The sequence below is a fragment of the Chroicocephalus ridibundus genome, chromosome 5 (assembly GCF_963924245.1).
Source record: "Chroicocephalus ridibundus chromosome 5, bChrRid1.1, whole genome shotgun sequence".
Classification (NCBI taxonomy): Eukaryota; Metazoa; Chordata; class Aves; order Charadriiformes; family Laridae; genus Chroicocephalus; species Chroicocephalus ridibundus.
In genome coordinates this window covers 28,711,800-29,000,157 of record NC_086288.1, presented here as the reverse complement: position 1 = coordinate 29,000,157, position 288,358 = coordinate 28,711,800, and the positions used below count along the sequence as shown (strand labels likewise).

Genomic DNA, 288,358 nt, shown 5'->3' with positions numbered 1-288,358 from the left:
CAGTTAATGACTGGTTGGTTAATTAATAGCTGAAAGCAAAGCTGAGGGTGTTCGCTGCTCTAACAAACCAGCAGACGTTAACTGTGGGGTTATTGCTGGCATACCCTGTAATCAATGACTTCTCGCAGCCGCAGGGTAGCCCATGTATCATTTAAAGAAGGGACCAACTGGGTTGCAATAGGTGGCGGCATTAGGAAAAATAGTCACCGACTTGTGTGTTGAGCCAGGTGCCCCTAAGCAGGCGGCGGGGAACAGTGCTGGTGCAAACATGGCTCGGCTGTAGGGTCTGGGGCCAGAAGCCCCCATTGATTTTGGGGAGATGCTCGTGCAACCTTCTCTAAGAGCGGTGCAGCTTTGGCGGCAGCCTGATGCCACCGGGGAGGGACGGTGTGTGGGACCGCATGTCAGGCGCTACAGGTGACATTTGCACAGCCTGTACTTTCCTCGCAGTGAGGAGAGTGCTCACACATGGGACAGACTGCACAGGCGCCATGAAATCCTGCGTGGGACGGCTGCGGCAGAGACGGGGCTGTCCCTGCGCTCCCCCAGCTGCCTCTGCTGGAGCAGTTTCGGCTCAGAGTCCCACAGACCCCTCAGACTCATGTGGGGGTCAGCAGGACCCCAGCTACTGAAATGAGGAGCTGCTCCCTTGCCAGCAACACAACAGAAAAGCCTCGGGTTTTTGCCTGTGTCTGGATCTGATTTATTCAGGGTATTTAGGGGTGTCTGTGTTCTGCTGGAGAGCTGCATTAAGATGTTTTTAATGCAACAGTCTGCTCTGCTGCTCTCTCCAAGGGACTGATTCTCAGATAATCTCTTTTCACAACATTCTCAATTAATATTTATATAAGCCTGTTTTGTCTCTTATCTTCCACAAAATAAGGTTTGGGGTGATGCTGCCATGGAGAAAGAAGGATAGCCTAAAGCAGGCAGTAATTGATGTTCACAAAGAGAGTACGTGTAATGGGCCAGCTGGCTTACTATGAACTAAAATACTGCAGTATCTTCAATATAGAGGATGGTAACGGAGAAGAAATGTTGACGTTTTCGTGGTAAGCAACGCAAGACCATCACATCAACCAATTTCTGGCACATAGTCAAAGCAATGTTAAAATGGAAACTCGAGCGATAAGAATATTTTTGCATTTATTTTTTTTTCCTGAGTAGAAATGTGCGGCTGTAGGAAACCGCATGGCATGAGTTCCCTATGCTGACACGGAGCCAGGGGTTCCCAACAGGCACCATCTGACTTGTCTTCAAGAAAAAGAAAAAAAACCCAGCAAGGAGCATCTTTGCATGACTGCGCCAGCTATTCTCACCCTGACATTAAGTGGTAAATCAAGATAATTTCTGCTCGTTATCCTCTCCATGGCCAAAAAGAACAATTGCTCACTGTCTCATTCACAGCCACCACCTCTATACTAGACGTCTGGTGCTGTGTTATTCTCTCAGCCTTCTCTTTCCCGAGGGGAAAAACCCCAATTCCGCCGGCATCCCCTCGCAGTTTGTGCTTCCTGCCACCCTATGTTCTGACTGCTTTCCCTGGATTTTCTTCACATTCTCTTCATCTGCAGGAAAAGGTGGCACCCACAACTGGATGCAGATCCTCAAGTCTTTTACAAACATGCTGCTGCCTGATTATTTTTTCCCCCAATATAAAGTCTCTGCTACTCTCCTTCCCAGGCACAGCACTTTGGACTGTTCCTGGTGGAATTTCTTTTGAATATTTGGGCGTTGTTTCTCCAAGTTGTGAAGATCGTTTCAAATTCAGATCCTGGCCTCGCAGGACTTGCAACATCTCCTAATTGCATCATCCACAGGTTGTGTTTGTTTACTTGTTGTTCAGTTGTTAATAAAAATAGTTAATAGGACAGGGTATAAGACAAGCTGCTGAATGACCTACTTGAAATATCCTCCCTGACAGTGATCCAGCGCTAGCTGTTGCTGCAGAGTTATTTTTCAACAGGCTACGCACCTACCCCATTGTAATTATATCTATACCATATTCCTTAGCCTGTCATATATGTCAAAAAGTGTTACTAAAAATCAAGCACTATTGCATTTGCTGCTATCTCTTTATTCACTAGACATGCTACTGTGACAAAGAAGGAAATTAGATTGATTTGACATCAATTGTTCTTGACAAGCCTGTGTTTTCCTTTTTTTTTTTCCTTTTTTTTTTTTTTTCAATCACTGTATCAGCTGGCTATTTGCAAATTGACTGTTTAATGATTTGTTCCTGAATCTTTTAAGGACCTAAGTTAGACTGACAGGTCTGTAATTCCCTGGGTCCTCCTTTTCCCCGTCCTTAAAATATAATACACTGTGTTTGCCCCTCTCTTGTCTTCAAGGACCTCCTCTCTCCTCTGTGAGTTCTTAAAGATAATCACTAATGGCTCAGCAACTGCTTCAGACAGCACCTTAAGTACTCCGGGTTGAATTCCATCAGGTCCTGCTGACTGGAGTATATCCATCTTATCTAAATATTCTTTAATCTATTCCCCTCCCCTTCCAGTCTGTACTTTTGCCTCCTTGTAAAAATTAAGTTTAAACAACTGGTTGTGTCCCCTGGTGACAGATACAGTTCATAATTCAAAGCAATTAAAAATTATTCACTATGTCCTTTTACCAAGGTTTATATTTCTGTTCTCCACATTACAATGCTAAAAAAAAACCACCTCAGCAACCCCTATTCACTGGCTGCTAAACTGAGACACCACTCTTAAAGAAAGACTCAGGCTGAGGGTGGAGCAGAAAGAGGAAATGTGGCTAAAACGTTGTGTTTTTTTCATTCAGAATTTCAACATCCACTGACAGACCTGTGCTGATTGCAACAACAGAGGTTTCCATTTCTCCCCAGGCTATTCCTAAAATATAACTAGCACCTTCATATCTGAGACTGCACCTGTGGCAGTGTCCATGCAGCCAGCACTCCTTGTAATGAACAGCTTGGTACTTTGAATTTGGGAAAGTGTTAGCGCTGTTCTAGACATGTGCTAAATTACAACATACTAAGTCCATGTGTTGTTTGTTTTGGTTTGGTTTGGATTTTGTTTTAATAAAACATCAAGATCTGCCAAAAGTCATGGTGGGTTTTCCATGTCAGTACCATGTGGACATCCACTTCGTTTGCTCTGTCAGCCACCTGATGCTATAGTACCCCGTAGGAAGGTAACTTGGGTTTCTACCTGTGATAGCTGAATAGAACAATCCTTACTGCTGTCTTTAATACAGTCTTTTTTTGCCCACCTTTCTCCTCAGTCGTTCACAATCATTACAGAGCTGAGCGACAGTGAGTGCTTGCATACCAAGGCTTTCTCTAAAGTAGGGTGTTTGTTCATACAGCAAACACTCTCAGGTTTTCATCATCAGTTCAAGGGCTTTCTGCCAGAATAAAAGATATTTCATAACAGCAATTAATTTTTAGAGGTCTGTAGGTTTAAACCCAACCCCATTCCTAACAAGTCAAAATGATTGCAAGAAATCAGCTTTTAAACGAAGATCATTTGGCTCAAGTAAGTTTGACAACAAGCTAGCAGGGAACAGGAGAAAGCTGGAGAGCCAGTGAAGACACTCTGCTGTCCTCCCTATCTCCTCCACATGCCCAAGTCTTACAATGCACACTGTCTGTTGGACCCTGCTAAGCCTGGATGACCAGGCAGCATTGTTTGTGTCTTGAAACCCTGCTCACATCTCTCCTGTTTACCCACAGGGACCCCAATATTTGTGGCTCATCTGCAAGCATCCCCTTTACCTGATGCTGTAGACAAAGAGTACGTTAGGGTATGAGTTAGGATATGGTATGGGGTTGCTCACTTCCTTGCCTTCTCTGTGTCTAGAGGGGTATTTGAGACTTGACCTCAAGCCCTCCTACTTCTCAGTTTCACGTGTGTTATCTTAAGGCTTTAAACTCAAAGTCCAGTTACGCCAAAGTCTGAATTTCAGTGTATCACTACCAGCAATTGCCACATGTTTCTGAAACAAGGCAGCCCAAAAAACCTAAGATAAAGCTCGCAGTGGCTCAGAATAAGCCTTCTCATTTGAAGGGACCTGTCTCTGGAAATGCACATTCAGGGGACATTATAAAACAAAAATTTAATCCTTCTTCTAAAAAGCTTTTCCTCTACAGAAAGAATGACATTTGAAATAAGAGCTGTATTGGGAATTTTCTAACCACCTTTTTCATCAAAAAGTATGATGAGTCAAAACTGACTCTTTTTTGCAGTAACATACTGGTTTTGGTAAAATTCTCACTGGCAGCATTGCTGAGGTCTAGAACAGAAATTACATGAAATTCAAGAAGTGGAGAGACACACCACAGAGCTGGCAATTGCCAGTTGGAAGGACACTCACCCACGACACCAAATACTCCCATTTGCACTTACAATTATCCACATCCTATATGAATACAATGATCATGAGACCTACCTTCTGACAGACAGAAGATTTTCAAAACCCCCACAACAGACTAACTCACTGCCACTTAAATCAAAAGAGATCAGAAATTCTCATATCTGGGATATTGTCCTATGGAAAACTCAACGTTTGAGCACTATTTGAAAGAATTAACGATCAGATATAACTTTCCCGTAATGCCTCTGACTTACGTTCTCATTTCCTTCTTGGTCTGGAAGCAGCACTGTTGGGTTCCTCGGCTGGGACAGTTGGCTGACATCTGTTCTCTGCTGCTCGCATGGAACAATTATTATGTTCATCTGTGTTTTCTGAATTTGGGAAAATTATATAAAAGGAATGATTTTGGTCTCACGAATCTTCTATACCTCATCTGATATACAAACATAAATGCTACTTAAATGCCCCCTTTCTCTGAGCTTTACTGCCCATCCTCATTTTTTAAACTTTGTCCTTTTTTAACCCTTGTCTTCTTTAATCCTTGTCTTTCCACTTCTTTTTTTTTTTTCAGACATTTTACTTTGAAGGACCCTTATCAGTCTGAAAATGTTCATATTTTTTTAAAGGCAAGAATTTGTCCAACCTACATTTAGGTTATCATCTCTAGATTTTGCATTTTTATCATCTATTTGAGGATGACTGCATTTTCATGCCTAATTTAAAACTCCTACTTGCAATTTTGTCTTCTGTTATAAAACCCCCTTCACAACTACTCAAGTAAGAAGATAAACAGTATGCTCCCCCATTGCCATTTTCCTCAAAGTTCAGTACCTCAGCAGGCCAACTTTAGCAGTAAGCTTCAACTTCTAAATTTTCCAGTTCTTGACACCCCAGAGGAGCCAAGACTATAAATCAGTTTAAGAACCAGTTGATAACGACCTATCAAACTGACAGGTTGGCCTTAACCAAACATTGAGTCAGTTTAGAAGCATTCATTATTTTTTCTCTTGTCTAGAATACCAGTAAACCTTTGAATTGAGGTTTTTATTATAAGTATCAGTAACAAAGTCAAGTAAACCGCCTCAGCAAGAGGGTAAAATTTGACTATTCTCATTGTCTTGGGTAAACAGTGCTGCTTTAGTGATTTTTAATGCTACACTTCGACTCCTTAGGAATGGTAAATTTTCCAGTAGAATAAATTCCCTACAACTGCATGAAGGATTCAGAGCTTCCCACTGAGCTGCTCAATAACTGTTTAAAAAAAAAAAAAAAAAAAAAAAAAAAAAAGAGGGGGATTCATTGTTATCTTTATCAGGAGGGAGAAAGTATAGCTCTCGGATCAAGCAGCTGCCTGTGGCATCCAATTATTTGTTTTCATTGCACAAAAGAAAAGAAAAAAAAAGAGTAAAAGAAAATTAGCTACATTGATTCACACATTGATTGCTGCCTGGGGTTTCATTTTTGGGTTGCCCGTGGGACTGCAGCATCAGCAGGAGTGGTTACTTAGTCACGAACGTGCTATGCAGCAAGTAACCCGATCGGTCCGTGTGAGGAGCACTGCTTGTTTCTGGTCTCTCGGTTGCACAAGGAGGAAACCCGGCTCCCCCTAATCACAGGCTCCCACAGCGGAGGACCCATAACTCACTCCTATGGCACATGAGCTACTACAGCTTTTATTATATGGTTCCCCAAAATTAAAAGAGCCTGTAGATCTTGGCTGTGGGATGGCCTGGAAGGGGACGCGTGTCCCTGAAGAGAAGGCAGCCCGGTTTTCCAGACTCTTGCAATAGGTCTGATGGTTTGACAGTTTTCAAAGAGGCAAAAGCCAAAATATGCTATTAGGAAATGAATATTATCCAAAATACAATTCTAGCAGATCACCTTAACACTGCTTTTTAAGCTTCTTTGAAACCAGGACATTTTGAACTGTATCTTGAAAGAAAAAAATCAATCTATAATGGGCTCCTGATTACAAAACCCTTATTATAATATGAGCACATATGAAAGCTGCAACCATGCTCAGCTTCCCTTTGTGCCAGAAGCCCTATAATAGAGGGATAGTGCCCTTTCTCAAGTAGTAGTTATACAAAAACATAATAAAAAAGTACAGTCTAGTAAGTTACCAGGAGGAAAGGAACAATTCTGGGTCAAGCCAGAAGAAAACATTAAAGCAGGCCAGAAATCCGCAGTTAGCTTGTATGCTGGTCACTGTTTTCAGCCAGAAGATAACACAAAACAATCTCTCCTTATTTAAAAGTTATCTCCCTGAAAGTGAGTTTGTAAAACATACCGTAACTTGCCTTACAAGACAGGCATACATTCTCTGTACTCCAAACAATAAATTCCTGTTGTTTGTGAGCAACTAGAGGAGTCTGTAGCTACAAACTGCGCTTAGTATATATCCAATGAATTGATATTTATGAAGCTGAATAGCTAAAAATGTTATGGGCGTTACTTCAGGCTTCCTTCCACCAATAGTAACAAATTATTTCAAAGATACCTTATCCTTCAATATGCTGAGGTATAACAACTAAGGGCTCAGTAGAATTAGAAAGTGTTATGGTTCTGAATGTATTTTTTTTTCTATTGAAAAAAATTTTAGACCCATTGGGGGAAAAAATTATACTATAAGAACATCAAATTTCTAATGGTAAAATAGCATTCCCTGAAAAAAATAGAGCTGTAATTAGCCACTGATACTACATTACGACAATCACTATTTTTCTGTACCTCAAACTAATCATCAATTATTAGTCACACCTGAGCAAAAATCTGAATTCCTACACAGAAAGGAATTTCAGTATGTTTGATTAAAATGACTTTAAAATACAAATTCTAAAGCAAAGTTGACATTTTTTCAACATGTTAATTTTGACTGAAACAAAATGTTTCAGTTGTGTATGTTGAGGCAAATCAAAATATGTTACTTTGGCTCTCTTCAAAGTGAAACAGTATTTCTGCATGGCCTAACAGTGCCTCCATGAGTTGTGGTTTCCATGTTCCCTGCATCCTATCCCACAGTTGACCTTCCCATGCAAAATGTATTTCCTTTGTTGCAGTTTAGGCCTCAGATAAAGAAATTTATGGTAGGTTAGTTCTCACCAAGAGGCTGCCCAGTCCCCCCAAAATTGAGGGCACTCGTGGGACTGCAGGACACAGCTAAGCCAGTGTGCTAAGTGCACCGTCTTCTTCCAAGATGGACAGATACAGCCCAGTATCTGCAGTAGGGAGAAACTGGGCACACAACATGCATCGCCCAGAGAGCATTTTGGGGGTGCTAAAGGTCAGTGCCGAACTCACTGAAAATACAGTATTTTGTTGCTGTGCTACAAACACGAAGATTTCAGTCTGTACTAACCCCACAGCCGATGAAAGATTTCCTTTGCATTTTCCTTTGTAAAAGTCTGATTGTGGAAGAACTACATTTCAACATGAAATTCCTAACTGTGCTGGTTTTGGCTGGGCTAGAGTTAATTTTCTTCATCGTAGCTATTATGGGGCTATGTTTTGGATTTGTGCTGGAAACAATGTTGATAACACAGGGGTGTGTTAGCTGTTGCTGAGCAGGGCTTGCACACTGTCAATGCCTCTTCTGCTCCTCACACCGCCCCACCAACGAGGATGCTGAGGGTGCACAAGAAGCTGGGAGGGGACACAGCCAGGACAGCTGACCCCAACTGACCAAAGGGATATTCCATACCATGTGACATCATCCTCAGCATATAAAGCTGGGGGAAGAAGAAGGAAGAAGAAGAACCTTCGCAGTTACGGTGTTTTGTCTTCCCAAGTAATTGTTAGGCGTGATGGAGCCCTGCTTTCCTGGAGATGGCTGAATACCTGCCTGCTGATGGGAAGTAGTGAATGAATTCCTTGTTTTGCTTTGCTTCTGCATGCAGCTTTTGCTTTACCTATTTATCTTATCTCAATCCACAAGTTTTCTCACTTTTACCCTTCCGATTCTCTCCGCCATCCCACCGTCAGGAGCAAGCAGCTGTGTGGTGCTTAGTTGCTGGCTGGGGTTAAACCACAACGCTAACAAACAGTGTTTACAAGCAAATGATGGGTCTTCGTGAGTCCAACAGCTGCTACTCAGCTGTTAAACTATCCAGTAACAGATTAGCAATTTTTCATAATTGGAACCATAATATCAAGTACAAGGGGGCCAAACTGATGGCAGACAGCAGAACAAGGTGGTACCAAATCACAGTCCCTTACACAGCTCCTCTTTGCAAAAATAAAGATTTTTTTTTTGCCTTCTGGCAATATTCACACCTTAAGACCCTCCTTGGCTCTCCCGGACATCCCCAGTGACATCCCTCTCCCCCAGCGCTGCATCACTCTTACAGAAGACCTTGCAGTCAGCGTGCTGATGCTAAATAAGACCTTCATCTTTTCTAACCGACAAAAGGAAGCCTCCACCCTGGAGTCTGAAGCAGTATTTTTCCACTTGATGAGCTGCACGCAGCACATTGCCTACAGCAGCTCATTTGAACATTCCGTCCCCTGGGTTGGAGATGCTCACAGGGTAGCTCCTTGTGCCACCCCACCCCTTCCTCCTCCTCCTCCTCCCCACTTGGCTGAGTAGAACCAAGCAACAGCCACGGTGAAATGGGGTGCTGCAGTGTCAGCATAGCACCTCGGCACTGCATTATCCCCCAAATTGAAGGGAAAATAAACAAGAGTAGCAGAGCACATCTTAATCTTAGCCACCGGTAGTGACAGCTTTACTCAATTTTAGTCAGCTACCGAGTACTTGGAATGAATTAAGCAGCAGAAGGAAGGACTACACCCAGATCCAATAAAGTAGTAGGCACTGGGGCACTTCAGGGAGTCACTGCACATCTCCCTCTTCACATTACCACCGTGGGTTCCCCACCGCTGCCATCAGGCAGCTCTCGTCCACCAGGAAAACAGCTTCTCCAGCCACACCTATCACCAGGTTTCAGAAACAACTGTCAGTCCAGCTTGTCTCCACTGGACAGTTATGCATGCATGCCTGCCTGTCTTTATCTGCTTTGAAGAGCCTAATAAGAAGGCTTGAAATCGTTAATAACTCCCAGCAAGTCCCTCTCACACCTTCAACTGAAAGTGGAGCTTGCACTTGGTCTGTGCTCCTGATCCCTCCCGTGCTACATCAGCTATGACGGACACAGTGGGATGTACGGTTTCTTTGGAAGGCCAAAGGCGATTTCTTCTTTATATGTCCCAGAGGAAAGAAGCAGCTTCAGGAACATTTAACTCTGTGCCTGCACTTCTCAAAAAATTAGTAGCTGCTTTCAAAGGACTTTGGTCTCAGAGGTCACCTTAGTTGCAGCCTTCACATATGGAGGGATTGGATATTGTTGGTTGCAATAAGGAGGGGCTTTTTATTAATATTTAGGACCTCCCTCCGGTCAGAGATCAACTTTCAGACCCAAATTCTGCGTTTTGCACATCGTGTAAGCCATGAGGGTACTTACAGATGCAAACTTCCAAGCATGTCATTAGGGCATGAATTGGGACAGCTCTCGTCAAATCTCTGACCTTGACTGCATTTTACCACTGCTGTTAAACTGTCACACATGAGCTGTAATCTGCAATCATGTCACCTAACTGTACATACAAGGCAAACAGCCAATGGCTCCTTCGTAAATCCCAACGCTCAAGCAGTAAGAAGGATACGGACAGAGACTCTTCTGATTAAATCGAGCACAAACCTTCTCTTTACGACACTAATAAATAACTATTTCCCTGGGCACAGGACTGAAAGCACATGATGGAAAAAGTTCATGGCAGGCTAGAAGACGACATCTAAAGAAAAGCAAGTTTTGGCGCAAGGCAGCTGTTCCTTGTGGCTGCAGTATCTTCTCATTCGCAGGGCAATCATGGACTGTGTTAACTGGTTAGAAAATAGTTTTATCTAGATTACGGTCAAATTTATCCTGAAAGGGGTGGAAAACACTTCTGAAAAATCTGAAGAACATGCAAACAGCCTTTGATTATGCATCATTACAAAACTACCCTGATCCGAGCCTCTTTTTTTTTTTTCCTCCAACCGTTATTTGCCTCCTCCTACCTGAAACACCCCCAACCCCTCGGCAACTCCCTCTTGAAGCTCTTTGCAACATCTCAAGAAATTCAAATGCCTGCTCTTAGAGGAAAATAGTTTCTAATTAAACATACCGTGTGGGTGTGAATGAAGCTGGGCCCACTCCTTGCCTCACTGATGTCAACAGAAAAATGTTTTTCTTTTTTACCACGAGCGTCAGCAGAGGCAGAGGCGATGGAGCTTTGAAGGAGCAGAGGTTCGCCAATACTGACAACTAACATGGCTTTTCTTTAGGTTTGGTGAAAGAGCCTGAAGTTTCCTAAATTTCAGACTTAGGGTCCAAGCTTGACTGGGAGGGTGTGGGCTGCAGGGCCAGGAGAGCCTCGCCAGAGGTAAGAGCGTGCCTGCTGGGCAACAGCTAGCCAAGAAGCCGGGTTGTTTGTCTAAATGTTAGCTACTTACAGGTCCACTCTGGATGTGAGCATCAGGGAAGAGAATCTTAAAAACCTTCCTCTGCTCCACATCAGGGCACGATTTGGTGTGGTTTGACTCAAATTTAAGTATTCAGGGAATGCTACATGGCATTTTTGTAGCAAAATAGGTTATTTTGCAGACTGAAAATCTACCTAAACCATTTTCAAATATATTCCTTTGTTGGTCTGAGGACTGAGTTCAAAAGATAATCCTATATTTCCTCATTTTTCTTTCTATTACAATCCTTCCACAGGAAGTTTCAAAAAATAAAAGAGAGCATTGTCAGTGCAGACAAACAGACAGACACAAATCTTGCCAACATCACAACTTAATACAGAAAGGTGAAGATAGAGCACACTTTCCTTTCATCTAGGTGGCAATCTCCTCAGGCCAGAGTCACTCTAGATGGTGTTCAAGCTCCTGATGATTTGATCTCCATCATTTCCCCCCTCATCTTCTTTCACACTGCTAACACAGCTCTCCGTGCCGCTCGAGCAGCACAACAGCATTTCAACCAGCATGGCTGTAGGTTCCACTTGGTAGTAACTCCTCAGAAAACACCCATTTGGAAAACTGGAGGAGAAAAAATAACGAGCTGAAAGTTTTGCCTGACACGGCTAGGAACCACATAGTTTGTATGTTTGAGATAACTTCGCTTTACAACACCAGGGTGGATCCCGGTGGTGTTAGAAGAGAGGTTCTGGCTCTCCTCCAGATAAGCCTCCTGCACTGCATGCAAGAAAAGGTGAGTGTGCTGACGGGTACACCTCGTATTCCATTTAAATTCTCAGTTATGAACGCTCTAGTTGTCTTTGCAATAGTAGCTGGTAAAGTTAGGGCCTGTAGGAAATAGGAAGAAATGAGAAATTTATTATATTTCAATAACAGAAAATTACATTTTCCTTGTAGAGCTACACAGACTCTCAGAAAAAAATAATCAGTAGCTGATCTCTGGAGGTCCATGTGGTCCTTTATGCTCATCAAAGTTCATATTCCTGCACCTAACGATATATTTCCTTCAGACCTTAGCTTGTCTGGAGATGGGAAAAAGTGATCTGTTTTTTCATTTTGATGAGGCTAGCACTTCTCAAAGTTCACCTATGAATAATGTCGGCGGGGAGATGCGCATCTAGCTGATTCAGAAGACACATTTGTGTCAAAATCCATCTCTCCTGATTTTCACTGAAGTGCTTCAATACGCTATGGTACTTCACAAGATTGAAACAAATGCATTTCATAGCCATGATCTCCCCAACTCCCACCTTCCCTACAACTATATTTCCATCCTCTTGTTGCAGAAATACCTGAGCCTGCTTTTGTTTTTCTTAACACGAGACCCAGGGCAATTTGAAGACTTGTGTCTTGGACTTGTTCCCCTACAAGCCGTAGCGCATCAGCACGGCAGCATCTCCCCTGCACAAGAGTAGCTCCAGGGCCCTTCAGGTGCTGAGTTTCCCAGCAGAAGAGAATGGTGCCAAGACAGTAATTTCTTGCAATAATCATGCTTCCCCCCCCCAAAAGTTAACATGTTGTGTTGGTTGTTCTGATTTAAGGCTCAGCTGGAGTTTTGGAAAAAAATATGCGTTTTCCCTCATCTATAAAGGACATCATGGCTAAATTTTTGAATTATCACAGGATATAGTTATGCACTTTAAAAAAAATCCTGGAAATGAGATACTAATCACCTTCAGGAATACCGCTGAAATTGTGGCTCCAGCTGTTTTAACTTCCTACTCATCCCCTTGGAGGAGTGATTAAAGCCGAAGTCTGAGCAATTTAGATGCAAGGCTTAAAGGTATTCCCTCCCCCAGCTGCCATCCTAGCAAACATTATTTTTCTTGCAGAAAAGGCAGCAGACCAAGCTGTGTGATCATGCCTTAGCCGCCCTGGTGCACAATCCTAATGCCATCCAGTGGTTTTATACTACGTTGGCGGTGCCTGAAACGTAGGTACATTTTCTTCCCCCACCCCTGTGAGAGGGGCAGGCAGCCAGGAGGTGCTGAAGAGAAATCTGCCATAGATTCCGGTAAAACCTTTGTTGGAAAGCACTAGCCCTGAACTGCATGTTCTCGTTAAACTGAACAGGGAGACCCTTCTCATTTCTAGCCCCTCTGCGACACAAGGGGACCTCCAGAAGAAGAGAGCATTGGAGACAAAGCATCCTTTAACCTTCAGGCTCTCAGAAGCCACCAGTGGCATTTCATACTGACTGCCTGAACTCCACGGTATAGAATGTTCATGACATTAATACTTCTCATTAGAGTAAGTTGAAGGGTACAAGTGGAATAAAATACATTTTTTACTAGAAGAATTTTTTTTTTTTCACGTGTAAGGGTGAGCCTTACATACAGCACAGAAATGCTATAATGATATATAAGAAAGGAACAAAGCTACTGATAGCAAAGGACAAAGGTTTTTTTGTGTTAAATGAACAATATTATTCTTCAGACTTATTTAAAACTGAACCAGTTCCATCTGGCTTAAAGAGTTCTTCAATACTACGTTTCTGTATCATGCCAGGAAAGATTTGCTGTGCCCCTGGGATAGGAGCTGGACTCCTACGAATGTCATGTAGGAAAGCAGAATAATGAGTATAAGGGGACAAACAAGAGAGAAAAAAAGAACAGAGGCATTCTCCAACTCCAACTTGCTCTCTTTTTTTTAACTGAATTTGAATTTTACTTACATAAAAGTGTGGAACAGATCTTGTTTTGTCTTGGATTTCTGTGACCTTGCCACAGCAGAATGGCTGGGCTTTGCCTATTTGCTGCATTCAGTCAGCACTGGACATAACGAGTACTAGAAATCCCACGCACAGAACTTGGCCTTCTGGAGGTTGCAATACCAGGTTAATCTTGGCAGTTCAAGCATGTCAAATAATCACTACAGTTACAAATTCTTAATCAGTTTAAACTTAAAGTGGGGGGGTGAGTACTGGTTTGCCACCCTAACACCAGTGTTGGAGGGTTACACGCGTCCTGCATGGAAAACAGGTCCCCACTCTGCTCCCCGTATGTCTGAGCTGCTCCCAGCCCGACATGCAATCTGTCATGCTGATCTGGGAGCAGAAATTTGCCCCAAGCACAGAAAATGTTACTTTATCTCTTCAGTAGAAGATAAATTATTACTTTTTTTTTTTCTTCCTGAAAATAGTTCCATTTCCGAGAAAAAAAAAATTACGTGGAGGGCTTGGGCTAGGGTATTTCCAAGCCTGAGAGACACAGGTTCCCCCTGCAATAGCTTCCAGGCCCCTTGGGAGGTTTTGAAAACCACAGGCTTGCTGTCAGGGCTAGCCCAAAAACAACCACACAAAGCGTTGCTGAAAAACATGAGGTTTCTTTGGTCCTGCAGTGAATTGGAAGTGGAAGAAGGGCCTGGGGAGAGGAAAGAAATGACAAAATGGGGGCAGCTTGTCAGTTGCGAGACCTCTACCTGAGGATGCTTGAGGGACCCTTACATAAGCCTGATTTCCTGAAGTCGAAGAAAGGCATGAAGACAGAGAGGATGTAAGGAACTGACAGAGGAACAGGGGCTGATCCCTGTCCCTGTTTCGGTATCCCACGAAAACACAAGGAGATCTTACACTGGGACTCAGTATCATGCCTCATTGTTTCTCATTCTAGCAAAAGTTTTATCATGTCAGAAAAATGATTCATGGTATATGACACTCAAAATTTTGATCTGATAAAATAGACCAAATAGTACAGTGTCGACGTGATCTAAAGTAGCATAAAACAGAGACGACCCACTCCTGAATCGCTTAATTTTTCTTTACGCAGAAAAAAGGGGCTGTCCTTTTTTCACTACCCTGGTTTGTCTCAGCGGATGCAGCACGCGTGCACACAGGTATGTCCTTGTCACTGTACCCCTTGTGCCAGATGTCAGCTTTGTGAGTTGACCTTCACCACCCAGCATAGCTGCTCGGTGCAAAACTGCTGCATCACCTACAGCCCCCCGTTTAAACCTTCTGCGACTGAAGCTATTCGTGGGTTTTCCACTGAAACACTGGGGAGGAATGAAAGTCAACTCTGGCAGAGAGACTCTGCCTTTCAGCATTAGTCCTTTCCCAGTTTGTAGCTTCCCGCTCTCTCTTTTTCCCCTCTCTGTGGGGGAAAAATAGCCCAAACAACTTACAGAGAAGTTTAGCCGCTGAGTAAAATTTCACAGCTTGCTATGGGTTTCACAGAATGACTCAAAGAGGCTATTAATTTGCTTTTCAGATTTTGTAGGTTTAAAAAAGAAATGTCTAGCAAGTCCTACAATCCTTCTACAGAGCCCTGCTGGTTATATTTCTCTTGGAGGCAAGTCTTTCCGTTCCTCTCTTCGGCTAGAAACCCACCACCTCCTCCATCTTAATTTAGATTTTACTTCTGACAGAGCAACACGAGATGCACCAAGGCTTCCTCAAGGGGCTGCACGCTGTTCTCCGCGAACAGCAGCACAGAGTGAAATCTCGAGAGCACGGGACGAGCTCTACACAGCATCGGAGGGAGATGCGCTCCCTCCCTCATACAGACCCCTTAGGTCTCTCAATTTTTTTTGCTTGAGATCAGGACCAGCACAGGCTTATTTTAGCTCAGGCTGTCCTGTCAAAACTAGACTAAGCAAACACAGAAGGCTCATCCAGTTTTGAAACGAACTTAATTTTACTTTAGAGAGAGAAAAGGGGGGGGGAAGGGGGGGGGGGAACAGCCTGTGAGTCTTTGAAAAACGCTGATTAAATATAACTTCCTCCATAATGATTTGTTGCCATCTCTTGACAAAGATGATCTGGTACTTGCAACTTCCGCTGAATTTCATTGCTATTGTAGCTGAACTTGGGGGAAGTGACAGGGGAAGGATATTAATATATCTTGGGGCTGAGGGGGAGCTGTTTTTCAAATGAGACAGAAGCAATGAGTGTTTTGAACACCTCATACTTCAGTGAAATCCAATTTTCTGTCACAGGTTTCGCTCTGAAGCAAGAATGCGCTTGGAAGTCAGAGCCCAGGATGCTAAGTGGCATCTCTGAGCTGCATAGGAGGTGAATACTTTCTGCGCCTTTGTTGCTTGCAAATGTACCCTATGGTCTGTAGCAGGAGCAAGCATCAGCCATTGGTGCAAGGCTTTGTGCTCAGAGGGCTTTGCATAGAATCCAAATTGCAGCTTAGAGTTCCCTTCGAAGGCTGAAGAAAATGGCTGTGAATTCACAGAATCATAGATTCGTGGAAAAGTTTGGGTTGGAAGAGGCCTTTAAAGGTCACCTAAGTCCAGCCCCCTGCAATAAGCAGGGACATCTTCGACTGGATCAGGTTACTCAGAGCCCCGTCCAACCTGACCTGGAATGTTTCTGGGGATGGGGCATCTACCACCTCTCCGGGCAGCCTGTGCCGGTGTTTCATCACCCTCATCATAAAAAATTTCTTCCTTGTATCTAGTCTAAATCTACCCTCTTTTAGTTTAAAACCATTACCCTCGTCCTATTGCAACAGGCTCTCATAAAAACTTTGTCCCCATCTTTCCTGTAGGCCCCCTTTAAGTACTGAAAGGCTGCTATAAGGTTTCCCTGGAGCCTTCTCTTCTCCAGGCTGAACAACCACAACCCTGTCTCCATAGGAGAGGTGCTCCAGCCGTCTGATCGTTTGTGTGGCCCTCCTCTGGACCCACTCCAACAGATCTATGCCTTTCCTGTGCTGAGGGCTCCAGAGCTGGACACAGTACCCCAGGTGGGGTATTACCAGTGTGGAGTGAAGGGGCAGAATCACCTCCCTTGATCTACTGGCCATGCTTCTTCTGATACAGTTCAGGATACAGTTGGCTTTCTGGGCTGCGAGCACACATTGTTGGCTCATGTCCAGCTTTTCATCCACCAGTAGCCCCAAGTCCTTCTCCTGCTGTGAATCCCGTCATCCCCCAGCCTGTGTTGATACCAGGCGTTGCCTCAACCCAGATGCAGGACCCTGCATTTGGCTTTGTTGAACCTCATGAGGTTCACACAGGCCCACTTCTTGAGCTTGTCCAGGTGCCTCTGGATGGCATCCCGTCCCTCAGGCCTGTCAACCACACCACTAAGCTTGGTGTCATCCACAAACTTGCTGGGGATGCACTCGATCCCACTGTCTATGTCACTGATGAAGATGTTAAACAGTACTAGTCCCAATACAAACCCCTGAGGGACACAACTTCTCCCTCATGCTTGAGCGGATCAGGAATAATGCACGCCTTCAAATGTTTTGAGAGGTTAGGGCATCTCTGGTGACACAACAGCTCATGAAGGCAGGCTCGGCCTTCAGCTGGGATAAGCTCTGGCCAGCAAATTTCTGCATTTAACCCTTAGAGTCCCCCGTGCCACGTCTGCTTGTAAGCTTCAGTTGACCCTGAGGGAGACAGGCACGGGTGAGAGACAAGGGGGGGAACAGAGGGAGCCCACATTGATGGGTTACAAACTTGAATTGTTTGGGATGGGAAAGCAGCCCGCAATCTTTTGACCAAAATTGTCCTGGCAAGAAGCATGGTAATAATAACTGCCCTTTTAAAAGGATAAAGGCAAATCCCAGCGCCGAGGCTGGTAGGATCTCTGAATTCTTTGCGGCTTAATCACAGCAAAGCAGTCAACCATGAGGGTAGCTCTTAAAGGATGTGTGACAAACGTGCTGGGCTTGCAATACAGCAAACCTACAGCTATTTATTGTTTCCTGGCTTTTCGGGGGGTGCAAGACCATGGTGGTGGCAAGAAGTCACGTTGAAAGCATTAGTGGAAAGACTCTCATTGCCCTCCCATTGAGGGCAGATCCTTAGGGCAGAGGTCTCTCTCTTGGACTGAAATATTTCATTAACTGCAACTGAATTAGGTATAGCTAAGCCCTCAGATTGTGTCCAGAAGAAATAATATGCATTTTACCTCCTGCCCCATTCACCAGTATAAACAAATTAGAGATACACTTTAAGCATGTCATAAACCACTCCTCGCTTAAATTTATGCGGTCTTAATAGCACTGCATTTAGAATAAACTCCCAAGTGAGATAAACACAGTCAGAAAATAAGGCTTTTGCTCTCCTGGAAACAAAATATATTCTTTTGTCACTACTAAATAATGAGAACATTAGTACAAAACATCAGGAAACATTTAATAGGGCGTAAGTGGAGGATTTAGTAAGAAGAATATGTAACAGCAATTTTTTTTCTGTCCAATGGAGAAGAACTTGGGAAAAGCCATGCCATACAAGACACCAGTGTGTGGCCCTGGTTGTCACTTCTGCCTCCCCACCCCAGGAGCAAGACCCATGTACGAGCACAAAAGCTGTTCCTTAAAATATGGTCAGTGACCTGAATGCAGGAGCTGCTGGAGCTTGAAGCTTTGTTTTATTAATCATTTTTCATGCATTTAGTTGAGGATTAGCATAGGCTGCCAGCTTTATCAGCATTAATTTAGAGTACCTTGAGGTATTGAGGACAGAGCCGTCTGCTGCTCATATAATGTCAGTGTGTCGCCCCCACCCCCTGCTCCCCCAGCCCCGTCTGCTGAGGATTAAGAAACCATTAGGCCAAAATGAACGCTTCAGATATGCAGCGCTTGTTACAGCTTTGCGGTTGCAGCAGAGGGGAAAGGAAAACACGCAGAAAACGGCACTTGCAGGTCACTTTGCAGCCAGAGGATGGCTGGGGCTGCGGCAGCAGCAAGCCCTGTGCACCTATGCTGCTGTAGTCCCGTCCCCCCGAGCAAAACTGATACCTCCAGAAGAAAACACAGCCTCCTAGCAGCACAGAGGCCCACAAAGCTCATTAGTAGAAGCATCACGTCTTTAAACAACAAGGCTAAAAAATAACTGAGAAAGATGAGAGATGCATCCTTCAGGCTGCAGCACGCAGCCTCGGCGGGTACCTGTGCAGCTCGCTCCCACGCAGCTCACATACCTTCTGGCTGGCTAACCACCTCTTGACAAAGCAAGTCCAGCAAACTTGAAGGGACATGCCCTCCCCTCTATCCCACTGGTACCTTCAATAGATTTTTTTGCCACGGCAAAGGTTGCAATCTGCATAGGGCCTGGAAACTATCTTGGGAGCAGAAAGTACTGTGGGACGGTTTGCCTACAGCCTGAAATAGTCAGCTGCAGCTGTAACAACACAGCAATTAACACCTCCCTAGTTGAGCAATTAATGGTTCTCTACTTCAGAAGGATATCTGGGCATAGAACTGCTAGAAGAGCTGAACATCTTCATTCATCATCTAAATCCAAGGAGGCCTGAATCGGCAACCACCACCCACATCTGCAAACACTTCCTCCTGGCTGAATCCAGGCAGTGGGGCAGAATTCAACAAAAAGTCCACAGGAAACCTCTAGCAGCATTTGAGAAGCTCGTAACTCTGCGTAGTGTAACTACCTAGTCTCAATCTAAAGCACCTGCCTCCCCTTGGGCTTGTTCCATGTGCCAAGAATACCATCAGGTGTCTTCAAGCAGAAGGGCTTGGAACTGTAATCAGATCAGAGGGACAATCTGGGCTCTGGGAGTGACTGAGCACCCTCAGAGGCCTCTTTCCACCAGAGCATACAGCAGACCTGGAAGAGTAATTGTACTCTTGTGTTTGTCTGCAGTACGCTCAGCGTTTCCTCTGGGATGCAATTATGAGATGAGAACAAATTAAATTCAGAGGTAGGTGCACCACCTGCACGGTAATGTTGTCACCCTACCATAAAATAAAAGACAAAAATCTCTAGAAAGTCATGATGAGGAGAACATTAAAAAGTAGCTATGGTTTGCCAAAACCAGGTTTCTTTACACCCAAGCCCTACTTGACCCAAGAGTCTTTTACCAACACTGAAGCAGAGTATAAAGAGCTACCTTGGGCCTGGCTCATTTATCAGCTGAAAACCACAGTCACACACACACCAGAGTTTTATCTGGTGCATCCACATAGCTTGGGATCTCCTACAAGCAGCTGTGCTCCTCACTGACCCCTGCCAGAGATTATGGCCCTCCCAGAGCAGCAGCCGCTCACCGTACCTCAGTTACAACCAGCTGATCACTGCCAAGCAGCTGTTGCTACTTTGGCTCCTTTGGATGGAAGGGGGTTCAAGAAGACCTACCTGATCCCCTGCTCTGGCAGGTGGTAGGTGGCAGTCTTGAGGTGTGAAGGACAGCAGCTTCAGCCAGCACCGCAGCAGCTGGAAAAAAAAATGTGAGATAAAGCTATGAACCAAAAGATGTTTTCCCATGCTGGTGTACCTTCTTGGCTGGCCACGTCATGCCCACTGGGCCAGCACATCTGGGCTTCCCACTGCTTATGGGCTTCTTACAAGAGGCTGCCGTGCATTTGTACCCCTTGTAGATTTTGGCGTGTGTCAGTCAAAGAAATGGCTTCTGGAGTCATGATAGTGACTTTGTACTGATCTTAGCAGTAAGGGAAGGCATTAACTGATGTACTGTTTAAGTCTAAGACAAAAGCTCCCTCAGCATAATTACTCATGATCTATGGAAAGAGTATGTTATGCTGTGTTGGTCAGACTGGTCCCTAGCAGGCAGGGGCTGCTACCGACAGGAATGAACGAGCAGGTAGTTAACATGTTTATCAGTGTTTCGTACAGGCAGATGGGATTGTGTACATCTGCCTTTGTCTGTGCTTGAACAACAGATGATGTGTTGCAGAAAGACACTGGAGTTCTCCAGGAGCAGTTGTTGCAGAGATATACAGAGCTTTAAACCGCAAGAGCTACCTCCAAATGCTCAGACCACATAAGGAAACTGGCTGTGGTCTTGAAAAACAGCTGGTGAATAAATCAGGCACTTTATAGGGCTGGGACCCAAGTTAATGCAGCTTCTGAACTGCAGCTGGCTTCACTCTGTCTGGCTCAGGACATGGGCAACGGCCTGTGTGCCTGCACCTAGCCATGTCGTCGTGCCCTGGGAGAGGCACTGTTGACTTTGAGCAGTGACAGTGCCTGGTGCTCAGCAGCAAATAAAGCTTTCTCAGGGATAAGCTTCCCATTAACTGTTTCTTTGAAGTCCTGTCTGGGGAGGCTGCCATGATATCCAGCAAGAGAATAAGACAATTGCTCTCATGCCACCTTGCGTCACTCACCAGAGGGACTAGAGCACAGCAGTACAGAGAAGATAATCACACTTTTGTGAGTATGTGCCTGGTTTCAGTTTGTTTAAGTGTCTAGTTCTTGGCCGTTGTATTCAATCTTATTTTTATTAGGGTCTTAAAACTTGTACAGCATGGAGAAGTTTGTACCTCAATGGGAGCTTTCCTAATGCAGTAAAATACAACCATAAGTGCCAGAAGCACAGGTTGCTCTCTGGCATTTTTGTATAGTGCTCTTCTCTTGCCTCATTAGTTTTGTAAGCATCTGAGGTTGCTAGAAATCCATGTAATTTATACTAAATCAGTAAAGCAAGCAAGCTGAAACACAAACTTACCGAGGCCCCTCTAACTTCCACGTTGTGTGTTGCTGCAGACAGAAAACGGGTTGCTTGAGGGAGAGAGAGCTGGGGAGGCCGCTGATGCTGTGCTGTTTCACTGACAAACATCTCACTGGACACATACCAAAGGGAGTAGCGGGCAGGGATATGACTACAAAACAGGGGCTACAGTGGTGATGCAGGGATGCCGTGGGCAGGAGCACCACCACCTGCAGCCGGAGACGTACAACGACCCGTGGCTCCGGACGTTGAATAGTGGTGTGCAATACCCTGTCTCTGGTACACTTTCTTCTTGCCATACTTTTTTTTTTCCCCCACTTGTTCAAACGGTTCTAAGTTGAGGAAAGAAAAAGGCCAGCCTGTTTTGCTTTGCAGGCTATATTCCTATGGGATGCTGCTCCTTAAAGAGCACAGCTGCATTGCTGTGAGGCAAACAAGCCCGCCCACCAGGGTTTGAGTTTGTTCTCTATGGGTGGCCAGATTATATTCTCCAAAAAACACCCCAAACCACCCCTAACCTCACAGATAAATTACCAACAGGCATGTAGCACTTCCACACTCTCCACTTGCTCATTCTGCTTAAACACCAGAATTTTGTTTTCCTCTCTCTTTGCTATATGCATATTTAAGCAGCTGCATATCTTTCCCATTTTAGAAAACATCGCTTGGGGAAAAAAAGAGGGTGCAAAGAGACTTTGCTTTTTACTGCAGGACAAATATATTATCAGGTGTGATCCACCTGAAATCTTTGCAGATTTGCTTTCGTATTTCCTTTGACCGAATGGGTCACTAAAATGAGTATGAATTGATGAAGTCCATCCAGCCCACTATCCATTATTTCCCTGGGAAGGACAGTAATGAGTGCTAAGGAAGAACAGACAGAAAATAAGAGCGAGCACACCTGTAAGTAACCCTACCTGTTCAGCTTGGCCACAGGGGGGCTGCCATTCATGTTACTGTGTTTGCTTCTGATGGGCAGTCAATGCAACATCACTTCTGAGCAGGAAAAGTAGATTTCAGAAAAAAGACTGTTATTGAACACAGACTTTTTTTTTCACCCTCCTTTTACAAACAGCCGAGCTAACAGGGTATTTATCTTCCTTACCCAGGGGGTGCAGATGGGCTCCTCTGCACCAACAGGTCAGAAATTCTGGGTGGCCTTGAGAGGATCTGCTGAGAACTGATGGGCATGGTGAGTCAGTTGGCTTGGCATTACTCTCCGAGAATCCCTAATTTCCCCATTTCTAAAAGCAGGAAATAACAATGCCATAATTATCTTGAAAGGGCATCAAAAAGCTTAATTAAATAATGTTTGTTGAGCGGCGGAGGGTCCTTGGGTGGTGTGAGTGCTTTTGTGGCATTACTCCGTTCCAGTGCTGGTCTTTACCAAAATTACAGGAGAAAAGGGCAGAATTTAAAAGTGACTATTTCCACAAACCTTGGGCTTCTGACTCTGCAGGCTACGGCACAAAGGCAACCCCGAATCCTGCTTGTTCGAGCCTGCTCTAAGGTGGTTAATATTTGCTAGGTGTTGAAATGCTCAGACACATTTCACCCTGAGGTGTTTAGAGCTGTGATCTGCAGGGCCAAATGAGAGGGATGTACTAGGAAACACATTAGAGTTCTTCCTGTGAGCTTGTGATTCTTTCCCTTAACATTTTTGCACAGTTTCAAGCCAATGATTAACTTTCCATTAGCAAAATAAGGGCTATAAACAACTGGGAGAACTCACTGGGCGTGCTCTTGATATAACGGTTTGGGCTGAGCTGGCTTCTGTGCTGCTCCAGCACTGGTGCATAGTGGGAGCATGGAGGCTATAAAGCGTGCTATTACTGCAGTTAAAAGCCAGGTGAAACTTTAGCTCAAGGGAGCACAAAGACTGGGGTTTTTTTCCTCTGCAGTAACTGATCAACCAGACTAGGCAAGGCTGGAGTCAGCTGCCTGTGTGGTGAGCTGGCTGCTCAAGGGGCACAAGCCAGCAGCCTGGTGGTGGTCTGCTTCCATGAGGTGCAACACCTCAGACGACGTCCCACAGCATCTCTCAAGCTGAGCAAAAGCAAGGAACATCAGGTGGAAGAGGACGGAGTTTTGCAAAACCACCCTCCCAACCCAATAAAGAAAACCCCCAAAATAAAACAAAACAAAACCAACCAGGAAGATAAGAGCTGCTGAGGGTCCTGAGATGGTGGTTGCTGCGGCTGACCACCATAGGTGGGAGCGGGGGAAGTCCCCGGGGCCAGGAGGGCATCAAGCCGATGCTGTGGCACGGTGAGCAGGGGGACGGTGCAAGTTGGCGTCGCGCAGAGAACAACTCCATGGCTTGCACCCTCCGTTGATACTGACCATGGTAGTCTTGGCAGCCTCCAGGGTGGTGAGCAATGTGGAGGGATGACACTGGTGGCATGTCACCCATGTGCCATGGTCTGGTGACCATGAAGGCTGGATCTCAGCCTTCAGCGGTTGCTAAAAATATGGGGAGCATTGGTACGTATGGTAAAGCTCCATGTTTTTCCACTTGGGTTCAGCCACCCTGGTGTTGAGCTTTTGTGTTAGGGCCCTGTATACAATGGGTGGCACTTAAATAAAATTGCTCACAGGAGCAAATGCTAGTAGGTGAGGGTAGGGTGGGCAGAATCAGGTTCTTAACAATCTCGATAGAAACTGTAAGCAGCCTAAAGAGAAGCCTAATTCAGATGCCTCGGTATGCAGCCTTTTTTATTACACCCACAAACCACCCACAACCTCCAAATTGCTATTCTTTAGAAACACCCTGCAGCATTTTCTGGTTTTCAACATACAGCAGTGCTGTAGGCTTAGCTGCTGGATTTGTGCATGCACATGCAAAAATAACTAATGGAGAGCTTGATCAGACAGCAGGATCTTTTCTCAAATGACACACTTTAGTATTAAAGGGAATGTATTCTGTTATCCTGCTAGCACGGAATAATGAAACCGTAGCTTTTCCTTCCCAGTTTTTTTCCCTTCCCTCTCTTTGAGTCTTGCAAAGCAGAAACGATCCCTGGCTTGTAGGCTGCAGCAGCCCACAGAGCTTTGAGAACAGTGTCAGAAACCCACAAACCCGCGCCGTTAATTGGGGACTGGATCGCTGGTGACACTTTGGAGAGCCAGGCTGTCATTTCAAAGCAGCGAGGTACTCCGCAGGTGCCAAAGCCTGACATTTCGTAGCAGAGGGAGGAGGGTCCCGTACTGCTGAGAAATGTTAGTTAGGCAGCTTTTTCACGCGGAGCGCTGTCTGGGAGATCAAATCCCCTCTTCCTGCAGGTCTGTGCCTGTAGTCTCTGTCCCTCCGCGCCTCCGAGGAGACATGCAGCCGTCACAAGGAGCGACAAACGCACCACTTCCATGTTTTCATTGTAAAATGTTCACGCTGTTATTCAAATGCCCGGCTTGGCACTGCTGCCCGTATTGTCCAGTCACTGTAACCCTGAAAGGAGAGGACTAAAGGAAAACAAGATGAAGCTGATATTTAGGCAGCCCCGTGAATTTCTGTTTTGTTTCTTGGGCAACCGGGCTTTTGTTTTAATTGCAATCTCAATTTAAGGCACAGGAGGGAAGAAGATTGAGGGGGGAAAAAAAAACCAAACTAATTTTCTTCCATTTCTCACTACTGGGTGTGGTTTAAGAACAAAATCTTCCCAGAGAGCCCCCGTAACCATAAATAAATCTAAAAGCAGAAAGAAACACATAGTCCTGCTCCTACTAACAGCTCCTGGCTTTTAAACACGCTTCTAAAATATTTCAGTGTTCTTCTCGTCTTCCTATTCATTTCAGACCTCCATATTACCCTTTGTAACCACAATCCACACACAGACCTCCAGAAGCTGCAAAGCATTAAAGCCTCCAGAAATATCAGAGGTAAGGAAGTATTGCTGGTCCTTTCTCCAAGTGGAGGAACCTTCCTCCAGCCTTGTCCCCGCTCTCCCACTGCTGCATTCTTCAGCAGTCAGCATTTGCAGGAGATTTCCTGCATCGTTCTCTCCTGTATTCCCCCTGGCCGGAATTGTCATTGCAAGTCATCAACACGGGACTCAAATGCATCTGTAAGGCCACGTGCCAGAAGAAGGCCTCCTCGATGTGATGCACACCCATCTCCAATACATGAACCATCACATTTAGCCTTGTCTGACACTGCTTTCTGCTGGGTGTTGTACCCCAAGAAGTGCCCATCGCTATATCCTAAAAAGCAACCACTGCTTTTCTGCAATGCTCCGGTGGTGCTGTAAAGCACAGGGCAGCCAGCTGCCCCACAGCTTCTCTGCTGTCTTTGCTTTGCGTATATTAGATTATTCTGTGGTCAAAAGTGGGGTTCAGTGACTGGGAATCTGCTTGTACTCTTACGTTGGAAACAACTTTAGAGTTATAACTCCACATTTATCAGCCTTTCCAGCAAAGGAATCTGATAGCATGAAATGCAACTTCTACTCTATAATATGAACTCACCAAAACAAGAGCACAAGAAGCTCCTCAGCTTAAGCTACCTCTGAAATAAAGCTCCCTCCAAGGCTGCCCACCAGACTGCCGCCTCCTTGCTTCCTGGTTCTTCTCTGACAAGAGCCCCCTTGGCAGCCCTGCAGCAGGAGAAAATCCCAGCCATCCTCTCACAGAGAGTTTTCCCAGTGCAACTCACTCCCACATATATGATTCTGTTTTTTGTGTTGCTAGTGATTCCATAAGCTACCTCAGAGGCCAGCAACAAGAAGCTGATGTCTCTGCAAAGTGAGAATTGTTTGAAGTGCGCAGAAAGGTACTGTGCTCTCCTAGCAACCAAAGTTGTAAAATAATGTAATCATAGACAAATAATGCAATAAAAGATTATGTGATGCTTGTATCAGGTTGGTATGGCAACTGAAATAAGCTGAAATGCGTGTATCCAGTAGTTCAAACAAATAACCTAATTGTATGCAATGTTACATTTCTAATTAATCCCATTCAGTTTACCATCATCTCCATTCATTCACGTTTACTATAGGGCTGTTGTTAGGTCTTATTTTCATGGCCCTTACCCTGCTCCTGCCCGACCTCATTTCTATTTGTTTTCAATTTTCTTTTCTCTGACCCTGGTGATGCAAACTTGTTATTTCATCCCTGCATGTTTGATAGAGTCAACAGAGATTTGCATTTCAATGCATCATCCGTAACCTGCCCTTATTTCATTTTCCTTTTGTGCTGGTTTGAGGTAAAACAGAACCATCTTTCTGTTCACTAATTTTATTTCTTAGCTAGGCCTCTTCTAACCCTCCGAAATTAACAGCATGTTGTGCCTAAAGCGGTTCATTCAAAGCAACAGCTTTGTTGCTTGGGGAATTGTCCTAAGGTGTCAGGATTTACTTAACTCCTCCTCTCACTCATATCTTGATGAATAACTAGAACAGCGCTCCCAAGAGATGAAAGTACCTGACCAAAGCCTGAGTGGGGACAACCCATCAGCTCAGCCAGGCTGGCAGCAGCCAGGAGAAAGCCACCCCGGGGAGGGCACACCATGATCAGAAGCTCCAGCCTCATTCGCACTGTCCGAATCCGGCACCCTCTCATGGATTTAGGCTTATGCCTACCAAAACAGTGGCCAGTTTCTCAGGAAAATCAATTGCCTTGCTCCCAAACTCCCAATTCTTATCACAGACACACTTTCAAAAAAACATTTTCCACGTCTTTTGATTCCTCCCCTTTGAGACTGAATAAAACTCTGATTTCCATAGAGTGCCATCCTGAAATCAACCCATCTCCTATAATAGTCCCAGTGGGCTTATGTGGAGAACTAATTGTTTTCTGGATCAGGCTTTTATTCTCTGGTTCATTCCTGAGCTGTTATTTTTGAAGCGATTCAAAAAGATACAATATTTAAACTCCTACCTCCATTAAAATTTAAGGGTTTGTGCATTTTCAAAATTCCCTCTTCCCCAGCCTCTCTATCTCTGCCTCTCTCTCCTTGAGATACCCGTGTATGAAAACACACATATGCATCTCCCATAGCTGAACATAGCTGCAGGTAATGCACTTCTCCTCCTAGAGAAGCTAGAGCCAATACTGAGATGGGCGTCCAGCACACAGCGTGCCCTCACAGCCTCTCTGAGGCTTGCACCCGACCGCTTCATCCCAAAGTGGTGTTTGGGGGAAGCGCAAGCTGGCTCCGAGGAGGCTTGTTCAATCCCGTCCGCTTTTCACGGTGACAGGTTGCCAGCCTGCCCTGCCTTAGGCTATTCCTCTCATTTGCTAAGGTTATTCAGCTGTGCACTTACTGCTCCGGCTAACGCAGAGAGAGCTTTCAGCTGTGGTGTTTTCGAGGCACGTTTGGTGTGTTCTCCTCTTCGTCACCCCAAAAGCTGAGTCCAATGGATATGTTTTCTTGAGGCTTGACAGTTGCAGACCAGGCCCAAGACCCAGAAAAGCTCATCGAGGGTCAGGCTTTTCCACCCTTCTTTTCTCTGCTGTGTGTGAAATCCTGTTTTGTGCCTTGTGCTCGCACAAACAGCCTGAGTGTCCCAGCACACACCCCACCATGCGCTCTCCCGGTTGCCCTGGCGTGATGGGTATGCGCAGGTTTGCCTTTGTACAGGGATGGTCACTCCAGAGTTCAGGTCCCAGCAGCTGGTTGACGTGGCACCTTGCACCTGCACGTGGGGATGGTGCTGGGGGCTCGGTCTAGCACTGCACCAGAGCTGTGGGTTGGAGGGTAGAAACCACCCTACAAAACCCACCAACAAGCTGGAGCCTCCGGCAGGTTGCCCCTGCTGAAGATGCTGAAGCAGCAGCTCGGCAGGAGGTGGCTGCGCAGCCGAGAACCAAACAGCCTTTTCCTCCCCTCCGGGCCCAATGCAGAGGAAGGTGTTTAACGGTCGTTTCTCTTCGGTTTTTCATTATCTGCCTCTGTGCTGAGAGCAAAACTCGCGTCCCAGGTGCGTCCCCCCATGCACTTAGGGTTGTTTTACCTGCTAACCACTCACCTGAAGCAGCACTACTGTGCCAGTGAAAGGTTTCCCACTTTCAATACCTCAAAGGGAAAAAAACAAACCAAAACAGCAGTCAAGAGGAGGAAAGGAAGGGAATGGGGATGACGAATAACCTCAGCTGCCTCTGCAGAAGCGTATCTGGAGCAGGAACAGAGAGGCACCAGCTGCCTGGCCACCTCTGTGCCCACCCAGAAGAAGAGCCTGGCTTCGCAGCCCAGACACAACCCCCTCTCTGCGGGACGCTTCCAGCAGCACCCATTTTCCCCATCTGGTACGGGGAATATTTGGGTCAAATCGTGTGCACTTCACAGGACAAGTTCAGGCTCTTCCCCATGTGGTTGTAGGATCAGCCCAAAGCAAAGGTAACCGAGCCCAGAAAGTGCTGTGTGGAAACCAGCCTCAGTGACGGGCTAAGCCTAAAAGCATCGGATCCATTTCCCATGTAAGCCTTACACACTGCTCGGTTTTAGCCCTTCAAGGATGTTTATTTCTAGGCTGCAGAAAATTCCCCAAAGGGCATATGCAAAATGACAGGGAAACAAACCTTATGAAAATATCTTTTATCCAGCTTTTATTTCTTCTTTTTTTTTTGCACGATGATGAAAATAAGACTGATAACACGCTTTCTTTGAAAGTATGAGTAGCTCTTTGGATACACTAAAAATGCTTCTGTGAAAGAGTTAGTACCAGAAGGGGTTTTAAAATAGTACACTCTATCATCAAATTACAGTAGCAGCATGTGTAATATTCCTAACATTTACCCATAACCTTCCAGCTTCCAGCACAACTTGGGAACAAGAAAAATTGGTTTAATTTGTCTCTGATACTGTACTAAGACCCAGGGAAATGCCTGAGTGAGTGACGTTGTGTACATGTTTCACACCAATTGCATCATCCTTCTGCACTCCCAGCGTCTACCAATTAACCCCGGGCTGCGATACCTTCCCTTCGTCTGAGAATTATCTGAAGAGCCGTCTCACTAGATTCAATGGGAGCAGCCAGTACATGATGGTAACATTTAAAGACATAGAATACATTACAAGGTAGGCATCACATGGTACAGGGACATGTTTTGAAACCAAAGCCCAGGAGCTCTAATTCCCTGAGGACGTGCCGAAGGACAGCTACAGTACGTACTGCGGATGGTGTTTGCTTGTTTTACATCTTGTTTGAGTGCCTCTAAACAGGACGTACAAGAGGTGGAGGATTGTGCCGTTTTATTTTGCCGCCTCTTGTTCCCTCAAAACCAATTGCTTCTGTGGATTACAGAAAACATGTAATTTCTTTGTAAAATTAAAAGTAGTCATTGGAAGGCCAACATTTCCTCTCACCCTTCTGTCGCTGCCACTCCTGTTTCTGTATTTACAGAGCCACCTTTAAGTGATTTCCCTTCCATCCCACTGAAGTCCCTAGAAATTAAATATATTCCTGTACACTGTGCTCAGTGCATCCAGAAACTTTGCTTTCTCATTGCCATAAAGTGCAGAGATCCTTGGTAGTCAACCATTGCATTTTACAATAGGGGATGGGGAAAGTGACAGTACAAAGTATTGAGGAGCTCCTCAGAGACCTGCCTCACCTTGATGGGACCATCACATGAACGCGCTGGAGGGGCTCAGCTGTGAGTGAAGAAGCGAGATTTGAGATCATGAGAGGTCATGGAAGAAGCCAACAGCCGTATGGGCTAGGTGAGCAGAGAGATGAATGGGCATCTGGGGTTCCAGCATGACAGGGTCTGGAGTCAGTTATGTGGAATAGAAGGCAAGGCCTGTGAATTTCACCTGGAAGTTAAGTATGCTGGAGCCTCCTTGAGATTAGGCCACTTGGTGTCTCCTACCAGACATCCAGAAATGCAGATGTTTAATTTAGGAGATGCTTTGGAAATGCAACATGGAGGATGGCAGAGAAGTTCTCATGTCGAAGAAGGTTGTGGGCATTTGGGAAGGGAAGAGACTTTCAGAGTAAGCGATACAGTGCTGGGGAGTTGCAGGTTTAGAGAGAAAGGTCGATGAGACCAGTTGAGCCGGGAGACCACGGACTTGTGAGATGTGAAAACGGCATTGGCAGATGAAACACCCAGAGCAAACAAAGCTCCCCAGAGCATGGACAATGCAGTTCTCAGGAAGTATTTTTCCATGGATCTCTTACCCCAGCCTCTCTCTCTCATCCTTCTACTAGAGAAGGACTTGAAGGATTTTACAATAAGAGAAAGTAAATTAAAAAGTAATACTTAATGACATATAAAGACAAAGACCTTGCATGCGTAATTATGCTCTTTTGAGAGAACCAATCTTTGGATTTGCTAGAAAGACCCATTAGTATGCATAAAGCAGTTTTCTAAGAGGAAAGAGAAATCAAATTCCAAGTGTTAGGAGCAAGAACTCATGTGTTTTTTTAATTTTTACTTTTGCCACTTTCAGACATAATTTCAAGTTCATATTTATTAGGTATTTAACCAACAGGGAATACCTGCATGTGAATTCAATCTTTTGATAGGTGTGTTTTGCAGCCAAGAAAATATCAAAATCAGCCTATACTTTGATTTGCTCATGTGTAAACGCTGAAGTGGAATAAAGGGAAAAGATCAGTTATCTTTGCCTCCTTAGAGCTCTCAAACTTTGTTTGAAAGTCCAAAAATCTCTGAGCACTTGATAACAATCCTAGTGGTGATATGTAAAGGGTTGGAGAAGCTTCGTACAAAACCATCTTGTGCTAGTTGCTTGCCCCTTTGAGGCTCTTTGCATGGCTTCAACAGAGCAACTTCTGCCAGCAGTACAAGAGTAGATCATTTATAAAGCTCATATAAAAGATACATTCCGAAAGCATTTTCTGTTCTGGTTGATAAAAGTTAATTGTATGCAAAATGGCATACAGCAACTCATCATATATCTTCTTGCAAGGTAGTTATCACCATTCAGGTAGGAAGACCATTTATTTGGGTATTTCTAAGCTAGTCTTACAAGCATTTTAATCACTTTAAGAAATGAGCAAGGTACTATTTGTCCAATTATTATAAAAATTAATAAAAGATGCAAACCTAGTCATCTGCATGAAGAAAATGTGAAGCTAGGAAAGGCTGTTTCTAGTCCAAATCCCTGCGCCGACTCCCTCTGCAGCAGCGAGGAAATTATTTTCTCTGTTCTCAGCCCCGGTTTCCCCCCTCGAGCGCTAATGCTAATTATACCTGCTTCGCCGAGGTTTTGTAACAAACAGCCTGCGTGTGAAAACTACTTTGATGCAAGTAAGCGCCAAGTTTTAGTAATAAACATATGGTGAATGACATTTTGTCTGCATTTATGCGCTGGAAGAGTTTATTTAAATCGGATTTGGAAACCGATAGCAAGTCAGAGAAACACTGCGCTGTTTCTCAATCAATAAATAAATACTTGCTTGTGCCCCTTGCTCTAAATACCCGAAAGCCTGGCTCTGCTCCAGGCGTTAGGCAGACGGCATCCTCGGATTTTTTTGCTCTTAGCTTCAGTTTTTCAAACGCATCATCTTCCCCGCCTACGCAGAGGTTTAAGAGGAGAAAGGGGGCAGGCAGGAAAGTGGTGGAACCACCCAGGGCCGCGTTCCAGCACTCACGAGCCAGGGGACCATCCTCCCACGGGGAGCATTTTATAGGCAGAGTACCTAGAGAGGAAGATGGACTGAAGCCGGATCCAGCCAACCCTAAAACTAGAGAGAGGTTGAGATATGCTTTTTTAACTTCTTCCAGTAGCCAGGCTACTCTGGCCAGAAACACCCTGAAATAAAATCATACCTGGTATCTGTTATCCAGAACTTCAAACTTCTGTACGGATTGCATTAGTGCACTTAAAGATTCTTTATCTTAAAAGGCAGTCACTGACTTAGACAATTCACAGTCTTAAATTATTTGCAATTGCCTATTCGTCAAAGCAGGAGGAGGAGGAGGAAAGGAGATTGAGTCCTGACTCAGACATAACTCTGCATTGACCCTGTGCAAAATGATAAGCGCACGGAGGTTTTCAGCAGTGCAAAGAGCTCAGCCCCCAAATGCTTTGTTTTAATTGCAAATCTCCAAAAAGGCAAACCAGCTTGCTTGCTTTCTTTGCTCTGAAAACTGATTTTTCATTTTCAAATTACTTGAGCCAGGCTGACTTTGTGGCTGAGACCTCAGCCCTGCAAGGGCCCAGTGGCCTCCCATGAGGCTGGGAGCCCCCTGCCCTGTACACACACCCTTCCACAACCACAAATCCTTGCAAACCCTTTCCCGGCAGCTTCACGGGCACACTATAAACATTCAGCAGAAATTGCTCTCATTCTTTTGTTAATATTTAATGTAAAATTTTAATCCTGAAGGAGAAAGACCTCTTGATTCAGAGGCAAATCCGAAATGATTTTTGTATTAAGGCTCTCAATTACTTCATCCCAAATAAATGTTTCCATATGGACAGTTGTATGACAAGTGGGATAGAGCTGTTTCTGCTTCCTTCAGCTGCAGCTGCTAACAATTTTCATAACACAGAATGGATTCCTTCACTTCAGCCCCAAATTAACTTTCCAAGATATGTGCATCTTCTTTTTTCCCCCCCAATCTTAAATTACCAACACCACAATCCCACTGGAAAACTGTGAAACCAAGCTTATAAAAATGTTTAATTTTCCTAATAGTTTTAATTACCATGTATTTTTGAGAACCTGTGATTTCTCATGTCCCTGTGGGATAGCTGGTCTAATCTGAGTGGTGACAATGTACGTGGGTATGGAATTAAATTTAAACCTTTCACGGTTACTAACAGCTATCGTTAAGATCTTCTAGCAAAGGGCCCTGTGCGATCTCCTCCAGCAGGAGACCGGCTCCTCTGCTTCTTCTACCCCTTATTTTCTTCTCTGGCACCACACAGGAGAATGACAGCTAAGTTTAAGGCTTAGAGTAGCAAGTTGAGTAACCCGTTGTCTCTTCCGTTGGGGATGTCAGTCTTCTAGAAGAGCTGAGGCAGATCCCAGCGCTAGACCGACTTCCCTCCTGGCACAGCTAAGACAGACCCAATACTACTTGTCACTGAACTCATTTTATTTTCTTATTCCCTCCACAAGCCCTTGCAATTCAGTGGGATGCTTTGTTTCCCAGCAGTGACAGCCGACTGGGTCTGTCCTCAGGATCCTCCAATGGCTGGCTTCCTCAATACATACAGTCTTGATTTTCCTTCCTTTCTCTAGCAGAATGGTAAAAAGTGGCAGCAATACTCCAAATCCCTCCAGTCACACAAAATAACACTGGGATTTATCTGTGTGGAGAAGAACACTGAAATTTCTGTTTCCATTTCAGGTTCCTGACTGGTATGTTGGGCGAACATGACCATCTTCAGCATCTACGCTTGAAAAACACTTTAAGACCCCAAAGGATTTTCTCATACAAGAATTTTGTGATCAGATCTGATCTGATAGCTACCAACTGTACTTACCTTTATGATATTATCTGAGGGGACAGATGCCTTGAGATTTGGTAGTCTCGTGGCTTTGCCAAACTCAGTGTTGCTCGTTAGAAGTCCACAGGATCTTCCAGGTCTTCACCAACATACTTACAGATCCTGTGGTCCTCAACACACTGTGTTATCTGCCACCCCTTGAAGTACAATAAAGTAGAAAGACATCAACATTTCCAGCATTTCTTGGGGGTTTGCTTTTACATATCCCTTATTTTAGGACTTTTGGCGTCCAAAAGCCGTGTTGCTTAGTAAGGTCTTGCTGTTTCCCAGGGATTGCCTCTTCCATCGGAGAGTCCCAGGCCTGTTCTCCTAAGCTTTCCCCATTAAGCACCCTCCACAGGATAGCTCTGATGCTTTGTTTGTTCTGGGGTTTCCTTTTGTACAGATGGCTTTTCCCATCTCAAGATTTAAAAGCCATTCCAGTGCCTGAACCTCAACAGTTGTAGCCAGGATCTGGAAATCACAGTCACCGACACATCACCCTGGGACCTCTTTATCTGGCCATGGGACTGCTCTTGATTATAAGACTAGAGATCAGAGAGCCACTCAGTGAGCCCGACCGAGCCACACCATGGGTCTTTTTGATGTTTTTCTACTGTGCCTCCTTCTTCAACCCTGTTATCTGTGGTTTGAGACATGCAGACATGAGAGATGCATTCATGGAGTTACTCAGGACAGGGTATGTCCTGAAGGATACTTCTCCTACCAGACAGAGAAGGGGAAATCAAACCACCAGCGTCCTCCATCTTTGATGCTGATGCAAAGTGGCTTCATAATAGCATATTGTACGTAAAACCTTTTAACGACAGTGTCCAGACAACAGCCATGCTCATGAGAAATCACCCCCAGGGTATAACTATTCACCCACGGTAATGCCCAGTCCTCCCACACCCAGGCCAGGAATGACTACTGCATATTCCTCAGTGGCTTTGATCAGCACTTGCCCGTTGTGTGCCCAGCCATCCCGCTGTGCCTGGCAGACAGGCGTCAGTCAACTACCCAGTCGCTACAAAGGCCTTTCTCTGGGTTTCACGAGACTCACACAAAAGGAGGTGGTTTAGGCAAGTTTGTCACTACCCAGTGTTTCAAAATTTGAAACCCCCAGTGGCTGCGGATGGGAACCTGAGGGTACCAGAGGTCTGGGCAGTAGAAGTAGAGGGATATCCATTAAGAAAAGTAAAGTAATGTTCACAGAGCGGCCTCACTCCTTATCCACTGCAGCCTAAAAAGACTTGCAAGAATGAGTATACCAGACAGTTTTCCTTCAGTAAACACAACGATCGCACTGCCATGCCTCCTTTTTTGGCCTAGTCTTAACACTCACAACGCACCCAAGCCTACAGGGGCAACTGGGATCATCCCCATAGCGCAGACCAGGCAGTCCCTCCCACGGCGTGCACCAGCATCCCGGCTCTTGGGCACACAGCTGAATAACATTTCTATGCAGAGAAGACTAACAAGGAAAAATAAAAGCCAAACAAAACCAAGAAAGGCAGCAAAATAACAGAACAAATTACTATGTAACATTAACATATCCATAAATTACTGGTATAATGTTTTTTAAATTATCACTTTATAGCTGATGTATTTCTGCGTTAGAGACAGTATTTTATAATCTATAGGAATTGTACTGCTTTACAGGTGTTGCCTTTTCTAATTCCCCATCAGAAAACCAAAATGCTGATCCAAATGACACAGCTGGGTAACATAAGTATTGTATTTGCAGATTTCCAAGAAAACTGTCAGGATGACTTGAAAAAAATGTTTGGTTTATTATTTATAAGAAATACTATCTTTCCAATGCCAGCTAATTCACTTAAGATGCTATACCAATGTGCTAGGTTCAGCTGAGCAAGGGATTTCCAGTTTTGCACAATTATGGCTTTGGCAGCTAATACTGCTTGCAGCAGGATTTTTTTTTCTTGGGTTTTTTTTTTTTTTTTACGCTTATTAGCTAAATCCCTGAGCTTCTTCATATGCCCCAGAATATAAACCTGCAGGTTTCAAGGCAAATTTGTTTTGTTTTAAATATTAATTCTCTCTTAGATGTAAACCCGGGAATATTTAACTTCTTGGAAATGCGCAGGTCACGCTGCTGGGGGTGTGTGTGTGTGGTCTGTCCTGCACGGCAAGACCTGTGGGACCAGATGATCAGAGTCAGGAGGATGAGGAAGAGACAGAGGATGGGGGGAGGATGAAGGCAGCGGGAGAAGAAACGTTGTGTTTGCACTGCAGCTGACCACATGAAACCCCTTCAAACCAGATCCTGTAGAGGCACAGCTGAGGCGAGGGCTGCTGGGCAATGGGGAAATAGGGGGCCTGGAAAGTGAGAAGTGACATTTGCTGGTGTTGAACACTGCAGAAGAGCGAACTACAAGCACATTTTTAATGCCTAATGGAAGACAAGTAACAAGTAAGAACATGAGTGATCATGAATGTTCATATTTTTAACCTCCAAGATTTTCTGCTGTGGAAAGGATAACTGCATGTGTCAAAGATTGGAGGGATTTGGGTTCTTTGCTCCTTCATCTCCAGCTGAAAAATCCAAGAACCAACTTTCATTTCTCTGCACTAACAGCTTTTTGCTCTGAAAAGACAAAGGCTGACGAAGAAGCAATGATCTAATAATTTCCAATGGTCTTTCTTCTAAAGATTTAAAAAAAAAAAAAAAAAACGAACAAGGAAATACCTTCATTCTCAAACACAGGCTGATTTTTCTTTTTCCTCCCTTCATCTTTTACTCATTGCACGGCACTCAGAAACTTCACTTTCGGCTTCACCTGGGGCTGTCAGGGCAGCGGCAGCTCCCGCTGGCACCATGCCGCTGGCTGCAGGGAGGAGAGGCCAACACGGAGAGAAACTGGAGGTGGAAACTCTGCTGTTACGAACCAAACGGATGAACTGTAGGCAGGCAAAACTTTGAGACAGTTGATAGGAAGCATCAGCCTCGTCCACCCATGTGCCAGGAGGTCCCTGGTGATGACCAAAATGAGAGCAGGCATCAACTGCGATCAAAATTTTGGGGATTAAGTTCATTCCTGTGCAGACCAATTTATACAGCCATGAGGAGACAGCCAGCTCCCAGGCTGCCTCCAAAGCCGGCGTGGAGGCAGAAATGGAAACGGGCATCAGCAGCACATCCCTAACGTGTGCCAGCTCCCGAAGCCCCCATAGCTTTTGCACAACTCCCTGTTAAAGAAATGGAGTACTTCCACGAGAGCTACCAGGCACAGGGGGTCAGGTGGCGGAATAATAAATTCCTTAGCCCCAGAAACTTTGTGAAGGGTCTGGATGTGCTCCTCAGCAGATGGGAAGGGAGCAGACACCATCCCGCAGAAAGCACGTCAGGAGCACGTGGTCTGCCCCCATTCCACCAGCTGCCTTGCGCACACGTGCCACGAGCAGCCACCAGGGCTCCATCTCAGCAGAGGCTGGATGAAATTAATTAATCCTCAGGTATTTCTCTGGTTAACTACGTTAGGCCATCGCCAGCCGAAGTGAGTGTGGCATGACGGGAGCCAAAAAAATCCCGCATAAATTTTATCAGAAATTAACTTCATCTGGGAAAGGCCACAGCAGTGCGGCTACAGGTGTCCTAACGAAGCTCTGCTTTCTTATTAATAATTCATGGCTTTCACTGGCACCAGGTCTAACTGCTCAACAGCTACGTGAAATCAGCTCCCTCCTGGGTGTCCCAGTTGGGGACGGCAGGGGGGGGCCGGGATAGGCAGACACAAGGCTGGTCTAGGTAGCTGGTACAGCTCCTGAGGAAAGACAGGGGACCATGTTAAGGACATATGCCTTCCTGCCTGCCTTGGAGCTGTCACTGGACATCTTTTCATAATTTGTTCCCCAAGAGGCTGCCCCGCTGCTGCAGGTTTTGCCAGGCCGCCCGCCTCTGCCCAAAGAGCCACACCGCAAAGCTTGGCTTTCATTCGAAACCATCTCCTGCCCTTTAGACTGTCAAAAAACCAAACCAACCAAACCCCCCCCCCCCCCCAAAATCTCCACAAAACCTGAAGTAAAGCAAAAAAAACCCACGCCGGGAAGAGAAAATGAGCTGGCAGCCGGCCACTGGGTGACTGCTTTGAATGATGGCAGGCCAGTGGGCACAAGGAGGTGGTACAGAGAGCTTGGCCAGACAAATTTGCAAGCCTGAGCATTGGGCAGGGGAAACACCCATGGCCCCATTTTGTGCACAGTTTGCATGATTGTCTGCTGGGCTGAGGCAGGCTGCTGAGGGACCTTCAGCCAGAAAAGCTCTCATGGACAACTTGCCACAGGGAGCACAAACTGACCGCAATGGTGGCTCGGATAAGAGGCCAGAAAGCTTTATGAATTCATTGACCGGCAGCAGGAACCACGCAGGCAGCGCCAGCCCCTGCTTGCATCCACTGCTAGCTCCCTCCTGCCAGCCAAGGCGCTGGGAGCACATGGAGGGAGGGAAAAGGAGGGAAAAGGACCATCCCGGCAATGCATGTGTCTGCCACTGCTTCCCCACTCCTCGCACTCCAATTTATCGAGGCCTGCGTCCCCCGCCCAGAGGCAACCCAGGTGCCTTTGCATGTATTTTTAATGAAGGACACGACTGCTCAGTCCATCAGCACGTGGGCACAAACACAGCCTGGAAGTCTAAAAGATGATCTTTTAAGAAGGCCATCACGAAAGCAAACGTCTCTGCCGGTGGACGCACCACACCGCACTGCCCCAGGCATCCTGGCAGCAGCCGCCCGTCCTGCCCTGCGGCCAGCGCCAGCCCCGAGACCTCCTTTTGCACCCACGGGGCTGGAGCGGACGTGACACCTTGGCCATGCAGACATCCCTTGAAAATGTGGCAGCAAGACCCCCAAAACTGTCAGATTTTGGCTCAGTAGTGCAAATGGCAGAGCGCAAGTGCCGCTGCCAGCCATACCCAAGCTTCAACAGATTGCTACTAATAACTTGCAATCTCCCTGGAAACACACTGATGGGCTTTTTTGCAAAGAGTGGGACCCAGGTTTACAGTGATGATGGGACTTTTCATTTATTTATTTATTTATTTCTCTTCACCTCCCTCCCCCGTTCTGTGTCCAAACAGCTCTGGGCTGTAATTAGCAGCGCGCTGCTTTCCCACCGCTTACAAAAGCGCTGAGAAAACCAGAACACAGCGGGCAGGGAAACACAAGCAGGCTTAAATACCAACATAAATCGTTTCGAGGGTGGAGGACCGGGAACAATTTTACTTTTCACATTTCACTCGGTACTTAAAAAGCATAACCACCTCCGAGCTCAAAAAGGCACCTCCTCACCTCCATTGTGAAATGGAAACCAGGGGGATGTGTGGCTCCCAGGGGGTGTTGCAGTCTCGGTGCCATTCTCCAGCCTCCCTCCCTCCCACCACATTCCTCTCTGCCCCCTGAGATGCCACTGGCTACGGCTCAGCCCCAGCCCCACATGCCCCACACTTGGCCGCGCACCTCAGATGGACCCAGAGCCCAGACCCTGCGCAGTAGTTAGTGGTCCTGCACAGGGCCATCTGCGAGGGAGGACGTCCCCAGTGGCCTTATACCATCTGAATAATTCCTGTTGCTGGCCTCCTTCTCTATAGACATGGTTTTCCATCTGCAAAATTGGCGTGCCTGGCCCCCCTTTCCTCTCCCCACTTTTCCAGCAAATGGCTGCCCGTTGCAGCGCTGCCCCACAGGCTCCTTCCTCCCTCTCTGCCTTCACTTCTAGGATGGTTGTGCATTAGCTCCAGAGGCTTCTGGAAGTTTGGTGGCATCCTATTTCTCGCTCCTTAGCTCTGTGAGGCAGCTCAAGTGGAAGCTGTGACCTCTGCCATATTCCCTTCTCCTCCTCCTCACGTGAGGCTGAGGGGGACCCTCACCTCGCACCCTCTCCCTCTGCGCTCCAGCTCATTCTCATCCCACGTGCGTCTCCCATTGCTTGCGAAGACGCGTGTGTGGCTCCTGCCTCGCTAGCTCCGAAACCTGAGGGGAGCTTTTTGTGGGTGAGGGATGGACCTTGATATCCCACCCCATGCTGCGGGGAGCCTCGCGCTGAAATCATCCGGGGGGAGCCCAGAAGCTGGGGTCATCAAACAGTCCAGAATAAAGTTTTTCTGTCTTTATGATTTACAGCATTAGGATGAAAAGGTGCCAGTTATTTTCCTGATTCTCATTGAGCCCGAAGTCTCTTTGGGAGTGCTGGAGCAGGCAGACGGGGCAAAGCGGGTGCGTGGTCCTCACGCGGCTCTCCCCGGCACGGCCAGGAGCAGAGCAGGGAAAGCCCAGGCTGCCACAGGGAGCTGGGGGCAGCCCGGCCTCACGTCGTGCTGCTCCAACAGCCTCCAGCTCAGCGTGGAGGCCGTGCAGATGGGCAGGCGGCACAGAAAAGCGCTCACCTCCTGCGAGCGAATGCCGCCCCCGTGCTCGGGAGGGATGAGCATCACGGGGACCGCGGGGAACCTCCTGCCTCTCCTCAGCAAGACTCTACCTCACATGGACCGATGGACGCATGCAGGACAAGTGCTGCAGCTTCAAACATATCCCTGCGTTTCACGCCTCAGCTCTCCCCAAAAGGTGCAGGCAAAGGTCTGGCAAACACCAGTTTCCTTACCCTGTAATACTCGCGCCCGTGCCTGACTCCCACCAGATTCGTACGCCAAACCCGGGAGGGCGTCTGGGGCTTTCGCGTGTAATTACAAGACTGATAATTGTATCAGGTGTGATCTTGCCCTACCTCCGCTCAGCCCCGCGCAGATAAGCGCTGGAACAGCTACGTCGCTTTAAGGGAGAAGGGACCCGGCCACGGCAAGCAGTGAAAACGCTGCAGATCCCTCCCTGGCTTGTAAGATAAACACAGCCCGGCTTCTTATCAGCTGCGGCGTGCAGGGTCCCAGCACCAGCCTGCGCGTCCTGGGGAGCACCCGGGGCACTGCAGAAGATAAAAATCATCAACCAGTAATTAACACCGCTACCGATTCAGCAGGTTCACCCACCAGCACAAACGCTTTCTCTTCTGGTGAGCCCCAACAGCGGGTTTCTAGTGCCGGCCGGGACCCGCGAGCACCTCAGCAGTTAACGCCCATGCAATTTTGGGCACCACAGGCCGTATTTAGAAAGCCTCGCTGTCACCATGGCAACAGGTTTCACTTACACATAGCGATGCACAGGCGTGCGTGCTCCCAACCTGCGCACAGAGGAAGGCAGCCACACCGCCAGCTCCTCGCGGGGGGCTGCATCCCTGCCCGCCACGCAGCAGGGCTGGGGGCTGTGAGCGTCAATATCTTGGCCTTTCCAAATATTTTTGCCGGATGTTTAAACGAATTGCCTGGCATGGAAATGGAGGAGAAGAAAGGAGTTCCCATTCTCTCTTTCTTCCCAGGAGGTGCAATTCAATCTGTAGAGACTCCCTTGAAGGATGTACCTGGCAAGCCTCCATCCTTGGATCCGAGCTCTCCGAAACTGCAGCTTTCCAGGAGAGAAAGGGGAGAGTGGGCTGTAGGAGGCGGGAAGCAGCCACAAACCGGGCTGTGCATCGCTCAGGATGGCAGCAGCTTTCAAAGAGGACAAGGTCCTCACCGATGGCCTGGGAGGCTGGGATACCAGCAGAAGACTTTGATAAGGGTGGAAGAGGCTGAGGGGAGACCTTATCGCTCTCTACAACTACCTCAAAGGAGGTTGTAGAGAGGTGGGGGTCGGTCTCTTCTCCCAAGTGACAGGCAAAAGGACGAGAGGAAATGGCCTGGGGTTGCAGCAGGGGAGGTTTAGACCAGATATTAGGAAAATTTTTTACACTGAAAGGGTTATTAAGCATTGGAACAGGCTGCCCAGGGAAGTGGTTGAGGCACCATCCCTGGAGGTATTTAAAAGACGGGTGGACATAATGCCTAGAGATACGGTTTAGTGATGGTTTTTGTCAGGGTTAGGTTGATGGTTGGACTAGATGATCTGAAGGGTCCCTTCCAACCTACGCAATTCTATGATTCTATGAAAAGAGCAGGGCTGAATTTAAAGCATGACTTATACCTCTTAAATAAATTATTCCCTGCATTGTCCATTGCTCCTGACTGCTGGTGCCATGCTGCGTAACATCAAGTAGTTTCACAGGACAGAAGGAAAGGTCACACGTGTTTCATGCTGGGTTTTTTCCCCCCTTGTTTTCTTTGCATTGAGGAGGACTCATGTATCCTGCCAGGCAACCCGCAGGACAGGAGGGAAGGCGAGAGAGCTCCCTGGGGAAGCGGTGCTGCCGGCTCTAGCAAAGGGTCACGTCCAACAGCAACGTGCATCTTCCCACCGAGCTTTTCATCTGGAATTTTCAAGCCGTTGCATCCCACGGTCCCCAACAGCCATTATGGGTACAGCCGCTATGATCCACTGACGGAGCAGCAGCCTGCCTGTAACTGCGCACGCCCACCCCGCAACAGCCACCCCGCAGGGTTTAGTACCCCCGCCAGTTACAAAACCCCAGGGTTTTATTCTAACAACATACAAATGCTCACACGAGCATAACTTAATTTAATTTTCAGTGCTCAGCAGAATATATTTTCCGTTGCACCTCAGCTGTGGTGCAGAGTTAAATGATGTGTTTAGTCTTTTGACAATTTTGCTAAAGCTTCGTTCCCAGCTGATCTCTTTCAAATGATCCATATTTCGGGGATTTTTATCCTTAATTAATCTTGGCGATAACAAGAAAAAAAAAATATAAAATAGAGTTTTGGAAAAAAAATAAATGTATTTTCTGCTATTAAAATCATACTTTCTCCCATTCTACTCTCCTTTCTCTCCACTCCCCCAGCCTCGGCCTTTCGCTGCCCTTGCAAACAGGCAATACTCGAGACCTCTGCAGTACACGAGATACCGCAGCAGACTGGAAATATTTCTGAGCCAGGAAATACTGACAGTTATTCCATTAGATACAAAGGTTTTCCTCCACAGGCTTCACTAAAAAAGCATTATACAGTTAATAATATTACCTAAAACTCCCTCCAGCTCTAAGCGGCTCACATATTGTTCTGTCGTGCTGCTGCGGGCTGTATCACTCTCTTCTCTTAATATTGCCGGGCTCCTGCAGGTCCAGGTTTCCTGCAAATCCATGCAGCGTGCTCTGAGCAGGCGAGCCCCCAGCCCACTTACTGGCTTCGACTCCTCCGTAGCACATCCCCACCTACACCCCGTCATCTATAGCTACCGCGTCAGCTGCGGGATGCGGGGTACGGACAGGCCAGGTCGCCAGGCCAGGAACAGCAAGAAAAAGAACAAAAACATTGCGGAGACACGCACTTTTCAGCTCGAAAGTGCTGCTTGCTGGGCTGTGCTTGAGAAATTTTGGCTTAGTGAGCTGCAGCTCACCGGGTCCCCATGGACCCGGTGCTGTGGGGTTTGCGCCCACTGGTGCCGGCAGCGGGGATGGGCTGTGGGTGCCATCGGTGCTGGTGCCTGCGCACCCGGGGTTAAAGGTTTTCGCTCCTGGTTTTAAGCCATCACTGCGTCCCCTCTGTGCTTTTCCAGGGAGGGGATGGAAAGTCCCTCTTTTTTTTTAGCAAAGGACAGTGAAAAAACCCAGAGGAAAGGTCGGATTAGACAGACTGAGGGAGGGGGGGGGAAAAGGCAGACATGACAGCATCCCACTTCTGTATCTTCTCTCCTGATGCCTATGGGGTAATGAGGCAGGTCCAATCTAAAATGTCGAAAAAAAGATCATATTCTTCCCCCAAAACTAACCCATGTTAGTTAACATGCATAACATATCTATATCTATATCTATCTCCTTGCAGGCAGAGCCTGTGCTGACGCTACATTCACACTCCTGATTAAGCTGTGAGGAGTTGGGAGTAATTTCGACACACTAGATGCAAAGGTTAAGTTGGGTTAACCGTGTTTAAAAACAACAATAACAGCACGACCCACGGGAGAGGAAAAAGGTAAAGTATTTCCATAGATAGTTTTACCTAAATCTTCATACTCTAGGACTGGCACAGGAGCAAAGACACCAAAGACCAGCCCAGCAAGAAATCCCACACGGTGCAGAGTAACCGCGCGCTCTGTAACGACTGTGTCGGTATCTTTAAGTTAATGGCTATCTATATCTTAATAGTCAGAATAATTTCCATTCGATCTCATAGCATGTCTTCTCATTCATTATGGAATACCACCACAGAGGTACTCTTCCACAAGGATGAGCCCCCTCTTAAGTTTCAGACAAGCCATGTGATGGCTTAGACGCTTTAACAGAAAACACATCGTTTAGGAGCTGCCAGCCCAGCCACTGCGGGAACCGTGGATGGGTGAATCAGGACCACAATCACAGACATCTTTCCCCCCTTTCCCCTTGGGGAAGCTGAAAAAACACATCCCCTCGGGTCTGCCTGCTTTTACAGCCCTTTGGGAGGGCCGGGCAGCTCTCGCACAGTGTATCTGGCAGGGAGTTTTGCAGACTTGTGCCCCAGCCCTTCCTGGGCATGGGAAACAAGCCCGCTCCATGGGCACAGCCGGGGCATTTTCCACCCACTTTGGGGGAGAAAGGGAGCATTTAGCATTCTAGGCCAGCAGTCCTACCAGCATTGCTTCAGACCCTGACCTCAGGTCCCTGCCCTGGTCCCTCCTTGCCCGTCTCCTTTAACTCTCAGCCCCCACAGAAGCCATTTGCTCCAACTCCAGGGCCCAACGGCACCTCCTGGCGTGGGCTTTGACAGCTCAGGGCTGCTTCCCTGACAGCTGAGCCCTCCCGAGCCCCCCCCCAGCAGCAGCGGGGCTTTCTGGGGACGGGAATCCCTGCACCCTCCCCAAAGCCCGCGTGAGTCACTGAGCTGTTAGAGATGGGAGGTTATTTCTGGATTTAACTTTCTGGACCGAGGGAAACACTGCCGTGTCAGCACCCAGCTGTGCTTTTAAGAGGTGCGTTGTTTGGCAAGTCTTGCAAATCTATTTCCATACGAAAGCACGCGCATGAATCATTACTCATAAGAAAAAGCTGTGGAGGTGAAAGGGCCAAGAGAAAACTCTTTGCTGGGAGATGGCGAAGGCAAAACTGACCATTATTTTTTTCTCCACTGCAACTAAAATAGCCACACGGAGGCAGAAAAGACCAGGAGAAGCCCCCCTTCTCCCCCCACCCAGAGCTGATCCCTCGGCTGTTTTTCCCCAGCGGCTCCTCAGGAAGGATCAGTGCTGTCACTTATTGATGCCAACTTACTTCTGAGGCAGCGTCAGCACTTCTTACTATGTACGTAAAAGTTTTTGTCACCAATATTATTTCCTCACCTCCCAAAAGGAAAAAAAAAAAAAAAAAAAAAGGCTTGTTCTCCTGCCAAGTCCTCCTCTCCCCGCAAATATCAGTGGTTTCCTAACATCACCTATTCCCAAGGAAGGCTCCTAACCTAATAGGAACAAAAAGCTCAAGCCAGTAACCTGTTGGTGATGCTTCTGCAGTCAGGGCCAATCTCTGTGGAATTCATCAAGTTTTATTCCATTTTTTTGCGAGTAGCAGCTGCCTGGACACATGGGCGTCTACGTCCAGGCGTGGTGGAGGCAATGGCAGCAGCACGGGGAACTGAGGCGAGGAGACCCCCGAGGCCCCAGGAAGGTGTGATCCTGGTGCAGCCAGGCTGCAGTCGGGGCTCTGCCGGTCCGTGCCTTCCCCCCGCAGGGAGGTGGGTGCTGCAGCCAGGGCTGGCACTGGCGTAGGCCTGCCCCGGCACAGGCAGGCAGCCGGCAACACCCCGGGGGGATCTGGGAAAAGGAACCAGCGGCAAAACGGTGGCTGTGATAAAGGAAAAGGTACAAGAGAGGAAGAAAGCGGACAGGAAAGGAAATGTGTAGAAGGGAGTTCCCCCCAGCAGCATTCCCAGCTAGTAATGCCGATCCCCCCGGTAATCCCAGTCTCCCACTGAAAGCTGGTGAGGGTGCACAGAGAGACAGATGCAAAAGGGAAGGGGGGGAACAACTTCAGATGCCACAAGCATTTCTTGCTTAGCTACATTTCTATCTGCTACCTCTGGGGAACCTTTTCACCACCCAAAACCACCTCTCCCCCACCGACAGTTGTGATCTTCCCTTCGGCTGGCTCCTTTCCACCTCAACTTTCATGTGCAGACTCCTGACATCCGTAACTTATTTCTATTTGCCACCCAGCACTGTAGCAAACAGCCCCGCTCACACACATTTTGGTCAGTGGTTCTTTCAAGATTTACTTTAAACCTTTGCATATCACTAAGCTCAGCCCAACGGCCCTGCGGTTGCTCCTTATCGATATATACCTCTGTACTTACTTATTCTCCAAGTATATTTTCAAAATTATACCACCCATTCAGAGAGAGCTGTTAAAGGGCATTGCTATTTGACGAGTAAGCAAATGTGGTATTTTCTATTGCGACTGTAGGAAAGAAACTATTGCCTTTTTCCTGGAATAAGTGCATTAAACTCTGAATTTGCTTCTGTCTTGATTCCTGTAGTTCTTGTTTCCATGCCCTAAATTCCATTCTTGGCTTTCCTTCCATGGTCCTCTAGCCAATACATCTACTTTAAATGTCTTCCTTACCCTCATTGTATCATTTCCCACTTATTTATGCCTTGCTCTTCCTATTCAAGCGTCTGGAAAAGTTTTCTGCTGCTTTTCAACCATGACGAGCAAAGACAGCTTAGCTGGACTCGTGCTGATTTTCACTGTATTCCTAGACTTTACTGGCCATCCCCAACTTACTTGGCTGACAGGTCATTTTTCCATTCCTTGTTAGCTTTTTATTTTTCTCTGTTTATTTGAGGTGTCCATTACCTGATTAGTTTGCAAGCCCTGCCTTGCAAGTTTAGTTGAGATTTAAGGTCCTCATAAGTCCTGACCTTTTACCCTGTAGAGAGCCCAGGCTTTGGCTAGTCATCCCAGCTGGCTTCATGGCAACTCCCTTCTATCAAGTCCAAAGCCCTTAGTCGGAGGCATCCTTGCATTTAAGCTGAACTGATTCACCTCTTCAGCATGCAATCCAGCATTCGATCCTGCAATCTGTGCTTCTTCCTCTGGCAGGGCTGTGAGCCTCAGCCCGCTCCTTATCACGGGTCTGCCCTCCAAAGCTTTATCTCCCATGCCATTCCCTACTCTCCTTTTACGCATGACTGCCTTCAGGTCACAGCCTGAACTCCACCATCAATCTTTAAGTGCACATCTAGTCTAAGGTCAATCTTATCAGTCGAAATAGTTTCCGTCATTGCCTACCCAAAACCAAGGTGCATCATACAGCTTCTGTATCTTCTCACCTCACTCTTGCAGCGTAGAGTGCTCATGTCCCCTCCAGCACTTCCACCACCCTCTCTTCTCCTATCTATCTAGCTTGAGAAAGGAATTAAATAATAAATACCCCAAGCTCTCCTGACAGCCCCACTCCTCCTTCCTTTCTTTTCTCTGGCGCCCTGGTCCATGGTTGCAGGGCTTCCTCTGTCTTTTGCCTAAACATCAGCTCTGCAGCCTTGTTTAAGCTCAGCTGCAGTATCACGTCAGCCTCATATTCCCTTCAGAGTGCACTTTCTTCTCATTTCAGAAAAATGCAGTACAAGTGAAAAGCTTATTAAATAGGTACTGAAAACAATAAACCACCAAGTGAATGACAAACAAATTACCTTCTCCTCAGGCAACCTCCTCGGAAGGTTACTTCTCCCTCCCCAGGGAGGCACAAGATCTCTCATTTATGTGATGGCCTGATAACACGTGCAGATCTGCACTACAATAATGACTGTATACAAATCACATGCTTCAAGGCTTCAGCCACTTGCCTGCTGAATCCAGGAAGGGACTATTCCACTCAGTACAAGATTGGGCAGATTTTTTTGATGACTTTGCGTTCTTCTGAAGCACCGAGGATCAGCAGTATGAGGGACACAGTACAGAGACAGTGAAGAGGGTCCTCCCTCTTGCAATTGGTACCTACCTGCATAATTTCCTGATCAAATTTTTTACCAAATTTGACAATAAATATTATTCCAGTCTTCCACTGTCCTCTCAGACTGGTGAGGCGTTCATTTTCTCTTACCTTCTTGGATCTGTATCTTAGTACAACTCAGCTCTGCGACTGCAACGCACCGCTGCTTCTTCCGTTTTCTGAGTTACAGCTCCCATCTCTTTGACTTACAAGGCCAGAAATGTCTTCACTGGTCTTGAATTATTGGCATCAATATATGTTGTAGAAATTTAATGGTATGTAGAAGCAACCAGGGCAGGTAATTTAACTTCCCCCTGCCTCCAGTCAGCACTGGTGAGACACACCTGGAGTACCATGTCCAGGTCTAGGCCCGCCAGCACGAGACAGACATGGACTTACTGGAGTGAATTCAGCAAAAGACTGAAGGTGATTAAGGGACTGGAACATCTGACCTATGAGGAGAGGTGGAGAGAGCTGGGACTGCTCACCCTGGAGGTGTATAAACACTTGATGGCGGAGCGAAAAAGATGGAGCCAGTCTCTTCTCAGTGGGGCCCAGCAACAGCACAGGAGGCAGCGGGCGCAAACTGAAATACAGGAAACTTTTAAGTAGAAGAAAAATCTTTTTTACTGTAAGAGCTGTCAAGCACTGGCACAGGTTGCCCAGAGAGGTTGTGGAGTCTCCATCCTTGCAGATACTCAAAACGTGACTAGACACGGCCCCAAGCAACCTGGTCCAGCTGACCCTGCGTGAGCAGTTGGGTTGGAGGAGCCAATCTCAGCGGTGCCTGCCAGCCGCAGTGAGCTGCAGTTCTGTAACCTAACAGGCTCCTCTGGACTAAAATGCTGTGAAATCAGTCCAAGTCACAGTGGTCAACTGCTCATTTAAAGCAAAAGAGATTATTCAACACCTAGGTGTCGAGAGAAATGGGCTTGCTCGACTGCACCATGGTTGTCTGCATCAACTGCCTCGGGGATGTAATAGCTAAAGCATGAAACAACCACCTCTTGCTCCAGTCTTACTGCTGTAAGAATTGCCTAACTGGGCACCCAGACCCAAACCTCCAGCGAACGGCCACGCAAGGCTCTGCCCAAAAGGGAGAGGGGGCCTTGGTGAACCCCCGAGCAACTACTCATGGCCACTAGCGGACTGACTCCACAAAGGAGCAGACACTGTCATGTCTGCCACCATGCCTGCAGACTTCCCGCTGGCCACAAAATCAGTCCTTTAGCACATTCCTTGCCAAGTTACTTTACCTAAAACAAGCTTTTGACAGGGATGACAGAGCCAAGGCAGCCCTTCCCTTTGCAATTGTGTGCCGTGGCAGAATACCGCCCAGAGCACACAGCTATCTGTCAGCTCAATGAAACATGTGTCACATAGAAAACAGAAACTGCCCTCAAGTTATTTAAAAAATAATGAAAAAAAATATATATATATCAAAGTCTCATAGAACACACATTTTATAATGCTTACCAGGCTTGATACTGCAAAGTCAGCTCAGCAAGACAAAAACAAAACCAAAAATCTCTAGCTCCATCACAGCTCCTCCTTTTTGTGACCCCCACGGAGGTGGCTGCAAGTCCTCTGTATTTTCACATACATATGAATATATGCATGTGAACTTCGACATATTTTTTTCCTAAATCATTGAAGAACCTTTTGTTCATCCTTTTGCATGCCAAAAATGGACATTTTTTGCAGAATCAAACATCCTCCCAAAAGCAACTAAGAAAGTGATCCACAACTATTTTCCAAATGGTCGCTTTGGTGCTTGTGGTTTTTTAACATTTGAAATAGCTGATTCTCACATCCCTCTCCTTTGCGAAAGAAGTGGGAAGATTCATGGATCTGACTAATCTGAGCAACAGTACCTTGAAAAAAAAAAAAAAGGGAAACTGATTTCTAAGGACTAAAATTGTAAATTCAGCTTGAACCTAGAAAGTGTCCCCAGATTTTCATTTTTTACACTCTGAACTCCACTGTTTCTCTAAAAACCAAAGCCAAAGTGAGAGAGGACAGAGATCAGGTCTGTGCTACCAAGCAGCAGCTTTTGATGTCTGTTTTCAGCCCTGCCTTCTGACCTCAATTTCACTGGCCAGGTTCTCAGGAGAAAGCCAAATTACACCAACTCCTCTAGAGGCTCCAGACGATCCTCCTCTGGCAATAAAAAACGGGTGTCAAGGAAAAGGCTGAAAGAATTTATATCTGTGCCTGACAGTTGGCAATTCTGGCAGAAGCTTGTTAAACCTACTGCAATTTTGGGGAGAAACCCTGGACAAAATCCGAATGTTGTCTTCTTCAGAAAGTATACGCTAAGAGCTAATACATTTCATGTTACACTTCGATAGCTGTTGAAAAGGAAAATTATGATAGTGCAGAAAACATAATACATGTATCCAATACACTGTCGCACACAGTGGGAATAAAGTGGTTAAAAAAACCACAGTAAATCCCGATGTAGGCACCAATGGTATTTTTGGAATTAAAGTAGCATATTTGGTAAGGAAGAAGAAACCTGTGCTGGGAGACATACACCGGTGCATGGCACGTCACTGAGTGAGGCCACGAAATCCCAAACTCGGCCTTCAGCGGCACCAGGGTTTTTCTTCAAATTCATCTACAGCTCCTTCTGCAGCAGGAAAAGGGAAGGACAGCTGGAAGAGATGGCTTGCCCTGGAAAGAGATAACCTTTGGAAATTTTTTTTTTTTTGGTCCTTTTAGGAACATTTGAGTATAGTCCAAGCTACCCCTTAGAACCAGTCCAGAACCTGCCCCATGGTAGGACGGCGGGGCGGGCTCCAGAAAAGAGTGAGGCCATCTTACCCGGATGCACAAGTCACTGCTATTTCGCATGTTCAAGACGTTTTTATTCTTCTAAGATGTAACAAGTTCAAAAATCTCCTTACTGACCAGACTTTGTACCTTTCCTAACGCATTACTCAGCCTGGGCTACCTCGCTTACCCACAAGCTCTTCGGCAATTACAGCAGGCATTTGCAAATCCACCACCGATTTGTAGCACGGATCTTTTGGGTTAAGTCTACCAATTGAGAGGTCTGTGCCACACTGTCACTGCTGAGAAGAAAAACCCCTTTCTTGCCGTTAAATCGGTTTGGGCAACTGCCAGAGCCCAACTTAAATGAAACCAGACAGCACACGTTGTGCTGCCCAGCCGTATTGTTCTATGCGGCACAAAGTGCCTGCTGAGCGCTAGCTCACATGTCCCCACAGAAAAAAAAAACCCAAAACTTACCTGAGGTAACCTACAGCTGTTCGGCTAGCACGTACGCAGGACCGAACTGGCAAGGAAAGTGGTCACGCAAACTTACTTAGACTCTCCACCTTCTCTCCCCTGTGCTATATCTCTGTACAATCTGAAATAAAAATTTAGATCCAAAATTGATCCAGCTTCCTAGTCCCTGCTACGATGAATTATCTTTTTTTTTTTTTTTTGCCACCTGTCATATTTTGCCAAAATTAACAAGAGCTGAAATGGGAAAAACGCATAAGAAAGCAGGCACCAAGCCAACATTTCATGATGCTACCTGAAAGGAGGACTAAAGCAATATCCGCAATGTTGCACCATTCGGCATCGTCCAGATCTTCGCGGGATTACGGACTGTGGAAAGATGCTGAGCACAATTAGGGAGAAAATGAGAACAAGGCAGAGCTCTGACAGTTCACCTCTGACTAAAGGAGAGAGCACTGGAAATGTGAAATTGTTGGTTTTTTGGTTTTGCCTTTCTTTTTTTTCTTAAAGGAACACTGTAAGTGATACTAATTGACCTTTTCAAACGCTCCAGATGAGGTCAGGAAAGGACACAGAGGGCACGTCGTCTTCTGCACTCTGCTTGTGGGATACATCCTACTCATTTTAGTGAAAACCCAACTTGCTAGCCAGAACTTAGGGCAACTCTGCAGACGTTTGGTAGCCTCAAACAGTTGGGTAATGTATGAATTTTTTTCTTACTAAAGAACTGACCTTGAATCGTGAAACAAGTCATTCTTCTCATGCACCGACGGTCTTCTCCTGACCAAAGCGAGATAGAGCAAGAAGCACACATGCGCGTGTGCCTGCGTGCGCTTCTGCGACTGAGCCGGCAAGAAAGGGAAGAGTGCTTAAGTTCATGCACATTTTTATTGAGTAGTAATATAAAATGCTTCTTTCATTGTTACAAGTGCATGCTTTGATTGCCAACATTTCGAAGTCAAATTACAAAGGCAAGGCTGTAGGCTGTAGTGAATTACTTGGGCACTTATACAATTGTTAAAAAATATCAATGGACTGTTTTGTTTTGTTTCTTTTTCTTTTTTCGAATGAACCAGTTGAAACCCGTAACTGATATACAAAGGGAAAAAAGTGAAAAAATTACACATTTTGTGGCACATGACAGAACAGAACAAAATGACTAAACCATTATGACATTAACAGTTACCATGCATTTAGAATTTCACATGTAACTACAAACTTATTTAAATTTCACAAGGTTTGCTAAACATGCTACCCATCTATATGTGCACTGACAAGCTTATGTTAAAAACTTTAAGAATACTCTCCCCTTAGATTTTTCAAAGCTTTTTTTTGATTACAAAATTTCAAAGGCATTAAGCATTTTTTTTTAGAGAATATAAAGTACGCCAGTATACATACATTTCCAGTATAAGTCAGACCACTAAGCGCATTACAGTCCCATACAGGCCTATACAGCCATTTTTTCTTAAAAAACATGCATAGGCAGATTTTTACAGAATATAGATGCTTTTCACTGCACTTAATATGGTGTCTTGTTCACTATACTTAAAAATGCACCACTCATAAATATTTAAATTCAGCAAGCCACAACCAAGACTTGATTTACCAAAAAAACCCAGAAAACCCCCCAAACCAAACCCCCCTAAATATAAACAGCAAAAAAAGATAAATGTTATCATTATTCCAGTTTTTTTTTTTTTAAACAAAGAAAAGGATAATTGCTGCCAAATTAGTAAGATAAGTGTTATATTTAAAGAAGGGCATTGAAGCACACTAAAGAAACCTGAGGTAAGCATAATCTGTACAAATTAAACTGTCGCTCTCGCTCGCTCTCTCACTCTCTCTCTCTCTTTCTATTTTTTTTTTTTTTGGCATTTTAAACAAATTCCCAACATTCTTTTTTTTTTTCTTTTTTTCTCTATATTTTTAAAGACTGCCTAATTTTATTTCATAGCCATTGTCTGACAAGAGTAGCAAAACATTATCAATAAATAGTCCTTATTTAGTTTGTACATTTTGTTAAAAATGTTTTGATGTCGTCCATGTTTAGTGCTGCAACTGTAAACGTACAATAGTTAGTAAGAAATTAAACAAAGTTTTCATGTCCAGTAACATAATAAAAGGCCTTTCAGTAACATATCTAGACGTTCCCAATGCAGTAGGAAAACATGTTCATTCCCCTAACTTTGCAATATATACCAGCACGAGCTTTCATTTTTCTACAAGCATTTTAAAGGCATATCCAAAGGAGGTGTCTCTCCCCCACCCCCCCTCCCACCAAATTAAAGTTGACGATCTCTTCGCAGATGATTTTTGTAAACTGAATCCAACACCTGGCCCCCAGAGCAAGTAAGCTATTATCAGAGGCAAGAACATCCCACTGCTGATGCGCAGCAACCCCATCGCGCCCTGCAGCTCAACCCCCCTCCCAGACAGTGGTCACTGAATATTGCTGCTATTACTGCCGTTGCTGTCCGTGCCATTAGTCTCTGTGGAGATTGCCTTGTTGATGGAGTTAAGGTTGGCATCGGATGGCACGTCTCTGCGCGGAGGCATTCGCTCATTAATTCGATCTAAGCCTTTGGCCTCTTCGAAGCTAGTGATCTTATGCTGGGGTGAAAATCCTTTGATAGCTAAATAAAGGATTATTAAAAAGTAAAATTAGCAAGGTAAAACTCTTGGCAGCTTTTCCCCCAACTTAGCAATGAGTGCGTAAGTCCTTCTTTGTGAAGGTGGCAATGAGAAGATCTGACAACACGACCGACTCCTTACCGTACTCAGAAAGAGCTGGGGGTTAACCACCACCGTCTCTTGCAACACAACTATTTTTTTTCCAACAAGATCAACTTCCAATATTTTGTTGTCCGCTGGGGTTCAGCTTAAAATGCTGAGAAGCTGACATGAGACTACAGTTTGCAATCAGGAACCATGCTTAGGGCACAGGCGTGAGCCGGGGAGTTAGCATTTGTTGTCATCACTTACAGCCTTAAAGACATCGTGCCTCGCCGTAACATCCTTAATCAGGCAAAATTCCCATTTGACTTTCAAAGAGCAGGGGGAAAAAAAGCACTGGCCAGTTACAGGTGGAGATGACGTGGTGAGGCCCGTTTGCGGGATATACATGAAAGCTATGGGAGACCCAGGGAGACCCTACAACAGGTTGCCTTATGTTCTCAACACAGGTGAGCTGCTTGTTGATTGCCCAGGACAGTTACTCTCCCAGACACGTCCCTGGACTTCTAGAAAGCAACTTGCATCAAACAGCGGTAACGCCGTACAAAACGAACCAGGGAGATCATCATTTTGGCACATTTGTACAATTTACCTTTGGAAACGCACTGACAAAGGACCAAAGTTCCAACTGAACCTGAGGACTTTTGATCTGCCCTTCAGCAGCAACACTGATGAGGCCACACCGACCTCAGAAGGCAGCCACAGGCTGGGGAACATATTTGCAGAGTGTGATTTATTTTTTTTTTTCCTCTCTTTAATTGAAGAGTTGAAGATCTTTAGATTTAAAGCAAAAGAGAAAAAAGCACCATAGGCAAACAGCAGGTCACAGCTCCATAGATAATTTGTCATAGCCTTCTGTGTGTTTTTTCTCTTATCTGCACCAAATCAATGCACTGCACTTCCAGAACCGGCACTTTTGCTATGCCTCTATCTTAACATGCCATAGAGCAGAGATGGTGTGTTAGTACCAGGAAACTGCAAACTCCCTGGAGAAAAAATGGTAGGGGAGTTTCAAAGATCAAATTCAATATTCCTTCCCTCCCTTTATCTTCTCTTTACCCCAAAGTCCTCCTGCTCTCCTTCCAAAATATGCAGTCCCGATTCTGGACAAGCTGATAACTTCTGTTTAAAAAAAACCAAAACCAAACCAAACAACAAACAAACCCCAAACCCCAGAACATCCCTGGTACCAATCTACCACTCCTTGCATTTTGAGGGGAGCGAGAAAAGCATTTTCATGCTGATATTTTTGCCAACCATTCCTGTGAAAATGGATAGATCCAGTTTGCCTCAGGATTTAGCTCCTTAGCCAGTTTCACAAACGGTATATTGGAACTTTGTGAAGTGCATGGGTTTTAACATGTATTATACTTCAACTCAGAAAAACAACAACAACATAATGGTGATTAGTCAAGTGAGCAGGGATGGAGCAGTGAAAACAGAACAGGCCCTACAGTGAGGTTTTTTTCAAGGTTGGTTTTAGTTTTGTTTTGTTTTTAACTTTATCTTCTACCACAAAAATGAAGATGTCTAACAAGCACCCAGGCCAATCCCTTAAAGCAATAGTTTAATGGATGGCCGTGTTTTGAAGCTGAAACACTTGCTGTGTCCTGGAGCTTGCCAGTAGGACAGCCCAGTTGGTGTCACCGGGCCCCTGAGTCAAACTGCAGAGGGACAATTGGTAAAGGGCGAAACATTTTCTCCATCGTTAGCTTCGTCTATGTTACGGTATCTAACTAGCAAGGATGGCAAATCGAGAACTAACTTGAAGGGTGCGCGTTGCTGGAAAGGGGGCACATTCAATCGATCGTATTTCGAGCAGACACGTTATCGTCTGTAATACTGAGGAAGGTGCTCTGCTGTAGTTGCTGGTCAGACAATGAGTATTAGCAGTTTACATTGAGAGTATACTAAAACACAACACATAGTCACAGAAAATCACAGAAAACAGCCAAACTGTCAACGAGAATGCACACTGCAGATTAGAGATTGCCGATAGGAATAGATAATTCCAACATAAATAGCAGCTTACTCACTGCTATTTAGAAAGCAGTTGTATTTTCTCTTACTTGTTTGTTCTGTAATTTTATTCACTGCTTTACAAAAATCAAAAACAAATTCAACTGGCCAAAAGGGCACATCTTACCAACGGACAGCAATCATCAGATTTTTTTTTTTTTTTTAATTAACTAAAAAAAAAAAAATACCCACAGAAAATTTGAGAGGGGCAAGAACAAAATACAACTGAAGAATTTTGTTTTAAAGGGGAATTCTGAAAATTCTTCTTCCAAAACTTTTTAATGCTGAATGAATATTGCGCATCTACATTGCAACACGTGATTACTTAGGTTTTGACTGTCGCGTTAAAAATTGCTTAAGGGTGAAATTAGAGGTCTGTCAATAAAGCACCACAGTTTTCAATACTAAAACATTCAGAAATCTTCCCAGGCAGCCAGTTACTTTATATTTGTAGCTAAAATGGTGCTGGTGTTAATGGTTGCTCTAATGTAGATATCCAGTGTGTAAACTGCCACTACCAGAGGAAGCAGACATCTTGCAGACAAATGTCTCATGTTGTTTTAAAGAGAAACAGAAACATGCTGTACTGTAACAAAAGACCAATAAAAATTTTTTACTAGTGACCTAAAAAGAAAGGAAACAAACTGAAGCAAAAAAAGAAAAAGGGAGAAAAAAAAAAAAAAGCCCAACAAAAAGAGAAAAAATTTGTGAAAGCTGTGTGTTTTCGTTGACCAGAGATTGCTGAGGATGATTTGAGGCAGAAACGAGACCCAGCCTCCAGCGCACAGCTTTTGAGCTATGTGTCACAGAGCATTTACGAGCTGCTGCCGCCGAGTTATGTCCCGTGAAATCCAAGTCCCCTGATCTCCTTTTGTGGCATTACTCAGTGCTTAGTTCAACAAAACAGCAATTCCAACGTGATTGTAACTTTCAGAAAAAAAAAAAACAAACCAAAAAAAAACCCAAAACCTCACAACAACAGTAACGGGAAAAAAAAAAAAAACAACGAAAAAACATTTTCCCCTTTAAAGCAATTACATTTTGGTTAATACCGAGCCACAATTGTTAGCCCAACACCCACACAATCTGTACAAGCTACAGCAAAATGAATACACCCAGCAGAGCCCTTATCTGTTGTGGCACCAACAGAAAGGGGACTGGCCAATTTACCTTCATCAGCCTCAATAGCCTCAACAGTAGCTGAAGAGAAGAAAGGGGTAGCAAAACGAATGAGAAAAATGAGCAGAGGATTTTAACTCTAAGAACAAGTCAGTGAATAGCAAAGGAGCTACAACACTAATGTTACTGTAAGTGCTGGATTTTGGCAAAACAGACACACAGAGAAATGCTTACACAAAAACAGTAATTTGCAGATTGAATTAAGCTATAGTTTGTTTTGAAGCAGAAGTTTCACAAACTAGAAGGTTTTAAAGACACATTTGAGTAGTTTTCTTTTGACTTAAAAGAACTACAAAATGAAAACCTCTTCCATATTGCACATCTGACCTGAAAAGGTCATTGTATAGTTCTCCCAGCTTTGAATAAGAGCAGTTGGATTTGCCCTGTCAAAAGAGAATGAAAAATGGCATAAAGCCATCACACAAAACTCGTACCACTTACGATGCCAGCTTGGAAAGTATTAGCTGCCAGTACAAAGCAAGAGAGCCACATACACAACTTCTCAAGATGATTTTTTTTTTCCTCTCTCCTGACTAAAAGAAACCTCCCCACAGCACGGGACAGAGTTTGCTCAGACAGCTTTGCCTTTGTTCGCAACCTCGCCCAGTCTGCTCCTCCTGTACGCGTCCTTTTTGTCAACCCCATCTCTGAAAACAGCATTCTTCTAATATTTTCTTTAAATCAATGGACAGTCGTACAAGATTGAAAGCTGTTGGACCTTCAAAATTGCGAAGTCTGGTCAGAGAGAGAAAAGCGAGGAATCGGGAGGTTGCTGCAGTGTTACGAATACCATGTTACCACTGTTTTGAAACCATCCATTGTTCTTAAAGACATAATTTCATTTGAATGCTACCCATCAGCTTTGGCATGAATTTGTTTCTACAGTCAGAGATTTAGAAGCTGATGCAAATCAGCAAATGCAGTCCAATTTAGGAATGGTACAGCTCAAATATTTAAAAAGAAATTTTGATTTTCACGACCAACTCTGATTTAGAGAATAGCCCAAGAAGCCAAGTTTTTAGGAATTCCTCTCTTCTTTTTTGCCTTATTTTCGACTATGTAAAAGCTTTTTTTGTCCTCCATAAAACCCAAACAATATTTTTTTTTTTTTGCAGTTAGGATGTTAAATATGGATTGAGATCAATGCTAAAATATGTATACTATTATCTTGCTGCATGGGGAAACGAGAAGAGCTAACCCACATGCACCAAGGTAAGTCTATGCCTCTCAAGCTACAGAGCAAGAGAGATGGCAAAAATCAAGGAACAAAACCAACGCAAACTTAAAAGAAAAGGAAACACGATAACTGGGATGAGAAATTAAAATGAATAACCAGATCCAAACCAGCACTGACACATTAGAAAAAAAACGACGGCTAAAACGTATACTTCCACAACAGAACATACTAGTCATATTTTCTGTTAATACATATGGTAACATGAATGTGTGCTTAACAGAAACTATGTAAGCTTCAGATTATTTGGTGAATGGCGTACTACGTGTTAACTAATGCAGAAGCTTGTGTATAGTAATGTTTTACTAAGCCAGAATACTGCAGTATGAGGAGATTTTCCTTTTAGCCATTGTAACAAGAACTTTAGGCAATTTTCTTAAATTCATTTAAATTCCTAATATTTCGCCAGGGCAACAATAGCAGTTTCCTTGGACCAAATTTTCTGACGAATGTAAAGCAACTCTATGGAGGAAAGCCTAGGTAAAGACCACAACCCCATTAAGAAAGGCATCCTGTGGAATCATATTGCAGCATTTTCAAAGCAGAACGTTACTATGTCCGTAACACACAAGTCATCAAAAAGAAAAAAGGGAAGGGAAAAAAGGGGGAAAAAAAGGTTTACCACCGTATACCTGAATCTTCTAGGTAAAAGAGACAGTAAAGGGAAAAATACAGAGAAAGAATGCTCCAGGAAGGAAACAGGAAAAGAAGAGGCTGAGACTGTGGTAAGGTTATAAAGCATTTCTATTTCTTACATCTACTGCCAACAGAACCTCAATAAGAAAGAGACATTCTTGTGTGCCTGCAATATACTCTACAGCAATACACCCAGAAAAACAGGAGAGCTTACAGTAATAAATTAAATACTTTGCAGCTCCTTATTCCAAAAGGAATATTTCATCAAAGGCAGCCCTACTATAGACTTACAGATTTCCTGTAACAAGAAGCACTTGGTATAAAACTGAACTGACAATCTGTATTGTGTTTGTGTACAAGGCAAACGCGGTGTTTCTAAGAGCCTCCCTTCACTTGGGCTTAAATCAGAGTGCAATTGTTCTCATGCTGTCACCTAGAATTACTAGGAGAGAAAATCTAATTCTAGAGCTGTTTTCCATTGGTGATTCTCTAAGAGGATGAACCAATCAGACAAAATAAGAGTTTGAGTGTCACTATCTAAGCTGAATCTTCAGTATTCCTCTTATCAAAGGCTGCTCTTAAAAAAACCCAAAAAGATGCCGTAAACTGTGGAAAGGGCACACTTCACATGCAATGCTGATCTATCATTCTTAACAGTTGATTTTCAGGGACTCTACCCCCACCTTTCCTTTGAAAATCAGTGGTACGTAATGAGCCTTGAGACGTGGCCTTACACAAACTGCTCACAAATGCTCCGGTACAACAAACTGCCTGGTTTATTCTGTCCTGTATTTTTTTCTGAGAAGATTGCGGTTACTTTTCTCGGGTTCTGCAGTTGAAAACCAATCGCTTTTTTTACACGTAATGACACACACAGGCAAACGTGCTTACCGCTTTGCAGTGTTTGTTTTCCTCCAGAGAGCACGCCACTGGGCAGCATTCCTGTCGGAGTCAAACCTTTCAGCGTCAGCACACTTTCACTCTCTTCTCTGCAGAAGGAAAATAAAAACAACCAAAAACCAAACCCAAAAGTAAATAATTGTCTTTTTTTTTTTTTTTTAAACATGGAACATGTTTTAGACACCTCAAGCTACCCCTGCCCTACAATAATTTATCTCCAATCTCCTTACCAGGACAGGCTGGATCCAGTGATAACCCCAGCACCAGTGCAGTCCCCCTCACTGCTCTGTAAGTGGCTCACCTTTGCACCACACCACAGTTAGCTGTAGTTAATGCTATAACCTGCACCTGTGAAACCACACAGGACATATGTTTGAATATATATATACATAAAAACCACAAACTTGACAGGAGGAAGACCAAAGGAGCAGTTATTGCCAACAGTACACTTAAGTGTCTTACACTGTACAGTCCAAAATCATCTTAAATTGTTGTTTTGTTTTTGCCTACACTAGCAGTCAGGTGCATTATTTATTAATGATCATCAGCCACTTAAAAAAAGGCAGCTAAAAGCTCATTAAAATTAATAAGTGCTTCCACCGTTAATAGCACTGTCCTTAATAGTTTTGTATGCTAAAAATGAAACTGGATTCAAGAAAAATGTTTTAGGAAACCTAAGTATGTTTTGTCTGTCTGCAAATACACATAGTTTTTGCTATATGGCAAGAGGAATACAACAGCTCTATCCAGACAAGCCATTAAATACAGTTTTCTATGAGCACTGTAAAGCTGTCTGTGATGACATACTTGCTCAGGAGCAAAATTGACCCCAATTCTTTAAGAAAAACCCATTTTGAAGTGCTTTACTTTGAAATATACAATGACATTAAGCTGAAGGAAGCAAGCACGAAGATAGAATTTAGTTCCACATTCACTCGAGGATAATATGGTTTTGTCTATCAAAACTCTCTCAGCAATTCTACTATTTACAATTTTATTTAGACCTACATGCCCTGAATTAGTCACTTATTTCAAACAACTCTTGTTTATGTAGTAGATAAACTCTTCAAGTTCTATTTTTAGTTTGAAAATTATTCTCCTTGTACACACTTTTCTTTGTGTAATAGTCAAAATCAAATTGTGACCATTTTCCTTGCAAGTTTCCCAAGCAATTAGAACTAATGCAATGGCAAATATTTCCGGAATTAACACAGTATTACACACAAGAGTTTTCACTTTCTCTTGATTATTTGCCTCTGCGAATAAATGCATAATCTGCATTTCCAATTCATTCCATCTAATCTCTTTTTTTTTAATTATTTTTAATTAAACTGCAATGGCACTTTTAGCTTCACCTTCACAGGATAAGTTTATTCACTATATTTTTATTATCTTTAAATTGCATATTACCAAGAAACCTCTGTATCACAAATTTTGAGATTTTTTAGCCTGCAGTGTTCCTCATTTTCTATTTGATGTCCTTCACTTCCGTTTTAAAAAAAGGAAAATAAACTGATTAAATATTTTATTTACCTCCCTCCTGCCTAATATCCAAAGAAAAGTCAGACTTGAGAAAAAAAGTCTACGAGAGGCAATGACAGGGAATAGTGAGGTCTTCCACTGAGCTTAAGCCAATCTTTCTATGATGGCTATGCTCAGCGAAGCTCATTTATAACCTTTGAAACTCAATACAACACTATTTTGATATCTAATTTTGAGACTAAAATGGCCGAAACGATCTCAGTTTTACATTCAGGTTACATCCTCAAGGAAAAGTGGCTGCTCCAGCTCAGGGAACAGATGTTTGACTGAGTCCTTTGAAGGTGGTCAGACCAGGTGCTGATCATTCGGAAACGCTTTTCAAGAATTAGTGAAATAAGTTTCATAAAACAGCCATGATTCAAACTGGGACCTCAAAGGTTTCTGGAATAGGCTGATTTAGACGCTGGGGCCACCGCAGTCTTTTGGGGGTTACACGCAATTATCAGACACTCACGTTACCTGTGGATTGTGCTGGCAAGACAGAAAAAATAACCCAGGCTTTTCAATAGGAATAGTATTTGTACAACTAACTTCATGTCATTTTTGCTGTCTGGAACCCTGGCACCTAGGTGAGGAGAACCAACCTTTCCCAGCAAGAGAGAAGAGGAGGTACTCCCGGGCGGCAGTGGTGGCTGGGATGAAACGTCACCCATCCCCCTGGAAGACTGGTCAGCAGAACTGCCCATTGGAGGCACCTGCTTATTTGCTGACTGCGCCTCTGACCACAGTAAGGACGCGCTGTGCTTGCTGGTTAAAGCTAAGGGAGAACAAATATACTCTTCATCTTCAGTCCTTCCTGCGAAGTTTTAAGGCCCATTGCTACCAAGAACTGTAAAAGGCTCAGCAGCTTCAGGGAGTGAACCACTGGCTTCTCCTCTACCACACTGCAGCCCATTCTGGTCCTCTGGAGATGTTGGGATGCACGCGGTAGGGGTAAAAAATTGTCTCGTGAACAACTCCGAGAAGAATTCAAATGCTTTTCTGGGAACAATCAAGACTGATTTCCACCAGTGCTTCAAAATGTTATTTTCATGAAATAATTTAAGAGGGCTCAAAGTTGTAAAAGGTGCTAAAACCCTAAGCTATGAGGTTCACGCACACCACTTTAAACAGGGCACACGCAAGAATTATGCTCTACCCTTCCTCTGTCCCTGAAACCACTGAAAGGCTCCTGCCCCATAGTTCCCTTTGAAAAAGTCTCTGACATACAGGCAATGTCAATCATCTGCAAATTATCAAAACCCAAATACATCAGCTGAGGATCCAATTTCAGGCCTTTCTGTACATTTAACTCCAGGTTTCTGTTAAATTAATCCCGTATTTCAAAAGGTGCTCTGCAACAAAATACAGCGGATTCAGAAGCTGCAGTTCAAGGTTATGGGAGAAAGCCAGGTTTTCCAAACTTTGTTTGCTCAACTATCATCAGAGAAAAATAATCACGCTGTTTTATGAAGGTGGTGGCAATGTCAGCTCCAGGCTCTCTGCCAGACTTGGTACAGAGGAGCAGGTGGAAACATTTGATTGCTCCCCCGTCTCGTTTAGGGAAAAGGCACGATGCCAACTTCTCTTTTTTTATGGGTACCACTTTGAAGTAGCTTGTGCATCACTAGTAATTCACATATAACACTTTGGGAACCCCAGGTACAAAGTCCTCCACCTCAGTATGCTATTTAAAGCTATGCTGCTGCAATCTGCAGTGCGTGGGCGAACTGCTGTGTCCACGCGAAGCCCCACTGAAAACGTGCCCACTGCTTGCAGGCTGCAGAAGAGTCTCAAATCAAGCGAGTTTGAGAGTTTCATCTGAAATTAAGAGGGTATTCTTCACATAACTATTTTTATTTCCTCTTTTTATACCAATCGTACAATCACACAAATACGTTTTTTAAAAATCCCGTGATTTTGCACTAAACGTAATAGCCATAAAATGACTACAGCAGAGCAACATACGATTTCCTGAGGAAAAAAATCCCTCTGCTGAAAGGGAGGGAGAACTGTATTTTCTATATTTAGCCTTCAGCACAGCACAGTACAGCATGTTTTCTCTTCTGCTCAGAGACATCAAATGGAGAGTTCTAAACATTGGGTAGCAATTAGTTATTCATGTTCATGTGTTTGGGGGAGTGCAGCCCAAGGTAACGAGTCGCTGTTGTCTGCACAATGATTTCCTGGGTTTTTCGTTAAATGACCCTAATGCCTTCATCTTTAATCATCTTTACTCACAGCTGTAGCAACAACTGTGGGTGACAAAGTGGGACAGTTTGGCTTCCTTTTAATGAGACATGATGTGGAACGTACCCCTTCTCCACATTTAACTCTTGCCTCGCAGTGGCTAAGAGCTAATTAGCACACCTGGTGAGCAAAAGTCTTAAGAAAAAGGTAATTGCAATTTTCTTTGCTGATGTCTTGTTTGTTTGTCTGTTTTACATTCAGCAAAAACCCTGAGGAAGATTATTCATAGCCATAATAAATAGCAGTATTGTATAAATAAAACAATCTTGAAAAGTTCCAGTATAACTTAGTCGGGTGGTATACTAAAATATCAAATTTGCTGTTTGATTAACAGTAGAGTGCTCTAAGTAATCATTCAAAGATGTCCTTCAACATTTAAAAAATCTGAAACAGCACAAAACCTTACCTTAACACTGAGAAAACTCTAGCCATTTTTCCTATTGCTCTTATCTTGTTCCTGATAACCTCCTTTCGAGCAGCAGCTGTTGCTCCTGTGGAAAACACATTAAAAACAGTTATAGGGATCTGTAAACAACATATCACCACTCTGAACTCTAAATACAAGAAACGCCATATTAATGCCACGGTTTGCCAAACTAAGCCACATTTGTAGTCAAACCTGAAAATACTATTTTTTTGTTATTTGCAGCTCAAGACCGATAACTTTTGAACAATCTAGTTATTAGTACCTTTAGAGATGCAATCCTTTTCCTGCTACCCTTTAAAGCTGCATATCTTTTCATCAATATAAGATAATTTTCCATTTCAATAACATTTTCAGAGACCATACTCTTTTGAAAAGAAGTTTCTTAGAAAATAGTCAAAATGCCAAGAAGATACTAAATGTGAGCAGTGCCCAATCCATAAAATGAGTTAAAAAAATTAAACGACAATGGAGTTAAAAATTGATTTCATAACCTTATAATTTTAAGTGAAAAACAATCACGTTTCACTTAATTTTCTAAAAAAAGTGACTGGGTTAACCTTAAGGCCAAAAGGTTCCGGTCAGGGTTTTCCCATCTCTAGTTAAAAAGTCTTTAAATGGTTATAAAACCTAACGCAGAGCCCTGAAAAGCAGCATGAAATGGCAGGGATTGCGTTGGCTTGCATAGTTGCTCCATAGCAACTTCCTTCTCATCACTGCTATGGCCTTCTCAAAATTACAATTACTTTGAAATTTGTGAACTCACACTACAATCTGCCTTAAGAAAAATGTATACTAGAACAGAGACTACAGTTCAGCTAAGTTTGCATGTGTACTTGTTATCTGGATATCATCAAAACCTAGAACACATCTGTGCATCCATGAGAGAACCACCTGAATGGGAAAAGCAAATAGTACTAAGTTAGCAGAACAAGGCATTTCTCTTAGTAAGGACCCCCCGCGTCCTCAAGAAAATACCATGTTATACTAAGTAAACCAGTTGCATTTAATTGTCACAATCATAACTACATACATCATGAAGATTTCTCCCAAGGGTTTCTGAACGACAGGTAACCTTGGCTCATATGGACGCTTCCTGACCACTCCTATCTCAGAGGTTCCAGAGTGCAACCTGAAAACCTCTACACATCACAACAATGCTACCTTCTTTACTGCTCCAGAATTCAAGGTCAAAAATGACAATTTCTATTTTCAATTCCTAGCAAATTGATCCATTTTATAAAGTGAAGTCCATCATGGAAGCGAAAATAGTAGAAAGGGCCAAAAATGAGGGAGGCGGTTATGGCAGCAGAGGGGACAGCTGCAAAGACAACCGCAGGTGAGGGGGAAGGGAAGCAGGGCTCTGCCCAACGTGGCTGATGGACCCAAGAGGTGAAGAGCTTCAGAAGACCCAGCCATGGGGCCTTGCCGTGCAGACCTTCCTTCGCTGTATTATGGAGTGCAAAGTGACTTCGGCCAAAAGGGCTCAGAACGGAACGCGGGCTCTGCTGAACTCAATGGCAAAAGTCCCATCTGCTTCAGCGGCGCCAGCGTTTCACGCGCTGCTGCTGCTCCTCCTCTGGGCAGTCCCAGCTGCTCCAGGCAGTGCTGGGACTCGGAAAGGTCCAACGCTGCCACGCAGGAGATTTGCTGGGTGGCTTCTGGCAGCTGACTGTGCAATAATTCTCAGAGTTTCAGCTTTCTCCACACATCTCTGCCGATGGCAGCCCCGTGGCTCTTCTGTTGGGCACTGTCACCTTTCCTACTGCAGATTTCTCAATTACAATTAAATTCGTAACAGTTTGAGACTACTGCTGGAAATGCACACATTACCTCATGCTATTTACTAGATGACTAGGTGGCCTGCCTGATACCCTGGCATTTTAGAAGAGGTGAAAAGGAGGTATATTTTTTTTTCCTGTGCTTGAATTTCAAAACAAATAGCCATCCTTTGCAAAAAAACACTTCCAAAATTGAAAATAAACTGAACTCACAAATCCTAGAGCTGTTCAAATTTAAGCTAAGTAACCGTAGGAACAAATATCACAGTAGCAACATAAAAACTCAGGATGAATCTCACCGCAACTTTCAACATTGCGGTCCAGATCAAGTTTAATCCCAAACAGTGCAAGGCGCGAGTCTGATAAAGCGGGAGCTCGATGGCTACGCACGGGGAATCCTGCGGAGTTGCTTGTGGGGTCGTGTGTCCCTGACCAGCCCGTGTACAAACAGGTCCACATGAGCCACCTCGTACGTGCCCACAGCTACCACAGCCTGCATGCTCACATGTTGGTAAGGGTATGCTTATGCATACTGGGATATGTTCCTACATCTGCTGAGGAGCACGTAAACCAGATGTCTTACAATCATGCATGCTACTTTTGCATGCATCCATCTTTTGGGATGGGTATTAATGCATTATTTCCAGGCATTTCTAACCATCCTCCTAGACTGCCTTGAAATTATGAGCCTGTATCTGGAAGTTCCAAGTGAAAGAAGCTATGCTCAGAATGATGGCTTTCAAATCTCCCACAGATAAAGAGAAAAATACAAAGAAAAGATATTAAAAATACAAAGATTAAAAAAAAAATAAAGACAAAGTCTTAGGCATAAATGTCTAATTCTAGACAATAAAGAGTGGGAGAAACTGCTGTAATTCAGCTGAATTAAAGAAAATATATTTGTAACAGCTTAATGAAAAACGTAAATTAAACAGCAGTGATTCAGCTGGGTTCTTCAGGAAATGGAGGGGGTACATTCCTGCCTCAGTTACTAAGATCTCACTAAATTTTACTCTCAAGATACACAAGACGTGGTTTTCAGCCTTTTTAACCTGAAAGCATTTAAACACAGTTTGTCATTTTCCCTCCAAGTGTCACTATCCCTACTTGTTTATTACAAACCCATGCTGTTCTTGTACATCTTATAAGTATATTCCACCTTTTTCAGTCACTGTTTAACCTCCAGAAGTGTTGAGAACGGACAACTAGAAATATAATTTATGACTGAAGTGAAATACAATGCCCTACACTAAAATATAAAATAAGAATGGAAAAACCCACTTAATTATAAAACACAACAGGCTCAAAGGGAGTACTTTGTTTCTCATCAACACACATGATAAAAGGTTACTAAAAAAAATACACTTAAAAGATTTTGATCTCCACTGAATTTCCTGATTTGTAACAGATCTGTGAAAAGGACTTAAAATATTCTATGTTTACTAAATATTATTATTGATTTTATTAATGATTCTACTTATCCTATTTGGGTTTTTTTTAAACATTATTTGCTAAATAATGCACTTGATATTCACAATATTTTATTGCTCTGTTAGTTTTGACAGAATACCACTAACCTGATACAGTATTTGGATTCCCAAACTATTTATATATAAATCTTAGAATCACATTTCAAGTGTGAATACTCCAGTTTAGTGTTCAGAAATTCACTATTACTGCAAATCCTTATGAATTACTTCAGCTACACTTAAGCATACGCTTAGGTGAAAGTAAATGGTTCACAACCTTAGAATTGGCTCTGGGTAAAAGGGTTATTTCAGCCTTCCTTCAGTCCCTGGGGAAGTTCTGGAATGAATCCTCCTGGGGGCTATCACAAGTCAAACAAAGCACGAGACTGGGAAAAGCCAGCATCGATTCACCAAGGGCAAATCGCGCTTGACAAACCTGATCGCCTTCTATGACAAAGTAACCTGCCCAGTTGGTGAGGGGCAAGCAATGGGCGTTGTCTACCTGGATTCGTCCAAGACACGGTTCCCCATAGCCTTCTCCTAGAGAAACTGATGTGTTACGGGTCTATATAAGCAGTCTGCGCGGTGGGTGGGGAACTGGCTGACAGGCCGCACCCAGAGGGTGGTGGTCAATAGCTCCTTTTCAAACTGGCAACCTGTCACAAGTAGGGACCCCCCAGGATCGATACTGGGCCCAACGCTGTTTAGTATCTTCCTAAGTGATGTGGATGATGGGATCAAGTGTACCTTGATGAAGTTTGCTGATGACACCAAACTTAGTGTGGAAGTGTACGCTTTGGAAGGGAGAGCTACCCTGCAGGAAGACGTGGATAGGCTGTAAGAGTGGGTTAACAAGAGTAACATGAAGTTCAATAAAGACAAGTGTAAGGTCTTGCACACCTGGGAAAACATAATCCAGGAGCGCAGCACAGGCTGGGATATACCTGACTGGGGAGCAGCTCCGTGGAAAGGGACCCGACGGTCCTGGTGGACAACAAGCTTGTGAGTGAACAGTGTGCTGCTGCGGCAAAGAAAGCCAACGGTATGCTGGGTTGCGTTGACAAGGGCATCACCAGCAGAGGTAAAGAAGTCATTATCCCACTCTACTTGGCACTTGTCAGGCCACACCTGGAATACTGTGTTCAGTTTTGGTCCCCACTATGCAAAAAAGATGTGGACAGGCTGGAGAGGGTCCAGAAAAGGGCCACAGAGATGATCAAAGGGCTGTGAAGCCTGCCATAAGGACGAAAGGCTGAGAGAACTGTGTTTGCTGAGCCTTGAAAAAGAAGGCTTAGGGGAGACCTCATCACCACGTTCCAGTATTTAAAGGGTGCTACAAAGAAGGTGGAGACTCCCTTTTTACAAGGAGTCACATGTTAAAGACGAGGGGTAACGGGTACAAGTTACTCCTAGGGAGATTCCGATTGGACATAAGAGGAAAATTTTTTACAATGAGAACAATCAGCCAGCAGAATAATCTCCCCAGGGAAGCGGTGGATTCCCCAACATTGGACACTTTTAAGATTCAGCTGGACAGGGTGCTGGGCCATCTTGTCTAGACCACGCTTTTGCCAAGAAAAGCTGGACCAGATCATCCTTGAGGTTCCTTCCAACCTTGTATTCTATGATACTATGAATTTTAGCCTTTGCAAACACTGCCTGATAGCCTCTTAAGTTTTTACTTTCTTTTCAATATCTAAACAAACACTATTTGCATGAAGGAATTTAAAGAAAAACCAAAAAGCCAACAAAACCCAAATCTTCACGAACACAGCCAAGTTTAAAATTGGAGGGGAATATTATTTGGGAGGTAGAATAAAAGCTTTGAATCTTACTTCAGTAATTTAGCAAGTTCTATTGGATTTTGGATTTGTAGCATCCAAACACAGATCTTGCAAGCTGGATATACAAGACTTACGTGAAATGTAATTTAGACCTTCAGATTAATAAGTAGAACAATGAAAAAAAAAGACTATAAACTCGAAAATATTATGAGATTTAGGATTGACCAGATAGAAAACAATATTGAGTAAAAAAAGCTAAACCCAAATCCTCTCACTGATACCCTAATATATTATGTATTATCTAATTACGCATTAGGAAAATGAATGAAACTTAAGCCTCCCAATTTATTGAATACCTTTCTTCTGTGCATAAATGGTATCTTCTTATGAATTCCAAAGGGGGGGGAAAGAAAAAGATCAGTGATGTTTGTAGAATGAAAATAAAAAATAATACAGAACATTTGACAACATCAATGGAAACGCAATGTTTAAGTAAAGTCTGAAAAACAGAAAAGAAACAAATTAGGCAGGGAACAACCAAGAGGAAAGAAACAGATTGAGAACGATGAGGGGAAAAAAAGAAAAAAAGCCTTTTCAGCTTAAAGCCTTGTTAGTAGGTTTTGCAGGAAATCAACATGCAGGCAGAAGGTCAGCAGCCAAGCTCAGCCTCGGTGTTACCATCCCTTGAACACGTACTGTCTCCTACATTATTGCAGCTGCTTTCATAAGGCTTAATCACTTCTGAAAAGCAGCCCCCCGTTTTATGTGGGGTGTGCCTGCCTGAAGACACCTCTTTTCTTAGTGGAATCCAGGCAATTCTTCCAGTTTATTTATGTCTGATATCTGAAAGAATAGCTTACTATCATAGACAAGTCTTCTGCTTCCACCAACATCTGTGCTGTCTACCACACACATGCATTGGTTCAAATGGTCCAGTTACCAAATCCAAACGCCACCATGGTACAGGGTACTGTATTTTAAAATCAACTACGTTTGAGAGCAAGACAAGTGTGACACTTGGTGCTCAGGCAGAACTGCACCATGACACGTGTTTTGGGGACCCTGGTTACCTAGTGCATGCTGCTAGGTTGGTTCAGAGGCAGAGCACATCAACGTGCCGTAGTATGACTCACATGAAAAATGCTTTGGGCATGGAAACAACCATACCTGGCCAAACAAATGAACAAATAAATAAATCAAAAGATGACATCAGAATGCCGCTCCGCCACCAACTCACAGGTTAGGTATACACTGCAGCCCACCCTTGCGGGTTTGGAGGAAGAACAAACACAAACCGGTGGGAAAACCCCTCTATTTCTCTCCTAGTTATTTTTTAACTCATTGAAAAGCTAAGACTCTCTCATCTGCCCAGGTAGTAATCATGAACACCCTTATCAAGGCACTGGTAGGTAACTGAGACCTAACGATGAGGCCTTTGCTTCTGCTCAATCAGTCTCTGTTAGCCGGTGCAGAGCTTGCCCCAGGTGCAGTTCATTGCACTGAAGAGCTGTGACAAATTTCAAATGCCACCGTTCACAGCAGAACCAGGTTTTGATGGGCAGGAGACGTTTGACATGGTAATTCTCTTCAGGCTCAGACTACAGCACTGTATACGCGGGAAGCTGTATTCCAACTGCGGAATAAATGGTGCGCTGTGACAGCAGCTTTCCCATGAGAAGGCTGTGAGCTACAATGCTGAAGGCAATACAAAAATTAATGCAGGTAATTTAGGAGTGTCTTTATGCCAAATCACGATAGCAATGCACACAAAGCAAGCAGTGCATTTGTGTCAAGTTGTCTATTACGTTAGTGCACCCTTTTAATTAGCAGCTTAGTTTTTTCCATCAAATGCATGAGGCCAGAAACGTTGCTAATTGAAATAAAACAGGACTCTGACTATGTGCCGGCTGGGTAGAAGTATTCACAGCTCCTGTTGCTAAGCGATATGTTTGATGCACAAGCCATACAGCACACGAGCTAACGTTCACCCAAGACGTATTTTGCTAGATCAGATTGTTTTGCAACCTCCATAGCAAACAGGGAAGAGAAAGTACAGCACGAGGAAACCATCAGAGATAAGAAAACTTGACTTATCATATCCTCTCATTTTTAAGGCAACTGAAACCAGAAGGCCAAGACAGGCCCAGCAGGGAGATATGGGCTAAAGGGCACTACAACTGCTATTTAGGCTTTCTCCCACTAAGCACACACAGGAACTGCCTACAACAAATTGATCAGATCCCCATGATGTATCTCCTCAAGCCAAAAAAAAAGAAAAAAAAAAAAGGAGGAAAAATAAAGGGACTACATGCTGTTGAGCATCCTGCTCGTGGCTAGATGCAACATGCGTGACTCAGAAGAAATAATAATAATAATAAAAAAAATAATAAAAAAAACTAAAAAGGGCTCACAAGAACACCATGCAGTGAGGTCAGGCAATTCTGATTGGGCTTATTTTTGAACGGGGAAGTGAGAGGGAAAGACAGAGGGCAAGAAAGTATAAGAGAAGATAACAAATGAATGATCAGTGCAAACCATAGTGATGGATCATTCTCATTACATGTGGGAACCCAGGTCAGGGCATGTTCAAACTGCAAGGAGAGAAAGGAAATCAGCAGCGAGCCCTGAAACTACCAATGATGCAAAAATAGGCGATGATTTGAAAGAATCATTCCATCAAACAAAATTTATCTGCTGTTGCAGATATCAGGCATTTCCTTCTATGGGAAATACTGCAAAAGAAAAATGGCAGTGGTTGAACAGGATTGTACTACTGCAGTCCCCCAAGGAAGCCAGACAGAAATTATTGAAGAATAGTGGAAATGTTGAACCACAACAACACTGTCAATATACAGCCCTTACAGAAACAGTTTTAAGCTGATAATCATTCCAGTCTGTTTCATCAAGAACACAAATTAAATACATCTTACAGTTTCTCCCCCAAAAGGCAAGGCTCTAAGGAAAAAAAAAAATAAGAAAAAGAGAGGGAACTCAACTATCTCAGAGAAAGAGGATTTTCCTTTGTTGTACAGATAATAAATCAGAATCCACCAGGAAATCATTAAAGATATCAGTCTCTATTTAAATTGAAGTCAACCATCAAATTTACTGTTATGCCTGAATCCTTCAGTCTCTTCCATGTGTACATTCCCCAGGAGCCCACCGCTTCCAACGGGCTGGAGGTACAAGCGTGCACTGACAGCAAGCTGCAGCACCAGCGCCACAGATCCCATTTTACAGCTCTAAGGGGATTATTCGGGAAAGCAAACATGAACATATGCCAGCTCTGGTTTTAACTACACGTGCTAAAGATGACCACATTTCTGATATCTTCCTTAACATAGTGTTTTACACAGAGAAAGCATTCACACAGGAAAAAAAAATATCTGAAAGCAGATTTAGTCAATGGTATTAACATTACAGTACCAGGAATGGTTTAATTATTCCTCATTTGGAAATTTTAACGCTTTTAGACACCGTTTATGCAGCACACCCGCATGCAAGCCCAGAGGATGGATTTCAGCCTGCCTCCCTGCAATGCTGCAGACTCTGCAGCTGGAGGAATGCCGTGGTAAAACTCCCGGGGAGCCGGGGGTTCACCCTCCTCCCAGAAAGTCCGCAGCAGATGCGGAGACCTCCTGCAGCCAGAGAGGGCTGCCGACCCTTTGGTGCCTCCTCATTTCTGGCTGCTTTTGAAAACGTGCTCCTGAACTGCAACTTCGGCATTGGAACACTGACGCACTAAAATTTTAGGAAAGGACTGCAGGCATTGGCCTTTCTGCGCTCAATGGAAGTTTATAGCACAGCTTTAAAATAAAACAAAGTATTAGGCCAATGCTGAATTAATTTAAAAATCCTTCCCATAAAGCCTTTGCTTTGGCATTGCATTCAGTGGGATTTCAGCCTGCGCTTAAGTGCTTTGTTGAGCCAAGGATTTTAAGCACGTGCTTGTGTTGCTACTGTATTTAATTTGACACAGTTTTTACTCATTGTATGCCTCCGTACTGTTTCACACGCTGCTTTAATTACACAGTAGCTACTTATTTAAATTTCATGAGAAAAAGAATTGGGCACAATATTCAAACAGGTGTTTTCATCTCTCCACTGATTACTGGTTTCAATAAATTCAGTCTTTGTCCCAAGTCCCGCAAGATAATTGTTCATGTCCACACTCTGTGGAGGATACAGAAGAGGGAATTCCATCTGGCTTTTCAGAGTAAAAGCAAAGCACTAAAATCCATACCCTTCTTCTCCATTGCAAAGGAAACATTTGTCAAAACCCATGATCTAGTTTCCTCTTCCAAAGATTAAAAATAAAGACGAGAGAAGTTTAATTATTAATTGCAATTTCATTAAATATTTGTATAACTTGAATGTTCTTCATTCTCCCTGTTCATTCATTCTACCTACAAGTATCTTGAGAATATTTGGTAGTGATAGATTTTTCCAGGTTCTTTTTTAATTTTTTAATATTTCTGTTCTTTTCTTATATATATATATATTTTAACATTGAAAGTATTTGTAGTAAGAATGTTAGGGATGCAGGGGATACTTTTCAGTTTTGCTCCATTGAGAAGGGACGTTCTGGAGAACTACCATTTACTCTTGCACAGCCTAACAGAAAATAATGTCTAATAACATAAATTGACTTCTAAGAATCTCCAAATTGCAAGATATGAAGTATCATTTACAGTCAAACCAACAGGTACAAGGCAAGATATCATCATACAAACTCCAACCCAAGTGACAACAGAAGTGACCATTCTTCTCTCAGTAGAAACGTCAGGTCAGAACATTCTCTATTTCTGTTTGCATGTTTACTTTTATTGATTATATACTTCTTAAAGCCTTTTAGATACACTAGTGCATTAAAAGAGGCAACTAATGAAATATTTCAAGTACAAGTCTTCCAAAATTGCAGTAGCAGCATTTTGGAAGGAGCTTCTGCAGGAAGTTTATTTCCTTGTAGGAAGATCATTTCAATCTATGGCAATCCCTGGGATCTTATGCATAAAATCAACATCTGACCCCTTCATGACAACACAACCCAGATTTCATGCAGAGAAAAAAATATTAATATATATATATATTTTAACCAAAAGAGTGAGACCAAGGAAAGGGTTAGAACAGGCCAGAAGTTCCATTAATTCTTTCCAAAGCATGCAGTAAGCAAATCCACTGGAGTCTAGCAAAACAGTTGCATTCAGCGGCACAGAACTTAAATGGGATCCAGAAAATTACCCCAGGGTTAGTAAATAAACTTTTAAAGTAGTTTCAAGGCAAACTATCTCAACCAAGGGCAGGAGGCTCTTACCATCAAACCCATCTTCCTCTGTCCCCAGTTCATCATCTGAGCAGATGTTCAGCACGTTTACCAGCATCTCTGTCACTAAAATGGAAAACAAATGCAAAATGTTGTTACTAAGCTTCCCTCGTCTGTCAGAGAGCAAACTCTGGCTGTGGCAGCGTTAATGAAAATTCAGTACAGCAATGGCACCCACTTTTTAAACAGCATGGACCTTGTTTTACGCATGTAGTAATATAAGCTTGAAGTGTCTCATGTCGTTAATAAAAAGTACAGGTTTCCAGAAAAATGGTTCTGAATATAGCAAACACCACTACAAGCAGACCTTAAAAAAAATTAGTGTGTTTACAGTCTCTCTTTTTGTAATTCTCAATGAACTAGGTAACTTTTGTTTTCTCCCCTCCATACATTTTTGCCTTTCACAACTTGGACAGCAGAACCGACCACTCTCTTCTTGCTGCAGTAGGATTTGAGTTGCCTGCTTAGCAAATGGAACAACATTTCGATAGAAAAAGTTACAGCAAGAGGGATCACAAAATATTTATTTATTTATCCAGGTTTTGGACACTGTACTTTCAGTTCAATAAAATTTTAACCCTTGTGAGATGTCTACAAAGGGGCAGCATCTCTTGAAATCCAGGACAAATAGACTAGATGATCGTTGCAGGTCCCTTCCAGATGGAACTACTATAATATTCAGTAGAAACATCATTATCTGTGAATTCAGAATACATTCAGCTCTCTTACTTTGCAACTCGGGCACGGAAGGGTCAGCCTCAGGCTACCCCTAACTTGGTACCAGCTCTTTTTGGAAAGGCAACAGTGAGACACTAACCAGAGAGCACACAGAGTAAGAACAGCCGAAAAAAAAAAGAAAAAGAAAACAACAAAAAAAAAAGAAAATCCAGCAAAAATCACAACCAAGGAAATGGAATTTAGAGGTCAAAAAAGCCAAAGTTGCGAGGTAAAATGTGAAATCATTAGCAGATTGAGAAAAACTCCACTACATCTACATGTAGTAAGCATCATTAAAAGGGTTACCAGGCATGTCTAGCCTTGCACTAGCTATACAGGTTGAAATTATAAATTTTTTTAATCAAGTGGTTATTAAAATCCTGTTCTGTGACAAGTATGATGGCATAGCACATTAGAAGGGTGGGATACAGCCATACTTTTCCTACATTAGTGAAGGATTTAATAGTTTCTTTTGACAGAATTAGTGGAAAGACTTTCCACATTAACAACCACCAGAAACTAACAGCTTCCTACCTTGGTTGGCCTTTAAGGAAAAAATCTATAAAAAAAAAAGGAAATAAGTAAAAAGCTGTGCAGAACACCAGCTCTTACATCCATGAGTTTTGTTTTGCAGAGAAAGGGAGAACACTGATGTCACTTGTCGGGTCTCACAGTTCCAAGCAATTGTAAGACATGAAGGAGTTAAAAAAAAACAAAACAAAACAAAACAAAAAACCCCAAAACCCCAAGAAAAAAAGATGAAGGAGGAATGTTCACAGTCTCAGAACCTCAAGAAATCTGGCCACGCATCCTGCAGCCTCACCTGAGGAGGTCACCAATGGGAAACCTCTGGAAAAATGACCTTACAGAACATCTTACGGAACCGCAACGTGTATGGGGAACAGGCCCATACTGAAAATGCCCTGGCTGAGTTTATGGCCGAGGAAAATGAAAGCGTTTTATCTGCTTCACAAGAGTCTGCAACACGCGTCAGCATGGATTATGTAATGTCTCCATTAGTGGAAACAGCTGTCTATTCTTTGTTAATCCGTATTTTATTGTCTATCTGCTTTGTTCACAGAGACCTCAGGCGTCTCACCAGCGGCTTTCCTAGTACAAAAGAGTAGCTGAAAATAAAGCCAGTCATGACTGCAGGTAAGAGCCACAGCTGGCTGTATTTCCAGTTGCCTATTAAGAGAGAACTGTTATTCCAAGCAGCTTTTAAGGGTTTATTATAGTTTTCTGGCAGTAATTGCTGTTGCAGTAATATACTATAATGGATGGATCAAAGCAAGCTTCATCTCAGGCCCTGAATAAAATGACTTGGGGTTTAAGCAGTTTGCATTATGTATTCATTTAATATGTTAGACCAAAGTGTTTTCATGCCTTTTGTGCGCTTGCCATTCATAGCATGAAGTTGTCTTCAGGCAACATCAAGAGCATTGTATTACAATAAAACATCATTTATGTTCTTTAGAGTCTTCTTGCCAGCGATGAGGCACCGTTACGCCCTGGGCAGAGAAGGGGCTGAGGAGCAGGTTTTCCTTCTTCCTGACATCTCCTTATTCTCTCCAGGAACAGTTAACCAGACTTGGTCTTAGCATCACCAGCTCTGTGTTTGCTGGTGAAAAAGCAACCTGCTTATCAGAAAGGTCAGCTGGGTAAGGATGTAACCATGATGCAGCAAAGTCTGTTTTGATGTTCCTTGAGCCGTAAAGCAACATCCAAGGGAATGCCCAAAAGCTTATAAAGGAATAACTAATATGAATTTTATTCAGTGAATGTACCTCTGGCCTGAAATGTCACAAAATCTGTTTCTACGGCAGAAACATAACGGCATCATAGCCTAGAAAGAATGGAAATTATAAAAACATACGAGAAGGGTAATTAACCATTGGTAACTGCTTGCCCCTCTGAGGCCTGTTCCTTCAAATTTGTCCTTGAAAGCAAGTCATCTGTCTTCAAATTATTCTCGCCATTTCAAATAAAAGAGGCCATGTGCACAGTGACTAAGGAAGCGTTTTGCAGTTTCTACGAGCAGAGCCAATTTACATACCTTTCTCGCCCACAAACGGCAAGGACCAGGTAAACACATCCATGAAGTTTGGAAGCCAGTAGGGATGAGGGGAGCAGTTGAACTGTCTGATATTCATAACGTTGTTCTCGTATTTCAATACTGCAGCTAGACGGGAGAAAGGAAAGAAACACAAGAAACATCAGCCACACGCGTGTGACTGGCGACCAGACCAGAAAGGCTCACAGCCTGCAGAGCTGCCCGCCAGCTTTCAACCACTTGACCCAGCAGCAGAACTTGACTGCTAGTTATAATAGGATACAGCCCCAAAGAAGCTGCGAGCCACTTCCAGTCTGGAAGCAGTGGCGTCAGCTTTCCCTGGCACTAAGATGGGTTGGTAAACAAATTAATAAACTCTGAGTAGTTGTGAATTGTAGGCTCTGGGATCTGCCACCAACAGGGAAGAAGGCAGACTGTCCACAACCACCCACTTCATACAGTGCTCCTCACAATCACGCTTTGGAGATAACAAAGAGAAGCGTTTGTCGCTAGGAGTTTGAGTGCTGCTCTTTCAATGAACATTTTCAACATATTTCATTCATAGTACTGTGCAACAGATGATACTTTCTTCTCACATTTTTTGAACTCCAGGCACACGAGACTGTGCTCCCAATAGTACGACTGACTAATAATAATTGTCTCGCGCCATTTAAAATTCCTAACATTCTTATGAAGACACACAAAGACTACATTTGCTAATGGGCAGAAATATAGATATTTATGCCATTGCGACTTTTTAAAGCACCAAGTCAAGTTCAGTGTTAACTTGTGTTAATAGACTTCAGGTTCATCAATGAAAGAGGATCTAATTAACTTTAACCTGTTTTTGCAATATTAATAGAACAAAGTAAATCAAAGTATTGCAAAGCATATCAGTAAGAAACAGCTGTTTATTTCTAGAAGAGACCCAGGCCCAGTGCAGTCAAAAGTCAGATGAAAGCAGGAAAGGCTGAATGTGGCTTGGGTAGAGAAGGCAGAGGGCATAGGAGGGAAAGAACGGGACAATATCAATCTGGCTAGGGAGGAACGAAGTAATCACATTGAAAATGCGACGGATTAAATAAAATGAATTCTACAATAAGCCTAGATAACTGCCTTTATCAAAACTCACTTTCCAAAGCCTTAAATTTTTCCAACACTATGCTAACACTACATTCTGCACAAAATCTAGACTTTCATACACTTTTAAAAATTTTTATAGCAATAAGTGGTTATTAGGGTGCTGTAGATTACTCAAACCTCAAGCCATTCATTGAGACCGCCGAAGAACACAGAATGGGGATGGGTTCAAGCAGCTGTTTGTATCACAGGCCTATTTGTTGGCTTTAAAAGAATGTATTGAGGGAGAGCTTTCAATAATATGGTTTTCCAATAAAAATCATCCAGTGCTGGTTTTCTGTTGTTCATTTTATGGCCCAACTGCCTCAGCTTAGGAAACAGTAAAACTAAATCTCATCCCTTCCTTCTCTTTTTTTTTTTTTCTTTTCTGTCTTTTTGCAAAGACACATGTAATGTAAAATCTTAATAATGCAGTTAAGACTCAAGCTAGTAACAGGATCTCTAACTTAATTAGGGTATATTTTAATTTACAGAATCTGTTTCCTGAAATTCAGTAATTTCTAAATTGCACAGACACAGAATACATGCGCTGTTGGATGTGAATAGAGCCATTTACGAAATAGAAGAGCAAGTATTGCTTTGCTCGTGGGGAAAAAGCTAATTTTGAGATGACCACCTAAAACCAAAGGGACTCATAACTATCCCGAACAAAAAGACATAAAATTTTTTAAACAATACAGTTACAGGAGACTGCAGACAGGATCTTTAATCAACACGGGACTAAGACAGTCAACACAAGCTGAAGCTTACATCTCCTGTAAAAGGTGCTGGCACTTTACATTTTTATTACCGGCAAAATAATGGTGGGGTTTCAGTTTTTAAAAGACAGCTCAGTCAACTTTACATGAAGTTTGCCGGTGATCTCACACTACTGGCATTTACATATAGCTCTGAATGTAACGCCCGCTCAGATGCTTCCTCTCACGTAGACAGTGCTGACTTCACTGCATCCTGCTGGTCATCACCTGATCTTGTAGCAGTTCTAGTTCTGTAGCTGTAGATGAGCTATCATCAAATACTTTTTAAGCTGGAGACAATATACTCCACATCTTGGAAGACATGTATGTAACTTTACGTAAATCAGCTTCAATTTGCCTTTTTAAGCTATGAATTAAGCCATCCTGATGAGATCTACTAACCTGCAAGCTTCAGAATGATCCTCCTCAGCTTCAGTCAAAGGAAAATGAATAAAAGAAGCAAAACATGATAATGCCTTCATAAGTGATGAAACAGCCTGAATCAAAGGTATGTCAGAATATTCATCTTCCATTAACTAAAGTGCGTGTCAATCATACGAGGAACTATGCACTAGACGGTTCCTTCCTACAAAAACTTAATAGGTTGCTAAATGTCTTCCATTTTGTGGCCAATGACACAGTCCAGAGCGACCTGGGAGTTTGTGAAGCCTCCTCACTGATAGACACAGAAAACGGCTTGCTAACACCTACGCGAACTTTTGCCAGGCAGACACCCTCCATTTAAAATAAACCACATGGGACTCCTGCCCATCCTAGCCTGACAGTTGGCAGCCATTCTGCTTCTCAGGAAAACAAAAATGGCTTAATACAGCTATTAGCAAAAATGAGAAAACTAGTGTTGATGCTCTTAATATTTCCATCACTTTTTGGCTGAAATTACATGCAGCAGATCGAAATTCATTCTTCTTCTATTACAGTGACAAAATGGCATAGTAAAAATAAATAGTTTGTGGTTTTATAGCAAAAATGAATCAAAACCACACAAAAAGGACCACTTAATGGTTGTGAAGTTTCATTTAGAAGGACTAAAACTTCAGCTTCATCATCTTAGTGAGCTGAGGTAGTTTCCTTTTCCTCTATTTCTTCAATTTATCCACAAAGTCTATTTCTAAATTCTGTGAAAGTTGAATAAATAATTTTTACAAGGAACTTCTAAAACTGGCCTGTAAAAAAGCCTGAACCATAAGCAGAACAGCTGGAAAACATCAAATTGAATATAAATGGCTTTAGTTCCTTGGGGTTTTTTGTTTTGTGGTTTTTTTTTTTTTTAAAGGAAGACAATTTCTTTTGAGATCACTATTAAAAAAAAAATCTTCACACCATCTTATTAATTTATATACCTGAATATCTTACAAAAGCAAGTTCTGATAACAGTATTTAAAATCTATTCTCCTCTGTAAATGACCTGTACAGCTCTCCCCCACAAATGACTTCAAAAGCCACTTGAAGAAAAAATAACACTACACAATAATGCAGAGACAGAAGTCCTCTAAGATAACCCTACTCTTGAAAGATTAAAATAAGGTAGGGTAGTTACCAGTATCACGAATAAGTTTCTGAATTTTTAATTTAAAATCTTTCACTTACACGTACAATGTACGCAAAATATTTTTATTTGGTAACTAATTAAGATGATATTTAACATTAAACTGTCTCTTGTTGGCAATTGTGCAGTTCTTCTGACTACTAAGCAGCAACAGGAAGAAACTTCACCTGGATCGAGAAGAAAATTCTTCTCAGGTAACAGCAAGAGTTTCTCTGAGCTTTTCTGGCCCCTTGCTTTCTTTCAGTCACAGCTCTTTCCCCCCCCTTCTGTTGGCTCAGAAAAGGTTTGGGGGTTTCACCTGTGCTTCATTTCTTAGTCCACATTAACTTGATGCCTAAGTAGCTACAGGAGACCCCAGCTGCCCTGACACAGCAAGAATCTTTTGAAGATTATACGGCTACAGGCCACATGGTCACTGATGGAGGAGACAGAAGAAAGCGGTATGGGTTCGTTTGGTCATGAAACCCATAACTGAGGAAAACATGACTCTCTCCAACATTTCCAAGTTCAGTTGCTTATTATTGCAGGCTGCACCTCCTATAACTTTTCTTTCCAAACGTATACTCGGACAGATGCTAGCAGAACAAGCCACCAGTCACAGTTTTATTGCGAACAATCACCAACCAGAGCAAGAATCTTATTTTGTTATTCTTAACAGCCACACACATTTTAACCTAATTGTGATACTCGCTGTTGTAAATGAGTTTTGTAAAGTGAAGATGTGCAGATATCCCAAATGACATTATACTTCTTTCCAATGCTAGTAAACTGAGATATCGGATGCTAAAATCACATTAGAGTGAAATGAAACACTAATGCAGCAGGCAAGGGGCATTTGTACTGTTTAGCATTAAGCATTTAACATTAGTACCTACGGATGGAAACGGCTCGTGAAAAATGTGCAGGTAAGAAACCTCCTTCCTTTGGCTAGAAATGGAGACAGCTCTTCTGACTTTTTCAGGGCCAAATATAAGAAGCACCCAGTGCCATCCATGACCTCCTGGGGCATCTCCTTGTTCTCCGTCTGTTAAAGATGAGCAGATGAGCCTGGAGCACCCCTGTCTCCTGTGTTGTACCTGTCAGGTCTGACTGGATGTCTCCAATCCTTCTGGCACCTCAAATGGTGCTTTAAAAGACTGTATGTTGGGAGCTGAATTAAGGCCTTAAGCAACATGAACAACATTAAACGGTGTGACCAATAGTTCAGAATTACCCAAAGACGTTATATATCCCGCTTCAAGATCTCCTGAATCATTTTTCAGTATAAATTAATTGATAAAATTTCCATCAGAGGAAAAAAAAAATAATAAGCATGGTACAAGTATTAGCCTAGAATGAACTACATGGTTTTAGATCAAAAAACTCAAAATAATTCTAGCAAACAAGTTAACTAATTTTCTCGTAATTTTTTCAGAAAACTCATCCTGCATTTAGAAGAGAAATGCAGTGATAAGTCTCTCAAATTCGCCATACCTAAGAAAGAATTCCAATTTCTGATTTGATGCCAAATTAACTTCAGCATTAACTGTGCAACTGGGAACAGTGCCTTCTCCTCCAGCAGAGTTGCTAAGTAACCACAGCGTTTTCTGCCCAAGACAGGTCAGGGATAAGGGTTAGTAAAATGCTTAAGGACGGACTTTAAAACATTATCAAAGGAAAAAATGATTTACTACACAAAGTAATGATGTAAATAATCCACTACAGAAGCGAGGTTAATTGCAATTGGGAAAACCTTCCCTTACAGAATTCTAAAGTTTTTTATTTTACACGTGCAATTGCATCTTCCAAAGGAACAGCGCAATAGCATTCGAGATTTGTCAATAGACTGCAAAAATCACTTCTGGCAAACTTCTCTGCATCGGCAATGAGATGGCCTAGATACCCTGACAGCTCCTCTTTAAAAGCTTTTGTTTCTATGGCAAGGCCTCATTCACAACAGCAGAGATAAAGCATTAAAGAAAACTGATAGGGCAAACAGAAGGTTACACTGCTTTTCTAATGCTATTTTTTCCTCAAAGATCATCCTTGTCTTCCAGGTATATTACTCTGCCTTTTTCCAATAAGAAAATAATTTTCCTGTTAGATCCATTTGGATCAGGTACATGTCTTAATGTGTATCTACAGTATGCCACACGCTGATACTTTATACACGCTTCATTGATATATTACTTATCTGATACGTTAACAAGCATACCGATGTACAGCTGGTTTTGATATTTCTAGTATCCCAAACTCCCCTGCACTTTCTTTATTTCTGTCCTTCATCATCTGCTTTTCCTTTCAGCAACACCACGTGTACGTTGCAGCATGTTGGAAGGGACATCGTGTTATTTTTTTTTTCGATAGCTTAGGATTCTCTGGTGGTTCTCTCACCACTACGAAACATAATCTTTTAAAACTGTTCAAAAGATAATAGTCCATCTTTAGACAGCTAGTTAAAATTGTTCACTCAGCCAAAAAAGCATGCACTTACTGAAGTGACAGCCAGACACTAAAATATGAAGTATTGCCAATGATTTACAAATAAATTGCCTGCCTCTGCAGAACTTCTGTAAAACCTTTTGCGTGCTTTTTTTCTTTTTGTGGCACGAACAGCATTACAGCAAGTCCTAATTATGGCATTAAGAAATATTAAATGCAGGAATGGAAGTTTTGATATGGTACAAGGCCAGCAGACCATACAATGCAGTAATTTTTGGCACCCTCTTACTCTGTTGCTATGGAGAATTTCTCCTGGTGATGGGCACCCTTGAATCCAGGGGTAAACCTGTTCTTACTCACACGACTTTCTCAGAGTTTCTTGATCAGTGCAGCCTTCCTCCGAGGCCACAGGTAACTATCATAATCCAATTAACGTTTATCTTCTTGCATGAGGTATTTTGATCCTCTCCAGAATAAACAGTCTTAGAAAATCATCAATGCACCAGTATTTCTTGTAACAAGTTTTAATAGTACTTTTAAAGTATCTTTTTCTTTATGCCGTTTTAATAACATAAATGAGAGCATAGGTGTTTGAGAAAGCTACGGAAAACACTGAACAGAAGCTCAGAAGTTGCCAAAAAACATGTATAAATTCCTCCCCTTTGCCAATACTCTCCATTATAATGAATATGGAAGGCATAAATAAAAAGAATGAGGAAGGATAGTCTTGGAAAGAGGAGGGACACTAGGCTCCCCACATCTAGGCAGTTTCTGGGTCTCTGAATCACCCCCTGAAAGCGTGTATATCTCTGCCTCCGTTAACTACACAGGGAACCCCTGACAGGAGCCTCCTAATTGACAAACCTCACTTTGGCACCCAAAGTTGTGCATGTGTGTGGGCTGGGGCTGCGACAGGACCAGCAGCCACATGATGGACCAATTACTCACATGACCTTCAAGAGACAAATGGCCAGTAACCAAAAGGATACAGAAAACTCCCTTCAGTGCCAGAATCCAGCAGAGCAAAGCCACAAGAGATCCCCGTGGCGGGTCAGTACTGTGAGACAGCCCATGCAGAGGGTCCACAGCAGCATTATTAACAGCAGATACGCTGAACGTGGTCGTGTCTGGGTACCTTATCTTCAGCTACTCCTGCTGAACCTCCTTTTCCTCTGGGAATGTGGCCTCCCTACTGCTCTTTGACTACATATCTGATCCCAGTGGCTGCTCTCCAGCGGGGACTGAATAAGCCCTTGGATAAAGTTGGCAACCAAACCCACTCCTTCCAAAGTGCTTTGAAGAAGTACAAGAAAGTACATCTGCTTTAATGGGTATGAGAATTATCAACTTGGGATAGAAAATAGGCATTCCTAGCCCCTTGCAGCTTTTTTAAATAATGTATTTATCTTAAAACCACTGCATTTAAAGATGACCCATTCGTGCCAGTGGAAGATAAAGCCTCACAGAGGTTTATTTAGGATGACTTTATTAGCTAAGTGACAACGGGAAGCATAGTAAGAATGCACACTGGAAAGGAAGGCACTTAAAGAGTAGGAGAGTGACTCCCTTTCCAAGCACTGACAGTAACAAAACCCCCAAACGTTCTGTAAAAATCAATCAGGTTCTGCACTAGTGCATGGTGAGTCACAGCTAGAGCAAGCGTCCTGTAACACCTCTGTACACAAAGGCCTTCCTTCACCGCCTGAAATCACTCAGGCAGAAGCTCTGTGTCCTTAGTTAGTTCATCTGGTGCAAATCAAGGAGGCCAACAACTAGCCATGTTTTGGACTGATTGAGGATGATGGTGTTCTTTTTTCTTGAAGAAGGAAGCAAGTACTCAAATGCTATCCAGATGAAGATGCATGAGCAATGCAGCATGAAAAACTATGCATGATGTACTTTAAATGCCAAGAGCCAGTGCAATCAGTCACATGAAATAATGCGTCAAAACTTCTAATGAGAGAACAGGAGGCAGTTAAACACAACAGAAATTCATTACAAAGCTGCTAAAGGTCAGCCTCTAAATTTACAACAAGTCATACATTAGAGTGCGGCACACTGGTGCCGATCTCGCACCGCCGCCGCTGGTCTGCCTGAGCTCTACCCAGAGCAGATGCCGCCAGCAGCTCACCCAAGCTTCAGCTGTGACCGCAGATAATCAGCACCTCTCAGCAGCTGGTACACAGCTTTCCACCAGAGAAGGCTTCTACCAGTTTTAAGACCTGCCTGCCACAGCGGAGCATCCTGGAACAAGGGATACGACCCTCTCTTCCAAAATGGAGGTAACGGAGGGGCGTGTGCCTTCACCACCCAAACCTTGTGGTTTCAAATTCAAGAATTTTGAACATTATAAATCACTGCTTTACATTTAACGTTTGCCTTCGCAACAAAAATCTCACATGGTTCACCCATTGCCCTCATGTGCACAGAACTGCCTCCACGTATTAAGAAACAAAAAGGTGACCACTTTCTGTCACCTTCCTTGTACAGACCCGTCACTGACCTGCCTTCTACCCAAAGCAGCCAACCCAGAGGGCACACACACTTTTCCACCAACAGCAACAAAGCTGCCAAAAATATTAACACATTCCTTGTTTCATCCTGCACTTTTTAGGTTGCTAACAGAGTCCCTATATTATTTACTTTTACAAAGCCAGCTACTGACAACTCTGCTTGTATGTTTTTTGCAGGATGCTTTTATTAATTTTTTCTACAAGTTAACACGCATATTGAGAACACCGAAGTGTATAAACCCCTTTATTTAACAGTAAAGTGCTTCCTTCCCTTGCATACAGTTCATGGCATAACAGCTTTTAGATATAAGTTTTATAATATAAAATGATGCCTGAAGAAGCTTTCTTTTGCAAGTTAAAAAAAAAATAAATTAACAATTGCTTTTTCCCTTTGCCGGCAAGCATCCAAATTAAAAATGTCTCTTCTCAAGGAAGACTGATTTCTTTGCAATGGATCTACTTTCAAGAACATCATTGAGAAAAAAATAATTTTGTTTTGCTCACAGAGGAACACAAATAACTTTAGCTTTACTGGGAATAGGAGAAAGTAAACATTACTGCTCATTTCAAGATATAGGAGGGCAGGTTTATTAGAATGCTCTATTTTTAGAAACATGATTATTTTTTTTTTTCAGTTCATTAGAGGAGATTTCAGGGAATGCAGCAAACTTAAAGTCAGAGAAGCTGCAAATGCACTTATTCAGTGGAGTCTTTACAGAGTGACCAGCTACTGCTTATTTCTGCAGGAACCTTTTTTTTTGGCTAATGAGATTTCTTTTCCTACATAGTAGTTTTCAAGTAATTAAGAAACCCAAAACATAAAGGAACTCAGACAATATCTATCCCATGCGTTATCCATTGATGATCTGTCGTCAAAGTCTGTTAGCTGGCTAGAGCGTTTTCTTCATTAATTTTATTGCAAAGGAGCAAAGGGACAAATAACTGACGTAAGGAACACTGGGCTCTGAACATCTCACCTACAAGCACTTCTTCATATACTTCTCTTAGTTAGTAGACCTGTTTTCAGTTTTGCTTCCTGTGTAACATTTACTTAATAACTTGCAGTCAAAATACAGAAATATCCTAAGGCATATTAGAATCTACACTTATGTTAAGAGGCATACATCTGCCTGTAATAAATTTAATTAAATTTGTATTATGTAATAAATGGATTGGGCATGAACTAATAAAAAGAGGAAGAAAAGAACTGATGAATAAAGGAGCGAAAAAGAAAAACAACGTAATGTATTCGAGTAAAGAGAAGTACAGTCTACTGTATATTAACAGTAATTAAATTCTTACCTTTGTTATTGTATACATCTAGATAGTTTGGTGCTGAAAAAATTGTGATTAGTGAAGGGAAGCCTGTTGTTTGGCTTTTCCTGTACATACGATACCTAGAAGGAAAGAGTAGATACTCATTATGGCCCAATGTTGTACGTGTATTTGTCACTGACCAAATATAGTGCAAAAAACCCTAGTAGATTACTGCACTGCCTGTTAACAAATGCCAAGACAGAAAAACATGCATACGTGGTTTTTAAAGCCACGGAAAAAAAAAATATTTTCTGCAGGCTTATTCATTATATCCATTTGGGATGGCCAGGGATCCACATCATGCTCAAAAGCCGTCTCCGCATCTGAGGTTTAGCGTGCCAGAAGTGGTTTTTGTTATGAATTCGCTCAGTGCCCATCCCTGGAGCCAGGTGGCCTCTATGTGTGTGCAGCCCAGGATGTTCCCAGACTCTCCCCCTGCGGGACTGCGGGTGAAGGCAAACACCAGCACGTGCCTTGGAGATGCACCGTACCACCTTCAGAAGAGAAAGGTACATCCTCCGTGACCCTCCAGCTGCCTGCCCTCTCTGGGCATGCAAGAAATGGCAAGGCCAGGGGAGGTGCCAGGAAGTATGAGAAGGGGAGGGGAAACAGGGGATCAAATATTTTTGGTGCTGTGTCTAATCTCATCTAGTCGATTAGCCAGTTTATTAACGCTTGCATGTTTTCATTACCTAACCTTGCTGCCTTATGAAAAATAAAAGGCTTATTGGACCAATATATAATCAATCAGGCATTAAACCTGCAAGAAATTGGAAGCAAACCAACCAAATAGTACTTTTGTCTCACTAAGACACAAGTAACACCGAGAATACTGCTCTTTAGTCTTCAGCTACAAGAAGCTGAAGAATTTGGCAAACATCACAACAGCTGCACTGAAACCACTGTATAGTTTCAATGCAATCCCTTCTACAAAATTTTATTTTTCACCCTTTATTGGAAAGCAATACAATAAAAATGAAATTTCATTACCCTTGGGTATTTCATGCCAGTTATTTTTGGCAGAGTAATAACTTGCTTTTAATTGCATCGAGGTTTTTAAGTATGTGATAATTCAAACATTCAGAATAGCTTTTTATATGCATAGTGAATATCAACCTCATTCCTACAATCTTGCGACTTTATCTTTTATTACTATTCAGGTTGGGTAAAGTTTCTACCTCCAAATAAACACATGACTAATTTATGCAAGATATGCAAAGCTATTTATTCAGATACGAGTCCTTCATTAAAATCTCACAAGTATGGTTTATTCAATGAATAGACAATTTTTTATAATTTTTTAAAGTGGCATAAAAAATTATATCTTTACCATGGTAATAGTTTCATAAGGGAACCATCAACACCACCCAGTGCCTGACCTGGACTGTTTTTGCACAAGAGTGTCTTAATAAACTCGTTAAATTCATTACTCTGGCATAAGATCATTTTTGGCTATTGAGTTCCACAAGTTTATTTTCTTGATAAAGTTTAAAACCAGTAGGCTCAGCAGTTTTGAGTAGGTATGAAAGTTCTGGCATTCATGAGCCACATCAATTCCCAGACATCGTTGCAACCACTGTATCAGAAGTCTCAGGCACATGTGCAAAACTTCTTTTGCCAAGCTGAATTTGTTTTCCTTCCCAAGTTTGTCATCGAAATCTCTTTTGGTCATTTTTTGCCACTTAAAATCACTAAGGCTAAGTAAGTGGGATATATGAGCAGTCATTAAGTCCTGTAACTCAGTAATAATGATGTAAAAGATGTTCTAATGCCAGTGTATGTTTTTATAGCGCTAATAAAAAGCGAGAGCTGTTGCAACTTAATTTTAAGTTTTCCAGTTCATTCTCAATTATTCTTTCTTTCCTTGCTCTGTTTGACAAAGGTAAGCCATTATTCATCATCAGCGTCCCCTCTCCACAGGTACTTACCCAGCATCCTGGGCTTCATGAGCTCGGAGTATAGATAACAAGTTATTGTGCTGTAGGAATTCACATACAGCAGGGTAACTGTTGGAAGAAAATAATAGCACCTGTTATGGCATTATCAGAAGCACCACATTAAGCTCTAGCTTTCAAAATATGTTTCATCCAACATACATCATGCATGAAATCAGGCCCTGCTCTGCAGGAAGATTTCAGTAGAGACAACGCTAGTGGCAGCACCTTTTTTAATCCCACCCCATAAGTGCATGGAGAGGAACGCTGGAAAATTGCAATTCATCATGTAACACCAATCACCCCGTTGCGTTTCAAAAAGAAAGTATTTTCTTTTATTATAGTTTAAGACTCAATGTACTCCAACAAAGAAAAATGTGGTACAATGGCTGCTTGCAACAGAACACCTCCTCACCCAGCAACTACCGTACGCACAGGCCGCTCACGGACACCAAATGATAAGGCGGTGTGCAGAAAGAGAGGGACAAAGACAAAGAAGAAAGGCAAATCAGTCCCCAAACTGGAGATATTTGATCTTCCGAACTTCATCTCCTTGATAAACAAGAACTATCTTTCCCCTTGGCAACTTCAAATGTAAATGCTGTGACTTCCAAAACTCCCAAAATGTGCCCATTGAATAAATTTTCCAAGACATGTTCTACTGTATGAGTGAAAACAAAATCATTAGGTGACAAATGGCGATAGAGGAATGTGATAGAGGAATCTCTGTCATATTTTTCACTCCACGTGGACAGTGTTGCTTTCAAGGAGAAGAGAGAAGCCCTTTCTTACAACCTGAAAACGATTCTTTCTGTTTAAGACACTGAACACATATGGAAATCACACACAAGAAAAACAAGAGATATCATAATCCAAATGCAGTTTTGACAGTACAAGTGTGAAATCCTAAGTTTTCAGAAAAAAGCTATTTAAAATTATACCTAAATAAACATTACAGAACTTAAAATGACTCCATTTCGTTGCTTTTAAAAATAAATTTTGCTTTTTTCTGTAATGACTGTTTTCTTCTTGCTTTTAAACCACTGATGACTCTCCATTGCTGTATTGAAGGATAACAAGCCCGATGGCCATCTACCACTTCAAGACAGGAAACAAAACCTCTCCTCTCCTGTCATTAGCAATTTAATACAGAACCCAGGAAAGCCAAAACTTCCCAGCTTCCCCTGTCAAAAGCCAACTGCAGCAAGAGCAAAACAGAACAAAGAACATGCATGGAATAGGATAAAGAAGAAGCGGCGTTGGAATAAAGAGAACTTCACAGATTTGGCAAAACCTTACCAGGCCCCTTAAAAACATCTACGGGGTGGGAAAGAGTCTTTATTCAGAGAGCATCTAGAGCTCTTCCCTTTTCTCCCTCTTCGGGTCAGTCCTATACTGGCCATACCCAGATTTATTTCCCACCCTTGAAACCAAGCAATCGTTCATCTGACAGCTTTATATTTCACAACCTTTCGGCAGGGTGGGAAGTGAGCACCCTTGCGAGGTAGCAGGTGGCCTCATCCACATCCCTGCAGCCCTGTGACCCTACGAAAGGCACTTCGGAATTTAACGTTGCTCACTGGCAAGGACGCAGCATGGTATTGGCCCCGTTCTCGCTAGCAGCTTAAAGGAGTTGCATTTAAAACATTAAACCTGGGGAGAAACCAAGCGTTACCACCTCCTGTCACTTTCTGAATGTACATCCAGCGCTGGAGGTTGCCTGCACATCAGTGGCAAGACATGCTGACCAGGCACGGGAGTTTGAGCTGCTACTCTGTGGTGTCGCTCTGTCTGACTGCAGCCTGAGCAGCTCCAAGTGTCCCAACTGAAGCCGATGTGGTGGAGAAGCAGGCTGGCACCGGTGGAGTTAGGCTGCCTTCCAAATGCAGCCCACCCCAGAGCAACGTCTGACCTGAGACTGGGACCAGGACACAGATTTTCCTGGATTTGAGGCCCAGGATGTGACACCTAGATGTTACAATTCCCTCTTCTCGTTGCTGGGCAAGTTGGAGAGCAACAATCAAAACAATAAAAAAAAAACCCGTAACTGGTGGCGAAAGGTATAAACCTCACATAGCAGCTCTGAAATATCACCTGATGGCTGCAGAAAAAGCAAAGACCCTATATTAACATCCATTCACCATGTTTATTTTCCACTATCGATTCAACTCTCCCATCGTTCAAATAACAGAACAGCTGGTAAGGTTTAAAGAAGGAAATACAAGGTGCTGGGGAACACACTAAGGCATCTCCATGACTGCTTCTGTGCTGGTTCCACAGCGTGCCTGTAAATAACACACACAAATTTGCAGAGTCTCCGAGTCTCCAAGTGTAACCCACATTCAGGTGCTCCGTACGTTACCAGACTCTATGTCCTACCAAAGACTCTGCCAGGAGCAGACTGTTTCGCAGTACCTTAGGGACAAGATGCAGTCATACAGTATCACTGTCATGCAAAATACTTCAGTAAAAGCTGTTGCTAAACATATTGAGCAAGTTAAAAAAAAAATAATTTAAAAAACCTGAAGTAAACATTAGACAAAAGACCTGCTGTCCCAGACATGATTTCATGGACCACCTTCAGAGCCTACACGCAATCACTTAACAGCTCCAGCAGTTTCTAAACTCCATGTACGAAAGAGATGAAAATTCATGAAAAAAAAAAAAAATGCAAAATCTAATGCATCATCTTCCTTCAGTTTATCCAAGAGACACACTACTGCTTGCTTCCAACCTTCCTGGACATTTTGAAGCTGAAATGTCATTTGCAGCTAAAGGCTACTAACCCAGTAGAACGGTATATTGCTGGCTTTGGACTTCACCCATCTAGCATATATTCTCAGTCGCAGGTTTGATATTTGGAATTGCCTAAGAAGATTGCCATTATAAAATAATTTCAATTCCCAAATTACGTAGGGTACCGTTTTGGCAACTGCAGTGATCTCAAATGCTGACAGGCTGCCTTTCAAACCACTGGCAAATGAGAACTAATTTGCATATATTTCTTTTCATAATTAATTGTGACTAAATGTAGACTTATGGTACATTTTGTTTAGAAATTTTTACATTAACTTCTGAAAACTGGGGTCTATAATGAAAAGTCTGATAGACAGTTGATTATGTTCATTATCTGTGCAGCTGCTCAAAATGTCTAGCCTATTACTTTTTTTTTTTCCATAGTATTCTTTTCATCCAGTGTTAAGTACTGCTTTTAAAGAAGATATAATGAAGTGGTAAAAAACGCTCCTAAATAGACATGATAGGTTGTTCTTTCCATTTCGAAGTACAAAAGCGGGGTGTTTTTTTATTCCTTAATTATCATCTTCTTCATAAATTTGTGGAAGAGAGACTTCTACGAGCAGAATTCGGCTGATTCTACAGGGTTCACACCTAGAAAGGCAGAGATGCCACACAGTGCTCCATTAAATTAAAAAAAAAATTAACATAAAAAAAAATCCGCCTGCCATCTTTTCTTCTAAGTGAATAGCATGGTATCTGCAATGGGCAAGCACTCATATTACCCAGACCACTACAATCCATGAGCAATTTATCTGGATATTTTATTTTGAAAATGGCAAAGCAAGTCACAGGCATTTTTCTTCAGCTACTTGTTGAAGCAGGGGCTGGCGGCGGCAAAGTTTTCACTGTATGCAGCTATTACATATGCTGCACCAGTTGTGACAATAAATACAGGGGTTTAATTTCCAGCACTTTCTTAACATCAGTTTGCTCCTGCCCAAATGCAGTTTCACATCAACCAATATTCCTCAACACAAAAATACATGCCCGCCAGGTAAACAGCAGGAAGTGCTGCAAAATGCCAGCAAAACAGAGATTATGGCAAGAGTTATGAGAAAGAAGCTTTTACAGGAAAAGACTTCTCTTTGGAAATTTTTTTTCTAATCTTTCTAATGAAAATTATCATCTTGTAGTCGAATTCCCTACTAGTTTTTCTGATCGCTACCCTTCCAGAAACCCTCCCCTCCTTGCCCTGCTTTGCAGAGTCCAGACTGTAGTTCAGATGAGCCAGAAATAAAGCAGTTGGCCAAGAGGGAAAACAAACAAACAGAACCCCCCCACGCACACACACCAGGCTTTTCCAGAACGACCCAGCCTTCTGCCTGCGCTTCATGTGTCATGCTGAATCACGGAAGAGCGGTGACTCACGGGGAAAACAAAGTACCCCACCGCTAAGCTAGAGAGATGTTATTCTCCATGGAGTATGTGACTCTGATATTCCCTACTTCGGCATCCTTTTTTCATTAAAATGCCTCATGCATAGTTTACTAGTTCTGAGGTCTCTTTTGCATGATCACTGATTACTTCTATGCAGTTTTGGAAAAGAAGCAACTCTTTGCTAACACGAACCAAAATGGCAGATGTTTTCAAATTGCTCTTCCACCCGTAACTAGAAAAACTGGATGGATTTAATCCAATTTTTTTTCATGTCCTTCATCATACCCTTAAAGCAGAGGCGTAAACATTTCTTTAAAGAGAACATTCAAATTTAACCCGACAGCTTTCTCTAAGATTACGTGCACATATAAAAACAGGTTTTCAAAGCCCACTGGCCTCACACTTCAGTCTCCAAAAGCAAATGCTTTTGCTGCTCTGCTGTCCCAGGCAGCTCCCAGCACATCTCCTTCCACCTGCTTTTTCTTGCCCGTAGTCATGCTGTCTGCGGAGCTACACTGAGAAGCGGAGCAGGGAACTGCATGGGATTAGAACAAATAAACACACATCTCTTTTGCAGAGTCATTTTTTATAAAATTGGATGTGTTCCCAGGTCTGATGGAGCACACGAGCGATTCTACCAATACAGCTGGGCAGATAAAGCGAGGGCAGCAAAAAGCTTCTGGCCTGGGAGAAGGAAGAGTGGAACCTACAGTCTTTAAAAGCTTTTAGCAGACATTTCTCTAGCCCTTGCACACTCACAAATTTAACATGCATGTAAAGTAAACCACTGAAAAGATGTGCCAGAAGGGCCAAAATTATTATTCTACCCCAAAGTACCTGTAAAGCCGAATCATTCCACTGCTACCCAAGGCTGGCAAATGAAGTTCTTGGAGGAGTCTGCAATGCTAGTCACTCTCGCCTCTGCTAACCATTTCTGCCTTCGGTTTTTTGTTGCTTTTGAAAAACGTAACGATGTAGTCAACAGCCAGACAGCTTTATAAAGCTCAACGTTCCTTAAGAACTTATATTAAACTCACTAATAAAACCCAAGAGGCTGGAGCACCATAAAACTTCTGAGTATCTGCTCTACTTCTGAGGCCATCCATTGACTTTGGCCAGGCTCACGCCACTCTCGTGCTCTTGTTAACAGCCAGTAATTAACCAAGTCTATAAACGTAGATGATCCCAGAAAGTGAGTGTTAAGCTTGCACATGTGCTTACCCCTGATAGGAAGCCCTTGACATACTTCACGTAGGATAAGACACTGCTAATTAACTCAGTGGTGCAACCAAACTCCCAACGTTCTTTACCAGAGCTCTGACACAAAGGAAACGAAACAAGCTGGGCATGGATCCAATCGCAATTTTTCCACGGTTAAGACCGTGCGTGCGCAGAGTAACTTTGTCCGAATGTGATGAAAGAACATTTTAATTCCTCATCCATCCAGTAAGTCTTATGGGAATGATGGCATTCCCCATCCTAATGTGGCTTAGAAAGGAGAGAGTTTTCCCCACGCCTCAACAATTGCCTAAACCCACTCAGCGGCTGTCTCGCCATAAGTTAATATTATTTCCAGAGGGAAAAAAAAGTCCAGCTGACTTCCAGCTTTCTTATCACTGAAAGAAGCCATTCTCAAGATGATAAGTAGCAGTATATCTTGCCAAGTCGGATACATTTCTTACAGAAATACCTGAGAGTGACTGTACCACAAGTCCATGAAATAAGCACACTGGGTCATTGGCAAGATCGGTACAACCGGCTAACTGCAAATAAATATTCACTAAATAAATTCAAGGCAAAACTAGATAATCTGGTAAACAAAGAGGAAAACTTCTTTACCAGCTGGATAAACTGAAAAATCAGGGGGGAAGAGAGTTTTCTCAGTATCACTCAGGGACAAATTAATTCCCTCATGTTGATAACGTTCCCTGAATATGACATTATTTTGGTAAGGATGAAAGAAAAGCTTCACTTGACTCACAACTTAAAAATAATTTACACAACTAGCACTCCATTAATTATTTGCACTTTTTCATGAAATTGTATCAAACATGACCAGGACTGTGAACGACAAACAGCCTTAAATTTCAAAAAGGGGAAATGAAATCTCACCACTATTACTCTTTGTTCGCTTTAAGGTACAGAGAACTTTAATAAGTTTCCAAGAATTACTTAAATATCACAGTTACTTTTCACTGTGGCATTGTGCTGAGGCTGTTTCCAAGGATCCATAAATTTTGACAATCCACACTGCGAAACACTGCTGGATGCAAAAGCCATGCATTAAGCGTTGACTCTTAGCACTCTTGAAAATTAAGCTGACTATTCTTTACATCTCTAAATGACAGGTTAGGCCTGTGGTTTCAAGATCTAACATCTTACAGTGCTAGCCAGAACAGTTTCAAGAACTTTTACACAAAAGGAAATTTCTTGAAGAAAAACTTGATCGGTTTGAAATTCAATAGGCTGTATGTGAGTGATCACCTAAGAAATGCCGTGAGAAGCTTGTCAGACTACTGTAAGCTACAGTCTTTAAACTTTCTCATGTGCATTTACCTCATACATATGGCTCCATGTTTCACAAATGAGTTTTGGCTGAATGGAGAAAATGTCATGTACTACCGATCTGGAAAGTCCTGTTAACATGTTGCATGTGCACAGTTAGAAAGCCGTATCACTGTTATTTTCCTCATAGCATTTTGTTATAGGAAATAACTTTAAATCAGAGAAAAGTCACTCGAAACTCGCCATTATAAAGAACATGTCTGATAAAACGAAAGTTATTTATTACAGTTATTTCCTGCAATTGATTAAGAGATTTTCATCATCTAGAAATCATTTCCCTGGCTCACGTGCGTGCCTGAAATCTCCCTGACCTTCCTTTAAAGTCCCCACTGCTATCTTTTAACTTTCCTTTCTGGAAATGACTGAAGAAACTAAGAAGTTTTATTCCCTGAAGAATAAACAAAGTCCATCCTATCAACACACATTCCTGAAGGAGGACCGCATAATTCAGTCCCTTCCTTTACAAGCTGAGCTGGCTGTTTAGGCAAATTCACTCCTTTTCTCAGGATGTAACTAGAAAAGGCAAGCAAAATTAGACATTGCACACATGGATACTTTTTTTGCCAGGGATTATCAAAAGGTAAGCAATGAGTTACCTTTCAGAGCAACTAGGCAATTCTTTTAAGAATAACACTTGCCTTTATATAATCTCAGATAACGTGACACCAAGTTAGTCATCTGCTTGTGTCATTAAGCAGTTACATGTCCCTCACACATGACCTGACAATTAGGTATCTTCCAAATATTTCATCTTTTTCTGAAATATGCACTTTTCTGAATACGAGTCTGGACACAGACTAGATCTGATATATTTTCAGGAGGAAACAGCTATATATTTTAGGGAAATGCTCCGGTAATTGTAAGAAATGGAGCTCAGGAAAAAAAAAAATCCCTAAAAATCTAAAAGTTGTTCCAGTATATAATCAGCCCTGTATCTAAGCCCAAGGCATGTTTGCAAGGTTTTTCATTTTTGTAAGACGGGTTCATGAGGGGAAAACCGCTATTACTTGCTGTTTGCAGCAAGCAGTGCCTGCGAGTCCCAGGCATGCTCCAGCCTTTGGTGCTGCTGAGAGGAAAGAGGAGGAATGAATTTTAGCCCTCAGAGTCATAAGCCTGTTTCTGCACAGATCAATTGTTTGCAACAGCTTGACACCTTCTTTCATAATGAGACCAAACAATTTATCGAGCACCTTCCAGACGCTATCGATCCGAAGGCGACGGTAGGATTTGCCCACAAAAGGTGGGCGCCGGCAGCCCGGGCTGCAGAGCAAACTGCTTTGTGCTGAGCCCATCCTCTTTCTGCAGCAATTACTCTCGAAGAAAGGACTAGGAAAACTTAATTTCTAAAAGTCAAACCATCTGTTTTCTTCCTGTTAACATTACCAACGAGAAGGTTGATTCCAGCAGCTCTGTCTCCCGGCTACTAGTGGAAGCCACTGATTTACTTTCGACGTGTTACTAAACAGCTATGGGTCAGCTATCTTCAAGGTGAGATTTTCTAAGATAACTAAAAGAGATGGATTCCTCTCGCTTCTGCTGAGCTTGTTGGGAAAACTTAGACTTGCATGTCACTAGCACGGGCTGAAGCAGAAACACTCCCTTCAAAAGATTCAACAACCTCCTAACGTTTCAATAGCATCTTCACATTTCTCCTAAACAAAATTTAATTTTTTAATTAAGATTTCACTGGATACATTGCTCATTTTGCCATTTAACCTCCTTCCCTGACAGTTTTGTTACTCTGGTGTCCTTGTAAGCTGTTCTTAACTACCGTAACACCCCCACACACCTCCCCCAAATACCTCAAAATCCCCACACTGTCAGAGGAAGCAGTCCCTTCCTACGATGAAGGGAGAACGAAAGTAGCACTTGAAAGGTTCCTCGTTGCCATCTCAAGCACACCTAACAGGGTGTCTTCTGCCTGGTGTCCCCAGGACTTGGTCTACAGACCAAGAAGCCTACCACTGCCACCAAAGGCAGCAGTCAGCACCCGGGCAGAACTGGGAAAAGGGAACCGGTCATTGCTTGCTTTGGTCTCCTTGGGTATTGCTGATGATGGGACAGTGAGACGTCACCCAGCACCCAAGGAAATCCACTCCTTTAATGTGCAGGAGAGTCTCCTGACTCTTTACATGCACCCACCCACCCACGCTTAAAGGATAATTACCACTAAGCAGGAAAGAAACAGAGAAGAAAGTTTCCCTTTAATAGTCACAAACTAACCCACAGACTTGCTTTAGATGTCCTTCTATCCCCATTACTATTACTTTTTTCAGGAATATTCTCACATTTATATTTTACTAACAAACATCAATAGAAAGAAATAATGTCCAATATGAATAAGAACTTGATGGCTTTGCATTTAAGTCCATACATGTTTCTGCAAGAACGTTACAGGTGCTTGTCTGCATTTCAGCTCTGAGTGAGTCCCATTTCACCAGTGCTGTTCAAATCCTGAATTTCTTGGGAAGAACTATTCCCAAACATAAACAAAAGTTTGATAAAACTGGGAGGAAAAAAAAGTACCTGTGTGTGGGAAATCTCAATTTTTACTTACCCTGCCAAGCAATAGGTACGGAATTTTACAATCCTGGCATCTTTCATTCAAAATTAAGTTCTGATTTTCAAACCAGAAGTGTGGTTACCTACCTCTTTTTAAAAGCGACACATTCGTTCCCTAACTTACAAGAACAGGAATAAGCAAATACACAGGCTTTCATGAACAAAATTTAGTCATTTTAGGGTTTTCCAGTTGTGGGTGAAAGCAAGATTCAAATAAACCAAACATGAATTTATCTGAAAACAAGGCAAGCCTGCAGAAAAAGAGGCCCAATTATCTAAGTAATGCCACGAACTTCAAGCAAACATTGATAGTGCAAAACCAGAACAAGTTCACGGACAGAAGCCCATTCATAGTAGTAATATTCACCTGTAGAAGTATGAGCACCCCCTGACTGTGTTGTGAGTAAAGTGTTCCTGAGTCTTCTCGTTTCCAAAGTCCTCCAACGGGTCTGACCACAGGATGTCACACATAGGTCCGTATGCAGGTGGTTCCTTGAATCGATCTAACTAAGAAAAATAGGAGACAAAGAAATACTAACTTCTTTCAACTATGTACTCACAGAAACACTGAAGTTACTATTTTTTCATTCCACAGGTTGGCAAACAAAGACCCAAATTTCAGCTTTGGGTTGCTCTCAGCTTTAAAGCAATGGAGTTTGAACAACGGTAAAACAGTCGTTGATAACAATAACAAAGAGAAGAAGGAACAGATATAACTGAAAATTAAGAGATACAGTGGATTCCTAGTCTACATGAGTTTTTGTGTGCAATTTTTTTTCCTTTTTCTACTGTCATATGCAAGCATTGCAGTGGACAAGAGAGAAGATACTATTTGTATATTTCGTGATTTTTCAAAAACCATAGCACTCAATTTGCGAGGCACTTCAAGGAAAAAAATAATACAAAAGTTATTTGAAAGCAAGTTCCCATTTTTATTTGTTTTCACAAAAAATTGAATTTGAGTACCAAGACAACATCTGTGTTACAGAATCTTGCCATGACATTCTTGTTGTTCTCATAACCTTAACCCTATTTGAGCGGCTAAAAATTCCTCTTTCTGCCTGACTATTGGTATTAAAAAATTCAAATTATATGGAATGATACTGCAAATAAGACAAAGCATAGCAAAATAGGGAAACAGTAAAAATCAATAACCCTCCACGAGAACTCTTTAGTATAAAAATACCCCTTGTTAAGACAGGTGTATGAATCAGGTTTACAGTCCAAAACATTCTCTACTCTGGTCAGAAAGATCAAGTAATGATTTACTAGCCTACCTAACATACCCCACCCCCCAAAAAAAAAATAAATTTCAAAGATAAATAATTGGATTTTTATGTTTTCAACACTCAGTTAAAAAGTTCTAATGAGACCTCTACAATTTTACCTTTGTATCCTCATCATGAAATTTTCATAGCATACCTACACTTCTAACCTGTTTCAGCCTTCTACCAACTAATGCTTTTGTAACTATAATTCAATTAAATTAAATAACAATTCATAAATATGCAAAAACAATTCCTGCTGATTGCCAAAGATGAATCAACCTGCTGGGGGGGGGGGGGGAAGAGTTAGGACGTTAATGACACTAATCTAGAATCTGAGAGTTAAACAGTTTTACTTTGCCATTACGTTGTTGCAAAGCCAGCTAATTTTTAGGCAGAGAATATTTTTGCTTAATGAGACAGTGAACCTTTACTTCAGAAACAAAACTTTACATTCACTAATTTTTAAAAGCGCAGTTAATATCTTAATCTAATTGCTTTTACGTCAAAACATATAATTACTGGCTCAAGTTTGTTGGTTTTTTTTGTTGTTGTTGTTTTTGGTCTTTTTAATCCATATTAATTTCTCAGTAGGCTACAAATGAACCTCAGGATATAATTTATCTTTTAGTAACTTTAAAGCTCAGAAGTACATACCCATGTTTCCAAGTCTCAAACTGCAAGTCAGAAACAAGAAAATATTTTCTGCTGGAAGTACTAAGAATAAATGTTTTAAATACCTCCCCCTTTTAGAAATATCAACTGAGATCTCTTTTACAATACAACTGAAAAAAATATTAATCCTCGATAACATGCAACAACACTGGATTACGTGAAGAAACTGCTGACGTTGTTCTCTGAACTTTCGTGAGATTTATAAGAAACTTCTGAGAAGACAAGAGTACCACACACAAGCATCAACTTACTAAGCCTCGCTTAGACAATTTGCTAGGCACTCAAGTGCAGCACTATTAAAAATGTGGCAGGACCTATTGAAGATCTTGACTCTTTTGAAAATAATGTTGTTTTGACTATATTCGTTGCAATCATACCATACTTTTCTATTATATGTTTTAATATCGTGAGGTTTTTCTAGAGCTATTTTTATCTCTTCTCCAAGAAAGCGCAGAATGCCTAACAAGGCCGAGGAATCATCAGACGGTGTGCTTACGTTGTGCTAGTAGATGATACTTAAAAGAAACAAATCCTATGTATTCCTTCCCTCCTAAGTACTTATATACCTAGCACATTGATTTTTTTTAGAACACAAAGATGATAAATCCTTTGTTTTACTGGGTGTTCTATGATTCTATGTTGGTGATTTCCTCACCTCAATAAAATACGAGTAACTGCAGCAACTCCTTTTATGTCCTAATTAAAAAGACCTTTAAAAGGTGATAATGTCGACATGAATGTCAAAATGATATACAAACATCTTCGAGCAATGAACAACAGTATGAAAGGATTCAAGTTTTATTTGCTGGCGATTAACTGTTCACTTATTAGACCTGAGCACTGTTCAGACTTACTTTTCTTATGTCATCTAAGGTGTTGATCTCTGGAGACAAGCCACCGTGTACACACAGGAATTGTTGGTTCATCAGAGCAGCCAAGGGAAGGCAGTCGAAGGCATCCATGCAGGCATCATATACGCGTTCTGAATATTTGATTTTACCTTTTAAAGATTAAGATGGTATCAGAAAGCGCCATCAATACTTAAGAGGAAAAAAGAAATTAGGATGCTACTTAATATCTCAATCTTGCTCTCACTGCCCTCTTCTGCACTGAGGACTGTACCAAAGCTTGCCTCACGCAAAAAATTATTCTGGATTATTCACTGCTGGAAAAATTCTTCACAATCTGAGACGAAACTAATAAGAGTTCTGTCAAGTTTGTTATATTTTTCTAAAAATCTGTAAATAAACAATTTATATATATACCATTATAGTCTGCTATGAAATCTATACAGCAAGCCTTAAAAAGTCTGCTGAATGGTTATCACCTACTACACTATTGCTCAATATAGTCTCTATGAAGTAATCAGAACTTTATCCCAGTCCCTTATAATTAATTGTCTACAGAAATGCCATTATGAAATGAAGGAGGCGGTACGATGAAGCTGAAATGTTAATTTACCAATACACATATTAAGCTCGGTAAACCATGAAGCCTTTGAGCCAATTAACATTTCCTTTATCCCCGTGATAAAAAGGGAACACAGACTTATGGCAATAGCTTCAGCTTGCAGTGTCACAGAGGGGGGGAAAAAAAAAAGCTTCATTGTGCAGGTGAAGGTCTACATCTAATGAGCTTTATGTGTCACTGTATCCTTTCTTGCAATGCAGAAAGGAATTCCTATAAAAAGAGCATACCAAAAATTCTGAGTCTGCATACAGGGTAAATGTGAAAATGCTATGAAATAAAAAAAATGCACACAAAAAAACAAAACAAAACCATAAAAGTTCCTTGCATTTTTTCTCCTGATGCAGATGAGCCAGTGAGATGCCACCTCCTCCACCTGCAATCCGGGACCTGTCGCAGAGGTGCCAGAGCCGGCGTGCCGGCCGGCAGGTTCCCGCTGCCAGGCTGCTGCGAGGGGCAGCAAACTCACAGCCGCTGCAGAAACCACCACCAGCACCACGGGTTTACTGAGAGCATCCAGGCCCAGATGGCCCCACGGTAGCCCTGGGCTGCTTCCCAGGCTAGGTTGGCATGCTGAAGTGGCTTGATACCTGCGGCACCAAGTGATGACATCCCCGGGTTTGTAGAGGTGGTTGGTCACTACCCGCTGCGAGGGGTCTAAGCCCTTCCTTCCTCCACCATGGAGACACCCTCTCCAGTCCCCCCACAAGAGGACTGCCCTCTCAGGGAACAGTGACCACAATGTAAAATTACTGACAGTTAACATGAGAAGTGTATTTAAAATTACTGATGGCAAACAAGTACCCAACACTCACAAAATAACAAATTGAGTTGTTTTCAACTTGAGTTAAGAGGAGAAAGGTTATAAGTAGACTTACATTCTTGCTTAAATGTGAAATACTCTGTTAAATGTCTACATTCATGATTCCCACGAAGTAAAAACAGTGTTTTGGGGTAAAGGATTTTCAAGGCCCACAAGTACAGCACACACTGCGAATCAGAAAAAAGAAAGAAAAATATAATTCATAATTAATAATGTAATTCGACCACTCTGTTCCCCACCAGCAGAAAAAAAAAAAAAAGCAGAAGGAAAAAAAGTTTTCTGTGTAAAACATTTATTTTCAACAGGTTAACTTCGCTCTTCATACATTACATGCAAACATTTCTCCGTGCTTCAACCTGGACTGGCTGCAACCAGAATATTCTGATAAACTTTTACACTTTTGCCAAGTGGTATCTCCCTGTTCAGCCGCGTGCTGCCTGCAGTGGCCCCAGCTATCGCGGAGTAATTGCCATCCGTCTCTCAAATGAAGTGCGCACTCTCCACCTGGCAGGTTCGGCAGAAACCCACCATGGAAACCATTTGACAAGATCCGCATTCCCTGGCTTAAGGAAAAATTGCCCTAGAACAATTTAACCCACCCTTCAGGAAATACCCCAGCTTCCATTATTACACAGTTTTTACATGAATGCTTGTTCATTTTTCACTTAACGTTGTTCTGCACAAACCACTGAGGAAAAAACCCCACAAAGCTCTTGCATTAAATGAAGTTACTACAAAGCTTCTATGAAGCCTTTTATCTTTCCAGCAGATTTCTATTTGAGATGACATTTCTTCTAGACATGTTTTTAAAGATAAAAATGAAGACTTGGAGAGGCTAATCTCTGCTCAGACCTCTCAAAACCATCCAATTAAAATAGTTGTTTTGAAAACAAAACTGACACGGCAACCATGCCAAAGCATTACGAGACTCTTGATAAATGACTGAACTTGCAAACGTCATGGAAGACTTATCCTTTGTGCAGGACAACCCTGCTCAGGTACCCGTCTGACAAAATCACAGCTCCAAGGAAGCTGATGGAATTAAGACCCATTCATCCCATGGGATGGGCCCACTGTCTGCAAGAACGCTGTATAGACCACAATGGCCTCTCAAAAAACGTGAGCTAGAAAACCATCTGAAAAATTTCTCCTCCAACTCTTCCTTTCTTAAACATTGATGAACTGCAGAACTGTTGCACGAGAAATAAAAGGTGTCAGAAAACTCCCACCTCCTAACACTCTCCCCTTCATTCTGTTGACAGCAATTATCTACTTTATTTACCTGAATAGTCAATAGATTGGAAATTCAGAATGTACTAACAACCACGGTTTCTGATTAGAGCAAAATCAGCATTTTTGTCAGTGAAATGCCTCTAAACTTGTACAGTATGAATTCCCATCCACAATTCAGAATGTCTTAATAAATAGAATAATTACGTTAATGATGTCTCAACATTTTGATTTCTGTTCCCTCACTTGCTACATAGTCCTCATCTTGAAAAAAAAAAAAGGAAAAAGGATGCGACATTTTAAGTTCTGTGCTAAACCTCACACTATCCATAGATAATCACATAGCAATAGGGGTTTTATACTACTAGTCTGTCTTGAATTTATTACATGCAGACATCTGGATGCTCTGCCTGCACTCCATAATTTCTGTTCTTCTACTCAGAGGGTCTAGAGCCAGGTAAAAAGAGCAGAAAGTACAGGCAGTGTCCTCCAGGACTTGCAAAATTCATTCTCCCCCTTGGAAACACATGGAAGGCCTCCCAGCTCAGGCCACCTCTTCTGCCTCCCAGGTGCAGGAAGCAAGAAGAGATGTCAGTAACGCCAGGTAGATCACACTGACATCATCCAGCTTGAAATTATAGTGTTAGGTCACAGGAATTATCTGCTGTGGCCCAGAACAATCACAAAGGGTGCGCCTGGGGGAGGTTTGCTGGAGTCTGCGCGGAGAGAAGATTTGGCTTTGAAGATTGAAATCCTTCCTTTGAAGCACTCATGAGAACCAGACCGAGAAGATAACAGAGAATCAATGCTGTTCAGAAAGTTCTGTGTTTCCCTGCCACTATTCAAGGAGCATAAGACCACCATTCGCCTTTTGTGTTGTTTTCAGTGGTACTATATTGAAGGCTTATTTTGTTTAGATAATTCCTTTAATTTTCTCCCTTTTCTTATCGTAAGTCCAGTGATGTAACATCATAATAGTAAATAAGAACTAATTAGCAGATTATTTTTTTTCCATGCAAACTAAACAACAAATACGAGGGTGACAATTTTTTGTGGCTTTTCAACTTATGCAGTCATTTACATACAAAAAACATGTTCAAAAAACATATAATGAGCAAACATTCTGTTTTGTCTTTTGGGTTTTTTTAACTATGCTTGCATACCATAATTCTTACTGAAATCAAAAGAGTTATGATTATTTGCCCTTGTTGAGAATCTGAGCTTACAATCTTCAATTATTTGGTTACACTGCTTCCCCATGGCAAAATTTTAGAATTCTTTTTTATTCCCCTCCAACTTTTTCCATCAAGAAGATACAACGCATCAGTTCTGCTGTGACTGTGTAAAATGTGCAAAAGCGACTTTGCAATCTGGACATCACTAAGGTGTTTTTGGCCTGTCTTATTTCATATACCATAATAATAATAATAATGGTTCTATTTCTTAAACGCCAGCCCTCAAACTTCACCCCTGCTTGCTTACTTATTATCTTTTAGCTGTTGAAATAGCAGGTATGTAAAGTTTGTAACAAAGAGGTAATCTGCCCACCTCCCAGCTCCTATAGAGTCAAGCTGTTTTCCTGCTGAGGCTCTGGCACCCTCACCATCAGGAAAGAAGAGATCTGTGCAATTAAGCGCTGCATAAGCCAAAGGCACATATTTTCAAAACGGACTCGGGATTTAACTCCACCGTCACATGCTGAATTTGAGCGTTTGCACAACTCGACCTTTCAGTTCCTTCTGAAAAGGAAAACGAAAAGCCCCAGACCTCTTGCACGCATCCCAAGTTACATCCTCAAAACAAGGAATATCGAGAAATTGTTACCACCGCCACTAGATTGCAACCACAGCGACACCTGTAAGACAGCGCACTCACTTCTGGGTGCTCACGTCAAAAAAAAGAGGTAACTTGCTCTGTGGCTTTGTATGGGTACCAAAAGATGAACTCTCTCTCCAAATGACTGATGCCACTGGGCACTCCCCCCAGCGGATGAAATTAAGTGTGAACAAACACAAGGTAATTCATACTGAAAAGGATAATTTGAGCCACGCTTTGCTACAGTCTGTACTGATGGAACAGTATATTAGCATAGGTCCTTCACTCTGTAACTAACACGCGCCTCACCTAAATAAAAACATTGCATTACTTTAACTGCACTGAAATAATTCTACCATTATGGTACCTACTACAGGTACAGCTTTCTAAAATGGAATAACTATCCCAATGGAAACGATGTACCTTTTTACAAACACGACTGTATTCACACTGCTGGTATGACTATTTACTACAGCTTTATTTCAGAGACAAATAAAGATACACTGCATCTGTAGCCAAAATTCTCACAGGAGAGGCAAGTTCTTGCCATTTCTGAACTACCATCCCTTGAGCACAGGAAAAGAAAACTCTGAACACTACTGAAAATAAAGAAAAAAAAAATATTGCCTTCACTGCAACCAGGATTTCATTCTTTTTTACCCGCAACTTTCAGGGCAGAAAGGATGATCTCTTCTCTTAAAGCTCTGCTGCAGAGCAGGGACAGTAAGATTGCATCAACCAGATCTCCAGTGACAACTTACAGTCTCTGCCACAACTTTTTTGCCAATGTGCTCTTATTTTACCTGGGTTTTGTGTTTCTAAAACCAGTGCTTATGTACATACAGGTTGGATATTTAAAAATTTAAAAGGCTACTGCTGTGGAAATAGATTCCTCGTGGTCAGGGTCTCAGCTGTTTCTAAAACATTGTTCAAGAATCTCATTCTGGTCATTCAACTTCTGTTTATTTTTTTAAAGCATCTGTTGAATATTCCCAAGCGTCTTTGGGATCTTGTTTTGATACCTGCATAGTACTTTAGCACCTCCAGACTTCAATTATGGCAAGACTCTTGTAGCTAATCTCTAGCTAGTTGCTACTTATACTGTTTTCTAGTGTTTAGACCACATTACTCCTATTTCAGCCCTTGGAGGGACCTCAAAAATATCCAAAAGGGATGGACCTCTTTTTCAACCAAAAAGTGACCAGAAAATTCCTTTTCTTAAATGTTCCTCTAATTCTTATAGCTAGTACTTTCTAAACAGGTATCCAAGTGGTGTCTCCTAGCCTCCCTCATTAGACGCCGTGTCTTGGCCCCCGCTGTTTTCTGTGGAGATGGGTCCCACAGAACGATGGAAGCAGTGCAGGGGAAATGGTGCAAGCGACCTCCAGGGCACTGTCCCACCTTCTCTCCCTGCAGCCAAAAGGGGTTCCTGGCATGTTGGGGACTCGCTCCGGGAAGAGCTGGCACAGGACCAGGCAAGCTGCCAGGACGGCCCTGACACAAACAGATCTGGGAATCTAATATTTACAAAAATAATCTGAGAATTACCAAATATTCAGAGCTCTGAGGAGGACTGCCCAGCAAAAATGAGATCTTACAAGAAGCGAATTCTTCCTGCAGAGAAACATACTTGTTACTGTTACACAGAAGAAAAGGGCAAGGAAATTTAGGATAATTAAGGTATCAGGACTTCCTTTGCTCTGAGAGAAGTGAAAAAAACAGTTCACTTCACTGGTAAACTATTCCTGACCAGCCAAAACTATTTTAAATCAAGCTGTTTATTGGGAAACATTAACGCTCTAGAGCAATGGAGGAAACTGAAAGGTGTTAATTCTTCCAATAAAGTCCTAAAAAGTGCATGGAGACTTGAGAGATGACCAACACATGGATTCACCAGCATTCACTTCACCCACAGTTTACTAACACAAATTTATTTATACGTAAATCTTTTCTTGGGAGAGACCAGTTAACAATTTCTAACAGTTCACTGATTTCAGAAGCATCTCAAGCACCAGATGCTTTTTTAATTGATGCAAGGCCTGATGGTCAAATTCCAGACTCACTTCAAACACCTCACTGTTCTTGCTAGAAATACCACAAAACCAGTTTCTCCTTCTGGAATTTCAGTCTTTGTGTTTGGGAAATGAAGATGCACAAATGTTTTGAATCTTAAAACACAACTCTGATTTTGTTCATTTTTAACATTGGTTTAATTCTCCAGATCTATCTCCTCTGTCAAAAGTGATCAGTATGTACCTTCTGGTATTCAATCGACATTTAAACCTGTATGTTTTTATGTGGGATTGAGCAAGAAAATAATTCCAACAGTTCATTTACATAATGTTATTAATGCATTATAGTCTGTATTTACTCTGATTGTAATTTTTCCAAGACTATGATGAAAAGCAGTCTGTATGTTTACTCCCCCCTACACCACATGGCATTTATGTCTGCCTCTGAAAAGGGCGCTTTCAGGCTCAGGTAGAGATTAGTCATTCTTCCTTACAACCCATTCCTGCAGAACCAATCATGCTCTAACTATTCTTTGCATTTAAAAATAGCCCTCTGTTTTGATCATTTGGGTTTCTTTTCTCCATGACCATAAAACTTGTTTGAAAGCGAGAACTGAGGGGTTTCTCCTCTGGAGTCAAACCCCTGGAACGGTGCAGAAGCACAACAGGGAAACGTTATCAGTGACAGAGCCAAGGAAACAAGTGTGCCGTATCAGATATTGCAACTTGCCAAAATTTGTTATTCTAAGTGAAGAAATGCTCAGGCTCTGCCAAAAGGTCAAATGGAAAAGACAGCACAGCTACAGGATAAAGATTTGGTCTGTTCTGAGAAACCTCATCTCATCCTATCTATAATTTTGACATTTTTTGTTTTAGCTGTTATAATTCCTTTATTAGTCTCCCATCCTGCAACACCTTGCTTAGAGGTAATTTTAAAGGCACAAAACACACCTCCTTCAAACAGTGAAGCTAGCTCTGGTAAAAACAGAGCACACACGCGAAGGATTGATCCCCTAGATCAAGAGCTCCGTGGGGCAAGGACTGTCATTTCTGCTGAGTGCCTTACAATACAAATACTTTTCTCTTTTTCCCTCTGCATTATCAAATGCCTGCCACCTACCTTATGCAATTTCTTCTTCTGTTCTTAATGATAATAGCTTACATTATATAGTACCTTTCATCCAGAAGAATCCCAAATGCTTTGCAGCCCACAGACAAGGATTATCTCGCCCACTACCAGAACTCAGCTAGGTCTAGGCTCAATGGTATCACTTTTACATTAGATATCACACGGCAATCTAAGGGATTTTTTTTTTTTTCACAGCTTATATTACTCATGATTAGTACCTTGGACCAGCTACTTAATTCTTTTGGAAAGACCCCAGAACTCGTGCAATAGTCTCGTATCTACACAGCAGAAAGGGAAGCCAACAGATGGATGGAACATCGATCACTGTGCGACTGTCATGGTAGAAATACGCACTGAGACCAGGCTAGGACTGTTTACCACCAGTACTTCTCCAACACAAAGTACTGGCAAGAGCTGGTGCCTGCTGGACATGCTCAGGGCCCCTTCTCCACCAAAAGCACCCCCCACCACCACCCCAACGTGCCAAGTTGCATTCTTCACCATTTTCCTTTCCTTGTCACTACTTATTGTGCTGAGTTCATGCCTGAATGCATAGCTCTACATCCAAATACACTTATGAAACAGAAAACTGCCTTTTCTTTCAAAGGCATTCTTTAATCAAGGTGACAGGTGGGGACAATCAGTTATGTGACCAAAAAAGTAGTGATTTGAGAACCTTACATACAAAAAAGAGTCATATAAGCAACAGCTCAGCTATTTCCTTGGTGCTGGCAGAAGCCAGTACTGCTTCCAGTGAAAAAGTAGAGTTCCAGAATGGAGAAACCAAATTCAGAATATAATTTGCTAAATACGTATATGCAGGTTGCTAAATGGGGAATTTTAAGGGGCTTATTCCCATAAGCTATTTTGCTTTGTGTTATATGGCTTGCTTTTGTCTTTAATTGGTAATAGCCCTGGAGTAGATTTTGGCAAACTATCAGACAAGCACTTGAAAGCTGAAACAAATCCACTTGTTCTATTTCATATATTAAAAACGTATGTAGAAATGAAGACAAAACTGTCCTCTTCCAGATACCACTTGGCTTGCTCAAAGTCTACAGGAGATACAAAACAGGTTACCGCAACTGAAAAATGGTAGTTCAAGACTGAGCTGCAAAACAGTTTAAGCCTGTGAAGCCACCCCCCACGCTCCCAACCTTCCCCAAGAAACCCAGCATGGTAATCCACAGTGATGACTTTGCTCACAGCTCACCGTGGATCAGAGAAGGATCAAAAAAATCACGACCAAAGTGCTCACTTCAGTATGAGACTAAACCCTGACAGTATTGATTTTTGGCAGGTGGGTGAAAGAACCTTGCAATTCTTAAGCTTTTAGAGCATTTGTACTTGGAACAGCATAATTCTATTTGTAAAGTGTGACAAAAGATTCTGTTAACATTTTAAATTAAGTTTTAAAATGAACTAATAAAGCACAAGTAGTCTTACTGAATCTTATTTTTAAGAAACTTCTCTTCATACTATAAATACAACCCTGGCAAGATAATGCAGTGATCCATTTTACCAACATATAAATAACTCAGCTGCTTGGGATTACATATTTTTGTATCAATATGACAACAGCGTACTAAGACGTGGTATGTAGAAGTATATGTGCTCTCGCATGCTGCCATCTTATCTAGTCACAGACACACAACCATGTATCAAAGGACTGACATTGCTTCTAGCAGAAAATGGGTATTCTCCCCTGACTCAGGGGGAGTTAAAGTCTGAACTTTTCAGAGAAAGGAGTGAAGCCATAGCTCAAAAGCTGCTGCAAGGGTTTCTGAATGACCGTTCAGTGACTATGACCAACTATGACCTGGATGAACAAATCCTGATTAGTTTTTATTTGATAGTTGTGCACCTCATCTGTCAGTTTGCAAAACCAAGCAGCAAAAAAGAACAAAAACAGAAGAAAAAAATTCACTTTGTTTTTTGAGCAGAGGAACAAAGGATTCATGCTTCGTATTTAACTCACTTCTAGTCAAAGGCGGGCAGGTTGGACAGGACACTGCTTCCTTCATAAGCCAGCTAAAGGTACTGTCATTTGATCTCCACATTCTGCAGCCTAATACTTGAGCCTGCATCAAGTCTCAGCATCTTCAACAGGGCACACGTGCTGCATCAAAAGCCAGAGACCATGCACTCCTGCATGCCATATCTAAACAGAACTCATTCATTGTCTCCAGCACAGCATGTTATCTGCTGGCTTTTTTGTCCCATTTACCCCCTTATCTAGTCCTTCCATTTTCATAAAATTTCGCATCCAGGAAACTCAGATCAAATAAACCTAAACATCAAACTAAACTGAGTTTTTTATTTAGTTTTTCTGTTACTTCTCTCTTTGAATAGCTCATGTCTATTCATCTGATTTAGCTTGCGCAAGCTGCAGAGCAGACCGCCTTCTGTGCTATATTTGGACGACCACTAGTTAGCACCAAGGTCCATTCTCCATCAGCTTTCCAGCACAGATATAGTGGGATTTGTCTGGATACCAAGCAACCCTTATGAAAACCCCAACAGTGACATTAACGTGGACTTCTTTTGCTCACAAGTGGTATCTGCAAAGACCGTCAGTATTCCCGAAGTGATTAAATTATGATGCTAAATATACACAATAGCAGTTTCGTAGCCAAAAATAGAAATAAGAAACTTACTTCAATGCTGAAGTACCCTCTGTCCACATAGTCCCCCAGGAAGAGATACCGCGTGTTAGCTGGAGAACCTCCCACTTCAAACAGTTTCATCAAGTCAAAGAACTGACCATGGATGTCTCCACAAACTAGAAGGAAAAAAAAAAAAAAAGAGAAAGAGCTATAAGCAATATTCAGATTAACCATGCCAAGATCATCTTAGGCACATGCATTCTGCAGTTGCTTTCTTTCATGAGAAATGCGTTATGACGATTTTGTGCATCATTCTCTAGTTAAACGACCAGTGAGAGCTGGCAGCTGCTCAGCAGAAGCTGTTTTTTTTTAAATGACATGCGTCCATGTATATGTGTGCAAAAGGCTACCAACTACTTAAAAGAGAGCCATCGGGCAAATATGACCCATAATTATTTTCATAGGTATCTGTCCATTCCTCCTTCTGCCCAGCAGAACACACGATACTGGCAACAGTAATAAGACAAACCAAAGAAGTCCTGAAGAGAGAACATGTTCAAGCAAGGTTACGCTTTCTTTCAACATCATTCCTTTACTTCTCCTACTCTTAAACCCAAATGACCACCAATAGGCTTTTTGTAAAATGCAAAGTGTGCCTGTCCTGTGGATGCCACTGGTTAAAACGACAAATTTCTGACTTCTGGTTTCTCTAAGGAAAAAATGGCCTGCTTGCTTTCCCAAAGCATGTCTTACGTGAGAGGACACTGATTTTTCATGCTTTAACCTCTACCACTTTATTTAACCTCAGATAATTATGATTTGTTTCACTTCATTGCAATGAAGTCAATCTAACAAGCGGCTTCTCCAGAAAGAGCAGCTCCCAGTGAACACGACAGCCAGAGCACAAGTGATGTGCGGCCGGCGCTAAGCGGGGATGTCTCTTTTTGTGCCTTGGGGGTAAGAGATCGGTTCAGCTATCTTGTGAAATTGCAAACTCCGTGGTGGGTGGTTTTAAGCATCTGCAGGAAGGTAGGCAATGCTTTTGGAGGCCCCCATGGAAGCTTAACTAACAACGCTGTGCCGAAACCTGCTTCCTTTTGCCTTGCTTTGTTTCCTCTACCTAAGGGAGTGGGAGAACTCCCCCGTTCAGGGCTGAGCCCAAACCTTTTCTGGCAACAAACCTTAACAAAGAAAACGTTGCCTTGACTGTTACTGAGGTTAGTTTAGAGTGGTTCTCCCTTCAATGACTGAAAAAAAAAAAAATAAATATCCGATTTGCAAACTGGAAAGGTGATTACAATGCAACCAAATAAACCAAGGGTCCAAGATAGACATTATCTTGCAACAGCAGCTCAGCTTCTTATTTACTGCTAACACTAAATTCAGAAGACTTCGGATGCTCTCTCTGATGTAACGGTTCAAGCTTCTGTATTCAAGCAGTGCTCTCATTTGAGTTTTTATCTGAAAGTTGATACAGAGGTCTCGTTCTATCACAGATAAACAAACCTCGCATTTATCGCGTGTCATGGAGAAACTGAAGTCACGTCTCCACACAGATAACAAAGGACTATACAGAACAGCTCTAACACCAAATCCAACGAAGTCGTAGCACAGTGTTCAGATGTTATTGTCTTTCACCTCAGTCACATTATATTTTTTACTTGCTTCACTTTTCTCTGAATGTACACACTAACAATAGGATCGATATAATATTGGCATTCCATTCAAAAAACTAAAAACCAAAAAAAATCCCTCCCAAACCAAAACCAACCATACAACGCCCCCTCAGGCACAGAAAAAACCTCTTATATCCCAGTCACTGCCTTCATGAATATTTATGTGAAATTGGTGACACAATTCACAAGTGCTGGCTAGCTGAGCATTCCTCAGAGAGTAACAGGGTATTTTCCCCATAAAATAGCTTATAGTACTTTTGTTACTACTGTGTTATATTGTATAATCTCTTTTTCCTAGTTGATTCCTGCCCCCTCCCCAAGAGTATTAGATGACAACCTTCATGTTGAAAGCCATCAACGGTTACAATTTCTAACTAAAAATAATATCTGCCATTAATTATGCAAAATAAATACTATTTAAATCCTCAAGTGGTATAACACCATCCCTCTTTCTCAAAAGAAAAAAAAAATAAAAAAAGAAGTACCTCAAAGGAAATTTTTTGATAGCATTTTTATTTGAACACATTAATCTACCAAACCAATACACATTGCTTGACTGTACTCCTCTGCACGGACACTGTGGGAAGATTAAGAACACGCGTCGCATATTGATGGCCAAGCAATCTGCTCTCCCAACTTCCAGCAGAAAAGCTTTTAGTTATATAACTGTACAGCTCTACCAATTATCGCCCGCCCCCATTTGCTCCAACTGCAAAAACCTGAAGTTGAACAAGACTGAAAGATTTTAAATGGATATAACTTTTGCTCTTTCACTAAAGCACAAAGAAACAAGATTTTTTTTTTTTTTTTTTTTTAACACGTGAACAGGTAAATACATTGAGGCCATTACAGAGAAACCAAGAAGGTTAGACAGCTTTCTCTAAGTAGCTGTACGCACGTGAATTTGTCACACGTCAGAAAAGCAGGGAGCAAACCACTGAAGAGGACAGAAATAAGTGCAGAACCCTGCAATCCCATGACTTGCAAAATTCTGAGCTGGACTTGAGAATTGACACTTGATGGAAAGTCCAGGAACTCTGCATGCAGCAGCTTATTCTTTTTACACATGACAACACATGCAGAAACATACCCCCCCCAAAAAAAAAAAAAAAGATGGAAAGCTAAAAAACCCTCAGACCCAACCTTGACAAGCAACTAAAGTAGTTGCAAAAGAGAAGCTTAAAATCAGCAGGTAAATGCTGTCACAGGAAGGGAAGACACTCAAAACTAAGGGTTAACATTGAGATTTAATTTATTGTGGAGATCGCAGAATTCCTACTGAAAGACCACAATGTTACATACAGTTAATTCAATTAGTATTTTCCCTGGAATAGCATGGAATCATAGAATACCAGGCTGGAAGGAATCTCAAGGATCATCTGGTCCAACCTTTCTTGGCAAAAGCATGGTATAGGAAAGGTAGCCCAGCACCATAGCTTAAGGATCTTACACTTTCCACCACCTTTCTTTTCCAACTCTTATGAATCTCAAAACTGGAAGATTTCCCAGGCAGCCAGATCAATGCTTTATCTTTCATTAGGTGGGGACAGAAGAGACCCAGCATTAGATTTCCATTCATGAAGGCAGAAACATCCATCAGCTAATTACTCTGCCACACACTTCATGCCTTGTCTTGCAGCTTGCCATCTCCAAGAGCCTTGGAGCACTGTCCCACCAAGAGCCCATAGCAGAGGTTCCACATCCACTCCGTGCCACCTCTACAAAGCTCTTTAAGTTCACTACCTTCTCCCTCCATGTTACAGAAAGAAAATTTGAAAGCACGCTAATTATTATTCATTCATGTTTACTCTTGTACAAGCATTACCATAGGACCTCTTATTCCTTGTAATTTTGCCAAAAATTCCCTTTTTCATACTTGTGGAGACCCTCTGTTGGTACTGGAGCACTTGCTATTGAACAACACATTCAACAAGACGTGAACATTTTTCCACCAAGTAAGAAAAAAATAAAAAACAGCACAGTGAAGCAGGAAGTTCAATTCTTAACAAAGATCTCCAGGATCAATGTGCTTATGGATTTAAAGTATGAACACAGGGAACATAAAACCCACTTTGTATTTGTGTGGGATTAACGTTAAAAGCAGCTGTGCTCCTACAAAACAAATTTATCAAAAGGAGGAATACTGGGTGATATGCCTTCTATTAGAAACTCACATATTTTCCTGTATCAGTGGTTTCCCAAAAGTGCCATCAAGCCATTGCCTTTTTACACTCATCAACTTACGATAACTAAATAATCTGACAGTCTCTTTCCCTCCCCCCCCAAAAAAAGAAAAAAAAAAAAAAAAAAAAAAGACTGCTTAATTTATCCATTGCTTTTCAACCTTCTTTGTATCCTTAAGTTGCCAGCTGGGCAACAATAAAATGATGTTTCCATTGACTTTCCACTTCCAGGGATCAGTTGCCCACAAATTTGCCTATCTAAATCTCTTGATAGTGTCTACCTACCTAACCTCTCTTGACAGCAAGCTCCAGAACTGCACAACATGCTACGTAAAAAAATCTTTTAAGCTGTTTTAAACTGATTTCCTACTGAATTCATTGGTGCAATCAGAGGTTTAAGAAACAGTGGTTGAGGACATTTTCCGGGAACACATGAGCTCCTTCGAAAGATTCAAATTCACAGGACTGTCCATGTAATTACTGAGAAATCATGTTTTTGAGCAGCTTTTCCTACTTGCTATTATGGGTCCTTCGATCCACTACACTGTCTTACACTATAGCACCAGAACTTTCCCAACGTAACTGTCTGTAAAATACCATTTTATTATAAAAATAGAAAGTGGACACGGGGGAGAGAACGGTGAAAAGGTTTTTTCATTTGTTTGTTTTTAGAAACTGTCATACTAATACAAATTAAATTATTTTTCTGTTGGCTTCACTGAGCAGATCTTCCTCTGATTTATGTAAAAGTAACAAGCAACACTGAACAGGAACCATTAAGTTCAAGTTGTACTAGCAGCGAAGGAAGTTTGAAGCCTTGCCGTGGTATCCCCAACTTATTTATAGAAGACAAAGTGGTAGAGCAGTGATTTAGATTGCAATGATTATTGGCATAAAGAGTCTGAAAATGCTCTTCAGATACCTTCGTTCAGATAACTAAATGCTCTTCACTACGTACAAACTCAGTCCAGAGATTAGTCTGTGTGGTTTCCCACTCCAGATGGATATTTAAAACAAAATTTATATTCTCAGTACATTAAACACTATCAATTAAAAGATTTTCTATCTCCAACAGTTTGGATATGCTGCACTTATTTTCTCATTTATCATGTATATACTTAATTGCTGTAACATTACAGTCTGATAGTAAAATACCAGTAATGTTTCAAGTGAATTTACATTCCATGTATCACAAGATTATATTCCTAATCTTCAAATGTCATCAGAGATTAGGAGCAGATACGCAACACCCCATCATCAGCTTCAGAAGCAACATCTGCAAACTCATACAGGTATGACACTTAAGAGTAATGAGGCAAGGACACCTTTTAAAGAAGAAACTAACACTGTGTAGGGAATATTATCCAACGCTTAACAACTTGTTCTTTACATTCACTGAGCTAGGGATGTCTTTGCACTGAGCTCCAAGAGACTGGGCTTCAGCAAAGCAGCGTGTGATACCACAAAACCTAAGGGAGAAATCCACCCTATTGAGTTACAATGCAGAATGCAGACCGCAAATGGCAGAGGGCTTTCTTCGCTTTGTACGACGTTTAGGAAGTGTTTAGCTGCTTACCATTCCTCTAGTTAGCACACGCTTCCAGGAGCTTCCTGTTTTCCAAGGACACCCCGTAGTTACAAAGCCTTACTGAAAAAGGGATGAGTGCACCGTGTAAACCTGCACGTGTCTGAGCTGACTCAGACAGATGCTCATTTGTCTGGGTCTACAGGATAACATGGGCAAGAGGCTGCATACCGCAGTGAGAAGTATGTCCCAACCACTTCTCCAGGGAAGTAGTTTGGAACAATGAAAAGTTACCAAAGGCTGAATGAAGAAGCCAAGCGAGGAAGGAGTACGTACAAGCAACAGTGGGCACACAAAGCAAAACCAACTAGACAAACTTCTGCAGCTGAGGAGTCAAAGATGGTTTCCTTAGCCAACCAATAAATGAGAGAAAACACCTCCAAGAGCTATATGCATGAAATTCTCAGGTGCTTCAAGAAAGACTACTGGATAGCTCCTGAAGGGCTCAACTATTAACCAGAAGGCTCTCGTTTCCCCCAAGATTTAAGAACAAAGTCACATATAAGAGTCATCTGTTTTTGATTACACAATCTTTGAGCTTGAATGAGCTTTGTTTCCAAGTGTACGTGTTTCTGAGAAACAGCAGGATGAAGTATTCGAAACATCACGGCTTTGTTCCATGTATTTTTTTAAAATTAATTAATTAATTAATTAATTAATTTAGATTGTTAGAGATTGAGCAATTTTCTTCCTTACTGTTTGGAAAACAAGGAGGAAGGAGAAGTACAAAATAAAAGAAGAAACTCCAAAAGGTTTTATTTGTAGCTGCTCACTAAAGCATTACTCAAGACAAAAAGCCAGTTAACTTACATACATTGTTTTATAGTCGTGCAATTCTGTTTCTGTTTATGAGAGAGATGTTTAAAGAACTTGCAGACTTCATTACTTACACAAATTAAAGTCAGAATCATTTAGACAGCTCACTAGGTAACTTATCATCCTAAAACGACATCTACTAGACTCAACATAACAGGCTCTCGTATAAATGTTTGTTATATTAAGTGTATTGAACAACACAGCTCAGTATTTCCAAAAGAAGCATGATCTCATTCATATTCATATCTGGTTATCTAACATGATTATAATAGGCTTTCATCTATCTTTTCCCTTCAATCACTGCATGCAAATTGATGAGTTTATACTACCAGAGTGAATTGGCATTAACAAAAAACTACACTTAGATATTTTCATAAAGAGGCCTGCTTCACCAAAGATAAAGCCAGAAACCATTCCCCAATACAGGTACAGCAAAGGAAACCGAAAATGGACCATCAACACCTCATTTGACAATGTTGTTTAGTTGCTGACTCTCCTTCTTTGTACTTAGGAAAAAACAAAAACAAATCAAACCCCAAAGAAGTATCCTGGGAAAAGCTGTTTTCTGTGTAAGACACAAGGACACTATACTGCGTTCTGCTCCGCCAGCACTTGAAATGCTAGTGTCTGTAAAGATCAACCCACGCTCGCTCCTTGTAATAGGAGTTAGTTTTCTCCCACCACCCCCTGAAGGCTAGAACAAATTAATGACACTTGATTTGAAGAGGTAGAGTGAAAAAGAGTGGGGAAGAGAAAACATCACATCAGAAGAGACCTTCAGGACAACAGTTATTAATATTCTCTGGTGAAGGAGGAAGGAGAAAAAAAACAAAAAACCTAAACCATGTGGCAGCAAGCCCTTCAAGATATGAAGGCTACAAAAATATCTTCAGCACAAAGTTTTTAAAAATTGCTCCATAAAATTACTTTATGTATCACAAAATTATTTGCAGCATCTCAAAACAAAATAAAAAACAGGTACATAAACCTGGCCAAGATAGGAGCACCTTCATATATATAAGAGATACCAGAAGCAAGAGTCTCTCAGGAAACAGCCTCTACTAAGTACTGTAAAACCTACACTGGCAGAGAAAAATACCTTTCCTTCATGCTTCTTACCCTAACTGAATTTTTCAGGAAAGTAAGCGGGTATCACAGCAGCGAGGTGTCAAAATGAAAACTTTCATTTCCAGCTCAAAGCAACATAGCAGAGTTTCAGTAGAAAGGGGATGGTGTTCTAGTGACCATTTTACAGAATTGTTCCAAGATGAGCGGGGAAAGGTGCTCTTATCACATATACCAGAAGATGCTGAATCAGGTCACAGGGAGAGAAATAAAACGGGATGGGAGTAAAACAGCATTCACTCCCTTACACATCAAAGAAACAACCGCCTCTTCCCCTGCCACCCTCCAAGGTCAGCACTGCCCCTGAGCATCCTCCGTAGCAAATGGAAAAGCAAAAGCACTGTCATGATCTCCTGTTAATGCAGGGAGCAATGCTTATTCCACAAATAACCCCATCAGAAGGATTACTCATGAGGAAAGTGCTTCATTGGTGTATGGGTCAGGATTTCCAGCTCATATCCTTAGATCAAGGTTATTTATAGCAATAGGGAAATCCTCCTAGCCTCAGTTTTACAGATGTAAAAAACAAAGGCCTGGGGAAGTTTAATAATTTATAAAGTCACGAGGTCGGTCAGTGGGAGGGCAGGAATGGCCAGAGACGGAACAACACATCCTCATATTGCTCCATCCATTTCAATGCGCCAGAGGAAGACAGCCCTTTCAACGAGGAAGGAACGTCCTGCACAAGAAGCAGGGACAGCCTGGCTTTGCATATGATGCTCCAAACAGAAGGTGAAACAAGGCAAATTGGGAAAAGGACTTTTGAAAAGGAGAAGCTCATATATAGTCAGCTCCACAGAAAAAAAGATGTGCAAAATTCAGTGCTGTGTTTTATTCTGGGAATAGGTTTTATGTGCAAAGATTGGATGATAATATTGTCCATCTGTAACACATAGGTTCATTATTAGAATTATTCAGCACTACATCTTTCTGACTAATCTGGTTGAAGAGACCTCCATTAGGTTTTTTGCTATACAGTATTTTTCCAGAGTCAACAGTTTGCCATTAGAAGTAGTTTGTAGCCGGTCCTTCACAATTTAATGTGGTAAATTTTTTTTGTTGATGATTTAACCCAATTCTTCGGATCAGGTTTCTTTACAGTTAGTATTTCTCTTGGCAGAGCAAATCCCAAACCCAGTGAAGTTAAGGCATCAGTATTTACATGGATATAGCGATAGTTATATAAAACCCAAAGAAGCCCTCAATATTTACAAGGGCTTGATGAGTAGTATGCTTGTTTGCTCTTCTTACTGTAGAATTTTAGAGTAGTATTACCCTAGCAGACTGCAATTCAATTACTTTCCAAGCACCCAACAATTTACAAGATTTTATGGGTAGCAGCCTTAGCATGTTAAGTCTCAGTATATGAATGCATAGTATCTAAAGACCTAACCACAAAAAACAGATGTTCACGTTGGCTTGTAGTATGTATTTTCCATTTTCACCTGAGGATAACATTTGTTGTCACAGTTTCCTCACTGTGTGCCATCGCAGACCTGCTTTATGCTCCATCCCACCACAACTCGGTGTTTTGTTAAGAATCAGAAGCATCACAGTATGACAAAAAGCATCCTACTTCCTTCAGCACAACAATGTGACTTATCAGTGGAAAACAAACATTTGCTCGACACAAACACATAAATTTGTTTATTACCTTTGGACGTATAGCACTCTGCCTGTATTTCCCAGAAATGGATGTTAAGGTAAAATAAAAATACTATTTCTCAAATTCCTGGGCTCTTAACAAGCAACCGGCAGTATCGACATGGATCCTTGCATGCACCCTGAGTGAAAGGAGCCAGCACAATTAACTTCAAAGAAATTCTGTGAAGTTCAGCATTTGGGTTTAATGGTCTATATTCAGGGCTGTGAGCAAAACGAACCAGCAGTGAAGACCTACTGAGCTTTAACCTCAGCTTTTGCACCCATGTCTTTAATGGGCTTAAGCTATTATCTACTCTGACCTTTCTGTACTAGAGGTGTTCATTTGCTAGTATATGGGTATAGGGTTAAGGAAGGCAAATACCACGCAAGTTTCCCAGTTCTACCTCAAGCCACATAAGATGACTTTTTTAAATTATAGGATCTAAATTCCGTAACCAAAGTCTTATACAAACCTTATTCCCAGTGAAAAAATTATTATCCTTTGAGGAAAGTGCTTTTAAGAGAAAGCTCTCCAAAGTCATTTATGTCCTGGTAGAAGCTCATATGACAATTAGTTAGGGGAGCCAGTGCAAGGAGGAGTTGACCACATTAATTTCCTCTTGCTAAAAAGATATACCTAAACATGATCTTGTGTAGGTGGTTACATTCATATGCCGATCCTAAATCGACATGAATCATAGAATGGTTTGCGTTGGAAGGGACCTTAAAGATCACCAAGTTCCAGAAAAAACCTGGTATCACCTAATGACAACTATGAAAATGAACACAAAGAAGTCACACTGATGAACATAATAGCCTTAATTATGTTTCTTTGTATAACCTTGCTGTTAGGCATATAAGGAGTATACACATTTTAGACAGGACTCTGGGTAGCACTAGGGGTGGCACCCAGGCAGATTTGGGCTAGCTCCTGCACTATGCTCCTCAAGCAAACTAACCAGTCTCTCCCACTATATTGAGAATTGTTTTCACAATGGCTGGCTAAGGAGGGGGAAAAAAAACCCCAAAAACAAAGTCAGAGGAGGAGGGGAGGGACAGGGAAGAAACGTTCTTTTGGCAGACAGCCACCAACCACATCGCATGCAGTAAGTTGTTCTGGGAGGTAACAGAGTACTGCTATTCAGAAACAGAAGTAAGAAGAAAAGGTAAACATCAAAAAATAGCTTGCAAAGAGAATATCATGGGAAAAAAAAATGGGAAAAAAAAGTCTATCATACTGAGTTGGCATTTATGGCACTCTTCTGATCTGTAGTCTATAAATAATCTCAAATATGACATCCTTTCAGTTTTCTAATACAGACACATTTTTAATAATTATAGCCCTAACATTCCAAGGTGAGGTAAACAAATGTTTAATATCTTACCAATCATCATAGAATGGTTTGTCTTGGAAGGGGCCTTAAAGATCATCTAGTTCCAGCCTCCTCTAGTGGGACACCTCCCACTAGACCAGACTGCTCAAAGCCCCATCCAGCCTGACCTTGAACACTGCTAGGGATGGGGCCTAATCAGCCAAACAGGATTCCACTGGCATTTGGTTTAGTTAAATTTTATATGTGGGTTAAGTGTATGTGAATTCAGGATCTCCGTCCAAGGGTCTCGACCACCTTATTTTTTGCACTTACAGTATAAAGGCCTCCACTGCTTGAATCACCCTCAGGCGAAGAGATCACACAAATGCCAATCATGCAATCATACTATACAGAGCCTTAAAACACCCCCAGATACAGTTCCAGATGAGAAAAATAATCTCACAGATTTGGGATTTTAATAAAAAATTGTACGTACAGGTATCGAACTCCTGAGTCAGCTTTTTATATTGCAAGGACAAGATTTTCTGGAAGTTCAAGGATCTAGCTACAGAGTTCATTACTTCTGATGGGAACTATGTGATTAGTACTTCCACAGCACCTCCCAGATTATCTGCTTTCAAAGAATGTGGAACACTTATTCGGTACATATAATCTAAATATAAAACAGTGCTTATGTGACCTTATGAAATTTTGTTTTAAAATATAACGTACATCCATTTAAATGCAACATGCATAATAAAGGAAGTATCTGAAAATAGAATGCGTTTCCTCTTAAAGCGACAACATTAATAAAGATGTGCTTTTAACAGAAAATACAAGAGGTGAGATCAGCAACCAACTCCCTCAAACACCAGATCTTTTCTGAGAGCGCATTTCCAACCCTAAACATAAAAGGATCAAATCCCATCAGCACGACACAACAGTGACACACACCAGAGGAAACGGCTACCATCCTTTAAGGCAAAACCATGCAAAGTTTCTGACAGAAAAATTTTGTAAAACCCTTCAAATACAGGTTTTCCAAAATACAATACCGCAGCTGTAGGCATGCATTACTGATCGCAGAGTGGCCATACCTGTATGGCAGTACCAAAAGACTGCCATACCAGTATGAAATAAAGCTTTGTATCTGATGTGACTTTAAAGAAAAAAAAAAAAGCAGCTTTGCAGGCTATTGCTCTGCTGATTGCTGTAATACTCAAACCAGAGTGTGTTTGGGCCAACTTACTGCTACGCAATGTCCACTTTCTTCCTGCATACTTAGTTCTTGACTTCAAAGATCTGAAGATACACAGCTCCACTGGGTAACCACTGGCACTGACCTCAATCAGCTGGAGGAGAATTTGGTTCTGCTCCACTCAGTTAACACAACCTTGTCTTCTGTTGTTACAGACCTTCTATTACAGGAATTTCCAAACTACTATGAAGTTACTTCCTAAATTTGCATTTTGTGTCAAGTCATGCTGATCAAGCAAAAGCTATTTGATAAGTAAATAGGTATTTCATCTGGATTGCAAGTAAAGTTTCTCAGCTATTCTCAAAAGATGGGGAAATACCTGTTGAACTCTCTGTCTCCAGATTTACCTGTCTGTATTAAGGCCATAGCTGACATTCTTCTCTCAGCACTGGGACAGTATAAGCAGTCTAAACTTAAGTCCTCCTCATTCAGAGAGAAAACCCAATCTCTTACATCTGTTAGTTTTAATAATGAGGTGACAGAAAAATAAAAAATATGCAGACAAGAAAAATAACTTCTTTCTTTTTTTCTTTTCTTTTTTGGAATAACTGAAGTCACTTCTGAAACAATGTCCCTTGTGCTCGCTCTTCTTGGGAGGTTGGTGTGTGAACTACTACTAGATACAAGCACAATACTCCAGCTCTGTAAGACATTAGGCATTTAAGGAGCAGAGTACTGCTAAATGACTATCACTTCCACCGCAAAAAGGCAAATTTGTATTGTAGCAGGAGACGCTTATTGTTCAGAACCTTACTGGGCTAATATCAGCTGTACTTGCTGTGATCATTATTTTAGACCACAGTGCTCCTTTGAATATTATATGGAACGCTATCCTGTCAGAGCATACAGCAGAATAATGCTTTAACAGGGCACTAAAAGATGACCATTTCCCTGCTTCTGTTACGTGCAAGTTGGGTAGTGGTGATTTTTTTTTTTTTTTAACACAACATTATGTTCATGCAGAGACTGAAGAAGTTAAGCCCTTCTTTCAGAAGAACTCTCCTCTTTAACTCTCTTGCTCTGCAGAATGACTCATTTTTCAGAAAGAACATTGTCTACTTTTGGCCAAGATCAAATACATTATCAGTTTAATTCATTCCAGAAAATGTTCCTTCCAACTACAACTACTACAATACTAACCCCAAATCCAGCCATAGTTTAGTATACTTTTGTCCTGCACAAAAAATAATAATAATAAAAAAATATATCCTTTTCATTATATTAAGTTACTTGCATTTATTTGTCTCATCTCTCCATTTCTTTAGCATGCACTTCCTGCAGCTTTGAATTCAGGTCTCAGCTGTAGAAAACAAGGACCATGAAAACGTTTATGGTGAAAAAACATTTGGCAAAAGGAAACACATGGAAATGCTCAGAGCTACAGAGTATTTCTTTCACATGAAGCACTCTATCTAGACACTAATAAGTCTGTGGGCTGTTTGTGACTCCTCATTAACGCTAAATTTCAGAGACAAGTGTCACATTCTACCACCTCTTACAGGCTGTGAGGTTCCATCCCATGGGGGCTGGTGACAAGCTGACCTCCGCAGCACAGGCTTCTGCTCAACTGCTGCGCAATCTCCGGTCAAAGTCAAGCAAAAACCCAAGGAGGTGCTCGAAACCACAGGCCCTTATCAAGGCAAACATGGGAGTCACCCTGACCATAATCCTTCGCTAGAACAATGAAATCATCAACTAAAACAGTGAATCATCACAGGAAGCTGAACACTCATTAAAACAAAACAAACCCTAGTACCGTAAAAAAAAAATAAAAAAAATCAAAAAATCAAACCCCAAATGCCTAATGAAGAGAGTCTATTTTCTCATACATTCAGGGAAAATGCGCTAAACCCAGCATTTTTACAGATTTCCTTGCAATAAAATTGCTGTCATTACTAAGGAAAACAGCCAACACACAATACTGCATTGTATTTTTTGAGCAACGATCTTTTTTGTCTGCACCTACCCTGGGTTTTTAAACCTTTATGGGTCAATTGATACTTCCAGATGCTTAAACTTTATGTTGTTGATAATAATAAAAAAAAAATATTACGAGAAGTTTTCAAGCAAGTCAAAATTGGTGCTCATTGGCTGAGAGAGCTGATGCTACCACCACTCACCTGGTGTCAGACAGAAAGTTTGGACCCCAGCACTTGGCAAGAAATCATAACTCCAACCTGAGTTTAATAGACCACCTCTATTAAGTGGGTCTACTCAGTTTACCTTTATTTACTATTTGATTCATTCCTTTATTTATGTCTAATTCCTTTTATTTTCGATAATGTGTAGGCAGCTTAATTAACTGACTCCTTAAGAGCAGAACTGCTATCTTCTACACTGAAGACACATTTTCATGATGGAATTTATATTATTTATTTTATGCCTATTTCTGGCTATTCTATTCCTTGCTTGCAAGTAAGCAACAGGACTTATTCCCAAGAACATGCCGCCTTGATTTTATGAAACAAAATATTTATAGATTCCTCTATGAAGCAGAGATTGCTGCTGCTGTTTCTCCCTTTCATTGGTTCGTACAACTGATTGGTCAAACTTGGCTCTCAGCAGTCCGGCAATTGAAGGGGAACAGTTCTCTTATGGATTTGTTACTGTCAAGTGAAAAACGTATGCTAAGAAAAAAATGCACTGTTTGCACTTCAGTGACTTTTCAGGCTGCTTGCTAGTCCCTCTGGATTGCAATAGCATGGTTATTTGAAGTGATTGCAAGGCAGAAACCTCACAGGCACAAAAAAAATAATAAAATTCTAATGTATTCAGATGTTTGTTAAAGCTTGCTGATGCTTAACTGAAACTGTAGAAATTGCCTGGCAGCCTCTTTTTTAGCCTCTTGTATCTCGCCAAGTAATAAAAAAAAAGTACCTCTCGGATCATAAACCTGTATTTATTACACCCAAAAGTTTTCATGTACTCTAGAAGTTTTATAACCTATATTTTCATTGAAAATTTCATATTATTTTCTTGTATGTATATATATATATTTCAAATTGAAATATTTATGTTACTGAACTTCATAGAGAAAATTCCTTAAAGGCCTTCAACCGACAACAGGCCGTCTACTGTAACAGACTGCTAGAAAGCTGAAAAGCATGTGACCAAAAGAAAAAAAAGGCAAATCAACAGAAGCTCTTTATAAAAAAGGAAGACACATCATCTTGAGTAAAAATATGAGTCACTGCAGATAGGATCTTATCTTCAGAAAACATTCAAGTAAGGTAATCAGGTTTCAGAAGATCATCATCCACAAAAGAAACTAATTGTTGATCTCTTTTTGGTGTCCGAGAGAAGAAGGGATATGTATGCATCACAGGAAGTAGAGCTGACAAATCTGCTATGAAAAAAATGCAAGTCGAAAAGAATGGGCTTTCAACCCATTTTTCTCCTTTTTCATGCACTCTAAGACAACACACTATTCTAAAATACAATCCAAAGAAAATGAAATCTCTTAACTCAAAAGAACGCACGTAGAGCTCAGAAATAAATATTTTGAGTTTTCTCACCAAAGAAAGTAAAAAGCTATATAACAAGAAGCTAGTTAGGTATGAAAGTACTGATAGGGAGGATAGGTATACGTTCTCTGGAATAGCATCTTATCAGGACCAGAAAGGATGAAATTAATCTCTACAACTATTGCTAAAAAGAACAGACAGTGTCACCTTTCATAAATGTTAGTACTTGGTTTAAGAATTATTAAAGTCTAAAAGACTATTTTAAGAACTAAGTACATGAAAAAAGTCTTCTTGACTCATTTCAAACATCTGTTCAGCTTTGATTAAAGTCTTATTTACAAGACTTACTGAAACTGGACCACATAAAAGACCATCTAAAACACTGCTGCAGTTTTGAAATTTTCTCTTGGAGGACCAAGGATTAGAAACTCGTCGTGGACAACGTTACTGTCATCTATATTCCATCAAGGACTGGCAAACCAAGTACTCAGCTACAGGGGATCCCAGGATCCAGACAGGGTCTAGAAGATCCTCCTCCAACGTAGGGAGAGTCAGAGCTGTCTCTCCCAAGCTGAGCAAGGACCAGTTTCCAGTCCTGAGCTTCAGCAGGGAAGGACACGGGACTTCCTTTGAGCCCCTCTTGTTGATCTACCCTTACAAACAAACAGCAGCAGCAAGGCAATCAAAAGGACAAAGCCACAACAGATTTCTACAGTCTAGCAAGGCTCCTGCACCAGCCACAAGTCTTGCAGAAGTAAAAAAACAAAACAAAAAAAAAAAGGCAATTTTCACTTTTTTCCCCCCTGTAAAAATTGTTACGACAAAGTTCTACTACAGGTACTACATCTATGCTAAAAACGAACTGTTTAAATTGCACATTCTTAGTGAGCCCTCAGTAGCTTGGGTAAACAGTAAGGATCAGATGTGATTTGCATTGGATCAACAATTCGTAATATTCACGGTACTCCTTGTCTCAAGATTGTTCCTTGGCTGGCTCGTTGTATATAACTGAATACAAATAGCTATCTTATATAAAACTCTCTCAACTAAAGAACATATTTTTTTGCCATTTAAAGAAATTGGTGGGTAGTTTATACCCAAGAAACTTATTAGCATTCAGTAGTCCCTTCACACGAAAATCTTTATCCACTTGCAAACTGACTCACATAGATCTCATTTACAGACTATTGTCTCTCTTCAGAGAAAAACACCTCCAGAAATATTTGCAAAAGAGGAAAAAAAAAAATGCCCAAATAAACACTTACTGCTTGTTTTCTGTGTGGGTTTGGTACTCGAAGTTCGTAAATATGATTACCTTACTTGCCTTTCTTTAATTAGGTATCCTTTCAGGCATAGAAGATGATATTGGGAAACATCAAGAGTCTCACAGCCCTGAAGAGGCATTACAAGATATAGTCATTAAGAACTAGACTAACACTGTCTTCTCTCTGTAGATCATTCATATTAATAATTTGTGTGATTATTTCATACCTGACTAGCCATAGTACTTCTTCAGATCAAGATTCTGTCTCTATCGGAGGTTTTTATTTGCCACCTACGAGAACAGTATTTCTGGGAAGTTCTTTTTTAAATAAAAGGGTAAAGAACCATCACTTAAGATAACTTTTCAGTGGACTGCAGGACTGCTGTGCTTTTCAAGGCAACCCTTGAACACAGATGCTCTAATGATCTAGGCCCATTAACTAGAAAGATATAAATCATTGTTACAGCAGGAAACAGACTGCAACATTTAAAACTCAATTAGTGACAATGCAAGTAAGTGGGAGGCTGCAAAACTCAGCTTTTCTGTTGAATCAAAAATTTAGTAGAAGAACCAGCACCAGCCTCTTTTACTACTTCAGTTTGCTGGGAAATCAGGAAATATTTCTCAGTTGTAAATTGAAACAGTAAAAGAGTTTATTGGGTAACTTAAAAGGCCATTTCTATTCCCTGTAGCCTCATTTTAGTTTTTCATCATTCTTATGTACAGTATTCTAATACTCATTATTGGCTGACGCAGTTTTTGAGTTGCTAACCAGCACGAAGTCATTTTGTTAGCATTTGTAAAAAACAAAGCTATTTCAAACAAGAGTGCATCTTGGGTTTTAAAATGCATTTCAATTCAGTAAACCTCTAGAAACCAACAATTCACATTTCTGAATTGCTGAAGGATACATTCCTCAAAATCAGAGAAATGTTGTCAGTGGTGGGACAAGAGAGGAAAACGCAAGGTGCAAGAGCAGCACCTTATGAGCTGGAGGAGGTCCCTTTACCTGTCCCTCAGATTTCTGTCAGAGTGACCATTCTCCGCATAGAACAGTAATTGTTTGCATTCAGGAGACAAAAAAAAAAAAGATTACTTTTTTTTTCCAAGGCTGTGTGTATCCTGAGTGAAATACATATAAAATAATGCAAGCAACAAGGTTTCCTTCTGCTACTTAGGTAATCATTACAGGAGGGAGAGGGCTGCCTGAATACAAATGAAGGGAAAATATACTGATTTAATCACACAGTTTAGTTGTCTGTTGTTGACTTGACTGTTCAAGAATGGAGACAGTGAGGGGTTCGGTGTGGCAGATGCAGATTTTGCGAGAAATTCCAGAAACAGCAACACTAAGGAAAAAATATGATCGTGCAAAACTATTGATACACTTCTGAAATGAAGTACAGGCACACCGTTCAAATTGCTCTAGACACATGCTTTACAACTGTCTTGATTCCTGCTTTCATTTTGCTCTTTCCTTTGTGATTTGTTTCACCCTACTTCTCAAGGCATCGGGACAAAGATGGCAGAGCGAGGGCAGGAAGGGGGCACAGCTTTCAGGGCCCCTGCTTGTCCCGAGACTTGGACTGCATCAAAACCTGGGACACCCAGAATCGATTCTCAGTCTCAAAGCAGGAACAGGTCCACACTTAAGTGACAGGCCAAGAATAAATGAACTGCAGATGTGAAAAAAAATTAATTCCTGAAGAGAATTCTGAGACAACAGCTGCCATCTAATAATCCACTACCGTGCTTTATGTTTTAAATGATGTAAGCCAGAAAAAAATCTGCCATTCTGAAAGGAACGAGTAAACAAAACCAGTGTATGTTCAAAGTTAGAATCAAGTTTCACGCTTAGTTCAATGCATTTTTTTACAGAAATTACGTCCTCTGTAATTATCAGTCTAATGCTACCCATAAGCATGAGTCATATACAGATTTTGCATCCCAGATAAAAAAAAAAATTCTCCCTCATTGCTTTCTTCATATTATTAGAGAGAAGTTTATTTCAACAGAAAACAAAACAAAAAAAAAAAAAAAAAAAAAAGAGAAGCATGTCATTGTTTCCATTGAAAACCATCAGGAAACTGAAGTGGAAAATAGCAGCTTCACAATACAAAACAAAATGCACGAGGCTGCAAAACATCATTAAAGTTTAATCATCTCTCCAAGCCTTTAAACTCTGCTGGAGTCCTCCAATTTTCCTAGTTTACCTATGAAGAAGAGCTGCTTCAGCTCGGACTCTGATTCGGTACGACTCAGACATCCTGTGTGAGTGCCAGCACGAAGGCCTCATCATCACGAAGGCATCCTCGTCCCCACTTTCCCCGCACTTGGGCTGCAGCCTGCTTCTGCAAAGTCAGCATCACAGGTGGGACTTTAACGATGGCACCGCACCAACTGGCATGGCGCCAGGTCATCCCGCCTCGTGCTGCCGGGCTGAGCAAGGACCAGAACGGATGGCCAGTAGGTTCAGGTACTGCTGAAGAATGGCTGACAGCTTACAGTAGGTGGGGTATTCCTTCCCAGGAATTATCTACATCTCCTTTATTTTTTGTTTTAAAAAATAAACATACTTCTTCAGGAAGATTTTGTGCACTCACAAAGCAGAACAGCTGTCAAATGTTAGGTGGATACTCTACAATAAAGTAAGGTAATATCTGCTAGCGGCACTTCAAATACATTTTTAAGGGCTGTAAAGTACAGTGTCAATAGAACGCAGGGGTAGGCACCATGCTACGCTGAGTAGCCACAGTTACATTAGTCACTAAATTAAGCGGTTTTACAGCCTACAATACAATACGCTCAACCCTCACCTCAGAAACTCATGCCAGGTCTTTCTGTCTCCTCAATTTGGCTTTATTTGATTTTTCCATTCAGAGTTAATTCTATTTCTCTGCACCTGCAGGGGAAACAGTTCCTGCTGTACCAGGTGTAGAGAGGGCGTACTACAGGCGTAGGAACACATCTGATAGTCAGGCACGTTATTTGAAAAGGTTTTATAGTATTCCCAGTTGAAAAGAAACAACGTAAACCAGAAATCACAAAATCTAAACAAGAACCATCTTCAAGCTGCCTGGGCACGAACAAGAATTAAGGAAGACACCCAGAGCACAACCTGTTTTTACAACTAACTTCCAACCAGTGTCATCCTTCACCTCACCTGTTCATCTCAAAGGTTTACCTTTGGCAGGGTGACATCAAAAGAGAACAAAATGAAGAAAAAAAATAATCCACTAAATCCAAGGCTACAGTCACTTAAGTCACCTCTTGTTTAGAGGTCCACAGCTCAAAACATAATCTACCGAGTAGCATAATAAACTAACATTAGAACAGCAACATTATTTTACTTAGAATAGCAATAACTACACTGCGGTTGACTAAAATGCCCAGAAGGACCTGAGATGCTATAAGAAACAACATGTATAGATTTGAAATAAAGGAAATTAAAGAGCATGAAGTAAGACTTTATTTTCATAAAGTAAAGCCTTAACATCATCAGTGGCATAATCCACATAGGATTAAGTATGTGGACTAAGTAACTAACCAAGATGAGCTGTGAAAAACTGAACAGGGACCAGGAGACTGTACAACTAAATGGAGGGTTCATAGGAAGTAGCCTCCTCCTTAATTCTCCTTAGTCTGGACATTGTGCCTCGGACTCTCTAGTCCATGGGTGGACACCCAAGCCATATCAGACATTAACAGCAGCTGACCTGCCGGAATAGGGAAACTCCCTGAGAAACAAAGTAAATTAGCCCACTTGAAGCTCCAGGCTGTGCAACCAAATAAATGAAGGTGTCCATGCTAATATGTGTAGCAAAAGACTTCTGGTTTCTCTACAGCAGATCACTGCAACTGCAGGTAGGAAGAAAAAGGCTTCCAGGTGCAAGCTTTCACTCGGCAGGTGAGGAGAGCCATGCTGAGGGAGGCATCCAGCTGGAGTGTTTGGTGAGGGGGGGGATGTTTTGGTTTCATTCCTACCCATACTTTGGCTTTTAAAGAACGAACACAAGTTTAAGCACATGGTCCAAAGCAGGCTGCAAGCAAACTAGCAAGCACCAAACAAGCGTATAAGTAATGGCTGGAGAAGACTCACTCCCCCTAGTCTTATGAAATACTACCCCAGTAACACCAGCTTTATGGAAATCTGGACAGCGTTACTGAATGGTATGTTGCCCTTCGCAGCTCACGTTGCTCTCACGCAAAAATCTCTTATCACGCATTCTGTAAGATGGAGAAGAATCCCATTAGCATCTCTATTAAAAGGGTTTTGAAACCAAATCCTGCAGTTAACAAGCATGAAACATCAACCACAAAACACATCTAAAAAGCTTTTGGTTTCCCAGGAGGGTTTTGAATTTTTTTCCTTGCTGTTTTCCTTAACAGCAAATGAAATAATGATAACAAATGGTTCTGATAATTAAATGCCTCCACATGTTTCTGGAGGCATTCATTTCTTTGCACTTACATACCAGTAAAACAACTATATGGTATGCTGCAGCAGGGTTTATTCTTCAAGGGTATTCCTTATGTACTCCCCCAGGAAAGAAAATTAAGTCACCAGATGCAACAGATACTGACATTACTCCATCACCAGGATCATGCCAAAATAAAGACATTCACACAATACAAATTATTATATACTAAACTAAACTCTCCTACATTAAAGAAAAAGTTGTAAATCCAAAGAGCTATTCCTCACCTGATGATATTCCCTAACTATAAATCCCCAGAAGCTTAATGAAATTTCAGCAATTCCTTGTTCACTTCTAAGTCTTAAACCATGTCTTCACGCAACTAATCACTTCTGGATGGACTCATAAAGAGGGCTGGGTAGGCTATGCTGGGTTTCCAAAACAAGAGTTAGAAGACTCAACAAAGGGTCACAAAAGACAGCATGTTGCCTCATGACTTCAAACAGATGACTAGACACACCACCACAAGCACCAAGAAAAGTGTAAGCACCAAAGAAAAATTTCTTCTTCCCTAATATTAGCGTAAAAAAAAAGTCTCTGTGTCCTTATGATGCTGAGAGTCACAAGAGGAGAAAATAACTTAAACCTGTTTTCATTAACTTTCAGAGTCTAGAAACATGCAATGACTTTGTAGACCTTATAAAACTAATGAAACTGCTTCAGAAATATCAGCGTCCATCTTCTTACTAGTCTTAATTAAAAGTAATTACTTTTAATTAAAAGTAAGCAATCTTATAATGGAATTTGTCCTCTGTTTTCCATTTTACCGAACTCACTTACGTAATTAGCTACTGTAACTTACTATGTACATACTACTGTATGGGTTGCAGAAAGCTGACTACCTTTCCAGCTATGACAACTCTGCATCTTTCTGGTTCATGACAGACACGTGGTGCTAAAATAAAAAAAATAAATAATAAAAAAAAAGAGCACAGCACAGTTTTGCAGAAATGAATCTACATCTCCTTCAAATCAGCTCCCTGCGATTCAGTCCTCCAACACGTAACAGCAAGGTTTATATCCTCAGCAGGAGCTTATGTTAATAACACTGCATTTCCCACATCGGAAGAGTGGGAAAGAGCTGTAAGAACAAGGGCATTGGCAGATCCAAAACATGCAATTATTGGTTTGAACAAGATACCAAAATGTTAAAAGAGCTTAATGGGAAAAAGCAAAAATCATTTCACACTGATGTTGAACAATCCATGGGAAAGACACCTTTTCTTCCTTTTCTTTCCTTTTTTTTTTTTTTTTTTTTTTTTTTTTTTGACTCCTAAATTGATAGCATCCTCTTCTGGCACAAGTTGTTATTATTAGTCACAGAAGCTTATTTTATTTTATTTATTTACTCAAGTTTCTCCAGCCAAGAAATCACAGGCATGTAACCTCATCAGCAGGGAGAACAGATGGACATTCCCAACAGAGTCTCCTGTCCCCTCAGCCCGGCCTCCTCTTCCCAGCACGCTCGATATTCTTAAGTGATGTGCTAGAGGTTTGGCTGCCAGCACTACTACCCATGGGCTCCATTTGCAGAGTGCCCACTCCAGCTACCTGGCCCGCTCAGCCGTGTCACAGGTGCCAAATATTGGTGCCTTACAATGTTCAGGCTGCTCTTCTTTTCTGCTGACAATGCACTACTATTCCTTCACTGGATATCTATTGCCAAAAGATACAAGAGGAAATAAAAACAATGCAACTGACCTCATCTTTTAATATAAGCTTTTCCTCTTCCATTTGCAGTGGAAGTATAGAACTTAATGAATTTTTTTTACCTCATTATAATAAAGAAAATATCTATCCTTGTCTACACGAACCCAAACAACAGGACTAAATTGTAGGCATGGCAAAAGAGTTAGAAGAACACTTTAGGGTTGCAAAGTAAGTATTCAGTACCATAATACAGCCTTCTTTCCATATGCGTTATCATCATCTTCAATTAGAGACCACAGTATCACCTCCTTTCTCCCCAGGAATCTTGCCACATGCAGTGCAAAGGATGGACTACAAAGATTTTCAGAGCAACGTTCCGTTTTTTTCCTGCTTCAACATACGGCCCCATGCTGAAGCCTTGCACCCTCTCTCTCTCTCACACCAGGGTTCAAACTCACAGCCGCCTACTTTCCCTGGGGGTTCTTCCAAGGGCTGCACCAGGCACGGGGGGAGCTTCAAGTGGGACATCATAACAATCTTTTCCCAGGAGCTGGATTCCTGTTAAATACCTATCAACTCTGCACGTCAATTTGACATATACAAGGCCAACGCAAACTCTCAAGTTAAAAAAAACAACCAAACAACAAAACATTCAGTATGTGATGAATTCAAGCACAGCAACTTCATGCGCCGAACTATGCAATCAGCAATTCAGCAAAATCATCACCCAGGGTTTCATTCAGGAGCTCATATAATGAGACAAACCTAAAGAAGAGCCAGCTGTAACATGTCTAGGTTGCACTGAGAAGCCCAGGCCTGGACAGGCAGCAAGATTTCAGGAACAGCAGAGGAACTACGAACTGAGACCTAGTTTGTGTGCCTGTGTCCTTTTTTGGGGCTATCTGATTTTAAATTGCTGTTCTTACAATTACAAGCTCAGGCACGGATATCTGTACCTTGTCTACACTGTAATTTTAACAGCGTTAGTGGGGGCTCCCTAGTTCATACAACGCAAGTGAAAACGGAATGAGATAATGAAGCCTAAAGATGACTCCACGGCTAAAGTTATCCCACACACCTTAAGTTAATGTCCCTGTCACTTGTACCAATGCTGTACTGCAGAGATTAAGTGTAGCGAGAGATGTCTGGTCTGGTCTTTACAGCCTCCCCACTGTAAAATCTGACAAAATTCCTTTTGGACTTGTGCTGTAATACCTCCATTGGCTTCAACTACATTTTACAATACAGTAACATTTCAAACCTCTTAGTATGCCAGCAGTGTTTTGAAAAGGAAATACTATTTAAAGAAATAGCTATCTAACTAGCTACCTAACTCTTTCTTCTTAATTCTGCTCCGTGCCCAGTGAACCCCTGTACATAAGGCAGCAGCACCAACACCCACTAGCACCTACAGCTGGAAGTGTTTACAAGAACAGACTTATGCTTCTAAATTTTCAAGATACTGAAGCAAATTTTCTTTGCTTTCAAGACTCATTGTTGCTCTTCAATAGGCCCTTTCCTCACCCTACTCTAAAGCTATTTTAGAGCTACTGTAGAGATGGGGTTTTGAATTTATTTTTCATAATCTGCATACCCTTCCATTTTTATATTGCAATATGAAATATTAAAAGAAACCACTAACTGGAATTCTGGTTCATGCGTTAATAAAAAAAAAAAACCAAACATGTGGCTCAAACCCGGACAGAATACTTCTGCCCTAAGACTGCATTCTGAATCCCTCAGAGGAAAAAAAAACCCCGAAGACCTTCCAGTGATAGCACACTATGGGAAGAATTCATTCATGCACTGAGAACAGTTCAGTCAGTGATCTATGCATCATGTCAGAATTCAGCTGCTTTTTCCTACAGCAGTACTAGTTCAAGTCACAAACACACACATGCAGATTAAATATTTTAAAATAAAAGAATACGCCACCTTTAATCAGTCAAGACATCATGTGAGACACACACGAACACTCAATTGTGATTTTCACAGGTGCTGCAATATAGGATTGAAGAGGATCAAAGCCAAAATTTTTAAGGATTATGAATCCTTAAAAAAAACCCAACCAAACAAAAAAACATAACAACAAAAAAACCAGTTCAATTTTAAGCTAATTCATTCATTGTCCTTACCAATTCTAGTAGAATCCTTCCAGAACATTTTTGCTCTGAAAGTGAGGAACTTTTCTTTTGACTCCCAGCTGACTTCTTACCTTTATTAATAGATGACCATCCACTCTTGTACCAATGCCGATTTTTAAAGAAAATAGGTCATCTTCCCTCCAGCTTTTTCCCCCTCAACCTTTTGTTTTTGGCCTGCCCCATTCCACCACTCATGCACCCTTCATCCTTGGAGCATTTTCTCTATACCTGCTTCGCTTTAATTTCATCTCGAATACAGATATACATGTGTTATTCCAGGCAAGTTTCACCAGGGCTTTGAACCACACGCTGATGAAAATCAGCTCAACATTCCTCTGTGTTTATTAGAAATGCCTTTTCAGACAGAATGGAATTTGTCTTTTTCACACTTACAGCCATTCTGTAATTAACTACTAAAGTCAGAACTTTCTCCTCCACAGACAAGTTGACGAGCAACCAGCTCACAACAGAAACTCTCAGCTTCACATACAAAACTAAGGATTTCATCCTATTTCTACTTTAACACATTACAGTTCTTCCCTCATTCCCAATCCTTCTCTATTTGACAGTGCCTCCCACAGAGTGTCCTCAGCAAAACTTATTAGCACACACCCACTCTCTTATGCCAAGATAATTAATGAAAATATTATATACAATTTGCCTCCTGATCAACCTCCAAGCCTTCTGGAAGGAGTCACTTCCTTTAGCATTGCCCAGGCCACCTCATCTTAGCATTACAAGTTTAACGGACTCTTGATGAGAATCACAAGCCTGGTGACCTTGATGATGACCAGATGACCTAGATGCCCAGCCTACACCCAAGCTCTCATGCAGCCGGTCAGCCCTAGAACAAACTGACCGCGATATTACAAAGACGGTATCTTTATCCTAAGTTACGGTATCCTATGATAATTCTCCTAGAATTAATTGTTATCCCCAGCGCAGTGCTAAGTTCCAGCTTGGAAGGGTGAGGCCTAGCACCCTTTTCTATGGCTGTGCCCGTGCCTCAGAGCTATCCTCCCATCTCCAACATCTGCCCATGCAGACCAGCAGCAGCACTTGCTTCTGGAGAGAATGGAGCAGACAATTTTTCAAAATGCAATCTATCAGCTGCTACACCTGCTCACTTCTCTTGCCTGGCTCCCCTCTTCTTTCTGACCAACTTCCTTGCATCTGCCCTGCTACATGTTGAAAGGTCAGTCGTTTCATACTTAGCAGGAATGCTGTAACCAGCTTTGTACTGGACCACCCCAATGGCCAAACTCCTACTTATACACCTTTCTTCCCTAATTCTGCAATCTGTGACCTCAGCATCCCATCCTTGCTTGAGATGCTAACTGTGTCCAAACAGCAAAAGAAAAAACAAATGTGTTCACTGAAAACAGACCATACAATCAAGTCATCAGTGCAAAATTGCTGGGCTGTCCTCCCCTCAATACATGCCTTAATAAGGACTTATCATCAGGATAAAGCCTGTAAGAGGTAGTATTGCATCAATTCTGAAACTTTAGGTAAAAACCTGTAATTCACACAGCTATTTACAAGCCACAAATGTGGTTAACCACCAGTACCTAATGTCAACATGAAAAAATATCTATGCACAGCAAGTTTTAATCATACTGTAGGGAACATAAGATGGAACTGCAGATGCATAAATTGCTTTTGCAGGGCATTACAAGACAGCTTTGCCTTCTCCCTCATTCCTTTTAGCTGCCAAGGCTCTCCCAGTCACACGACGCAACGCAACACAGGCAACTGTGCCCATGGCTATGTGGCTGTGCATAACCTGGCTTCATTTAGCTTTCTTCCATACGTGCTATTTGGTCCCACAGGTGCAGGAGTCAGTGTCGCACTGCCTGCAGAACTGCCAATACATTTACTAAACAAACACCGTGCCTTAAGTTAACAGCCATAGATTCACAAATGTGAACAGGAGCAGAAAGAACAACTACACACCATGACACAAATTAAAACCACAAATAAACAATTTCTAAACCACTAGAGTATTCAATATCTCTCACACGGGCAGTCATAAGCCAGCAACGTGCCCTTGCTGCAACGAAGGCTAATGGTTCCCTGGCGGAGGGAGGTGATCCTTCCCCTCTACTCAGCACTGGTGAGACCACACATAGAGTCCTGTGTCCAGTTCTGAGCTACCCAGTACAAGATAGACATGGACATACTAGAGTGATTTCAGCAAAGGGCCACAAAGATCATGAAGGAGCTGAGCATTTCTCCTATGAGGAAAGGCTGAGAGAGCTAGGACCCTTCAGCCTGGAGAAGAGAAGGCTTTTTTCAATGGTGCCCAGTGACAGGACAAGAGGCAACAGACACAAACTGAAACATCAGGGAATGCATTTTCACTGTGAGGGTGACCAAGCACTGGCACAGGTTGCCCAGGGAGGTTGTAGAGTCTCCAACCTCGTAGAAACTCAAATGCCATCCAACACGGTCCAGGGCAACTGGCTCTAGGTGGACCTGTTTGAGCAGGGGGGCTGGACCAGATAGCCTTCAGGGGCCCTGTCCAGCCTCAAGCATTCTTGATAACATGTCCTTGGTGAGTATCATTTAAGAGAAAGCATTTTTTCATAGGATGTTCAAAAACATCTTAGAAATCCCTAAAATTTTGCCCCTCAAGCCCTCAGATAAGTTCTCCTCCTATTTGCTCTAGAAACTTTGTACAGCTGTAATATCTTAGGTGCATAAAAACTGGCAGCCACAAGCCTTCTAATTACTGACCATCAGTTCCCTTTGTCTCTGAAAACAGCATGCTACTGTCATCACAGCTTTGGCTCAACAAAAAGCTTTACTAGCTATGGTACTAGAAACTAAGTACTACACATTTGGGAAAAAAAGAAAATTAAAAAACGAAGCAAGCTTCAGGAAAACTTTAGCAGCATGTATTAGTTCTGGTGAACCACAGCAGCTACACAGAAGCACAATAAAGAAGTTCCTCGTTTTTCTTACATGCCTGCCATGAGTTATACATATACGTGCTGCCCAGAACAGCTTGCTTTACCTCAGTTTTAATGATAGAAACCATATGCAAAATCATTGATTGTACCCTGAAGACCGGCAAGGTCTAGAAGGTGCACTGACAGCACCCTCTTAGCAGTAGGGCAGAGCCGCTACCCAAAGCCTCAATATGCCTGCATCCAGTTGGTTGCTAATGGTTCGATCAGCTAGTGGTTCATTATGATGGCCAAATTTCAGCTGGCAAAAGTCCAGATGGACAGCAAAAGCCACACACACTTCTTCCAGACAGCCCACAAGGAGGTATCGTGTTTGCACACTGCTGCGATGTGTCGGGGCAGGCTCTTTTAATATCTGCAGAGAACAGCCCCTGCTCGTCTCAAAATTTTTGTAACCCAAGTGCTCCAGATCATCCCAGGTTTGATGTGTACTCTGATCCTGCCAACCAGCACTTATTACAGGGGAGAGGCTTTGCCCAGGAAGCTGACTACAACTCTCACCATCTGGTTGTCCCTTTTAACCTGATTTTCTTCTTGGTGCAATTTCAGGCAAGAGACATTACTGCCAAAGCTGCAGGTCAAGGTCCCTAGTGGCCTTGGGGGGCCATCAGCCATCTGACATGAGATGGCCACCAGAGAGAAACATGGCAAACACCTGCACAACAGACGAGTACTGCCCATGATTAGCATGGCAAGGGAGAGTACCGTTTGTCAGCAACAATCCATTACTTATTTAACAAGAGCACCAGGTACCCAATGTGAATCAGACACCTCCGTAGGCACATTCGAGAGAGGAATTATGGGTTGGTTTGTTTTTCTTGACATTGACACCCATGCAAGGGATTGCAGAGACTCTCTTTTCACCTCACTCCGCAGCGAGAGCCACCCCACAGCACAGATGATCTCTCAGCAGCAGTAAGCAGCATGGGCCATCCACCCACACCGCGGAGCTCATGCCTTAAAAGAAGTTTAACCCTTCTAGGAACAAGCTCGCACTGAAATACAGAACTTACAACAGGCACCTGCTCTGTATTATCTTGTACAAAGACATTGCAATACTCTTGGCAAAAATACCCAAGCACTTTCCGTAGCTAACACAATGCTATTTTAAACCCCACTGTTCAGTTAGACTTGCTGAGGAATGTGCAATTAGGCATACTGGCCGTTTATCACAGGTAAAGTCATGGACAAGGGATTCTTCTGCTGGCATTTCAGTAACTGTTTTCAGCAAATATTGTGCCTGTCTCAAAAACCCCCTCACCTATAGCTGTGCCAGGCAAAAGGGCATCCTGCCCTAGCGACAAGCTACTCATACTCTGGGGCATCCCTGCAATCTCAACTAGACACCTGGGATCTAAAACGTACTGCTCAAAGCTTGTGTTAGCAACGGCCAGTCAACCATTTGTATGCTCCTTAGATAGTTTTCCAAGAACAGCAGGTTTTATTGCTTCAGTGTCAAGAGACTAGTCATAAATATTTGGTGTACATATCCTAACGCAATAACACAGTGTGCACTAGCAATTAGGATGAAAGAACAATGTAAACCAATACTCTAAGAAGAGCAAGCCTATTTTTCTGTTACATTCAGAAATTCCTCAAGTCAATTTTAAATACATGCATTTTGTTGAGATATGATTATTAGGTTCCCCACTCCTCCATTTCTTTAAAAAAATAAAATTAAAAGAACACTCAGTTTATATCGAGAATCCCATTTTAGATAACAAAAACCTGAATTTTAAAAAAACAAAACAACACTAAACCCAACACATCCTTATCCCTTTTTCTTCATGTATACTTAATTTTATATTACATTATGTTTTATATAGAAATAAAACTAAACTTGCTCTATTCTTTTGTTTCTCTCAACGTAGTTTACAGATGTTCGATTTCCCTACAGAAGTCTAACCTATTTACATGCAAGTAAAGATCACCATCTTCAATAATGGCCTCTTTAAAAAAAAAAAATAATTAAAAAAAGTTTGTTTGAAGATGCGTATCTTCAAACAGGTAGGCTCAATTGTGCACTGTCAGTCCTTCCAGTAGCTTCCTACTACTGGGAACTGTATGTGGATAAAGAGCTGGAACTAATTTCTTCTCCAATTCCAGTTTTAAAATTTCTATAATCTCTATATAGAGTTCTTTGACCTGGTCTCCCTTCACATTTCTCTTTCTTCACTTCATTGGCTGTACTAGCTGTACCAGCCGTACCGTACCAGCCTACCTTGCAAAAGATGCCTCATATATCCTTAGAACCAAAATGGTCATAAGCTCCATACTTTCACATCATGTTCGTGATACTGCCCATATTGCACCTCTAGATCTAAAACCTGATTACGACAGTGGAAACACTTGTAAATCAAAAAGGTTGCAAAAATCATGGCAGAAGCGCTTAAAAAAGATTTTACAGAAAGCGTGAAATTAAATTGTCACGTATATACTAAATATCTGTCTTTTACTGGCTTCATACTTTTGCAAATGTTTATCCTTCTCTTTGATGCAACGATCCAAAAGCGGAGCTTCGTCTTCTGTGACATGGTCAGCACCACACATTACTACAGTCTTGCAGATGAATCTGAAAAAAATTGCTAATACTGTTACCGCTCTAGAAATGTACTTAGCAGGATACAAACCCAATATACCTGGCTGAATCGAACAGTCCCTCACTTGTCTTGTCTGAACATCAACATCCCAACTCTAGGTAGAAAGCTGAAGTTCACAGGACTCAGCTGATACACAAGGGCCATTCTTTCATTTCAGAGGGGTAGGAGACAGGGTCAAGGGTCTTCCTGAGACTGGACACGTGGACTTTGTTTTGTTATATAAAGTGCAACATCACCACCAACTGTTATTTCACGCAAGTGAAAGACATAGAAAACACGAAGGCTTGAACCCCCTTTTCTTGCCCTTCATGACTTTAAAAGCACAATTTCTGTTGCTTCTCAAGAAATGTCAACAGACTGTGTATCAAGTACATGTGCTTTAGGCTACCTCTTTCTGTCTTCCATTCTCCTCCTCTCTCCCTCTCTTTATACCCTGAGAAAAGATGTCAAGTCCTGTGAAATGACAAATGCTCTTATTCTCCTTTGGAACTAGCAAAGCCAGACCATACAACACTACTTCCCCAACACCCACACAATCGTAAGTTAAAAGTAAAGGCCAAAGTCACTTCAGAAATGCATTCAAGAACAAGAGCAACAGAAAGAGAAGACTTCGCAATCCTTTCTTTAGAAGGACTGAACATTGGATTAAAAAACCGGCTATCTTAACTCTTATCTGGTAACAAAAAACTGGAATATATAAACACTGTCATTACCTTTTATCCAATGCACCTGCACCAAAATTTGAGGGGTGATGTAGTACAACAGAATTTTGCCCCAAATGCTGTTTAGCTCAAATTCTTACATTGACTACTTCGCATCAGTTATTACACATGAGCAAAAACACCACCAACAACAGAAACCTACAACAACAGAAGGGACAAGAACTAGTGGGACAGTGATTTGCGAAGCAGAAACTGCTTTTCACTAGATGACTGCAGAGAGCTTGCCATAATGGTACTGCAATCTGATTAGCATGGCTCACTACTACTTTTATTAAATAATAATTTACAATAATGAACACTCAGATGATTGAGATTAAAATAATTCAATATTACAGTATTACAGTAAAATAATTCAATATTACAGGTGGTGCTAAATACATGACCAAATTTGATTCTTAGAAGAGATTCTAGCATATATATTAATTGATCATCAGGACTCTCCTCTGAATTAACTGCTCCACGTCAGCTGTGTGCATACATCACATCAGGGACACTAACCCCTATCGCTTCATCCCCATTTCTGCTACCTCGCTGATGTAGTGACACATCCAAACACCTAACAACAACCTTCCTCTGAAACGGATATACAGATAAAATGAAGCCCCCGCGTCAGCCCAAGCACTCCTCCTCTCCTTCACACGCAGCCACAGAGGCTGGGCAACGCGGAGCCCCGCTCCCATGCACAAGTTAAAGGTCTTTACGAAAGGAGAAACCTGTCATCTCACTGCACGTACAAAAAGCCCCCAAGGAAGAGGCTCGTGTTTCGGCATTGCATTTAGCCCCGTAACCACCTGCCTTTTGCCAGAGTTATCTACAGACAGATAAGCAGGACACCATCGGCAAAGCTTTGACAAGAGTCCCATGTAACACTCACAGACAGGGCCCCGAGTTCAACCCTAGAAGAAAATATATTGGTACCTGCTCTCTCTTGGGTGTTTCAGCACAGGAGCAAGGGAAAAGTCTTATTCTAAGCAAGACAGTAAAAACTTGGATTTCTTTTTGACAGTCTCACACGTACATGAGCAAAAGGAAGCATAAAAGCAAAACATAAAAAAATGCCCCAAGTAGGAGGCAACACGTGCTTATTAACTATACTCTTTCAACCATCAGCTGGTTGAAAAGGACAACTGCATAGATCAAAGCACTCTATTACACACCAGAATTGCTGCAAACAGAATTAAGTCAAAAGGAAAAACACCTCACTCAAATTTCAGGATGGAACAACGTCCGTTCATCCTGTGAACTGATGTAATGCGCCCCTTCAGGAACCCTCTCCAGCCAGGGATGCTGCAAGACACATCCCACGTTTCATTCCTAGTTGAGTTTCCATCTGCTGCCAGACTTTCATCAAACCTAGCTACTTGCTACAGAGATACTGAATTAACACTTGCCTGCTTTTGTCGCCTATTCTCTGAGCTGCAAACCCATCCCTCCTCTCGGACAGGACATGGGAAGCCTTCCAAGGGCAAGCAAGATGCAGATGTGTTGAAGGAGAGGAAAGCAGCAGCTGATGCAAACAAGCCCAAATTTCTTATGTAGAGGTCTTTCAAATTGTGCTTGTATGTCTGCTAAAGAGACAGGAAATTTCCTCAAAGGCCAAAGGAAAAGATGCTTCCACCCTGAGAAGGGAAGAAACACCACCATTTTGATATAAAGTACAGTTACGTTATCTGCAGGAAATTCTGCAGTTTAAAGAGCGTAAGGGAAAAGGGAAGAAAGAAATACCTCAAATGAATGTGTGACTGCTAAAATGACTGAATGCTGCCTTCAGAGAAGGGGAGAAAGTGGAGAATGAGAGATTTACAGGGCTTGCTTCAAGGCCAGGAACAGAATTATTCCTTCTACATCTATTTGCATGCCGGGTGTTCAACAAACCATGTATTTATGGGTTTATCACAGGAAAGGGGCCACGGCTTTTAAAAGCAGTCGTCTTTCCTCATTGTACTGTTTCGCAACTCAATAGGTAAAAGCAGGGAATTAACCTCAAGCACAATTACATATTTAAAATCCATTCTCGCCTGCTGTTATTGAAGCATTTCTTTGTGTTCCCTAAGAAATAATCCAGTAAATTGTATTCTGCCCGACTTTGACCTGTGGCTATTTTTCATCCATGAATTCTGGGTTGTTCCTGTTCTGCTTTTAAGGCAAGCTCAGGCAGCAGATTGTCCTGCATGGTCTGGCACCATTAGATTGCACTCTGCAATTCTGCATTTCACTCTCCTGGAGAGAACCATCTGCTCTACAGGTTTTAGATGCTGACCACCTGGGTGGAAGTAACTTCATTAAAAATAATAAAAAAAAAAAGTACTTGCGCACAATAGTTCCACCTACTTAGGATGTACATGCATAACAAAAATATTCTGTGTTTTTAAAAACACTTTACATATAGGCTTTCTGGTTACTACAGTATTTGGTCATCAAGGAATTCTTGGTTTTATTATTTTGTTTCAATTTAGTGTATTCTTCTGCAGTGCTTAAAATTCTGCAGAAATTTGATGGATCCTTTCACATCAGCACCATTGACTTCTCATTGGAGCAGATACCTAGAAAATATATGTGAAGGCTTTACATTAATTTAAAATTTGTAAGGAGTAGTCAATAGCAAAGTTTGAACAGGTAAATGGAATAGTTATAATCAAAGAGGAGCAATAAAAAAGGGAACTAACTTTTTTTTTTTAGTTGAAAAACACAAACAGCATATAAAAATCATGCTCTGAGCTGGGAAGTGCCTCATTAATCCAGTCAGCATGTATGAGTGGGGAGCTTTTCAAAACCTTTTAACATCTGCCTGATTCTGTCCCTTGGAAATCCTTTTCCATTTCAGCAGGATGAAACAAAAACCAAGGCAGAGTACTTCCTAAAAGCCTTTAGCTACAAAGAGCCCGCTGTACACATCATTAGACACAAATCCTCAGGGAGGGAGGGGGCTTACAAGGAAATTAGCTCGGTCTTCAAATCCTGCCATTTGCTTGGGTGTTGTTCCCTGGGAGTTCATAATCCATTCTAATTTACCTTTTTAACCCCTGAAATCCTCTGTTTTCTGCTACCATTATTATTTGTATCACTTCCTTGACGCTCTGCTTCTCTGAATAGTAAAGATGCAAACTACACATTTCACCTCTGTTCTGTTCCCATTACACCTTTACGGTGTAACCCACCTGAGCCAGCTACTGCCAAAGCCTTTCTGACAAACATCAAATTAATATACCTTTCCAAAGAATAAAGCATCAAGCCTGCACATGCTCCAAGAGAATACAAAGGGCCATACCACAAAATTTTCAAGGTTTTCTTAAATATGAGGGGTACAAAGATTAGAGCAACGTATCTAGCCACTCTCTAGAACAAACATGTCCTGCTGTTCCCAGAAGCGTGCTTGTCTTTCAAATTTATTTCCATCGCACCACCTGAACCAGGTCATTCTTTAGCTTTTCCTCATCTCTGCTGGTAAGAAAACAGCAGCCCAAATGAACAGAACTAATAAAATATACATATAGATAGATGCATGTGTACTATAACAAACACGATCAAAAATAGTGGTTAAATACCACTGAGTGACTACACTGAACACTGTAAAATAGCATTTGCAATCTCTGACTGTGGTTGACCCCAATGTAAAGGAAGGGTAATAGCAACACGCTGAAGAGCAATACCACTAGGCATGTTTAGACTAAGGAATAAACACACTGACCCGTGTTCTTCCCAGGTCAACTGCACAAATAGAATAATGTTTTGCTCTTTAGAAGTAGCTTTCCTTAGAGAACTTCCAATTAGTTTATTAACCGATAAAATTAAGTTTCCCACCGATTACTACGTACCCACCCTTTTCCCCAGAAATGGTTGTGTGAAGATGCAGCGTCACTGGCATCATCACAACAGTGATCAGCCGCCGTACCCCCTGCAACCTCTGGAGCCTCATGGCTTCCAGCTCAATCCAGCTACTACAGGCTTAACTCAGCCCAGCAAAAATATCATTACAAGCAAGACGTTCAGTACTACAGAACTACAGCCAACCCAAATTGTGTTAGGGGCCAATACAAGCGGTCACCTCCATAGTCCGTATTGTTGAAAAGCAAAAAAAAAAAAGTGGCTGCCTATGAGCTGCTTATACTGAGAACAGCAAACAGCTGCCAAGAGCAATCCGTCTGCCCAAGCTGTATATAACGAGTAAACAAATAAACTAAGGAATGGAAAAGGTACATTAGATTCCAGAAAAAGTTGCTACTAATATAGGAACCAGAACAGTGTTAACGCCTAGTTCTCCATGATATTTATTGCAACATACTGTAGCTACCTCATGGAATAAAAGATGAAACAGAACTCCGTATACCTTTCTCTGACTTCTGGAAACACCAAAGCAGGAAGGCTGTGCAGTACCTTGGGACAACAAGTAACCTAAAGAATACCTACTTTAACCTTACTTGCATGTATGCTGTTATAAAATTAGGAGACACCTAAAAGGTGCTTGCTGGACAAAATATTTGGAATAAAACATTAATAAGCAAATAAAAGCACAGGTGAAAGCTCTCCAAATGTGAGCAGCGACACCAAGGAGAGAAGATTTGTGCTCTGCTCTGTCAGAGTGCACATGGGTACAGAGCCGTTCGGCTGTTCCCGAGACCAGAGCCCGCTATATTAAAACTCCCTTCAGCAAACACTCTGCCTCGTTATAAAATATTAACTGCAGCAAGAATCATCACTCAGGATTAACAGCAGTCATCCATTAAGCAGAGGGCCAAGCTTTACGCTTCCTTTGAGAACCACGGCAAACGGTGCTCGCTGCCGCTCTTATTTCAAAAGCCATTCTCAGTAAATGAATTAGAGGTTGATTCTTCCCGAGTTGGGAGCAGAGAACACACACGTTCAATTCCAGAGCAAAAGAAGGTCTTTCAATATCCAATTCCAGAGGAAAAAAAGGCCATTCAACATGCTTTTAAAAGAGATATTATACTAAGTAATTCAGTAGGGTCACATCCGTCAGTGCAGTCTACCCTGGAAGCAGTGTCTAAAACCCCCCACCCAGCAGTATTCCAACACTCGCTGTAGTACTACTGCTAGCGTTACCAAATGCGAACAAACTATACTTCATACTATGGGATAAGAGAAGCAAAAAAAAAGACCCAAAAGCTTCAAGTCCAACCACAGGCTAATGTAGTTTATCTGTTTAAATTCCAAAGCTGCACAACTCACATGAAAAGTCTGAGATAAAAACTGTAATAAATTTAAGCTTCTTCAGGAACAGAAGTATTTTTAATGAACATTTTTTTTAAAAAACAAAAACCCACAATCACCCCCAACTCAGAGACATGTAAAGCAGACCCTGTTTTTCCTTGAGGGAAGACACAGACATTCTTCCCTACATTAAGATTTTGCCCTTTTTTTTTTTTTTTTTTAAAAAAAAAAGCAATGCTGCATCTTTCTCCAGAATGTATTAAAACCTTTTAACAAACATACTTCGGATTAACTAATGCATCCTCACATCATTTCCTCACACCCCAGCAGTCAATTTCAACAACTTGTTTTCAAACTGAAACTTTGTGTTTCCTTCATGCGGCTGGATATTGAACAGGTTCTAAGGCAACTCTGTGAGATTCAATGTAAGTGAGTTTATTGAAGTAGTCTGGATTAGAGACAGAAATAAAATGGGGTTTTGTCTTTCTTTTTAAAATGTAAATCCTTTCAAGTCTGTTTATAACAGTCTTTGCAAAAAAAAAAATTAAAAAAAAATTGAATTTGCATTGTTGCGGATATAACTAGCCACCTTGCAAAAGGAAGGACAAGCCATAGGTGGTGGCAGGAACTTTTCTGCAGTGGTCGGAGGGGTGTCACATGCCTTGAGGCTTCACAAGGTGCCTGCCTACATCCAGAGAAAGTGTGTCTCAGCCATCAGGCCTCCATCCTGCCTCCAAGACATTCCCCAGACTTCAAAGGGAAACTAAAGGGCAAATCTGACTTTCTGGGGCTGGGCAGGGGTTACTGCCTTGTTCCCGACTTCAGACTTTTGAGCTTACTCTACAGGTGAAAGACCTCACCCTTCTGCACAGGGACCCTGATGTTTTAACTCTTATATATGAACCACGACAGCTGATGAAGCTGCAGCTCGGTTTCACCAATCTGAAAAAAAAAACTTTCAGAGGAAGTTCTGCATTATCCATATATCGGCCCTTAAACCCAGCATTTAAAGGACAGCCAAGATAAAGCAAAAACTCACGCTGATTCCACGTGTTTCTGAGGAAAGGAAGTGACAGAGAGCAAGGGAGCTCCAGATAGAGCAAAGAGAAACAATGGGAAGAGCCAAGGCAAGACACGGCGAAAAAGCAGAGAGAGGAGCAAACAGAAGACCACAGATAGTTTGGAAAGCTGATGCAGGGGAGAGATGTGGAGGAAGATGACTGGACAAGAACTTGCACTTTTTGATAAGGCAAAAGCACTGCTGAGCTTTCAGTATGAGACAACTTAGCACACCACAAATTGCTCCAAAAATATATTGCATGATGCTTTAAGAAACAGACATTTCTAAGCGATTTAGATTTTATTGTTTGAAACTGACTGCTTCCTAATCTAAGAAAACACCTAAGAAAATGCAGCAAGTTCTCCCCAGAACAAAAAGTTGAACTTCCCTCTCGCCACAATACCTTCAGCGAGAGATTCTGGTGAAATGAAATGGGATTAAAAAGAAAGCGTAAGCAGACTTAAAGTAGTTCTCAGCCCCAGTATTCAAGCAATCTTCACCCAAACATGAAATAGAAACAGAGGTAATATGTTGGGTGCCTGTCCCAGGAAGGCTGGGAACACCACATCAACCACTTAGGATTCTACGAAAGGAAAAGACAGAGGGAGGCGGAGACAATATGAAAAAAAATCACCACTTCAGGTCTCCAGAGCCTAGATGTGGAATACAGCTAAAAGCTTCCCACCAGAAGTACAAAGTTAAATACACACTGGCATTCCTTATACGAGGTTAACTGGCTTCTTTAAGGATGGCACAAAGAGGACACAACCAAGCAGAAGACCATTTATCACCAGAGACAAAAAAATCTTTATAAACAGGCTTTGTAACTGAAAAGGAGAAAAAGTAGCAAATGGATGCTAAGGCATTAGAAATCACTTTTTAACTGATATTCCTTGGAGTACAACAAAGTGAAACTTGCAAGGATAGTATTCAAAACCCTGGGAAGACTGCAGCAAAACAGAATACACACATCCCTCATCAAGAGGTAGATCTAGTGTACAATCAGCCCCTATTTAGTATACAAGTAACAAACACAATTGCAAACCAAGCCATAGTTTTGAGCATGGGCACAAGCAATGCTGCTGCTTTTGAAGAAGAATGTTAGCTTATCTACCGTAAGCACCTTAAAAATCTTTAAAATCCATATCAAATGTATGCACTGTCTAATGCTTCACCAGGATAGAGTGCATTATGTGTGCGCATATACATGAAACCCAACTCAAAATAAGTGTAAAATAAGTGTTCTGTCTTGTGTGTTCATACACACGTACCGATTTCAGATATTCTTTAAGCCTAGAAGTGAACGGTTGACCTCCCTTACACTGACTCCACAGAGAATTATTTCAATGAAAACAAATACAGCCTTTTCATCTTCTGAGCAAATTTCACAAGTATAATGTAGGCATATTTACCAGACAGAAATCATAGCAAAGAGGCATCATGCTGTACTGAGTTTCTTGATGACAAAAGCATCACAGATCATTTGACCCAGCATGACTCAAATATTGAGTCCAGGATTATTCTGCAATACGTACAAAAATATCAGCAGAGATTCCGTATAGTAGCAATATAGGACCTGTAGCAAATTACTTTTCAAGAAATGTTGCACTTCTATAATTTAAATATCGTACTATAAGAAAATTATAAAAGCACTACATGCTTTGGCTATGTATATTAAACATGCCCAGAATATACATTTGACTTTACCAGGTACTGGTATTTAGTCTTTCTCAACCATTCAGGAAAATACTTTATTCCAAAAAAATGACAGAGTACCTTCAGCTTCCCTAATAAGCAAATGTAATTTCATCCTGAGGGTTCATGGCAGTGGCAGCTAATTGTGCTGCTGGCCATTGCAGTCCCTTCGCTCACTTGCTCCAGCTCCTGGTCTCAGACATCCTCAAGCAAAACGAACTGCTTCAGCAAACCAAACCAGCAAAAAGCCAAGCACTGTATTTAATTAAATCATTTTTGCCAGGTCAGATCTCAGTGGGCTTAGCGTGCTGGAACAGCTGAACACAGGTCCAGGGGAGCTCTGGAGCCCCCAGGGACATGAAAGCCAGCAGGCAGGTCGGGCTGCTGCCACAGAAGAGCCCCCAGGCAGCCGAGGTGACCACAAACACTGCTCCAGAGGGCAACAGCTGTGCTGGGGGAGAAGGGCCACTTACACGGGCTCAGTATTTCAGGAGGTGAAAGGAAAACAGAGGAGCCCATGTGCGCTTGCAGCCCAGTAAGCCAACTGCATCCTGGGCTGCATCAAAAGAAGTGTGGCCAGCAGGTTGAGGGAGGCGATTCTGCCCCTCTACTCCGCTCTCGTTGAGACCCCACCTGGAGTACTGTGTCCAGCTCTGGAGCCCTCAGCACAAGAAGGACATGGACCTGTTGGAGCAGGTCCAGAGGAGGGTCACGAAGACGATCAAAGGGGTAGAGCACCTCTCCTATGAGGACAGGCTGAGAGAGTTGGGGTTGTTTAGCCTGGAGAAGAGAAGGCTCAGGGGAGACCTTATAGCGGCCTTCCAATATCTGAAGGGGGCCTATAAGAAAGCTGGGGAGGGGCTGTTTGCAAGGGTATGTATTGATAGGACAAGGGGCAATGGTTTTAAACTAGAGCAGGGAAGGTTTAGATTAGACATCAGGAAGAAATTCTTTACAATGAGGGTGGTGAGGCACTGGCACAGGTTGCCCAGAGAGGTGGTGGATGCCCCATCCCTGGAGACATTCAAGGCCAGGCTTGATGAGGCTCTGAGCAACCTGATCTAGTTGAAGATGTCCCTGCTGACTGCAGGGGGGTTGGACTAGATGACCTTTAAAGGTCTCTTCCAACCCAACACATTCTATGACCCAGACGCCCAGCTCCGCTCACCTGAGGAAACATCTTCTGCAGGGCTCATTCCGCTCTCTTCAACTGACAATACATCTAATGGTAGTATTATTACAATTCAGTGATTGCACCAGGCAAAAAGGATATTTACAGTTATGTGGCTGGCAAACTAAGAGCAGTGACAGTACAAGAGAACATGCTCTAAATTCCTTATGTAATGAGCTGAATTTACTATTACAACTAATTTTACAAAACTGTCTCAGCATTTTAACTTTAAACCCAAAAAAGCAACAGCACATATTATGAAAAAATGTGAAGAGCAATCCCTTCATATATCTCAAAAAAGGAAGCAATTAAGACTTGTACTTTTTCCAATATCATCAAGGACACTGGAAAATTGCAGAGAAAATAAGAAGATTGCCAGGAATTACACTATTTTTGTAGATGAAAGGATGGGGAAGAAGTGGGAGGAGAATGAGCCATCTTCCATATTGTGCAGTTAATTTTCCAATTGAATTGTCATCGCAATGCTTTTACTTCGAAGTTTACCATGCAATTGCAGAGACATGAACCGCTATCAAATCTTCCAAATGCAGCTCAGATTTTCAGTCCAGAACTACATCATCCTCTTTATAATAAGCTGTTCTGAAAACTCAGAGAAAGGTGAGGTTGCTCCAAACTCCAATGTAACAAGCATGGATTAGTTAATTTCTCCAACTCTCTGCTTTTTCTATCCAAAAACTGGGTTACATTTAAGTTTCTCACTTTTCTGTACCTTAAATCAAGATGCTCAGTATGTCAGCCATAACCTTTGAAATATTGTATTTGTCAGGCTGGAGATCACATGTTATCTTCTGGAGGATGGAATTCTCTCTCCTGCAAGAAGTATCAAACACTACTGAATTTGGACTCAAAGATGCATTGCACAAATGGCTTCAAAAGTGTATTTATGCAACGGAGAAGAAAGCAAGAAGGGATAACCATGGGAGACAATCAGGCATTGGCATTGTCAACAGCCTCCTCCACACATTCACACAGCTTCACTGCATGTGCAGAATAAGAAACTACTGAAAAATATACACCTGTGATATTTTAAAAATATACTTGCTCCCTTCTGTTTGATTAAAAAATATTTCACAGACCACATCCCCCTCAGAGTTTGATTAGTGTATTGAAGTAATGTACATAGCAGGTACCACGGAGACCCAGATTAAGGAGCCACTCAAATGAAGACTTTCCACACATGGAAAGCAGTGCTATTAATACAATAATTATGTATTTCTTCACAACTATGTTTAAACCATCTTAAACAGCCACTTAAATAAAGGACAGGAGACAGTATTTTTTCCTGCAACGTAGCATAAGTTTTTCTGCATGATTAAGCTAAAAAGACAGCCATCATTTGTCATAACGTCTACCAAAAGATTTAAAAGTCACTGGAAGTGTATGATGATAATAGAGAATTAGGAATTTCTCATCTCTCATATAAGCTTTCTCGCACCACCTTACCCATAATTTTATCCTCAGGAGGAGAATAAAAGGCTCCTATCCTGGACAACATTCACTAAGTAGATCACTGGTTTCCCTTACATAGTTTATTAATTAAGAATGCAAATATAATCTTAGTTTGAAACTTCATCATAGCCCCAAAGACTCGGCTTTTCCTTTTACATGTGTTTTTCACTATGTGGTTTTTCTTCTCATTTCCTATTCGTACTTTCAAAACCAAACAACTGTTTTATTTGTGACATGAAACACACAGTGTTTCAGCAAAAATAACAATAATTAAAAAATCCTATCCTTCCACCTAACTCCATCATAGTGAAGAGTTTTCTTCTCTTCTGTTCGTTTTACAAGTCTCATTTCCACAGCAGTACAGGAGAGCATGCACTCTTGGAACATCTGATGGATCAAAATAGGAATGTGTTGGGCAGGAAGTGCCATGTATTACTTCTTCCATAAGGTTTTTTTAAAAAACATATAAAACAACTTTACCCTTCACTCAAAGCATATCATGTAGTTTAACTAAATAAATCTCTAGTACCCAAAAATCTTGTGAGGAGGCTTCCCCCCGTCCCGCCCCTCTTACTCAACCTCTAGTAGAAATTTCTCATTGGAGCGTAACTGAGCAATTCAAAGAATCAGCTTTTGAATTCCTATTGGTTAGGATTTCCAAGTTTTTCTCCTTTCTAATATTTACCTTTACACTGGTCTTTCCGTGCCTGTTTCTAAATGACAGAGATAACATGTGAGTAATCTCTTCTGGTTGAAAATGTAATTTATTTTAATTGGAACCGAAAACTTGTTTGAGGGGTGGCAGGAGGAAACTGTTCCTGTTTCCTGCTATAGTTCTCTCAGCATCTAATTACACCTATAAAGAGGAACAATGGGGAGGCTGTGTGTTATTCAGTTTAATATGGTTAATTACACAATTCCCTGTATGCATGCAAATACACCAGAGCCTCACAACTGATACAGCACCCACACAGCACATGTATCAGCTGTAACAATTGTGCTTTGAGATCACATACGGTATACCCTCTAGATATAAATACTTATTTACTGGAAAAGCTTTCTAGTTCACAAGGAAAAAAAAAAAAAAAAAAAAAGGAAAATGCAGCAGAACAGACACCGAATGAAAATTTCTAACCATCAGCATTTGTATTTTCCACAAAATTCTTGTCAATATGAATTCATTTCTTGCAACAAGAAACGTATCCCTCTTACTGAAATACCTTCCCTCATGCTTTCCCCGTACATAGGTACTTTGGAGAGGTCCTTTTTTGTTCTCCCACAACCCAAAATACTAACAGGAGTTGAACCAAACACTTCACTTATAAGAGTCTGAAGAGATCTGGGCCACCTCAGAATGGAATTAAGGTACCAGTCAGATTTTCTGCAAGTCAAATTTTGTGCCCAGGTACTCCTGAGGACACAAAAATCATATTTTAAATATTATCTGTCACTGAGGCGGAGGTTCCAGTTGGGACAATGACACGTCGGATGGATGGATCCTCTTCATTATTACTCTTTCTTGCCTAAGCAATACTGTGTGAGTCCAAAGGCAGACTGAGAGGGTAGGTGGCCAAGGAGGGTACAGATGAGACAGCTTCAGGCATTCATCATGGTCTCTGTGAACACCATGCTCTCCTCCATACGCTTCGGTAAGCTTAATGGGGAATAATCATCAGTCAGGCACTGCAGAGTAATAGCTACTAATGATGGCTCAAATGTCAACACTGGCTGTCCCAGAAAGCACATGTGAAAGGACTTGGTCTTGAGAAAAGACAGACAACTCAGTGCTCAGAGAACAACTCTTCCGAGGCCAGACATTTTAAGAATAAAGTCACCAAGGGGGAAAAAAAAAAAAAAAAAAAAAAAAAAAATGGGAAAAGGAACTGCATATAGCCCTCCTTCTATGAGGAGTCAAAGAAATGTTTCAGAGGCTTAGCATGAAATGGTCTGAGCTCAGATGAGTCACTACGGTTCTTGAAGCAAAACAGACAAGGTGGATAATTGATAAAATAGTGGCAGACATTAAGAGGGACAGTCTTGATGATTGAAGAATATGGTGGCTTTTGTGAGGAGTTAACTTCCCTCCCTCACTACACACTTGTAACAGCAGGAAGTCTGTTCAAGAACATGATGTTAAGTGGGAATAGGGAATGCATGCAAGTTGGAAGGAAGAACATGGATTAGTTGAGAAAAAATAAGCGGCAGAATTTAGCCCTGATCTACCTTTGAAGCCTGCCCTGCTTTGAACAAGGGGCAGGACCATGCAACTTCCAAAGGTACCAGCCAACCTAAATTATTCTGTGATTTTTAAGGAAAAGGCTTAATGCAGGAAGAACATAACAAAAATAACATTATCTTCCCTACTGAATGAAACCCTACACTGATAAAAAAAGCTCTAGTTTGGAGAGTAAGTCACTGGTGCCTAGGGGAAGTGTGATGAAATAAGAGCAAAAGAACCTGCAAATTTAAGAGAAGATAGGTGTCTTTTGGCAGACTAATGCTTTGATTTTGTTTAAACTAGCTTAAGTGAGTAATTTAGCTTCAATATCACAGTGAATAACTGCTATTGCTACAAAGTTTTAACCTTTACTCATTCAATTAATGTTAGACCTTAAAAGCTCTTCTCAAAGAAAAAGGCTTTACATAAAAACTAGGGAAGATGACACTCATATTCCTGATATTCTTACAGATTAAGAAAAAAAAAAAAGATACAGCCCTTGAGGTTTTAGAACACACACAGCACAAGGTTTGATCTACTAATTTAAAAACTTAGAATTTTTGCTTATACAATTGAAACACTATTCCTTCTGCCATAAAAATCTGCACCTAGCAAGGGCGGTAGATCTTCATCATTTCATTGCCACCTCAATTCAACACAAATCCAGCTTATTTTTCACTGCCTCCCCAAGTAAGATAACCTGAAATTTTTCCCAAATGCTTTTTTAGAAAAAGAAAAGTCAGACTTCAAAATAAAAGGCTGACTTGCATTAATTGCTTATGCTTATCTTCTCTCACACACTTGTGGTAGTCGTCTGCCCAGTGCCTATAGCAACGGCTGGAGACTTTTGTGTTCTGGCCTTCCCATAATGGTTATGCTTTCTCACCTGCACATTAAAGAATATATGTCCTTATGGCAGGTACATCAGGAAGCAGCCAGACATACCAAACGCACACCACCAGATGGCATCTTCAACCAGTTACATTTTAAACAACTCATGCCTTCAGAAGGACATCGTGCATTTGACACACTCTTCATATTCTGAAGCCTCAAGCCTCTATATTACAAAAAGTAGCAGCACTTTTGAACACCTCCATTGGTGCCGGTGATCTGAAAGTCACTTTGCATTGCTAAAATCATCAGTTTACCGAGGACAGATTTGTTCCCTCAACAAGATTCAGGGAGCCACAGAAGTATTCTGTACCATGCTTCATGTCTTCTCCCCACACATCTCCTTAATGCTGCTTCTTGAATTTTACAATAAAATCTAGGTGCAATGCCATTGTATTTCCGCAGAGGGACTGCTGATTTACACAGGATTTAATTACATTCAATGCTTGCCATCTATATTAAAAGGTGATTTTGACCATAAATAACCTCTATGTATGTTTGGAATTTTTCCACTATAATGAGCAACTCTATTTCCAGTAGCAGATACCTTAAAAACAAAACAAAAACAACCCCTCCCCCAGCCCCAAGTAATTTTAAGAGAATCAGTAGGCTACAAACCTATTTTTAATCTACTGCAAGCAATCATTAACATAACAAGCATAGCATACACCCTCAAATCCTTAACAATGATTGATTTATTGTACTTACAGAGCAACCTAGTCTCAGTTCAGCACTGGCTTACCATGCTAATCTCATTTCAAGTAAAATTTTGGTGAAATGGCTATCACCTGTCATAGGCTCCAATAATGAGCTGCAGTTTAGAGACATATTTCTTTATTTGTTTAGAATCTAAAGATTATTTTCTCCCCAAAGGAGTTTTACCCTTTCAATGGGAGTTTTTGAGATTGTTTGGGAAAAAAAAATATAAGCAAGTTTTAAATATATAGGCTGATCTTGCAAGCAGCTCTTAGGTCCACTTTGCTTTACTTTTAATCGTGCGTCTACACTGAGGCTAGCTTTTTTCCCTTTTGAAGTCTGATAAGAGCCAAAGGAAATGAAGTGGAACAAAAAAGCAACATTAGCTTTCATAATTTATTGTTCTAGACAACTCTGACTATTGCCTGTGACAGAAAGCAAGCCAAGCAGAAAGAAAATGGAAGTTTTCTTGCTCTGCCACTTCATCAAAGGCTGAAGTCACAGGATTGATTTCCCTGGCCACTGGCAATGCCCCCAACCCACACTGCCCCTCTGCAGCTCTCGGGCTGTATGTACAGAGGGCACCGAACACAGAAGAGAAAATGCATGAAAGATGGGGTGAAATGTGTCAGTGGGTTGTTTAACTTTGGTGTTGTACAGAGGTAGAAGGGAGAGTAAGAGTGACTGTCAAATATTCAACGTGGCAACTTTCAGAAGTAGCATCTGAAAGCAATGATGCAGATACACCTAATGAGCCAGAAGGATTCTCTGCAGCACCTTCCCTCCTGCTGAGCACCAAAAGGCTGGTTTTGATTCTTACCCACAGGCTCTTAAATTGGACTTTCCTCTATTGCCATTGTGTCCTTGGGTTGCCTGCTTTAAAGACGGTGACAGCTGGATCCAAAAAACCAACCTCACAAAAAGGAACAGCACTGACTTAAACCAAGCGATCCACAAGGTTCAACACAACTCCTGAGCTCAAGGGATTATTTACACAATAATGAAAGGGAATGACAAAACAGCATAGAACTTAGATCCCGCTTGAAAATTTAATTCTTGCTGAATCTTTATCAGAGTACGAGGAGCAAGATCCTCCTCACTTACCAAGAATATTATCTCAGGAAATAATTAGCATCCCCAGTGGTATCAATACATGAATTTCAACTAGATTTAGATGCCCAAACCTAAGAGAAGAGAGAAGCAGAAGCCAACACAGTCATTCTGGAGACAGCACCGAGGAACAATTTGGAACTTACCATTTAATGATTTGATGCCCTAAAAAAGGTGCATAATGACGCCTTGCTCAGAAGAAAGCGTTATGGCTTGACACACTACCAGTACAAGCCACATACACTGTTGCCAAAATCCCCTGTGACACTTCCCAAGACTTTCCGAAAATCACCTGCAGATTGAAAACTTGCTCCTGTTCAGCCCAATTAATCTTCAAAATTGGTGTATTTATTTAGAGAGCATGGATTTTATAGAGTTTAAAGACAATTTAAAAATATGAGATTTTTAAAAATATGAGATTTTTAAAACTAATTAAAATGTTTTGGAATATAGCAGGTTTTTTCATTTAAAAAGGCAGTATCTTCAGAGAAGGTATTATACACAGTTGGAAATTATTCTATAAATGTTTTATCTAGATAAACTGCAGAAAAACAAATAGAGAAAGTATCTGTCTCAGCTCTGGTAGTATTTTTTAGAATAATTAAAATGCTAATGAAAAAGCATCTAAAGGCAGGAAGCAGAAGAATCACCCACCCCAAAATAACATCCTTCTATAAGCATCATTTCCAACTTCTAATGCTCCCTGAGTTATGCTCGTCTTAAGTGATGACAGCTAACATTTATAATATTTCTTAAGAACGAACCTGCTAGTTATCTCCTTTGCACTTGCCAGTGCTTCACACTCTGGTTTTGGTGAACGGTTAGACACACAAACGTAAGACACAGATGAAGGCAAGAGATGGCTGGTGTCAGCTCCAAAAGCACAACCGGACTATAAACAGCCAGGGCACACATCCATGCAGTGCTTCCCAAATCAGATGGACGCAGCAGTACCTCCAAGTGTCAATGACCAGCTGATACAAGATGCTGTTTGTCTGTCTTGCTATTAGTCAGCCCCCCCCGCCCCCCCCGTACTCCTCCAGTTCCTCCTCTTCTCTCCCATAGCTGTTCCCAGCCCAATTTCTACACTACAGCCACTCTACAGCTGTTGCAGGTATGGTGTGATTAAGACAGAATCAATCCCCCTTCCAGCCTCACCCACATATAAATCATGATCCTCTATTATTTCACACAAACACACAGAGCAGGGAACACCAGTTCGTGCGTGACTGGTAGATTTTTGTGTTGCTGGGGAGGACAGGGGGAGGCAAACACATGCTGGAATTTCCCTCTGCCCCCTTCTAGGTCTTACTCATTTCAGTAGCTCCTCCATCCAAAACAGAGGAGGAAGGAACGTGGGTGGCTGCGATTTCAGCAGTGATCCCACTGCATTCCCACACCCCTTGCCAATATAAATTAAGACCTAAGGTTGAGTTAAATTAACCTGAGGCCAGAATCAAAAGGAGGAATAACTAGGCAAAGCAAAGGGAACACGAAAGGCAAGAACAAAGGATCTCTTTCTTTCTAATAAGGATTACACAGTGCAAACATCATGGTTAATTTCAAAAAGAATCCAAGTGTCTAAGACCCAGAACTACTCACTTCTGACACAAGTTGTGCCACTGACTACATAATTGCAAAGCAAATAAAAAACCTGATTTACAAGTTTCAGAAAAATCTTTGAGAAGCTACAATAGACACCACTGCTATGATGTACTATGTCTTCTTGGAACAGCCCTAGAAGAAATGCTAACCTGCTACGCTGTGCCATTGGTATTTACATCATGAAGAAGCACTCACACACTAAATAAAAGATGGTAAGAACAAAGTCCTAAAGACTTAGGTATTTGCAAGGAGTTGGTTTCGTATTTTTGCTGGTGGTTATTTTGTAATCAGTCTAACTTTTGTGCTGACTTGAAGACCAACACATATTTGATCCTCCATTTCACAGCATCAAATTAAACTCCATATCTGAAGGGCATCTCAGATCCACAGTTTCACTTTGGCTTATGTGACTATGATTTTTGCACGAAAGCAAGTTAACCATAGATGAGTTATTTGTAAGAACAAGTGAGGCAGTTGTAAAGAACATGGTCTGTGGTATCCACTGTCTTGGCAATAATGATAGATTTAAGCAGCTGCTACTAGAAAACATCAGCTCTGCCAAAATGTCTGAAGCAGCTCAATTAAGCTACAAGACGGAATCATTTTGTTGTACCAGGGATGCAGGCAGGCATATTTCAATCCAGATCTGGAACCGACAGAAGCATTTAGGGAAGGAACAGGTCAAAAAAAACTGGATACACACAGTCTTACGTCTTCACCTTCTTTTGGACGTTCCACTTTTTAAGCCACAAGTGATTTGATGTATTATGAGTTCTCAATAAAGCATGCAAAATAGCTGGAGCAGTGTCAGTTTTAATCAGCAATCCAATTAAAGGATCCAATCAAGTTCATTTTAACTGTTCAAGAGTATGTTTATACGATAAATTATTTTTAACAGGAGTTGAACACGCAGGTTCTCCGTATTTTAATAACGTGTTCAACAGTGATATGTAAAGGGAAATAATTGCTGCAACAGCAAACTGTGCTCATGCATACATTGAGAAAAGAGTATATCTAACATATTTTAGAAAATGATGGCAAATATTTCTTCCTGAAGTCTGATTCATTAAGTCAGAGAACACATCTGCCATATAGAGGCATGTAAAAAGTACTGGTCTATCTTTTGTTTTCAAGAAGGATTCAAGAGTAGACGGTGCTGTTGAACCTTTCCTTTTCCTCCTCTTCCATGGTTTCAACCTGTTCTGTTGGAATGTCATATTATTTCATGTTATTTCAAACTAAAATTTACCTCATTGCAGCCAGAGTTAATTTTCCTATGATGAAGGAGAATTAACTTCAGGCAATTTATTCTAAGTGTGAGAATAATTAACTGAGAAGTATCCGGTTCGCAGGTGTTTCTGGTCCACAGAGGGATTGCATACCTGTAAAACGCAGAAACTTGAACTGATGTAGTTACACCAGGAACATTTGGGACTCTCAGACATTTTAAGGCTAGAATGAACAAAATACCAGCACATTTTCAAAATGACTAGCAATACAGTTAAAGCAGCTACTCACAACTGAAAGACACCACTACTGGGCTGAGATGCAGAAAAAAAGTGTCCTACTGTAACCCGCAGCCTGTTCAGGGGGCAGACCCCATCACTTACTCTTAGTATCACAAGCAATATTAAAGACGCTTTTTAAAGATAACTTTAATGAATGCATTACGTCCAAGAAGGGAACAGAATAATTCTTCTGTTTAACACTTACCCTCAGAAGCTGCAGGCACCTAGACTTCAAATAAGCATGAAGTTTCACAATTTGGTCACATAAATGTTTTTTTCACAACACAAGTAAATATTTTAGTTGTAACAGTATCCCGGAAATTCAATAGTTTCCTCAACAGAATTCAGGGTGTATTAGCTTTGCGGTATAAATTAAATTACTTAAGTGTGAAATAGAGAAGTTTTAACTAAAATTGCTTTTACTGAAGTGTTAATTTCAGACAAACTTTGATGTTTCGCTAATATAGATAGATTTTACAGTACTTCTAGGCCCCTAATTAGCAATCCTTTTTATTTTCCATGACAGAATTCTATCTTAAACTGCTTCAAAAGTGAAAATCGGAAAGAACTGTTTCAGTTTGACTCTCCAATTGCATCAGATCATTTACATGTGTGCTACAGTTTGATGCAATTTTAAACACTATTTCCTTTTTACTCTAATGTGGGCATAAATACTTACATTAACTTTTATTAATTACCAAGGTTTACAAAGTTTTAACTTACACAGCACTAGCAACCTACTAATATTATTTTATGCTACCAAATGAGAGAAAGTGGCCAAAGAAAAAAAATATATGTGGAACATGAGGAAACGTTCAGGCCCAGCAGACCCTACCATCCCATGGAATAACGTACCCAGAGAATAGCTGGAAGCCTCAAAGATCATAAACGCACATGCTGACAGGAGACGGCTTTCCCTCTATAGTTTTTTATGCATTTTTAGATCTATAATGCACCAAAGGTTTCCAAAGGTCACCAGAGTTGCCACAGTTGTTCCCATACAAGCTATCCCCAGATGCCTACAACCTCTCCCCATCCATCAATTTAGAGTTTAAATTGCAAAAACTCTCAGGGTGCTCACTACAAGAACAAACATTAGAGAATCACAGAATGTTTCAGGTTGGAAGGGGCCTTAAAGATCACCTAGTTCCAACTCCCCTGCCATGGGCAGGGACACCTCCCACTAGACCAGGCTGCTCAAAGCCTCATCCAGCCTGGCCTTGAACATTTCCAGGGATGGGGCATCCACAACTTCCCTGGGCAACCTGTTCCAGCGCCGCACCACCCTCACAGTGAAAAATTTCCTCCCAATATCTAATCTAAGTCTCCTATCTTTCTGTTTAAAACTGTTACCTCTCGTCCTATCACTACACTCCCTGATAAAGAGTCCCTCCCCATCTTTCCTGTAGGCCCCCTTTAGGTACTAGAAGGCTGCTCATAAGGTCTCACTGGAGCTTTCTCTTCTCCAGGCTGAATAGCCCCAACTCTCTCATAGGAGAGGTGCTCCAGCCCTCTGATCACCTTCAAGGCCCTGCTCTGGACCCACTCCAACAGGTTCATGTCCTTCTTGTGCTGTGGACCCCAGAGCTGGACATAGTACTCCACGTGGGGTCTCAACAAGAGTGGAGTAGAGGGGTAGAATCACCTCCCTCAACCTCAACAAGCAATTCAAGTATTTAAGTTATATTTCCATGCTGATGCAATATTCAACCAAGCCAATGGAATTTTTTACCTAAAGAAACTACAGTGAACGAAAGAACTACAATGAAACTGCAAGTCGGTGTATTCCCCCTTAGCAAGCTTAGCACCTATGTACCTATTGGAAATACACACGCACCCTGCCTTACATTATGCAATGCAAAGGGAATAGCAAGGAAGGCTCTGCAAGCAACAGTGGTTTCCTTGCATCTACCACATCTGTAAACGTAGGAGCTGCAAAAACTAGGACTAGTAGAGGAAAACATTGTGGTGAAGGAAAAGACCTGCAGAGACTGAGACACTTTCCCTTTCTTTTATAAAAGAATTTCTACACTTCAACAATAAGCTTTTATTCTGTCTTCATCTGGTGCTCACCTGTCTTCACATACCAAGCTGCACGCACCAGGCATTTCAGAAAGCTTTGAACACAGGATAGCAGTCAGGGCTTTCCCAATGAAGCATGTGAAGGTTTAGAACAAGAGTATATGCTTGTTTTACCTATTTTCCATCTTTTCGAAATGAGGGGCTGGGCGATGCTGCCCCCTGTGCCTGCACATGGCCTGGCTATTGTCAACAAGCCAGAAACTGTTGTCATTACCATGGCAGCTGCTTGTGTACAGATGTTCTCAATTCTGCTTGTGTGGGTGCCACCACCAGCAGTGGCAGTGTTCATACATTACACATAAGTACTATATGCAAAAAAAGTACAGTTTTATATAGATACATATGTCTTCAGGTTTTGTGTTCTTAGTTTACTAAAGGAAACTCTTTTTAATAATGATGGGCAGAGACTAACCAAAATGACCATGCATCAGGTACACAAAAAAGAGAGATGTCAAATATTACAAGAAGGAACAGAGCACATGCTAATTACTTCTATAATGGGTATGAACAGGGAAGAAAGACTTACCTTAAAAACACCAACACACATCTCTTACAAGCTTATTCACTCATGCAGTCATATGTGCAAGAGATAGCATGCTATTTTCATTCAGCATCTGTAAATCTAACGATATCCTCAAGAAAAATAATGCAAAAGGTACAAGCAAAGACACACAATGATAGATATCAGACAAACACACCACTTAGAGTTCTAGGTCTACTCTGTGGTTAAGTACGTCATTTAAGGAGGTATACATTAAAATCACAGAAAAGTTAAGGTGGGATGGTCATCTAGAGCAACCTGCTCTGCTCAAAACAGGGCCAACTTCAAAATTAGATCTGGCTTGGAAGCTGGAATTGGCTGTTGTCATCAACTACTTTGCTGTTGAAATCAAATTCTGCAATATGACCTTTGGGTTCTTGTATTTTAATCCCAGCCCCTCCAGATTAATAACGCTATTTAACCTCTTGTAGCTGGTAATTTTTGCAGATATTGGAAAACAACAACTGACTGTGTTCCAAAAGTGCCCGTTTGGTTACTTTGAAAAGGACCAGTGAACTGAGTTCATTAATGTCAATAAATCATACACCTAGTAATTAAAGTGAACACTACAAACGTTGGCAAAAAAAGAACTCTGTATTTCGGATGTGACAGAATTCAGGTTTCAAGTACAACCTCTCCTGCATGTGCATTATGCTACAAATTCCTTAATTATATAGTCACTTTCTGCTCTTTTCCAAGCAGTGGACAGAATGAACTATACTCACACAGTGAGCAACTTTCAAGTTGTGTTCTCTTCACTTGTGTGAAATATGCTTTAGTTACAAAACTTCTATGAACCTTACTCTGAAGGCAGCACGATCAGCTTGCTCACTTACTTTCAACACCACTCAGTATAGTAGTACCTCATCACTTCAAAAGACGTGTGTGAATTGCTGTCTTCAAAACACTGGTGAGCTAAAGGGTCCATTTTACAGACTGGGAGCCAAGCAAGGCAACATTGCTATCAAAGGCTTTACCTAAATTTGTTTCTCTGTCATAACACATTGAAAAACCCAAATAACTTATTATTTTATAGATAATTCTATAATTTAGATGTATACATGTATACTCACGCACAGAGCAAGCTACCCATGCACTGAAGTCAAAGGGACACATGGTTGGCATGCAGTTAAGAGTGTTCAGTACTTAAGAACAACAGATTTTAGATCTGGAAGTGCGGGCCCCATAAAAACAAGCAGGTAATTAGTCAGTCATCATGCAAAGGGTAGTGCACGTCACTTGCCCAGAACCGTTCTGTATAGTAATGAACCTATATTATAAGGCCACATACAGCTACTCAGGCAATTTGAAATCTGACATTCCCAACTGCTCTTTGGAGTGTGACTTCAGTAAATATTGCCATCAGGGAGGTTCAGAGATATACTTCCTTAGCCTTCTAGAAAAAAACAATTAAAAATGAGCCAATTTCTCCATGTGTCATTATACTGTTATGAACATAAAACAGGTCTGGAAATTCTAAGGCTGCCATAGAGACATCTTTCCTCTGAACGGCTGTAGTCTAGTGGTAGATGGTAGATTAACCTCATCAATCCCACAAGCTTAAGACAAAGACCACTTGCCTCCTAGAGAAGAAGGTACAGGTGAAGAAGTCGGGAACAATCTATCTGTGGAAGGTGGCTCCCTGTCCCCTTGCCGTCTGCCCATTCCCTGCTGGGTGAAGGCTGGCACAGACATTCCCCATGGTGCCGCAGGCAACTGGAAAGCACACTAGTAGCCCAGGGTGCTTGGCTCGCTCCTTCCCCACGTGGGAAATCCAGATGACCCCACAACCCTTGTGCCAGCCCCTCACTTCTGCCAGTCATGAGACAGATCTGTACTGGTAACTGCTTCTAACACAGCTTTCACTCTGCAGCCAGGCCCACTCCACCATGTGCCCCTTTCACCTTCCCAAAGCAGCTGCCTTGCCCAGCTAGTCCCAATACCCTTGTCAAGCTCTTGCTCATCCTCCTACTTTGTCTGCTGAGCCATCCTCTATCAACCCCCGACTCAACCTCTTGGCTATTTCCTTGTCTCCCAAGCTTTTCACCTCTATCTCATATTCTAGTCTTCAAGTCAAGTGGCCAGTCTCAACCACCTCTTTGTCGTCTGTCGAGCAGCCCCTGTCACTTTTCATCCCTACTTTCAACTTTCCCCTCAATACACTAACTTTTTTTGACCCAATTCTCTCCATTCTTCCCAACTCTCATGCACAAGTCAAGACAAAGTTGCTTCAACGCCTCCCAGATGCAAGAAGAGTCCTGATGGCAGTGAACTTGGAGTCTCTTCTTAGTTCAGGCTCTGTTCAGATTCATACCCAGCAACGGCAGCCCTGTGTAACAACTGCAGGAACAGTTCACCTTGGTTGTAAGCCAGAACTGTGGCAAACTAGGTATGTAGCAAACTATGAGAATTTGAGCTAAGGTCGCAATGAATTCATCAGCAATACTCCAAAAGGCTTATAACCTTGCCAAATTTGAAATCAAAATGTATTAACTCAAAATGACAATCATATTGGTGCTTCCAGCTAACCACAGAGTAAGCTTTATACATAAATGTAAAATAATGGATTGTGCGTGCCACATTAAGGCTCTTTGCATGCCTCCCCTAAATACAAATCATCTTCTCCCTCAAATCCAGGTCCTTCTACATACCCACTTTATTTCACATGACTTTGCTTATAAACAGAACTCTGATATTTTTTCTGAGGACAATTATTTCACCCCTTAAAATAAACAAAAGAGAAATTTCAAACTGAGGGATAGCTGCAAAAGGCTTTAAGAAAAATCTTTTCATGTTCGTTAACATTTATCTACTATATCACTGCACTAATCCACAGTGCTCTTCAACAGTTATGCTCTTCTATGTCTCTTCTTTTTGATGATCACCATCTCATCAACCAGCTACAGGGATATGTTTCTAAAAGATGAATGCATCTCCCACAAAGGATCACATATTAATGATTTATAACTGTCACTCTTCAACAAGACTGCTTGCCATGTCTAAAATTTAAATTTTATTTTCTTCTCTGCTCTATCAGTGGTTCCGTTTGTTCTTCCCTGTGTTTGAAAAGAAGCTTTCCTCTACTCTGTAGTTATTTCTTGACTGCCTGTATACCTTGCACTTCCACCACATCACCGGTCAATTGATATTCTCTTTATCCAGTCACCTGCTGTCATACTACTCATACAAAGAAAACTGTCAGGCCCACAACAACATGCCTCACAACCTCCCCCTCACAATTTATTTTTTTCCTTCTTTTGATGATCACTTTCATAACTCCAGCTTTCATGTTTGTTCATACAGAACATTAGCACTTCTCAGCTACCCCGCTAACAAGCATTAGGAGCCCAGCTTTCCTACGCTATCTTAAAAGAGAGTAGCTACCAGCCACCCCGAAGAATGCTGCAGTATCGCAATCACCACGTGAGAACAATTTCAAAAGCAGGAACAAAGCAAGATGTAGGTTCAACCGACAAAAAGAATCAAAGACTTAAGTTATACCAGTGTTATAGAATGGGGTAACCTTCAGGAGATTAATCTCCAAAAAATAATTCAGAACAATCCTGACACCTTCAAAAGCATTTAAGAAATAATTTTTAGAGAAAAAAATTGAAAAGAGAGAGAGAGAACATTAAACATAGACTCATAGAATGGTTTGGGTTGGAAGGGACCTTAAAGATCGTCTAGTTCCAACCCCCTGCCACGGGCAGGGACACCTCCCACTAGACCAGGCTGCTCAAAGCCCCATCCAGCCTGGCCCTGAACACTTCCAGGGATGGGGCATCCACAACTTCCCTGGGCAAACATAGACTTATGGAAATGAGTTGAGACACAACACAGCAGACCCGTCGCCCTAAAGGCTACATCTCTCAATGGTAGAATTTCTGCATGTCTGCCACTCTGTTATGGACAAGAGTATTGCACCTCTACAACTTCTTTCATTTACCTTGAAGTGTCAAAGAAAGTATCTGTCTTCTCAGTCTACTCAGAGGATCCTTTTATTCATCCAATTTCCTTATGTCAATCATGTTGCAGCTCATGAACGAATACTTTTCCATCAGAATTGTACGGCAGCATGACAAGCTAATTATTACATAAAAGATGATACATAATACCTCTCCAGGTCAAGCTACAATCCCCTGTTTGGATGTCATTTTTAAAATTACAAGCTTTAATAACTTGTGCATCATTCTAGTCCAGCCACTACGCTCTTCAGTTTCAGACAAGGTTTCCTGAAAAATGAAGGTTTTGCTGCTTCCATGTAGTTTTTGGAGAATGCTACCAGTACTGATAATAAAGACTGGTAACCCTTATTCTGCAGCAGATGAACCTATTTCTTTTACTTTTGTCAAGGCTCTCCAGAAACAAAAGTGACCAAAGGACCTGCCTTCTTAAACCAAGCTTTATAGTTTAGTTTCACAGTTTAAGCTGGCTGGAAATAATTATCTTTTGTCCCACAGCTAACTTTCTATGCCACAAATCAATTTCTTGCCAAAAATGCATTTGTATCTGATAACAACAACAAAACGGGAGGAGGCACATTAGAGCAAGCAAATGCATTCATACGTTCAGAATGCAGTTGAAGGCAGGAGACAATTAGAGAAGGAAATTCAAAGTATAAGGCATTTCCTGAGGATTAATGAGCGGGTGGTAGCGTTTGATAGCCAAGGGCAGGATGGGTTCTGCAACCAGTGCAATTCATTAATCCCCCAGGCAACACAAACGGGGATTTCGGTAATTTTTTTTTTTCCTTTTTGCCGCACTCATTATTTTCTTTAGCATTTAATTAAAATTTCCATTTACTCTGATACCATTGTTCCTTCAGAGCCCAACACTGTCTGTATGTCTGAACAGTGCTACTATGGTAAGTGACATCTATAAAATTAAGGAATGAATACCTGGTGCAAAAGGCCAGATAACTTTTCAAGTTTAAGAAAGCTCTCCCAATCTTCTCCTAAGACTAAAAATGTTCTCTGTCTTAGAAACAGAAAGGGCTCAGCAGATGTGATCCTCTCCTCTAATTTACAAGCCACTCCATTATCCCAGTGGTAGCGGACACAGAGAGAACTGAATATTGGAAAGAAAAAATGATTTTCAAGCTGCCTTTCAGCTCCTTAGGAAGCCACATACACTCGTGCATTACTTTACATTTCCTAAACCAGCAACCATCCCCTCCATCATCATAACTCCACACTAACCTGTGACTGGTGCATCTATGTCCAGCAAATTTTTTTCCTGGCGGAGAATTGAAGCTCCCTCTGTTATTATTCTCAAAGCAACGCTCTCTTCCAGTCTCCCTTCTTTCATAAGGTGTGCCTTTAAGATATCCACACGGGGCTTTCCATCATTATCAAACACTTCCTTAGCTGTGAGCCGGTGACTTGGAGGAAACGGGACAGCTGAGTGGAAAAAAAAAACAACAAAAATATCTGGTCATTTTTTACAGTAATGCTTCTATTACTGATAATGACACATTTCAAAAGACATCTTTGATGCAGAACAGTGTTAACATGAATTTTCTACCACCTCTTATAATCTATGTACAATTTAAACCACAAATTATCAAAGATACCATTGAAGCGTATGTATTCTGCAGTCTACATTATTCACTCATGCGAGAGCAACTAATCCATACTTATGAAAAACCGAGAGGAAGATTTAGGCCATTTTTACAGGTAGATACATTCAAACAAGCGCCCCCAAAGGTGTGGGAATATTAGGGAAAGAAGGGAACGGAGCTTAAACTGCTCTAGTAGCACTAGAGAACATTGATATAATGCTCCCTTCCATTAAGAGCATAAAATGCAGAAACAAGTGCAATATTTAATTTCTGTGCATGGACAGGCATAGATACGCTCCAATTAAAAGGCTAAAATCCAAGACAGACCTCTCACTAACGACCTGGAGTAGGGGGATGGAAGTTGTCTTCCCCATATAAGTAATAGTTAGCTACGCAAGATACATTTGAAGTCCACCAAAGCGTGCCCGAGTGCCAAACAGAACGCTCCAGCGCAGGCAGGGCAGGGGATGTACCAGACTGAAGTTGGAAATAAATGAATAAATAGGCGGGTTGCCCTAGCAACATGGCAGTGACTAGCGAGCTGTGTACTGCCATCACGTAAGGTCTGAGGCGTACGGCAAACTTCAGATGCTCTCCGCTCCCGCTCTCCCGGCGCCAGCTGGAGCGAGAAGGCTGGGAGGTGATGGGTGATGCCGTCAGCTGCCAGGATGAGGCTGGATGGAGCACGATCCCAGCTTAACCCCCTTTCCCTCGCAGTTCAAGCGGAGTGGCATTAGGCACCGCCTGCCTCCCCAGCCACAGGGTAATTACCCTGATCCCTGCCACAGCTGCGGGAGGGTCAGGATGCATTGCCACATCCGCAGTGCAACCCCATCCCTGCTCAAAGGGTCTTGTCTCCTGTGGAGGGTCTTACTGGAAGCTCTGCCACATCATGAGACAGAAAACGCTAACGCAGCGGATCAATGGACCTGTTAGCTTCAACTTTCTTCTCATTTCACCATCAGTATACTTCAGAAACAGCCCACAAATCACACACATCAGTTAAAGCCCAAGCCAAGAACTCATCGCTTACACTACCAGAAGTTCCAGAGCAAATAATAAACAATTTCACTTTGTGTAGTTATTTTCCACAGATATTCTGAACACAAACATTTTCAGAAAATGCTCTTTTTTTTTTTTTCCCCTCTTCGCTGCCCCAGCTCCAGTAGCCCATTCACTGAAATAGTCCAGTGTGGACTAATGAATGTGCCTCTGCGCAATACACTAAATCCTGAGTGCTCTTGGACTTCAACGTGGGACAAAGTGGGAGAAAAGGAAAGTTTATGACATCTCTGACACCACCGGGATTCTCCTGAAGCAACGACACCTACAACCAACAATGAAGTTAAAACACAGTCCTCGGCACTGGAAAGTCCTGCCGCAGATCCGTGATGATCTCACTCAATCAACAAGAATTCCTAGACTGTTTTAAATTAGTTTGTGTTTTGAATGGTACCTTCTATGATAAGTGGTAGGCTGCTAAAGACCAAAACCTCGCCCCGCTTTTCGCGGCCACTGCAGTTAAGCCTGTCCCACAACACTCATAAAAAATGAGGTTATGTGCTTTGTCAGTCTTCCACATATATCCACAGCAGACCCTCGAGAGCAAGATGGCCATATACATGAGCTATAAAGAATTCATTATGCAACGCAGAAAAAGAATAATCACTGCAAGAAAAAGGAAGGTGAATGAGAACTCTGCAGTTCTACAAGCCTCCATCCTCCTCCTGGGGAAAAAAAAAAAAAACAAAAAAACAGAAAAAAAACAGAAAAAAAACAAAAAAAAAAAACCCAAAAAAAACCCCCACCAACCAACCAAACCCAAAACCCCAGATGGCCAGCTAGTGCTAATGATCCTGAGTGAAGGAAGGAGGAGAGGGAAAAATTGTTACTTATCTCCGATCAGTTTGGCTGGAAGAAGCACGTACTATTAGCTTGCATTCCTTTGCAAGACAACCGCCTCTCTTCTTTCCCAAAGGAATCATTGCGTAAAAACCTATGCAGCATACTATTGCTTGAGGTAACTACCATATACGCTGAAATGAGATTTTTACATTTATAAAGACAGAACAAAACAGACAAGGAAGCAAGCAAACAAAGGCTATGAAATGTTACCTACCAATTAAGAGAAAAATATAGCATAAACTGCAGCACTGTAAAATCTCTGCAGGCAGATTTCTAACAAACATGTACCAGTGGCTAATTGAAGAAAAAAAGATACTGTTCCAATACCAGATGATTAATGATTAATTAGCAAAAACACAAGCGACTGAATAGAGCACAAATTGCATCTTCCATTACGAGAATATTAATTTTGTATGTACACATACACAGAGCTTCCACAGAAGAACAACATAAGAAATGGTCATGTTCATGTGGAAGTCAGTTAAACGGCATTTATTACTGGTATCACCCATGAGTACCTGGATCAACCAAAATCCTTTTATAAATATAGAAAACATTTAATTCCTATTGCTTTATAATATAGCACTGTTACCATCCGAACACACAGGTATCCATCAGCTTTTCTCCATACCCGCTTTGGTTTTTCCACTTTTTTAAAACCTATGTTATTAGCACTTGCAACAAACAACTCTTTCTCTCCCAGTGATCTTGCTTTTATCAGAAATAAAACCGAGAGCCCCATCAGACGGCAACCATGCACACGGCACGCACAAGGGGGAAGAGGACGGGGCCGGGAGAGGAGCCCACCAGGGAGAGGCAGGAGGAGGCAGGAGCGGTGGGTTGAACAGCCAGCACCGAGCTCCTGGCCACGGCACAGCTGCAGGGGACGCTTCTGTAAAAAGAGGTGGGAATCTGTATTAAGCAAAGGCCATAAAAAAAGGTACAGGTGATAAAATTCGCGTGTACCACAGCACATGTATTTTTAGGAAGTTTAGTGGCAAATCCCACTCCAAGAGTGCCACACAAGAAAGTCATGCGCACTTGTCCATGCCCTGTAGAACTTAAAACCTGGACTGGTCTCCACCTCCATTTACATTATTTCTTTATATTGGCATGAAACAAACAAACAAAACCAACAACCAACTATTCACCCCGTGAAACACTACCCTGGTGGTTTGGTAATAAAACACAGAACACAACAAAAAGCAAAGTTTTTAACCCTCTACCTCAGCCTGTCAGCAGCATCCCCCCAAGATCTGAAAACACAAGAAAATACTCTTTAACCACTTACTGTTTGGTTTTGTTTTGTTTTTAATTTTCTCATGCTATCAGGTCTCTTGAGCCTGTTCCAGCAAATGGAGAAAAAGACCAACCTGCTATTTTACTCTTCTTGCAGGCTCCTGCAAAACCCAGCTTACCAATAACACAGCCACTGCAAAGGTCAGACACATCATTACTGTTTCTCTCAAATATTAAGCAGCCTTTCTAGAACAAATAAATAAACCATAAAGAGCTGTGCTTAATTAGAGTGGACCATGTGTGCACACATAAATAAAAGAGAAGCATGCCGCAAAGCAAGCATTATTTTGTTTATATATTATTCATTTAAAAATGAAGCTGTACACTAAATTAATACTCTCAGAGGAGGCTGCCCGTAAGAAAAACTATCTTTCATCAATATTCAAGTTCCTTGTAAATATTCTGCCTTTGTAATGCTTGTCCTGTAATTTCATATAACTTATGCTGTATGTCTGTATGTAGCTATGTTTATAGCACACCATACTTTCATGAAAAATAAATGCTTTCCTCTTCATTTGTAGGGAAAACACACAAATAACTACCATCATCTCAACAACTCAATGCATTGCATTTGTCTGATGGCAATTTGCAATTCTGCATTTTGAGAAACATTTGCACTAGAGCAGTGGCTACAGCACAAGTTATTATACAGGTCTACTCTTAATTCTACACGTGCAAAAAAAAGTCGGGTCAGTCTGCAGCTTGATTTTTTTACATCTACTTATTCATAATTTTCAGACTGAGGATACATAGTATTTTTTCCTATCTCAAACTCCAACAAAAATGTATTTCTGAAAGCCAGGAAAAATTTTCATAGCCAACTAAGACTTTTTACAGTGTGGTTCAACACATAGCATATTCTTGGGCATTCCTGATGAACAACAACAACATCCATACTGGAGTATTGACTATTTAACCAGAGTTCTGCATTTCTGTACCATGCTGTGTCTGACCAAACCTACAGTCCAGTACAGAAAGGAGCAGCCAAGGATCAACTTTTTGACCTAGTGGCAATAGTTTAGCACTATGTAATTCTGAGCCTGTTCCTGACTACAAATTCCTGGCTTACAGGATTACTATGAAACAAAAGGGAAGGAATAATGAAATATTTTTTTTCCAAGAACACCGCTTACTTCAAGTGACAGACAGGAACAAGAGAATGAGTCACTGCCATCCCCAGCTGCTGCCAGGGGAACAGAGTGGAACCTCTCAGGCAGCTCCGGGCTCACCAAAGCAGAGGGAAAGGGAAAGGGGAGCTGCCAAAACCTCTCTGCCACGCGGGACTTCGAGTTCTCACGTGACAAACATCCACCTCCACAGACCTCCTCAGGTGGCACATGGACGATGCTTTCATCTCCATGCACAAGTTACCTGGTGACAGATTCACCACTCAAACACACTGAATTACTGGGATCTTTTTTGAACCTACACCTTTTTTTCTTAGTACATGTTTTTTAGGAGTAGCATACAGCAGGGTGAGTTATTTAGAAGATAAAATTTCTTTTTGATATAAAAATATTTGTACAAATGACACAAAACAACACAAAAAAATATGTGCAATGTCTTACTAGCTTTTTTGTTCACTTTAATTTTAGACAGGTAAATATGTTTCTTCCTGGTAAAAAAAAAAAAATCCAGTTATTTACATGACAGTGTAAGACTCAAACAAAATTTTTCTTCAGTGGAACTCATATTCATTTATTTTCTAACAAAAACTATCAGGTTTCATTTTACATTAGCTCCTTTCATTAAGGGTACACACACACGATGTAAAGCCTGCCTGCTACCTATTGCTGATTCAGAAACATCACTGGAATTAGCAACCCCTTTCTAAAATATCAAATTTTCATGTGCCATTTGAAGACATGATGCATTTGAGAACTATTTTTTTTTTTTTGTATTAAATCTGCTCACTGGATTTTTGCTAAACAATTTGACAAAACTTAGTAGTTGATGATATGGTGAAAGTATTGGAAATTAAATCTGGAAAATAAATCTACAAATAAAATAATAAGAACCCATGAGGATTGCTATAGAAATTTAGCATTATTATTCCCCCATGGCCAAGAAGTTCAAGAAGTGCTCAACTCGGCTTTATTTGTTTAAAGATGTAATTAAATCAATGTCACTCAAGAACAAGGTACGTTGCTTCACAGAAAGCTGAGGGTTACACCGGGTAAGCAAGTCAATACTGCATAAAGAAACAGCCCATCAGAAAGAAGGTGCTCTTGCATTAAATCACCTTAGAGTAGCAGTACCTGTAAACCAGACCTGGAAGAGACAAGAGGGTCATTCCTCAACAAAGGCCACATATACCAAATTTAGAGAGAAAACAGAAAGAAAAGAGATCCTCTGACAGATATCTCAGCTGGCAGCATGGAAAACAGCCCCCTGAGAAGAGGCAGTAACACCTGTGGCCCAGAAAGAAGCATTATCAATAGAGTTGACAGTCAGTTGCGGTAAAAGTGGTCAGTATTTACCCAAGATCACTGACTCCTCTTCATGTATCATGGTGGGGGCAGCATCCCTCTCAAACAACAATTGGGGGCAATAAAACCCACCACAACAGAGCTGCCTAATTGCTGTTGAAGTGGTTAACCAATTCTAGTCCTTGGTGTCATCACCAGAAGGCACTAGAGGTTGGCAAGGACACTGCTTCACTGAAGACTGAGACGAGCCTTACATCATTTCTTAATGTACGGCGGCTCAAAATAAAAAAAAAAAAAAAAAAGAAAATAACAAAGACGCTTCATCAAACATCCCAGCTGTGATGACTGTTTTTAAAATCTTCTGACATTTCAATCATAACTAAGAACACAACAGCAAAGGCAGAATTGCCTCAGAGAAGCTCGCGTAACTTCGGGCGAAGGCTATGCTAGGAAGGCGTTTGTAAAAGGAAGGGCTACGCCGATTGTGTAACCTCCCCACCATCTTGATAAGTTGGTTCAAGAGCTAAGGCACTCGACGTGACCTTCTCGTCAGTACGCTTTACCGCTTCACTCCTCACGTGAAATGCCCCACCTAAGCCAACCCGTTCGAGCACATCGCAAGCAGTCCTCCCGTAGCATAACTCTGCAATGCCCATGGGAAGGAAGTTCTTTACACAAAACACATTTTGCAGGATTTGAGCCTCAAACTTGCAAAGGAAAGATTTAAGTCTCACTCTCCCCGTAGCACCCTGCTGCTTTACAGGAGAAAGCTGCACCTGACCGGCTGCGAAGCAGGACTGCACATTGTGCCAGGAGCTATTTCGTTACCTCTCAGTGATGTGGATACGTTTTTGACAGGATAATCTTGTCTCAGCTACCTCTGTCATTTCAAGGAGCACACAGGGACCTTTTTGCAAAAGGATGGAGTGGCACAGCAGAGAGGAAGGGCACTGAAAATCACCATCAACTTGGACCCGCAGCACCGGGATGAAATTCTGATATTTCTGTTGAATTAGCTGGCTGAGGTAAGAGCGTATTTCCAGCGTCCTCAGATATGAATTCCTAATGGTGTCTTTCCACCAAAGTTACCCATTCATAGAGCTATCAGGCAAAGAGGATTAAAAGTCACAGTACCACCCCTTTCCCACCCACTTCAGGAATTTGTCTGGTCTTTTCTTTACATTACTGACCTTCTCCAGAATATACACTACCTAACAAGAAGAAAAGTACAGAGAAACCCTTTTCTTCAACTCTTTAAAGAATGTAACCAATCTCCTCATAAACTCAGGTTAAATTATACTTGAAAAGAACAACCATAAGTAGCATTGCCACCTTAAGTCACCACACAAAAAAGAAAAATCCATTAAAAAAAAAAACCAACCACAACAACAAAAAACCCCACCCAGCACTATAGGATTTTATGTTCTTTACATTCACCGCAGGAAACCTTAAAAACCCTAAAGAAGAATTCACGTAACAGTTCTTGAAAACGGTTAGAGTGGTGACACCTTATTCTTACTTTGGGCTCAAATCAAGAGTAACAAAAGACACAAAGGCCTGGATAAACACGCAAGATTCCCTTGGTTGCTTGATTTTCATCTGGAGAATTGACACGTACCCATCCCAAGCGCTCTGAACACTTCTATAATAAGTTAAAGCGTTGGTATCAGCGACACACATAAATTTAAGTTACCACAACCAGCCACATCTAAATCTAACCTTCATTATCAAACAATCAGCAATAAAAAAATCTGAAAAAAAAAATCATGAAAATTTTTGCAGCAACATATTTACAGGCAACAGGCTCATCAGAAAGCATATCCTGAGAATCCAGGAAGAGGTAGTGGTTGGAAAGGGAAGGAGTACGCCTTAAAAAGAGTTGACTGAAAGAAAAACTTCATAATCCAAAGAAACAGGTCTGTTTGAAACATACGGTCACAGGGTATGTGGATATTTACTAACAGCATTCCCAGAGTATCTTTTGTCCAGCTACTGGAATAAGAAAACAAATCCTACTAGTCTTATAGAGCACAAAGCAACATGCGCTCCTATAAAATATTACAAAAATATATCCTTTCCCTGTGTTTGAGATCACACGCAAATATCTTTGACATTTATTATCCCCTCCTGTCCACAGCTGATGGATAAAAAAGCAACTACAAAATCAAATAAGAGAGGAAAAATTCAGTTTAAGAGGAAATATTCCCAGTTAGGACCAAGACATACAGTTAAAACTGGAAAATGTGATCGTAGCTTCCTGGCCTCATCAGCAAAGTTTGTTTTTCTACTTTGTGTGTTACACCCAAGTTTTTCCATAGGCCTCCAACTGCATACTGTTGAGCTTTGTTTTTATTAGCTTTTGGAACAGAGAACAATAATTATCCAGAGTTTAAATTCCTTTATAGGAACAATTCATTTGGAGAAAACAAAGTCAGGGGAAAAAAAACCTGTAACAATGGAAAATACCAAAGGTCTTCCAAGACTTAGATAAGCAATCAGGCGCACTCCTCCATCCCCCAAAATACTTGAGTGATGGATAATTTCTTTTCTATGGTAAGACTTCACTATTGTTCCTAATTGGAAACAATTCGGAAGTGATTGCATGTGAAATTATTTCAATCTATTGGGGAGAAAAAAAATAATCTATTCTAGGACCAGAATAACCTTCAGGTGTCAGTACAGATTTACGGCACCATTTTCTTCTGACTTTCCAGTTCAACCTACTTCAGTCAGTTGACACTACCAAATTTCAGTCTTTTATCTGACAATGTAGCTAAAAGGAGCACTGCAAGACCATTCCTCACCTAGAAATTGAGGTCTTAGTTAAGACCCTCTCACACTTCTTGAGCATAACAGGGTACCGTTACTAAGTTCGGTCAGAAATGTGCTCAGCTTTGAGGTCTTCCTCAAAGTGTCCCACGACATGAGGAAGAGCAAAAAGCAAATGTCCTTTCTTGCCAAAGCTGCTCCATCAGGACAAGATGCAAATACAACGAAGATTCAGTATCCAAAAACTGACCACTGAGCACAGTTACATTATTTATTCTTACATTATTAATACTGAGCATTAGTTACACGAGTTTGTTAAAATCAATCCTAGAAGGAGAGATGAGGAAGGGTAGGTAAAGCAACCTTTATTTCCAGCTATTCCATTTTCTAACACTGCTTAAATGTTAAATTACAGAAGTTATTCTGCTTAAATGTCAGCCAGCAGAAATTGCTTCCTGAATAAGACAGACCAGCTCACCTCTTGCTGCTACAAGAAAGTCCAGAAGCTATTCACCAGGCAGAGAAAATGGAAATTCCTGCTGGCATTACAAAGTAATCCTTTACAAAATATAAATATATATATAAAAAAAGCCTTATATTTCAAATTTAGGATGTTTTGGCATCTAGCGATCGATACCTTGCCCAAAGAGCCTGCAGCCTACAGGGCAAAGACAAGGGGGTAGCGACAGTCATAGAGCTTAGTACTTTACTGCCTGCAGCTTCCAGGCTCCAAGCTGCTGAGGACTTGCAAGTAGCGTCTTTGAACCATGTAAGTTTTAGTTTATTTAAAGTTTTTAAAAAAAAAACCCAAACCTTTGGGAAAAAAAAGCCAAACAAACAAAAAACCCCAAGCACCTTACCTAAACCAATAAATATCAGGATGTGAAGAACATTTAAAGCATTAATGTCTGAACTATTCCATGTGACCTAAATAAAAAAGTCATGCTGATCTATAAGTGTTAATGTGCTTTATTATTTTTCAGTCAAGAGACATACAGTAAGTAGCAGATCTACACCAGCACTTCACAAATTAATCAGGCAAGACCAAAGCTGAACAAATGAGAATAAAGCCTTACAAACATTAATATGTGCACGGACTTAGTGCAGCGGGAGACAAATTAACTTTAAAAAGTGGTTGGAAACAGCAGTTGATGAATGGTTTTTTGGGTTTTGGGGCGATTTTTTTTGGGGGGGGAGCATGTATGTGTGTAATTATTTTAATATTGAATGGCTTTGCTTGTTTTAGTAGCATTTTTGTCTTTGTCAGAAGTTTTAAATCAGCATACTGCTGTACAAGTGAGTCTATACTGACTAATACTGGTTTGTGCTGTATGAGGAACTGGCCAAGCTCTACACAGAATAGTGTGAAAAAAATCATTTCAGAATTATACTAGAACTGAATTCTGCTTGTTCAACTGTGATCAATAGACGGGAATCACAGGACAGGCACAAAATAAAATACACTTGATTATACAAGAAAACTAATTTGTCCCAGGTTACACCGATTACTGATCAAATAACAGCTCTTTCTTGTTTAGGGGTCAGGTCATATACCTGGAAAAACAGTAAAATAAGAAGGTATTGGTCATTTTTTAATTTTTTTTTTCCTCTGCAGTTCAACAGCTACACACTAACATAGACTTCATAGCATGACTTGGCTTTGTCTAGATTAGGATTTAGGGGTATGCACATCATGTTACACAGAATCATATTAAAAAAGCCAACAAAGAAATCCAAATCGTAGTCTTTACAGTAAATACGCAGGTGCAGTTTAAATGACTGGCTCCTCCTGGAACCCAACATTAACCAACTCAGTGCACGCTCAGCACAATTTGTTTCATCTTGCCTGGTATCGGAGATATTCCTTGCCAGTTCAAACTAATCCTCCAGTTCAAACTGGAACCTTTAATAGGGAAATTCAGCCCTCTGTTTTTAGATAGGATGCAAGCAGAAGGCAAAGGGTGCGTAAGGTCTCCATGGGCCCTGTAAGCGACGGTGCCTCTCGCTACCGATGAAAAGAGTTGAAACGCTTCCAGTACAGTGTATGAACCAATTCCCAGCGACAACTTGTTCTTCTTCCAACATGCTCAAAGAACTAATTTTCTTGTGATGTTATTACAGTTCGCATAGATCAGCGCTAAAGATTATGGACCACAGTCATCAACACGCTATGCCGCTGTAATTCCATTAAACAAGTGTTCTTTCTATTCCAGCATTAACAGATCCTACTGCGAGCTCTGAAACAGGGTTCAGCCTGCTCTGGATGACTAAATAAAACTTACTAGCCCAAGTGACACTGGCATTAATCTGAAGTAACGTGGCTGTGAATCAGCCTTGGTATTTTTGTTCGGTTTTCATGGCTCGCTTCTACCAGCACTTACACCACAGACCATCCACATGGAAATTCTGCCTTGGACTCATCTTCCAAGCAGCGCCTCTCCACATTCACATTTATTTCCATCAACTAATCTGGACTGCTGTGGAAAGTTCTTTTTATTTTAAAAATAACACATGCAGGATTGTAAAAAAATTGAAAAGGCAAGTTTTTGTTGATTGGACCATTGTGTATAATAGGCTTTTTTTCTTAAAAAAACCCAAAACAAACAACTGTCGTTCTGGGTTTTATCTGGGTATACATGGCAGCAATAGAGTTTCAAAGCCCTCAGTATAAGCTTCTAGTTCTGTATTTAAAAGGGTATTTAATCCAAATCCTCCTTTTATTTATTAAAGATGCTTTTTATATTTTTTGTAAACCATATCTTCCCTCAAATCTCAACTGCTGCGTAATAAAACACGATGGATAAAAATAAATCTGTCTAAACTTCCCATTTTGCTGATACTCTCTGAAACATCCTGTTCTCAAGCAGAACATTGGAGCTTAAAAAGGAAGCTTTATGAGGTAATGAGAGAATTGTAGACCTGTGATTTATTCCCAGGTCTGTCAGGTGCAAACAATTTAATCTTCACTTGCTGATGATGACACCCACAGAGAGACCTCAGCACTAGGGCACTCAGTTCTGTCATCCACCGGCGTGCTTTGGGCATGGTGGCTCTGTGAAGGATGCCTGCACGGAAACCAGCATAGCACGAGAGGACTTCCAGCACCCTTACAGAATCATAGACTTGCCTAGGTTGGAAGGGACCTTTCAGATCATCTAGTCCAACCATCAACCTAACTCTGACAAAAACCATCACTAAACCATATCTGTAAGCACTACGTCTACCCATCTTTTAAATACCTCCAGGGATGGTGACTCAGCCACTTCCCTGGGCAGCCTGTTCCAATGCTTAATAACCCTTTCAGTGTAAAAATTTTTCCTAATATCCAGTCTAAACCTCCCCTGCTGCAACTTGAGGCCATTTCCTCTATCCAAAAAAGCCAGCGAATGAGCACAGAAACAAGGAACGGAGGACTCTTTCATCTGCTAATGGCGAGATGGAGGGACGCACTTTTGGTCACCCCTCAGGTCTCAAATCCCTTAGTGCAGAACAGGCGACTTATTTCAAACCAAGATCAAAAGATATTTCAATCAGCTGGAGCTCACTTCACTCCATTGAACTGCTGTGTCTGAGAGACCTTATCTCAATACCATCTCTTCTTCTCTTGGTAAACATCTCAGCTACACCCGTCCAAGCTGAGGTTTGGAGGTCCTCTACCCAACCCTGACCAAGCCCAAAATACTTACCAAAGAGGACTCAAGAGCCCTACATCAGATGGGAGAAAAGGAAATGTGACACTGCAACTTGGGCAGATGCAGGCATCAGTGAAACTAAACTCATGCCTTCTACTTTGTCCAAAGACCACTTCCACATTTAATAATCGGTGGTTGCTGGGCATAAAAAATGGCCTCATCTGTCCTAGGGTCAGGAATTTTGATGGCAGCATTCCTCTCCTGCATGAACAACTTTTCTCTGGTCCTAAGGAGTCTGAATTTTTTTTTTTTTTTTTTTTTTTTAATGCTAAAGCAGTTAAGTTTTCAAGAGAAGCTGAGGAAATTGTCTTTTCCACCAGGAAGAAGTAAAAGAGTCTTGGTGCACCCTCCCAGAAGGTGAGAAATTTTACTCCTCCTTCAACTGAAAGGTTTTAATTAGCCTGGGATGCAGGTATGGCTTACAAGACTAAGGGCGGGGGGTAGGGGGGCAGAAATGGAGGCACAACTGTGCAAGTTATTGCTGCAGCATGGAAGGATTGCAGTGTGCATACATTTATAGAAGTTCTCATTAATAACGAATGTTAGGACAAATAAAATTAAGACGTTTTCCACAAAAGTAACACTGAAAACCAAAAGGGGCAAACAGGACTCAAGTGCTCTAGCAAAGATCTCAAGTCAGGTTTTCTGCAAGATTGCTGCTTATACATGAAAGTGAGCACCATTACTCAGAGGAGAAGCCACACATGCTATTTCTCATGGAAATAACAGAAAAGCGATCAATTCACTGATGGATTGCAAATGATAAATGTAGCCTACACATTTTCACTGGTTCTTAATCTCTCAAAACCATTCGCTCAAGAGATGAGCTTATCTGTAAGGTTCATCAGAATTTTTTGATTAAATGACCTTAGCAAGAAACAGGAATTTATCTATCTGGAATATCGTTATACTGACATTACTGATCTAACTAATATAGCTGGCCTACTACATTATTACCATAATGAAGCAAAGCAGCATAAGGCAAAGCAGGACGGAGAGAAGCAAGTCATAATCCCAACCTAGCCCCAAGAAGCCATCCAGCACATACAACCCACGAACGTGCCGGGTGGTCTTTCTCTCAGAGAGAGTGCTGCGCTGTTCTATTTTGTTATGTGCATTACTTCGTTTGTGCGTACCATCTTGACTCAAGGAAAACAACTCTGACTTAAGTGGAACATGGGGTTGTTAGTGCTTTTATTCACATATCAAGCGGCTATTTCCTGCTACTTGTAAACGAAAGAAGCATTTTTCCAAGACTGTAGTTACCTCTCACACTGAGCAATGGGTTTGCATTAAGTGTATAATAAAGGCCTGCAGAGAAAAGGCATACTTCACAACCCAAATGAGGGGGCACAAGGCAGCACGAGGCCAGGGAATTCACTGGTCCTTGCTTCATACAGATCTCCCCACCTGCACAAGAGGCAGCAGGAAGGTCAGAGAAGCTCAGGGGGAGAAAGAAAACGTCACAGCCTGAACGAGCAGTGGGGAAACAAGCAGGGAAAAGAGCTTGGGTGCTCAACACCTCCTGAAACAGATCCGTAACCACACACAGAAGACTTTCTCCTGTTTGATTTAACTCTTCTACATTTGTATGTACTCACGCAGTTTTAATAAAGCCTTAGGAAACACTAATCAACAAAATTACCCCTCGCACACATTTTATTTCTTCTACACAAAACAACCTCCAAGACCTCTGGTGTACAGCTGGCCTCTCAAATCAAATGGAGTAAAAATACCAACATAAAACCTGGTAATTCCCAAGGCATTCAAAATCCAGAAATATTTAGGTTCTGGAATTGTCCCATCTCTCACTCTGCTTCAAAGGCAAACTTCTGATGTACTGCATAGTCCAAACCCCTGGCATGGCCTTACTGTGATTTGACAATACATGTGCAGAAAAATGTCTGCGGCGATGCTGAGTGCTGACTCATGCCCTGATGCAACCCCGACCAGGCTGGGTGAAGCATTCTTCACAGAAGAAGCAAAACATTGGCTACATCTCTCAGCTGAGGCTCCAGTGGGGATTCTGCAGATGCCTGGTGTTCACTGGCACAACGAGCACTTCAAACCATCTCTGTCAAGGCTTGCTATGCTTCTCCCCTTGGTAACAGGATCAATGCCTTTGCTAAGTGGTTTGTTGTTCAGAGAAAGCGCAAAGCTCTCCTAGTTTTGACCATACACAAGAATGACGTTATAAAAGGGTACATAATATCATTAACTGGAAGACAGAGTCGAAATATATGCCTTACTGACCCGAAAGGTACATGAAGATGTGCATAGCCAGTACCTCATCACCGCTTCTCTGGATATGCTAGGACCAAGGCAACAGTTACTACAGGGAACAGTGCCACAAAAGGAAGTACCTTTAAAATCTACGGAGGTATCCCAAACTGAGCAATTTGGCCTACACATTTTCAAAATCAAGAGGTTTTGTGGTTTGAAGTTTGTTTAAAATACCTTTTACCTTTGCACAACTAAAAATAATTGCAGAAGTTACAATGATTATGCTTTCTGAAGTTATTTTTAACTTCTTTTACACTGCACCATCTGCAGCAAATGCAGAAGTACCTGTAAGGCGGACAACAGATTGCACACGGACATGAAGCATTTATAATACCTATCTGTGCACAGTCATTCTAAACAAGACACTCTGATATATCTTCTATTCAATAAACAATCTGTTGAGGAAATAATGCGTACCATAGTGGTATCACGACATACAGCTGACGCCTTTCTTACAATTTCTGTAATCATAATTCACTCCTTTATTATTAAACATGGAAAAGTGTAATGAATTTCTGTACCTGTGTGCCTGTGTTTGCGTGCGTGTTCATGCATACAAGTAAAACCTATGCAGATTACAGATTTTATCTATTCAAGCTATGCAGAACTAGAGAGAAGTACCAAAGGTGGTACCAACTTCTATTTGCTTTTCACACCAAAAACCCCCACATCACGCACAGCTGAGAAATAAACTAAAAAAAAAAAAAAAAAAAAGCTCCTCTAGGTTTGTTGACAGGTAACATTACATTGTGCAGATGTGAACAACTGGTCTCTTCTGAGAGTGCAACTAAGAAATTGAAACAATTTTGTAAAAGTTTGGGGGAAGTGTAAGTCTTAAAGCCTCGCCACCTCAACTGAGAGATTCCAGCGGAATTCAAAAGGGTAATGGACACGAATCCACATGCTCCCAAAAGCCTCAAGGATCATACGTAGCAAACACACTGAATAGCTGCAAGACTTCTAAACTATACTAACTCTCAATCAATACAAATTCAAGCACAAACCCCCAAAAGCACATTACCACCATAAATATCTATTCCATTTGAACAAGTTTTTGAGGGAATGGGTAAAAAGAAATACAACTTGGGGCTGTGAGTACCCCAGGCAATTTGGATCCTTCTAAAATAACATTTATTATACCTGAAGTGCATACCGTAAGAAACTCCTCAGTACAGGCTACCTTCATTTTGACCCAAATCATTACAGCAACCTTCCTCTGTTCAAAGAGTATCTTCAGCAAAGCCATTATCTCCAGAAGCAATATTGCTCCGAGAAGGGAATACAAAGGAGTCTCTCACGTTCTATGGGCAGCCAGTGGGTAGCTCCAGGTTTGAAGTACCCTCTTTTATCACCAGAAAACTCGAGGGAGAAGGCAAGTCTTTCAAAAGCCCTCCCCATTTCACAAGAAGTGCCTGCACAAACAAATTAAACTCAGGCAGACATTGCAGGTAAGTGCTCAGCCGAGGGACAGATGCTTGTCTCCTCCTTACCCTAAGGACTAATTTTTGATTAGGTATAAAACGCTTGCCCTGTTATGCAGGTCTCCAAAACACAATCAAAAAAGTACAGAATACCTTTGTTTCCAATTTAATAACCTATTTTTTAAACAAGTTTTACAGCACAGAACAAATTAGAAAGAAAGGGCAGTTCCCAGCCCACCCATTCTGCTAACTGTTCTTCTGGAATAACACTGGAGAGCTGAAACAATATTTAAACTTGCTTCTGCACTTTTTCATAGTCTCTTCATATTTGTAATGCAATAGATACTAAGCAGAGTGGAATGGCTGCTTTTCCCAACTTAACTACAGCTTTCCAGAATGGTCTACAGTATTTCCTTGTAAATGCAGGTGAGAGTTGCATTCCAGTATAAAAAAAAAATAGCTTAAAGATAAATAAATTTAAGTAGATACAATAGAGATCAATAACCACTTTTGCATTAGGAATGACTTTGTTTTTCCCCCTGCAGCATGTTATGACTGGATACACAAAGGCATGTTTCTATACTTGTTAAAACCAGCTCCTTGTAGACTAAGTTGTAGATGTCAGAACAAAAAACGGCTGTATTTCAGACCAGAATGCTCCCAGTCCATTAATCTGGTTCCAGCTACAACATGGAGGAAAGCATATCTTTTACCATTCACTTCACACTTTTCCATTAGCATGTGTCTAAAAAGACTGCAGAATCTGCTTCTCTTACTCTGACACACACCCCAACCCAATAGAACATACTAAAAATATGACTATCTATCTCAAAATTGTGCTTCACCATAAAAGAAAGCTGTATTTTTCACGATGCTTATACTGTATTGCGTAAGACTTAGTTAACAGAACTGATTCCTGTCATCCAACACGTGCAAAATCTCACTGGGAGCTGCAAAGGCCTAAGTGATTTGCATCTAATTTGGTTTTGAAAACATGTCACTGTGTACCATTTGAACACTGACGTCTAATTTATATCTTTTTATTACAATGGAATAAACTACTGTGGATTAGGGGGAGCGGAAGAGTTACTACTTTCCAAAATCCAGCTAGCGCTCCAAGTGTAACTAGTTCTATGCATTCTGCCTAACCACCCATTGGTGGCCACCTAATCTGTTGGAGTCTATGATTAAAATTTTGGGGGGGGGGTGGGGGGGGTGGTGGTGGTGGTTTGTTTTCTATTTGGAGAAGCATATCCAAGAATTAATCCATCTTTGATCGGATAAGCATTGCAATTCAGTTCAATGTATATTCAAGCTCCAGAGAGTTTGGGATTTTGCTCTTCATTTCAGCACGGCTGATTTCACAGAATCACAGAATTTTCATGGTTGGAAAGGACTGTTAAGATCATCGAGTCCAACCAAACAACCTACAGTCTCTGTCACTAGAGCATGCCCTGAAGTGCCACATCTAGACGTCTCTTAAACACCTCCAGGGATGGTGACTCAACCACCTCCCTGGGCAGGCTGTTCCAGTGCCTGACCACTCTTTCAGTAAAGTAATTCTTCCTAATATCTAATCTAAACCTCCCCTGCCAAAACTTCAGAGCATTTCCTCTGGTCCTGTCCTTAGTCACCTGGGAGAAGAGGCCAACACCCACCTCCCTCCAACCTCCTTTCAGGTAGTTGTAGAGAGCGATAAGGTCTCCCCTCAGCCCCCTCTTCTCCAAGCTAAACATGCCCAGCTCCCTCAGCCTCTCCTCACATGACCTGGTCTCCAGACCCCTCACCAGCCTGGTAGCTCTCCTCTGGACACGCTCCAGCACTTCTATGTCCCTCTTGTACAGCGGGGCCCAGAACTGAACACAGGACTCGAGGTGAGGCCTCACCAGTGCCGAGCACAGAGGCACGATCACTTCCCTGCTCCCGCTGGCCACGCTATTCCTGATACAAGCCAGAATGCCGTTGGCCTTCTTGGCCACCTGGGCACACTGCTGGCTCACGTTAAGCTGGCCGTCCACCAGCACCCCCAGGTCCTTCTCTGCCGGGCAGCTTTCCAGCCACTCTCCCCCAAGCCTGTAGCGTTGCTTGGGGTTGTTGTGACCGAAATGCAGGACCCGGCACTTGGCCTTATTAAACCTCATACAGTTGGGCTTGGCCCATCGATCCAGCCTGTCCAGGTCCCTCTGTAGAGCCTTCCTACCCTCAAGCAGATCAACTCTCCCACCTAGCTTGGTGTCATCTGCAAACTTACTGAGGGTGCACTCAAGTCCTTCATTTCCTTCTACCACAGCCTGTAGAATCAGTAAGGAGGTTTCCATCAAAGCAAACAGGGCACAGCACAGCATACTTCAGCTCAAAGTAGCTCATTTAACCACGCAGGCCTCACACCACATGCACAGAGCCTTTGTTTATATTACTTCCCTGCTAGGAAAGGTTATTATGCTAAAAAGAAGATATTTTGGTCCTACAAATAGTGGCAAAAGCTTGTCCAACAGTCTTCCTCCAACATAACTGCACATGTTCATTTTCCAATGTGCTTGCCCTGCCACTCTCATGAAATACACCAGTTATGCTACGTCATCTCCTGACTTGGTACATCAGGTGAAGAGAAGCTACTGTTGGAACAATTTCAGCCCTGCCTGAGCCACACAATCATTACTTAGCTTGCTTTGCCAGAGACCTGCCAAGAGCTCTGGAAACTCCTTGGCACAGAAGCTCATTGGTGAGCTCCATTTCAAGTTCCTGACTAGAACTGGAAGGCTTCAGCTTCTTGAACCATTTTCCAAATAATTTTATTGAATGCTTGAATTAACAGGCATTTATGCCTTGCAGCCACAGAGTTCCCTCTGTCTCTTTTTTAATATCTGAAGTGAAACACCACAATTATCTACTATATTACTTCTTTGTTAGTGCCCCCAGAAGTAAAGCACAGCAGCATCACACGGATTGTGGAAAAGTATCTTTCACCTCACAACTGGCAAGTTATTTTAGATTTTGTTTAACCTACAAAATAGTAGATTTAATTACAGTCATTATTTGCTTTAAAGTTTTTTCCTTCCCCTATCTCCTTCAAACTTTGTTAATCTCTTTGACTGTTCTGCTCATAAACCGTATCTGATCTGTCTTTTTTATGAGACATTTTGTTTTCCTGAATATCTTTAAAGAAGAGTATTTAATGAAATCATCACCATTTTGTTAGACAAGAAGGAGACAACTTTATTTTCTAACAAAAAGGATGGTGAAAGACAGGGAGGAAATTTTCTCTGTTGAAGATAGGGCAGTATTTGTAGTGTTGTCTTCTGGGGAACAATGCAGAACACCCTACACGGAATTAGAGTCAATAAGAATGCACTGAGAACAAACAAACAAAAAAAAAACACACCAAAAAAAGAGAGAAGACCATTTTTCCCTTTTAATTAAAAAGAAAAATTGGGGACATGCAAGTGAGACAAAAAGAGTTGCCATTTTTACTCTTGTCACCATCAAGTTGACTGTAATAACTTGGATCACAACTAGTAAGGAACTCGCCTTACAGAACCAGCACCCTGATCAGCCTTCCAGAAAACTGAAATAAGCAGCAAAACCAATCCCAGCCTTTTATGTGCTCTCCTCACCCCTTCTGAGTTACTTTCACAAATGAACAAAAAGGGACTTGTTAGAAAAATCCCAAACTCACTGTATATTGAGTCAATTCTTGGCTACCTCATGGCCAGCCATAACTTGCTTGGATGACCAATTCAGCATTCCCACTGTAAAACAAAGTAATGCAACAACTACGTTTTAGATGGACATTTAACGGGCTGCTCCATCAGCTCTGGACTGAGTCCATAAATGGCTTACTTTCCAGCATAATTCACATTACAAATAAGATTTACTGACCTTTAAGAGGGAACAGGAAAAAAAAAAGCAGACCAAAGTCTGGTTTAACTACAAGTACAACTTTCTGAAGCACAAGTTGAGGCATTTTCAATTATCTTTTATCAAATACTCAGTGAAACAGAGGAGATTAAATTAAGTGCACTTCAACTGAATCGTTTTCTGTAGAATCAAGCAGTCTCAAATTGCTCGGCAACTTGATAAAGAGTAGAAAATCCTGCCCTTCTGTCATGCAAGTGAAAGGCAAGTACAAATGTATTCTATATTACATTTGTATGACACAAAGGCTTTTCTAAGATTAATATTATCTTAGCATTAAGAACATAAAGTTACTAATGTTTACTAAGTAGGATTTAGCACACAAGAAACAAAATCCTTTGTGCTTAATTTCTTGAACGTGTATTAACAAAGGCCAGGACCGCCTCTGGGAATTTCCCAAAGCAGCAAAGAATCTATCCCTTACCCAGATGCAAGCAAGTCAGCAATCTCAAACTCCAATTTCTCAAGTTTTATCATTGTCGATCATGTTGTCACAGAATAACTTTCATATTTTTCTTTGTTTAAAGATTAGACTAACAATAATCTCAAAGATTGCTGGACTAATTGCACCGTCGTCCAAAAAGCAGTAACGTGGGTCTAAAAGATTTGTCCTGAACTCCCTCCTGCTTCCCTGGATAGAAATAATGTTATAGTTTCCATCCTTCCTCATGCTAGATCAGTATATCATGTCAAAATTAAACCTTATAAGCTAAATAATCATGTTAATTTTTAGTAATATTCATTTTTGACTTTGCATTGCTGCCATTTTCTACCTGAGGCACCACCACACAACATGCTTTGGCAAATCTGCATCATCATCAGGCTTTTTCAGACCCCTGCTGTTATGTTACCTTTTATAGACTTAACCTTATAGAGAGCCTGTCAACCTGAAAACCAAGAAACTCAGCTGCTTGAGGGTAGTTACCACACTTTTAAGGCCTTCGAGTTCAAACTCAAAACCTGTTTTACAGTTGTGCCCTGTGGGACACATTAAAGAATCACAGTACACGGATATCCAGTCTTTTTTTTATTATCTGAAGATCTTAAAACCCATGTCACTGTCCTAATCATTTAAAGATATTTAAATATTAAAATGAATAATTGATGGCAAATTCAAAAGGATAAATTCTACATTTAAAGCTTTATGGTCAATCTTAATAGCTTCTGATTGAACTCCTTTGGGGGAAAAAAAACCCTATTTACTAAATTCTCAGTCTTACAAAAAAGGTATTTCTAAATTACTCGAGTCCCGTGCTCACGCTTCACGTGTTCATAGCATCACTGTCAGAATCTACCCTGCCTATAGTGAGGGAGATCTGTTTAAATTGAATCACAAACTCTTAACCAGTAATCATCACTTGAATCGGCAACCTCGGCTGACAGGAAAAACAAAACAGTACTGAATTTATGGTTTTAGAATTTCCCTCTTCTGCAGGCAGCCAAAATGATCATTTACACACATCAACTTTAGCAGCAGACGTCAAGCAAGTTAAGTTGTTTGTCTGTTTTTTCCCCCCTTTCATGCTTAAAACCTTCCAAATGGAATCCCAGAACATTTCCTGGCTAGAAGCTATGTATGAAGCTGTGTTTTCAAGAGGGGAAAGAAAAAAAAAAAAAAAAAATTTATTTGGGCTACTCCAGCAGGCAAGAAGAAAATGTTGTTCTTCACCAGCAAGTGCAAGGCATGGGATGATGAATGGGTTTTCTGAGGTTTAGAGTCCCAGAGAATGGAAAGAAAACATTGCATATCCATCTTTTCCATACGAGGGACTGTGCTTTATTTTATAATGCCACAGTGTAGATAAAACATATGATGCCTTCCTCTACAAATGATGGGCCTTGGCAGAGATCCTGCAAAAGAGAAGTGATGCAGTTTCCACAGCTATCCCTTTTTCCTCAAACGTCACCTTGAAATTTCTGGGATGCGTACTCGCTCTTCTCCATGGGATTCCCCAGTAACGAGTTGAACATACTGAAATTACAACTCCAGCAATGCTCACATTCTGCAACTTCAAAATTAGTTAGACTTAATTGATTTGTGTTACAGGCAGACATTTCAGCACAAGAGCAAAAGGCTTGCTTCCCAGTGCACCAGGTCTATAAACTAGTAGTAATGCATTACTTCTCATAGCGTGTGGGAGAGCTCTATTGTGTAAAACATTAACAGTTCACCCATTTGAACTACTGTCATACATTTTCCAGCAAAACACAATACAGACGCATGCTGAAGATGTATTCACTGAAAAAATCTTGCCATAGGGTGGAAAAAAACCCCCGACTATCAAAAAGCAAAGTATGTACTTACATATGCATATGTTAACAGAGAGAGCTTAAAATCCTTTCCTCCAGAATTCAAAACGAACCAGGACATGCAGTACCACTGCATGTTTTGTTTTCTTTTTCTAGCACTAAGAAACAAAGTCTGCCATCCACGCCATTGAACTCTACCTGGTTACTTGACAAATGACACATCAAACACAATACTTGAACTCCATTCTCTCCCTCATCTCCCAGCATTCAGTAGCACGTATTGGAAAAACCCTAATCACAAACCACAAGCACAGAATAAATGCATCTATGAGGCAAGGACAGAACAGGAACACACACGGTTCTCCAAATAACAGGCATATATAGTTAATTCAAAATACAAAAAGACAAAATAAAACCACATCCAGAAACAACAAACAAACAACCTTTCCTGCAGCAGTAACAGGCAAGGCACTATTTCCAAACGTTTATTTTGGTGTAAATACCGAGCAGCTCTTTAAAGATAAGTTTACACATAATGCATAGACAAGCACTTCTTTCAAACAGGAAGCTGTATTACCTGCCTTTGCCTCTATACTATTGATGGTTTTTTCCTTTCCTTGCTTCCTTTTCATGAAGCCTTAGGCCCAAGGAAAGGCCTACTCTTTTCCAGAATTGAAAATAGCCCCTAAAACCTGGTAGCTTGCATTAGCTCAGCACTCCAAGGTTTGCCACAGAAGTCAGGCAACATTCACCCTCAGAGATTCCGCCAAGAAAATTCCTAACAATTTTTTCCTTCTAATATAAGGATTTCCCATTAGAATACATCTCTTATTCTTAGGAACAAGTATTTGTAACACCACATGTCAGGCTGCAGGGCTTTATAGCTGTCACGGTATGAGGATACTTGGTGTTTGGGTTTTGTTTGGGTTTGGATTTTTTCCTGTTTGTTTGGGGTTTTTTTTGTGCTAACGTATCAAAACTGATATCTAACATCTGTTATATGTTTATACGAACAAGCAGCAGCATCATAATACAACCAACCTTTTTGTTAGACTAGGATTAACTCCTACTTTTAAAAATAGAGGAATGGGAACACCTGCAATTGAGGAACTTTCTGAGCCAGATACGTCTTTTGTACTTGCTCTCAGTGGATTTCTTCCTTTCAAATTTTTAATCCACTTTTTGAATTCTTGCAATCTTTCATCATAGCTTACCACAGCATTCAGAAGAATTTGTGGTAGATAGTGCTATAGCTTAACTATGCTTCACAGTAGTCCAGAACTGCTCCGAGCATTTCAGATGTAGGCATGCCACTGTACAATGATGTCTTATGACTTTTCTTCATCTTTCCCCTAGTGATACCTGCCACTTGATTTGCTGTGTGCTACTTAGCCCTACTGAGCAACAAGCTCCTACCTTCCCAGAGCTACCCATGGGAAGACGATTCTGGAGCAACAAGTAAGGGACAAGAGCCAGGTCAGAGCCTGGCATGGTAGAACTGTAATTTTCTCATGTTTCCCATTCCCGTGTGCGCACTCACATTTCTCTACATTGAACTTCATTTACAATTTTGTGGCTTAGTTAAGCAGGATTGTAAAGGTAGTTCAACAATTCTTTAGAGCTGGCCCTTGACTACCCTGAATAAATTAGTTCTTCATTACCTCACTGTTCACCTGCTCTTCCAGATCATTGATACAGCAAACGCAACGGGTAGCAGAAATCTCATCTTATTTTTCCAATACATATTACAAGGTCTCCAGCTTTCCACAGCTGATACTGCCTATTCCGAAGTGTATTTATACTTGGAAGTTACCGTTTAATTTGACATTTAGGGCTATGGAACACAGTGCTTTTCTGCAGGGGAAAAAAAAAAAAAAAAAAAAAAAAAAAAAGACAACACTGTCTTACTCATACTCTTCATTTTTGGCAGTCTCTCTGAGAAACATTTTGTCTCATCATGGAGATCATTATCCTGAGGTGATGCAGGCTGCGTGCAGGAATGAGCTATGTGCCATTATGTCTCTTGCAGTAACAGACCTGATTCCAGTTTCACAGTGTTACAACACATCACACTTTGTCCTTATTTTATTGCTCTTGACTCCATTAAGAATGACAGTTTGATCTATTATCAGGCTCTTAGCTCAAAGGGAATGCAAAATGAGGAACTCCAACTTCAGGATAAGTACTGAGCCATGTTACTTCAAAAACTAGAATAAGATTGTTTAAATGTCATTTCAGCACAAGGAAAAGCTTTTTTCGTTGCTTACAATAAACATTTTGGCTTTTGCCAACAGATCTTCCATTTCATAAAATTTCAAGTCTACTAGCTACTGCAGTCTCACTGCAAGATGAGCTGATAATCTGGTAGGCCCCCTGCCCTGATGATCCCTAAAGCATGGGGATTTATGTTAAAAAAAAAAGCTGAGAAAACACAGACTGGCAGACCTGGTGAGACTTCACACGTCTGAGCAAGGTAGTAGGTAAGAGGAGAGAGGAAAAGCAGTGAAACAGTTGGGTGCTTACACTTGAAAAGAAATCTAATTTAGCAGCTTATGCCTAACATGGAGATGGTGTAGGGCTTGCAATTAAGTTACTGAGTATTAATAAAGAAGGAAATTCTCATAAACTTGAAGTACATTGAACTTAGACATTAATCTAAGCTTCTAAGACCTAACAGATGGAAGATGAAATCAACAGCCACGGAAGACAGGAATAAAACTTCCAGCCAGAATATCTTGGTTTCATGCAATACGTAGTTACAGTAAAAGATAATAACGGATTTATCTCTGTGCCCATCAGTTTCAGCAGCTGATACTTTTTTTTCATGTAATAAAGAACAGGTACAAACAAAAGTCTGGGTCTAGTTATCAAAATACTATGGGAAATGACAATCCGCATAGCAGTAAGAGGTCTTCTTGAAGCACAAAAGCAAAAGGTGCTTACTACATGCTGTAGTAACTAAGCCAGAAGAAAAGGAGGTCTCAGATCAACTGAGAAAAGCCAAATCTGTGGCACATAAATAGATACCTTTCTAAGTGTCTTCGTAAGTCTGGATGCTAGGATTATAAAGCTTATGGGGAGAGGGGGGGAAATCAAGGGACTGATTATTCCCCTATACAGTGAAGCATCCTAACTGTTCCTGCTGTTACACACATCTCTTCACACTACACATTATCAAACATTTCAGAAGAAAATACGAGAGGCCAACATTGGAGGGCTGGGGTCCACCTCACCACTGCTTATCATGTCTAGTAGTGAGAAACTGGCTTAAACACAGAAACATGAATTTCAATTCATAACATCATCTTTGTATTGTAGCCATAGAGCATCATTCATTAGCATAGATTTCCTGAAATACTTAAATGGGAAGATAGAGGCAAACAAATATGAGGAACCAGTGAGAGTTAAGAGTTAGTTAATATATTTTTTTAATATTTCCTGAAAAATCTCTTCCTTTTACGATTTTCTTAGTGTTTTTTCAGTTTCATCAGTCTTTTCTGATTTTAACAGAAATTACTGCATGTAGCAGAATGCAAGAGACAAAGTAAGAGACCTCAATTAGAAATTCAAAGACTGATGCGAGGAAGACTTCTTTTTTCTCTTTTAACTCTGAACTGTAGATTGGTTTTTGTCTGGCTTCTTCACACAGGTAAATTGTTTTTCTTTTGTCCCCTCCCTAATTACAGAAAGAGAGGAGTGGTGCCATACCTCTGTTTGCCCCTTTTCATTTGCCTAATTGCTCTTTCTGTTCAGACTGCTACTCAGGAGCATTTCAGAGGCCTGCATAAAACATTTGGCTGCCAAAATGTTTATTTTAATGACTTTTCAACCCATCAAAACACGTTCATTATGGTATCATTAATAATCTCTTCACACATCATGCTTTCAATGGTAGTGCATCCTCCTGGGTAGTATATTTTCCGCACTTCAGTACTGGGAGGAGGGGAGAAGAAATTATCCGAGAACTGCAGGCACATGGCATGAAGGACAAGAGCCGCACTGGGGACCTGGACCTTGGCTTGTCGGAGGTGCAGTGCCTGCATCGTCCTCTCCCTGTTCGCTCTGAAAGTACACAGATACTGACAGTCGCCCCGGTGATGCCGGTTAGCTTCCACGGGGGCTGTGATGGTCCTAACGACACGAATCTGTCGCTTTAGTCCAGCAGCAAGGGCAAGATCGGCTAAGCAAAACTGCAGCGGAGGATGCAAGGAGGTCAAACAGGAGGGAAGACAAAACCAGAAGAGGCGGCAGAGGAGCCTGCGCTGCAGAGTCTCCTGTCACTCCAAATAAAGTGGTTGCAGAAAAGCCAGCACAACAGCATGAACTGAGAAATGTGGCTGAACAACTTCATCTAAAGCAAAAAATTGTCCCATACTAATTTTGTATCTTAGTCTTTTCACCATTTTCATTAATCCTGCATTGTTTTCCATTTATATCTTTAGATTCTCACAAATGGGAGAGGCGCTGAATCTAAGGACTGTGTCCAGTCAGGTTTTGAACATCTCCAAGGATGGAGACTCTACAACCTCTCTGGGCAACCCATGCCAGTAAAATTTTTTCTTCTTATGTTTAAACAAAACTGTCTGTACTTTAGTTTTTGCCCACCGCCTCCTGTCCTGTCAGTGGACACCACTGAGAAGAGCCTGGCTCCGTTGTCTTTATTGCCTGCCATGAGGTATTTATACACAATGGCAAAATCCCTCCTAAGCCTTCTCTTCTCCAGGCTGAGCAGCCCCAGTTCTCTCAGCCTTTCCTCACGTGAGAGATGCTCCAGTCCCTTAGTTACCTTCGTAGCCCTTTGCTGGACTCTCTCCAGTATGTCCACGACTCTCTTGTAGTGGGGAGCCCAGAACTGGACCCAACACACCAGCTGTGGCCTCACCAGTGCTGTGTAGATCCTGTAACAGGGTACTTTCTGCATGTGCCAAGATATCCCAACGCATCCTGAGATGCGGGTGGAGAAGCATCAGTGTTTCATACCACATACAAAGACATCAGTTGATATTTAACAGTGAGCACAGTTCCAGATTTCTACAGATTGTCCTACAGCACAGAGTGATCTGATGCACTACTAACTTGTAGTAAGTAATTCAATACTACTCTAACAGAGTGACGTTGTCACAAACTAAGCTTTCAACTTGAAAGTTAGTAAAATTGGTCAAAAAGTGACAAAACCCATGGAAAACTGAGTTATAAACATGGCTTTAAATTTGAGTTAGCTATGTGCTGGCTAAGGAGAGCATCCTTTTGCACTCTGACTCAACTGAGCATTCTCAGCTCCTATTGTGACACACAGAAATACTGGTATTCTGACATTGAGAACTGCTTGACAAAGGAAATCTGGCAATTAAGGAATTCTTAATAAAAAAAAGAATAGCTACAAGAAGAAAGTCAAACGCGCAAACCGGTTCCTTCCTTAGTCAACACACGGAACCCAATGGCACAGAAACAGGAGCTAAAATTCGGAGGCAGAGGGAAAGTGTCTCACGAAGGACGTGAAAAACTGGGAGGCCAGGGCAGGTTAAGAAGCAGCTCTCAGGGGAGACTTCAGCTGTGATCACACAACTGACAGTGGTACCACGATGCATATGTAAACAGCAGCTGAACAGGTATTCACACTTCAGGAACGCTTGGTCTGTGAGCTCTACTGTTTTGCACTGAGGTAGCATCATCTGCTTTGTGACAAGCCCGTGTCCCGCTACCCTTCCTAACAACGCAGAACCAGCAGCTGAAGCTTACAGGAATACGTGCTGGATTCTCTTCTGACTCACATGTCATTAAAAGAGCTCTTTAAATTTAATTGCGAAACAGGAATAATGTATGTACTAAAAATACATATTATATGTATATTTTTTCATTTTCAATGAAATTACAAGCAATTACAAGCTGAGAAAACAAAGAAACAAGCAAACAAATCTTATTTTTACCTGCACATTGAGCAAGGTTGTTCTGGACAGTTTCTTAAAAAAAAGCATAACCCAAGCATGGTCAATCACGCTTTAAAAAGCATCTGTTGATGTACTGTAGCAAATAAAGTTCTCTGATATTAGTTAGGAAAAAAAAAAAAATAATCTCACCTCTAAGCACCAAACATTTTTTGTCACAAAAAGAAAATATTACTTAAAATCACTAAGGGCTAAACAAATATACAGAATCAGACTCCCAGCTGTCATTTTCAGTCAGCACATAGTTAAAACATTAAGTAACACACACGGACACTAATTTAACAATAAACCTAGAACTTCTTTGTCGTCACTATATATTAGACCACAGGAAACAATCTCAGAAGAAGCAGGAAAAGCAATACCAACACTCATTGCAAAAAAAAAAAAAAAAAAGAAAAAAAAAGAAAAAAATAACAAGAGACAACAACCACCACCAAAAAAAACCCCTAATCTGTTAGAAACTGGAACAAAATGTATTGAAAGACAATGTATTGAAAGACCCCATCATATAGTGCAACTACACAAAAGGCCCGATCCTATCAAAAGCTAACTGGGTAATTCTTTTGTGATACAATTTGAAAAAATGTAACGTTTTATTGGTATTTAACCAACACAGGGCTACCTACCACTTCAGTAAACCTTACCAAAAAAAGCAGCACTTGGTTTGTGCAGCTCTCAGTTGTGACTGTGCCATTATTCTTTCAATAACTTGCAACAAAAGGAAAGGTCAGCAAATGTTGGTTAGACCTTATGGTGCTCTCATTCCAAGAGGACAAAAAATAACGTAGCATAGTATCAACATCCAAACTGGACAGGGCACATTCAGCAGGTTGATCAGTTGGTTATCAATACCTGTAACATCTTCTTATCTCTAGCATATGATGGAGATGGAGAAATCAATTTGTAGGTTTCCCTAGAAACATGATAAACTGCCTTCGCTCTTTTAAAAGAGTTCTGATTTAAATATACCTACAGAGGAATGGAGAGGGGGAAGTGTTATTCTTATATTTCTAAATTAAGAAACCCACAAGCATGTTCTTGGAAATTAAAATTAGCTAACGACAGGTTTCAGGTGTGATACTGCTGCCTCCAGAATAAGAAGGCCAGTCAGCATTCCTCATTCTCTACTTTAACATACCTTTGCAGTCAATTACAGCAAGAACAAAAAGATGTATTCAAGACCATTTCATTGAGCTGTATTCCCTACTGCCCTAATTTCAGAACATTTTGATTCTGGGGAGTTATCAAGAAGATAAGACGTGGTCTTCAAAAACCTTTCAGTTTAACACTGTCTTCACAAAATTTGAAGACACAAATGCACACATGCATGACTGAAGAGCTTTACCACTTGAATACTTAAGCCTTTACATACTTGGTCCCTCCAATATCCTTGCTCTTCAATGGCTACCATCACTGGCCTTTCTATCCACACTTAATATTTCTTTCTATATGCCATGAACAGCTCTAAATGGAAGTGACAGCTGCAAGAAGCCATTAGAAACTTCACTCCTTTGAACATTGACGTTACTGTCACTGGAAAAGAAGCAAGAACGAAGAATAAATTCCAAGTATATTACTCGTTCACAATCAATGAAATGAATCCCTGCACGTGCCCTTCATTCGGCCACTGTTGGAAATCACTGCAAGCCTGAGGAACCCCTCTGAATGCAGCAGCCAGGGAAGGGGAGAACACGCTGCCCGGGGGAACACCATGCGACGGCGCCGCTTGCTCGGGCAGCAACTTGACATCTACTTTAAAAATCTCCTGCACGTGCCAGCCACAAGGATTAGAGAGCTTTTTATCTGCTTTACAGCAAACAAAGCAGTTGCCAAGATAAAGCCATTGTGCGCAACCCAGCAGGGTTACAAACATACAACAGCAAGTTTAAAAGATAAGAGGAACAGCAATAAACTACCCACCTCTCTCCTGCCACTATAAGACTATATTGGAGTCAAAGTATGAAAACACTCATGCTGGCTTGAAGGCAAGAGCTAAAGAGAAAGAGAAGTGGATTATCTCTGGTTCTTTACGTGATTCTGCTCTGCAGACAGACCATTCTGCCACCTCCTGCACCCTGACATCAGGGCTTGACTGTGCTAGGGGCTCTCTTCCCCCTCTATGTACTCCTGTAACACTCCCACGCGCAAGGGATTATGATAACCCACTTCTACCAGAAACTATTGCATTATCATTCAAAGTCATGTAACAAGTCACAAAAGCACAAACGACATATTTCATCTACATAGTGTTAATTCCAGCCTTTTTTTTTTTCCTCCTCACTTTTCTTTTTCCTTGTCGGATTTTTTGGGACAAGGATGAAAGGCAGGCTAAGAGAAAATGAGGTTTAATCCCAAACCCTAACTACGCCTGAATATGCAACCAAGAAGTCTTCCTATCTCTTAAATCTCTTGTTATCCCCCATTAAGGACAGGGATTTACAAAGCAGAAATTAAATGTCAGGTTTTAAAAATTACAGTTGCACATTGGTTTCAACGTGCTTTCATCACTGTAAATCCGTTTAGCTTGTTGCTGTCCCCGTGAGTTTCTTGCAAAAGCAGGTTTCCAGTTTTGGTTTATGTCTAATAGTTGCAAGAGTTGTTTTCTCTGTTGGGAGACAAAATATAGGACATTATGCATCTAATCTATAGATTAGCATAAGAAGCATAACCGTCTTTTCACAGCACTTGGGAGAAAGCAGCTGAAACTCAGATGAATATATCAGATACATTCATTTCCAAGTAAAATACAAAACAAGAGGAAGTCATGTTCTGGTCTGAGTTCTTTTACTTACAAAATAGGATTGGGGGGAATGCAGTCAGGGTTTTTTCCTCAACATGTTGGACCTCCCTTATTTTACTGAAGGCCTCTTTACGTTCAGTATAGTAAAACCAGGACGAAAAAAAGAACTCCTCTAGCTCTGCCCGACCTGGTTATAAAATTATAGTCAGGTCACATTTAGACTTCCAGAGATGACCTAATATACTGAAGCTAGAGCAACCTATTTCTTTATGCTTTGTTAGATGAACCTAAAAGTTAGTTCAAGTCCAGAGGACTGGCCATCATATGCTCTAGACATTTCTGGTTCTGTCATGAATCCGCTCCTTGACTGCAAGCAAATTTCACCAGTTTCCAATACTCTTTGCTTGTCTACTCTGCGTTTTGTCTGAGAACCCAGGCACACTGGAACTCAGATCGTGAAACCACCTCAATGACCATCCCAGACAGAACTACATTAAACAACTTTTCAAGTCCCCTTGGAATTTTCCATCAACGTAACAAATGCTGAGACAGTGACCTAAAGTCCAACATGCTCCCAGAGCAGAGACTTCAACTGCAAGACCATCCAGGCAAAGCTCATCCCAAACATATGATTACCTACAGATAAACAGGACTAACCTAGTATCTTTAGACTCCATTTACCAGCATTTTAACAGCATGATAGAGCTCATTCTACTGTATGAACCTTAACTAGTTTGGATTTGTGCCCCACATGCACGTTGCTCTCCACTGCCTAGAAAAGGAGATGAAAGTGATTAGCTGAGGTGAACACACAGGACAAGATTAATCCATCCCCAAAGACTCTATACATACCTCATAAAATGGACTCTCCTTTTCAGCTAAGGCCTCTAGCTGCTACCGTCACACAGTTTCAGCAATATAATCAATTCAAAGATTTGAGCCAGCAGAGCAAAATGAACCAAAACAAAAACTCCACCGGTCACGCAACACGATAGGAGTACGTGTAAACCTCTAAATGTGAAGTTTGGGCTGTCCACCTATTTGGTTTGAATGCTTACATGACAGTAATCAGAAGTGAGAAGCTTTTTGCCCCTATCTATGGCTCTTTCTGTGAATTTCTTTTGAAGATGAAGGCAACCACGCTACCCACACACATAATACCTACAGCAGGAGAAACTGTCAACTTCCACCAGCCTCCCACCAGCACAACCATCTGAGCTCTGAGGCTTAATCTGGTTCAAGTCAACCTACCTCCTGAACCACACTCAGCAAAACATATTTCGCTTGTTCCCTTTCAGGAATCCCTTCTTCACCCCCACTACAAGCACTTTAGAACATTGCCCAGAGTGACTAGCTCTTTTGGAAACAGATTTTTCTCAGTGGCATGACAGACTGATCTGTGAAGAAGGCAAAATTAATGCTTTCATTTTCAACTCATATACTCAAGATGTAGCTCTCCACATGTCTATTACTAGACAGCAAAAATAAGTATAAAACCCTGACAGCATGACAAATATCAGCTAGAAGTAATGGGTACACTCTAAATGCAAACTTAATTATAATGGAATTGAAAAGTTAAGAAGCCATAAAAAACCATTAATAAAATATTGCCAGAGAGTACAGATAATGGATAAAAACCCCTACTCGTTTTCTCCCCCCCTCCTTCCCCCAAGTCTTTCCCTGAAGTTTGTTGCTTCTACGGACATACTTTGCTCAGTTGTGCGCTTGTTAAACTGAGTGCTGTAAAGCTCTGCTCCTGGGATAAAAATCCAGGCTAATCTCTTCTTCTTCTGGTATAAAAAGCTTCTACAACCAAGTAACTTCTTAAAGGACAGAAGCAATTTCCTCCCCCACCTTGCAAGTTTTCACATACGCATCTCCCACTTGCGGGACTCTAAATGACCCCTAAGCAAGAGGTTGGTGAGGACATCTTTAGAAGCAATAGGGTCAAGCCCACACCACTAAGCTCCAAATCACTGCCTTAAACTTGCTGATGTAACCCCACAGATGAAATCCTATTTGAGTTAAGCAAGTATAATATTAAAGTTGATGATTCTACCATCTACCGACTAATGCCTTGAAAACATAACGCAAAACCAGCCCTGCATGTGAAATACCTTTAAATCAGGAGATGATTGACTGGTCAAACAGCAAGTTCTCTCAATATTTCAATTTTACTTTTAAATTTGTGTTTATATTTTTTCTTTTAAAGGTAATAGATATTCAGTAACCAAGGAGGGCTTTTATAGATGCTGTCAAGACAACAGTCTACAATTCCAGCTTTCCTCAGAGCTGACAGTAGAATTTTGTGTATTCCTACTGGGTAAAATTAAGAATCACTATGCTCCCCCCAAACCCAAAAGGGACTCTTGCATTTAATGAACCCTTCTTTCCCCTTTTGCATTCAACTACTAGAACCCAGTCAGAGTTCAGAAGCACCACTGCAAATAACAAAAGGCATCATTTATTAGCACCAGAAAGAAGTAAAGTACTTAATCTGTAGATTACTATCCATTTTCATTTGAACATCACACAGTTGAAGATCAATTATTCATTTAGTTTAGTACAATGCAAAGTTTTGGAATAGCTGCACATTTGCTTGTTCTCAAAAATCGATCATGAAAGTGTTCTTTTGTGCAAGTGATTTATTTAATCGTTCTTGCTCACTGTAAAACTTAATTGCCAAAAGACAAATGAACACAACCCCCTGCTATCAGGGAATACTGTACTGAGGACTTTTGATATATTTTCTTTATACTTATATTCTTACAAATTATGTATGTGAGAAGCAGATGATGAGTGGCAATTTGGCAACACTTCACCATCTGCTATTTGCAGATCTAGTCAAATTCAGAGAGTTAATTAAAGATTAAAGAGAGGGACCAGTAACTGTTGAAGCAGAGAGCCATCTTCTTTCCTGTTATGACCATAAATAAGTAACTTTGTCACTTATTTGGAGCTTGTTCCCACTCACTCCAATGCAATCATAAATCTGCAACATTGTTGGGGCGATGCAACTTCAATTTGTAATGTACATGTACACCTTCTATTTTAATTAACAAAGAGACACTCAAATCCCATCAGCTTTACTAGAATGCCCCAATCGCAACAGGCTAGCCAAAGCTCTATTCAGGGAAAACGTGCAACACCTCTACCACTCTAGGAAACAGAAATCATAACTGAAAACCTCTTGTAGAAGGGGTTATGGGAAATTCTAGCAAGAGAAATCATTTTTAGTCAGCGTGCAACAACTTTACCTTCTATTACATACATATTTAAGCAAGCAACATTTAATTAAGGGTGAATGAAAAACTAGACGATCCTGATTGTTCCCTTTCAATACTACCTTGATGGCAGGCTACCTCCTTGTCTTCCAGCCTACACCTCCTGCGCCACTGCTGCAAGAACCAGCCCATGTTAGAATATCACCCTCCCTCCTCTGGGCTCCCAGACCTCCTCTGCAGCCTTACTTCAGTTGCCTCCCCCATTTACTGCATCTCTTCTGTCAGGGCTGGGAAGGAGCAACACAGAAAAAATACAAAACTGGAATGGGTACAACAAGCTCTCTCAAGATGCTGTGTCTGAAGCAAAAGGTTTCTGCTTGACTCTGAAGAGCAGTAACCAGAATTTCCTCTCTCATAACGGGTCTGAAACCACCATGCTGCTTCCTCTGCTACCTGAGATGGCAGCTGGGCCGTGCCAAGTCCAAAGCCAAGCACCAGGCTGTTGCACAGCAGCTCACTGTGGCCGGCTGCCAGCTGGAGCAACACCGGTGGGGCTGAGCTCCCCGAGACGCCCGTTGCCAGCTGCCCCTGCCTGCTGCTCAGGGCTCCTCAGCCAGCCGGAGAGCGATCGATAACAGCATCACACTGCAAGGCTGTGGGGCACGCAGGTATGGAAGTTATTGGAGGATGGGGAGCCAGCTCTGAGGATGCTGTGGAGAGAGAGCAGGAGAGGGCTATGAGGTGAAAAATGGCAAACGCTGTACTCCCCCCATCAAACAGAAGCTGGTGATGCACTGAGAGAGAGATGATTACTGAAGAAGTTTTTTTAAATTAAATGCCACCAAACATCAGTCTTCTTGCTTCCTCCTGCTTGTTTTCCCAGCAGTAAAAGTTTCCAGAACTGGCTGTGAGAGCACCAAGGCAGCAAACAAACTCTGGTTCACCAGCACCTCGTTGAAGCTTACCCTTCTGTAAGAGTGTTACATAGGAAACAGGGCAAACCCTGATTTGGGTTAAATAGTATTTTGTTTAGACTAAGAAAACTTGAACCAATGGAAATTTATTTTATAAATGCCAACATGAAGTTCTCCTCAACTTTTGAAGTATCATCTCTCTGCATGAGATAAACCACCGAATAAAATCAAAATGAATCCATAAATACTTTAGTGTTTCTAAAATTGCACTTTCTGCCACAAGCACCAACTGCAAATTCTCCCCAGTTCATATTAGGTGTTGAGCTTAGAGTTTCTGGGGCAAAGAGAAAAGGAAGGAAGTTGTTTTGACACCACACTGCACGTTTAGACCAAAACCAAGACCAAGATTTTCACTGGTCCTGTGGTGGGGAGGAACCACACCACCAGAATGAGTCACTCATGATGAAAATCTGCAAGAATCTCTCAGATTTTTTTTTTTTTTAATTATTCCGTAGAAGAAGGCTATTACGTGTTGAAAGTAGAAAATTACATGAGCAAATTGAGGACTTACAGCTCCTAACTGCAAAACTGAACTGAAAAGAAGCATGCAATGTCCTGTAGATTACATTTGGCTGCTACACCAGAGGGGTTGGTGTGAAGTATTCATTGTGGGCACAATATTCTGCTAACAAAGAATAGAAATGTCAAGCAAACTTTCTACTGGACTAACTAGAAATTACTTATTAACCCTCAGAGAAAAATATCTAGATTAATTAAAGGAGATTTGTCACCATTTATGAAGTAGAATTCCTGCCACCGTAAATTCTGTGTTGAAATCACAAGGTCAGTGTGTGATAACTTAAACAAACAAAAACCATTAGGTCATTTTCTAGTTCATATACCCGAAGTGTTTCTTCACAAATGGAGTAGGAAGATACTATTGCATTTTACCTTTTCACTGCAGAGAATTGCTCAGCCCTCTGAGCCTCATGCTCCCAACGCACACAGTCCACACCACCAGTGTGAGAGTCTTGCGAGGCTTGAGATTGCTATTCCCAATCACGTAGATTGACGCAGGTTTTTATAGTCCCATCCCTACACAGGCATCTCTGACAATCCAGCGCCCCCACCCCAAATTTCAGGATGAGGGGTTCAGCATATTCCCATGCTAGGAATCCCTATTTAATTCCTACCTGTATAACTTCAGGTGTTAAATTTTGCAAACATTTGCCTTGTTGTTAAATTTCTCCCCTTCACCTCTAAGAGTTCACGCCACGTTCAAAAGATTTTTGTAAACAATGCTTATTGCTGCCATTACTAGAGATCACATGGAGTTTTTGAGATAAATGGGGTAAACAAAAGAAGTCTTGTTTGATCTAAAAGTAAAGGCATCACATCCACAGCGATAGCAATTACACAGCATCTAGAGGTAACATTTCTGTAGTCTTTGCTAGTCTAGGCATTCAGTGTAAGAATTACTTTGAATTTCATGGGGTTTTGTTCTCTCATGACAACAGCAAGTATTAAAAGTAGAAAGTTTTTTTCGCTTTCCAATATGCCCTCCCTTCCCCCAAGAAAGGAAGGGAAAATAAAAGCTTGTCCAAAAAAAAAATAAAATATTGAGGTGCGTATTCCCACAGTACCAAAGGCAAGTACTCAAAGTCTCCAAGTACTATATTCTGAACACCAAAATTGCTACACAGCATTTTGTGATCTGCAAAGAACCAGCTGATGATTCCCCTCAAGCTGGATACTGCACTTAGAGGCTTGGTGTGTCACATCCAAGACCATTTTTAGGCTGTTTCCACTGCAGTCTTTTTATTTCAGGCTGCCTCTGTACATGATTTTCTGAAGTTACTATCAACGGTATATTACAGAAATGTTGAGGTTAAAAGAAAAAATGCTGATTGCATCACCCAGAGCATTCTCCTGACAGGGGAGGACTTTGTTCATATTTAGGATGTTTCAACACAGTCCAACTTGAAAAACACCAACCAATAACTTTTTAATTCTTGTCACTGATATCTATTTACCAGCAGAGGTTTGAAGGTCTTCTGCTTTTTTTTCCCTGAAAGACTCGACTAAAATTTTTCATTTTATTAGTCCACGTTCTATATTTCTATTTCTCAAGCTCTGTAATTTCAAAACATGCCATGCTTCCAGACCTTCACCATCAGGTTACCCCTTGCTTAAATAAGCTACAAACATTCAGTCTTTCTGTTTCTAAATCCATTTAGGAGAGAGGAAAGAAACACAGTAAACAAAACACTAATTTATTTAATATGTACAGCCCTGGAACGTATGGGGCACGTTTGAGACACAGTAATTGGGAAGGCTTTGGTGAGCGATCGCTGGGAGCACCATATACCACTCCAGTCACCTGAGATCAAGAAATCAATTCGCACCCCAAGAAGTGCAGAGCAGGGCTGTGACGATGGTCACAGCAACCCTGGTTCTGTTTTATGAGAAGCTAGAAGAGCTTGCCGCCTCCTGCAACACAAAATTCAAGTGGGGAAAAGGGAGGGAGGTGGTTGCCTGCTGTAGAGACACCAGAGCAGTAAAGGGGAAAGATGGGCTGGAGAGAAACCAGCGGACAGCACTGACCAGAGAACAAGTGGGTATAAATTGGGTCATAAACAAGAAGCTTGCCAGACATGAGCACAGGAAAAGGTCTCACAGAGTCTTTGAATCCAGGCAGAGAGAGAAACAAATCTCAGCAATGTTAAAGTGGAGTCTGAACCATTTCTGGAGAGGGATGCAAGAGCGCTGGAGGTGACAGAAGAGGGGATTCAGTGCTCCAGGATAGGTCCTTTCCACTCCTGTAACAACTCCTTTTGCGATTTTAAAATAACGCCTCCAGATTCCCCGTCAGTTGCCATTACTTTACTGCTAATTTTGGCAGCGATGCCATGTGTACAGTGCTCTGCTTTTGCCATCAAGGCACAGAGCTCACATACGCAGCTTCCCAGAGGACTAGCAACTGCTAGTTCATTATCAACCAAGTACTTACATATGCAGAAACACAGGGAAGAGCCCCCACAGCGATAAGGCAGCACTGCTATGGCAGGGAGAGGACATCGGCTCCTGATTTGGGGGCAAGACTTTCTTTGGAGATCAACATTCGCAGTTATGGTTTGAGTCTCGGCAACACTGCCCAGCAGAGGCAGCTCTTACACAGCGGTCACTGTATCTGCATTACTCGGTGACTACTATATAAAAACATCTTTATAGAATTTTTTTATATATTTCATACATACATGATTTTAATAATTTCTAGTGTGCATACACACAATAGACTTTATTTATGTATTTATTTATAAATATAGCACTCCTATCCAAAAGTTACTTCAGATAAATATTTAGGAAAGTATTATTGCACAGTAACTTCTCTACTAAATATAAAGCTGAAGACTGTTCTCACAGCTTCACTGAAAAATATACAGATTTTCTAATATTAGATATAAAAGCATGAACAAAAGTCTGAATAACTTTACAATATGGTTTAAATAACATTATGCCCCGTCTACCTTTCCACACCACTCATGTTACAGTGCTTCCTGTAAAGCTACCAATTTTGTCGAATGACGCTCTTGTTTTTTGAGCCAGCAGGTCTCTTCTAGCTCAAAAAGCCAGAATAATTTTACTAATAATTGTCTTCTTTTTTCCTATTGATAATATATTATCCTCAGAGATGTTCTTCCAACTGTTTCCATTATGAAACCCTGCTATGTATTAGGCACTGCCACTTCACAAAACTCATTTGTCTCAAGAGGAGCACAATTATTACTGCTTTTATTTTATCACACAGCTTATTTCTGCAATTTAACACGCAGATGCAGGGAGGATTTATCATCTTAAGACTAGCACTTTTGTAAAGATATTTATCTATAAAACTAGACTGCTTCCTACTTGTATGTAAGTCTACATTTTTGAACTTCTCTCTTCTTCCACTGGTAAGTTTTTGTTACATTTACACATCACCTTGGTGATCCCTAAGGTGTAAACATCACTTTGCTTGATCCCCATATGTTTAATATTCTTCAGGTCTATAGGAAACCACATACAGACAGTTTCATGCATACAGACACAACTCAAACACCGTTAAGACGTCAAATGCTTGATGCATAAGACTTTCTAAGTAATTATTATTAATTAGTTAACTTCTTCAATTTGCCCAACAATTCAATTAACTAATACACAGGTCAACACATTTCTGAGAAGCAGTTCAACATGAAAATTACTGAACCATTTTACTCAACCTAATTTCTCCAAAATAAGCTAATGGTAAAGAAACTGAGTACTAGTTGGAAGCTTACACATTTGCTTAGAAACGCGCAGTTAACTGTGAGTCTTGCTAATTCCCAGCTCAATTACTGAAAGAAACGTGATAATTTAAAGCATATTGGAAAATAAAAAAGAAAACTTAGCTATGAAAACAAAGAACACTTTAACAGATGTGAGTTTAAAAATCTAATAAATAAAAAACATATCCCATGTTCTACTATTTGACTGGAAAGGATAGAAAGTTTTGAATTAGACAGAAAAATGTACAACCATGTTTCTGAGAGAGTGCTTGGTTTAGGGTTGGAGGGGTGTTGATTTTTTCCCTTGTTTTGTTGCAATCTTCCTTTTTTATCACTAAGACGCATTAAATAGTTTGAAGCACATTGAACAACTTTGGTTTAGGGAAGAGCAGTACCAAGCATTTAAAGACTATGAATGCCAATGGTTTTATCCCACGTATAAGCATTTCATATTCCCAAACCAATCCCATTTGAAAATGCGGGCATCTTAAAGACTCATTTCTTTTGCCGGGCTTTTCTACTTGTTGTTTGTTTTGGTTTTTTTCTTAGCTACTGCAGTATCATCATCATAAATATCAGAATTAATTCTAAGCGTAACTAAGTTTTAAATGGTGGCATACCTTTGAATCTGCATCACAGACCTCCGATTTCAGAGCTCACTTTCTGGACTGAAATTTTGATGGACCTTTCAATAAGGCTGAGATCACTCCCTTAACAAGACAGCAATACAGAAAACAGGAATTGCTCAAAATTGACAATTTTGGTGTTTACAGAACTCACATATTCCTTTTGTGCCTTTTTTCCCCCTTCACTTTGCAGTAGAAGGACTTTTATTAAAAGATTTTTCATGTTTTGGGTTGAGGGTGAAAAGGTTAGTGGTTTACCAATTTAAGGAGAACAAACCATACTTCTTGCAGAACAAACTGAGTAAGTTTCCTATATATTCTCGTATTTGAACAGTGTTGTGAACTGAAAGAAGTGACAGACCAAAATGATGGCCTGCACGCAGCAGCAAGCAGATGCCATTTTGGAGCCTATACACTGATCAGGTCTCTTCTGTGGGAGAAGCCTTTGCAAAACATACAACAATAATTAAACCCCGCAAAATAGTGAAATCACCCAGGTTTGTTTTCAAATGGGTAGGGGGGAGAAGCAGCCTCCCGTGTGAAATCCTTTCCCGCCAAGGTGGCACTGTGCTACATCTGACAAGGATTACAAAGGTCAGCTCTACAGCAGTCTGAAACTAACAGATGGCACCAGACTACTTTTTTTCAAACCTAACAGGAACAAGCAAATCTAAGCTAGGAAAGCAAATACTTAAATAGTGCTAACAATTATCTGAGTAAAGAAATAACGCGGACCAAGACACCTACACACACTCATGTCCTGGTACATGCACAGCATGTTACTGCAAATCTGACATTAAGAAACTAAAAGGGAAAAAAAATGTGGTTAACTTGAGTTATGGAACATATTAGAACAAATGCCAAAATAAAGCTAAGCACCAGAATTCAGACAGGGAGACTAAAGTCTAAACGTTTGCTACCGTGAAACGCTATTCTGTAAAAATACATTACTAAGAGACCACTTGTATCTTTTTTTCTCCCACCAGAAAGAGCTATCATTTGTGTGAGCTGGGGAAACATTTTTAAATTTTAATACGCCATCGTGCACGTTTCATTAAAAAAAGAAATAGAAGAACAACTGCCTTTAGTGCAGAAAAGCACTCATTATGCTCACACTTTTATAGACATTAATACTGGACTCCAGAAAGCATACAGAGTAACAGCCTTGCTGTGGACAAACCAGTACTAGATCTTGACCATCACATAGGAACAGTAGTTGTAACGCATCCCCGAACGTAGCTGGTTTGGTACATCTTCCTTTGCAAGCAACAGGTCTAAGTATTTTGACAGCAGGAAAGAGTGGACTGCCAGTATGTCCTATATGGTGTGTTTTTCAGACTGTACTAACGCAAAATGCCAGAGAACATCCACACACCAAAGGTTCAACAACAACTATCATTAGAAACAAACGTTTAAGTCAAGAGGAACCAGTGATGGTATCAAGGAGATCCCATCATCCCAAAAATGCTCAGCAGTGGGGTTTTTTTGGACATTGATTATTGAAATGCAAGAGTCATGACACTTTTTCATTAAGTAAAAAACGGTTCTTGGAGCCACTGCTAAGCTTAATAGGGGTTAAAACAGTGCTGCTATCAAAACAAGGTCAAATGGGGAAATTTAGCAGCAACACAGCGAGTTACATCAGGTTATATTGCCCAAGTTAAAAGACTGAATAATCCATCTGAAAGTATTAACATCTAAAGTAGCAATTACTCCACTTAACTTCATCCCCAATAAAGTGCTTTATATAGACAAGAATACAATTAGCACGCACTTAGTTTAAGATTTAATTTCATAAAGGAAAAACTCGGTAGCCAAGTCCCAAACTGTCGAGTCACTCCCAGTTATCCCTTTGGATTCTGAAGTAATGAAGAGCTTTAACACTCTTTCTTCTCTTCCCCCCTAATACAACAGCAGGCAAGAAAAGAGCACTAAATGAAAAATGTCGGATTCTGCTGATTGGAGTATATGAAGGTTGGCAGCAGCTCTCCGCAAGTCAAACAGGACCGGTCTCAGCCTCACATTCAGGCAGTGCTTTGAACCCAGTTTGGCTGGGGAGCATGCCCCAACCCCATTAGTCACAAGGTAGGACAATAAAATTGTGGAGTGACACTCCACTTATCAGTGGACTCAGATAATTGCAAGCAGACAGCACAAAAGCCAAACTCAGCTATAAACAGAGATTTTCAGAGACAAGAGCAGGAAAGACATCTCCTTCAGGTCTTGGCCACCATCCAGAAATTCAAAAGGTGGAAGAGTTTAAAGAGGCCTACAAGCAATTTTTACTTTCTCTCTGTATAGCTTACAAAACAACATTGAGGATTTCAGTCCTGTCTTATTAAGAAGCAGTTTTTAGAGATCAGGTGCCAGTGCCAACATTTTATTGGATGCAGAAAAGCCTGATCTACATGAAGGCACCTGCCTTCAGACTCCAGTTCTGAGAGTTTTTAAAGAACTCTCTATATATCAAGGAAAAAAAAAAAAAAAAAAGAAAAATAACTCCCTTTTTCTAGAGTTTTAACATTAAACTGTTAAACTGTTTTAACATTATCAACACACACATCCCCAAAAATCAAACACATTCTTCTGAAATAGCACTGCTATCTTACATACTTATTGGCAGCTTTACCACTGACCTCTGGAGAAAGCTACGTATCCATTTTATTCCTCTTTTCCTCAAAGTATTTCTACGAAGCATGGTACATGAACATTCAACTCCAACGTGTGATGTTCCAATGCATGTTAACCTTTTACAGTTGAAACAATAACAAATTTATGTCATATATCGAAGTACGCAAAATAATAGAAGTTTGCCAGTGATATCATTAGTACTTAGAATGCTTTCTTCCATTTTTTCCAAAATGCTTTGGAGCCAGATACTATGAAAAAGTGCAAACCATAAAAGAAGGCAGCTCATCTTCCTGTAGCCTTGCAGTGACTTTTATTGACTATAGTCTGGCTTGAAATTAAAGTGCTGGATAATAACAAAACCCATCCTTTTTAGTTTCAGACCACAACCACACTATTAAGTGTCTTTTTCACTTAAATACACATTAATGTTTTACTTTGTGTCACCTCCACTTACAGTTGTGAATACAAATGGTTTGTTTGTCAAAACGCTCTGATTTGTCTGCATTACCTTCCTAAAAATGTGATAGCTGCCATTACAGTCTTAAAACGCTGTGCCTCCCTGTGCAGCGCCCAGTCACCTTTCCACCTCTCCAGGCAGCTTTCAGACCTTAAAAGTTACAATTCTGCATAATTCCAACCCTGGACTCAGCACTTGCAAGCTGAACTCCAGCTTTCTAGATTGCTCTGTTCTCCAGCATAGTATCTGGGAAGACACAGCAGAAGACAGAGGACTGACACCGGTTAAAGCTGATATTACAGTCTCTCTTCTTTCTCGTAACACTTCAGAAGTGACCTTGGTTGGTAGTTGGTTTTTTTTAAACGCAGAAGATAAGCATGTTTGCAAAAGGGTGATTTATAGTTTAGATCAGGAAGAAATACTCAATGGCGATGTGATTCTACAGCCCGGTTATGCTCAGTTACTGCCACATTGGGCCACTGAGCCCGGTCTCAAAATGACTTGTCTTAGTACACATGGACTACAAACGTGTCAAAGAGATAGACCCAGCTCTTATCACACTCACAGCAACAGGACCGTGCTGTCAGTTTAATACTGCCACGCATGAACCAGGCATATGAAACTAAATGCATTTTCTACACTCCACAAAATCATCTCTCCCGAACCTACCCACAAAGATTAATCATGTGTGCGTATTTAAATAAGGCACCCCTTCAAGCTGGACATAGATATATCTTGCCAACAGGTAGCTTTATTTCCCTCATTGCGAACCTGCAACTCATAGAAGATAGCTGGAGCACCAGCAAAACTGGTACGGCCCGGGGCTTGGTGGCCACAGGGCTTGGCCCCCAGCCCGTCCCCCTTCCCACACCCACAGCGTGCCTTGTCTCCCGTGCTGTTATGGCAGACATCACTGGGTGGCACTGTTAGACAATGTTCATGTCCTTGTCAAGGTAAGCAATATCCTCTCTCTCCCCCCACCTCTGCCAATTTTTAATTGCTGGTAGTTCAGCTGCGCGGGTGTTTCAAGGATGCCGTCGCAAGCAGCAGCGGCGTTACTCTCTGACATGCCCTTTCCCACCGCAACGCACTCGGAAGCTGCGCTCGCTCCCAGGGAAATAAAACCTGGTGCCTTGCAAGAATTCCAGAAAGTATTTTTCCCTTGAATACTGTAGGTGTACAGTCCTATATCCGCAAATCCTCAAATACAAAGTATTTGTACTAAAACTCCAACATCATTCCCTATCATTGTTTTTGCTGCCCATGAAGCTGCTGTCCTAGTGATCCCAATGATCTCAGAAGGGCCCCATGCACTAGTACTGTTACAGAGGTGCTCCCAACCTTGCCCTGTCTGCACTCAAAAGTCCAATTTTGCCCAACTAGAGAGAAAATACTTAATGTGTATTGCTCTGCTCTTTAAGACACTGTCAACTGCTAGTTATACTAAAACCAAAACAAAACTCATCATAGAAAAGTAATAACCTTCTTAAAGAGAGGTAGCTTAGTTGCAATTAGAATACTATTCTTTATTCTTTTTTATTATTCTATATTAGAATAACATTCTTTACAGATTAGTTTATGCTCAGCCATATGCCCAAAACCACAATAAGATACTTACTGAAAGGTGGGAAGGCTACTCCCGATGGCCCAAAATGCGTGGGCTAGTAAGTACCAGAAATTTCATGTAGGTTCTTCACCTTCCAGCACAAATTGCAAGGTTGATGTAATATTACAGGATGCAGAAAATTAGAAGCCAACGCCTTGATAATGATGACAGGACTTCAAATATAGCTGTTATTTGACTAAAAGCAGGCTTGACTCACATACACACACAAAAAAACCTCCAACTCTGCAAAGATGTCTGAGGGTCAGAAGTTAGCTACTGTATTTCAATATAGCAGATGGTATAGTAACACTTAGGAATAATCATAGAATAGTTTGGGTTGGAAGAGACCTTTGTGGGTCATCTAGTCCACCCCACCCACAATGAGCGGGGACGTCTTCAACTAGATGAGGTTCCTCAGAGCCCCATCCAACCTGACCTGGAATGTTTCCAGGGATGGGGCATCTACCACCTCTCCGGGCAGCCTGTGCCAGTGTTTCACCACCCTCATCGTAAAAAATTTCTTCCTTATATCTAGTCTGAATTTACCCTCTGTCAGTTTAAGACCATTACCCCTCGCCCTATCGCAACAGGCTCTGGCAAAAAGCTTGTCCCCATCTTTCCTGTAGGCCCCCTTTAAGTACCGAAAGGCTGCTATAAGGTCTCCCCGGAGCCTTCTCTTCTCAGGCCTGAATGATCCCAACTCTCTCAGTCTGTCCTCATAAGAGATGTGCTCCAGCCCTTGGATCATTTGTGTGGCCCTCCTCTGGATCCACTCCAACAGGTCTAAGTCTTTCCTGTGCTGAGGACTCGAAAGCTGGATGCAGTACTCCAGGTGGGGTCTCACAGCATGGAGTAGAGGGGCAGAATCACCTCCCTCGACGTGCTGGCCATGCTTCTTTTGATGCAGCCCAGGATGCCGTTGGCTTTCTGGGCTGCGAGTGCACATTGTTGGCTCATGCCCAGCTTTTCATCCACCAGAACCACCAAATCCTTCTCGGCAGGGCTGCTCTCAATCCCTTCATCCCCCAGCCTGTATTGATACCAGGGGTTGCCCCCACCCAGGTGCACTCGGCCTTGTTGAACCTCATGACATTCACACAGGCTCACTTATCAAGCCTGTCCAGGTACCACCAGATGGCATCCCATCCCTCAGGCATGTCAACCACCACACTTAGCTTGGTTTCATCTGCAAACTTGCTGAGGGTGCACTCAATCCCACTGTCTGTGTCATTGATGAAGATATTAAACAGTCCCAGTACGGACCCCTGAGGGACACCAGTTGTCACCAATCTCCATCTGGATATTGAGCCATTGACCACTACCTGCTGGATGCAACCATTCAACACATTCCTCATCCACGGAATAGTCTACCCATCAAATCTGTATGTCTCCAATTTAGAGAGAAGGCTGTTGTGGGGGACCATGTCAAAGACCTTAGAGAAGTCCAGATAGACAACATCCATAGCTCTTCTCTTGTCCACTGATGTAGGGATCTACCCTTTGAACAGTCAGAAATTAATGTGCCATATCAGGACTGAATTCAGAGGAGTCCAGACCAGCAGCTTGCATCTGGACACCAACATGAGCTGCTCTACATGACACAATGTCTTCATTAACTCAAGCAATGAATTGAATAGCTGCCTTTCATGTGTGTTGAAAATGTTTAGCCCTCTTCCTTGCCGTTTCTAATTAACAAACACGTTGCTCTTCTGCCTTATTTTAATATTGTTTTCAAGTTGGTCCAACGCACAAAATTTTGACTCAACAAAATTACCATCAAGCGTAAAAGGGCCCCTAGGAGAATTTGTCAAAGCAAAGATTTCAGATCTATTTGCATATACACATTGGGGTCTATTTTAAAAATAAATAGAGAGATGCACAGGGAGAGATCTTTGTTTTACCTGAAAGCCATATTAACTGGTTCCCACATATTCGCAAGCCCCAGCTAGGGAATGCTGGCCTTCATATTGGTAAAAGCGGTGCTTTGGGCAGTTGCATTTGTCTCCTCTCTCTCTGCTTCTTTACCTCTTCTTGCAGAAATACGATAAAAGCTTAATTAAAAAATTCTAAGAAGCTGCACTGTACGTGGACGTTATTCCCTTTATTTTAAGGTTCATAAAAACATCAGTTCTTCACAGAGAAAATGACTGAGCTACATGGTATGACTAATGGCCCCGGCTGAAGAAAGCACTCCAACGTACACTCAGCCTCAAGCACACACTCACGGCCCAGTGATATGAAGAGGAACTAATTGTTTTCCTTCCTCAGGATGGCTGCCAGAGAGAGCACAAGGCATGAAATACATTTCCAGTTTCACTTAAGTTAAATGACTGGCATACAAGCAGCAATAACAAAACTCCTACTGATGTGTGTACTTGGTTCTTCTCCCTCCCACTGCAATTCCAAAAACAAGTCAATTAGGATCCCAGAGTGATTGGATTCTGCGAACATTTGATGGGAATTAATATGTTCTTTGAAGCAATTAGCAAGGTAAGAGAGGAGAGTTAATCATGACTAGTAGTACAAGAGTCTGAACACACACTTCACCTTAAGCAATCAAATCTTATTTTGAAGAGTTTTAAAAGGGATGAAGCAAACCGAGTTTTTTATTCTGACATTTAAAAGAAATATATAACTTTTAATGGATACGCAAGTCACTGTGTTAAGCAGTATCACCTGCACAGTAAGCTTTCCTTCCTTCTACAACCTCTCAGCCACCAGACACCTTCCTTTTACACAAGCTTAAACCACGCAGGCATTTTGCAAACCGTGGCCCTTTTATCTCTCCTCCCTTGGGTGCAGGCTTTTATCAAAAGCACCAAACTGTTGCCAGCGTGCTGATTTAAAACACTGCCACTAATTACACGGAGGAGACAGAAGGTTTCTTGTAGGGCAGACGGCCAGGGCAGGGTCCCCGTGGGGTGGCGGGGGCAGCCGCACGTCCACGTCCCTCGCGGGCAGCAGGGCTGGCCACTGCTCTTCAGCCGGGCTGGAGTAAGTAGGTCAGCTGCCACCTGCGACAGGGTTAACGTGCTCTTCTAAGAGAAGCTTGATCAGCGCTATCTCAGAATCAGTTTTCGACAGCTGAGGCTGAAATCTTTTTGCCTTTAGAAAACCCCAGTATATTTTTCGGCTGAGAAATCGGCTTTCTTCCCCACCGCTTGGTTTTGTAAGGGAAAGACAGGAGCAGGAGGAGCCCACCAGCTGCTGCTGCCTTGACCACCTCTTCCCCTGTCTTTGTTGGAGACTTGCACGAGAATCAAAATACAAGAATCAGTCATTTAAAGTAGACAAAAACTAATATGCCCAGTATTCTCAAGTTTTAAACATATCCAGATTACAAACTTTTTTTTTTTTGCCTCGCTAAGCAGATCGCTTCATGTCTCAAAATGGAACCAAACTGGGGAGGGAAGCAGGTGGTCATACTTGCCATTTTAAGTAACTTCATAAATACCTCTATTTGGTACATATCTATACTTTCCTGGTCCTGCCAGCAACAATGAATGTCATAAGATCAATCGTATCAATGAACAGGTTGTTTTTAAAAAGCACCTCTTCCAAACTACTTTCTTCTCACATAAACATTCCCGAAACGCACAGGTCACTGTAAGTATATTATTTTTAAAAGGACTTGTTTCCTCTGCATTTTAGCGACAGCTTTATCCCTAGCCTGATCCCTGAATCACTGCGACGACAATCTCCAGAGCAAGCACTGCCTTAAATTGAGTTTGCTGGACCACTGGGGGACAATGAAGGGGAAGGTGGGTTGGAGTTCAAATGTCCTGGTGCTCAGGCAAGTGAAGTGAGGATACAGCTGCTCGAGTTTCAACAGCTCATCAGCTGCCGTTCCAGCCCCGCCATCCTGCAAATCAAAAGTCGTTCTAGGGAGCCCGAGTGCTGCTTTTGCTCCGTGGGCACTCTCTCTCTCTGCTCAGCTCTGTTACCCGGGCTCAGGGCTGCAGCAGTGGCAAACCTCAAAGCGCACAAAGCTGGATCCCATGCCCTTCGGGAGTTCAGAATTATTCTTTTTAAAAAAAAAAAAAATTTCTTATGTGCAAGATGGGACAAGAAGGTTTATCCTCCCTCCTCAGGTACTTGGACTTTCCCAGATGATGAGCCATACATACCTCTTGTCAAAAAATATTTTATTGCATACCATGAATAGTGGAAAGTGTTGATTTCCCTCTTTCCCCACAGAAAGCCTTTTTCTTCCTCATATAAAAAAAAATATAGATGGCAAACAAGCTACATATGTGCCTCATATGCATTCACTTCTCCTGATGATACTATCTAGTCATTGGATACTTAAAAGGAGGGATGCTGAGTATCCATAAGGACAAAAAGACAATAAAATACGTATTCCCCCTTAGCCCTACCTGCCATTGAAGGCACATTTATCATCAGAACAAAGCTTCTCAATTCCATCCAATTCATGTTCCACCACTTGGAAGATGAGGAAATTAAAATCTCTTCTCTCCTCTACTTCAAAAACCTTTTAAGTTCCACTTGAAAAGAAATACAAAGGAGTCTTCAGGACAGAAAAGAGTGGGTGGACAGTTTAAAAATTCAAGACCAAGCCTGCAACAAGAGTTTTGAGACATTATTTCTTCAGGCAGTGAGAAGCGGGGTAAGATATTACCTCTTTGCACGTATGCTCTATAAAAGGCATTTTGCAAGCTCTCTTATCTCATCTGTAGTAAAGGGTTTTTCCCTCCTTGCCATGCCAGCAGGAGACTGCTGTGCAGACGAGATGATGTCACCTCCAGGAATCCCCCCCAAGCCCTGCCAGCTGAGTCCTCCCAGTAACAGAGATACCAGCTATAAATAGTTATCTGGGGAAAACAAGGATAGTTAAGGAATTCTGAGGAAAACAAGAAATGGAGAAGATTTAAAAAAAAAAATATTTTAAAAGATACTGTTTTTTCATCTTCAGACATAAAGATTCTTAGGAAAAAGGAGAGACATGCTGGGAGAACACCTCTGCCATGCAGTAAACTCTATAAAGCTCATTATGCAAATTTGCCATTGTTCCCAAAATTATCCACGCATTGGAAAAGAACACAAACATATACAAGGTTATATTCATATAAATGTGATTCTGTCATACAAATCTGCTATTCAGAACAATCTCTGGCAATACAGATATTGCATGCTGAGGAGCATCGCTCTGTGCTTCACAACCTTGCAATACGGAAAGCTGTAGACTGCGGAAGCCTTGTTTTGGGGAGCCCTGCACTGTTTTCCCAGCATCGCATACATTTCAAACGCTAGCTCTGCATGCCGTAAAGAGTATTTTGAAAGTTCTATAGAATTGTAAACATGGAGAAATTTCTCTCAAAATACGAAAAGTTTTAATAATTCAGAAAGCACAGAATACATGCTGCAGAGAATTACTTAGCCTACGTAGAACTAGAGGTAAATAAAACCCTCCTGTGCAACTGCTTTGGTGACTACAAATCATCATTAAGTACGTGATGTCCAAAGCAGGACTGACAGTAAATGCCACTCGCAAAGGAGTTCAGCAGACCTCTACCAGGAGGTGCCTCAGGTTTGCCTGACTCTAGGATTCACACAGAAGCACAAGCTGAAAACACAAAGCATATCTGAAGTAAGTATTAAGTTTAAAATAGTATATTAAAGTATGTGGCCTATTTAAGTAGTATTTACATCCTGTAAAAGTAGCGGGTACTGCCTGTACGCAAAATCGTATCGGATGATAAACAACAAATGCCTTTCACTTGGCACGGAAAGCATTTGGTGTGGATTTTCAGAAGTGCTGGTGTGCAGAAACTGACGCCGAGCTCTACCCAGGCTGGTAAGAGAACACTAGTCTCACTTGGGTGCAACAAGCCTTTCAGATATGCATAAAATATTTACGAAGCCCAAATTTACAACACTGAAAGTTATTACTTTAGGTTTTCAGGGAAGTCAAGTCCCATCTGTGACACCATTTGATACTGCACACGCCAAATCCCTTGATGAAATACCTGTTGTGCCCCATACAGTAACAGCAGAAAGCACTGCAGAGAAATAAGAGAAAAGGCTACCGTAAACCAATTGTCTTAGCCCAGAGAAGGCAAAACAACAAGCCAAATGAATTAATGAGTTAGTTTAAGAACACGGTGTCAGGGTAGTAAAAATATCCTCTTTAGCGCTGTACTGAATAAAGGAAGCAGCTGTCTAAATATTTGAGTTTTTCTGAAGAAACATTTCTATACTGCGGTGAACAGCGAAGCTAGTATTTTCACAGGCTGAAGAAAAAAAGAACTGACCAGAAGTAAAAGGAACCCTGATGGTGACGTTAGCCAATTAACAAAGCTATTTTCACTTGAAGAAAACTGCACAAGAAACTTCTCTGCCAAGGAAGGAAATGAAATTAAAACAGACAAGGCTAATGCAAGCTGCTAAACGAAGGAGTCAGTTCAAGTGAACCCAGCCTTGCTGCTGACAAAGGGCACCGAAAGAGCTCGTTGGAAAATTCCTGTCACTTTATCATTTAATCTGCATCGCAACGACTGCCACAAAACAGATCTAGGGACTACCTGGGAAAATCTTTAGAATATTAATTTTACTCCAAGCAATAAAGATGGCCTTCCAACACAATCCTTAAACCACTTCAAGAGGCGTTGCATCAAAGCTGCAATGGAGATACAGAAACCCCAAAAAAAAGAAACTAGGGATTAAGACTAGTCTTCATTTCATGCCAGAAGTCACAAAGTCTGAATACCACCAGGTGCAGATGGCCAAAGAACAAGGTTTTCCAAATGAAATGCTCCCGTTGCCCCAAAAAGCACCCAAATGAGGAATTCACAGCAAAAGCCTGGGAATTACACTGTGCTAAATTTTAATAATCATCTCCTGTAAGACACCTGGAACATGAACATGTGTCCCTTCTGTGTGTGACATTTTAACTCGACTTTGCTGAGACTGATCTAAATGGTTAGTGGCCTCAACGTTGAAAGCCAATGTTTTGGTTTTTGCTTTCACTTGATCAAAATAAAAATCGAGAAAGACACGAATTTCATGTTCTTAGCACTTTGAAAATCAGGCCCTTAAAAAGTGACAAACGTACATGAATATCAGCATTTCAAAATTTTAGCCTCTGCAAATTACGTAATCAGAGTTAAAAAGCCAATTTCTTGTCTGAATGAGTGTGTCATCATTTCATTTTTATACACTTTCCTCCGCCCTCAAGAATAAAATCACAGAAGGCTCAGATTAATCTTCCCTCCTGAACTTACAAAAATAAGCATTCTTCTCATTTGCAACAGCATCTAAATTAAAAGTGACTTCACCGAGCTCAAAAGCCAAGCTCAAGTAAAACCCTGAAACTAGAGTGCCACAACTTCCATAAAAACTGTTCTTTTCCTTTTCCCTGAAGTTAACTCTTGCACACAAAAGGAGGGATGTGACAAGACATTAATTTCAAAAACAGCAAGCATATTTAAAAGGCAAAAAAGTCATCACGATCTGTAATCAGTTTTTATTTTTCCCCATGATGTTCAAGCATAACTAATTCTTTCATCTACTGCTCTATTGTTTAAGGCCAGTGGGGGAGTAGAAAAAGAAAATAATTAAAAAAAAAAATCACCTCTTATTCATCAGTGCAAGCAGCTCCTACTACAAGTCACAGCAAAATGCAAGTAAACAATTTATCCAAGTCCAGTGCTCCTGCAGCTAGATAGATCCGGTCAGGAAAATAAAAGCATTTTGACTCTAGCTGCCACCTAACCTCTAGCTGCTCCAAACACACTAGTTAACACAGTCCAGCTGGCTCAAAATTAAAAGTAGTCCTGCCAAATCCAGAGCAAAGGAAAGGCTGCGTCTCCCCGTACCACAGCTACAGGGCTGGAGAATGTGCCTGAGGCTCAGGTAGGTCAGCGCTGCAGAGACTCCCAAGCCGCTTCTCAAGGCGTTAGCTCAGGTACAAGAACAATTACAATTTAGCCCTTGTGGCACCGAGTCTCTCGTAGGCACATTTACCGGGCTGAGAAGCTAACCCTGCGTTGACTCAGACGTGTACACTACAGCCCACTCTGTTATTTTACCTGCTTCTGAGCCTGCTAAAGTCTTCTTATGAATCCGAGACTTGTTTTAAAGTTGCAAGCTAATCCTCATATATTCATTTTCCTAACTTTGAAATGCACCTTTAGATAAAATTGAAAAACATCCAAGAAATAATCACTTGGTACTATTTAGAGAACATGAAAACTATCCAATTAAAGTATTCACACACACACACAGGGAATCCAGAAGTACACGCTGTGCTTTTCAGAAATAAAAAGGGAAGCAATAAAACTACCACTCGCTACAGAACGTCAATTCATTGCATAGTTGCACGCAGCTTTACCAAAGCGAAAAAGATGAGACAAATCCCCAAAACCTGAAATCCCAAGACTGAAGAATCTGGATAATTAGAAAGAAAGAAGCATATTTTTTCCTGTGTAATTTCAACACAAGATTGACCTCAGTGAGTACAGAGCTAAGTATGCATCACATTAGCTTATCAAACGCAGTTCAGAAGGTACTGGGGAGAAAAGTGAACATAATCTTTGCGTACAAGTAAATGTTAACAATATCTTAAATGGATATTACTAGTGTTAATACCAGGTAGATGAAAGATGCTGTCCTGAAAGGAGCTAGTGTACAGAGAAAAGAAACTGAATGAGACAGATACAAGGTTTCGGGCTCAATCAATTACAAACAGTCTTGAATTACACAGAGAGATGATTATTTTAACAGTGAATGACAGAAAGTCAGAACTCAAAAAATAGCCTCTGGCTATCATCTAACCTTGTTCTTCCCAACTTGTGTGGTGTAACTCACTGTTGAAACACTGCAGAAAACAAACGAGGCATGAAGACCCTTCCCCACTCCAAGAACCACATACTATCATCAGCCAAAAATTTTTTTAATAGAAAAAAAAAAAAAAAAAAATCGGGTATGGATTAGAAAAGCTGGGAAGCCCTGACCAATACTAGTCCCTGCCTCCAGGACAGACTCTGGCGTCTTTAGGCCATCTCTGCCACATGCAGCATAATTTCTCTGCAGAAGCATCCCAGGCAGCTACATGAACAGAACCAGATATCCCCGGCTACGTCAGTGCAGCTCTAAGGCTGAGTGGACAGGCTCTCAACGGGGTTAACTTGCTGCTCTGTCGCTTTCAGAGTCCAGCTACGATCTCCTGGGCTGTACACCACGGCTAGGGGACTGAGGGGGTTACTTATTCAGGCCAGCTTTTATTTGTGCTTCTTCGCAATGGTGTCAACATTTCACCTATCTCCAGAAAAACATTTTCAGCCCTTAAAACATGTTCAGTACGGGAAAATTTCCATCCCGTGCAATCTAAAGCTCCACCACTGCAAATTAAAATAATTTATTTTAGCCTCAGCAGAAATGAAGAATAGTTGATCTCCATCTTCCTTACACCATCTTTTCATATCGTTGAAGATTTAGGCATTCCCCAGTCTTTCTGTTTTCTAGGCTAAAGAAACTCAAAGCCTTCAGATATTCCCTAAAGTCAGAGTTTTTCAAACCTTATGTCCTAGCCTTGTTGGTGCCATTGAGACCCTGCCCCCTTTATCTAGCACATCCTTCTCTAATTAAAAAGTCTAAAACAGAAGCTAAAAGCACAGCGCTAAGCACAGAAGAATAATTACCTCCTCTGCTATTTATCTGACACGTTTCATCACCTATACAGCCCTAATGAAATCTTGGTGTTACGCACCCCACCCCTGACAAATTCAGTTTGCGATCCACTGAGATTCCTGCATCCTTCCTGGCCAGCATGCTGCCTAGCCCATTTATATTTGTGCATTTGATTTCTCCTAAGTGTAACACTTTACCGGTTGTTTTTATTAAGTTTCACCTCATCGATTTCAGACGATTTTTCCAATTCATCATCTGAAATTCTAAATCTGTCTGCCTAACTGTTTATAATCCCTTCCCCCTTTGTCTTCCAAAAATGCTCAAATTATCCTCTTCAACAGTAACAAATGGATGATGAATAATGAGAATATCGACTAGTAAACAACTTAAGCCAGCCTCCTCTAGGAATTAACTTAATAGTCCGACAGCAAAAAAACCGAGCCTAGCTCAACATTTCAGCCTAATTTCTCAGTGGACTACAGCGTTGCCTGTCATCACCCAGGCAATGGAAAGAAATCATTTCTTCAGCATCTGCTTTAACGAAGGTAACCTTATCTCATCACTGTGAAAGCTTCTTTCCTCACCAAGTTTGTTGATAGACTTTTAAATGCTAACATTTAGTTTGGTGGGCAGAGTTTGAACAGGGCCTATTTTTATATGCATATACCTATTTACTGTCCTGAAAAACATTCTTGGTGCCAAAAGTATGTAAGCAAGCAGAAACCAAAAAAGTATCTGGAAAAGAAGTCACTATTTAGGAATGGAACTAGCTATATGAGCTGCAGACTCCTTGCCCAGTTTTCAGATGTAAGGCAACTCTCCCAAAACCATGTGCTCCCCGAAGTGGGGGGGGGAAACCAAAAACAAATCAAAACAAAAACCAACCACCCTTCCCAAGCACATAAAAGACACAGGTAAATAAAACTATGCTAAATGATCCGTGTGCTTCAAATAAAGCAGGAATGCATCTATGTAGATTAGAAGACTGTTCGTTTGACTGTGGAGCTATTTAATGTTTGCAAAGTTAAACAGTAAGTTGTTCTTTTGTACAAGTCCCAAAACAGCAACTACTCTTCAGCCTGAACACCATGCCAGCTGTGTAAACAGAGATGAAAATAATTTTATTTCATTAAAGACCTACATCTTCAACTGGAATTACTGACCCTTAGTGAAAAATCTATATAAACAAACTGCAGTTTAATTTATCAAAACTCTGTAGCGTCAGCAGTCTACTGTAACATTATACAGACCGCTTCAGTAGGACAAGTGCCAGCCTTTCCAGGAGTTACGCATACCCTCCTGTTGCTCTGTTCTGCACATGAACGCTCAGCTCTTCTTTCCAGTGCCCATTATTGGTACCATCTCTTAATTCTACAACCCCTAGATTTGCTTCTGTGTTTAAAACAGGATGATGATGAATAATATCCCTTCCCTTATCTCAACACATTACCTGGAAGCCCCCTCATGCCCTCCATTTCCTGCATGGGACACATTTGGGCACCTCTTCAATAAGAAGAGTCCGTGAGGGAGCCCAGACACAGGTGCCTTCTGCATCCTACCTGGGGCCCAGATCCTCATCCAGGGCAAGGCTGCACAGCACCCAGGCACCCTTGCCAAATACCGCTCCCAAGCTTCCTCATGTTGGGAAAATACAACGGAAGAGAGCTGGGGAAAGGGAAAAAGATGCTAGTCATCACCTCTCATCCTGAGATGGAGTCATGGTGTAACTGGGACGGGTACGTGGGCCTGGGAAGCTGCCTGGATCCCACTGCTTTGGAGGAGTCCCAGCACAATTCATCTCCTCCTTCTACCTCACCATTAGACCTTCTCCGTAGTTTGGAGACTGCTCGAGAGAAATGTCAACAGAAAACATCAAGTTACAAACAGCTTTTATACAGTGTCGCTATTTTGTAGTTTCAAGGAAAGCTTTGCATCTTTTTCCCCCCATTTCATGCAAGAGTGACCAAGGGAGAAGAGTAATATACCTGCTACGTTCTAAAAGGAGGGAGACACTTATAAACTAAGTGCTACTCCTTAGGGTAGCACTTAAAACCTTGTTCTTTATTCATACAAAAAGAGAAACGTCCATTTCTCACACTCGGTTCATAGATATGTTTTTTTCTGTAAGTTAAATATCAAAAAGTACAAGGACTACCTAGTACTCACTAACTTACTTAAACGTCATCCCTACTTCGTTTCCCGTAAGTGAAGTAAAATAAAGCAATATTTGATCATTATACTGTATCATAATGAAAGTAAGCTGCTTCATGAACACACTCAAGATTTCTTCAAAATGCAGAACTAATAAGTACAGTCATACAAGTTGGCAAATTTGCTTCAAAAGGATGTCTTAGGTCATGTGAATCTTGCCACTGCCAACTTAAGTTAAACACAAAATAATGATAAAACAGGAAACACATGAATACCGTCTTCCTTTTCAATGGTTTCTATTTCTTATCACTACACTGCTGTTTAACAAGGTTTGCAAGTCCACTTGCAAAAAAGAAAAAAAAAATATCTAACGATACCATGCTTCCAGTTGAAATAATTTTTCTGCTCTCAGTTTTTAGGAACTTCATCTTAATTCTTAACAAGCAGGCATCTCAGCAATCACAAAAATTGCAAGAGCACTGCTTCTTCTTCTTGTCAACCACTAGTCAGAGTCGCATGAATTATTCAGTTTCTATTGAGCACAGTAAAGATGAGATCTGATATTTATGCAGTCTGAACAACAAAAGAGCCATCCCAAAGGAAATGCAAACCCCACCTTTTGGATCAAGCCAAGTTTTTCATTCATTATGTGCTTCACGCCAAGACTCCCTCAGGCTGGCACTATCAGAGCCTGATCTTTACACCCCAGTTGTGAAACGCACATAGTAAAAATTTATCGAGCAGAAGGGTTTCACAAATCTGCAACTAATACTACCCAAAACTGCTCTGAGAGATGGTTAGCATCTGCATTAATCTGAGAGGCCAACAGACAAAACATTCAGCAGATCGGGTAACTGGGAATACTCTCAAGAGCAGCAAGAGCCTTCTGCTGTGCTGCCAGCAGAGCCATACGCCACTGTCCCTGTCCTGCGCCCTCCCCAGGGGGTAGAGCCTTCAGCCTGACACCTCCTGGCATAAACACCAAAGGCAAAACACACCTACCTTATTAGCACCGCTGACGACCAGTAATGCTACGTTACATTGCATGTGAGCACCAACTATCCCTCCCTCCCTCACTTTTGCTTACTTTTGGAAACAGAAGCTGCAGAGCTGCAGCTCGAGAAGACACGGGGCCAAGTACTAAGAGACACGGCCTAGTTTCGACTCTGTGACCTGGACAAATATCTTCACATTTAAAAGAAAAACAAGCGAGGAAATTTACTGAGGCACCATCCACACCCAGGTGTAGGAAAAGCCTTTCTCCAGCCTTCTGATTTCATGAGCCCGAAATAACATCCAGCCAGGCACCACCACACACCCCAGCCTCCAGCAAAGGGCAGGAGATGCCTGTGAGCAGCTCAGTGGTGTACAAGAGCCGACGTGCCATCCCTGGAGGAGATTCCCATCCCACTGCAGGACTGGCAGGAAGTGCCGGGATGCAGAGGAAGGCAGCCGCCATCCCACACCTGCTGTGCATCCTCCAGCCTTTCAGGAGTTTTGCACTTTTCATGCGAGTCTGGAAGATTACAATATATTGTACAATTAGCTGATGCTACATTAGCCTGGGATAAACGTATTTGTTTCTGGTTTGCTGTTAGAACACCCCAAAGGATCTTTAAACAATTAGATACAGAAATAAGTAAAGGAGTAAGGACAGGCATTTGATCCGTCAGATTCACATCTTCTAAGCTTTAGCGATCAACTCTCATTGTATTTATATAGCGTCAAAAAACCCACCTGACACATTACCACTGAAAACCTAGCAGATTTTAAAATATTATATGAAATGTAAATGTATTCATACTACATCTATAGACATAGAAGTACTGTCATTATTTTTTTCTGGACTTCAAAGGAAAGAAAGTCAGTGACTAAAAGCAGAGAATATGAGAACTTTTCCCAGCATTGTAATTCCAGTAGAAAACAGTGCTTTTGTCAGCTGTTTTCTGAATAGCTAAATATTTTCATTTTTGATTCTTCTACTTACGAGTTCTATGGTTTCCCCATAAGCACACATAGTTAGTTACATTCCCTCTATTTCCAACATACGAATTACTTATAGACTTACAGATATTTTAAAAATTGTGCCTAATGAGGCACAAATGTAACTTTTGTTCAGCCTGCATTATTTGGGTCCCAAAGAAGAGAGATGGATGCAAAAAAGCTCAACATGGAAGCCCAGGTTTGTATTCTTCCGCTCCTTAACCTCTAAAATGGGATGTTCAGGATTACAGAAGATTCTTATGAACAAAGAGGCCAAATCCTTCAGCCCTCAATGAGCAGGAAAGCCTTCCCAGGGAAGGTCGAAATCACCACAGAAGGTCAACAAGCAACGGTCTGGCCAGTGGCTCAGCTTTTTCCGCTACACAGAACAGCGCTGGGATCTCCAACTAGGTGAAATTCAGCTGACTGTGGACAGTGGCAGGGTTGCCATTGGTTTCTAAATAGCAGTAAAAGAAGCATATCTGGTTAATTCAATTTTGCAGTCCTTTGAGCGATGCTAGAGGCACTGCAGCTGCTCGTCTCAAGACATCAGATTAAAAAAAAAAAAAACCACCATAAAACCTCACATGCTCCCACCCACAAATCTGGATTTGGATCTGTTTGCAGAGGCCTCATTCTCACTACTGCATTCATAAATGGTAAGGACTGTTTTAAAAAGTCACAAGAGCCTATGCTCCACACACAGCTAGAGACAAAGTGCTGCTAGAACAACACTGGTATGGAGATTTGCAAGAAAACTTCCCTACCTAGGGACAAATGTTCCTGTGCAAGCACAGCTCTGCATCACTTCAGGACTTTCGAGCACAGGGGAAAGATTTCTGTACGAATACAAAAAAAATACAATGCGGGATTTGAGAGGCAAAACTAGATTATAGCAAGTCTATTTACTCCTTTACTGATTTTAGAAAATGCTTATGACTTTCTTACACTTTGTCTTTGGAGAATATCATAGTTCATATACTGTGTTGGTCGTTTAAAAAGCTAAAATGTTCAACCCAAAGAAACCATTTAAAGAAGTTAAGGGACAAGCACATCCATAGCTATACTTTATGACCTCCAGGTGTGATCTCAATATTCTACAAAATGGTCTTATTTTTCTTCATTTTAGAATAGTATTTAACAGTGACTTTAGTTAGTTATTTAGCTACTTAGTTATTGTGACTTTTGCCTTGCATCACAGATGAAACCGCTCTAAGTTTTAGCAATCAGCTAATGAGCTTTTTCATGTAGGAAAGGAAAAAGGAGGATCAGAAGACTCTTAAGCTTCTCTTTTCTTTCCTCCTTCTACAGAAAGGAAAGCATTTTAAACTGGCACGGAGGCTTTGAAGAATCCTACACCACACAGAGGATCACAGGCCCTTCCCACCCTTAGGTGAGAAGTCCCCTGACCTGCATTATGTTACCAGGATCATGGCAACAGCATCAGAAATGCTGAAGCTGCTCTGTCCGGATGGTAGGTGACTACAGAAGGAAGCAGGCCACCAGCAGCATCTCCTCCTCTCACAGCAACCAAAACATCCTTGGCAACCAGAGGTGACTGGTTTTGAGTCATTCGGAAACCCTGGGCAGTCACCCTCCATCCCCTCCAGAAGGATAGGTGTGGCAGAGTTTACTTAAAACACACTTTTATACAAATTATAAAATCAAAAGGATTTCACAGGTCACGCAAAGCGAGAGAAAATAGATTTCAGAGATGTTCCTAGTGTTTTATACAGCAAAGGTAAAGCAAGTTTAAAAAGAACTGTAACTTTTATATTAATCAGCAAGACATCATGAGCTGAACGAGACCTGGCAACACTATCAAAAATACATCATTAGGTTACTGAACGAGCGCTCCATACTTGGCTTTAGGCAAGACCCTGAGAAAACAGGTCATCTTCTAGCCTTTGCAAGAAAACGTCAAGGGTTGTATCTCCCTCACAGCCAAGAAAGACATCATGCCTCTTCATTATCCTTTCAGCTGACCATGGAGCAGCAAGCGAGATGTCAGCAGGAAAAGCCTTTTTGATCCATCCGCGCTTCTACAAAATGACAAAGTAACGAACTCCAGCCTCTTGTAGATGTTTGCAAAAGCACTACACTTGAATTGTTCTTCTGATTATTCTGAGAGGATGCTGAAACTTTTACAGTTTCTGGTAACAACTTGTACAAAACACTGCATTATATAATCCCGGAAAAAATTAACTAACCTTTTAAGAACAAAAAACTAAGGAAGAGAAATCTTGGTATTCTGATTTAAGATTCCTAATATATTTAACTAGCCAGTCTCAAGACCACCCACACATGATTTTGTGATTTATTTGAGAACTTACCATCACAGACAAGTAAACTCTGGCTGGCCTCTTGAACTAATTTAAAATTAAATACTTTATTTTCATAGAACTTAGTCAAGATCATTTACCACCAGCCATTTAGAGAAACTGTTTAGGTTAACAGAGATAAGGCAAACAGTATTTACCAGTCCTTAAGTGAATTTCCTCATCCCTCTGTAAACTGTTATGCTTATCTGATACATTAAGACAGGACTGACTGCCCATACAGGGTGCACCGCAGCTGACTCGCGTGCTACGCATTATAAGGAACTGGCTCTTCAACCATCCTGCAAACCAGCGTTAGCGAACAACCAAAAATAAAAATGAAAAAAAAATTAAAAAAAAAAAACCTGCTGCATTTGCCACTTTAATAAGCTGGCTTGATGACACGGCTGTAAACTGAGAAGTGTCAATTGTAAACCTGCCGCCCTCCCCTGCAGAGGCTTTCCTGCAAGAAGCAGGGTGAGACGCTGGGGCTGTGCTCAGCCGTCCTAGCCAGCAACTGCTCTGCACGCGCGGCAGCCAGACCACCGCTTCTTGCACAGATATCCATCCTCATGATAGCTTTCATCAGCTATTACACTAGTTGAATTAAAGGCACAACATAATCTCTATACAGCTAAAGCAAATATTTTATTAGACAAGACTGAAGAGGGTGGTCCATTTCCACTCATGGCCAGTCCACTACATGGAGGGTTTAGGAATACAGCTCCAGTATGAAATACTGAAAAAAAAACTTATATATGACCGTGTGATTTAGACGAATATCTACAAATATCCCTTGTGAGTTCAGATGGAAAAAACCCACACCCATGATTTGAAAGCAATATACACATAGAGAATCCCATCCTAGAAGTACACAACCTGCCTTTTTTACTTTTGTATACAAATGTCCCCATAAGTAAGATACTCCTCACAGCCCACCTGAGCTAGAACACTGTTACAAGAATATAATTCAGTCCTCTTTTGTAATAACCATAATGAAAGCAGTCTCCCATATAATATTTGATCTGACTTTCTTTATGTGCTAGAAATACCTATTTTTCCAAAAGCTTTCTGGCACCAGATCTCAAAGAATGCCAACCCGTCAACACACTTTGTTTTCGTTGTCTTTCAGATCGTGTCACAAATCAACACAGTAAGAAAAAAGAGGGGGGAAAAAAAAAGGAGGAAAAGTGTAAGGAAAGATAAAGTGGGACACGGCTTCTTCCCCAGACAAAACACACACACACACACACCCACACCCACCCACCCACCCCGCAGGCCAGCATCTCTAACCCACAGAATAAGCTGTCCTTCAAACAGACAGGACAAATCTTCATGGTCCTTCTTTTCATCAAATGCACAAGTTACAAGCCATTATGAAGAGCAAGGTCAGTTTTTGCTTGAATTGCAAAACTGCTTTTTTAATTGCTGCCATGCACTCAAGCTAAAAACATCACAAATTATTTCTTAGTTGCCCTCCTTAATGCTGTAAATTTATTAAGCTTTCAATTTGTAACACTTTCTCCCTGTGAGAAGTTGACAGCAATACATTCTCTGTACACAGCACTTCTACGAGTTTCACATAGATTTTCTTGGGGGAGAGAAGTCACCACAGGAAATACAGATTTTATAGAATAATCACTTTGCCTTAGGAAAGTATGCATTAGAGAAAATAAGACCTTTTCTTTCTAAAACGTTAAGAAGCTTTTCAGAGGGTATTTGTCTTAATTAGTCATTGCTATATAAAAATAAATTACTGCAAACTATACTGGGATCCAAGCAGTTTTCGAGGGTCATGATAATCTGTATTTGGCTGAGTACCCAAGAACATCCTCAAGGTCTGAGGATATACCAAAGCGATGCATACACTGTTTTAAGATCCAGCAAAGCTTTCAGGAAGTTAAGTGACTGCACACCCGAGTCGTTGTCCAAATGAAACATTTTGGCCTTTCACATTTACTTCCCAGTGCCAGAGAGACTCTAGATTTTCACGAAGTTAGACTGGAGAGAGGAATCAGAACCAAAAGGTGCTGTGAAAGCAACAGATTCTTAATATACACTGTAAAACTTAAATATTGTGTTGCATGCAGCTCAACTACTTTCCATCCATAACAATTCAAGTAAACTTATTAAAAGGTAGCAAATATTCCAGTTAAAAAAATGAGAGGGGAAGGAGAAGCTGTGACCGCTCTGGAGAAGACAGAGAAGAGATTTACTACTGAAAACATAAGGACAATTGACTTTATTTAAAGCCCAAGCTTCACAGTAACAATTCATATTCTCATTTAAAGATTAATTCTTGCTTTTGTTCCGGAATCCCAGTTGTGGAGAGAAGGATCGCGTACCTGGAAGGAGGCGGGGGGGGGGTGGGGCAGGAATATACATGCTCTAACTTAAGCAAAAGGCAAAGCGGTATGAGGAGAACACAGCTGTGTGTGCCAGACCAAACACTTTCATCACACAGGTAGCACCAGGTGGCACTATTTTGAGAGCAATACTGATATAACAGATTGGGGCACTGGGCTGCAAATCAGGAGACTGAAATGCCATTCCTGACTCTGCTGCTGGCTTCCTACAAGACCATGGGAAAGTCACTAAGCAGCTGCGCGCTCAGAGAGGCACGTCAAGCTCTTCTGTGTGTCTCAAATAGGAAAAAAACCAAACCACCACAGCTTGCACGTTAACAAGAGTACCAGCACAGTGAAATACCATTTTTATTGTCATTTACTTTGCTGTGTAATGTCATGCAACAACTCCAGTTAACTCACAGCGCATTTTCAGAGAGAAAATTTGCTGTGGATCTCAGCACGTGTTAACTCCCACCAGGGCCACCTGATCCATCTCTCCTTTTGGTAACTCACATTTAGAACAGAAGGAGGATGCTAACACACAACAGTAACCAGAAAAAAAAAATATTACATTCTCCCTGCGTGAAAATTATCAGGAAAAAATAAGTTGATAGAGAACAAAATATTGTATTGCTTTACATTTGCAAAATATTTTATTCCTTTACACTCTTCCCCCTTTCTGCAGATTATCCCTCCCCGCAGCACTTTTGCTAATGTCATGATGTTCCCCCCCAGTAACACCCTCCAACATCTGAAAATCTGAATAATAGTCCACAGATGGATGTGAAGAAAGATGTTCATAGCAGTCATTTAAATTTATAATACAGTCGTTTTTAAACGCAAGCCAAAATAACCAAAGACTATATAGGCAATGTGAACCTTAGTTACGTATCCCATGAGTCAATAACTATTAACTATACAGGGATCAAACAAATGAGAGGCTAATAATGAAATGGTCTGTGTGAAGTTATGTCCAAGATACATTTATAACACCTGGGTGGGTTTTGGGGGTGGTTTTTTTTGGTTTTGTATTTTGTTTTAAGGCTTTAAAAAAAAAAAAAGTAACGATTTCTGGTAGACTTCTTGTAAGAAAAATAAAAGTCCATATTGGATTATATTCTGCACAAGAGGAAATTAAAAGTGATTCATGATAAATCTTCCTGGCTGTTTTACAAGGCATAGGGGTGAACAAAACCGAAAGGGAAGCAAAAGGAATACAACTGACCTCACTGCACTTTCCTCCTGGGAGGACTAGTGGGCTTGCTTCCACTATTCTTTAAGAAAACCTTGAGGTAGTTTACGTACATCAACATACAAGAGACAACCTTTGGGGGAAGGGACTGAACTCCTAAAAAAAAGCGTGCAAAATGGAAAATTCTCAGACAGAGGTGAAAAAAAAAAAAAAAAACCAAAACTGTTAAAACCTGTTTGGGAAGACAGGCTGCACAGCCCAGCAGTGCAGGCCAGGCGAGTCAGCCAGGCACAAACAGAGAATCCCTCAGCCCTGAAGGAAGACAAAAGCTGCATGACCACATATGTGGGCACGATTCGTTTCTATCAATATTTGTCTTCTCTTCACTTCTTGTTCTTACTTCACCCTTCTTGCCCGAGAACCTGAACCGAATTAAACAACAACAATCAGCATCTGCAACATGAGGTCTGAACTCTTGGCCTTTCCGCAGAGAGAGGGCCAAGCAAAAAGCATGAGAAAAGGAAAGGTCAAAGATAAACACGTCTTACACAGGCGCACAGACCATAAGATCTGGAACCACCCTTTATCCTAGTGGGGAAAAAAGGGACTTTATTCCACAATTCCAGCCTGTCAATAAAGCAAAATCCATATCTTCTTGCTGCAGGTATCCCCCTTGTGCCAGAGGAGCAAAACCATGTACAAAAGCCGCATTTTGGAGCTCTAGGCTCCAGCATAAAAGATTCTACGAGATCCCCAGCAAAGAGCAATCCAAGAGGGAAGTTTCTTTGCCTATCGCTGGGTGGGCACTTTCTTTCACGCTGCCTCCTCCTGGGCAGGCAACAGATGCCTGGCAACCTGGCAATCCAGTCGCAGGAGAACGTTGTCTATTAGTACCACCAAATCCTTTCCAGTTTAATGCCCTGGACTCAACCCAAGATATGCCCCGTTTAAAATATGAGATTCAATTAAATGAATCTGTAGTCAGGGTTTAGAAGGTTTTCTGTGAACCTTTACCATCAAGAAAATATTAACGGCTTTAGCAGTTTTGGGCTACCTTATTATTTCCCATTGGGCTGACTATCAGGGTCTGAAACAAGAAGCAGAAGTTTCTTCTACAGAGCACTGGCTTTTTCAACCAAGGATGACACCAACTGTTCACAGCTCGGGCACACAACACAAGAGAAACTTATTGGACTGCCAAGTCCTCTACTGAAACTCCTCCGCATCTCGTACCTACTGAAAGTAACAGGGCTGGGAGGTTATTGGCAGGTTGGTCCCAGCCATTTCAGGTGGCCTTCCAAGCAGAGAGGCTTTTCCAGGCTTTATCCCCCTGCTGCCCAATTCCACTCGCTGTATCCATGAAAAGATTTGAGTCTCTTGACAGACAACCCCCTCATACAGAATTTGGCACCTTCAGTAGATGCTCGAGGGTTCAGTTTTGGCCTGTGAAAGACTTTAAGCTTTGCACAATTGCTCCTTTCTCCCGGTTATTTCACTAGGATATTTTTCAAGTGTCAACATGGCAAACCTTCAGACAAGAGATAAAGAAGTTTATATTTTATTCTTTTTTGCTGAACACCTTAGGTTAAAAAACAAAAAACAAGAATAGGAGACAAACCAGGATGTAAACTTGAAAGGCAAAAATATATAAGGCAGCTAAAGTGTTTGTGAATATAAGAAGCTTTATGGTAATCACAGTATTGTAAATATTTCAAGTACCCTGATTACAGAAGTTGGCGACATGCATTCCAGTCATCACAATTTTCTTGGTATAGAAGAAGGGTATGACATTAGACAGGCCATATTAACACAGGTTTTATAGCAGATAGGTCACCAAAGTAAGAAAACATCCTCTCTTTCATGAAGAGTCCAAATTTATATATAAAGAAGAAAAAAAAAAAGTCATGTAGAGATGCATACATTTTCCTAAGGTGTTTTTGTTTGTTTTTATTTAAAAAAAAAAAAAAAAAAGGGATCAAAAGGCATGCATTTGGGTTAACTCATTTAGAGCTCTTTAGAAGCTCTAAAGTTAGTTAACTCTTTAGAATTTAGAGCAAATTCATTTGTTTTCAGTAAGATTTAAGTAAAAGTAAGATTTAAGATTTCAGTAAGATTTAACAACCCAGGACCTAAGTTTTTCCTAAGGTGAAAAAAGGCAAAAAGTTTGCTGAAGCGTCAAAATCTAGCCAGTACATAGCATGAAATATTAACGCTACTGCTGCTGCGAGGCCTACCTGGCCGCACAACTACCCACAGGTATTTCCCCATATAAACAGGAAGTTAAAGGCTGAAAAGGGAATTGGTGGGGTTTCAAGTGGAAAGCTTTTAACAATTACCTTTTGCTTATACACTGGTTCGAACACCACCTCTTCTGCTACAACGCCAGTGAACCAGAAAAGGGTACACATACATGGACTGCGGATGCTGTTTGATCAGAAACATACTAGTGGCACGCCAATATTTACTATTAAATAACAAACATCCTATTTCCAGTTCTGAAGTAGAGGTTGGAAGCAACTGTTGATACCAATAAGAAGTCTGTAGAATATTACAGTCCTGCCACGTACAAACACAACACCTATATAGACCTGTTTTCTTCTGCTGATTTCTTTCAAGAAAAACCAGCCCTTCAACACAGGCTTCTACAGTACAGCAGATAAACAAACATGAATAACTACCTATCCTCTTTGGTCCATTTATCATACTCGGCACTCTTTCCTAGTGAGGGTCAATACCAAATGAGAAGATTTCTCCTTTGAACTACTTAAATGTGAAGTTTACAGTAAATGACACAGTTCCCAAGGAGAGCGTTCCAGGGCAAGCCAGTACAAAAGTCACTTTCTTAATTTTTAACTGAAAAATGCAAAAGCAGGGCCTCCTAGGTTTGTAGGAAATATTTATGTTGTTATTAGTATGGCTGCAGAACAGACGGGAGGCATAAGGACAATCTCCATACAGACGTCGATGAAGAAAGGGAAAGGCAATTCAAACTCCACTTGTTTTTGCCAAGCTCTGAGAAGCATCCTTTCTGACCGCTGTTACATACTGCGCCGATAATAAACTCAGCCTCTCCAGCATGGAAAGTTTCAGAGCTAACCAAGCCTGCTCCTCCCAAGGTCCCTACTATACTAAAACTTTCAGAAGACTCACCTTACTTCAGATAAATCTGACAAAGCTTGGCAGATGCTTATCAACAAACACAATTTTGCATGTCCAGAAGGTGCACCAAGAAAAAAAAAAAAAACAAAACCAAAACCCACAAAATACAAACAAACCCCAAAAACATTGCTTTCAATGAGGACTCCAGCAATGAAATGGTTGCCATGTATTATTCCCGTGTTTATAGACTACCATTTATAAATGCACTGTTACACCTTTTTAAAAAAAGGTACCTTTTCTAAAAGGCTGATGCTCACGAGGCGAGGGGAACATCTGGAAAGGAATGGTTTTCACCAAAATAATCCATGGTACTGGATTAACATAAACTCAGGCAAAGGTAATTCACTCTGTAGTTAAACTACAGCTGTGAAAGGATTTTGTAGCACTCTCTGGCTAGACACACCATCTCATCTGACTCTTCAAGTTCGCTTGGCTGCTCCGCACATTAGAAAAAGTATTATTACTGCCACCAGTTGTCTTTGAACAAAGATAAAACCTGTATTTTTGAAGCCAAAAACGTTTCTGCTAAACCTTTAGGGAAGCAGTTAAAATTTCAGCCCTGCATCAAGGCACGGGAAGAATCCACTGCCCTCACAGCCCTTTATTTTCTGGGAAACATTATAGAAATAGGGTTTAGTTTTGCCAGTTTTGTTATATTAAGACTTCAGGTGAAAATTTTAGAAGCCTTATGAAACGGTGGTAATTTGCTAGTATTTGCTGTTAAAATTATTTATTAGAAGCAGCTTACATCATAGGTTCAAATAAAACATGGCACAAACCAAAGTCAGCTTTTAATCTTGACCAATATATCAGAGCATCAGGATACAGTAAATTTCTCAACAACAAATCCCAGCATCGTATATTGTCCTGGTTTGAGGGTAAAACAGATCATATTTTCTGTTCAGTAATTTTACTTCTTAGCTAGGCCTCTTCTAACTCTCTGAAATTAACAGCATGTTGTGTCTAAAATGGTTTGTTCAGAGTGATAAGACAGTTTGTGCCAAGGAATGGTAGCAGAGAGGCTCTTGCTTGTATTTACTGCTGTAACATCCAAGGTCAGCTAATTTCGTTATTTGCCCCGTTGGAGGGTCGGAAGTGGAAAAGCACAGAGGGGTCCCACCTGCGGGGAGGAGCGGACAGGACAGGTGACCCAAAACTGACCAACAGGGTATTCCATCCCATCTGCCCAGTATAAAAGCTGAGGGATCAAAGGGTCAGCTCTCTTCCTTCAATGGCTGTCATCCGAGGAGGACCCTGCCCGTTCACCTGCCTTGGATCCGATCCGTGTGTTCCTGACTCCATCTGTGGAATCCAGTTCCCACCCATCGCTGAGTCCAGTCTGGGACTTCCCCAGTGCCTGCCAGTGTCGTCATCCTGGGACCTTAATACAGTTTTGTATATACTGTATCTATTTTCATTATTTTCCTTTTTATCTTATTATTAATATTTCATTAAAGTAGTTTAGTTACTTCTAAACTTGTAAATCTCTTTATCTCTCTTCCTCCTCTCCGTGTACGACAGGTTGGGGGGGCGGGAGCATCTGTCGCCGGCCATTGGCCAATTTGGCCAAAACCACGACATATAACATATGTCTTTATGAGGGAAGATAACTGCTATAGGATAACTTTTCCTCCACAGTCCCTCTCAAGAAGTTTTTCATTAATATAATCCATTGAAACAGTTTCCTCTGGTGACTTATTTGTGACTATGACAGGTGCCCACTGTGCTAAAAAGCCTTCTCTTTGCACAGCCTGTGCCTGAACAGAAGCTGATGGCGTAACCACCAAAGCTGCTTCGGAAGAAATGCCCTGCAGCACAGCTAGTGGAGATATTCCTGGAATACCCACTCATGCTTCAGGTAGGTGAACAAATGCCGTCAACAGCACCTGCAGGTTGTTGGGCTTTCTCATTTGCTCTTCATTTCCATCTATTCAAAGCACCTCTTCAGCTCCTTTGGTGTTTTTAGTTGCCAGGAACATCCTTCCAGGTCATGGTGTCTGCGTTCAGCCTGTCTTTTTCTTTTTTTTTTTTTTTTTTTTAAAGTATCTTTAAGGCAACTCTTCACCACTTCACTTGCCTTTTTGCAACCAGAAGTTCTCTAAAACAAGGGATCTTTGATATACACTTTTCTAATTACAAATAATTAGGGCAAAGATTTATTAGCTGCACTAGCAAGTCCTTTTTCCAGTTGTTGTTCAGTATGTTGCAGAGACAGTAAATGCATTTAAACTTTCTTCATAGGGATGTGTGTTGCCCCAGGTTTTTATTATACCTTATGATTTATATGAGCACCGAGGCAATTCACACTTCAAGTTACAGTATCCGTCCATCATTTTCCTCAAATGTATCTAGTCAACTGAGCAACCCTGGAAGCTCCATTTTCACTATAAAAAAAACCACATTTATCTCCATTATCCAAATTAATTAACCATGAAGGTGATCCCCCCCCCCCAAGAACTTACTCCAGACTTCTAGTGTGGTATCTCCACTAACTTTTCTGAAGCAGTCAGTATACTTTTGTCACACTCAAACTCTTCCAAAGCTTATTTTCATTCCCTGTCACTCACATCAAGAGATTCCCTTGCTCTTGATTTTACAGGTTTGATTTTACTTTTACAAATGCAATATTCATGTGCTTCCTAGCCAGCTTTACAGGGCAATGTGCGTCTTCAGAGGGAAATAAAAAAGCATGAGAAAGCAGCAAAGAAAACAATATGCCAGAGACTATTGGAGATGAAAGACAAAGCCATTTATCATTACTACAAATTCCAAAGCTTTTTAACTGATAGCCATCACCCTCAGTTTTAATTGTCATGCCACTATGGAAAAATCAGATGAACCAAGGGCTAGTAAGAGAGCCACTTCCTCCCAGTAATTAGAAAATAGACCTTTCTGATGGTCATGTTAGAGCATTGGTAATAACCACGAAAGATTCATATAAAAGCTTTTTTCCATTTTTCTTACTGTTGCCCAAAGCAAAGTACAGTGGACACACTGTCTGTCCCCACTTTCAAGGTACCAAAAAAAAAAAAAATCAAAAATCATTTCCCAGTTCAACATATCTTGCTGCTATTTCAAAATAAGTAATTTTATGGTGGATCCTCGTAATCCCACAAACCATTCTTCCTGTAGAACACCTCATTAGAAGACACAACCTTTAATTTTTGAAGGGAGATTTCTGTATTTCATGTTTGGCCAAAGGCCTGTGAATTGCTAAACAGTGCTTTAATTATCCATTTAAAAGAGTTCAGTAAGGTGATCACAAAATGCTTGAGATTGCGAGGGACATCTGGAGGTCATCTAGTCCAAGCAGGGCCACCTGAAGCCAGCTCCCCAGGACCACATCCAGATGGCTTTTGAATGTCTCCAAGGATGGAGACTCCATAATCCCCCTGGGCAACCTGTGCCAGTGCTTGAAAACCAGAAGAGTAACTTACTGTGAGAGTTGTCAGTTTGTGCCCATTACCTCTCGTCCTGTCACTGGGCATTACTGAGAAGAGCCTGACTCCCCCTTCTTCTTCCCCCCCACCAGGTATTTATGCACATGGATGAGATCCCACTGAGCCTTGTCTTCTCCAGGCTGAACAGCCGAAGGTCTCTCAGCCTCTTCTCATACAAAAAGATGCTCCAGTCCCATAGTCATCTTTGTGGCCCTGTACTGGACTTCTTCCAGTATGTCCATGTCTTTCTCAAACTGGGGAGCCCAGAACTGGACCCAGCATTCCAGGTGTGGCCTTGCCAGTGCTGAGGCAAGGGGAAGGATCACCTCCCTTGACCTGCTGGCAACACTCCTCCTAACACAGCCTAGGAGGCTGTTGCAAATTCTCTAAAATGAACTATAAAAACTCCACCTCCTTCAACTCCCATAAATCCGGGCTGGGGGGGGGAAGTTTAATACACATTCAGAAGCCATAGGAACTGGATTATAACCAAAAAGATATCCGCAGAGTAACTTTCTGACTGTCAGTACTTCTAAGATTAGCCTATGTTATACAAACAATATCCTATGGTGAAGCATTGTCTGTGTCAATAGGATACAAGATGTGAGGTTAATACTGTAAAAAAAAAGAAAAGTCACATGCATTTAAAACTTTTGTTAGTGACAGTGATAACCCTCATCTTCTATGTGGTAAACAGACAGTATTTACATGTGAGGTAGGTGTCACCTGAGATTCAGAGCTCCAGGGAAGCAGCAGTACCTTGTTAAAAAGGGTAAGAGTGTGTTATTCCCTAATGTGCAAGTTCTTTATGTGTATAAATTAACTTTTATTTCCATTTAGGTTTCACACAGAAACTGTTGGATATGGAGCAACTGCATAGAGTCCAGCAAAGGGCCATTAAGATGATTAAGAGACTGAGGCATCTCTCCCATGAGGAAGGGCTGAGAGAGCTGGGGCTGGACCAGATGACCTGCAGAGGTCCCTTCCAACCTCAAACATTCTGTGCTTCTGTGAAGATGTCAGAGTTCATATTTCTCAGTTGTGAGTGATTGAGAAAGGGACTTCGACATATCATTCATAAAAATTAAGGATACTCATTCCTCCAATGAGGTGGCGAGCAGAACGTTAAGTGACAAAGAAAAAAACCCGTATCTGCTAAAGTAGCCAACAGCCCAGAAGCTGAAACTAATGTCTCAACTGACATGAAAACAGGTACATACCCTTCTGCAGTACAAACGTGTTGAAGTTCACTCTTTCTTTCCTCCCTTTACCAAAAGTAACCTCATCTCAGTATGCTCAAAAGATAGCATCTTAAAGTCATTTTCCCTTCCTAACTACTGATAATGTACGGACAAACAGTTTAAAAGTTGTTACAGTTAACAGAAACTATAAGCACCTTATCGCGGGAAGCTTTTCTTAAAAAAGATGCAGAAAGATCACTCACTGATAATCTAAACCAAACTTCGGGTTATACACACAGAGTACATGAGTAACTAAAAATTCCACCAACTGCCTTTGCCAGTTCTCTGCTTGTTGATAGAGCCAAGCTCCCTTGTCGCTACCGCACGCCTTCTGGCCCTGCTGCACACAAACACCTCTAAGATATTTACCTGAGCCACTATAACTCATTAGGCAAAACACTCCTAAAGCAGCCCTCTGCTTCTGATTTCTAAACTAGATAGGATTCCCTAAGCAACACTGTACTGCACTGAAAACACACACCCCTTGCCCACTGGGCTCTTCATTTCTTCTTCCCAGCCTCCCTAGCTGTACACCCAATATACCTTGCTCTGCCATTAGGCTCCCCTCTAGTAAGCACAGACACCGGCACTTGCGTGACACAGAACAGCAGGTCTCTCGGGGAAGAAAATAATGCTCCTACGCGGATCTGGTATGTACATCTTTAGTACAACCAGTGTGATTTTTAATATTAAGACTTACTCTAATTACACCAGAAAAATAAGTTAAACAAATTTTATATAAGGCAACCTAGATGTGCTTGTTACTGGAGAAGACTCATTTGTAAGAGAGCACAGAAAAAAAAATGTGTACATGAAAAGGCTCCTACTTGTTTTTCCAACGATAAAAACCAACCGTACATACATAACAGAGAAAACATTTTAGACTACACTTCTGAAGACACAGCAACAGAAGAGCAAACTACTTCTTGGGAAACCAGCCACCTACAAACTGGCAAGTCCCTTTTCACTTGCTAAATGAGAGCATTGCAAAGTAGATGTGTGCTCTGCTCAGCATTAAAATAAGAGATAATGCTGTCCTGTCCTAAGCTGCGTAAGATCAGATATAACAAAGCAGTTTAAACCAAAGAGAAATCACGCGCTGAAAAGGATGGACAAAATTATAAGTCCTAGGATGGCAACTTGATTCACAGTTTACTCAAGTTAATGAAAAGACTCCAACTCCCGCAGATTTCAGCGGGTTATGAAACAGGTCCTGCAGAGGGAAACGTTCCAAGTCACAAACAGCAACGCCATATTTTGATACCTAATTGCCACCACTGCCTATGAAGAAATCCCTGGTGTAAAATAGAGGACAAATACAATAATCTCCCTTTCTCATTTTAAAAATGGCATGAAAGGAACAATAAAAGAAAGTTATTGAAGAGAACTAGATTGTTCCCAGCTGTTATCATAAAATACTACAGCTGTTCGTGTCACTGCAGCTAATGACCAGTTGCACTTTTTCAAAGGTTTTAACACAGTATGACCATTGTAATCTACATCAAATCGAAACTTGGCAAGCATCATGGAAAAAAGACTAAAAAATTATTTAAATTCTCTTGATTAAAAAAAGAAATCTGTTCATGGGGGATTTTGTGTTTGGGGCAGATAGGAAGGGGTTTTCTATGAGTGGTTCTGCATTCAAATTGTCAGTTATGTTAAACTGCTTAAAAAATGATGGTAAACAAAAGGTACTAAATTAGTAAAACTGTCTTTTCAAGTAACAAAAGCAGAATTCAGCCAAGAAATCCCAAATTTATTGTTGAAAAGAGGTGTGCTTTGTAAAACTATCTCAAGTCCAAAGTGGATGATGAAATATCTTTTCTCTGGAGCTAACAACAGGGTGGGCTTCCCCATCTAGAAGCTTTTAATTGTTTTGTTAACTGTACTCTATGTGAGCCAAACCTGATTTTTTTCATAAGGATTCAAATATACAAATGCAAAGAAAAGGTTAAAGCAGTAAAAACCCCACATATATAGATGCATAAAGAATTTTCAGATACAACTCTCTCTACTGGAGCATTACTCCTTGACAGATAAAGAAAAAGCTAGCATGTATTCCCACAGAGAATCTCCACAGAACCTGGAACATAGCATTTCAAGTAATCTTATGTCATTTCTAGAGAAAAGAGTATATACGTATACAAGAATATATGTTACTCTCTAGCCGTGTGCCTTCACCTCCAAAATCACCCATATAGAACTATAAGACCAGAAAAAAGCTACAAGCTCCTGCATTGCTGCTTCCCCCCCCCCCCAATCTAATTACCAAAGAAATCACTAATTTATTAAGAAAACTACCATTCATTTCACCCATTTGTCCACTTCAGGACAACTTCCAGAAAAACACTTCCAGAGGAATTCAAACACTTCAGAGGAGACTACCACCTAATCATACACAGCATACACACATCTTCATAGGAACTAATCTGAGACTCAGTAACAAGTAACCAATATAGCCACAGCAAAAGAACAATAAAAATAAAGCATCCCAAAAGAGAAAAATAATTGTTAAATGCCCACTTATAACCAAATACAGCAACGGAAAACATGTTAGAAGCTGAGCCTCTTTTTCTCACTTTGGACCACTTATCTAGACCACAAAGGATTTCTTTCCAAATGATGGTTACTTCAAAACATTAATAACTCAGGAACTTTGCTTTATCCGGCCATAAAATTACTGAGCTGTCACCATCAGCAAGTAAAAAAAAAAAAAAAAAGTTTAAAAAATGTAGAACTTACCTTCAAAGACACTCACAAAAGCTAAAATTAAAAAATAAAATCTAATTACACACTAAATTAGGCCAAAAACCTGTAGTTTGAATTCTATTAATTAAGCCTATTGAACAATGTCCAGAGTGAGTGTTCGGCTGTCTGCAGCATCACATCTGCATAACCCATTATTAACACATGTTATTTTCACCATTCCAATCAGAAGTTCAAAGTGCACTTCCTTTCTTGTGGCAACACTGTGCAGGCTTGATATTTTTGTATAATAGCAAGTATCAGAGCCAACACTATAGCAGAATTTGCTCCATAGCAGGTTAGGCTTTTTTGCTCCACTCCATCAGTTCTACATTGTGCAACAGTCAGGACGACTTAAGGAAAGTATTTTGGCCAACACAAATCTGATGCAATAAAATGCCTAAGCTGTATGCCTCCAAAAGACGGGACAGAGAAAAAGAACATGGTGTAGAATACCGGCATTGTTATACCGATACCTGTCTCCATCAGTACATGTTTAATCCCATTATAGCATTTCTCAGTTTTGAAAGCCTTGTAATGCATCAGACTTCACTTAGGTTATTAAGCCACGTATACCTACCTGAAACATGGAAAAATAACTGTTACTATTGCTAAGATTTAATGCAGCCACATTCTAGCACAGTTTTTCCTTCTTTCTTCCCTTACCACAAAGAAATTCATATAATCTCTAGGCAGACTAGGTTCTGCACCTTTTATGCTTAGAGTTTAAGGTAGGGGTTTTAACGTTCACTCATCTGTGGTGAGCTTCAGGGTTTTTTTTTCAAGCAAATACTACCAGTTTCTCCAAATCTTCCCTTCTCTTGCTAATTAACGTCTGTGTCTGTTCATAAAGACACCAAAGCACGCTTATACCACCTCTCTTCTCAAGTTAACCAAAAAACACCACTGTCTATGCTTGCCCTCAGAGCTTTTTGCAAACTACACGAGTTCAAACCAACAGTCACCCCGCTAGTTTTCAACGCTACTGCTAAGCAACCTGCAAGCAGCAGCTGAACTGCAAAATAAGAGACATCCTTCTGTGACAAGTTGGGTAGAGGTTGAGCAGTACGCTGATCGTGGAGCTATTGACTGAAAAGAAAGCTACAGTGTCAGCAGCTGGCTGCAGAATTACAACAGAATTCAGAGGAAGAAGCAGAACATACTTCCCTTACTCTCACGTGCTTCCCCAGACACCTACAGATGCTTATAGACACACCAAAGGAAAGACACCCTGTTCAGTGAACCTCTTGCATTGGGTAAACGCACCCAAAGCACAACTACCAGGCAGCACTGAGGCGGCTCGACGTACTTCGCAGTAAATATAAGAGCAATAAGGAGAGAAAAGTTGGCAGAAGCATAGGAAAGGAACAGTTGGGAAGAGAAAGGGCATATTGAAACACAAGAGGGAGAAAGTATTAGAGGAACAACTCGCTGAAAACAAAAGCAAGCTGCAACAGAAGTTCAGTACAGCACAGTTTTATTTCTAAGTAGAAAGAGGTTTAAGTGGTAGACAATCCTCAAGCTAAATGTGTTCAAAAACTTCATGAAATACACCCAAAAAGGAAAGAATACCATCTATGCCTTAAGCGCATGCAACCCCCAGACACCCAGGAATTAATTTCTAACTAAGACCACTAATTTTGACCTCTGGTGTCTTTCCACTCTGCTTCTTGCCCTCTCCAGCTCCAAACATAAATGGTATTAGTTGGAAATTAGTTGGAGGTTCTGTTGGCATCATAATTCAACCTTAAATAAGACAGTCATGTTCTCCTCTCATACAGCAGTGTTGCCATATCAACGCTAACATGCCTAACCTTGCTTATAAAAATAGATATCATAGTCAGATGAAAATGCACGTAAATGACTGTCAAGGAGGTACTATTCCGGAGGTGTTATTTCAACAGTAGCGGCTTTCTAGTGGAGGAGTAACTAGGGTAGGAATAAGTAGTTCAGATTTTTATCTTTAAAAGAAAAAATTACCATCATAGCACTTATTGTCTCCCTGTTCCTCCAAATACGATCTTCTACCTCTTCCTTCACTTAATAATTAAAAGGAAAGCAACACGAACATACCTGGGGTACAACCTCCAGCAATAATAAATCCGATCGCTCAGTGAGCCATGCACTTCTGTGAACCAGGCTGCATATACGCTATAAAATTCTTCAGAACTGGGATGATACTTTCCACCATTATTGATTGAGTAGCCATAATATTATCTTTTATGGGGGAAAGTCAAGGTAAATGACTGATTATCAGAAGAGGAAATGACTTAAGTGTTCAGCTGAAGAACCATTATGCAATTGTAACTTGCCTTTGACTCGGGAAACCACATACAAAAGAATATAAGAAGGCACCTTTTCACGAATAGGATTTGAAGTGGCTTTTACTTCAGAAACTTGTGGCTTCTTTTATGGCATGCTTGAGAAAAGCATTTGCTTAACTTTGTATCTTAAAATACTCCTAAGGAAGTACTTTTCTCCACATTCTTTAAAGCTATAAAGAGGGAACTGTCCCCCACTACATGCTGCTTCAACATTACTGGGAAGCTTTGGATGAATTAATATTCATATTTAAATGGAGTACCAAATTTAAATTGCAGTCCTGCATTTGTACTTTAAGTAGGAGCCACTCAGCAAAACAGAAGAAACTTAAAAAAAAAAAAAGACAACTTTGTGGTATGCAAGCTACAGGTACTTATTTATTGACAAAATGACTTCTGACAGAAAATCCTTTTAGAAATACTAGCTGGGAAGGAATGTTACGAGTTCTGAAAGTCACGGAACTACAAGAAATAATTTAAAATATCAAGTTATGTAATCAAAGGTAAATATATTTTGCATTTGATCTTCCTGCCACAACCTGCACAGAAAGGCACGCATAACTGTGCAACATCTATCTCTCTGAGCGGCACGCATGTGATGGAAGTAGATACCATTCAGTTTGGGAATGCATAGAGAGGAAACAACTGTTCTCTACAACATCCCCCTATGGAAAATGACCTCAACTGGCTCATATTTTCCAATTAAGTTAAATGTTGATAACATCCAGCATGAACTCCTCTTTCAAGTTTCTCACCACCACCACCGTTATCAAAAGCACCAGCTCTCTTGCTAGGCTTAGCCAAAAAAAGAGCAGGAAACAGAAGACAGCTTTAGCCAATGTGGAATTCGGGCGCATACAACACGTTCTTAACACAGAAACAAGGTAAGTTTGTCCCTCACCTCACATCGCAGTCTTGAGGCTCAGCAAGCCACTTTCAACATACCGAGCACGGGAACAAGCCTCCCACCTATGCAGTGCAGCAATAGCTACATACGAAAGGCACCCTTACGCGTGAGCACGATCCTTCCCCTATGCCTATACGGCAAAGGACTTGTTTTGCTAAAGGGCTTATTTACAAAATGATCTTAATGACTAAGAGGCTCAGTGAGTTCACAAATCAAAATAAATCACCAGCTTCATTCCACAAGCATAACAGTGAAGCGCTGTACTTTGGTTTTGTTTCAGTTTCTCATTACTACATTCAAAATCCTTTACAAGTGTTATATACCCATCACACACATATACAGGTTTACGCAGCGTAAACCACATAAAAACTGCAATGCCCAAGCAGCTTCCAGCTGACAGAATCCACTGGTCTAACAAGTATTAACTTAGTTTTGACCATGAGATAAGAACAAAATGGTTACCTATAAGAAAATAACAAGCCAACCTCATTTTCCTTCCTAAGCAGCCATAAAGCCTATGCAAGCATACTTAGTTGTTTTCTGCTCTCAGCTGCATCTCATATGGCTTGCTTCACAGAGGTACCAGGGAATCTGTGATTATAGAGTTACCAAAGCTGAGGTGGAGGAACACCCATCCCTTCCAATGAAGGTGAAAGTGTACGGAGGAGAGCAGGTAATCCCCAGCTGTACCAGTGCCACCTTTCTGACACAGATGAAGGTGGATTCTCTTAAACCCAGGTGCAGGCTTCCCCAGAGCAAGCAAGTACATTCCTAAGTACTACAAGGATAAATTAATTAAAAGAAAATTAGAGTCAGCTTTCCTATGCCAATGAACAGCTACAAAGCAACTCTGTCCTTTCCTTCATGAGGATCGGGCAGATACTGAGTTTTCAGCACCCTCAGAGGAGGGGGGCACATAACCATTTGATCTACTGTTATTAGACAGCTATAACTATCCAAGTAACACCGGTCCTTGTCATACATTTCCTAATGCTCAAACTTACACCAAAATATATACCTAATTCACCAACGCTACCGACATTCAGGTCATCACACAATTACTCAAAACCACAGAAGGGCAGCCCAGCACTTTCAGGATACATCTATGCTGGGAAAATTGCATTTGATTCCCAGAGAGACAGAGGCAGGCTTCTGCAATACACCGATGCTGGATTACAGCCTGGAGCACAAGCCTTTGGCGAGTACACACAAGTCTCCCTGGACTAATGGAAACTCTAAACTTAATTGCTATTTCCCATTATTGACAGCAATTTTACCTTTCATGAATCTGAAATTAACACTGATGGCTAACATATTGATCATGAGCTGGCATTCATATTATATTACAAACTACGGCCAGTCTGAACATTAGAAGACCATTAACAGTGACATGGTTTGAAGTTCAGGGACAGCAGAGACCAGCGTCTATTTTTTTGGGTGTTGTCAATTGTTGATATAACGCAACGCACAAGAGGAAAGGAGACTGCCAACACCAAGGTTCACAAGCCATGGCAGCACCCCATCTAAACAGCTGCGATGGAGGGATTTCATTAAAACTCCACTTTCCTTCAAAGCAAAAAATAAAAAAAAAAGCAAACCAGGGAAAAATAAATCACGAAAAACACTCACAAACCACTCAAAAGCACATAACCATCTGACCTGCCCTGAGGAATCAAAACAATCATTGTACCTAGCTAACAGCAAGATTTCCAAGAAATACCGCCTTTACTTCTTTGTATGACTGCTCCAGTTCACTTTCAAAGTTTTTATTTAGGATTACTCTGCTTTAGAGCAGTATTTCTAGAAGGCAGTAACGCAACACTGAATATTTTGAGGAGGTCAAGTAACATGATACACAGCTTTTCCCTCCAGGTCAGTGGGGTTCAAATCTTGCTAATGTCAGTAGTGCCCAAAAGCTGTTGACATCAGACAGCTGGTATGTGACCCATGAGGAATGAGCCAGTATCCCCAGTCCAGTTTTTCCTGGACAGGTATTCCTACCTTCACAAGAACAACCAAGCCCATGCTCTGGCTTGGCAAGTCTCAGGAATTAAAAGCAGTGTGGATAAGGAGCAGCTTTCTCAGTCCTGAGGGAGAACAAGAACTTAGAGACAGTTCTGTCCAGGTGAAGGCTGCCTCATACCTCTAACAAAAGGGCAAGGAATTTCAATTTGTAAATACATCAAGTCAGCATTTGCCGCAACAATACATTGTACTGAGCCTTGATCCTGTGAACCTCTGAACACACAGGTTATCTTATTAGCAGTCAACAGACCATTCCAAGCACTGCTCCTCTACAGAATCACAAAATCCAGAGAGTAAAGTTGACTTGTCTGATTTGCATCATAGCATACGTACCACCTTAAGGAGACCACAGAGTAAATCAAAAAAAGTACTTCTCAAACTCTAACTGCATCCACTGGATTCACATACAGGATCTTCTTTCCCTTTAACTCAACAGAACACAATTTTGTCAACTTTACCAAGAGTTAATTCTCTTCTGAAAACTTAACGTTGCACACAGACATGAATTTCTTCTTTACACTGCTAACTGCACAACAGTGTCAGATCCAAAAATTTCACTCCAACCTTCAAACGTAATTGTGCGCAAGCTGCATAACAGAGGTGGGAGAAGACGAAGACCTTATAAACACTAGGGGCTCCTGAGCCTTTTTCCCCTTCTCCCAAAAGCACGTTTTATTTTTGATTCAAATCAGTTTAAGCGCAGTTCAGGCAATTCAATAAGTAAAACCAAAATGAGTGCGAGATGAAGCCCTCACCAATGGAAATACCCTACTTCTCAGTATATTTGAGCTTTTGAAGCATGAGAAGACAAGAAAGAGAAGCCCACAGCAACCCCCCCAAAAGGCAGCTCTCAGCCACAAGCCATCCGCACCAAGCTGCTGGAAGCGTAACCTACCCAAACCCACCCCACCATTACGCAACGCAACGCGCCGAGCCAGGATTTTCACCAACCAGCCCAGAATTGTTGTTAGAAGGAGACACCTCCTGTCATGCACCAGTAAATCGAAAGGATTTAAAAAAAAAAAAAAAAAGAGCCAACCAAACAATAAAAACAAACAAACAAAAAAAACCCACACGTGCAAACAGAGAGTTTAATCCAGAGCCTGCATACATATGCTAAAACCATTTCCCTTCCAAGTAAGATTTGATATGATATTCTAACTTTAAAAAAGTTGTATCTCACCAACATCAGAATATGTTTTTCCTCTTTACAACTACTTGCATAGGTGCTTACAAGGTACCTGTTTTTTTGTTATTATTATTATTTCTTATTCATTTAACATTGCAAGCCTGTTTCAGTTGCTCATCTCAAAAAGGTACAAACTATGTCCTATAGGAAAGAAGCAACAAAGTAATCTCCTCCTATCTCTATTATTATTGACACCAATTGTTTTCTTACTCGATTTCCTTACAATTTATACAAAGGCAGTGTGAAGTGTCTATCATATATTAAAGAATAATCCTATTAAGAATCAGTTTACTATGTACTTCTCTCTTCAGATGCTATTTTACGAGCATAAAAGGAATTCAATATTTATTAAAGGACTGAACCAGTTAAACAAATCTTCATGTCTGCAGTGAAACACTGACATTATGAGGCAACAGTCACCAGGTGAGATGGACACCTAAGCAGCATGTATGTTTTGTTCTTTTTGCTCAATACTTTAACTCAGTTGAACAAAGTTGATTTCTGATCTAGTTGCGTTATAAAAATATCTAACTGCACATACTGCTAAGTTTTCTTAGAAAAGGTGCTTTCAGATGTTTGAGATGTTACATGTGTGAAAAATGCAATGAGCAATTACTGACAAAACACATTAAGATGTGCTGAAACCATTGAGGGTTTTGTAAATATAGAGATAATTCCTACTCATGATGAATATCGACTCAAGCCAAAGGAAGTTCTGACAGCATAGATCAGGACACATGGCCATCTGTTAGGACCAAGGCAGATTTAATTAAAAAAAAAAAAAAAAGAGTTAGGCATCCCATAATCATGAAGAAGTCTCCCCAACAGGATGGTCATTTATTGTTCCTACAGAACTGTTTCAGGCTTCTAAAGCCTACTCTTAGTGTGATATAACAGACTGACTACTTCAACAAGCAGTAAATATTCCAGATATCAGAAGATAAAGGTGAATTCCCAAGTAATTTTTTTAAAAAAAATATTATTGTGCTTGTATTTACATTTCTTACAATATCTAAAGATTTATGATTTCACTTGGAGAGAAAAAGAATTAAGAGGGAAAGAGGCATAAGAAGGCAGGTGTAAACACAAATACAAAAACATAAATAATATGCCTTTCTGAATAATATTTACACTGAGTGTTTAGTTTTGGTGTACAGTCATGTAAATACAAAAGTGTGTATATTCCAAGGCCATTTCAATCTCCAGCCTCCTGGGTTCTGGAAGGATGCACACTGCATCTGGGATTTGTGCTTTCCACCATAACGCTCGGGATTGGTATATGGGTTATAACCCAACCGGATGAAATACCCCGTATCCAAGCGTATCCAGCTATGTGGCCAGTGTAGAAGGCGGAAAATGAAAATAAAAAATTAAGAAGAAAAAAAAAAAAGACGACACAGCCAAAAAACCAAACCACTAAACGCACACGCACCGAGCAACGCACATGTGCAATTTAAATCAGGCACTACCCCATTAAATAAGACCTTGGTCTGTACTGCGGGGCACAATGTGTTGTTAATCCACACTCTAATTTGTTTATCCGGCCGAGGCTCGCAGCACACGCATGCATACCTTCCAAACCCAGCAAAAAAAAAAAAAAAAAAAAAAGAAAAATTTAAAAAAAAAATAATCATGGAGCCGGTACGTGTTTGTGCCGAGCACCCCCACGCACATCTGCACGCACACGCGAGCGCAGGGCCACGCTACGCCTGCCGGATAACTTCACATCCACGCAGGCCGGGCCGTCAGCAAGAGACGGCGATGGAGGAGGAGGAGGAAGCAGCAGCCTTCGCCGCCTCCCACAGCGCCCGCGGCCCCCCTGCGCCCACGGCTCCCCCCGCGCACGCACACACGCAGACCCGGCATCCCCGCCGCGGGTGCCGCGGGGGCGTCCCGGCTCTCCCCGCCGCGGCGGCGGCGGCCCTGCGGGGAGGGGGGCAGCTAAGCAGCGCAGCCCGTCCCCCCGCAGCGAGGTTTGGGGGTTTTTTTGTTGGGTTTTTTTTTTTTTTTTGAGGGGGGTGTGTGTAGGAAGCGGAGGCTCGGCTGTGGGCGCGGGGAGGTTTCCAGGCATCCTGCTGGATGCGGGGAGCCGAGCGGCAGTGACAAGCGGCGGCGCAGCCTGCGGTTGGGGGGGCGGAGGGGGGAGGATGTGCTCCGGGGAGCGCAGTCCGGAGGAGGAGGAGGAAGGGGGGATGCCCGGCGGAGCAGGCGGGCTGGGGGAGGGGGCCGAACCCTGCCCCCCTCTCCCCCAGGCAGTGGGGCGGGTGAGGAAGCTGGGGCTCCCCCTCTCTCTCACGCCAGCCCTGTGCAGCGCCTTCAAGGCGGAGAGGGGGAGGCGGCGCGGGGGGGGGGGGGGGGGGGGGAAGGAAGGGGGGGAAATGCTGCAATGTAGCGGCGGGCGGGCAGGCGGGGGAAGCCGCAAACCCTCCACCGGGGCCCGATGCAAGCCCCCCCGCGGGGGCCGAGCCCACCGCTTCCAGCGGCCGCGCCGCCGGCAGCCCCGCCGTACCTGCCCGGGGCGCGGGAAGGTGGGGACGGACGCGACCCCAGCCGGGGGGGGAACGGGGGGGGGCACGGCGGGACGACCCGGCCGAAGGAGGGGGGACGGGGACGCAGCACCCACCTTTCACCACCCTGTCCGTCGTCGATAACTTGGGATCAACGGCCTTATGCTCCGACATGTCCGGCGACCGGGGAGGCGGCGGGGCTCTCCCCGCTCGGGCAGGGCAGGCACGGGCTGAGGCGGCGGCCGCCGCTGCGGTCAGGGCTCCGGCTGCTCCGCTGCGGCCGAAGTTGCCGCGTCCCGCCGCCGCTGGCTGGCTCGGCTGGGCTCTGCCGCGCGGTGCCTTCCTCCTTCGTCTTCCTCCACCCCCGTCCTCCTCCTCCTCCTCTTCCTCCTCCAGTTAATTATTGCTCGCTCTCAATCACGCCTCCGGGTTGCTTAGGACGGCTCACTCTTCCCCCCCCCACCCCGCCGCCACAGACCCCGGCGACAACACCCGCGGCGGGGCGGCTGTCAGGCAGCGCCGGCAGGAAAAGCCGCGAGTGGACGCGGGCAGCAGGAACAGCCAGGTTGCACACGCAGCGGCCAGCCCTGCGCTTCCTTCCTCCGCGGCGCGCTGCCGGCTGCTCCGGCTCCTCCCGCCGCCGATCCCCGAACGCCGCCGCCGCCGCACTGGATCGGGATCCGGATCCGTCTCTTCTTTTCCCCCACCCCGCAGGGTCTCGAACCGACACCGGCCGCGGCCCCGCGGCGCTGCACACGCTCCGCGGCGCAGCCCCCCCCACCCCACGGCCCCGCCGCGCAGCCCGGCCCCGCCCTCCCGGCTCCCGCAACCCCGCGCCGCCATTGGCTGCCGCCGAGCTGCCAATCACTGTCAGGTAGCCCCGCCCCTCCCCCTCCGCACCGCCCAGGTGCACCGCCGGCGCCCACCCGCGCCGTGAGGACCGGCGGGGCCGCACCGCGCCGCGCAGCCCGGCGACACGCCGCGGGTCCCCGCCGGGACGCGGCCCGGCAGGCGCGGAGGTACCGCGGGGCCGTGGGTGGAGCCCGCCCCCAGCCGGCGTAGGCGGCCGCCGCTTGTCACTCAGGGTGGCTGCGGCGGCCCGCACGCCGGGGAACCGCGCCCGGTGGCCGCGCCTGCGTGTCGGGGCCGCCCCGCGGGCGTGCGGGCGGCCGCCGAGGGGGTGCCTGTCCCGAGCGGGGGGGTGTCCCCGGCACGGTCACACGCGGGCACAGGCACAGGCGGGGCTGGCCTGCACGAAAGGGAAACTGCTGAAAGCATCCTTCGGTCCGGGGGGTTGCTAATGCCCCCCCGGGTGAGAGGCTCCCCGTTACGGATAAAAGAAAAAATACACCCATCTCCCCTCACTGGGCGTCTTGCCCGGCGCACCTGGCGCAGGTCAGCTTGCCGAAAGGGCTGGCAACTCGGCCGTGCTGCTGGGGCCCGTCCAGCCCCACCGTCTCCTCGCACTGTCCGGCAAGGACAAACGCAATGGTCAGACGTGGGGTGAGAAGTGCTCATTGTCCCTGGTTGGAAGAGGACAACTCTTATGTCATGTTCCTTTGGGGACTGGAAAGTAATTTACATCTGTGATGGTGCCCCCATCGCTCCAGACAACATAAATATTGTTTAGGGCTTGTTTATACATGTAGTTGTTCAGGAGGAGCTATTCCTGACTAATTTCATGACTAATTTCCAGAATAAGGCTGAGCTGTTCCGGTTTAGTTTAACGCTCTGAGTTTTAATTAAAGAGGAAAATAGGGCACACCTATTCTGGAAGAGGGATGTTTACAGAGTTGTTGTTGAATAACTTCTGTGTAGATGAGCCAACAATCAACAGACACCTAGCCCGGCTTCCCATTTCCCTCCAGGGTGATGTACAAGTTGCTTGCTTAGCAGATACTATTGCTTTAGAAAGCCACGAAGAAAATAAGATGGCAGTTATGACACACATTCCCTGCTTTGATTTGCCTGACATTTGTAGGGGACGTTTTGTTGGCTGTCCTTGTGGTATTTTCACTGAACATGGGAGGACATTGTATGCGACTGACATTCAGTACAACAGCATGAGTTCTCAGCTTGTTCCGACAACCGTGGGGAGCTCCATGTGGTGTGACCATCCTTCTGTCCCACGAGCACAAACTAGCTGGGTAAGAGAGTTCCCATCTGAGACTCCTGTCGTGATGAAGATGAATGAAACAGAGCTAGTGCTCGAGCAAGGGTATTTTATATATGCCCAAACAAATCCTGAAGACCATGACAAGTACGCAGAAGGGTCCCCATATGTCAGGCGTACTTCATGAAGCACCAAGTGCACAGAAAGAATCTGGACAGAAAAACGCCTCGATCTTCATCCCCACTGCCAGGAAGCACTGCTTAGCGGCACTGGCTGCTTGGACATGGAAGGAGAAGCAGCATGTTAGGAATGCAGTATGGCCAGTAAATTCAGGTATTGCCTACACCTTGTGGGCCACAACTTCGTGAGACGCAGAGGACCAGTTTGGATCCGTTCTTCTGTGACTGCAGGCTGTTTGCGTGAGTCATCGGGATTCTTCTTGATAGGCTGCAACAACAGAGACTCTGGGTCTCTCCAGCTTACGCTTGCTCCCCCATTAGTCACAGGACAAGACTTCAGCTCTGATTTTTTAAGAAGAAAGTATGATTATTGTTGCTGCTATATAAGGCCACTCAGTGTCACAACTCCAGCATGCTTGTATTAATTCTGAAAGCTGCCTTGAACCTTTTTTTTACAGTTTTCCTTTGCTTCTAAGTTTTCAATTAAAATATGCCATTGCAGGCTAGGTAAAGTTCTTTCATTTTATCTTCTGGAGGGTTTTGATTATGCATCTGAATGCTTTTTAGTCTTCCTTTCCAAGCTAGAATTCCCATTTCATGCAATTTCTTCTTCAGGAGTTTTCACATAAGCTTTCATAAGACAAAGGTGAGTACCACTGCCAAATACCACCTATCATGCCACTTCTGCAAGGTATGTTGCAGCCAAGATTCAGATCATGGGTATAAGACCTCATGACTACTCTGTCATGGTGTGGTGCAATCTTAACCCCATGACTTGTTTCAGGAGCATTTGCAAAATCCTTATCCTTGCAGTGAAGGAGGCAAAGGAAGAGAGAGAAATCATTGAACGACACCTTTGATCTCTCGTAATGGTGACAGACTGTATTCTGTTCTGTACTTCAGACCTATGTTAGTAGTAAAGGTTGTCTAACTATTCCTTATTACTTAAATCTGTCCTTTTCCCCCATCTACACAGGTGGTCCTTCAGCTTTTTCTCACAAAGACCTCCTTTACCGTAGAGGGATTTCTTTCTCATGGGATCTGAGTCCTATTAGATTCCTTCTTCTCACTTAACAGCGGGAGGAGAACATGAAGATCACATCTTTGAATGGAAAGAACACAGTCTGTGGATTCTGGGAAAATTCTAATGCACTCGACCTCTTGCATCACCAGTCCCTAGTAGCATGGTTAGTCATTTCACCCCCTAGTAGAACAGAAGCCCAGCATGATACATTGGAAGCTCTGATCTTCTGAAGAGCCGTCACTTCTGATCACAGATTTTGGAGACAAGGTCTGTGAGAGCTGGGGGAGAGAGAATTTTTTCAAGTCCAAAATAAGTCAGTCCCCACCTCTTTGCCTCAGATGAGTGATGCTTTTTCATTTTAGCTGAGACACGACAATTCTTTTAAGCACACAGCAGTTCCAGAAAGCAGCAGCATCCAGCTGAAGTGGAAGGAGGAATAAATGCCCATACAAAGAGAAGGCAGTAATTTTAAACCAGGCTTTCATAAAGATGTACAGACTAACAGATTCCAAACTTTGTCGTAGGTCCCATGAAAAATTAGCCATCAGGTTGCCTGCATTTTATTTCAGCAGCAAGATGAAGATTATCTTCTAGAAATGTGACCATATGTTTGCACACTGACTCAGCCAATTAAGATACTGTTTTAAAGTATTGATTCTAAGAGATAGCGTTTAAAATTTTAATCATTATTATTAGAGGAAAAACTGCTTTAACTACAGGGATTCTGTCCTTCACGCATTAGCTTTTAGCCCCTGGAAGTTCTGGCTTCACATGTAATAAATGTAAGTTTGACAGTATCTTGGAAGTAAAGGAGAGTTAGAGAGTGCTCTTGAGTATTATGATGGCTGCATGGAAAATATGTGCAACGAGGCTAGTCTGGATATTGGTGCTGCCTTAACTGATTATTTTCCTGATTTTTCTTTTAAGAGAAATTTGTAATTGTTTCGGCTTGCGTCCCTTCAGCATAAAAATTAATAGGGATTCTTAACATCTGTATATCTAAGTCCATTGCCTAGGCCATAATCTCTATAACATAGCTGTCTACAAGATTAAAACCACTAAGTACTGGTCTATGTTGACAGTGCGTCTTCAGGAGATGCTCCATAGTGGACTCAATGTTCTGTTACAGCCCACGCTCACAGCGCTGACTACAAGCACCTAAAACTTCCAAAAGAACTACATTTGTTCTACATCTGACCAAAATAAATTTGATAGCAAGTGCTGTATACTAGCCTTGGAAAGCCAATATAGTTTATCAGTATTCCATGTGCCTTTTGGTTCCACCATATCCAAGAGAGGAAATCCACCCCAGCGTAGAGAGTCCATACATATACCAATTTAGATCACCATCAAGGGGCACCGCCTGAGGATTTCCCTGACAGTTTCCCACACTTATTCTACCTCAGTACACAAGAGGGAGCTAGATAAAGGGCCTGCAGCAGGTAACAATTCTTTGTATCATCAGAATGCTTTCTGGCTATGCTTGCAAAGGGATGGAAAGGTCAGATGGCAAAACACAGCCACATAATCCATCACCAAATGTATTCTTTCCTTTCCCCACGTGTGGTCTTCATGCATCCACTGCGGGCACTTAACCTGTTGCATCGTCAGCCTTTCTGGAGCTTTGCATGTTTTCCCCTTGCATAAATCTGTTAGGCTTTTGGCTCCGCTATTTATACAGGTTCTGGATCAGGTCCTGAAGCTTTTAGCAGAATTTATACACACTGTTAATGATACTGTGCCTGGTTTAGAAAGCAAAGCAAAATAGATAATTCTACAGAGAGTCATGGAATGGATGATACCAAAATGAATTGTGTTGGAATAAAATGCAAGCAATGGCATCCAGAATGCTGGAGAAGAAAAGCAGGTTAGCTCCAAATTCCAAGATGCTGAATCAGCATGGAAAAGAGTAACAAATGGTGCCACGAGCAATTATACAGAGCTTGACTGACATATGAAAAATCAACAGATAGTGAAAGAAAAGAACACAAGTGAAAGAAAATAGCTTTGAACCCTGGAAATAGTTATACCCCCCCACACCAAAACTGGCCTGCTTACAACAGGTTTCAATATAAAAGAAGCATAACTATGGTCATCTAAGGCTGCAAATGAATATTTGCATTCAGATTAAGCCTCTGGTGCAAAACTGATACCCAAGTCATGCCTGTAATCCCTAGCAGTATGCAGGCTCAAGAGAAATCATGCAAGGGACTTCCACCTCTGCCCCCTTTCCAATACTGCTGAGAAGTGAGGTGATGCAAGTTTCCTACACTGTAGTTTCAGATTTCTTAAGAGGCACGTGTTTTCACCAGACTACCCTAGTAAATCCAAAGGTGAAGACCAGGTTAGAACTAAGTTTGGAGACAAGTACTGAAGCCAGTGTACGAATAAATCAAGACACCAGAGACACAAAGAGTCATACCAAACTGAAGAGCATAGTCAGAAAATCAGGGAGCCAGAAGTTTGAAAACCAAAGAGTCCCTCTTATAAGATAAGTCAGGGTTGGAACAAGGTGAGGTATAGGAGCATAACACAAAGGAGACGGGAAACAGGGCTCAAGACTAAGCAAATAAGAATGAAAAGCAAGAGAGTCAGAAGCAAAACTACAGCCAAATGGCACTGCAGACTGCCAAGAGCAACTGGTGGAGTTGCCTGACACATCTGCTATTAGAGGAAATTAGCCAAGCCTTAGCTCCTGCACAGCTGGGCCACAGTCCCAGTTGCCCTATTGCATCCAGCTGCGGGGCCAGTAGCCCAGGCAGAGCCCAACAGCGTGGATAAATGCACATTGGTTTAAAACTCGACCTGCAGGAGTAGCTTGTCTGTCCCTACAAATTTACTGGGGCAAGCAGCAGATTTAACTCATGTATCCAGTAGAGCACTGCACTGATTTGCCTAAATGTGTTCAAAATTATAGCTTTAATTAAGCACTGCAAGCTTGTGCAGTGGAAATGCCTTAGCGTGGAAGAAATAGATGCATCTGAAGCCAGGCAACAGTGCCAAGGTTGCCAGAAGTGGAAAGACATCCCCTCATCTCCCCCTGCTGGTGTGCACATCCCCACGCCTCTGCAGAGCGACGAGGAGCACCTACCTCCTCTGCTTTGCTTATGCCAGTACTTTGTGAAACTGCAAGAAAGGACCCTTGGGAGCAGCTTCCAGCATCGAACTGTTCTCAAGATGCTGGCAACAGCTTAAAACCACAGTCCTGCTATCAAGAATTAGTCATTTGCTCCCAGAGAGTTCATCCTGCAGGCTTTGGTTCTTAATTAGATATTGCTTTTAATGGGAGACTACAGAATACAGATTTCGCAATGGGCCTTACGATGTTATCCCAGTGAATATTAAAATCTTCCAGAAAATATAAATTAAGAAAGAAATGGGAAGACAGCTCACTCCTTTTTCAACATGTTCTTGCAGTAGCAAACTTCATGACGGACCGATGCCTGTTCAGAGAGAAAGGAACAATATTTGAAGGAAATGGGAACAGCAAAATAACAAGATACACGTTCATTTTGTATTATAAGTATCTAATATAGAGGCATTTTAACTCTGGTGTGGTATTAAAAACTACTAGTGGCAGGAGTAGCTGAAGAGATCTTGAAGTAAGACGTGATACTCGGTATGTTTAATACCCAGGATGCTCTTCTGTCTCCTTTTTCAGGAGCAATGCCGTTGTCAGAGACACAAGAACAAAGAGGAATGTGTGTAATTGTTTTTGCAAGAGTGGAGCCTTATTTGTTTTCATAAAGATTTCACAATTTATTATTTATTTTTGCTGCCAGAAAACAGTATAGATTAAATCCCTGCTACTTTAAAGGTAACATGCATGGAGCACATCCTGGGGTCAATGATTTATTCAAGTGCCATCAGTGCCAACTGAGGGCTCAGTGGCAACAAGCAGACCATAACTGGTGTTAGGGGTGAGATAATTAATCAAAATAACTTAATACCCAAGGAACAAGCACTGAAAACTTTAATTTAATTGCCAAACCTCTCAGAACATAAAGTGTCTTGTGATGTATTATTTGAAGAAGCATAGCGAATATGAAAAGGAACAATAGACTAGAATGTTTTTTCCGTACTGACCTCCTGTGCTATGTCTTTTCCTAGGAACTCTGGAATGGAAAAAAAGGACAGAACGAACTGATCTGTGAATGTGTGTCTGTAAAATTCCCAAATATTTACAAAGCAAAACACTGAAACCTGGAGATTACCATGCAGTTTAAGGAGCTCTAATGAATACAATTGCTATATCGAATTTAATGTAACGAACTTACTCAAGTTGGCTTAGTGGTAGCATTACAAAATATAAAAGTCTTCAATTAACTTTCAGTCAGACTGGCCATAATTTATATGCTGGGAATCCAGATTCTCACTTACCCCAAAGCTTTAAACTGCTGTAAGATGCAAAGCTGCTTTATAATGGTTATAAGTTACACTTACACTCACTTAAAATCCATTTTATATTCCCAGGGTGGTGAAGAGCAGCCGTAATGTAAGGCAGAGCCAGCTTTCTAATTGACTACAAACAGTCTCAACTAAGGATGCAAATTCAGGGCTGCCACATCTTAACCAACTGCCGCAAAGGGACTCCGTCACTGTAGCAGTGCCCTACCAGTCCCACAAGGCTTTGATGCAGGGCAGCTTGCAACATTAGGTGTTAATAGCCTTAAAATAATGACAGAAATATCAACAACCAAATTCCCCCTTTCTCCCCCATGCACCTATGTCATTTAAAAACATCAGCCTCAGGCACGCCACAGAACATCCTTTCAATCATATTTTAATCAAATTGCTTTTCAGCTTCTCAAGTTTTATGTAAGAAGCTCATGAGCTGCTTTAATCTTTCCTCCTCCTCCCTCACCCCTCAACAGAAAGTTTCAGTGCTCTGTGCTTACTCAAAGAATGGCATTCAGCACAGCAACAGACACATAAATCTTCTGAATTGCTAAAAAAGTGCTACCCAGAGGCTGGTATGGCTCTAGATGATGACAATCAAGTGCACAGGACTGGAGAAAGCAGCTGAAAAGCACTCAGATAATATATTTTCCTTTTAAAAGATCCTTATTGGTACAGGGCACATCCATTCTATAAATAGATGTGCTCTACAGGATGGGATGATTTCATCATCTTGACTTTAATGGTTTGTGAAAATAATTTAAACCATAAGCAAGGAACAGACATTAACATTATTCATAACTATGAAGATGTTGCTTATTGAGTGTAAGTAAATATTTTTCAGTTACTCTTGCTACCTTAGCATTGCCAATAAGCCCAGCACTTGTGTTAGTTGCTTTATGTGACACTGCTTTCTGCCTAAGAAGGAAATATTTCTCTAACTCTCCTGGAGTTCACAGCTATCCCAAGAGTAATGACTTCTTGCTGGTTGTCTTCCAAAGGATGTTGTCAGCCCCTCAGTAGTTCACTTCGGGTGAAAATAACCCTTGTGCCGAGGCCAGGCCAAGATCATATACCAAATAAGTCCCATTAAAATTTTCAGATAAGGCTTAAGTGATATTTAAGTACTACAGTGCTGGCCGCCTGCTCAGTAGTGAATTCATCTAATATCTGCAAAAATGGGTTTGCTCTGAGTTAAAAATTATCAAGGGCTTATCCTGACCTCAGAGTGGGATTGGTGAGACTTCCAAAATTGAGTAGCCCAGGAGACATATGCTCTGCCAGATTCTCAGGAGTTTTCCACTTAAATACATCAGCTGGCAGAGGGCTGATCACAACTGTACCAGTGGAGGATCTGGATGCCATTGCAATGCATCAGTCCCTGATCAGACCACTGTGACTGGTGCCGAACACGAGAGTCACAGAGAGTGCTAGCACCATGGCCTTGGTCATGTTCCCCCCAGCCGGTCAACAGGGTGCTAGAGGATGTAGTCATGTCATCCCATCTATGTATCCATTTATTTTACTAATGAAGCCTACATCAAAGGGAAAGGGGCAGGAGGTAAGACAGAAGAAAGTGATTGCTGCTATGCAGATATACAATTAAACGTGGACCACCGATACACCCAAATCATACCAGATGGCAGATGATCTGACCTCCGTCACTTCACTAAAATGCCTTCCTTTTGCCTCCGTCTTACTCAGACTTAGCTTGAGCTGACACCTTGTATTCTTGCTCCAATTTCTTTCAGGCGTTGTGTCAGCTGGAAAAAAGGTCTTGTTCATACAGAAAAGAAACAAGACAAATGGATGTTTCCAGCACCATATAATTAGAGTGCAAAGCATGGCCACAGATAAAATATAGATGCATGTAAAATATGGGAACCAGACCTTCTGCCTTACTAATGCAATTATTCATACGCATGGCAACACAAATATGCTGTGGAAGGGAATCTGTGTCAGTGATAATGTTTGCTTAGATATTCACTTGCATATTCATGGTCTCAGATGGAGAATATGCAGTGAGGAATGATTGGTTCACCTCCTTCCTTTTCTGTGTCCTCAAAATCCTGTGTTTTCCTTTCTTCTTTTCTCTCTTTTTATTCTGGATTTTTTATCCCTCCCACCCCCACCCCCCCATTTCAGAAGTACCTGGAACAACATTTCAGAAAAGTTTTGCATGCAGCAAAAGCATGTTTCCTCTTCATGATGTAGATTGCACCTTGCAGTACCATACACATTCCCTTCCCTTTCTCCTAGAAGAACCTTTATAATACGCAATTAGAGCTACCGGCCCTTCTCTCTCTCTCTCTCTCCATCCCCCCACCCCTGTCCACTTTTCTCTTTCCCCTCATCTTCTTAGCTCTGTTGTAGCCCATGGCTGGCAGTGACGGCAAGGGACGGATAAGTCCCCGCTGTGACATTTTCCAGTGATTCTTTCCCAGGAAGGAGCCATTTCACAGCGTTCCCAGAATATACTCTCATAGTGTCCAGAAACACTTTCCAAAGTATTCTGGAGATTCTTAAACTCCATTATTGCAAGTAGTCTCCAATTTCTCCCCATCAGAGCGTGTGCTTTGAATGACTTCAAGCTTTCTCTTGCCACCGTCTTTTAAGTATCTACCCAAATAAAATCTGACTATGTCACTCACAAGCAGAGGTGAGCTTAGCAAATCTATTGTTTTCCCATCAAAAAAAATGACCTTTCTAATACTGCTCTAAATATATAGTCACTGCCAACAGTAACACACACAGCAGCCAGCTTCCATCTGCATTGAGATTTCCCAGACAAGCTGTACAGTATCACTCCAGAAACTGCTAAGCCTTGGCATTAATTAAAAGATTGGTGGGGAGACACTGCAGAGATGTTGGATAAAGTTAATCGGGAAGGCAAATGAAATAATTATTAGCACAAAATTGACAAAAAAGAAGCTGCTGACCCACTAGGGACAGACACCAGCCTTTTACTCTGAAGTTCTGCTGATTGTGCCTGTCATTCATATATAACGTTCATATTTTATGAAGACCGTATAGGAAAACTCCTATGAATTAATGCTAAAAAAATTACATTGACTTTCTCCTAAGAGCGTACTGAATTTCCAAATGAGGGAGGAAGAAGAGAGGTTTATAAGTTCTTGGTATTTAGCAGTAAACAGATGCTTTCTAGCCTTTCAGTTACCTTTTTGTTAGACTGAAAGTATATATTTATTTTAATTCAAGGCCTCTCCTATTGCTCCTGCTATTTCCTGCTAGGGCTTATCCTTTTAAGGCTTTAAAAGCCACTGCTTGGCATCTTTTATAATTGCTTGTAGAGAAGGGCAGGAACGCTAACGCCCTTCTGTCCACCCTACTCACCAACTGCAGAGAATCGTTTCCTGTCCTCGTGCGGATAAGCTATGTAAGTAATCAACAATGAGAGAGTTTCACATTTCACATTCAAAGATGCAGAGCCTGGAAACTGAACTCAGCAAAATTCAAACTGGAGACAAGACACACATTTTTAACGGTGTGGGTAATTAACCATTGCCCTGGAATACACTGTGACACTCGGAGCTTTTAAATCAAGTCTGGATGCCTATAAAAATATAATGTCTGCTTCAATTGCAAGATACTAAACTCAGTGTAGAAACCATTGGCCTTGTTATGCAGAAAGTTAGACTAGATGGTCCTGAGGGCTTTAGTGGCTAGGAAATAGACTCAGAAACATGGTCAAGTGTAAAACACAATTTGCACAAATACTGGTAATGCATACTATTTATGAATTCACTTCTGCTGAGAACATCAAGCACTTGAACTTAAAATTAGCTTTCTGTGGGTTCACAAGTCATCCTGGAATATAGAACGGATACAACAGAATGTGTACAAGTGGAAGAGAGTGTGGCTTCAACTGTAATGAAAGCAAAATTCCCATAAAATGTGAACCCTGTGTTTGCACATTTTTGTTCATGTATTTATTTTTTTTAATCACTTCTTTTTATTAGCCTGAAAATGAAGAACCGTATTCCAGTAAAAATAGCATAGTGACCGGCTACAGCTAGAGAACTAAAGGGTAGCAGCTCTCCAAAGTCACACCGCTTAACCCTGCATTGACCAAGCCCAAGCTGCTGAGACTCCCAAGGCACCACAGTCTCGATTTCTTCTGATACAACTATATGTCTTCATCATTTAATTCCTATAAGCCACAGTAAACCTGAGCATAATTACAGTTCTGTCAGACAGCCTTACCCTCCTGCAAAGCCAAATCCTTGTTGGAGAGAGTAAAGAGAAAAACTCCACTCCACTCTCACCAGCTGTTGCCAGAAAGAAATTTCAGCCCCCAGTCATGGAGCTTTCCCTTGGAGCACTGGTCACGCAGACCAGGCAGCAAGGAAGCAGGGAAGCAGTTTCCACAGCTCATGCTTTCTTGGTTTGCGTAAAAATTTGGCTTCTACCCAAAGAGCTAGAATCCATGGCAGCTTCTCATTCCTAGGAATCACATATTTGAATGCTGGATGCCCTGTGTCATCCTGCCACCTCCAATTAACTCAGACAGTTCTTTATGGCATTTTATGCGAGCAAATTTATCAATCCAGCCTGCTGACGATGCGAGTCTTTTTCCTAAATACTCCACACTGAGTACCTATAGGCAAGTAAAATATGCCATGTGTGAAAACACAGAACTGTTATTCTTAGAAGCTCAGTGATAACGTCTCTTACCTGACTGCTTCATGGCACTGGCACAATGGGACATCTTTCTAGTAACACAAGTTATTGGTCACCGTCCATCACTACTTTGCTCAACTTTATCCAGTTATCCATTTGATTGCCAGATGAATTGCATCAATCAGACTAGCTACGTGGAATATATCAGCCAGAACTGTGCCCTAAAATGCACTTTGTTTACAATTTTATAAAAAAAAAAAAGGGGGGGAGAAGGAAGACAACACTCGGTCCATTCAGCCTGTGCATGGAAACCACTAAAGCCGGTGGTTTTACCTTACTCCTCAATTAGTCCATTTATTTCAGTGAAGCTCCACAAGCTTCCACAAGAGCTAAATATGTCTCCTAGGATATTTTTACTGCCCAGAATAGTTCTTGTGCAATTCAGAGCCCCCCTGAGCCAGCACTGAAGCAAGCTAACGTGGTGGTCTTGGAGAAGTGAGGTGAGATGTCAAACTGAGGTCCCCAGGATCTGCATTTCCAGACGGTACGACCAAATTGAACCAGCTGCATAGGCCTCCTGTAGCCACAAATGAGTGAGTTGTTTGTCATTTTGCAACACAAACTCTCCTCCAGTGTTACTGCACTTTTGATTTCAAGAATTGAGAAGAAAAGCCCGGAGCTTAGTGCTTTTTCAAAATGTTGTATATGCCAGGCGTGTATTTGTCCACCGTGCAGTTATGTAAGAGCAGATCAACAAGTCTCTCTGCTTCTCCTCTCCCATGGCCCAGCAGACACGATTTAAATCCCCGTCTGCAATGTCTGCTGCGTGCTGATGGCTTTTCATGCGAAAGGTTTGAGATTCCATAGGCCACAGGACCACAGGTAGGCAGCTAGCTATCGGTGCTGCAAGTTTTTCCTAGTCTGTGGCTAGGTATTAAATAGCTATAAAAAAACCAGACCCCAAATAGTCTTTCCTTCAAGCTGAACTCTTCAGACCTGAAAATTGCATAGTAGGATTCTGTGAGAATTTATCTCCCCCCAAAAATTCAACAGAATTTCAGGAAATTTTCACATATGAATAAACAACAGTTACAAGAGAAGATACGTACATGCTTTGATTTTACTGATTTCTTCTTTTTTTCCCCTCTCTTTTTTCTCCCGCTTCCCCCTGTTTACGTGAGTTTTTAAGTCTAGATGATCAAAGCAGTACCTATGAAAAAGAAAGCCCTTCACTCTAGGTGGTTCAGGCCCACACGCTAATGCTGCGGTACCGTTCTGATGTCCTGATCTGGCAACTGTGTAATTACATCTCAAGTAGCACAACTAGATTCACTGTGCACACTCACTGCAAGAGAGATGAACAACTGCAATGGCTTGCAAGATAAGATTTTTATACTGATGCTCTTTCTGCTGCTGTACCGAAATTCTTGTGGTGAAGTCAGTGAATCACAGTAATATGTAAGTGTTGACAGCTATTTATGTTAGGTCCTTTTGAATTTGTAAACAGAATATGACAGAACTAAAGCAAATGCCAAGAGGTTATTTTACACTCTGCTGAACTACACGAAGTGATATAAAGACATTTCAGATAAGTTTTACAGAGCTGGGGAAAAACACGGCACCATGGGACAAATATTCAGACTGTGTTGGAGAAGAAACCCTAACATGGTTCCTGCAGTAAAAGTTCATCCTTGTAACATCGCGCTAGTTCACATTAGCTCCCTATCTGTATAAAGCAGATAATTAACAATCCAAGCGTGCACAGTATGTGCGTACCAACAGTAAGGACGTAGTGCCAATGCGTGGTCTCATTTTATATTAGATACATAGGCTGTTGCAGCAAGCATCGTCTAAAGACCTAGCGCACACACAAAAAGGCAAACAGAAAGGGTGTGCGAGTTCTGGCCTAGCCACAGGCAGGATGCAGCCCACAGAGCATTTCAGCAGCCAGCCACATCCTCCTCCACTGTTTCTTTTTTAGATTTTATGGGAGTCCCCAGGATTCTCATGCGAGCAACACTCATTTATTCTTCATTCTGCTCCTTCCCTCAGCCTCCCACTCTCATCCCACTAGAAATCACCTAAGAGAGAAAAATAAATGAGGACCTGGGTATAAGAATGTGAAGAGCTTGCTTGGTGAAGCTATAGACAAAACAGACTTGAAGTTAAAATTCACAAGAAATCTCTGCTCTGTGTCCCAGTTCTAGTTTTCAAACAGCTGACTGTAAAGTATTCAAGCTTTTGGGATCTTTTTTTTTTTTTTCTGCCTTGCCACATTTCTATTTGTGAACACGTTTCAAGGCAAAGGAAGAGAGTACTTTCATGCAATCGAGCCCAATTCCCATTTGATAATGCAATGACTGCTAGCGAGGCTCAGGATGACCCAAGGTATGCTCAGACTGATCTTGTGATATCGTAGAGCGGTACAGACGACAGGCATAAACAGATTAACATGAGAACTAACCAGTCTGGCAGCATGGATGTATTCACTGCCTCAGTTCTCTATTTAATTGCACAGCATGCCCTTCCATCTCCAAGAGCTTTTGTTTACTTGATTCTTAAGAGAACTAATATGGAGCCAGTAGGGAGGGGCAGAGATCATATAAGTTCTAAGAAATGAAAAAAATACATTAATTTCATTGCATGCAGTCATTTTATAAGTTATTTACCCAGGATTTTCATTTACTTATGCTGGTATAAATCAAGAGTAACTCAGCCACTCAGCCAGCATGAAGGAGTTCTCAAAAGTGAGATATCTGATGTTATCTCAGCTCAGAGGGGGTCATAACATTTTGTGTGAATAAGAACGCACATTTCCTGTTAGCTACAGCAAAATGCTTGAAAGTGCAAGCACCCTGGGTTAAGAACTTCTAAATGTACTATTGCTTAAAGCATTGTCGCTTTCAAGCCAATTTCATGATTTTGAACACTTGGGGTTGGCAACAGCGAGCAAGTTGGAACAAATGAGGTGTAAATGCTAAGTAAGGCCAACAAAATACACACTGCATGAAGAGCATCATATATGAATCTGTTGTCCACAGATCTGTTGGCTGACCTCTAGATAGTATCTGGAATGCTCCTTACGGAATGTTGCTTCGGTAATCTCTGTCCTACTGCCAAAATCAATACTCCTGTTTGTGGTAACATGGCCTGTTATGATACACGTTATTTAGAGATGAACTGATCGTAAAGAACCTGATGAAAACTGGAAAGATTGATGGAGCAGATAATGTTTTCAGGAAAAAAAATATAAGACATGGAAAATTTTACTTATTTGGGCAGCTGAGCACAGCAGATGGCAAGATCTTCAGGGAAATAAACACAAAGTTTGGGAAAGCAAGAGTGTGTTCTAGCAGTTGCTAGTGATCTCGTGCAGCAGGAAAATCAGTCAAAAATTAAATAGACACTCAGTAGCACCAGTGTTTTGTCAACATTTTGTAAAGAACAGGGACTTGGCAGCCAGAAAGGGTAGGACAGAGGAGGCTGACTGGTTTTGAGGGCCAGTGTTTGCAAAAATAATTGTCAGGATCAGATGGTATTATAACTTTAGCAATCAGGAGTTTATGGAGTTTCACCAATTGTATATCAAAGAGCATGCAGCTATAAAACTAAACTAAATGTGCATCTGCTACAGTCCACTCCCAGGCTAGTGACTGTCAACTGATCAAACAAACCATGAGCGACAGCTGAACATATTACAAGATGGAGGAAATCATATTGTCCCCAGAAAACATTTTTATCAATTTTACGGTCCATAAATATGCTCATTGATTAATATGGTTTATAAACATATGAATAAGTTTATAAATCTAAGTACAGAATGTTCATGAATCTGTGTTATTCCACAGAAGGCCCACAACCATCTCTTTTGGGTAAAGATGGACTGAAACACTGCACAATATCTCACCTAGAACTTGATCCTTTCTCCATTCATTGCTACTCAAATTTCACATTTCACATCTGTGGGATAAATAAGGAAGGTAAGATTGGGCCTATTATGCCAAACTGAATTAGCGAGTGGTTTCATTTTCAAATAAGACATTATAAATGGCCAGAATTATCCGTCGTTCTGCCTGTGTTTCGGATTTAAATATCTACTCAACATCTCTTTGTACACGGGATTCCTTCTTAGTCCTCATTTTAAATTAGTACCAGCCACGCAGCTGCCAAAGCTTGAAAAAAGGATAGCTACGGATGCAAGGAAAAGTGATTATGGAAGGAAATAATGAAGGATAAAGGAAATTATACATGCTTTCTGTACATAGCCCCTAGAAGTGTGATCATGGTGGAACCGAGATGAGTTGATCATTATTTACAACCATACAACTCTTGTAATATCTGCCTCATGATCAAGTATCAATTAAAAGAGAAAAGGCTGGGTATACAAACAAATTATACAAAAACTTTTGCATGTATGTCTACCTACGTGCGATACTTAATGTCTGCATGTACATGTCTAAGACAGGGGGCTCACTCTGGCAGTAGCACTGGAGAAGACCACAGCGATACAGTCCCTTAAGCCCTGAATTTTATCTGGGTACCAATTTCTTCCTTCTGCCCTCAGGGAACTGAGCTTTCTGCCCATGAAACTGAGCTGACAGTCCCTGGTTTCAGTTTGCAGGTGAGATGAATGATGTGCTCTCCATGGTAAAGTTGTTAGTTAGTTTTTTTTAAATAGAACTTACACGTTCAGTAGCAATCCTGCACTAATGAACTCAGCAAATTCTTTGTCTACTGGTATCAGAGGTTTTCCCTGAACTTCAGAAAGGGGAAGGGATTTCATGCAGCATTTGAAACAGGATGAATCAAGTAAAATGATGCATGATATTTGTATGGATGTGGATACCTTAGGCTTAAATCTAGATACAATAGGACCATGACCAAGCAATAGTAATTTGTAAGCTCTAGCAGGAACCATGGCCAATTTATGGTATTTTGGTAATTTACATCAGTTTTTAATCTGGTTTTAGGTATTCCCAGAGGTGTAACATTAAGAACTGCAGAAAACAGCCCTTTTATTTTTGTTGATTTTGGTATTAATTGGATGTTCCAGCAGTTTAGAAAATCTCACTGGAGTCTTAGATTCCCAAGTACTTACAAACATTAAAGCACACATCTATTTCAAAACATTGGGCCATGAGAAATCAAGACACACTGTTGTCCGTCTTTGCTACTAATACAGGCAAGAAAGTACACAGTGGACAATTCCTGAGGTACATCTCCAGAAAAAAATTTCCTCCCAAAATTTAATTATTTGAAATTCATTGGTTCTCTGAAACTTGAGAGTTTATTGTGTACTTTCTGTGCATTTAATATTATAATTCTGGATATATTTGTTTTGTAGTACTTTAAAAGATTCTCTTCTGTAACCGGATAAAGAGGCAGACCCCAAATATAGCTTCCACTACTGAATCCAATAATAACAATCTAAATATTTACATGGAAATAGCAGTCTTTCCATCAGTTCTCTATTTACAATTGTTCAGTTACAATGAATCCTGCTACCCCTTCGCCAGGTGAATTGAAGGGTTTTTATCTGCCTTCTGAAGACTTTTTTTTTTTTAATTATACATCCATGCACTTGTTTTCTCTCTAGTATAAGTGTTTCAAGTCTAAACATTCTGCCTCTCCACTGGTTCTAGCAATGACAGGGCAAAGGCAATACAAATATCTTATCTGAATGCAATCAACATTTTCTTTGTTGCTTTTTTTTGTGTGTTGTTTGCTCCTTCAGAAATTATTTGTAACAATCCAGTCAACCACCCACCTTGTCTCGCTAATGTCTATCACCAGACAAATAAAAAACAACCTGTACAAAGGTTTATTCCTCAGCCAATGTATCTACTGACTTAATACTGTGGAATTGAATGGATCTTAATGTCTTTCCTATTGGGATCTGCAACATCCTGAGCAAATTCCAAGACAGGAAAAAAATCCCCTCCCACTGATTCAATGGGAGGGACTTTGAGACACTCATCATCTCTTCTGTGCACTCAAAACCTCACAGGATAAAACCTACGGGTCACTGAGCAAGGATCTCATCTTTATTTATGTACATCTTAGTGGCAATACATAACTTTTATTCTTCATAAACAGGTAAGTATGTACCTATAAACATATGCACATGCACAATTCTGGCATACAAAATAGGAGAAAAATAAATAACTTGTGCTGTCAAATTTATGGAAAGAAGTCTGAAGTGTTTCAGGCTATGGGTGTTTCAGGCTGGGTGGCAATTTTCTTTGCAGGTAGCAATGACCTTACAGTTTTAATCATGTCACAGTTGTCTTTAAGACACACACCTTATTTACATGCTGAAGGAAATCACTTTTACAGCTGGATGTGTTCGCGGTCAAATATCATGTTTTAGTCAGGACAGAGTATACGCAGCGTGGAGAGGCTACCTCATTTTAATGATTAAATTCTGCATTACTTAACACTCAAACTCCCAGGAACACAGACCGGTTCTTCTCTGGTTTGCAATCCAATGACATTCAAAGCAAGCACACGCATGAGTAAGTTTATAGCCGCCTCTTCTTTAAACTTTTGATTAAATGTCCATGTAATGTTTTTGGATGAAACACCCATCAAAATATAGTATCTTAACAAAGAAGTTCTATGTCATTTCCTGTCCCAAATCCACATAAAGGCCCAAAGTCATGGGTCTAATGAGAGGGAGGTTTGGAGCAGAAAGTCTACACTGTACCTTGCCTCCTGAGGGAAAATGCAGTACACGTCGATGGCAGTGTAAACCAACCACGGCAGGAAGTGAACGTAGCTTTTCAATGTGAAATGTCAAAATGACTTTTCATTGTCAGCCCAGAATGTCAAACATAAGTTCTGAAAATAAATCCATTTACAATTCGGGTAGTTGTGCTTTCGTATTCTCTATCACAAAAAGTACTGCATTTTTTTGCACTTGGATTTCATCTCATATTTATTTGTGGGTGTATCAAGAAGGTGGTGGGGGTTTTTTTCACATCTGCAACCCATTTGAACTTGTAATAAAGACAGCTTAAGCTTTTCAAATGGATCCAGGAGTTCTGTCTGACTAAAGACAGTTGAAATCAATACTGCTGGCAGATGATACTCCTGGCAACCATGAGAGCATGGTTATGAACGTTTCAACTTTTTATTTGTAAACCTATCTTACAAGTTACTCATTTTTCTTTGGATCGTACTTGAAACACGAATTCACAGCAACTTTTCCCAATTCAAAGCTAGCATAGAAAAACACCAGAAGTAGATTCTGAGAAATCATCATTATTACTACAAAAATTAAAGAATTTGCTAACTGTTTCAGCAGATATGTTAACCTGCCTTTAACTGTAAAACACTTCGTAACCTGGCAGGCTGTTTCCCAAAGAAGGGAAGCAAACACCACAACTGTGTCCTTTAAAGGTCCTTGCTTTGCAGAACAATTTATCATTTGAATACAAAGACATAATACAAACCCAAACCTACTCAACTGATAAGTATCGGCCTTAAGTTGTTTCCTCTCTTGCCTTCATGTAGAAAACAGACAAACCCTGGCTTGCTTTGCTTCATGGGTTAGCTCAAACAGATAGCCACAAACCTCTCTGGGCTGTGCCTTCACTCTTTCATATGCCTGGGTTTGGCTACTTGGTTCAGGCAGAAACTGGATCAAATCCAAATACCATATGAGCACTTCACAGTCAACCAATTTTATCTTTTGACCAGTAAAGAACAACTTTTAGTGGCAAGACTAAAGCGAGGCTGTCAGATCGATATAACAGGTATTCTTTGGCAGTATCTATTTATAAATACATCTGTATCATAGCAAAGCAGTTATGCAATTTCTATTTCTCTAATATATTTTCACATGCTGGTGATTATTTAATGAAAGTAGAATGATAAGAAGAATTATCGCCCACTGATTGCTTCTAGTTTAAGCTTGGGGAGGAGGGTGTATGAGCCTTCACTTTCACATTCTGTTCCTTCACTTAAACATACACGGCTTGGTCTGTAGATCTGTATCATGTTAAATATATATATAGCTTGTGAGGTGGCCATAGTGCTGGGATGAGCAAATCCAGCTTTGAAGTCTACACCTCTTCCTGTCTATAAATAGAGTCCTGAATGTTAAATATTACATTGAAGCAGATGGTACCTTCCAAAAGAAGCCATTAAATAGCTTTAATTTTTCTGTATCCATTATTGTACATGCAAGTAGAAAATGCATGCACATTTATGTGGATGAACATGCAAATTTTGTCTCATTCTCACACTTCTGAAAAGTCCCTAATGTTGCAAAATGTGCGTTTTCCATAGCATAAAAGGGCCCTTCACCCCATTAGGAGCAGCACGTGCTCTTTAAGCCTTACGCAGAGATCCCCAGGTGCACATATGCACTGGTTACTGTGGCTGGGGACAGACCCAGGAGAAAGCTGTGCTCCCTGGCCGCAAAGGCCACACCACCCCAGCTGGGCACAGGCTCTGCAGCCCGCCATCCTGACGCAGCCCGGAGCTGCCCTGCACCATCTCCATGGCCCAACATTACGACTTTACAATATAGACCTTAACAAACTGAAAAAAGCTACCAGGACATAACCAGCAAGTATCTGAAGAGATCCTTCTACATCAGCTGCAAACAGACTCACTAAAAACATTACAAGACTGGTACAATAATTGTGTTTAATGGGAGACGGCAAAGTTAATTCTGAAGTCCAGAGGCTCCTTAGTGGCTGGAGACTGGAAAGGCAAAGGGGCAGACAGGTGGAGAGGCTCCTGGAGCCACAGCCCAACAAAATTGCAAAAGTGACAGCAAAATTTATGTAACCAAACGGACAGATGCAAGCTCCAGGAATCAAACCACAGAGGGATGTTAATGGTGCTTGATCTCCAATGAGCTATCGTAAACGAAGATGACTACTGTCAAGCTCGTTGTGTAATTAAAAAAGACAGAGCGCGAGAGACAGGTATTTCTAGATCAGTCAGACTGGATCCTAAGAAGCTAGAGAGCTGCTTCACTTGTGAAGAGAGCTGGGTAAAACAACATACTGTAATAAAAGTTTAACGCCATATACAGGAACAATCTTGGGAAGCTAAATTCCCTTTCTTTTCCTGGGAGATTCCACAGTATCATTGTCTCTTTCTCACTCAAAGTCTGTTTGATGTATTCTATTTTCTCTCATAGGAAATAACATTTTATTTATGCTGCTCCTTCCCCGTATATTCAAGAATTTCTGGTTTTATGCACTCAGTTACACTGAGAGTGGTTTCTGGCACCTTCTGTGCTGCAGGTACCATTCGTTCTGTACTCTCTGTGTTGTCCTCAGACATCACTGGGCAACACAGTAATGTGATACCACTGTCTGTCCCAGGTCTGACTGACAACCCTAACCTCCCCCTAAAAGCACAAGTCTAATCCTCAATTTGCTAATGCATTTCTAACAAAAGAATGTATTTTGTTTGGAGTAAGCCATGCAATAATTACTTATTTTGAAGCATTCAAGCTACTTCTGGATGCTAATTAAATGCTTGTGACTATTAGCCTCCCCATAGTTACAGTAGCATAATTATATCCCCATCTTTCACAGCAGAGCTCATTTATGAAACCCTTGCAAAAAAATGTCAACTGCCTAATCAGAAAATAAAAATAATCCCATGAGATTTAGGTGACTAGCTATGATAACGAACAAAAAAGCACAGCACAGGTGAGTGATTCCCCAACAAACCATAGCTGTTCAGTGGGACTACCTGGGTAAGCATTACAAATGGTGAAAAAAATCAGAGGAAACGGAGACTAGGTAATAAATAACCATTTAACAAAAACAGAGCTAATTAATTATTTAAAAAGAACAGTTTGACCTGGAAAACACTGTACAAAGAGTAATCGTTACAACAGCTCTGTAAATTGGGAGATATTTTGGAGCTACAGTAGGTGTGGGATGTGTAAAGATAGAAGTGCTTGTATTTTATATGGGGGATGAGCAATGCACCAAAGTTGTGCAGCACACGGGGATGTGCTGATAAAGTAAGTTCTTCAAATCAGAGATTTTGGTTGCACAGTTATGAAAAACCTTCAACAGAGGACACAGTTCTGGAAAGATGCATTTCAACCGTTAAGGAACTGCATTTGCTTTGAGATGCAGCATTTTCAGTGAGACATTGAGTATGTTGCATATACAGAGCACCAGAGAGGAGTTACCCCTAATCATGTTGGGATTACAACAATAGATGACTTTACACACTTTAATTTGCCATAACAATCATTAACTAGATTTGTAGCAGTTGGTGTTTTCCATGAAATGTAGATGATCAGGTCAGCAATGAAGGGTTTACCATGTGTTTGCAGCTGGAATTTTACTTGCTTTATCAGAATTTTCATGTTCTCACCATATGTGTTTTTCCTTACTGTAGTGACTCTGGCTGCTCTGCCAACTGAGCATTCCTTCAAGGGGACTGAAGTTGGGAAAAGTCTTCAACTCTTTTTGTTTTTAATTTAAAAAAAAAAAGCTTCTAACTCCGAAAGTTTGCTACATTAACTAAAAATATTACCGATCATTGGGCTACAATGCTGCAAGTAGTTTTGCCGCATTTGAGCAACAGGATGAGAGTAGGACATTCCATGTAGAGTGCAGAAAGAGAGATTATGTTGATTGCAGTCCAACACAAAACCAAATCAATCCCTCTGCCACTGTCGGTACTACTTAATTAGCACTATTCTTCTAATTATCATAGGAAGTCACACAGACAAGTAATAGCATATAACTTATTCCAGCAGGCAAAGGTTCCCTCATAAGGAATCTGTGTATTGATAACAATGATTTATCACGATATAAATTGGGGGGGGGGGGGAACTAAAATGTAATTGCCAATCTGGAGAAAATGACCAAACAAATGACATGCCATTCCACAGCACAGGGAGCACTGAAGGTTTAATTCACGTGGCCACAGCCTCACCGCTACCTCGTTACATAGAGAGACTGAGAGAAATTTGAGTCCTCTCTGAAATTCTGGGGGAAAAAAGCCTTGCCAATGCCATACAACATGACCTTCAACTTTGAGCACTTCTATAGAAGTTTGCTTACAACTGTGTTTGCAATCAAACTGCATAAAGGATTGTGCTGGGCTTAATCCCTTGCCTCTGGCCTTAATTAATCTATAGTGTATAGTTACCGATCATGGCATTGATTTTCTTCCATGGCTTTCTAATATAATGTGTCTTCAGACTCTCAGGCACAATATCAAATAGAATTCTGTTCTATTGGCACGTTGTTCAAATCAGTGAAATATGAGCATAAGCTTGGAGAAATACAGTGGTGACAGAAACGCAGTGAAAGACTTTGTATACAGGGTGTATAAATTGGGCAGCAAATGAGTTATAGGCACTTGTATCCATTTAAAGCTTACTGGCCAGGCAAAATTGATGTAACTACACAGATTTATCATTTGCTGGGTTTATGTTAAACCCTGAAGCCAGGGGAACGTGTACCTAACAAAGGTAACCAGAGCTGATTTTGGAGCTGTGGGGAAGGTCAGTCACACATTAAAGTGTATAATGCTGAGGAATTAACTTCCATATTTAAGCACGCGTACTTACTAAACATCGACCTTCCAGGAAGTAAGTACTTAACATATCTTCTGTCCAGCCTGCACCCGATATTTAGCTTCTACCATGCATTTTCATGGTTGTATTGGGTTTGCATGACAAGGTTTTGGTAGCAGGGGGACTACAGGGCTGGCTTCTGTGAGAAGCTGCTAGAAGCTTCTCCCATGTCCAATAGAGCCAATGCCAGTGAGCTCCAGGACAGACCCACCACTGGCCAAGGCCGAGACCATCAGTGATGGTGGTTGCACCTCTGTGGTAACATATTTAAGAAGGGGGAAAAAAACCCTGTACAACAGTATTTGCAGCCGGAGAGAGGAGTGAGACTATGTGAGAGAAACAACTCTACAAATATCAAAGTTAATGAAGAAGGAGGGGGTTGAGGTGCTCCAGGCACCAGAGCAGAGATTCCCCTGCAGCCTGTGGTGAAAATCATGGTGAGGCAGGCTGTGCCCCTGCAGCCCATGGATGTTAACGGTGGAGCAGATATCCACCTGCAGCCCGTGCAGGACCTCATGCTGGAGCAGGTGGATGCCCGAAGGAGGCTGTGCTGTGAAAAGCCTGCACTGGAGCAGGCTCTTGCCAGTACCTGCGGACCAGTGAAGAGAGGAGCCCACGCTGGAGTGGGTTTGCTGGCAGGACTTGGGACCCCACGGGGGACCCACACTGGAGCAGCCTGTTCCTGAAGGACTGCACTCTGTGGAAAGGACCTACATTGGAGCAATTTGTGAAGAACTGCAGCCCACGGGAAGGACTCACATTGGAGAATTTTGCAGAGGACTCTCCCGTGGGAGGGACCCCACATTGGAGCAGGGGAAGAGTGTGAGTAGTCATCTCCCTGAGGAGGAAGGAGCAGCAGAGACAACGTGTGATGAACTGACCACAACCCCCATTCCCTGTCCCGCTGCACCACTCAGGGGGAGGAGGTAGAGAAAATCAAGAGTACAGTTAGGCCCAGGAAGATGGGAGGGGTGAGGGGAAGGTGTTTTGAGATTTAGCTTTTATTTCTCATTACCCTATTCTGATTTGATTGGCAATCAATTAAACTAATTTCCCCAAGTCGAGTCTGTTTTGTGTTTTGCCCATGATGGTAATTGGTGAGTGATCTCCATGTCCTTCTCTCGACCCATGAGCCTTTCCTTATGTTTTTTCTCTCCCCTGTCCAGCTGAGGAGGGGGAGTGATAGAGCAGCTTTGGTGGGCACCTGGCATCCAGCCAGGGTCAACCCACAGTAATGGTCAGTCAACATTCAATTTTCTGTACCTTTCAGTTTTTCTGCCATTGCTCATTCTGAAAACTACTACCTACTGCCAAGTTACTATTAACTACCAAGTGATTCAGGTTCCTTTTGAAAGGGTCCTTTACACTGCAAATGGAGCTGTCCTTAGAAGTGCGGAAAAAAATTCCATCCACTCTTGTGACATGGTTATAGCATTAGAAAATGCATCCATCACTAGCGGTTCACCATCACAGGAAGGAATCCTGAAGTCCTTCCTGGACTGATTAGAAGTGATGAGGAAATGACTCCAGTTTGTATCCCAAACTTAAAAATCACGATGTCTGCCGTAAGTTTGGTATTTAAGCCCACTTTAGGTGGGCTTTTTTAGTCTAAGTCATCGTTTCCTACTACTAAACACAGCTTTCACTCTATGAGAAGACTTACTGTAGAACTGCAAGTATCCAACAGTTGCTAAAGGTAAGAGTGACTTTGACAGGACAGTGCCTCTACCTCATCACAAATGCCAGTGCATGGGTAAAATGAGAACCCATGTGCTGGTCTAAATGAGAATCCCATGAGATGGTAAAAGCCAAGAAAATGCCACAAAAAGAAATAATTTCTCAGTGTTAAGAACAGCTTATAGAATCACCGAATCATAGAATCACCTAGGCTGGAAGGGACCTTTCAGATCATCTAGTCTGATCATGTTATGGAAAACGAAAAAGTTCAGGAAGAAGGAACAAAAAAGCAGCCACGTTTGGCTGCAGATCCCTCCAGCTCCACTATCCACTCTTTGCCAGTGGCCATTAGCACTTATCTAGGGAAGAAATGCAAGAAGAACAGTTATGAAATGATCCAATTTCGTAACCCGTCATTTAAGAACTTCCCAAGCTGAAAACTGCAGCTGAAAAAAACTTTTAATAGCCACTGACTGAAGTGTCTCCCATAGTAATGTCTAGTCCTTTGTTTGGCACTCTTAGTTCTTTGTCTTCACAATGTCATGAATTAATAAGCCACACCAATTCACTCTGTATTGCCCGCACAACTACCCCATTTTGTTTGTTTTGAAGTTGTTTGACAGTGTGAGTGTAGAAGAGGCCTTGTACTGTAAGACATAGTGAGTCATCACTGCCTACCTGCTTTCTCTGAACCATCTATCGTTTTAGAGACCTGTGTCATACCTCTCTTAGTCACCTCCTTTTCATAATGAAGGCAACCACGCTACAACTGCTAATGAGATCAGAGGTTTCTTTTTTCTTTCTTATCACATCAATATATTTCCAACTGAAAGAAAATTTCCAACAGAATAAAGACAATATTTGTAAATGCAAGCCTGGCTCCTGCCCTACCCTGCTCCTTGCAAAATAAGGTGATAATTCTATGCTGCTTTTCCAGATCAACCATAAACAACCTCATTAATCCTTTAGAGATGGGAACTGTAGCAGTGTGAGTCTCTCTTTTCATTAGGGCCTAGAAAAGTCAAAGAAGATTGTGTGAAGTTCACGTGTCAGACAGGTGTGTACAATCTCATTTTACAGCAGGGCAGTAATTACAGAAGTATCTGTGGCCAAGGAGTTCTTCATGCAGAGCATCTGAGTGCATTGGTCTGTCTGACGGTCTGTAGGCATCAGAGAGCAGTCAGTCACATTGCATTTGGGAGAAGGGTGAGTGCCAAATTATATAAACTGCTAAAATTATATAACAAGAGCAAGATTTCGGTAGTATGCTTTTCTATACATATTTCAATACAGACTATAAAATACTGCTTCAAAGACCTCCACACTCCAGAGCTGCCTAACTCCTACTAGAGTCAGTAAGATCCGTGCAGCAAAATTGCTATCACACCAAGGAAAGAGGTCTTTTAATTTTTGTCTTTAGGCTATTATAATCTCTCAGTAATAGGAGATAATAATTGTCATCCTTTCTTAATTGCTTTTTTGGTAATTCATTCAGTCCTCGACTCTTAGTATCTCTGCATCCCTCTTCTTCCTAATTTGACGCTACTTTGTCCTAAAAATGTCAGCCTTTGTATAAACAGACTTGGAACCAGGGTATTCCACAGCCACCAACAGTGGACTGACGCCATGTGATGTTCAGATTCACACCCTCTTCCCGGCCTTTCGCACCCTGACTACCTGCAGAGGAAACCCAGGTGCAAGCACCAAAAGGAGCTTGGTGACAGAGGCAGGACTGCAGGGTATGTCACGGAGCTGCCCTGCTCCAATACAGCCAAAGACAAGTAATGACAGTAAAACTGTAAGTATGTGGTCAAATCTTAAGAGATACTGAGGGTGGCTTTTGCCATCACCCTCTCCAAATTGTGAATAATTATTTTCCTTGTTTCGTGGAAGGCGCACAAGTATTAAAAAACAAGCACAGAGTAACAGTGTCGTATCAGGTATCTTTGATTTTTTTCCTTTTCCCATGTCTTATAAACAGTGTTAAACGCTTTGGGACAATTTTCTGTGCCACTTCAAACTCAAAGGATGTGAATTCCATGATCAGCTGAGAAAAAAAGTAGGTAAAAAAATTACATGATTCAATGCTTTGCCAACAAGTAATTTCATAATAAACAAACTTATGATTTATTTGTAAATTCTTTTGAATTTAATATGTTGCATAAGTGTAAGAGCATTACTAATGGCATTTACATGCCTCAACAGTATCCCAGAGTACACTGGAACTGCCTAAAACCATTCTAAGAACTCAAGGTGAACATTCTGTTGAAAAAATAATTACTAAACCAAACATTGACCTGACAAGAGCTGGACTTTGGTTCTGCACTTCCAATGTACATTTTCAGTTAAGCATAATCAAAATATAACTACTGGAAGTGTTTTATTTGGGTTTCTAATATTTTTATGTGTAGGTGCTTGGCTATGCATAAGAAGAGCTCAGCAAAGAGCTCCAGGGACCAGAGCCCCATTGTAATTTTTCATGATGACTTTAGCACCTAAACACTTTAGAGAATCTGAGTCTATTCCAGAGAAAAGACGCACAAGTGAATTGTTTGAGAGTGGAAAGACAGTGGAAATTTTATTTCAAGACTTAAACTAATGAATTCCTTTATTTTGTCAGTGTTTTCTGCTCAATCGATACATCGTGTCATCAGGCTGGGCATCAGAATGGACTTGAGTATAGTATTGATCTGTATTCGGCTGGTGTTTTACACTGTTGTAATCCAGATGGGAAACTAAGGGAGTAATTGTTCAGTCAAATCTGTGCTGAACCTGGTTCTGCGCCAGGGTAAATCAAGCTAAACTTTTAAATAGCCAGTGGAGTTAATTATGAGGAAAAAGAACCGTGCCAGGGAAATAAAAATGAAAGCCTTTTGACATTGTGCACAACGTTGTAAGCGTTGGAATAAGATGTGTCGTGCCTGTGCTGCATGGCCACTCACCGCCTTCTGTTTTGCCAAGGGCAAGTATATTTCATTAGCTTTCTGAATCTTAGTAGCTTGTGAAGTACCTTACAGTTCTTTGGGATGCACAGCACTGCACTGAAGTACTGGCAGCTTAATCAGCTACCGTGTTACAGTCCCCTGCTAACTATACCATGAACCTGTTGTGCCCATCTAAAAATTGGATCATCCTACCTAAGGTTTCTTATATACCTTTAATTTGCATTCATACCTTATTTCCAATTGCATTCTCATATATCTTAATTGAAATTAAAATGTTTCGCTGTATTTCACGTGATGATAGACCTGAAGTCTGTAATTAGATTTTTCTTCCATGCACGGTAGAGGTACCTTAGGCGCCTTTTATGCTGAAAATGTGTGTTTCCTGTGAATGTTACTGAAAGATGAAATCATGCATGGTTTGGACAGTGAAGCAGAAAAACTGTGTGGCTATTCTAGGGAGAATTCAACATAAATAGGCAATATGCAATAGCAGTATAAGTGAGGTTATTTATAGATGCACATTATGCCATGCAGATAGGCTGTGATGAGACAGTAATAAAACAATTTCTCAGTTGTACATATTTGATAAAGTTGTTCATACATTCTATTTTCAAAGGAAAACTTTCCACTCCGTTCTTGGAGCATATATTTACTGGATTTTCTTTTGTAGCGTGTACCGATCCACATATTTGGTAGCTTTTAAATTCACCAAAGATAAAAAGTTGTATTAGATTAGAAAGCAATTTTTTCTGCATAGAAAGCCTTCTGTTTCTACACCTGTTTTTCTTGGAGGATGGAGATTGCCAAACAGAAATTGGGGGGGAGAGGGGGGAGGAAACCCTTTCCAAGTCCCAGGGCTGATATAACCCTAGCTATATGTTTCTGCATTCCATTTTTTTAACATTTACTCATAGAGCTGCTCCTCTGATAATTAATTTTTCTGAGTGCTGTACCAGTAAATATGAACATTCAAAACATGAGTAAAAGGTGCCTAACATACAAAGGTTGGCTTAAAAACATGAGAATTTCCGAACTTTGGAATTTTTTTTAATATTCTTTTTGTACCCAAAGCCTTTGGGTTTTATATTCTTAAGATGTCTTTGACAACCCTAATGAGCAGAAACATTATTTCGGTTTCGCAAGTGAAAAATGAGACTTCCATTTAATGATATGGATACACGGATCCAGAGGACTTGTAGTAGAAATGCAGCTTTTGGGAAAAGAAAAAAAAGGGTGCATGTTATGATGACTGGATCCTTTCTGAGAGCTGCAAAACAGGGGAGAAAGAACAAGAGAACTTCAAGAAAGGAAAAATACCTAATAGGGCATAGAAGACTGATGATCAGAAATGTATAAAATGTATCTCTTAATATTCTGAAGTGTTGATCCATGTCAGTGATGACAGAGTTATTGATGGCATCTCCAGATTTTTGGCGTTATAGGCAGTGAGAGTGTTTTCATAAATTTTATCCTGTTTTGCTAGATATTCTTCTTGTTATTCAAGGGAGAAAGTCCAGCCTTTTTAAATATAAACTGGATAAAGGATCTGCTTAGGTTTTTTTGTCAATCTCTGTGAGATGCAGCTGTACTTAGCTACTCAGGGATATTTTAATATCATACAGGCAAGATGGCACATTAGTTCTAGTAGTGTTAGATGATCCTTGCTAAGAAAAGTTCCATATGAAAAACAAAAATGAAATGAAAGCATGAACTCTTTTTAACTACATGACACAATTCTTCAAGTTGTAGAAATAGTTCTTTTCTGTGGTTTTGTTGGGTTTTTTTCCCTTACTGTTTGTTTAGTTTTAGATTATTTTTATGCTGAGAAACCACAGAACGCTACATAGAATCTGTTGCATTCACGGTGTCTGGTCTAAAAGCATTTCTCTAAAAATATCATAGGATTACGGGTTACAGTAGGCAAGTTTCAGAGCTGCTTAAAGTTAAATAAACATTTTGCATTTGTTTTCTAAAATAACATAACAAACCAAAGCATATCAACTTTCTTGAAGTTATATCCAATTAAAATCAAACTTTATATACATCTGGAATGATTTGGGTTATAACTGTGAGAGCGTATATTTTGAACAGTGGTAGAATTTGGTTGTATCTAATTCCACGTAATTTTTAGACCTAAACTTAGCGCTTTTCGCAGAGGCTGGTTTGCAAGTATTGGAGAATGCCATTCATCAGGTGGGTACAACACAAGCTGCACAGACAACATCTGTGGATGATCTGTGGAAGAACCACGGTCAGGCTGAGACTGCAGCTTTGCTGTTAGACCTTCTCACTGAGGTTGCCCATAAGGCACCGACATTAGCAGTGCTAATGAGTTTTATGCGCGCAGGTGGTTTTCTGTGGAAGTTCACTCATTTTTCAACAGCTTCTCTGCAATTTGAACTGGAACAAATACAAAATTAACATGTTGAATGTATTGAATGTATTTCAGGACTTTTGTTCCCAGCCTCCTCATCCTTACTCCCACTGCCTGCATTTTTGTTTAATGGGGACTTTTTTAAAAAAAGAGGAGTGCAGAGTTCTCAATGAAAAGTCCAGCAAGATTTCCACAAGGCAAGAGAGTCAAAGGAGCCGTGCTCCACAGACTGGGGTGCCCTTTCACAATGGACTGAATCCAATGCACATGGATCATCTCAGGATTTCTGCTGCAGCAGCAGTAGCTGCTTTGGCTTTTCCCCATGCTGACTTTTGCAGAGCCTGCTTCTGCTCTGTGCAGGCAGAACCTCAGGAAATTCAGGCTGCCTTTACAATGTAAAAGTTAAAGGCCTGCCTTTCTTTACAGCAAGAGCTCCCAAAGGTTATGCACTAGTCCAGTAATGCTCATTCGGGAGCATTCAGCACACATATGCAAGCAACAGCGTATTGTTTTTGCTGTGGATGTGGAAAAGGAGAATGAGATTGACTCTTAATGAACATCTTTCTTAAAAGATGCATCAGAAAAGATTCACCTAGCATCAGAATGACAAATTGGACATACAGAAGGAGGGTTGTTGCTCCACATGCTTCCTCTGTCTGCATATGCCTCTCATATCACAATTTCTTTTATTTACTGGAGTCAGACACCTTCATTGCCATGTTTTTTAATATTTCTTCAAAGACTACCTTTGCAAAATTCAAGAGAAAAAGGATTATTAAAATCTCCTCCTCAGACATAGTGAGAATGTCATCATACGGAAACCAGAAACCAAAATGCTTATGGAATGACCTAGAACTGAAAGGATGAAAGGAAATTCTAAAATCCATAGTCCATGAGAAAAACAATCTACTCCGGAGCTTTCAGGTTATTTACAATGACAGTTTCCCAGGCTTTTTGCCAATTTCTGTGATAAAGGCTGAAGAATGATTTTTGTCTGTCTCCCCCTTTCTAAATGGCTTCATTCTAGCAATTCTCTTGCCAGTATCACCCATTCTCTCCCTATTAGAAAGAGTAATAGAAACTTCTAAATTGCTTATACAGCCATAACCCTTCATAAATATGATCTATATCTCTTTCTCTTTTTAATTAATTCCCACCTGATCAGTTTATTTGAATTAATTTCAACTCCCAAGTACTGTCCTCTTAGGAGACTGAACCTATCCTCTTGATTTTCATTTCAGCTTCGTTCCCCAAACTTAGTCACTTTTACTGCAGGGATTAGATGTCCTATTATATCTCCGTAGGGTTTTTAAATTCTTTTTCTTAGACCATCACCTCAGCCCAGTCTAACTGCAGAGGAGTCCTGGACTTCCTATTTGTGCTCTAGATGCATCAGGCTATTTTCATGGCTTCTTTTCAAATAACACAAGTTAACATTTCCCAAATACTACTAAAACAATGGTGCTTCTACAGAAAACAATAGAAGGAAAGTGAAAAGTAAGATTCTGGAACTTGTTTAAAACCACACACACTTACTTATGTCCCGTGTTGACATATGTGTATATGTGCTTAAATAATGAGTAATTTCAGTGTTTTTAATTTCTATGCCTTGTCTGATGTCTAAACTGCCACATAATTTTGCTGTGTTATCCTTACCAATTTCTCTTATGTTTGTGAAGATGCCACATTGCAGGAGGTATAAAAAAGTAACTAAGGCAAAAGGGCTCCAAAAAAAAAAAAGGGTGTGAATCAATCAACAAACAAAAATAAACCCGCCAACTGAACCAAAGATCTACTTTATTCTATCTTTTGTTTTGTTTCCCACTGCCTCCTTTCAAACCACAGGCTCTGCTCCCGCTTCGAGAATGTTTCCAAAAGCTCTGAATTTGCAAAGCACGGGTGCAATTCGAAAGGGACCAGTATGTAGGCTGCTCCAGGATAATAGTACAGCCCATCTCCACTAATTACCAGAACGTAGCAGTGCACAGTATGGGTTTGTTATCCTTGTTTCTAAATGTGTGAGGTTTATCTGTTAACAGCTGTCAGCTTTTCCTTAGCATTACTGGCCTGCAAGCTCGTGCGTATGTGATGCGTGATTCGGAATCTACGTTTGACTTGTAACCTTGACAGACAGACGCCCAGTTGGGGCTGAAAGGCAACCCCAGCCGACCCCACAATGTGCCTGGTGGCAAGCTCGCTGCCCAGCAGGCACGCTGGATGTCCATGCCTGGCACGCCTGGCCACCTGCCCCCTCTGCATGGTGGGGTGAGCCGAGGCCGGCTCCAGCGTTTGTTCTTCACTGTCTGCTTTCAAGCTCGACCTTTCACATCATTGCGATGCATTGCTTGGTGTGAGACCACATCAAAGCTCCACCAGATCCTTAGGTGCCTAATACATATTTGCCACCAGGCTTTTTAACGGGAAAAGGAGAAGATGAATTGTCTGTCCCTAAAACAACTGCTTCTTTAAAACATGACAGAAATGGGCCCTCCTGCGTTGGCGGCAAAAGCCTGTGACTCCCCGCTTCATTTTACGAGCAAAGTAGGCAGCACTAAGTAGCAGGGGTTCAGGCACATTGAGAGCTTTCGGTATACATGGAAGAGGGACATCTTCCAGACAGAAACACAAAGCTCCATATTTCTAACTTCTTTCTGTCAAAAAGAATCACCAGGTGCAAAATAATGGATAAATAAAAAGGAGAACCCAGTAGCAGCAGAAAGCTTGCATAACCCCTTCATTTGGTATTCCTGCTGCCGTGATGGGTTGATTATCTCCAATTCTGGCATTGACAATACAAGGAGGATAATGAAAATGATGCAAAAAATGTAGAGAAGAGCCATCAGAACGTGTAAAAGATTGCAAAACGTCCCACAGAAATGAAAAACTAAAAGCTTAGTCTATTTAGCTTACAGTGGAAAAGGTTAAGAAGCAATTTAACCCCTCTCTCTGAGTAATAACAGGAGGAGTAAAAGGCCCTTTGGACATGAGTGTAACTGGCTAAAAGGTGCAGATGAACTGGTCTAGATGGGGAACAAAGTGCTTTTTCTGTAAGTGATGATAGTTAAGTACTGGAACAACTTATCGAGTTTGTGGTGAATTCTCCACCGCTGGCAGTTTTTGAAAAAGGGGTTGAGGTTTCCATAAAAATTATTCTTTGGTTCCAATAGCAATTACTTTGGGGAAATTCTAAGACCAGTGGACCCTTATGGAGGGAAGACAAGCTGGAGTCTCTGTGACCGCTTCTAATGATGTAATCTACATATCTTTGTATTTACTTTAAGGAATCAACTCGGTCTTTGTTTAGATTCCTTCTGTGGGTCAGGTCCTGGTTACTCATAGGTTTCCTGTCTTCAGATGGTACTTGAATCATCTTCAGATGATTCAAAAAAGAGAGCATTGCTGTAGCTTTGTCTGGAGATTTTTTATGGTAGCTATTTAGGTCAATAAAGAGAACATACCTGGGGTTCTGATCACAGGTCCCATTTTTATTGAAGCATTTCACAATGGCCATATGCATACACACAGCATTAGCATGTTTAAGTCTACCTTATTTATTACATAAAAAGTATTTTAAGAAGTGCTGCAAGTTCCTGTATTTCAGTATATACTTTGCAAATAAACAAGATAATTAACTGTCTAGTCTGAACAAAGGCCAAAAAATCAATGAAGAAAGATAGCAGACCCCTGAAGTAAAAGAACACTTCTGTTTTGACTTTCAGTTTGCCCTTTTCATAATGAAGGAATTTAATAATTATCCACACTGTTATGTAGGATGACTATCCTAGCATTGCTAAGGGGTGTTTTTATGTGATCACTTCCTAGAAGTGCTTAATGACTGATAAAATAATTTTTTGTATTTGATGATTTTGTATTTGATGATTTCTACATCAAGACATTTGCTGATAGAAAGCGCTCAAACTGAGTCTTATAGTCCAATTTAGCAACGCTCTATCTGAATATATATTTGAATCAAAGTGTACTGGCAGCATTTTAGTTAGTGCTATTAAGCCATTTCCTAAGAACATGGGACACCTGAAGATTCAAGAAGAGTTTCTTGTGGTCAGAAATGACTACAGGAGAAAGGCTGTTCAGAGATATCTCAGCATAAAAAGCGTAACTGAGGGGGAGGAGGGCCTCTTTCACCCAGCCCCTTCTTTCTCCAAAAGCATAAGTGAGGATACGGCAGAGGGAATGCAATCCCCTGCAAATGATTTAATGGGCCCAAAAGTAGAACAGCAAAAGCATTACCTCAGAGTAGCCTCTGAATGCATTGGCCATTGCTGTCCTCATTATGACACTGAGACACCAAAGATTTGACGTCTCTTACTTACTTAATGGTTTTTGAACTTTTTATGTGCACTACCATAGTAGTCTTTTTAATAAAAAGAAAACTCTTGATAAAAGGCATTAAAGCCCAAAAGAAAGCAGCAGCAGCAAGCACGGGCTTCATTCAGTCGCAGGAAACAGCTGGTAGTTAGCTGTTACCGAGAGCTGCCAAGGAAAGGTTGATCGCTGTACCTGGCAGTGAGGATGCCGTGCCTGACCTCGCCAGGCAGAGAGCAACGGGGCACAGGGATTTCCAACAGGATGAGGCTGGAACTCAGCTGTAAAGCAATGATCCAAACATACAAAGCGGCTCTGATTTGAGTGTTTCAGTTTGAGTTCAAAGGCAGATTAGAGCCCTGCTGGAGCCCAGTTTGAACTTCCAAAAAGTTGAAAGCTTTTCAGCATGGTGTTCATTTTCTTTTCAATAAAGATCTAGCTATTCATCTTCTCTATTACCTCACAAAATGTGTCTACTTCCACTCAAAAGGAAATGGTGGAGGATCATGTTACCCCTTATGGCTAGCCAACACAAAAGAATCTACTGGACACCTGCAGGTATTAAAAAGGTCTTACTTACTGGAAAGCAAGCTGTAATTAACTCTTTTATGCTAGTCAGCAACTATTTAGTTTGCGGAGGGATTATTTAAACACTTTAAACCTTTTCTCCTCCATACACATTAGAATTTTCTTGCTATTTTCAACTAGTACCTGTTTTTCTGTATTCAGTGTTCCCTCATATTTCACAAAACAAAAAGTTTGACACACTTGGCTCTGCTGAATTGCAAATATTCTGAAAATCCACCCAAGCTTCCTCTGGAGGTCAAGAGTGATTATATGTTAGCTTGGCAAGTCAGATCCAACTCTTTCTGTGGCCAGCCAGAAATCATTCCCAAAGAACAAAAGCAAGTCAAACGCGGTCGTTCTGGTCCAGCTGCCACAATACCTGGTAAAGTAGGATCCTGCCAAGAAATCAGGTAGCAGAGTCATTGCAAAGAGTCTTTTCAGAGGCCACATAAGCTAATTTTACACTACCCCAACCTTGTGTTGGGGACAC

The 288,358-nt window shown here is 41.6% G+C and overlaps 1 protein-coding gene and 1 long non-coding RNA gene across 3 annotated transcripts; both read right to left on the bottom strand.

The window, feature by feature from the left end:
- Positions 1–19,948: 19,948 nt before the first annotated feature.
- LOC134516124 (uncharacterized) lies at positions 19,949–22,433 on the bottom strand. The gene is made up of 3 exons (XR_010071226.1): positions 22,363–22,433; positions 22,175–22,253; positions 19,949–19,999 (listed from the first exon to the last, which is right to left on the bottom strand). It is a non-coding gene; the product is annotated as an uncharacterized LOC134516124 (long non-coding RNA).
- A 29,257-nt stretch (positions 22,434–51,690) lies between these two features.
- On the bottom strand, positions 51,691–252,433 carry PPP3CA (protein phosphatase 3 catalytic subunit alpha). Of its 2 annotated transcripts, XM_063335805.1 has the most exons (14): positions 252,172–252,433; positions 168,110–168,310; positions 110,853–110,977; positions 102,065–102,176; positions 100,574–100,719; positions 98,147–98,286; positions 88,471–88,548; positions 86,528–86,622; positions 76,851–76,976; positions 74,069–74,143; positions 63,703–63,787; positions 59,517–59,614; positions 56,747–56,776; positions 51,691–53,457 (listed from the first exon to the last, which is right to left on the bottom strand). In XM_063335805.1, exons 1-14 carry the CDS (start codon positions 252,227–252,229, stop codon positions 53,264–53,266), a joined length of 1,563 nt encoding a protein of 520 aa, XP_063191875.1. In that variant the 5' UTR covers positions 252,230–252,433; the 3' UTR covers positions 51,691–53,263. The 2 variants fall into 2 exon arrangements, with proteins under 2 accessions (XP_063191875.1, XP_063191876.1); XM_063335806.1 differs by lacking the exon at positions 56,747–56,776 and having other exon boundaries at positions 252,172–252,430.
- Positions 252,434–288,358: the final 35,925 nt, after the last annotated feature.

What these genes read in the sequence shown, in the direction of transcription:
- PPP3CA (XM_063335805.1), bottom strand. Translation starts at nt 252,229, where the DNA reads ATGTCGGAGCATAAGGCCGTTGATCCCAAGTTATCGACGACGGACAGG. An exon ending in CATAGATGCACCAGTCACAG is followed by an intron (nt 110,978 to 168,109) that starts GTTAGTGTGGAG and finishes TTTTCCTTCTAG; the next exon opens with TTTGTGGAGACATCCATGGT. An exon ending in AGAGGAAGATGGGTTTGATG is followed by an intron (nt 63,788 to 74,068) that starts GTAAGAGCCTCC and finishes TGTTTTCCACAG; the next exon opens with GAGCAACAGCTGCTGCTCGA.